General features: G+C 39.5%; 2 protein-coding genes across 2 annotated transcripts; both read right to left on the bottom strand.

The window, feature by feature from the left end:
* Nucleotides 1-28,560: 28,560 nt before the first annotated feature.
* On the bottom strand, nt 28,561-29,189 carry LOC139675230 (basic helix-loop-helix transcription factor scleraxis-like). Its single transcript, XM_071562584.1, has 2 exons — nt 28,752-29,189; nt 28,561-28,611 (listed from the first exon to the last, which is right to left on the bottom strand). The coding sequence occupies exons 1-2, from the start codon at nt 29,187-29,189 to the stop codon at nt 28,561-28,563; spliced, it is 489 nt and encodes a 162-aa protein (XP_071418685.1).
* A 73,405-nt stretch (nt 29,190-102,594) lies between these two features.
* On the bottom strand, nt 102,595-279,496 carry LOC139675109 (von Willebrand factor D and EGF domain-containing protein-like). Its single transcript, XM_071562336.1, has 30 exons — nt 279,400-279,496; nt 242,197-242,381; nt 232,257-232,485; nt 229,444-229,676; nt 220,159-220,248; nt 218,789-218,924; nt 214,960-215,177; nt 211,892-211,965; nt 205,032-205,302; nt 201,959-202,137; nt 197,157-198,094; nt 183,140-183,276; nt 181,944-182,099; nt 177,398-177,502; nt 173,968-174,082; nt 170,815-171,065; nt 169,385-169,604; nt 163,882-164,019; nt 161,826-161,966; nt 160,214-160,381; nt 145,880-146,758; nt 137,679-137,774; nt 136,819-136,914; nt 134,407-134,502; nt 132,771-132,866; nt 120,201-120,296; nt 118,969-119,064; nt 112,438-112,535; nt 104,638-104,692; nt 102,595-102,615 (listed from the first exon to the last, which is right to left on the bottom strand). Exons 1-29 carry the CDS (start codon nt 279,494-279,496, stop codon nt 104,678-104,680), a joined length of 5,649 nt encoding a protein of 1,882 aa, XP_071418437.1. The 3' UTR covers nt 102,595-102,615; nt 104,638-104,677.
* Between the last annotated feature and the right edge of the window lie 8,862 nt (nt 279,497-288,358).

Raw genomic sequence — 288,358 nt, 5'->3', positions numbered from 1 at the left:
AATCACAGTATTTTCTACATTTCTGTGTCACATTGCAGGGGATACTCTAGGATAGATTAATTTCAATTTAAATTAGTGCTTTATACTTGGTAGAAAGGCAAGAGTGCTCAAATTCTCCCCATTTTTTGATTTTAAGATCTACTAGAGATATTCTAATTTCCTAGAATAGTTAAACTTCCAAAGCTTATAAACTATGCCAAAACAGGAACATGGAAGAGATTTTGAGAGGTATAATAATAAGGAAAAGTAATGACAAAAAATCTGTATTAAAGGAAAATGGGTTGTCTATAAGGAGAGCTATTAAATCAAATTGTTTTTACAAGTCATACTAGTTAGAGTTACAGCAATACTAAATATTCACAGACAGCAATCATAACATTTGAGGGCAGAGTGGCCCTGAATTAACACCCTCAGGGTTTTCTTTCCTACCTTCAAAATTTTTAATATGTTTTCCTCATCATAAATGGATAAATTATTTAATCAGGTAATTTCTTGCAAAGAAATAATTTCTCATTTAAAATCAACCCTCATGTGAAATTCATTTATGCTGGGGCTACCCTCTTTAATTTATCTCTAAGGTTTTAAGTTCTACAGTTTAATTTTGAAGTTTTGGTGTTTTTTCTTTTTCCTTTTTTTCTCTTTCTTTTTTTGAGAATTCAAATTTGTGATTTTTTTTTCTGTAGGATATGAATAAACCATATCAGCACACCTGTAACATGTGGCTTATGTTTAATCCAAGACATAAAAGATGCAAATCTCCATCATGAAAAGAATATTTGCTGTGTAATTCTGTTAAAAAAATCCAACTTTACAGTATTGGAAAAAAAGTCCCAGAGCTATGCAAAAATGATGGCTGTGACTTGAGAGATTAAATTTGCTATTGCATTCATTTAGTACTGAAAAAAACACTGTTCAGTGAGTCCTTCCAAATCCACTTCCCTTTCATTTCTATTACAATTCTAAATAATTATCTCTCATATAAAAAGATGCAATTTTTTTATTGTCAGCTTTCATATGAGGAGTGATAAGAAAATATCTGTATAGAACATGTGCAATTACTAATATCAAGGTGAACTCTGGCTAGTTCTACAAGACAGCACAAATATAGTATTTTTAATAGAGTTTTAGCACATCAATGATATAAATAGCCTAAAGGGATGATAACATGCCCAAGTGAACTTTTTGAAGACAGATAAAAACGTATCTTATTATTCCTCAAGGAGGTTCCATGTTGTTTTTAAAGACATTGTTTTTCTGGCCAAATTTGCCAAAATAGATATGTCTTTATTTACATCATTTCCAACAGAAGCAGTGACTCGAATCACTGATTAAGATATTGTATTCTGCATCTATTTTCACATTGTTTATCAGCAGATGTCAGGTTTGTGTTACTCTTTTTTTATTGTTCTAAATCTAGCCCAGCACATATCCCAGTGGCCTTTGGTGCCTCAAGAGATAAAATTGTTCATGAAACATCCAGAACATGCATTATGTTATTTGAACAATTAGAGCAGGTTGACTAAAACCTCAAGCTCTTAGGCTGGGTCCATAATTGGGTTTTTTTTGAAAATTGACACAAACTCTTTGTTTTCTTCCACAATGCCAAAGCAATTATTTGCAAAACATTCTTATATCCCAGGGAAAGAGGGAATTTTTTGAGTCTTCCTCATGTTCTCCCACTGTGAAGGAACTTGTGTTTCCCAGATCCTGCCTGTAAGCTTGTCATTAGGCAGCTGAGGAGGAGAGGAAGCAGAATTCCTTCCACCTGCCTTTAAATTGTGGCCAGCTGGGGTTATGGCTGTGAGGAAGGAGGGAATTGCCTTTGGAAGGTTTGTTCAGGAGTGGGGAAATAACACTAGCCTCTTTTTGCTTAGAATCCAGAGCAGAACCATGAGGAACTTTGGATAAAGCTGTGCTTTGACTCTGTGAAGGAATCGTTTCCCTCTGTGGGCGAAGAGAATAAGAAAGGCAGACTCTTGTTTCTGGCAAAGTTGTTTTGGAGAACTAGCAAAGCTCTGTGAAGGTGCTTGGTTTGTTCAGCACTGGAGCAAACCAGAGGGTCTGAAGAGTCTTCTCTGAAACAAGGTAATTCATGTTGCTTTTTCAGTTTTCATTTGCTGGGATACTGTTTGAAAAGTTTGTGATCTCTGCATAGCAGGTGCTTGAATTTCAATCAAATATGGGAAAAGAGAAGTTGGCTTGGAGAAACTGTTTTGGTTTTTTGTTGGACCAGAAGTTTGGTTTGGGTTTGTAATTAATTTTGCCATATATTCCAGTCAGTGCTAATTAACTTTGTCTTTTGCTCTGAAAAGCACATCTCAATAGGAACAAGCTGTCTAAAAATGGTATGGTGAGACCACTTGTGTTACCTAAGGAGAGCAGCAATGATTTATGACTGAACTATTAACAATTCCTGTATAAGGTCACACCACAGTTTGTTCTGTGTTGACCTCAGTTTTTACTCTACCATTGAGCTCACCTGTGTGAAAATTGAAATACAGCAGTGAATGATACATTACTTTTGAAAGAACTGGAACAGAAAATGGAATTTTCCTTGGTTCTGGAAAGTGTGGTAGCAATTGGCCTCCACTGGACTTGAAGTTGCAGGAGTCCAAAATTGCATCGCTGACCAGTCTCATCAGGCCTGATACTGCTGGACTGCATAGGAGACATCATCCCCCTGCCAACAGGGAGACAAAGCTGTAAACTTGGTGTGGCTGGAAGATGAGGAATGGAGTGTTCCTGGAGAGGTTTTTCTTTCACTTACAGCAGAAGTAGGCATATATATGTCTTGTTGCATTCATTTTTATCCACTGAGTTTTTGACAAATCTATGATGCTCTCATTTTTCTTGAAGAGTTCTGTCAATTTTTTCTTCGGTTGTAACATAACGTTGAAAAGCCTCTGCCATCTTTAAAAGTTTCAGAGTTAGAGAAAGAAAGACTTGACAGATTAATTTTTCTTTTCTTTTGAAAGTGGAATCAGGAGGGAAAAAGACAAGAAAATGCCTAGGTGCATGAGAAAAGTTAGGGTTCTCAAATCAAAAAACATTCTTCAAAAGTGTTACCAAAATTAAAACCCTAATGGCCTTCTTTGATCTGATAATTAGTGAAGGCAAGTACTACTATAACTTTTCAAACAGCAAATATTGTAGATAAAGTAACAAATCAAGGGAAATATGATTTGTGGGATTAAATAATTCATAAAACACAGCTTGGGATTTGGTGTAGTCATGCAGTTCCCTTCTTACTCTCAGATCACATCACACACGTTGTAGCCAGATTGCAAATAGTTCAGTGTAGCAAGAACAAATCTTCAACAGTGTGTTCAAAATTCGTTTTAGGAATCAAAAACATTGGTATAAGGAGATAATGCTCTGTGCTTTCTCATCAATAGGGATGCTTCAGTAATTTCAAAGCAATAGTGGACATAAATTTAGGCAGGTGGAATCTGACACATGTAGACTCCTTCAAAGTTAGTTCTGGAAACTTTTAAGTTATCAGGAATTTGTGTTTAGAAATTGAAATTTCCACAAACAGTTTTCTAGAAACACTTACCATAGTTAATTTTCTAGGACAACCAATACTCAGGATGAAATCAATTGATACTAGTGTTTAACAGAATGGGTTTTGCAAGGCAAACCTTACTTCAAAGAGTGGAAAGATGCTGGGACATTAAAAAGAGGGAAAAAAAAGTTTTATTGAGGAGGCTGATGTCTGGCTCTATCTGTCAGTTTTTCTTCTCTTCACAGCAGTTGGAGGGGATTTGAAAATGCTTTATTACTTTTACTGCAAGGCTCTTTTAGCAGCCCTGGGTATGTGTGAGTGGGAATGGTCCAAGTGTTGATCCCTGCTTATGCCAAATGGTTTAGTTCAGTGGCTGCTGACCTGTTGTCCTGAGGTGGAAAACACTTATTTAACTGTTCAACTGAATAAAGCAGTGGGTTCATGCAGTTAGATGTGATTGTGTGGTAAGATGTGGAAATTTCTTCATCTCGGAGGAGAGACAGAACATCACAAGTAGGGCTGTTATATCCATTATGCCTTTTTGCTTCCTTGTCTTTTCTTCCTGCAGTTTCACATCTGGCACATGTTGCATAGGCTGGTTACTCGTGCCAACCTTACCTTGCTGGTGTATTCCCAGAGTGTGCAGGTTCTTCTCCATGAGGGCTGGCTGTAGTTTATCCTACTATTGCTCATCAGGACAGAGATAGTGAGCTACTGCCTCTTTTCCTTCCATTTGTGCCTGCCTAATGAGTCTCAGAATATGATCAGTCGCTCTGTAGTGTGTGTTCAGTATTAAAAGAAAATCACTGACTGTAGGCAGGAGGTCATTCAGCATTGCCACTAACAGCTTTTGATATTTCTGCATTAAAACCCAAACCAAACATTATAGGCACTGAACCATCTGCAGGCATAAATAGGCTTATTGTTGCTTAACTTCTTAGTGCAAATGAAGAGGCCTGTTATGTACTGCTGCCTGCTTTTGTGTGCTCAGTGCTCCCAAACAGAGAATCCTCTGCTGCTATCACTGCTTTGTCAGAGTTGAAAGAGATGCAAAGAAGTTCTTTTATTTTATTAAGTGTGTGTTGCTGCTCTCTGCTCTCTCACAGCAACATGATCTCACAATAAAAATGGTGGTGAGAGAACACCAATAGTTTTCCAGAGCAGCCTGTTGTACTGTAACCTTCCTCCCAGCAGTTCAACTGTCTGTGATCCAGGACCCAACGTGCTTGTGCAGCCCCAGCTTAGACTTCTGAGAAACCTGCTGACCTGATAGCAGGAGCTGTAAAAGCCTACACAGAACAAAGTTGTGCAAAGCAAGAAGGTGAAACTGCAGATGGGGTTGATGAGAAAGGGGTAGCTGGCAGCTCAAGGATTCAAAAGGAAAAAAAAACACATGGAAAGATATACAATCCAAAGGAGAAAACAAGAAGGCTAAGGATGGCAAATCTGCAGCAGCAAGGCTCGACCTGTCCCAAGGACAAACAGAGGAAAGCCACCTTTACATGATTTGCCTGTTTGGCAAATGTTAGTTCGATGTCATCTCTGGAGCAGTGAACTTCTCACGCATTGAGTTGGTAGCTCAATAATCCCAGCAATCATTTTGGTGTATTCGATAATGAATTGATTTGTACTTTTACATGGAGTTTCTCCTACTTCCAGAACCTCTTTGTGCCCAGTGGAAGTTGCCCAAAATGACTCAGAGAGGGAGCATTACATACCCAATAATTTGGCTGCAGAGGAAAAGTCATCAAATTGTGCCTTTGGTTTATCTAAGTATGGACTATATCCTCATCTGATTTTATGCCCTCATCTTTCTTTCTCCTTTCTCATTCCTACTTTGGATGAGACCAGGTTATTAAAATTTATCTTCAGACCTTTTGTGCTTAAGCTTTTGAAGCTCAACTGTAGTTTCACCAGTCAGAGCTTCAAGTCTTGCATCAGCATTGGCTTCTGCAGCTGCACTGCCTCTTTAATCTAGGCCTGATTTCTGTGACTTGGCTTCACTTCCAAAGCATTGATGCGTGTGTGGAGAGAATGGGAACTGATACTTTATTAGAAACCTTTCTGGCAGTGTCTGAACTGAGAAGCTGTTTCATAAGCAGTTAAGTGAAAAAGTTTGGTAGGTACACAAACTTGTATAAGGACAAGGGATGCTTAATGTGGGCAATGTTAGAAAATACATCATGTGTAGTAGCCTGGAAAAGCCTGTTGGAAATACTACAAGTTGCACATCAAGATTAACATAGCCCAAACTAAGTATCCAGATCCCTTGTTGTCACACACAACTATCTACAAATTAATTATCTTTCTCATTTGTAGACCCTATTTTTGCTTCTTTATAGTGAGGTCAGGGAGTGAGAATGTGGCTCCTTATAAATTTTGACCTGTTGTTTTCTAATTCCATTTAGGTGCCAATTAACCTAAACATTTGAAACTGTCCAGATCAGATATTATTAGCTGCAACTCAATGGCTGATCTGCTAGCTGGAGGCAGCACAATTATCATCTTGACTCTGCTATATTTAGGCTTAATTTCTTGCATGTTTCTATGTCCAAACTATTTCCCATGTATGACTCAAATTTATGCCAAATTCTGCCTAATTTTATGGTGTCATAGTTCATCCATATAACAAATATTATCTTATATCTATTATATTATAAATATATATATGCATAGATATATCTTTCATATACATACAGATATCTGTGAAGAATCTTCTCCTGTTTTGCAAGCTCATCTGCTCTGCTTTAACCAATACTATAATACTAATACATTTCTGCTATGTTATTTATCTAATCTTTGAGTTTCTAACTCTACAGAACAGCATACTTCTGAAAGCAGATAAATTAGATCTCTGGTTCTAGTGAAGCAGATTTTATAATCTTTTTGTGCTGAGATATATTATAACAGAGGTTAAACTGGCCTATAATGTGAGGAGGCAGAAAGCTGGCTTGTACCTTTAGGGACAGCTGGTGAATTCTGGCATGCCTGCTCATGCACTATTAGCAGTATTTAAGTATACAATGACATTAGATCCTGTTGCCCCTCTTTTAACCTTATCTTTGTTTAATGCTACTTCAGAGAAGATTCTTCCCTCCCCCTAGTTTGTTATGATACATTAAATTTTATTAACACCTGAAGAAATAGGGGAGGAAACACTGGCAAAGAGAAGTCAGGGAGGAAGTAGGGATAAATGGTAAGGTAATAAGGAAAAAGAGGTCATAAAAAAGAAATCAAAGGATGAGTATTTATCAAAGAGATAAAGAATTGTGTTGTCAGCTGCCATGCTGAGTATAAGATGTGCTCAGAAATTGCAAAGCAATAGTTGCAAGTAGGATATATTAGGGCAGCATGAGAAGTTGTAGTAGTGGAAAAACTGTCTCCCTGTGTTTACAGTATTAGGTTGATGCTGACCTTTTACTGCCATTGTTTCCTATACTAAAATCTTTACTAGTTGTTGGCATTTAAATTGTCTTTACCTTGGAGGTCTTTAAACCCCATCATCATTTTACTCCATTCATTCTGGTTAGCAGTAGGAAGGATTTTTACATCCTTCTTTGCAGTTCAACTGTTGCATCTCAAAGAACACTGAATTTTAAGGGCAAATTGAAATCTGGGCTTGTTGAGGTAGTCTATGGCAATAATTGCTTAATGATGCTCTCCATGAATGAGCACCTGGTTTCAACTGCTCCTTGACAGACAGACTTTTGGAGACCAAAATTTTCAAGGAGCCACAAGCTGAAGCCTGGGGGAGCACACGCTCCTCCTGACAGACAGTGAGAGTCTTGGGGAAGCAGGAGATGGGTGGGCAGAGGCCCTGATCTGGGTGCCCAGACCTCAGAGGCTTGAAGGAGCCTGTGGCACATGAGCCCATGAAGAGCAGAGGCTTCACAGCCAGAGTTTCCATGTGTTACACACTCCAGCCATCCTACCTCTGGCATGGGAGCCATGGGAACTACCCTTACAAGCTCAAACCAAATGGACTTGCTGCTTAAAAATGTTCTGTGTGCTTTCATGTGCTAGAAGGTCCTCCTGAGGCCTCGTTTGATTAAGATCAATTGTGTGATACATTGTAATATAAAAACACTATGTTGTTTGACAGAAGGGTTTTCTTTTGTCAGAGTGCTGAATCAGCTGCTACTTGCAATGTGGAAAAAGGGGAATTTCAGCTGCTTCTGAGAGACAGAAGAAGGGTAATGAGAACATGTCAGGTAAGAAAAACACACTAGAAATCCAAAATACGTTCTTGTTTCTTTAATATTTATTTTGAAATGGCCAAGTCATTCTGGCTGTAGCATCAACATGACACAGGGCCTGTGTGAGCTGGTTGTTGGTTCTTTGCATTTTTACAAAATTATTAGTAAAACACACTGCTAAGCTGCAGAAAGTGAAAAGGATATATCCAGGCTCCATCAACAAGGGTAGCAGAGAGGTTTCCTATCCACTGTGAAAACTCTGTTATAAATGCATCCTGAATTTCCTAACCTGACAGAACCATATCACATGAATTGAAAGAAACCTTGCATACAAAAATACAGTTTTGTTACGTTGCCCACAGCATTTAATATAATTGCTTACTCATAGGAGCAAACTGCAGATTGCAAGTGTAAATAGCAATGTTCATTATCTCAAGGCCATTTGGTATGGGAAAATGTAGAGGATTAGGAATTTAGAACAGCTGAAATCTGTCCATGGTGCTTACTTGGGTTTTGTTTCCATTTAAATTATCATATGAAAATGACTTGAGAGAGCAGCAAAATACTGGAATTCATTATTTTAAATTTGTTAGGTGTGTACTCCCAGATACACCACTGCTGCCTTTTATGCAGGTAGGAAAAGAGAAAAAACATTATGTATGTGTGTGTATTGTTTGATAGCAGGAAAATATCTTGTGTAGTCAAGAATCCTGAAGAGGCAGGGCTAGAAGAGCTGTTTTTATTGCTGGAACTGATGTCCTAAACTGCAGATACAGGGCTAGAATTCCAAATTTACAAGCCTTTGAGTGTCTGTACCAAGAGACTTCATCCAGATTATCTGTGCTTTACAGAAATCTTTTAACTTCTGTATAAATCTTAAACAAACAAAGAAACAAACCTGCAATAAAAACACACAATCAGAACCAAAGGAAGAATCAAGGAAAACCTCACTGTTTGACTCAATCCCTGAAGGATTTCTGAGAGACATGACTGCAGTATTTTACACACAGGGATGTGAGTTTACAAAGACGCAGCTGTTTGTGTTTCAAAGTTTGTTTCCCCTGTAAGCATTTTGGCAGAGCCAAATGTGAGCTGAGCGGCCACATGCTGCCATCTACTGACAACAGGCACCATCCCGACTCTGCAACTTTTCAATTTATTTCCCAACTTTTTCTTTGAACTGATACACTGTATAAGAAAACCCAGTAACTGAAAGGTGAAGTCGAAAAAATATTCAGAATAAAAAATCTGCAATGAAAATGATTGAAACGAGTGGAGGTTTGGGTCAGATAATAGAAAAAGTTCTTTCCTCAGAGTGTGGTCGGACACTGAACAGGCTCCTCAGGGCTGAGGGCTGGCAGAGCTCAAGAAGTGTTTGGGTGATCCTCTCAGACACACGGTGTGACTCCTGGGGATGGTCCTGTGCAGGGCTAAGGGTTGGACTGGATGATCCCTGAGTCCCTTCTAACTCGGCATATCCTGTGATTCTGTGAAGAGCTATAAAATCACAGTGCTGTGCAATTAATCAATATGTAAAAGTTGAATTTCACATGAGAGGAAAATTATGTGAGGAAATAAACTATTTCTTTGTGAATAACTTCCATATCTTTCCCAAATGCACTGGAAGCAAGAGAAATATGCAGCATTTCCCTCACATAAGATACTTGAGATTGAAATGTTTCTATGGTTGTGGAGCCAAAGGGGACTGTTGTGTGAACGTGTGCAGTAAACAGTACTTAGTGTGAAAGAGATTGGGTACAAAAATGACATTTGTAGTCCCCTCTGAACCTTTCTAACTTCTCATACTTGGATGAGTAATGTGCCTTCTCATTCTTAACTCTCACACTCAGTCTCTTGGGAGCAGGTCTGCAAGGAATGAGGGCTTGCATATGTGCACTCAACACATCATCTGGGGAAGATATGCAAGCAACAAGCACTCTTCAGTGCTTTTAATGAATTGTTCTGAAAACTGCTTTTCAATGCATGACCTGTTTTGGTTTCCCAGGCTGCTGTACAAGATGTTAAGGGCGGGAGTGGGGTGGAAAATACTGAGTTTCCATGACAGTTTCCTGTGAAATTGGCCTGAATTTTTTATATAAATGAAGAAATACATGCAAATCTTCCTTCATTCCAATGAAAAAGAACTAATATAAAAATCTTGACAACAACAGATAATACCTGAAGTTGGACAGAGGAGTATATTCTGTGATGAAGATAAAAGATTGGCAATAAGACTTGTAGGTTGACTTTCCTTTGATGCAGTATTGGCTTCCTGTGAATTTTTACGTATTACTTTGCCATGCCAATACCCAGGTTTTGTGACACTACTTTACAGCTGGGTTTTGATACTGCCCAGTATGTAGCCCAAGAACTGGGCAAAAGCTAAATTGGAAACTGGGCCTCCAAGTGCTCAAAGTTCAGCTGAAGAAAGGCTGAGCAAAACCAGGAGTGGGATCTGTGTTTTTCCAAGGATGTGTTTGCAACCTTTGTGTAACCAAAAGTGTTTATATTTCCTGACATTTCTGCCTGTCCAATTGTTGCAGTGATCTGAAAAGATGGTGTTGGTTATGGAGAGTCCCTCCCTTTTTGATGTTTTTCTCTTCCATCAGTTTTGGCTAAAGGAGCACAAGAATTCCTCTATGATATTTAGCTGCCTATCAAACTTTTCAATGGAAACTCAAGGTTACTATGATGTACTAGTTAGCCAAGGCTGTGTCCTGAATCAGCTTCAGAGTAAAATTGCACAGGAGGTGAAGTGGTTGCCCTCCAAGTGGATTTCTTTCTACGTATTTCTGTTTGGAGGTTAAAGAATTTGGCTCAGAGGTGTCAAAATAGTGGCAACCTGCTGCCTCCAGACAGCAGAGATGCATGAACTGCTATGGCATAAAAAGACCAAGCAACCAACAGACTCCTTTCCTTGCCCGTCCTTTGGCCCCTTGCTTTTCTTCCTGCCAGAATCAGACTGTTGGAGCACCCTATATAAAGTTTGTCACTCTATTCAGACTTTCAGGGTGAGGGTGAGGACATATGAGTGTCTATCCTTACTCTTTTGATTTTGGGTGAAGTCCAAGTTCGGATGGCACCTGTTTTCTAGATCTGGATGGGCTGTGATCCAAGTTGATGGAAATGTCATGAACAGCTGATCTGGAAGCAAGGACTGTCAAAACATTCATGTTTTACAACCTTCAGACCATTTTTAGCACTCGACAAATAATACTGTTCTTCTGTACTGAGCCACAGCAAACCTCCTGTGTTCTTTCTGTGGTTTGTCTCGAAATTTTGTCGTGAAATGTATCAAAAACTGTTACTTTCAAATTCCAAATGTATGTACTGGTACAGTCACAAAAATCGAGCCTTGACTCTGAACCTGCCCTAAATCTGAACCCAGGTCTGGTTAGTGCCTTCTGGGGCTATTTTTAATGAATAAAAATGGTAGGAAGCTGGTTATGAAAAAGATACAAGCTTGTTCTAAATTAACCTCTATCTAAAGAACATTATGAAAGAAGTTAAAACCAAAACCTTATAAGCTTTGGCATAATTTTTTAAAGTCTTGATGTATACTAGAGATCAGCCAGGTAGAAAAACATACAGGTTTTACTGCTGTGTCCAGGCCTAAATAATTTCAACATGACTTTGTTCTGTATTATAATCTGTGCTCTCTCACGCTTAATATTTCCTCAATTTTTGTACATGGCCTCCTGGGGAAACAAAAGGTATAGGAGATGCCATGGTGGTGAAGATTTTATAGCAGTGTTGCCCCCCTGTCTGATTTCTAAAGGTAGTCCCTCTGGGTTGGTGGGCTGTCCCTTTTAACAAAGCAAGATCCTTCCAGCTTCTAATCAGGTTTTAAGCTGAGGGTTTGACTAAATTTATGGGTCAGGGTATTTTATTGATAGAAGCGCTTGCCAGACCTCTTTGGCAATGCTCTCTTTTCACTTAAAGACCTTGGTGTAAATCTTTTTAATGCTTCAGCTACACAAAAAATTTCGAAGAATCTTTCCCCACTTCTTACCATCACACTATCATCTGTGTAAATCATCTTGCTTACTCATTCTCTCAGCTACTTTAGATTGTTAGTCTTAATGACAGGGCTGCAGTAAAAGTGGGGGGGGGAAAGTATTTTAAACTGTCATTAGTCCATAAAACTTTGATCATTTATAGTAAGTGGGAATTCATCTTGGACTTTTAAGAGAAGGGAGAGGTCAGTCAGACCATCCTAACTCGGTTGTGCACTCGTGTAATAAAGCACACCTCAAGGGAAAAATAGAAGGTGGAAATGTCATTATTAAATGCTGTAGGACTTGGATATAGCTAGTTTTTGAGTTATAAAATATGATGCAAGAATGAGAACTGAGGGTTTGTTCCTTGAACTTTTCCTGTACTTTAGACTTGCGTATTTAGAGTTATTTTAATGGCCCAGAATTTGATTGCAGTAAATAATTTCTGAATTATCACTGTCACCATTCAGCAGTTCCTGAAATGTAAATGTCCTGCTTATTGTGATACTGGAAAAGGGCTTTTTGTTTTATATTCATTTTTTGAATTCATGTTTAATAACAGGCACAATGTGTAGGAAGCTCTTTCAGGGTGAATGTGGGTCCAGTGCAGAGAAACCTTACAACAACATTAGCAGTTTTCTAGTTAAATCTTTAAAGAAGCTTTTAGTGAGACTGAAAGTCCTCTGTGGGACCTTGTGCTGTATTGATACAAACTTCGACCACAGCCTCTATGTTTGCCAAGCTTTATTGCTATTGATAAACTCCAATGCCTGACTAGACCTTAGGTATTCTGAAACGAGACTTTTGTTGTAGTTTTTAAGATCTATGATTTGACAGATTAAGAGTCAGCCACTTGAAAGGCCAATACTTTGCGTATGAATCTCTTTGAACTTTCAGACGAATTTTGGATTACTTGAAAACATAAGTACTGCTGAAGTGTGCAGGTCTTATTCAAAACAATTCAATTAAAAAACTTTCAGAGTTCAAAGCACTGCATAAGTGTTTAGGAACTTACCTCTTAAAACATAGATGTGTATTGTGGCCATTAGTGAATACAAGTTGTTCTATTTGCATAAGTGTTGGACTAGAAGTATGTGTGTATTCTGGGTGGGTTTTTAAAATTTTAATATGTGTTGTATAAACGTATATTAAAACAAATTTATGTTATTATACTTATAGTAAAATTATTATAATCTTTTGGAATTATAATTTATATATTTTATAGCATTTTATAGCATTCTAGTTCACTCAGTGACTTTTCCCCTAAGTCTTTCCAGTCTTATGCAAAACTCTTTTAGACTCTATTTTTATTGTGCTTAGTTTCAGTAGGAACAGATAATTGTAATAATTAGATGAAAATCTGATTATCTCTTTTGAATGAATAGAATAGCTAAAATACTCCATTATGATATCTGCTATATAGAATAGCCAGGCTGGTTTTGGAATACTTTGAAACACTCCAGAATACTCCTGGACTTTGCTGGTACATTTGTGAAGTGGTGCAGTGTGTGACTTTGGTGTTCTGAACTCACACTTTTGTTTTGCTGTTCCTCTTACATAAAAATCAACAGGATTCAACAGGACTCACCGTCCATTGAAGTGGAACAAAATAGCACATGGACTGTCCTCCTCAAACATGCACACATCTTTTAGGCAAATGCAAACCTTGTTTTGAGAGAATACTGTACTATGCTGAAGAGATTGGCCATGTTTCCCTTTCCCTGATCATTTATATAAAGTCAGGTTGCACAAAAGAAGAGGTAAGCACTGGGTAAACATCCTTATTGAATTTCAACCTGGATTATGATAATTATTTTGAAGTTTTAGAATTCAGCTTGCAACATAAGCATTTCAAAGGTCTCATTCCTGGCTTGCTTTATTTAGCATCCTCACAAATAGTTTTTTATTATTGATTTTTGTTGTTGTGTTTTCCTACAAGATTTACTAGATGTACTGGAGGTGTCTTTTGTGCAATTTCCTTTTCTTTTGTTGGCTCCCTTAGGACATCATTATCCTTTGCATAAGCACAGAAAACTGTATTCTCCTTCTCCTGTTTGGATTTCTTCCATGCTCTTTATTTCTATTTGAACTCAAGACTGGTCAGGGAATTTAGAATTAACTTTTTTTCACGTTCTCTTCTTTGCCTAATTGTGGTGCAACTATTATTGTCCTCAGGGCCTTTAATAAAAGGAGACAGGAATGCATCCTGACAAAACAGTGAGGCCACATGTAAGGGGTTGGAGTGCACAAGATCACAAAATATGTGAAAAAGTTCTTAGACTCAAAAAAAGCTGCTATGAAAAAGTTTGCAGTCAGAATTAGTCTATGAGGAGGAAGTATGTGCCAGAATTAGAGATCCACAAAGTAGGAGAAAACTATTATTCTTGTGGATTCCTTATCCTTTTCTGCCTTATCCTTCTGTATGATCTGAATCCTACTTTGCATTTATGAAGAAAACCCCTTTAAAATGAAGTTATAATCGCTTGGTGCAAGCAATTTCACTTCAGTCATGGGAAAGAGACCAAAAGAAAGTCTTTCTTCAGCTTATTTATCCTGATGGTGTGCATGGTTTCTGCCATGGTTTCATGAAAAAGAGATACTTCAATGGCACGCTTTCTAGTGACCCTAAGATTTTCTTGCATTTAAAAAAAAAGGCAAAATTAAGTAAGAAATATCTTTAAATTAGGAAACTGAGCAAGAAGAACTTTTCATCCTCATTTTATTTGTTCTCTAAAGCTTAGAATGCTGGAAAGTGAAAAAAAAAATCCAAATTTCAGCTGGAGGAAAAATGAAAAAGGAAAGTGCCAGGTCTTAAAAGAAAAATACCAAACCGAAACCAAACCAAACCAACAAACCCCAAAAGGAAACCAAAAGGCATCCTCTTAGTGCAGGATGTCAGGGATGAGCTCTGCCTTAATTACAAGGACTCAAACACTCAGCAAACCTCAGAGCTGCTTGAAGTTGATGCATCACATGACAGCAGAGTCAGACTGTGCTGTTGCAAAGCATCTTTTATTTAGATTTAATTGTTTTTAAATGTTAACCAGATTTACTCAGATTTAATTGTATGCTGCTAGTCCTGGTTTAAGCCACGAACCCTTCACTTCATTTGAAACATCACAGAAAGGTTTAACTGAGAATCACTTTTAGTAAAACTATTCCTGTTGCTTTGCTTTGGTATCATGTCAAACCCTTAATGTTTATTGCTTTATTATGCATTTGAGTTTGAATGAGCAGCTTAGTGAGGCTCCATCTGCTCCACTCTGGTGGAGTCCAGGAGGATGTGAAGGATTTGGTTACAGTGTTTGAAGAGTAGTAGCCGACTCCAGTACTGTGGCCAACGTTCCCTTCCCTCACTTCATAGCTCTGCAGATTAACTGGAATTAATGAAAACATTCACAGCTGCACATGGAATATTACAGAAAACATGATGGCTCCATGTTTGCCTTGAGTATGCTCATTTGCTTGCAAGTACATGTAGAGTCTGGTTCTGGTTGTCCTTTTTTTCCTTTTTTTTTTCCAATTTCTATTTTCTCTCTTGAGAAAGTGCACAAGCAAAAGCTGTTCTGTACAGAACCATCGGTTTTGTTTCCCATTTATCTGCATTGTATAAAATCTTTCAAAGTCTGTTCTAAGAGTCCCATGCTATTGAGGCCAGACTAATGAATCTGTAGTTTCCAAGTTACTCCATCCAACCTTTTAAAACATACACAGTGGATTTTCTTTTTTCAAGCCTGAATTTTTTAGATTTATTCGATAAATCATGCTATCAGACTTTCTTTATCAAACTATTGGACTTGCTGAATTTGAGAACATCAACTTTACTTTTCCTTTGGATTCAGCAACATCAGTTCCTCAAGCTCATTGCAATTAGGTATCTCTACTCAAACCTCGAGTATGCTTTTCATCTCAGCACGATTAGTTTGGGTATCTCAATCCAGAAGCCTAAACTGATGATTATTTCTCTGTTCTCTTACATCTTTAGATTTTACTACAGATTCTCATTCTGTGTAATTTTTATCATTTTCACCATTTTCTCTTGGATCTTGTGATCACATTTGATCCTGAAAATGAAGCAGCTTTCTTTGCTGAATGGTCTTTTTTATTGTTTTTATTCCCTGTGGCCTCTCCATATTTATAACACCATTCTGGGGTGGGTTTAAGTCAGTGTGAAACTTTTTTTACTAGCTTTTAATCTTTACTTGAAACAGAATTGCCAAGTATATTTTGAATTTAAACACCTTATAAACCTAAAGGATGGTTTTGGCCCAGTAATAGCTAATGGTTTCAAAAGTACCTGGAAAATGTGACAAGATGTACTCATAAAATTAGTGATGAATCCAGCCTGCATAAATTCAGGCTTTTGTTGTACATTTTAAATCAGATTTCTGTGCTGGCATCTAGAACTGGCATAGATGACAGGCAGCTGCTGAGTCCAGCTCTTGTTTGTAATTCTGCAACCTTTACATGGCTGGGTGTGGGGTTTGGTTGTATTAACACTGATGGTACGTCTCAAAGAACTCTTCTTCCACTGAAGGGCATGAAGAACATCTCAAAATAACGTGGATTTTACCACTTTGGACCAGATTTAGACATGGCTGGTGCTGTGATACCAGCCTGAGCCTGAAACATCAGCAGTGTTGTGACCTGCACTGCACAAACCCTGCAATATTGGGGTGTCCTGGGTGCCCCAGGCCAGTGATCCTTCACAAGCTGCTTTCCTGCTGTCAGTTTATGTTGTAGTTTGGGATTATTATGTAAATTCTCTCCCCTGCCACTTAACTGCCCAGGCCAGCGGTTAACAAAAGAAGCAGTTAACTGTGATCGCTGGGGTGGGGGCAGGTTTGTCTCTTTTGGTTTTTTTTTTTTTTTTTTTTTTTGATATTCTCCTCAGTCTTGGCTCGGCGGAACGGGGGAGTGGGGGCTCCAAGGAGGCAGGCTGCCCTGCTGGTTACTGCTGGGGTTTTCCCTGGCTGTCTTGCCGCTGCCTGCTTCGGACGGCTGTTTTCCTGCCGTGCTGCTGCCTGCCTTGGATTTGCTGCTGGTTGCTTGTACCTTTCTGCTTCTTGGACGGGGAACACAGGGGGAAGAGACTGAGTCCATCTGAAAGCCCACTGCTCGTCTGTTTCGCTGGAGAGGGACTGAAACTCACTCTGCAGCCAGCCGGGTTGTGACAAGGACACTTAAGTATAACCTTTTCTCCCGGAGGAAAACCTGCTGGGTTTTGTTGTTGTTTTTTTTTTCTCTTATGGTGTTGGGGAAGTGGGTTGCACTAGTCTGTTTACATATATATATATATATATAGCAGTTATCCTTCTTGTATTAAAATTCCTTTTCTTAAATTTGATAAAGAGTGGTGTGATTATTGTGGAGGAGGCCCCTCCCCTGCTTGTGGGTAAAACATTTTGGTTTTTCCCCTCAAACCTAGACAGTTTAATTCAGTGCTTCTTTGCTAAGGAGGAACACAGACCTCTCCTCCCTCTGTGCAGCGGAAGGGAGAGGGCCATCACCAGGAAATCACTGCCCTGTACAGTCTGCAGCTTGGTCCTGAGGCACTGGAAGTGTGTGAGCACTGGCTTTGAGGGAGAAAGAGGAATTCAACCAACCTCATTTCCATCCTTTGGCTGACTTGGCTTGGTCTGATAACACAAGGTGAGCCAGCAAAGTGCAGTTTTGCAGCATGCTGGGACACAATCTAATTTTGGATGGATTCTGTTTACTGCTGCAGGGAGCTGTTGAATTGTTGTGCCATCCCTAGTTTATACTATTTTGCTTGAGGATGTGCTCAGATTCTGTCTAAACAATAATTAAATTTCATTTGTAAGGGATGGCTGAATGTGTGGAAAGGCAGATAAAATAATCAAGGACACAATTATTCAAAAAATCAATTGAAATTCTAATAGTCTTATAAAGTACCACTTCATTTCTTTCATAAAGCTGCTGGGTTGTTCATATTTCATATTTTTCTCTTGTACAGGTCAATTAAATTTTAGGTAATTAAATACACTTTTCCACTCACCTTCAAAGGCCACTGTACATCACCAATTTATATAAACTGCACTTGCACAGCCTATTTTTAACTTTCCGTACTTGAACAAAGTGTTGGGTTGTTGACCTTTGCAGGGTCACACCTGTGTATATTCCTGAGTAATAGCCAATTTGTTGTCCTGATCTTTAACATGCTTCACACATTTGATCAGACCTCCAACCCAACTAACCTGAGTTAATTGTATTTAAAGATACAGAATTATGTTTGCTGGAAGATCAGGGAGGCTTGTGTTAACAAATCAGAAATTTTTGCCGTGACTCACAAGGGCCTGACAACTTTAAGAAGAAATAGGACTATTCTAATATTCTGTGACTTTTTTAATACTAAAATTTATTTCAGAATTGAAACATCACCATATATATGAAAATCTAAACCAGAGAAGCTCTTAATTTAAAAAAAATATTAAACCTACATAATTTCACTGCAGTAGAATGGATTAAAGTTTATCTTTATGAATGTGTTAATGGCACCTAATAATCAGGTAGCTACTGATATTGTCTTCATTCACTTAAAGCAAATGTCTAAATGGATTATATAATATATAAATATTTTCAGATCATCTATTTATTTATGAGTTCATCTCTTTCCACTGGTCTACTTGCCAGACAGAAAGAGGCCCCCAAATGAAAACATATAATTCAATTTCTGCATTTTAATTATATATCCAATTACAAAATGCAAACATATACATATGATTAACATAGAGAAATATATTTAAACTTTGAGCTTTTAAGCATCAGGTTATTTAATGCAATGGTGGGATATGAAGATGAGTAGAACACATAGTCCAACCAAGGCAGTAGACTGCAGCACTGCTGTTACTGTCACTCACAGGTTTAAAATACTCCTGATCTCCTGCCTTTCTGTCAGCAACCTTGAATTAAATTCTACAAAGCTCCTAATTAACACAGAAATGTACTGTAACCTCCCTAAATGGGAGATTTGTTACTGTGCAAGGGACTCGTTAAATCTTGCATTGGTTTCATTTAGAGATGAGCACCCTGCAAGTTAGTGTGTGCATTATTATTATTATTCACATTATTATGCATGCATTAAAATTCTTTATCTTACCAGGGTAAAAACAAAACAAACAAAACAAGCCCTATCAAAACTGGATGATTTTTTCTTGCTAGATTACTAACCAGTATCCAAGAGCCATCTGCAGAGGGCTCAGGCACCTCACAATATTGAACACTGCAATTTCCTCTGTGTTACTACATCCCAGTGCTCAAGGCCACTCCAGTGCCTATTTGTCATGCCTGTGAGCACCTGAAATCTGATTTTTCTTATTCACTGTGCAGCCTACGCAAACACCAATACAGAAAAATCCATAATGGGATTGGAAATTTAGTGGACACGACACTTAATCAGTGCCATGGAATTTGTTTTAGCTATACTTTCATATACAATCAGAACAAGAGGTCCTATTTTAATTTTCCAAGGTGACATGGAGTTATTAGAAACCTATCCTTACATACTGAGGCAAACTGGGCTGTAGGCTTCATTTCTGCCTAGAATGTGAGCATAATGGAGTACTGATCCTGAAAAAAAATGGGAATTGAGAGTTATCTGCTGTAATATTCCCATTCTGCCTAGCAGATTGGCTAGACAGGGATTCACAAGGAAGCTCAAACCATGTACCATATGTCAGCAGCAGCCACACAGAAGGGTTTTTTATTTTCCCCTGGTCGGCACTGAGATCTCCCTTTTCCTTCCAGGCTTCTGAGCTCTCCCTTTCCCTTCCAGGCTGTGTGTTGCTCAGCTGCTCTGCTGGCATGTGGTTGTGGAGCAGCAGTTGTGCTTTTTGGGGATCTGTTCAGCGGAAATTGCAGAATATGCTGTTTGGAGCTAAGTTACTGAAACGTGGATTTCAATTCTATGTCTTTGGACTGTAAAAAGGAACAGACACACTGAGCAGAGCATCTTGTTTCCTGACTCTTCCTCTCTGTGACCTGGCTGCATGGCTGGTCCTGTTCAGCAGGGATGGAGTAGGATGCTCTGTCTGTGTGTTTATGGAAGTAAGCTGGTAGCAAACAGGTGGAAGTCATACGCTCTTTTCATAATTTCTTAGCTGATGTTCACTCCTATAAATTATTCTGCACTAGTTTGATCATTTTATTCATTTGGAATCCATAGAGATGGTGTCTTGTGTTCCTGCTCACTCCCACACTGGTCAGCTTTGGTGCATTTCATGTAATGGTTGATCTAGAAGTGCATACACAGAAGGGTGTTTGTGTGTGCGTAGACATTAAACGTTTGTAGGCACTAATTTTTAATCAGCATCTGAACTCTAGCAATTTTTTCCCCCATAAAACTTTAATTTTGTTGTCAAAGACCCAAATCTAGTTGAAAATCAAAATAATTTGGATATTGACAGGTAAGTTCCAGGACTTCCTGAATGTACAGTTTTAGAAGTTATTGTCTTTGCCCGTGGCAGAGCAAGGGGCTGGCAGAGCTGGCAAAAGGAACCAGAGCTTTAAACACCAGAACTAACTCTATTGTGTCCTTTGAAACTGCCTTTGGTCTAGTTTAAGCTATTGCATCAGTCCAGGAACAACGGTACCTACAGGATGTGATCTGGTTCTGCTTGCACAGACAGCAACTTTCAGCAGATGGAGGTGGTGGGCAACAAATTCCAAATCACTGCTACAGCAATTGGCAACCTTGTCTTTTAACAGCCTTGATTTTCTGCATTGCTTAGACTCTTAAGCTTTCTTTTTCCTTTATTTTTTTTAATTTTTTATTTTTGACATCTGTTAAACTACTTGTGAAAGAGAAGCAGAACTGGAGGGTAATGGAGTGAAATTATTAGCCTTTTAGAATCAGATGGCAATTAAGCCAACATGAGAAAATCACTAACTATAAATAATGCCAGTGAAAATAAATTTGCTAGTTCTTATTTACATTATGGCTACTTTTCGACCCCTTTGTACTCTTTGAGGCCATAAGATTTTTAAAGTCCATAACAGAAATGAGAATGGGCCTTTCAAATAGTTTTAATTAAGCAGCTTAACTCCCTTAATTAAAACTCTTCAAGTGTGGTGTTTTTTTCCTAATGGTAGTGATTTGTTCAGTATTTTCCCCATGTATTTCCTATGCTGGGGAAAGCTGGGCCACTTGAGTACAGACAAACACACCAAGATGGCAGAGAGAAATAATTTCTGTAGAGAGAGGATCTGCTCCTTTGTAATATGTCAGTGACAGCTGAAATCTGCCAGTCACTGGATTGTCTTGTGTAATGGAGGACATGGCATTTGCTGGAATGTAGAGACACACCAGAACACGCCTTTTATTTCTGCTTCATCTCATTATAGATGCTAAAATAAGCACTAACATGTTTTACGTAGCAGAAAAGTAGTCTTTGATTTTTATCCTGCCTCTAGCTGGGTTCAGCTACATTTTGTGCAGAGCAGGAATGCTGTGGGTTGCTCTTGTTGGCTGTTTCTCTTTGGGTGTGTCTTGCTGACCACTCCTTGTGCTTCAGTGGTCCTGATCTATGCTTGGCTAGTCCAGGACTGGTTCTTAACGCCTAGTCTGTAGAGATACTGAGCATTCCAGAGGCTGCCTCTTACATCAGCCAGAAACTCTCACTTACACTCTTATCTTCCACAGCACCTGTTATTGAAGCCTGTCTTTTCCACTCAGATTTTCTTTGAGCAGTGTGGCAAATAAAAATAATCTGTTGCACTGGTAACAAAACAGCATGTAGTAGGACCTTGTTCCCTGCAGCCTGGCTCCTGCTTCCCATGGATATATCTTGAATCAGTTCATTATACCTCTTGCCATGATGCTAAAATTTCTATCGTGCATTTCTGATATTCTAATTATTGTATTTGTGTGTATTTAGCATATACTCAGTCTCCAATCACTAGCTGCTGCTCTTTAAATGTTACCTTTGAAAACTTCATGGTCTCATAACTTCTTTTTTTATACTACTGCTGGTGTCTTCAGGAGTCATTTATTACTTAATAAGATATAGATATCCTGTGTCACCATTACCTAGTCTGGCATTCACAATCTCAAGTCCCTCTCCATCATTTCATTTACACAGACACAGTAGTTAAGACTATGCATTTCTCTACATGTAGTATTCTTCTAAGTTACAATTTTTAACAGATTTTCCACCCAGCCAGACATTTCAGGCAGAACTTGGGGAAGTTCTAATAATCATAGAAAATATTGCTGAAAGGAATCTTGGTGAAAGGGCATCTAGTGTGGGCATCCAGTACTTTTCTTGCAAAGGCTTGTCATGTCTGTGACATGCAACACTTCAAAAATAATTTTCTGCTTGTCATTCTCCATCATGTGTTTGTGTGGTAGGTTATTCCTTTCCTAGTGTGGCAATGCCTACTTTTCTACATTGAAATGCATCTTTAAAAGAGTATTTCTAATTTCATTTTTCTCTGAGTTAATCTCTAATTATTATCCTACCCTCTGAAGTTGTCAGCTATAAATTTAACTATCATCCAAACAAATAATTAAAACCTACTTAAGAATTTAGAGTCAGAATAGACCAGAGAGGTTCTTCTGATAGAAACAGTGCCCTACCTCCATTTCTTTTTTGGAAATTCCCTTTATAGGCATGTTCAGGTCCTCCTTTCTCCCAGAATCTTTTTTGCTCTCCTGTTGATATGCATATCTGGATGCCCCTCATCTCACCTGGAATAATAAATCCTGGCACTGTCCAAAAGTATAGAGATTTCCTGTGAAGTCCTTGCATTTTCCAAGTTTTTATTATTCTGTTCTAGTCTTCCTGTCCAGAGAACCATAAGCTCATCATTTCCTAAAATCATGGGGAAAATTAGATTGAAAAGCACCTTATGAGGTCCTCAATACATCTTCTATTTTCAAAGCAAGGCTTACTTCATGGACCAGACTGCTCAGGGCCTTGCTCTGCCAAGTTCTGAGACTCTCCAAGGGGGAGGCTTCCACAGCCTCCCTGGTTGACCTGTTCCAGTGCTTAACCATGCTTGTGGTGAGGAGCATTCCTCCTTAAGTAGAATAGAATAAATATTAGCTTATTGCAACTTGTACTTCCCTTGGGTGCCTTTTGGAAAACCTGACTCCACCTTCCCCTGTAGCTGTTGGATTTCCACCTGCCTCGTTTGCTTGTCTCCATTAACACCCTTCTTCCCATAGCCTGTCCTGGGTATCCTCTGTTCCAGCCCTCTTACTGTCCCCTGGGTCTCCACAGTAATTATTGTTGCTAAAGTTGCACCTTATCTTTGTTTCTAATCCAAAGGATTAACTTAACTGAGAATATAAATTGAAATGATTCTCCTGCCCTTTACTCTCTACTGCTTGGTAAAGATGTTATCCTCCTCTCATTCTGCATTTTTTCACCTCATGCAGAGTTGGTATTTTAGATAAAAATGAGCTCTGAGAGTTCCTGTTTTCACTATTTCTTTGTTCAGAGGCTTCACTGCATTTTGCTGCTTTTCATACCAAAGATGTTATTTCCCTAAGAAAACTGAGCTTCATGGCACCCTTTCAGGAGAGAGCACAGCTGTCTGATCTTATCTGGGCCTGACAGATGCCTACCCTTCCCACCCAGCTCCATTCTGTTCCTGAAAGAATTACCTGTTTCTGTAATCTTTGCATTTAAAAATGATCTGCATACATATGCTTGGAAAGTAGGGTTTATTTTAATAACTGGAAGGAAAGACAATCAGATGTTAGAGATGCCATAACAAGTAGAATTACTTTTATCACTTACTTATTTCATCACCAATTACAGTGTAATTGTCTTATTTATATTGGTTTCTCCTTTGGAAGAACACACAGCAATTTCCAAATGTTTAATTAAACCCTCACAATGTAGTAAACGAACGAGAGAAGATAAGGCCTTTCTAAAGCAAGTTGTGTCTTAAGTGTTTTATTACATGAGCATTTTGTCTGTCACCAAAACAGGACAATTTCTTTGGTGCATCACAGTTTACTTGTATCAAGGTGTCAAATCTTTGCAAAAAGCTTTTTTTCGTTGGTTTGTGGTTTTTTTGGTAGCACAGCAATTCATGAGGGCCTTTCCTAGTTGTCTAAATTGTGATAAATACTTAAATATTCATTAAAACAACAACAACAGTTGCCAGCTCATGCCCAGTTGCACCATAGTTCTGGCAGATTCAACTGAACTTCTCACTAGAGGCTGCTTGGAAATCCCAAAGTGAACACCAAACACATCTGCATTCCTGGCAGGAAAATGAGGGAGAGTAACAATCATTAGGGAATTTGTAAGGGTAAGAGTTGACCTGGACCTGGACCTGAACCAGGATTTTTCTTGGCAACACAGAGAATATACTCTATGAATATTCTCTATTCTCTATGAATATTCTCTGTGGTGGGTTACTGGTTACTCTTCTTTATCCAAGCCTTCTCTTTCTCCTCCCTCTCCTGAGGAAGCCTTTGTGCATTGCTGTACAACTTCAAAAATGAGATGAACCTTCAAGGTTTCTGAAACTCTGTATTATGTTGTAATAGTTAAAAGGTATCACTTGAAATAAGACACTGGGCTGCCTGGATATGCATATCTATCCAAATTTTGAAAAAGTTTTTTAAGAAATATGTTCAGAGCAGCCAGTTCATTTCTTCTTACTGTTAAGTAATGACCTTTCCCCCCCCCCCCAAGTTTTAATGAAACTCTGTGGTATTTTTTCCAAGTAATAATCTTCTCTTCCTCCCCCCCCAATTCCCATGTTCATTCTTTAGAAACACTTCAACCTTCAAAGGATTCCTGGAATAAGAGATCTCCCTGATCTTTTGCCTTTGCAGCACACTGCCCATATTAGCTAATTTATATAAACTCTTTGTTTTGTATTATCCACTAACTCTTAATCAAAACATTACTATGCTCTTTTGGAAAGTGTTATTTAGACAGTAAGTTTAGGCTTTATGGTTTGGGGTTTTTTTAGAGAGATTTTCTTAATATAGTGTTTACAGTGCAACAGAAAAACACAGAAACATGGCACTGACTGCTTATACCAAGGGCTCTTCCACATTGTACTGTGTTTTTTAGTCTGATGCTGGAAACTGCTGAGCTTCCATTGGCAAAACAACCTCTTCCTTTCTTCTCCCTCAGTTGCTCCTCCATCCTTTCCCTCTATCCAGCTCCCCCTGTATTTGGCACTTAGGATGTTGTACAGGCCCTGAGCACAGGAACTCATTTGCTCATTTTCCCAAGCTCTCCTTCTCTCCTGCCAATGAACACACATGGTGTGGACCTACTCACATAAATATGCTGAAATCTTGTACAGAGAGATGGGTAAAAGGGAAAGAAAAAGATTAAATACTTGTATCTTAACTGAGAAGGCTCTAGAAGAGAACTACCACCTTTATGTTCATAGTTTATTGTTTAAATTAGTAACAAAAATACTGTTTACTTTTGTAAATATAAGCACATTTTGCAAACAAGTTCAGATTTTTGTAAAGAAGCAGATTTTCCACAAAAGGAAACTTTTGTTTGGTAGACCAGAACTGAAAATAGTAGCTAATATTGGAAACTACTTTGACTTACATTATGATTAATTCATAGATAACCAGGAACTATGTTCAAACACTTCTTTAAAATTAAGTAGTAAAATCATACAACATGATTTATTTGTTTTGCTTGATACTGTTTTTATACTATGATGTAGCAGACTAAGTACAATGAATATACAAAGCACCATGCTTGGAATATTTTACCAATCATTTAATAGGATCTGAGAGCAAATGGTGTGTATCTCACTGCTTCTGCTTTATTCATGCATCATGTAAATTGAATAGGCAACTGTTTACAGGAAAACAAAGATGGGATTGGCATTGCACATGCCTCTGTTCATACATACAGAACAGAATGAGTCAAACCCCCAATGTCTGCAGCAGAACAAGAGGCTGTTCAGCACCTCTGGAAAAACTCACTTCATTTCAATGCCTCACCAAGTAAGGTACTTGCTCTTAGACACCTTCAGAATTTTGACCTATATATTTGTGCATGCCATGAATAATGCTGTGCCATGATTAAAGAATTGGAACTGATAAGACACACAAACTCATACAGCAAAAATTCAATAAAGTACCTAATGATGATGAGCTCTTTATATGTGCAATCTGAGCCCTCAATTCATCTGTGTCTCCAGAAATTAAATTCTTTTTCTCTCAGTTTATAGAAAACCCATTACAGAGTAACAGCTCAATCCTGTATCTTTTTGTTGCTCCTGGGGGTAGAGAAGTTTTACATTATAAATAAATTTCGGCAAAGTTAAGTATCTGTCCCTACTTGTCCCCATTTAAATACATAGTATTACATATATATAAATGTTCCTCAGAGAAATCACTGTTATAATTGTTTGGGATAGATATTATCTGTCTATGCCATGAATATTAGGGCCACAATGCTCTGAGGTCTAATTTCTGACATGATCAATCAGTGTTACTGAATTGCTATATTATTTAGTAATTGAAACCCTGAGAAAATCTTCAAACCCAGTTGAATTCAACAGTTTATCCTGAGTAAAGAGAAAAGAATTTAATGCTACACTGAGCCACATTAGAGAAGGCCAAGGTGTAAGGGCCTGCTCCTGCTTTTGGCATTGAAAAGCATTTTGGATAAACCCTACATAAAATCAGGGAGATCAAATCCCATTTAAAGTGAGAACACCGAGTTCCTTTAGGATTGTACAAATTATTCATGAGAATTTCATGTCATGAGTTTTCAGCTAATACTTCAGTGCAAAAGTGAACCTAACTTTATTATACTCATTTCCTTTAATAAATACAGATATCCTATTAAATCAAAATATCCTTCATTTCCGAAGAAATACACAAAACCCTTAAAACTATAATAAAATCACAACATTTTTAAAACCTGAAACAAATACTTTTATTGTCTTTCTTGCAAATTTCAAAATTCAGAGCATACTCAAAGCAAAATTTTCCTTAAATTTTTGCAAGCTGCATTATGTTTTGCCATTTTAGGGTATCATACAGAAAGATACAGCTAAATGAATAAATTAGTACTTGTCAGTAAAGAGGTCAGATACTTTGATTTAATGTGTTCATAAGACCGTAGGGCCTAATTGTAAGATCAGCTTTAATTATAGAGAAAATACCTTTTTAAAAGTTAATTTTTAAAAAAATAATAATATAAAAAAAAGCCAAGGAGATGTCTTTGTAGAAATATATACCCACACCCACAGGCTGACAGAACACCAAAATTAAAAAGCACTTTGTACAAAGCTGGTAAAGACTTCCAGCTTCATGAATCAATGCCAAAGCAAAACAAAGATTATAATCTGGCAGCAATTTAAAGTTCCTTATTAAAAAAAGATTAATGATAGAAACCTTCTAAATCCAAAAGTCTCTTCTCAATCCAGGAAAATACAGGTTTGTATCTTTTAATAACTGACTAGAGTGATGTTAGGTGGAATTGCTGGGACTTTGCTTCATAGTTTTCTTTATTAGGATTCAAAGGAGAGGTTTATTCCAGGTTCTGTAGGTACAGCAGGTTTTTTCTCATCATGCCAAAGGAAAGGTGATCCATGTGTGTTGGGGAGGGAAGGGAAACCAAAAATATGAAGTTGTATGAGCAACATACCAAGATCCTGCTCTTGCCACGTTCTTTATGGTATATACTAGAATTTGCTTTGTACTTATGTAGGGGAAGAAGAGAAAATTCTACACAGAAAATAAAGTGAACACAGTGCTGCTACTTCAGCCCTCACGTCTGGCTAAAGCAAGGCTGGTCAGGAGCACTGAAAAGATGGGATGGGGGCAGAAAAAAGGGGACAAGTATTGTTTGCAACACTTCTCAGAGTGGTACAGTAACCAAGCTTTTAAAGAATACAGAGTGTCTCCCAAAGTAGCAAGTGAAGACCAATTAAGCATATTATAAATAGCTATAAAAACATTGCAAAATTAAACTATATATATTTTTTAAAATGCTGCCTTACTGGTGTTTCACTAATGTTCAAAACTGAAAAAGTAACATGCTTATTTGCTATTTAGAGTTACTTCTGAAAATAAATACACAAGTTAATAAACTGAAGGCAGATAAATGACCTCGGTGAGGTACAGGCTCAAATTAGGAATGACCTGGGTGCTGGGTAAAAGCCCTTGGGAAACCCTCCCTACTCTGTGCTTTCCAGACACATTTAGGAATATCCCATGCTATTTAAAGGACTGGCACGACTCGCACTGTTAATAAGAAAAGAGCATCGCTTACACTGCACTTCACTTTCCTCTCCTGTCCTGGCTGTGTCCCGTGCCGAAGTGCTGCCGTGCCTGTGCACTCAGCCAATGGTGGTGCTTTCACTGGAAGTTTTCCGACTTTCTGTGAACACCTTAAAATAATCTTCCAGCATCGTTGACACCTCTCCAGCATGTCAGCTGTCGGTATCAGCCCCCCTCCCCAAGAACTGGTGTGCAGCTGGAGGAGTGGGAGGCTGCTGCGTGCTGCCCAGGCTGGGCTGGAGGCGTCCAGCACAGCGTGTCCATGACAGCTTCCCCTGATGGGGGACACTGTGTGTTTGAAAGTTCAAGTTTCATCATGCGACACAGGTTTAGGAGTCACTGGGATCAGGGCTTGGCTGCTTAGGTTTAACATTTCTTGAGCTAAAATAGTTGCTGCACCAGGTGCAACCATCCCAGCAGCGATCAATTTCATTTTACAAAACACCCTGAACAAACCTCTCACAACGTGAAACAAAGTGCATAGGTTTGAAAAGTAACTCGTTTAGGACTCTGCTATTTAAATGTAAACATGCAGCATGAGTGGGGCGAGGTTACCCAGAGCAGTGGTACAGTCAGTGCAGGATAGGGGTGAGAACATCGGCCGGTTCAGTGCCCGCTTACAGCTGGACCAGTTGGTGGTTTCTCTCCTTCTCGGTGCTGTACGAGGGATAAAAGCACAGGTTAGGATGCACCGAGGGCGCCACTGACCCCTTCTGTTGGGTCAACCCCAAACTTTCAGGGGATACTGATAACTCTGCAAAACAGTCCAAGAGAGGCGATCAGGAGCCAGCCCTTACCCGCTGCCGCTGCTCGCTGAGGCAGAAGGTGCAGATGGGCCGCGGCGCGGAGGTGCCCGGTGGCGAGCAGGGTTGCGGGGGCTCAGTGTGCTGCGGGGGCTGCGGACAGCGCTGCGGGGGCTGCGGGCAGGGCTGTTCCCCCCCAGCCGCCTCGTCGTGCTGGCGCTGCTGCAGCAGCAGCACGTTGGCCAGGTGCGAGATGTAGCTGGACGCCAGGCGCAGCGTCTCCACCTTGGAGAGGCGGCGGTCGGCGGGCCGGGTAGGGATGAGCCTGCGGAGGGCGCCGAAGGCCGTGTTGACGCTGTGAGTGCGGTCCCGCTCCCGCGCGTTCGCCGCCGCCCGCCGTCCCCCGCCGCCGCCCCGCGCCCGCCGCCGCCGCATCGCGCCCGCCGCCCCCCGCGGCTGCCCCGCGCCCGCCGCGCCCCCGCCGGCCCGCATCGCGCCCGCCGCCGCCCCGCCGCCGCTCCATCACTTTTATGCGCGGCAGGTGCCGCATCGCCCCTGCTCGCCCCGTGTCCCGCCGGCCGCTCTTGGCTGCTGCTCCCGGCCGGGGGCCGCCGCCGCACCTGTCGCGGCCCCGGGCTCAGCACAGAAACCCCCCGCTCCTCCGCCTCCCGCTGCCGGGGGCCCCGGGGTGCTGCGGGTCTGTGCCGGACTCGGGACACTCGTCTTGATGGGGCGGCTCCTCCATCCAGCGTTGTGACCGACCCTTGTCTCCGAGCAGGGTATACAAACCTTTGTGGTTTTTACTCATTCCGTGCCCCCCGTGCGCTCTTCCAGCCGTGCGTGTGGATGTATTTATGTATATCACAGAATCACGGAATCATTTAGGCTGGCAAAGACCTCAAATCATCGAGTCCAACCTTGTCAACTTGACCATGGCACTACGTGCCACTACAATCATTTCTGAACACCTCCTGGGGTGGTGACTCCACCACCTCCTTGAACAGCCCGTTTCAATGCTTGACACCCCTTTGTGTGACGAAATTCCTGCTCTTGTCCAACCTGAACCTCCAGGCTATGTTCCCCTTGTCCTGTCACTTGTTGCCTGGGAGAAGAGGCTACTCCCCACTTTGCTACAGCCTCCTTTCAGCAGGTTATATTTTGGCTGGAGTGGACTAGTAGAACAAGCACGGGGGTGGATTTCATCATCTTCCCCAGCCAACACTAGACACACATACAAATCCAATTTCTCATTCTGTTCAGAAGGTGTGCCTGCCTCAACCATTTACTTATTAAAAGGTCATCATAAGCACTAGTTGATTACACCTCTTTTCTCCATAAAAATTTGACATCCTGTCTGCGCTCAGAGACTCATGAAAGGTCATGGCACAGGTTTTCTCAAATGAATCATCTCTACCTGATTAAGCAGCCTTGACTGACTCTTTTTTTATGGTCCTGGAAGCTTATTTGTGCTGGTGTTCCCAAAGCAGGACTGGATTAGAAGAGTCATATCTCTCTAATCATGGGTGCACACACTTAGAGTAGACAGCTGCTTTGACATGTTTGGCTGGGAGTCATGCCCTCTCAAAATACAGCTGGTACCAACAAGCAGGGCTACATCTCTGCAGTGCACTCCTCTGCCAGAATGGTAAAGTGCTGGTTTCTGTTTGTTACACTCTCCCTTTGGACAGAGGTTGCAGACAAAAATGGACAAACAGCTCTGTCAGACAATTGCAGTGGTACCATACCTTGGCATATTAATGAGCAACACTTTTTAGTGCAACTTTGATTTATATTACTTGAGAGAGAGAGGGGAAAAGGTTTTCGATTTTCCATCAAAAGTTGTTTTAAAATTTTTGTGATTTCTGTAACAAAATATCAAAGCAATAAACTTAGCTTGAGGCTGAGGTATTTGATAGTGAAGGCTGCAGAAATACAAGGCTGGATGAGCAGGTGTGTTCCATGCCATTGATCCAAAGGAGTTCTTTTGGAGTGCAGAGCAGGATGTGGCCCTTCATCACCAGATGTTGTGGGGCAGGATGTGGCTCTTCATTACCAGATGCTGGGGAAAGCTGTGTTAAAAATCATGCAAGTGATAGCTTTCCCTGGAGTGTGTGAACCCAACTGCATCCCACTTCCATACTGTTAAAAGCTCCATTTTCTGTATGCTTAACCTTTTAAAAAGTAAATGATCTAGAAAGTTCTGGAGTTGAATTTCAATACTTAGAAGTGCTGCTTATAGTTTCCTGAGAAATGAAGTTCCCAGGTAAGCTTGTACTGTTCTCCATGAAGATTTGTCCGACTTAGTCACATACATTATTTCCAGAGTGAAATTCCAGCTCAGTTGGAGCCAATGACAGAACTCCCACTGACTCTAATGGAGGCAGGATTTCACCCTTGATACATTCAGGTAGCTGAGCAGTGAAGATAATTGATTGCTTGTCAGATTCACTCATTTGCTTCCAGTGTTTTCCTGTCCTTAGAATCTCCATTTTTTCTTAATTGCTAGAGGTAAAACCAAACCAACCCCTTTCAATTAAAAGAACCCTGAATCAAAACTACTACTGGTGTTATCGAGGTCACAATTTATGTCTTATTGATAAACCAAGAATGAGAAAAGGAATAAGAGATACTCAGGAACAAAATGATGCTGAGTCTGCAGAGACAAACAGAATGATTTTCAGTGATATTACAGGAATAGCTAATGCAGGGGTTAAGGACAAAAGGGTGTCCAAATGATACTTGTTCTGTTTCCAAGGCAGTTTGAAAAAGTAAACTGAGATTTTTTTTTTTTTGGTGTCTTGTCAGATAAGGAGTCTTGTAATAAGGCCAAAATGCTGGTAACTTTAATTACTAGATTATTGATTGGGATAACATTTATGCAAGTGCTAGGGGGAGTATATAGCTCAAGAAAGGTGCAGTAGTGCAGCATTGCTGTTATTTTACAATTTACTGAATTGCTAATAGCAAGCAAGAATGGGGCTGCATGAATGCAAAGCAGAAGAGTGGGCAGGATTTTATGTACAGTGATAAGTTTTTGCCTGAAATTTGCCTCCACGCTACACAGAGAAAGTTATCTGATATCCATTGTAAAGAAGCATTCAACCACATTCAAAAGACTGGAAATATGAAGTATCTCACTGATTAGTTGCAGTCTAGTGGCTGGTATTTCTTTAATTTGCCTTTATTTTTTTGAAGAATGGTGTTAATAGGAAATACAAAAAAAAAAAGAATTTTGAAGAAAGCAATTTAGAAAAACCATACATAGGAAGGGAGCAAGTTATTTAGAGGGTACAAAAGAAACGAATCTAAATTAGTAGCGCAGAATGTCTATGGTCTTGGCAAAGAAACCTTCCAAATGTATTTCCATTAAATAGAAAGTAAAACACAAAATTGTTTCATTTGTTAAAAAGAAAAGACATTTAGAGAAAAAAATGCCTTTAGAAAGTACCACTTGAAAGTTTGTGGCATCATTCTGTGCCTGCAGGTCACATTGACTTCAGTTAGACACTTTTTACTCAAGAGCAGAAATATGGTATTATCCTATAGAAAATTTTTTTTTTTTGCACAACTGTTCATATGTTTCTGCCTCACATGATGGTGCTTCTTGCCACATGCTGTGTTTTTTGAAGGGCTGTTCTCTCTGTTGCTTGTCTCTCCATCAAAGTCGTTACACATACGTATATATTTTTATTTCCCTATACAATATTGCTGACACATATGAAAAGGTGTGGGGTTGACAGTGTGTGTGTGTATCTCTTAAGGTCTGAGGTGATTGATGGGTGCATCCTTAAGGACCAGAGAACCACCTGTAGAATGTGGATGCCTTGTAACCAGTAGAATCTTTCCATATATGTGAGGTGAACTACTGACCAATAGTGTGCTGGCTTGTTATATACAGGAGTAGATATAAGTGAAGCTGTTACTAAAAATAAAGTCCTTTGTCTTTGGTGAGCCTTCTGATCACACTGGTGCCTGAGTTGCCTCTGCCTCCTCAACCGCCACTGAGCTAATCTACTTTACCCTAATAAAGGTTGACCCCCAAAAAAGGTATGTATGTTGGAGGCAAGAGCAGCTCAGATCTCCAGCACAGATTGCTAAGCCACTAACTGTGTTAAGACCTCCCAGTTTGTGTTTTGCTTTGGCAAATGTCACAATGGCAAACATTCCAAAGACAGGTCAGCCATTCACATATGGGGATACTTCAAGTGGCTGCCAGGCTCCTGCCCACAAAGGAGAGGAATGTTGCCTGACCCTGCATTTTGGAGGTGTTTTGAGTACATATGTGAACTGTTTGACCTTGTGAAGAGGCACCATGTACCCAAATTATGCACTCTTGTCTGGAGTAATCCACAGTGTTCCTATTCACTCTGTACAGCTTTCTTGGGATTGGAAGTGTAGGGACAGGCACAGATATTTTCTCTCTGGTGACCAGCAATATGACCTGAGGGAACAGCATGAAGCTGGAGCTTTATGTTGGATATTAGGAAAAGATTCTTCACCCAGAGGGTGGCCCGACACTGGAATGGGCTCTCCAGGGAAGAGGTCATGGCAGCAAACCTGTCAGAGCTCAAGGAGTGTTTGGACAACACGCTCAGGTATGTGGTGGGATTCCTGGGGTGTCCTGTGCAGGACCAGGAGTTGAGTGTCCCTTCCAACTCAGGATGTTCTATGATTCTATGTATGTGTTAGTAACCAGCATACAGGGTATATTTAATCACATTTGACAGATTGAAGGGAGAGTCCAGAGGGATCTAACAAAGAGAAACAAATAAAGGATGCTGATGACTGAAAAGGTCCACACAGTTGAAAATAATATATTTGACAAAATATTATCCATTTTGTGTCCATTATGTATGTCTGGGATTTTGGCTGGCTGTGATAACTGCTTCTGTCCTTCACAAACCTGGATGATGGAGCTGTAATTTTCATTAATAAATATGCCATAAAATACCTGTTGATTGAAGAATATTTTAAATGGCATTTTACCATATACAAGTTCTGTAAGAGAATGATTTTAAGGAGAGAAGATTGAGGAGCTGACAGTCACAATATGTAATGGTACAAGAGAATTTTTTGGAGAAGGGATACTTGTACTGAGCATGTTAAATGAGGAAAGGTTAATCAAGAGGTAGATTTAAAACTTCATGTGTTAAAGTCCTATCAGGTGGGATGGTGAACCTTCTGGATAGTAATAAATATCCTCCACACATTTTGAACTATCAGTCTCCTACTGCAGTGCAAGTTCCCAGGTAGGGGAGGAGCAGGACCAGCTCTGCCCTGCACTGCTGGTAGTTGATTAATGTGGGATCTAACAAGTCCCTTCTTGATATTCTAGCCTGCCAGATTTAGCATGACACTTATCTCTTCACTTGCAATCTCTTCACTTACAATCTCTGTTCTTCATCTGAATTGATTTGTGCCATGATTCTTCAGCGTGTTAATGAGTTTTCTGTGTGGTTGTGTGCTAGAGGCCTTGTTAAACTCCAGAGACATTCTGCCTACTGCATTTTATTTATACACCCACTCTGTTACTCTTGACAAAAAGAAGCTGAGTTGTTTATCTTAGATTTTTGTCAAAAAAATTGTCTTACAGCAATTTTCTTTGCTTTGGCTGCCCACAGAGGCAAATTCAAATATATTATTCACCTGTTATTTCAAAACCATTTAAACTTGCCAAACCTAAGTGGTGTTTTACACGATTCTCCTGATACTCTCAAAGTTGTTATTAACTGCCTCAGAAGTAATTTTTGATTGTGGTTGCATCCAGCAGAAGGATGACAAGTCATGTTCTTTTCTCTGTCGAATCCAAGTGATATGAGGACAGGATACCTGCCCTTGGAAACAAAGCATTTTGCAAGCAGTATTTCTGCAGATTTTTTTTTGTTCATTGAAGCTTCCAGAGCCCTCCCTTGCCTGTTGCCTTATTTCACTGCTTTTTAGGTCCATGCTAACTGAGCTTGACTGGTGTTTGGGAAGATGTTGTCTAGAACATTCAACTGTTGTGCATGGGCTGGGGGCTGAGATCCTTTACCAATCCAGTCTGTGTAATTTCTTACTACCCCACATTCTGTGTTTTTGCCTTTTCAAATCTAGGTCTGTTTTGCAATGTCTCATGAGCCAGGCTTAGCAGCTTGGAGCACTGATCCAGCTTCTCTGGAGATTTCTAGTACTTATAGTACTAAATAGGCATAAAATTTTTATACACACCCATGTTTGTTTGGGTTTTTTGTTGTTGAGGTTTTTTTCTAAGTGTGGAATGCTGCTGTAGAAATAGAATTGAATTTCCGTTATAAAAAATAGTTGCTGTAGTAATGAACATGAACATGAGATGTAGAATCATCCACTTGTGTGGAACTACTATTGCAAACACTTCAAAATGCTTATTGCAGTTTGATTTGTTCCATCTTCCCCTCCCAATGATAGTTAGATCTGCCAAAAAAACCTTTTTTCCCCTTTATACTTGTAGCTTTACAGTATCTCTTTATGAAGAGCACTATAGTGCACAAAATTTTGTAGGTACTTTAAAGAACATATTTCTAACAATTTCTTTCAAGTGCCCAGAGCTGACAAATCTAAAGATGTTCCCAAGCCCATGAAAGAAATATAATTGATTGTATAATTACTGGAGCTCCTGCAATATCACTGCAGCTGAAGTTATTTGTATGGTTTCTGTCCCTCTTCTTAGTTTCTAGAGTCTTCTCCTATGAAGATACTTCAAATCTGACATTCTGTAGATCCTTCACTTTGTTCGCCTTAGTGCTTCAATTGAACAGTAGCATTTCTGTTGACAAAGACATCTGTGATCATGATTCCATAGTTCAAATGAGAGTAGAGAACTGATTCAGTCACTCAGGTTCAGGTCAGAACTGCCTCCATTGCTTCCAGTTCAGTTAATCTGTACCTGCACCAGTGTGGCTGGTGGAGCAATCAGAGCAATAAAGAGCTGCTGAACTGTAGGTAAATTTTTAAGGTTATTTCATAATTGCTCAATTAGAAAAGGCAGAATAGAAGAGTTGTGTCCTCACCATCTCGCAATCCCTTTGGTTCCGCACCACCATCGAGCGAAACCAGTTTCCAACTGCCGTTGGACACGTCTGACATTAGAGGGCGCATGTTCGCAATTTTTGTGAGAGAGATTGAAGCGGAATACACGTACCTGTGCGTGTGTATAAAACCATAAAGCTATTTCGGTTTCAAATGTGTGTTTAAGACAGCCAACTTTTAAGGGCCACGTGGAGAAACAGGTGTAGTGGAGACACCTTTGCTTGTGCAGCCTGGCAGATGTGAGAGCTGCTACTCCACAGTTACATGCCCAGGCATGGCCACATCCAACCAGCAGTGCCAGCATCTCCTGGTACCCATGTACTCTGCTCCAGCATAAGCCATGTCAGAACTGCTTTGTTAATGCTTACCAGGCAGCCTCTGGCTAATCCAAAGCCACCCTTATGCAAAAATGTTTTATGAGATTCAGAACTAAACCTTTGATCCTACAGTTTAGAATAAAATCGTCTCACCCCTGACCTTTTACTCACATTTGAGGCAGTGGGAGTAGATACTTTTATCTTTAGTTAAGGATGTGGAAATTTTTCTAAAAAAGTTCATTTAGCCAATCACTAGTTGAACCTGAAAACTTTAATAAGATACTTTTATAAATTGAGAAACTGAAGTAATAAAAACCCCAAACAGTGGTGCACTTAAAATATATTTTTTAATAAAATACTTGTCCTTTAATTGAAAAGAGTGTTTTGAAAGCCTAAATCCACAGCTGTTGGTGAATATGTGTTCAGTGGTTCATTGGACCTGGACTAATACACTGTAATAAATAACAGGTGAAATTACAGCAAACACACAATTTACAATCTGAAAGCTCAAAAGGGTATTCTACAATGCCAGTCAAACCTGGACCAATGCCAATATTATGCTTTTGACATAAATTTCTATCTCTCTCACTGTAGATAGTATCATTTAAAATAAGTTTCACTAAGCTAGTTAGATTAGGGATCTCTGCAGACCACAGCAATCTCATGTAAAGTATAAGAATGAATTACATTTTTTTGTGGTTTTATAACTATAAAATCTTTTTCTTGATTCTGTTATATGATAAGCCTTTTACATATATTACAGGTTGCACACCAAGGATCAGTCTCAGACAGGGAGAACCTTCTACAAAGATTATTTGATCTGTCTTTGGGTGCCTTTGGGGATATCACTTGGAAAAGATAAGTCATTCTCATTAAGATTCTTGCTGACAGTTGGCAGACCAGGTGGTCCTGCAGAACACAAGTGCAGGGTCTCACATGCTGAGTCTTTAAAGGTTGTGCAGGTATGAATGACTTACTGGTGCTCTGAATTAAACCAAAGTCTTTGTTTTAGTTTAAAGACGTGCTGTTTGCCTTGTGTTTTCTGAATGTGCCCTGCTTTCCCCCTCAAATGTGCCCAATTTACTGCCTATCTTACAGAACTCTTTGAACTCTTGCAGGTCTCTTCTTTCTTGCTTCTCTTTGTTTTAAAATAACCCTAATGAGCTCCCTTATGGGGTCCCAATAGGCTGGAATGGCCCAGTGCCAGCCCACAGTCTTAAGCCAGTGCTCTTTCCTCACAGTGGCTGCTGCTGAATCTTTCTCAGAGATATACAGCCTTGTCATGCTAAGAAATACTGATTAGTGTCACAGGTTTTCCTTTCTCACTTCAGACTGTCACTAACCATTCTCTGTCCAAGATTTCTGCTTCGCTTTGGGCCAGCACACACTGTCAGGGTGTTTCAGATACTGTTCAGAACTAATGCTCGTGTGTGATCTCAGCTTTCAAGGAAAAAGGGAAAAAACAGATATTATCATAATGAAGAAAACTTGAATTCTGGAATTGGACACTCTTGATGGAGAGCTGGATTCATAAACACACTGGCACCACACCTCTGTGATGTGCAAAGTAAATTCTGCATTTTTGTTAAAAGGCTGTCTAGTTAAGTGATTAAAAAGCACTTACTGAATGGAGATTTTAAAAATTTTTAATCCTTTTGAAATTAGTGATATTTAAATTCATTTATTGCTTTTGTCAGTTCTACCTAAACCTCCACTGCAATCATACATGTTATAGGGAGAGAGAACAGTAGGCTAACATCTGTGTTTATATGGGTAGAGTACATATAATTTCTTAGTGTGTCTACTGTCAGTTTTCTTTTTTCCAGCTGTACTTGTCTGTTCTTTTGGACATTTTGCTGTCTGCAGTAACCCTCTGCCAAATCTTATAAAACAACATTTCCTTTTATATCAAGAATACTACCAGAATCTTGTAAAAAGGAATTCAGTTCTTGTATCTGGCATTAAGAATATGTCATTAAAGAATCTGCAGTTTGACATATTCAGCAACTGCACTGAAAATTATTTCTTACAGGAATTAATGTCTTTCTGATGAGATCATTAAAATGAAATTCTTGACTTGTCTTGAGATCTTTGAAGGTATGGAGAGGCAGATTTCCACAATTCTGTGCCTGTTAGGCATATCTGCATGCTGACCTGCCTTCCAGGCAGACCTGAGTAAGTTCCTTGCCTGGAAGGTGCTGTACAAAGGCTCATAACTCACTTCCCAGGCAGACAAGAACAGGTACCTGTCTGGGAGACAGCCCCTTGTTGATGACCTGCCTCCAAGGCAGATATGTCTAGTTATCTTTTCTGTCTTTGAAGCAGCTCCACACAGAGTTGTGTCCTTAGTGGACTGTGCTGCTTCCTGCCTGGAAGATACTTGGGCTGATAATCTTCCATCTAGAAAATCCTGAGCAATTATTTACCCAAATATCAGCACTCCAAAAGGGATATTTAGAATATGAACTTACAAATGTTTTTAGTTCTGATTGATCATTGTGTTTGGTATTCTCTGTTAACCTCCTGTTTATAAGAACTATAACACCCCTCTCTCACATTTAGAAAAATAAAGAAGCCTGTCAAAAATTTCTACTAATATAGCACAGAGCCCATGCTCGTTTCTGTGGCAGTAGTGTAGCTGCCAAACTTGCTGAAGGGTAGGAGGGGAGTGGGGAGACTTTTTAAAAAAAAATTCAAAATTACTACTCTGTATTGAAGGAGTAAAGGGAAGGTGGACACTGTATATTTCAATGTTCAGTCTTAAAAATGACATCTGATTATTATGAGTCAGGGAACCAGTTCTCAGTCACTTATACAACATTGAAAGTGCCACGTGCTCATTTTTTAATCAAAGAAATGCTTTATTTTACTCGAACAAAAGAGCCATTACTAGTTAACAGTAAAATACAATTTAATTTCTTTTTCTTTCCTAGAGAAATTGAGTTTGGAAGTCAGACATTAGACATCATATACCTCAAGGCCATAAACCAGCAGCAGTTAAGTCACCTGATAAAGGATAGATCAGATATTAAGCATTTTTATGTTTGGAGCAATATTGTTGTGTAAGTACATCAGTATAATTCTGCAGTTGGTTGGTTGCAGTCGTTGTACGGTCACTCCGGCAGACACGGAATGAGCCCAGAATTAGGCTCTTATTTTTGCTCTGCTTCTGTTTTGTAGAGGAAGCAGGAATTTTCCCTTAAATATGTTGGTCCTGGATGCAGTGTGACAAATCCCATGTTTGGGGAAAACACTGTTAAATCAGGAAGAGCAGCAGTTGAAGGAAGGCGCTGCAGTACCTGTTGGTCCTACTCTGTTTCTTCCTGTAGTCTGAACCAGTTTAGTACTGGCCTAATAACTCCTGTCACGGGTAATTTCTCCCTCTTTCAGTCTTCCTGAATCTCTCAGCTGGGGCACTCTGCAGGAAGAGCATTTAGGGGTGGTACCTGCTGTCTGAGCAAAGGTGTGTGGCCAGACTCAGCCAGCATGCACAAGCACCTGGTCACAGGGGGATGTGTGTCCAGTGCAAGGTGTTTCCCACTCGTGGCTTGGCCCAGTGTGCATTTGCATCTGCATCACACCCCTGGCTGCATGGAATGTGTGAGTTCTGCTTCAGAATTCTGCCTGTGGGCTCGGGAGTGAGGAGGATTTTCCGCCTCTCCTTATAGGCACTCTGGTGCCTCTATATCATAGAAGAAACATGATTAAAAAAGACAATCTTGTACTTGGAATGGAAAGCAGTGAAATTTATATTAGTGCTTTAATTCTGATCTAAGCTCGTTTCATAGTCTGGAAAGGCTTTTTTTTTCTCTCTTCTGCCCAAATTAATTTCATTCATTGAGCATGAGGAATAGAAATTAGGAGTCTGAAGTCCTGCTGTGCTATCCAGAAATACAGGTATGATCCCCCTTGGTTTTTTCCTCATCTTTCTTTCCCTCAACCTCTTTCACCCCATCTTTATTCCAGAATATTTTGACTAATGATTGTGGTTGAAGAAATTGAAATCTGCTCATGGGTATTTCTCAAGCAGACTAAGTTTGTCAGCTAAATTATTCATTGTGAAATAGCTCCTCAGAGGCAAGGACTATACTTAGTGTGTTGGTGACCAGGCTGGACCTCTGGGTACTGCCACAACAGTTGGATGTAGTGTTGACAATGTTCACAGTTTCAAAGGAGCACAAATGACAACGTGGCTCTCTCCAGCACACATGGGCAGTGTGGGGCTGAAAAGCAGGACCTGCTCAGGAGAGAGGAGTTGGGTGCTGTCAGGGAACAAATGCCCAGTTACAAATAAAAAGTTTCAAGTACTAAAATGTACTGAACTTGGGTGTAAAATTTGGTTGTAGGATATTTATTAAAATCTTTCTCTCGTGGGACAAAATTATGTCCAATCCCTTGCCAAGCGTGTTACTAATTAGGATTAATTTGTTGTTCATAAACCAGACCAAGATTCTAGCAAGTCACCAGATGTCTTGGTGCTATGTGTCATTAACTGGGGTAGCTTTTGAGCTGCAAGGCTCAAACCATGCTTATCTGAGTCCATGTCTTACTTTCTGCAAGACCTGGAAATATTTATAATAAAATGATGTGCTGTTACATATGTATGAGTAGATAATACTTGGTAAGTTACTGATCCAAATATGTTTAAATATTTTTGAGAAGCAATTTGAATAGCACATTTGAGAAATCAAAGTATATTGAAGAAAATGGACAAGCCCCATGTTTTCATCAAAGACTTTATAAGGATTTATGGGAAAAAATTCTTTATTATGAGGGTGGTAAGGTAGTAACATGGGTTGGATGAAGATCTGAGCGACTTAGTCTAGTGGAAGTTGTCCCTGCCCAAGGAAGAAGGGCTAGAACAAGGTGATCCTTAAGGTCCCTTCCAACCCAAACCATTCCATTAGTCTATGATTCTGTTTTTCTGATGCTGTGTCCTTCTCTAATCTCAGCATTGTGGAATTTAGCAAATGTGTTGAAGGTAAATCCTGATGCTCATCCTTGTGCATTTTGAGAAACAGCAAGCATTAAAGAGAAGACTTTAATGGATATGGGGTCAGAAAAAAAGAGTTGCTGAAATCCACTGACAGAGAACTGAATCTGCAGTAGACATGGGCAACCCCCACCCCAAACCTCTGAACCCTTCAAGCTTTAGTGAACTTGATAAAGGGTATCAGACATCGAGCTCTCTGTAGTTTTTATTTTGAGTTTTGTGATGCTGAAGTCTCTGTCAGGCTTTTGCTGATACCGTCCATGTTTTTCATCTCTATCCTGCATAACAAAATATCTCCTCACACAGCATGCCATGGTCTCCTATATACAATAAGAATGATGAGTGCAATTACCAGCTGGGAGTGAAGTGGAAAAACTTCAGCTTTTCCTCAGTTCATAACCCTTCACTGGATCAAATCAGACACTCAGGGCATTTTAGAAACTCATGCCAGTTTCTTATGCACAGCATTTTTTACACCTTGTTCAAGGTTACTTTGTGGGGTGTGAATACCCATTCTGGTGCACTGGGTAGAGAGTAAATTGCCTGGAAGAGCTATTTTAGACATAGATGGAGAATATTTACTTCCACCCTTTACTTGGGCCAGACTTTTTCTCAGGCATTATGTTTTCAGGGTGAGCTATGACCTGTTTTTCATTTTCTCCTGGCTGTTTCTCTCAAAAGATGGGTCTATCTCTGCTCCTTTCCAAATGAGATCCCACTGCTCATCCTGTTTTTAAAGCAAATCAGCATTCCACCCCATCCCCTTTTTGCCACCTGAGATATAATAATTTAAATGATTTGGGAAGGAAAAACAGCCACTAAATTTAGTGATGGAGAGAAATGCCTTAGAGTAAACATTAGCCCTACATAATGCAGAGCTCCTGGAGTCTGGCTTCTTATGGGTTTGTACCTGTTTGTGAGCTTGGTTATGACTGAGCTCTGATTCATGCTGCAGCTTTTTTCTAGATGGGCGTGTAAAGTTCATCATGGCTGTCTAATAATTTGTACTGATAAACTGTGTTAGGAATACAGGACCTCTCTGTTGGGTGTGGTTAAACAAGTTGAAAGATTTAACAATTACTGAGTGGGCTGCCAGGCACAGGCACACAAGCAAGTGCTTGCATACATTTTGTTCCTTAAAAATCCATGCTAAAGCCTAACACATCTCACCCCTCCCTGAAGTGTACACTTTCCTTAGGCCCTGTTTGTCCCTGGCATCACTTTAAAGCCAGAGCTAAGCTTGCTTTGCCTTCTCTCCATCGATCTGACTGACATCAGTCGTCAGTCTGGCTTTTATCAACACAGCCTTCGCCTGTCCTGGGGCCTTGAAGCTGCTCCCAGCCAGTTCCTGTACCTTCAGCAGGGAGCAGGTTTTGGCCTTGCAGCACCTGCTCTCTGCTGCACCTTTTCCCTGAGTGGTTCTGTCCTGGTACCATGTGGGTCCATTCTTCCTGTTCTTGTGCCTGTTAGCCCTTGCTGGATTTAAATTCACAAAAAACACACAACACAATAGCAGACAAACAAACCAAGACATATTTTTCTGCAAAATAATTTAAGTTTTCCCCACTTCTAACACAGTATGTAAGGTACTAATTTTCCACTTCCTTGTGCTGAGCGTGTCTCTCTGTTACAGCATCTCAGAATTATGGGCTCTCTTTTCTCTTGGTGCACGTCCAGGAGTGCACCTTGCCCAAAGGCAGGATGGCAGCTTTTGCTCATTCTAAGTTTACTTGTAGATTGGAGAGCATAAGAAAAAATGTGCTACTGGCATGGCCAGCAGCTAAATGTCAAACTTTGGCTCTAAGACAATACTACTTAAACTATTTTTCTAAGTAAGTGCTTCTTACACAAGGAGGGATTGAAGGATCAGACTCATAGCATTGTAAAATCACTCTCTTAGGAATATTCAGAATTGCCTAGAACATTTTGAATCTCATTCTCCAAACCCTCAGGCAGCCTTGAATATCTCAGCTCTAATACATTGAAATAACAGACTCTGATAAAAAAATGAGAGGGTGATACTGTGCTCTGCCCAGGCAATTCCCCTCAGGGGTGAGTGGATAACCGCGGGCCGTGCTGCAGAGCTCTGCCAGTGCTTTGGTTCTGGTCAGGGCTGCACAGGGGGGATTCCATGGGCACCCTCGTGCCCACAGCAGCTCAGGGGCTGTGCATCTGGCACAAACCTGTGCCTCGCTGGTATATGGGATGGTATTGGTAGCAGGTGTTGCTGCTACATCAGCAGACAGATCAGCTTTCCCTGCCCAAACTCCGCCGGGACTGCGTTGTGCAGTGGGCTGGAAACCTCCCAGGATAGAGGCAGCCTCGAGGCAGTGCAATGCAGAACTTCATCCTAATCTCTGCATTAGATGGATTTTTATAGGTCTTTTATCTTACTTTGCCAGATGTACTTTGTTAGGAAAAGTCTAATAATTTCCGAATCTACAGCGACTTGCTTTTGCCAGTGCCTGTGTGAGGAGGAAGATGCTGGCCGGGTGCGCTCCATCTCCAGCAGCAGCCGGGCTGTGCCGGCTCGCAGCGCTCTCTCCACGAGATGGCACTGCGTTCCTGCTCTTCAAACCAGCTGTAACTTTACTTTAACCTTGTTCTAAGTTAAGTATTTCATCAGAAGAATTTTTTTTCTGAGCAAAGATTGTATTTTCCCTCAAAAAAAAAAAAAAACAAAAACCGGAACAGGGAAGATTGTTTTTATTGTCTTTTTAAAAAAATATAGAGGCCGTAAAAAAGCTGGCGGAAACTTCAGGGTTTAAAGAGGCAACTTGAAGGGATCTTTCTCTTAGTGTGTCATCCAGTTCACCACCTCAGGTGACCTCCCAGCTGCAAATCTTGCAGTTGTGCACGGGACTGCTGTAGAAATATCATCAAGCATCAGAGTCTGGTCACCTGGTTATATGTCAAATTCACATTTTGTAACTGTAATAAGTTATTTCTTTTTTTTTTTTTAAGAAATATTTTTCTCCTAATGTCTTTTCCTGTTTCTTTTCTTTTTATTTCTTTATTTTCCCTTTTTCTTTAATTCCAAAATCTCCAAGGGATGCAGTCAATCCACTGAATGAGAACAGGGATGGGGACGGGGGGTATCGGGGGCAGGATAACAGAGTGATTTTTTTCTTTTGTGCTATCAACTGAAGACACCTTGGAATGTTTGCAATTAGATTATTTTATAAATATTGTATTACAAGACTATAAACACTAAAAAATCACTTTGTAAATACTTGTTTATAAGAATCATGTGTTTAATTCCTTCAGCTGAGAGTCTCTGAGGATAATATAGGAATAAATTTAGTGCAAGTGGGATAAACCACCTATGCCATCATTTTTCTCCAGTAGTTAATATTACATTTAAACTGATAATGCTGGAAATTATTTTTGAATAATGTGTTATTTGAGTATTTGTAATTTTAAAAATTACATTTTAATGTGATTTTTGCTGTCTTATGTGAGCTTGCATTGTGTGTGGTGTTATAACAAAAAACATGAAAGAGGAGAAAAACCTCCTTGAAAACAATTTCTCTAAGGTCGACAGGCAGGTAAAATCTTAATTTACATTGCAGACATTGCTTGGGACTCAGAAGGGAATAGATACATAGAGACAGGTTGTTGCAGTCCTTACAGTGCACTGCAGTGCTGTCGAGAGCTGAGAAGTCTGGGACTGCTGCCCTTTTAGTCATTGCTGGTGTAGTTCTGTACCCAGATGAGTAGGAAATGCTTCTTTATTTCCAAAATGAATTCTAGTCAGAGGTAGGCTAAAAGCACCATTCATTTAGATTAAAGATCCTGAAACTATCATGTTTGCAACCATTTGTCACAGTTTAAGTAGCAGTGCATAAATGTCTTGCTGTTGGTATACAATTTAATCTCTGCTGACAACAGCTCCATTTCTAAAGTTTCCTCAGCATCTTTTTTTAATGGCTTACATTTCTTATAAACAACCTTTGCTGCTTATGCAGAACTGGGATGGCTCTGAGGGTTACCAGGCCTGAATCTCCTCCACATGGGGAAAAAATGATAAAGCATCAAGAGTGCTGTATGTGGGAGCATCAGACAAACAGTCTTTGCATCTGATGTGCATCCAGTTCAATGCACGGGTTTCCATTCCGCAGGAGCACTTGATATTTTGTTGTTGTTGTTTCACGTCAGAATAAACTGCATAAGTTTTGTTTGGGTGACTCTTCTGGTCTTCACCTTCTCCTTACTCCCTCTTATGTTACTTTCACTGTCCAAAAGAGAGGAAAGATAACTCACAGGACAAGTGTTTGATTTTTCTCCATGATCTTTCCAGTATCTGAAGGGAGCCTGCAAGAAAGATGGAGATACTGTTTACAAGTGCATGTAGTGACAGGAGAAGGGGGAATGTCTTCAAACTGAGAGTAGGTTTAGATTAGATATTAGGAAAAAAAGCAACTGGGAGGCTGGTGAGGCCCTGGCACAGGTTGTCCAGAGAAGCTGTGGCTGCCCTATCCCTGGAGGTGTTTAAGGCCAGCCTGGATGGGGCTCTGAGCAACCTGATCCAGTGGAAGGTGTCCCTGCCCACAGTAGGGAGAGTTGGAATGAGATGATCTTTAAGGTCCCTTCCAACTCAGGTAATTCTATCTTTTTATGATTCTATGATATTTGGAATGATTCTGCTAAAAAACTATGAGCAATGATTATGATTTTATCAAACACAAATGCTTAACTTCTAGTGGATGTCACTCTTACTGTACTGTTGGCAGAATGTTTATAGCTGTAGGCCTTTACTTGCATTAAAGCATTGGCTCAGAGAGAATAGGTCATAAATCCCAGTGTCTCTTTCTAGTGATAGTGTCCTTTGTAGACCTTGTTGCTTTGTCTTCGGATTCTATCTGTGATTGATACTATGCCCAACCTGGAGCAGGTGGAGGAAAAAAATGGTGAATTATGTGCTGCTAAGAAACTTTGCTGAGCTGTTTAATTGCCAGAGTTTTATGGAAATATATCTTAAATAGAGGAAATTAAGGTGTTGCTCGATGGAAGACTAGACTGATAGTTAGAAACATAAATTGCAGCAGTCTCATTGCTTCGTAGTAGCAAACAGAGATGCAAAAAGATATTTACAGTCTAAGCACATTTTTACTGACCCAAAGTGATAAGAGGGTACAACAGAGATGAGAATATCCTGAAGGAACCGGAGGTGTGTTTTAGTGGGTTACTTTTGGTACAGCTGAATGTGGCTCCTGAAGATCAGGGTCAATGTGCTTCAAACAAAGTTACTGAAGAGAGTGGTTCATATCAGTACTTCAGAAAAACTCTCCAGCCTGTTCTGCCAGGATTTGCAGTTATCATCCACAGCTTTTAAAATGCTTGCAATTGTTCTGGGTAGAAAAAACTATGCTGGAATAACCACTATATTCACAGAAGAAAAGTTTCAAGTGCATGGAAACAGAATCAGTCCCAGCTGACACATTTAAGCTGTGTCAGTGCTAAAAACATTATAACCTCCAGAGTCTGTAGGAGAAGTGCTGTCTCTTCACCAAAGGTCAGGTGAGCTGGAAGAAGCTGTGAATATGTAGGCAGCATTAGATTCAGGTAAAGAAACAGGACTGACAGAAAGTACAGGTTGAGACTGGAGGTTGGTGGTAGGAATTCGAAACCACGCAGCAAGAAAGATCAAAATGACCAGAGGACATTCTATGAAAATAACGTATCCAAAATGCTATGAGCTTTAATTTGCAGAAGCAAATACTACAAGACACTCTGGAGGATGGAAAGCCAGTGCTACATCTGAATTCAGCTTGCAGTCTTCTAAAATATAGTACATGGAAGATATCTCTGTCTTGTTGGGTAATAAACTTCACTGTGGTGCTTTACATCCTTTCTGGCTCATTTGGCTGTTCAGTTTACTCTGCAGCACTGGTTTTCACAATGTGGCAATATTTTACTGCACCTTCTCTGACCCATGACTGGAAATGTTGAACCATCTCAACACTCGTTGCATAAACAGTATTTTTCTGTTTGCTTTCTCTATTTTCATCATAGACCTTCTCCCACTTGTGCCAAAGTAAGTCCTCTTTGCCTCTGTGCAGCAGACAGCCTCACTCACTGGCTCATTTCCCCTCTCCAGCCTTCTGGGCAAGCCCTCACCACCTCCTCCTCAGCTCCACCAGTGCTGGGACAAGTCCTCTTCCATCTCACACAGTGTCCAAACATGTCTTGTGATCTCCTTGGCCACGCTGAGTCTCCTTGCCAGTCAGTCAGTCCATCAGTCAGTCAGTCAGTCAGTCAGTCAGTCAGTCAGTCAGTCAGTCCATCATCCATTCCTCATGCCTGAGCAGGGCCAGCACTCTGCTTCACAGGGTATTTCTTGTGGAGGGGAAGTCATTGATAGAAGAGAGAGATCCTGGTGGCAGGGAAAAGACTAAATGGAGAGTTTAAAAGACCAACTTTGTCCCAAAGGGAACCTCTGGACCAAATACATTGAGAACCTCTGTTCTCTACTTTTTCATAAAATGCTGAAACAGTAACCTTATCTTAGCTCCATGTTTCTCCCCCCTCTGCTCTTTAACCACTGCCATGCCATAGTCACAGTGGTTTTACATGGTATTTCAACTGACACACTTACTTTCCAGTTATCTTTCCCTCCTGTGCATGAAGTCAAGATCCATGAATCCTCTCTCTGTATAAGGTTTGTGAGTGAGAAGAGCCGAAATTTTGGACACATGTTATGAATTTCAAGCAAATCTTATTTTCTCTTCAAAAACTCCCCCTTTTAAAATTTGAAACTTTTATTTCTTCAACGTCACTTCAGATTTAATTGACCCATACAATATATGCAAAGAGTTAATTTAAGAATCTAATATGGCATTTTAAAAAGTTGCCTAACAAATACATTGTGAGTATGATCACATCTCTCTGAAATGAAAATCAAGACCACTCAATGTCCTTTTGTCAAACTGATTGTATCTAATTAAAAAAGAAAGAAATCTCAACTATGCAGCTTTTCTTCCCATTAACATGCACTGCACAGGTGAGTACCTAATTTAATACTGAATGTTGCCTTGCATTGCTCCATCCCTGATGAAACTGCTCTGTTTAGATGAAGTTATGTCAAATTCTGAGTTAGAAAAGAACCTCACAATCCCCACTCTAATACCCAGTGATGTATAATTTGGCCATTTATTTCCTTTCCTTAATAAATATATCCAGCTATGGCAGCAGATGGACCAGCCCTTGGCCTCATACAACTGAGAGCCTGACACTCTGATTTCTTGGTAAATAGATAAACATGCCTATAAGATTAAGTGACAAATTCACATCAGCATCCAAAGCTCTTTGATCAATACCACTAATCCATTAAAGATTACAACAAAGTATCTTATGTTTCTGTCCCTTCCTTCTGGTATTAAATGTGAACCAAAAATAACAGACTAAACTGTTTCCAAAATTAAGTGAAAAAAAAAATTAGCCTTTGCATATTTTAATGATAAAGAACCCTCATTAGTGCATCTGCTGGCCTGAAAGTAGTTTAAGTATAAAAAAGTAATTTTCAAATTAAAAAAGGAGTGGCAGGTGTATAAAATGAAAATGTGACAGGGGCAGCCACACAGCCAGATCCAAAATCCCATCTATCTCCTGAGCCTGACAACAGTTAATTTGACCAAATGGCAACTGCCCCTGAAGGAGAAGGTACAACAGCTGAATTAAAGTCAAAGCAAATGTCTGTTGAGAACTTAGCATGAGATTCAAAGTCCATTGAAGTCAGTGGGAATTTTTCTGTTGACTTCAATTGCCCAAATCTGGCCTTCATTGCTTTGAAAAAATAAAAGTTTATGATTCAGCATATCCTTTTTCCCAGTGGAAAGAGACCCTGCAAGATGCTTCACAAGAGTGACTGAATTGCAAACCAACAGGACTCTGCTGTAATTTATTTAAAGCTATTTCATGTGTGAAGTATTCATGGAGAGTCAGGTTCTGAGGTGATGGAATTGGATATGCTTGCTAACATAATGCTGAGGTGACCCATGTAGGTGTTCTCTGCTGTGTGTGACCTCTTAAATAGTTTGGAAGACATGCCTGGCTATAGAAAGATATTTGCTTCTTGCTTTTGATTCACTTGCCTCTGATTTCCTTCTGTGTTCTCATTTTTATTTTCCCCACTCTCCTCTGCCAGTCTTTTGCTTGTCATAATTGAAAACAGGTAAGAGAAATGTAACTTTCTATAAACAATCTCCATGAAATAACATTTAAAAATGTAGTGCTTGATGAGCCTTTGAGCCATCTCCTGGGGTTGTTAGATCAAGGTTGTAATGAGTTGGTGCATTTGCTTACTGCACTATACAGGTCCTAATGGCAGCTGCAATCATTTACTTTCACTCCCTGGCTCTTGGAGAGTTATTTGCTTGGTTACATGAGGTGTCAACATTAATGCAGATGGGGATGAAACCTGGAGAAATTAACATAAATAGTGTAAACATGCTGTCTTCTGATGTAGTGCCACTTTCTTTAGAATTTCGTTTTATTGCTATCAATATTTTCTTCTGGTCGTCACTACTGCAACATAATTTCAACACCAAAATTTAATTTTGTCTAAATGTGCTGTCCTGTTCAATCAGTGATGGAGGGTTTAGCTGGTCACTCCCTCCTCCCCACTTTTTCCCACCTACTGTGTGATTTGATGTTTATGGCTCATTCTCTGGACTTTCACACCCTCATCATTTGAGAAAGACAGAAAAATGCCATGGCATTTCATTTAGTCTGTGTTAACTTCACTCCCCTGGGTTGTGAGAAAGTGAAAATTACTTTGCAAGAAAAGACTTGGCTAACACAGGAGCAAATATCACTAAATGCTGAGTCTGAAAAGCCAAGTGTAGACAAGTGGAGACATTAAAGTAATTCCTTTAATGATCTTTTGGCATCTTGTTTCATGACCAGTAGCTCTTAAACACTGCTGCGTGTCTTGGGCTTCTGTTGCTTTCCTTTTCCACCTCTGTGTAGAACATTTGCAACACACAGGTTTCTCTGGGAGCAAAAATGACACTTCCGTGGCATTCCTAAGGAAATCTGCAGTAGGGTGAACACCACAGAGGAAGGATAAGATTGATGCCTTCTCTTAAAAGATACATTTAAATCTAGTTTCTGAGTGGAATTCTGTATCCTGGAGAAAGAGGTGGAGGCAGAGGTCTCAGAATGGGTAAGAAAGTTCATAGCTTCCAGCTATGGGAGCAGGAGGGATGGAAATGGCCCTGGGCAGGATGCAGGGGTTCTGCAGTTACTGGGATTTGCTTTTAACCCTTTCCTGGGAGCAGGTATAAGTTCAAGGTCTTCTTCTGCCTGGTACATCCATTCCTCTGTCTCTGAACTATTTTTCATGACCGTAGGGTCTGTCTGGCTCTTTGGAGTGAGTTCCACCATGTGAAGTGAAATATGTAGGCAGAAGGTAGGGGAACAGAGAAAAAATTAAAAAAAAAACAGGCAAGAAAATTCAAATAAGGGGCTAAAAAAGAACATTTCAGTAATACTTGATCAGAGCAAACATATTTCTATCCATGAGCTGCAGCTGCAGAGTCTTACTAGTAGCAGCAGGGCTGTCTTGCCGAGAAAGCAGGAGGCAAGAAGACCCTGATCTGGTACAAGAATGGAGTGTTGTAACCTGGGGGAGAGAGGAGCAGGCAGCTGCCACAGGCTGCTAGAGGTGATTGGGAGCCAAGAGCCAGGGCAGCTGTGACAAGGTACCCGAGGGAGCAGTGGACATCAAGGTTAAATCACATCTCCCCAGAGGCAGAAGGTGATGCCAAGTGGTAACATTATTGCCTTGGGCTCTGCTATTTTAAGTCCATTTATCTGAGTGCTGTGTACCTTTTGACAAAATAAATCATACTTTGTTTTGAAGAATTTGTTCTCTGCATCACAGCCTTTTAGTAGTGCTCCTTGTCTTCCACAAGAAAAAACTGTTGGAGGGAAGTCTGGCATGCTGCAGCAGCAATTACCAGCCAAGGGGATATGATTTAGAGACCTATATCAGAGAGGTCCAGGGATCCTGTGTCAAACAGAAACTGCTTCAGGCAGGTGCTTGAGAGAGTTGCAGCCAAAGGTCTGTCTGAGAATCTGAGAAGGGGCAGGTACCTGCTACAACAACAACAGGAATTTCCTTCTCCTCCTGTTGGTATCCAGCAGAAGTGAGAAGGGAACATTCATTCACCTGTAGTGTCATTAGTCTCTATTATGATGAATACCTTGAGGCCAGGCAGCTCAGAAAGATGATTTGGGCACCTAAAATGGGACATAGGGAGAGATGGAAGTTTTTCTTCAAGAAATTCAGTGCTCAGACACCATCTGAGCAAACTCTGCAAGATGTCTAAATCCACTTGGATTCTGTGCTTTGAATAGCAACTGCTGCGTATTCTTCAGCTGGACTTACTCTGCAGATTTCCTTTGTACATGGTAGGAGATGCTCAGAAAAATGTTACCCACCAAGGGAACAGCATGGCTTTTGTACACAGCTTTCATCCTGAAAAAAAGACTGTGTTTTTCACTCTGGTTCTGGAATGAGTAATAACAGTTGTGATTATTTCTGAGTGATGATGCTACTGAGACCACTGTTTGCTGATGGAACAGAGATAACCAAGAAAATGGAGATGGTAAATCCATATATGTTGTTGCCTTTCTTACTTTTTTGCCTATGTGAGCAGGTGACTTTAACATTATGGGTCTGAGTATTTCTCTGCCTGGAGTCACTCATTACAAGGTCAGTCATTATGCTCCCTCCATAGAGATTTTCTTCCATATCAATTTAACATACCTTTAATTACAATAAGGAACTCCTTAAATTTCATCTGTGTTGTAGGGGATTTTTTACATTCCAATCTGAATTCCACCCAGTATCATTAAATTAGTCCAATTTACATACAACTGACCTTGCCCAAACCTATACTAATATTAAGGGGAAAAAATTAAAAAAAAAAAGGCATCTCAGAGTACAAAGTCAAGCAAGTCAAGTACTTAGAAGTCCCAGGATCAAAGTCATCTATGAAACTTTAAATCACCCCTCTCCTAGATAACCTTTGCTTTTTTCAGTATAAAGTTCCTACTGAATAAGTAGTAGGTCAGTATTTCCTCTAGTCATTGTTCTTTGGTTATTTACTGAGTGCTACTGAAACCTTGCATCAACAAATTAAACAAATAGTCTTCCTCTGCTTTTCCATTGAGCTTTCAGTGTTGCATCTTGCTGATTTGCTATTTTTTGTGAATTAATTAGCATGGCACCCCTGCAAGGTGAGGCAGTGTTGGCCTCTGTGTGAATATGACCTCGGGCATAGATTAAAAGTAAGTGCTAATGTTGTAAATCCAGATTGAAATGACTAGTATTTAGGTAATTCAAAATATAGTCTTCTGCCGCATGTTATGTGTTCAAACTGCATTTTCTCTTGGTCTCAGTTACAGATGTGAGTGTTTGCTTGTCTGCAGATGGAATCCCTGGTGTCTGTGCCTGAATTCACAACATTATCTTCTGAGTGAGGTGGAACTCCTGTCTTTAAAAATTAATACTGTCATGTATATAGAAGTTGTTCCAGAAGCTGTATGTTGAAGGCAGCTAAAGAAATGTCAAAGTGCAGTTCCCACTTTGCCATTTTTATTTTTGGACAACCTGATTTTTACAACCCTAGTTATTTCTTTTGACATAGTGTCTTGTAATGGAACTCTTAAAGATATTTTTATTTATATATATGTGTGTGTGTGTAGTATATATAAAATATATATATTAAAATTATAATATATATAAAACATGTGTGTACATATATCTATACAATCCACTTCTCTGTATTCCAGCCCAGATTGGCTTTGACCGTTTTCCCCTTGGACAGGGTGGAAACACTAATTGTAGAGAAGAGATAAACTGACTGCTCTCCATCCAACTGTGCCATGGTCGTTGACAGGAGTATTTGTCTTCTCAAGGGAACAGCTGCCTGGAAGAACACACTGAGTTCCTGCTGCCTGGGAATGGCTCAGGGCTTGGTCAAGCGTGGGCAGGAACCTCTGCACACAAAGCCCACTCACACTGAAGGAGCTGTGAGGATACAAGGCATTGAGCTGAGAAATTAGCTATGAAATTCTAGTGGGTTTCTAACTGAGCAAATATTTTCAGAGCCTGAAAATGTGGCCAGATTTGAATAGTTAAATGTGGTGGCAACAGGATTTTCCTTCTGTGTGATTTGTCCCTCTGCTAAGAATTCAAGTCTTTGCTTCCAAGCATGAAAGTATTAGATAAGACTGTCCCAAATATAAACATGTACAAAGCACATTTTCACCAGACCTCATGCCAGTGAAGCCCCTCAGCTTTTCTTAAGACAAAAAAATCTACTAAGATGCAAAACTAAATGTCGTGTTTGAAAATTTTCAGTTGTTACTCTGAGAGAGATTTATTTGCAAGGAAAAACTAGACCTTGAATAGAAAATCCTAAGTATGCTTAACTCAGACATCAATAATTATGAAACCAATGTAAAGATTTTCCTCTGGGTCAGATACAATTTTTTTAGGTCAAATTTGAATACTTCAGTGAGATGCAAAACTTGCAGATGTGCCAGATTTCCTCCTACATTTTTTTAGCAAATAAAAGACTCCCAGTTATCTCCCTTGAAAGGCTTCTGAGAGATTCCATTTCCTCTTGAATTTAGCTTGGATTAAAGCTTTGCAGAATCCTGCCAGAAGACAGCCTGGAGTTCTTACTGCTATGCTGGAATTCCAACACCATGTCCATAATTCTGCTGGCTTCAGGCTGGTCAGGTCACCATCTTCCACTTCAAATTTTCCAAAGGTGGAGTAAACAGGGATGTGTTGAAGCATGACTTTTTCTTTGCCTTTTTCCTCTGATCTCACACAACTATTCCCCAGACAATGAGAATCTGCTTCCTTTGTAAGTGCTACTTATGATGACTTGCTTTTGTGGCATACCTACATCTCCAGAGGAAAAAAAAGAAATTAACAGTAAATAATTAATTGTCTTTACATTCTCCCCCTAAGTTCCTTTTTTGGGTGTTTTCTCCCTTTTAATTGAGAATGTGGGGTCAGGGCCTAATCCTATAAAGTCTTGAATTTCCCAGTTGTCTTTAATCTAAGGGGATATATCACACTTGCAGGACCCAGACTCAGCTCTGGATTCAGCCATTGGATTACTGAATGTTCTTCCAAAGATAACTGAGAATTCTCATACTTCAAACTCTTATGAACGAGACAGTGGGAAATACACCACATGAACCAATCACAAGTTATGATTTAAATGGCCAAAGATAGATCCTCTTTCTTTAATGACATCTTTGACTTCCCTTTTTCCTGTAGTTAAGCCACCCCAAAATTGCATTTTGTAGCACACATTTGTACATGGCCCTGTCATCTGGTTGTTTCTTTTCCAAGTGAAAACTTCTTTTCTCCTCTTTTTTCTCCTCCACCATCGAAAAGCAAATTGAGCTTCTAGAAACTTAATGTGCAAACTTCACTGTTACATTCTGCAAAATTGAGGTTGTCTAATGGAACCAGAAAAGAAAGATTTTTTTTTTTATTATGATCAAACTTAGGCAATTTTAGACAGTCATTTTTGGTCTAGTGAATGCAGGGAACTAAATCCAGAGTGAATGCCAGAAGCAACAATTACAGTTCCTTTTTTCCTAATTGAATTCTTTCATGATTTTCCCAATTGACTTCAGAAGCCCAAGTGCTCAGTCTCCAAAATTCAGATAGTTGAGACAATAAAATTATGAGCTTATATAAATATTACAAGTATATTTACAATATTCATGCCAGCTGAATACTGTGATATGCTATGTAGTTGATTTCCTTTCTTTAGAAAAATAAGGAAACAGTAGAGCTGGGATTTTAAATTTTATTCCTCCTTTTTTCACCTTCAAACTGGTAAATGGCAATCAAAATGATAAGCATTTTTCCCTTAGAGGAAAGAATGGAAAACTTCTATAATTATGGTGGATTTTTGAAAATTATTTGTGAATGAAAAATTTCCCACTTCATTGGAAAACATTTCTGCAACTTTATGCTTACTGGCTGTTTTCCACCTTCACTCAGTAGAAAAGAATTAATTCAGAGAAAAATTCAATGGGAATTTTTTTAAAAAATTAGATGATTGGTGTTTAGGAACAAAGAGAAAATTAAACTTCAGTAATCCACAGGATGTTACTGCATGAGTTGCAGAGATTTGAGGGAATACTCATATGTGTGGCATAACTGGGTGGTGGTTTTTCAGCTGATTTGTGATGGGACTCTGCAGTGTACAAACACCCAAGTCTGATATAAATGCACTGTGTGTCACCAGAATAAAGAATAATTCGACTGATACCAGCCAACCTGCCTGCTGTACTCGATACAGGAGCATGGGGTGTCTGAAACCGAGCTGGGGAACAGCTGGGAGAGGCTGCCTTTGCTTGGGAGTTTTAATTAGCCATTCTCCTCTCTCTGTTCTCAGGCAGGATTCTCATTCTTCAAATACATTTTAAAAATTCATAATGTTTACTGCTTTTTCACATTGCAAGCCATTTGATTTCTTTTTTAGCTTAACTTTTTCTAGTCTAGCTGGAAAAAAAAAAGATCTGCCTTAAATCCCTAACTGCCTTGGTCTTTCTTAGTTCAAGCTTCTTGGTCATTAGTCATATAATGTCATAGAAAGTCACGTGTCCTTTGTCACATTTTCTTTCTCTCCTTCCTTTAGAACATCTTTATACCTCAAAGAGTTTGAATCTTCATTTCTTCTCAGAGTCTCAGCCTTATGTCTCCACTAAATCACTAGGCTACTCAATTCACTGAATAACTTGTTTTCCCTGTGCTATGCCTTTATTTCTTTACATCATTTATATAAAAATGCGGTAGTTCAGATTTGTCAACATGAAAAAATATTCTTCTGCTAAAATTCCTTTTAAAGAGGATATTGTTTGACATATCCTGAAATTTTTCTTTCACATTTAAAAAAAAAAATCTCTCTTTATTCTTAATGAAGTAATGCTGGGATTTGTGCTTTTAGCGTGTGTTCCCTGGACCTAAAGGGGTTTTAATGTAGAATTTTCTCTAATCTTTTTTTCGAGGTTCCACATTAGCTGGTGCTGCTCATTGACTAATACCTGACTTGTTTCAGCTCCCTAAAGGTATCCTGGTAGTGAGGTAATGACAGTTGAAATTCCTTATTTGCTTTGCTTGAATTTCTGGGCAGGTTGTGTTACAGACCGTGTGGGGCCTGTGTGTGCCTGTGTGAGTGTGATGTGTATTCTTATAGTTTCATGAAAGATGACCTTTGTGTTCCTGAGCACTTCTTCCCACTGCATTATTTTGAGGCACCATAAACCTGTTCTTTCAGTTCTTAAGGCCTATTGTAGTGCAAAGATATCACAGACCCTTGCACTGTGCTGGATGCTGTGTCACCCTATACAAAGAATTAGCAAACTCTGTGAGATTAAGAAGATGCAGAAGAGGCTGTGTTTAATGGAATATTTTCATCCTCTTTTCATGAATGAGAGGAACTGAAACATTCAGACAAGTGAGTGACTTGCCCAAGGTCAGAAAGGAAACTGGAGCTGTCACTGCTTCTCCCCAGCTGCAGTTTCAGTGACTTAAATGCTTGCTCATCCTTTATGTGAGTTCTCAAGCACGGTTCTTTGGTGCTTCAGGCACTTTTCTTAAATAAGAACTTTGTGGAATATATAGGGGTTTTTGTTTTGTTTTGTTTTGTTTTTTCCCCAGTTTGTTTTGGAGAAGTAAATAGACAGTAAAATTAAAGAAAGAAGAAGCAATGGAAACGATTTTCCATAAAATGAGCGTGTGGTAGAAGCAGATGGAAATATAAAAACATTCTGGCTTTGATTGCATGATGATCTATAACTTCTTCCTTTAAGAGTTTGAGAAGATTATGGTGTTGAAGTAGAGAAAAAAGAAAAATGAAATTCTACAGTTAGAAAGGACTGATGTTTTAGCTAATTTCAGAAGAAATACTTTATAGGGATAGACTCAGTTTAGCAAAAGAAGAAGATCTGAGTATATATTTTCAAAATGGACTTCTACTTCCCAAAGTTGCTCTTTTCTTAGTCTCATGATACTGAAGAAGTAGCAAGGCAGGGCCTTTTCTGTTGTAACATTTCCATGCCAGTGTGAATAAGAATTTGGCTGAGTCAGTGCCCTTATCCTGTCTTCTTCTTTACCTTCCTCCACCCATCTATTTTTTCTTTTTTTTTTTCCCCTTAAATATTTTAAAGGAGCAGTCTGGTGGAATTTTAAGGCTTCAGACTAGAATCTGCTATTATGGGATATCTGGCCAAGGGATGCAATGAATATGTTGTATTGGAGTAGCAATGACATTTTAGTACAAATGTAAGTCATCATCCTTACAACTGAGCTATCAGTAAATTCATCACCAAATAGGCTATTAACTAATTATATTTATGTTTCCAGATTAACAATATGATTTTTCTGACAAAAGATCACAGTGGGGAACTTCAGTCTCTGTGGAAAACCACAGTAAGATCCAACTGGTGTATTCCTGTAGCTGTGGCATGTGAGGTACAGGACACTTCCTAACTATGCTTCTTAATTGTTCCTGAAGATTTATTGAATCTATATAATATAGTAATTTTCTATCTTGTGTGTGGGGTGTTTGTAAAGGAGGGTCTGGAAGTGCTATAACATAATGCAGAAGAGCAAATGATGTGTGTGGAGAGGACAGTGCTCATTCATTCCTTGTGTTTTGCTGATGGCTGGGAGAGACATAAGTAAGGACAGCCTTGCTGGTGGCCTCATCACTGAGCATAAGGACACCTGCGCTGATTTCCAGACCACCTGGTGAGTCTTGAGCCAATAAAGTGAACTGTTTCTTGCATTAGATCTCCTAATCACGAACAAAACCACAGCCACCTGTGAGCTGCTCCATGTGACCAGGAGCTTTGCTCCCAGCCAGGGTGCTGGAGCTCCATGAGTTACTCCATGGAATTGAGGTATGACTGTGTTCCAGGTGCCTTCTTTTTTAGCCTCCCCATGCTAAAGATCCCTTGTTAGTAAGACCTCAGTCTACAAACTGTTTCTTTTGATGTTTTTTTTTCCTTCTGTCCCAATTATTTTGTAAATTGGTTACTGTTAATGTGCTCATTGTAACTTTTCAATTTCTCTTATCATTTTGGCGTATTTTGAGGGAATTAGGCAGTTTATAGTAATTCAAATTAGCAACATGATCAATTTTCTCACCCCAAAAATTCAGCTTTAAAATAATTTACCTCTATAAAATTATTTAGAACTATATAATATTATATATGTATTGAGCATTTAAAAAATACTCATGCATATGTTATGAAATTGTATATATCCCATGGGTTATAAATAAGGATATTTCTTGAAAATGGGACTTGAGGATATTTATGCTTTTACTTTTAAGTATTTATGCAATTTGCCTTTATTATTAAAAATTTTTAAAATATTTTTAAGGGTCTACACAGATTTCTTGCAGGTAAAATAAGAATTAAAATAAAAGATCTTTATTTCAAAACTCTAGGCAGAGTCAGGGGACTTTGTTAGCTCGTGGAGCTAGTTTAGGTGTCAGAGGAACAGTGTCAAACTGCAACTTCCACTGAATTATAGAGAACCTATAAGTGAGATATAAATGAAATTAGAACTAGGTGAGAAAAAAAATAGCTTCATCATAAATCAAGTGATATTTCAGGTGAAAAAAAGGTGTATAGGCTGAATATTGTAATTGAGTCACATTCAGAAATATTAAAAAGCTTCAAAGTGAATAATTGTTTCCTCTTGTGAGCTCCTTTCCAGCATTAAAGAACACGTGTAGTATTGATGTATGGTCCCAGTCATCTGGAATGCTCCTTATTGCTGGAGTAAACAAAGTCACTATAATATTTTTGAAGGTTTCTCTACATTGTAAGAAGCATCCTGGGAGCTTATCAAGTTCATTAGAATACTGAAGAATTTTAACAGCAGTTCTAAGTGCTTCTTCCCTCCAAAACAATTTTATTTTTTTAATTTTTTTTTATTTTGAGAGGAAAAACACAGGCAGTGAGCACTGGAAAAAGACTCATGCTGGATGAAATGAGGAGAAAAAATGTAGCCACTATTGCTGTTTGCAGTTGTGGAATCTTTTGGGAAGCTTTTGAGTTTAGGGAGACTGTGTGTTTTAAGGCTTTATTTTTTCACATTATATGAAGAAATATCTAGCAAGAGATAAAACTTTAAAATAAAGTTCTGGTAGCAGGATGCAGCTTTCAAATATCTCAGCAGAGAGAACGTTGGGGTGTCTGGGGCATCTGCTGATCTGACAAGTTGTATTATATATAAACAAAATATATACCTTAAAGGACTGTGTATCTCTCCTCCACTAAGACTCTGCCTGAAGTTGATGCTTCTCATCTTCAGACAATGATAATATGAAAAGTTATACTGGTCCAGAGCACCATCTTTTGTTCAGCACTGGGATCCAAGATGAAAGCCCGATCGTGTGGATGCACAAGAAAGCCTTCAGATAAGAGAAGGGACCTCCTGGAATCAGCCTGATGTGAGAAGCCAGAATAAGGTTTGAGTCAAGGATGTTGCACATGTGCTGAGCATGTGAGGATACTGCTTGCATCTGTGTTGGAAGTAAGGGTCCTCTGGGGTTGAACTGAAAACTTCCTGGCCTTTGGATGACTCCTTGGTGTGTAGAGGATGCCAGAGAGAGAACACCTGGGTAGATAAATTTAAGCTGAGAGGCAGTCCTGTGAAACAATAGCCTGAAGGCAATTACCGAGTTTGTGGCTTTCATGACATTATCCAAGTAAATAGTGAGATAGGAGCAAAAATGGTGACAATGAATGCAACTCTGTGGAGCCACTTAGGAAGTTGGAAGAAGGGTAGGAAGGTTCCTTAAAAAAAAGCAAAGAAGGAGAAGGAACTTCACTGGAAGGTGACAGTGTCACAAGAGAATTAAATGATTCAAGAATTGCAGTGAAAAGCTGGTTGCAGGAGGGACACATTCACAAATGAAGGATGGAGACTAATTCAAGTTTTTAGAGACTACATTAAGGCTAAATTAATGGTAGCTAAAAGCTGGATTGAACTGGGTGTAGTTTGAGACTGGAAAAGACCAACTCTAATCAGCTCATACAGACAAGAAGTTGAACAAACTTAGAAAAATTACCAGCAGGACTAGTGAAACTGAAACTCTCACAGGGGGCCACAACTGCTGCAGAGCAACGGCTTGAGAGAAAGAATAAAGAGAGAAATGCAGACAGTGTGAGGAAGACCAGAATGGGAGAAGGGCAAGCAGATGAGTCAGAAGAGTAACCGAGTTATGCACCTCTGGCATGGAAAAAGGAGAGGCTTCAGCCTGCCTCTGCACAGTGAAATATGGTGACAGCAAAGATGGAAGAATTCCTCCTTCTCCCAGTTTTTTCTGTCTGCTAAGTGACATTTTAAACTTGTTTAATTGATTGGGAGGCTTAAAGGTGAGAAGTATTGTTAAAACTGAGAAGGATCAGTGTAATACACTGAACATACAGTGATAACAATAGCAGAACATTCCACCAGGAGCAGCAAAGGAACAGACCACACTCAGTGTGAGACAGGGGCTGGTTGACTCATAAAGAATCTTATGAATTGGGGTTACCTAAAGGAGTAGAGGGCAGGATTTGACCCTCTGATGTTTTCTTTAGTTCCTTCTTGGTTTCTGAGCTGGTAACGTGACTCTTCATTGTGGAACCCATAAGTGGCCAGGGATCAGAGCCCTCCCAGTCCCACATTTTCCATTTGGGCACCCAGTATTTCCAGTCCTTGAGAGGGATTTCCAATTAGCTAATTACATGGGCTTTCTTTCTTTTCCTTTCATTTTGTTTGCTTGATTTGGGATCTTTTTTTGGCACTGTGCCTCCTGTGAGGCAATATGAAGCAGACAGATCTGCCCTGCTGTGCCTAACGAGAAAGGAAATCTTTCCCATCCACTCATCCTTATGGAAGTGCTTTGAGTCCTTGTCGAAATGATGTATTCCCAAATGGCACCAGTACTAATGTGGATATTGAATTATGAATAGATTTTTATGACACAAATATAAGAGTTTTGAAGATCTCTAGAGAGAGTATTTCTACCAACTGCAATTTGATGAAAAACACACAATGCTGAAAATAGCTGTTGATTTCAGATGCTGTTGCAGTTGCAGTTATTAGAAAAAAAACAACAATGAGGTAAAGCAACATTTTCCCTCATTTCATAGGTATATGCTAGTTCCACTGTGAGATTTAAATAGCAGTGATTGACCCTCAACATAAATAGTTTTCAGAATTTAAAAAAAAAAATCCTTTGGAACCCTCTAATAAAATCATTGATTCTGGCTGACTGTAGGAGAAATTTTGGAGCAGTTGTGACAGTAGATTTACAAGTCTCTGTGATGCAGAGTTTAAACAAAGCCCTATTGATGGTGTAGAGGCTTTTATTTCTTTGTCTGCAAAATGCCACAGAATGAATAGAATGGTGCCTTCATAATGAGACATTTTGCTCTTTGATTCTCTTCAAACATGCAGCATTAGCACCTTTGTTTAGATGTTCTCAGTATGAACAGAAAATGGATGAATTCAGAGGGGTCCTATGAAAGAAGATAATGCTGTATGGAACAAGAATATTTTCATTATTTGTTCCAAGTTTGGCTTCCTGAACATTGAAGTGCTACTGTTCTTGAAATTCAAGTTTTTCTAGTGGAAACTAGTGTAAAAATGACATGATGTAGTAATTACCAATGGAACATAATCTTGTGGTGCATTAATGGAAGAAGTTTCTGCTCATAAAAGGCAATGAGTCTTCTGGCTGAACTTGTTCTTTATTGTGTCCATGTGTCAGTTTTCTCATCTGTAAAATTGAGAATCCCATACCTTAACTGTTTTTCTTGGGGATTCTTGAGTAAAGTGCTATAAAAGTGCATGGTTTTATATATTTATTTTTCAATTATGCATTTAAGATTCCTGAATGCAGTCATAAAGATAACTATTTTAATTTACCTTTGACTTTTAATTCAAAGCAAAACAGTCATTCAAAAGATGTGAGGTCAGTTAAGTTCCCTCTATAGTCTGCATAATTAATTTCTAGAATAGCTGAGTCAACCATTTATAATAATCTTTAGAGTTCTTGGTAATAAGCCAGGAAGTCAGGCTTCAGGAAGGTCAAGAAGACCAAAACATGATTTTCTCTGAGTAGTCTCTGCTCTTGATAAATCTCTTTTCTTTTGTAATTTATTGTTTGCACTTGGTGTGCCTCTACAATGCCAGGGCTTCTCATGTGCTCAGGATAAGTTGTATTTTCTTAAACTGAGATGGCAAACCCAAGTGCCAATGGTATATCTGAGTCATAATGGAACTGGAAAAAGTTGGTTTGATCTCGTGAGTCACTTGACTGTCTGCAGAACAAATAAACTGTCACCTCTGGATCTGCCTGTACTGGTCAATAAGTATCACCCCCCCCATGATTACAGTAATGGGGCCTGGAATATTCCCCTGTCAGAGCTGGCCTGTCCTTTGGTTGCCACACACAGATTTAAGGAATCAGCAGAATCCATGTGGTGCCATAATTCCATACTGTATAGAATAGTGCTGTGGAACTCTTGTCTAGGCCATAAATTTATATTTGATTTTATATCTGACAGCACATAAATAACAGTCAAGTAATACCTGTGGAGGTATTATTTCTTATTAGTATAAATAAATACATTCAATCAGGCATAATAGATTCATTTATTTGAGAGACTAAGATTTATTACTTTATTTTTTGGTCATTTAGGTAAATAAATAATATTCTGTGTGGCTCATAATCTTCTATGAATCATTTCTTTATTTTCTTTCATTCTAGCAATTCATAAGTGCATTCAATACCATTCCATATGTAAATAACATTAAAATGGTGACTCAAATTAAAGCCACAGCAGCGTAAAAAGAAGTATAGGCTGCCAAGATAAATTTGAATGTCCTAATTTTGATTATTTATGTTGCAGTCTAAATGTTGAACATATTTTTCTAATGAACATGTTTGTAAATTTCCAGTGGGATTTCAATGTTTTCAAATACAAATTTACTGCGGGAAAGAAAATACACGATGGCTGTAATTTGCTTGCCCCTCTGCTGGCACAAACAGCTACACAAACTTAAAAGTAAGTCATTTTATCAGCACACATTGAAGCACTGAAGCACAATGGGTGGTGTTGTTATGGTAAGATAATCACCCCCCGAGGTGCACTGAGGCACAGTGTGGCTGATTGCCTCTAATCCTATTGGGATGTAATTATTTCATGGTAACGATATTCTTGGAACTGCCTTATTGCTGTTATCAAATTTCTTTTAGCTTTATATCTAAACACATTAAACAATGACTTTGTCAACTTCGAGGCCCATTGAGACTAACCTATCTTTTCACAATGTTTAATTGGCAGTTGAAATATTTTTTTCAAGTCTGGTTTCGATTTCCTTGTAAGATTCCAGCAGAATTGCAAGCAGAAGAGTAGAAGATTATGATCCATCTAAATGAAGCTGCAAAGCACAAAAAGTTTTATGAAATGCATTAAAATTGAAGAATTGGTCCTACTGACTAGCAGGGATTCTAAGAAAATTAAGAGTATTAAGAATTCAAATTATATTAACTTATACTTAAATAATATTTAAATATTGTAAAAATTAAATTAGTTTTAAATTATATTTGAATAATATAAAGTTAGAAATGCACTGAAGTTACATCAGCTCAGCCAGCCTCTTATTTTCAGAGCAGGGTGAGGTATATGGATGAGCCTGAGCTATGGAAGCCCACCAGGAGAGGCAGTCTGGAGGTCCTAGCAAGGACTGCTCAAATAGTGGGTACCTACAGAGCAGTTTCAACTGGGAGAAGTGACACAGAGCAGAAACTTGGAGTAAAACTTCCATTTCTCTTTCTATCTTCAGTCTTCATCTATCATCAAATCAAGATATTATATATATTATATATATTAAATATTCAAGGAATATGTGATGTTCTATCTGATTTATGTGGTTGGAGGTTATACTTAGACCACAGGGCAGACATTTCTCAGTTGAAGGATGCAAGAACATTCCATGGCTCTCCTCCAGTGTCCTCCAGGCTGACCTGCCCAGAGAAATCAAGACTTAGGAAGAGAAGACCTCTAACCACAGTGATGAACTGAAAAGGGGGGTTGAGGAGATGGATGAATTCCCTGTCATACATCTCAGCCAAAACCACTAAGGCTCAGAATTCTCTCTTGGTAGTTTTGTAAAAGTGAAAAATGGATCTAGGAGTTAAAATGGATTGAGCTGAATTTTGTATTTTAGTGTAAAAGAGGGAGAAAAGCAAGAAATTTGTCAGTGCATAAAGGTGTATTGTTAAGTCATCACATTTTGAAACTATTGAGCCCTTCCTGGAGATGAAGAATTATTCTGCTAAATCCTTTGAGCCCTATTAACTTGAGCAAGGATAAAGAGTCGAAGAGTCCCTTTGGGGCAGAAGAGATTATAGAATGGAACAGGAAGATCCCAAAGCAAAAACCCCTAGAAACAGTTATGGGGGAAAGGCTTAGAGTAAGATTCATGCCTTTTTGTTGCATAAATTTATGAAAGAAAGACTCCAGGAAACTGAAAAAGTTGGACTACTGTTTATATACTGTGTTCAAAGTAGAGTTAGGATCTTTTTACAGCATGGTAGCAAAAATTCAGGTGGCTTATTTTTATTTATAATTAGAGTACATGTGCATGTTGGCTTTTAGGGATGATCTTATTATAAAGACAGGAGGAAAGGACAAGGGAGATGTAATGCTTTCTGGACCTCTGCCCATTCCACAAATGACATTCTCCTCCAGGCTTTCCCAGTAGATCATATTTGTTTTCTTCTGAATGGCATACTCAAAGATGAGTTGCATTCATTTGTTTTCTAAAGTAGGGCTTGTTTGCACTCTATTGGAATAGATTTCTGTTTTATTATCCTAATGCACGTTCAGTCCTAATCTAATAATCTGATCTAGATTACTAAGTGCTAACAGAGCTGTTATCTATCAGGGATGAGTTTATCTCGGGGAAGGTGATGATTTCCAGAGGGAATAAGATTTCAGAGTATGGATGTGAATAATAAATGAAGATACAGGTAGCACATTTCAGTAATGAGGAGGTAAAATTGTAATTGAGTGGCTCAAAGTTGCTGTGGTCTAAAGTAGATTTTAATTGGTAGAGATTAGCAAGGTGCATGAGCATTGTGCAAATTAACAGGGTTGAACTAAGAGGACACAATACATTTAAAATTATTCTGGCAAGAGAGAAGGCATCATCTTAGACAAATTCAACTCAAGTTCCACCTGGAATGGTGATATTCTGCTTGTCTGAATTCTCTTCAGGGTTTAACTGTAATATTTTTTTTTAATTCTCACATACAACTTTTTCATAAAGTCATTGAATTTCTAATCTTAGTCATTGCAAATGGTTCTTTTGCATGTTCTAACCTTGATTAAAGCAATTTTCATAATAAAGTCAATGATGAGTTTTTCAAAGAAACACACATGAAGTCCAAAATCACAACTCCTGATGGCAATGATATGACTTTTTCAGATTGCAGTTTTGACCTTTTGTTTTGGAGGTGGGTTTGTTTTGTGTCAATAAGGTAGCAGGTATCCTATAACCTAATTTGGGACTTCAGCTTTCGTCTTTGTCTGAGATATGAGACCTTGGTCTAATATTTGAGTTTTCCTTAATTGTTTGCTGAGTTACAGAAAGAAGAGACCGAACAGGTTTGAATGCTGTGACAACAAATATTTGAGTAATAAGTATAGAGTAGTTAATAGGAATATTTCTATTGGGAGTTTGAGTTCCAGTAAGTCCATTTCTTTGTGTCAATGATAAGAAAGGAGACAGAACGACCAGTTTTTGTGGCCTCTGTGACACTGTCTTGAGGGGAGAGAAGACTTTGCCTGAAATGTAAGTTTGTAATTCTAATGGAGGAGGTGGCTCGTGATTCTGACAAACAGGTGACTGTTTCCAAGCACCAAAGCAATTGAGGATCTCTTGGATCCACAGATGTCATCCATAAAATCAGGTCATACAGAAGTAGGAGGAATGAAAGCAAGGAGAAAAATAAATCAGGAGAGGAGAAGAGGAAATGTGAATACTAAAAATGTATCAGTTTCAGAAGCAGAAGGATCTGGAGGCTGCCTTAGAGCTGGAAATGTCATGTTGTCCCAGAGTTCAGAAAAGAGGACGAGCACGCTGCAGGAAGTGAGGACATAAATTATAGGAAAGGAACAAGGTGAAGCACAAACAAAGACAACAAGGCAGCAGAAGACACTTTCGGTAGAGATTTAGCCTCTTGGAAATTGCACTTCACCAAACATGATTACAGGGATTTGGGAAGAGAACAGAAGGAAACAGCTATCTGCATTTACACGATTTTTCTTCTTTTTTAAATCCTTTCTGCTCCTTCAATAGGAGAGGAAAGACAGAAGAAAAAATTTCTTAATAAGGCCTGCAACCTTTTTTGGTTGTGCTTCATGGCAGATCTTGTACCTGTTTTCCTTGTTAAATTTGCAAGTGTGTTTCAATGTGACACACCAAGCAACCAATCTTACTTGTGAGGATGAATTGCAGTAGCAAATAAACCTTTTGCAGAGGTTCTTCAGCTCTATTTTCAGTGTGGGAAAGTTTTAGTGGTAGGAAAGTTTCTTGTCCTCCTTTGTAGTTAGTAGGGAACATCTTCAGTCTTGGAAGAAGTTAGAGAATTCCAGCCCTCCTACTGTTTCTCTTGACCATGAACAGAAGGGACATGGTGCTCAGGGGACTGTTCACAATCACTCTGAGTGTTAAAAAGCTGGAAAGTCTTTAAAAAGCTTTAAAAGTCTGTACCTCTTGCAAATAAAGAGAAAAAAATAAAAAACCAATCTCTGTTCTTCAAACATTATAAATGCAAATGTTTAAAGTGCATAAAAAGAGTTACTCTTTCCTTGGGTTTCCAGCACCAGAGTCTGGGATTTTGCTGGAGACCCTAATGGTGGCTTTTTAGACCAATAACTCATTTGGCATCACTGAAAAGCAAGGGCTTTTCACTTCTAACTTTTTTTATGATGGAGTTTCCAACTGAAACTTTGGTCTGGGTAGGCTAAATACTTTTAATTTTCATTCAAAAATGCAATTTTCCTTAAAAAAGGAAAAGATTTAAGATCCGAATGTTTAAATATAGATTTTTATTAACTGTTTTCTCAGTACTAGATAATCCCTGAGATGCTCAGAGTATTATCCTTAACACAGGAAGACAGTGTCTGCTTTGGAGACTTTATTACCTTTGAGCAGGAGTTTTACTATGGTTTAAATCCTATCAGGGCCTGGAGGAATCCCTCTTCAAAACCTGCCTCTACAAACTTCCTATTAGACTTGTGCCTCAGAGTTGCCTCTTAAAAATAAAAAGAATTTCCTGCTTTACAAATGGGTTGGACAGAAGCATGTTTATGAGGGATCTTGGTGGTACAGGTGTCCTAAAACCCATTGTGTGTTTTATTTATGGGAGCAGTGCTGGAGGTGCCTGGCAAGGCTGCTGGGTGATACCTGCAGGAAAGTGATGGTTGGTGTCTCCTGGGCTGCCTGATGCATGAGCTGGGGAAGGAGGAGAGCTGACAGCACCTGCTGGGCTTGACATTACTTGGCTGCCCTTGGATGTGTCAGCAGAGTGAGAGTCCTTGTAGGCCAGCCAGCAGTGCAGTAATAGGTTGCTTGGAGAATTCTTGTCATCTCCTGTCTCTAATCCATTACCATTCCCTTTTGTTCTCACCTTTGGCACTCTGGTCTGTATGGCTGGCATGTTGTGGTTCTCATTCTAGGACAATCTCAGTACTCTCAGGGAGCAGAGTACTCTTGTTTTGAGAGTATGAGCTAGAGATAAAGGGGAGTTAGAAAGACACAATTTTACCTGTGCCTTGCATACTCATACCAAGTTATTGTAATTATTATGTAATTATTATTATTCAATTATGTTTGATACTTCTACGCACTACCTCACATCCAGAAAGAACCAAACCTTTGCAGTCTGGGCCTTTACACCTGAATCTTGATGAGAAGACCTCAAATTGTTAACCACCTTGCTGATGTCTAAATAGGGTATTACTGGTGAGGGGTGCAATGAATGTGGACTGTATGCACTGCAGGAAGGGGGTGGGGGGATCCTGCTGGCCTTAGTGTCTGCTCCTGCAGAGCCTCCAAGGTGTAGGTGCTCATATCAAAGTGGTCTGCTGCATAGATGGAGAGTCAAGGCAAGGATAATTAAGAATTTGGTAACTGAAATCTAAGTCCCACGTGCCTCTTTTTCATTTTCAGTAGCCTCATAGAGGATCCCAAGTGAATTAGAAGTTGTTTAATTGGGTTTGCAATTGACTTTAATTTATTAGTAAATTAGATGTGGACTCATTATTTACTTCATTGTACTCTTAATCTCTTTCTCTCTCTTCAAAACAAGACTCTTCCAAATCAAAGTAAGAGTGTGATCTTTAAAACGTGCTCCTTTTCCAATCTCTAATGCCCTTTAGTTCTTTTCAAGGTAATTTTCATTCTCTTAGCTCACCTGACTCATCACTGTCTTTGCCCCTTTATATCTATATCTGTGCTATTTTCACACTTCATTTTCTATTCTTTCATTCCTTTTTTTTTTCCCCTCGAGCTTCTGACATCTTTTGCCCAAATTCTTCCTTAAGTGCTTCTCATAAGGCCAGCAGTCAGGATCCTTAATCAGCCCTATGCACGAGGCTGGCACCGTGCCCTGCCTTGAGCTGGGGGGGCACAGGAGGCTGTAGCACAGAGCAGTGCACCAAGCAGGGGATGCTCTGTGTCCTTGGGCAGAGCTGAGAAACCCAATCCCACAGCACAAACCAAAGGAGATTGTTTTCATTAGTCCAGGAAGATTTCAGCAGTGAGACTTTATATCAGGTGTGAACTGAGGTTAACTTAGGGTGGAGTTCACCAAAATGCTGCTCTGATGAGTGGAAGGGAGATGGCACTGATTCACTGCAGCAGAGCATGTGGACCACAACAGTCTCTGTTCAGTTTTGGCTATTACCTTTCCAGGCACTTAGCAATGCTGGTGTTTTATTATTCAAAGAGAGAACAGAAGCAAAGAATATAAACCCCCCTACTACCACCCTGAAAATTAAGCTTATGAGGCCTATAGAAGATTAGTGAGTAGCAGAGCAAAAGTGCAGCAAAAAGATTGTCAACATGAAAAGTGAAGAATTGAGTCAAGAAATGAACATCTGTACCCAAAAGACTAAATGAAAAAGCATTTTTCATCACTGACAATAGTTACAGCAAATTGCTATTCCTGTAGCACATCTGAAAGACAAAGAAATATTTTACTTCTGTTCCTTTTTGGATTGGGTAGGAATGTAAACTGGAAATCTGGACCTGTTTTACATTCTTTTGAGACTGATCTGAGTGCTTGTTTCTGTCAGGCACTGTCCAGTTCTGCCAAAATGGTGGAAACAGAGGAATGATCTTTCATTTATGTGCAATGTTCTTAGCTGAATTCCTTGGATGGTTCCCTGTGAAACCTTTCTTGTTCTTCTGCTACTGCTATTTGAAAATTATTTCTTCCTGAGGAAAACGAGGTGGAGGAGTTGGTTAGGCTGTCTTTGTAGATTAACTACTTGCACATAGGAATCTGGAGTGTACTGACTGAATCTCACATTTTTGCTTTATAATAATTTGAATGACTTTCTCCTAGGAATTGAACAGTTGTAAAGGTAATGCAGGTACTGAAATCCTTGATAATTAGAAGCCCAAGGAATGAAACACCCAATTTGAACTGGTTTTTATGGGGGTGTGGGTGGGTGTGCTGCTAAGGGAGCACCAGGTACCATTTGCACCCATGTGTTTTGGTTTGCCAATGTATCCTTGTGGAGAAGCTGGAGGTGGCAGCACAGACTATGAGGCTTCAGCTCCTGGAATTGCCATTTACTTATTTTAGAGCATTGCCATGATCAAAACAGCTCAAAGAGCTGTCTGCCAGAAATTCAGGATTCATATATGGTTTTGAATTTTCTCAAGTAAGGGAACTTGTGCCCCAAATATCTGGGACAATTCTAAGTATATCTTCTTTGAGCAAATGCTCTGAGGTCAGGGGCCATGGCAGGTATGTTAGCTGACAATATGCATTTGGTAGCCTTTTGCAATAATGATAACTGAAAATGTCACTGCCATTATATAGTACATTTTATGCTCTTTGTTGAATGCCCTTAAGCTTCCTGTCCTGCTAAACAAAGCTGCAAATTACTGGTCCTGGGTAATCTTCCCTTGCTGGTTTGATATTTGTGTTTTTAATTGTCAAACCAATTACTGGGGCTTTCTGCTAGAGGTGCTAATATTGCTTTGTGCTTAGCCAGGGGAAAAATAATAACCATCTTCTAGGAAATCATGTTTTGAAATATAGGAATCTAAAAATACATATTTAAAACTCATAAGAAAATGTGAAAATACTGTTTTTATTTGGCAGCTTGTGTACTTTAATCATAAGAGAATTAATACTGGTTTTTATTTCTGGAAATCTCAGTGCACGTAGGGAATTCAAGCTGGTAGTGGAATATTGTGGAGGAACTTGTAAAAGCTTTGATAAATGTAACAGCCTGTGCTGAAAATCGTTCTTGAGTTTCTTATAAACAAGATCAATGTAGGTTTACATAGTGTCAATGGGGCCCATTTTTTGGTGGGCTGTGAGGTCTTTTAGCACCCTTTCCTTCACTCTTAGACTCTGCTCAAGGCCATGGGCTGTTTTAAAGAGTCACTGTAAATGTGAGCATTTACACTGATTGCAAAGAAGTGCCTCTGGATCACAAACCCAACCTCTCCAAGTGAGTGGAAGGACAGGTGAGTGAAAGGCAGGAGCTTGAGGGATGTGAGCCAATTCTTTCAGAGTACGTAATGGGTCCTTTTTTTTCTCCCATGAGGTTTAAATGACTGTAAAGGGCAGAAACTTCTCTGGAAAATGTTACTGCATTGTCTTGTATCTGTAAAGGAAAGTTGTGTTCTTCCTGCATTAGACTGCTATTTTTTTTCTGTTAAGATAGCAGAAACATTTTCTTTATCAATGTTTTCAGTTGTTATATAGAGAGGAAGTAGTGGGCTGGGCTCCCTTGGAATAAGCTGCTTAGTGTGAGTGAATCATCTGTATAATCATGTGTATTCTGACCAGAGAATAAAAACTGATCATCATACTGAGAAGAAGGATGATAATTGAGCCTATCCATGATTTAGACAGTTATGGGGGTTTGTTTGGGGGTGAGCCACAATACTCCATGGTACAGACACATGCACTGATTTTACCTACAGATTTCACTTTCAATTTTTAAATAGTGTGATCTAGTCATAAAATAAACCCTTTTTAATGATTACTACTTGCATATCCTTTATCTCCAGCCCATCCAGGTCTTCCTGTGGGGTGGCTTTCCCTTCTGGACTGTCCACTTCCCCACTCATTTTGGCATCACTGACAAACTCTGTCAGGGTACACTTGATCCCATCCTCTCTATCACTTAGGAAGATATTAAACAACGTATTGTTTATAAATAGTGAATAGATGGTGACTATTTAGATACCTCACTCAGGTATTTTACATGAAAATGTGACTGTGCATTTATTGATAGATGCCCATGTTTTGTTGCTGATGGCTCCCCCTGAGCTGCTTTACTTGCAGTGCTCTTTATCAGCTCTGCAATCTTTGCAGAGATCCTTACTGGACACAGCACAGTGACCTCTGGGCCAGCGTTCCCTCAGAACCACTTGGGTTTGGAGCTGGTGTGGGTGTCCCACATTCAGATCCCTTAGCTTGGAAAGGACAGGGTTTGAATGAGATTGATCTCACAGTCCTGTTTTCTTTTTTCTGGGTGAATGGTACCACAATTTACATCCTGCAGCCACATCTGGTTCTGTGTGAACTCAGCAAAGAGGGGCCACAAGCCCAAAACAAGCAGTGCAGTCAGTCAAAGCAGTGGTTATTCCATATTATTACTCTGTGTGTATCCTGGCTTTCCCGAGAAAGGGAAGGACGACTGCCTTCTAATAGGACCTGGTTTTTCTTTACAACAAAAAAATGTGGATTTTATTTTAATTTTTCTTATTTTTACATCTCACAAAGGCTAGAATTTTCTCAAGACACAGTCATAATTGTTACAATTAGATGAAAATTTTCATCCCTTGTTTGTTTGCTTCTTTATTTTTAGTAAATGCATTGTTTTTCCCCAAATACTGTTTTTTAATTGGAAAAGTCCAAAGACAGGGATCTGTTAGTTTTACCTGGATCAGTTTCATATTAACTCACCACATGGGAGAGAGAGAAGATCCAGTAATTGGTAGGATGCTGCTGGAGTGAAGCGTGGAGGAATCGTCACATGCTGGCATGGAGGCCCATGCAATTAAAAATAAATGTCAGTACAGAAGAAACTTTAGCACTAAGAGATTCTGAATACTGAGACCACAGAGTTTTGGCCACCTTTGGTGTATAAAAGGAGGATTTTATGCCCTTGTGGTGAAATGTAATTAGAGAATGATATAATATAGAGAATGTATGGTTGAACATTATTTTTAGACTCATAGTGCTGTAGATGTTTAAGAACAGCTTGCAAACTGATTAGTTTTGAATCCCATAGTGTGAATATTTTCTGTATTAAAAAAGAAACCTGCCAGGTGGAAAAAATATTGCTGGAGAAATCCACTAGGAATGGAGTGCTGCTTCTCCACAGGAATATTTTTGTGGTCAGACCCATTTTGAATACAGCCCTGTAAAAGTATATTGTAGTGTTGGAGACTAAGTGAGAAAGTTTTCCTATTTTTCATCAGAAAAATTTAATTTATTATTAATTTTTCATTACATGTCCTACTAAGTGAAACTTTTGAATTTTAGTGCATACTTTGACTGAACTGAGCAATGAGCTTCAGCAACAAAAGGGAGATTGTTTCCTTCCCCCAGACATTTCTGGAAAGACAGTGGTTCAGATTGATCTGTCATGGAATTCTGCTGTCACTGGAGAATCTGCAACAGGAACATGTTTGTCTCAGTGTGCTAGAAACCATCACACTCCAAATCCATGTACCTTTGGCATAATGTTCTTCCATGCAGGACTCCAGCCCCTCTTGTGCTCCAGTTCCTTGCTCAGTCAGCAAATCCAACAATTGCCCACTCCTGCATCAGTCCCTCTGCTTTTGAGTACCAGGAGTCCAGTACTAGGCTTTTGGGGACAATTAATTTTTTGTTAATTTGTCCATGACTTATTAATGTCATTTCATGACATTTATACATTACATGAATGCAACGAAAGAAATGTCACTGTGGCTGTGTCTGCAGTCATCCCTTTCTCTTTTCCTGCCCAAGCCATACTAATTTGCATGCAGTGATGTGTGTAATAGTGTTTTTCTTGCCTTCATCCTCATGTACATGTTTTGACCTTTTCTTATTTTCAAAACCCTGAGCAAGTTTTTTGTTAGAAGCCTCTTTGTTTCATTATTTCAGACTTGAAAGGGTTTGTTCATCTTGGGTCCCTAAAATTGGTGGTCTGGGATCTGAGAGGACCAACAATCAAGAATCTTCATCTTTTTCTCTTTTCTTCTTGCTTCTTTTTTCCTCCCATCCCCCCTCCTCCCTCTTTTTTTTTTTAATTCCCTTTTTTTGAACCTTCTTTCTCTTCTCTTCCCTCTGAACGCAAGTAACATGTTTCTTCTGACTAATTTCTTTTTTCTGATTATGTCACACAATGTGTTAGGTCATCTTAGTCCATCAGAGAATAATAATTTATTTATGTATAGATTACTGAGGAAAGCTTTTTTTCTGGAATCCTTCCTGTGAAGATAACTGTCCTAGTGAAGATTATTTTAAGTGCTGAATGTTGGCCTCATATTTCTTTTGGCAGATGCCTTAAAATTTATGCATCATCTTTTAAGAACAGGACTCTGATAAAATGCCAAACCTCTCAAGGATCCAAATATTTATCCAAATCATATTTTGTTCTTTATTTCTATGATTATATTCCCTGTATAAGCCAAGAATCTTCACTCTTCTCACATCAAAACACCTTAAATTCTTGATGCTCATTGTCCAGAGGCAATATCTGCCCTCTGGTTCTTGCTCTCACATTTTCACCTGCATAGATCAGTGGGCCGTGGTGAGAAATCCTTGCTCCTCCATTCAAAGGTCTTTTTCACTTCTCAGAAAGATTTTAAAGTTTATCTGATTCTTTTCTTTCCAACACTTACAAAAAATCATATCAAATTGTCATGAATGTGAATGTGCAACCTTACCTGTGAGTTCCACTGAAGACTAAACCGTGACTGTGGGAGGTGTCAGCTATTTGTGCTGTACAGAATTTGTCCCTCCAGAAATTCCTACACTTGCTGCTTTTTGACATGTCTACCACTCATCTTAATACTAATGGTGCATGTGATAATAATGGCATGATTTTTATGGCTTTTCTCCATTTTCATCGCTATCAAGTGTCATGAACTTGAAATTTATTCAACTACTTATATAACTGGAGCAAAAAGGGATCTTACCTACTTTTTATTCCATTTTCCTTGTTCCTCAGCTGGAGCAAAGCCAGCTCATGCTCCTGTGGGCCCTCAGCTTTACATATATCAAAGGATAGGATTTAAATCTTGCTACATATTTTATCTCCTTGCACAATACTAAAATGTTTAAAAAAAGGCCAACATAGCAAAAATATATGATTTTAAACACCACGTGACATGAAATGTTGCACAGGAATCAGGATGGACACCTGACCTGCAGCTGTCATCAGACACCATTTGGATTAAAGAAACTCCTGCCTGAAAATACTTACATAAAATACCATCTTGCTTAGAGGCAACAAGTGCTTGTTCAACTCCTATCTGAGTGAGAAATGTTTTAATGATGAATTTGCATATAATTTAAGAATTACCACTTAAAAAGTATGCCAGAAATGTGTTGTTGTGATTACATAGGGAGACTGGGACTTGCAGCAGAGAACCAATGGCCTTGCAATGCCAGAGCCTTTTGTAACCCAGGCTCCAGCCTAAACCCCTAAGGATGGAAATGAAAATCAACCCAGGGACATGATCAGCATGTGTTAATTAGACAAAAAACCAGTTTATTGATGTGGGAACTTTATCTTCCCTGGTTACCTGCCTGTAGATAATCCTCTTTGCTGAATTGTCATCTCCAGAGCAGTTTTGCCGCTCCCCTGTTCACATTACTCATTGTCTGGAGGATCTTGCACAGAGAGGGAAAGGACACTGGATTTGTTGCTTCCTCTTGTCCTCCAGCCAGCCAGTCAGAAAACAAATTTTTGTTCAGGACAGGCTGAAATAAAGACCAAAAAGGAGGACTACATTTCTACCTGTCTGCAAACCTATGTGATTATGTAAAATGTTCTTGATAATCAAACCACACTGGCATTTATAAATTTCATCAGAGACATAAGGTAAATATATCCCCAGTCATAAAGAGCTGAAAAACTACCTTGTCACTGACATAATGTACTTCCAATTATACTTTTGGCAAAATACTAGGAGACCATAATTCATATATAACATCCTGCAATATTTAGCTATCAGATATGTATTTCTAATTAGGCATTCAGAAGGCATTAAAAATCATTAGAGGAATAACTGGGTGAATATAAGTGATCATTTTTCCCTTTTTTTTCTTTTTTTTTCCATCTTGAATTTGACAATACTTTCCCTTTGTAAGAGTTTTAAATCCTGCAAACATCTGAACAATTAGATTTTAATATTATGATCAACAACAGAAAATAAACCTGATTGTTTAAACCATGGATATATTTTGGATAAGAAATGACACGTTCCATGAGGACAGGGCTTGGAATCTCTGTGACCAGCACTCTACCATGGACACTGATATGAGCCAGACAGGGATCTTGTCACATATATTGCAACCCTTGTTCAAGAACAAATGATTATTGAGGAATAAATTCAGACTTGGTTTTATTGGATCTCCTTTGGGATCTGAGCTTTACTGGACATGGTTGCACATATGCAAGTCTAGTCCTCGCTCCACATCCCAAATGCACCCGATTCCCTGCAACAATATTGGAGTGTGTCAGAGCAGTTTTGGGGATGCTGCTTCTCACTGATGGGGAGCTTCACTTCATAGGATAAAAGCTCACAGAACTGCTTGTCCCAGCACAATTCTGCTGTTCTAGCACTTGGCAATCAAACTTTGGTCACTGCTTTCAAACATTTGAATTTCTTCAGGTCTGGTTTAACTTGCTCTTGCTGAGGAACCTCACTTAGTTCTCCAGTTATGCTTGAATTAATTGACCACCTGATTTATGGGCTAAATTGATATTTATGTTTGTAGAAATTAATTTTCAAAATAAACAAGTATTTTCCAGTTTTAATTTTATAACAGTGATACCTCGAGTTCAGGAGATAATTACTGCACTGCCATTCTTGTGCAAAAATACCACGAATTCCAATAAATGAATTTCTTATTTTCTTTGTCTGGAGTTCAAATACTGTAAATTCCTTTATGTGAGCTAAAGGCAAAATGTGCATGTTGAAGAAAATGCATAATAAAAACAGAAAAAACCCTAAAACTCTGCTTAAGCAGGTGATGCAGCAAAAATATACAGCACCATTTACTTCTCCAAAATGTGAATCATCAGAACCAGTGGTTTTGCTTTATAATTTCACTCTTTTCCTTCTCTGTTGTTGGTGTTCCCAGATACATGTGCTTCCATCTTTCCAGCTAAGAGCTTAACCCTCTACATTTGCAGTGTGATACTTCTAAAGAAGGGAAAGCTGTCCCAGAAAGCTTTTATTAGTATGTAGTCGTGGCAACAGATCTCTGAGAAAACAGCATGTGTTGCATCTTCTTCTGTGTTGCAGGATATTGTGAGGTAGAAAAAGAATCATGTCAATAGGAAAAGGCTTTTTATCTCCATAGAAAAAGGGCATTTTGTTTGCAAGGTAATATTAGAAAGCTACATTCCTACAACTGCCTATGCACTTGTTAGCATTCAATGGAATTGTAGTAATAAAAATGGAATATAAATGTGGACTTTTTAAGGAAAATTGAAACTGTTTGAAAAAAAACGCAAAAACCCACCTTGACTTCAGCTAGATAATCCCCTAGAAAAATCTCTACTGTAAATTTAGGGCAATAAAAATTGTATAAAAATAGATAGAAAATGAAACCAGTGTGAGATTTCTTACAGGGATTTGGCTCAAAGTAACAATTAGTTGAAGAACTAGCACAAGATGTGTCCCAGTGCCAGCAGGGATGTCATTTATTCTCTGGTGAAGTGCAACATCTTGCCCCTGATCTGGTCAGTCTGAATCAATGACTGTCCTGAGTGAATTGTTCATGATTCTTGAAAAAAGATCATCTCTCTGGAGATAACTGCCCTTCACTCTGGTGGGTTTTTGGCCTTTTCTGCAGAAGCTTAGAAGTTTGGTCTCTGGTTATGTATGATCTGAATTTATGGATGTGCTATAAGTAGATTTCATAGGTCAATACTTACCCTGAACGTGAGTACAGGCCACCGAGATCTCGTGCTGGTTTGAGGACAGAGAATTATATGAATTTCACAGATTATGACACCTCTTTTTATCACCTGCTCTACAGCTCCTGTCTTAAGGGCCAGCAGCCTGAAGTGAGGATGTGATGGATTGCTGGTGGAGGCAGGTTGGGGAAGGACTGAAGTTCATCTTCCCTGCCACAACTCAGGTAGGTGCCATCGTATGGGGTCCATCTAATTGCCTGATTGTAATGATCCCTTCTGGACACAGTGTACAATCTGTATTTGAAGCATTCCTACAGCTCTGGAAAGATCTGTCTGTGCCTGATGCTTTTGTGTCCTGTAGAACTGCAAAGGTTTGTTTCCAGTGGACTAAATTAGACAAAACCAGTCAGTCTAAAGTACATTTGAGAACCTCAAATGGTGGCAACAAACTGCAGGGGTGGGAGAGGAGGTGTGAAGGTTACAGTCACCATGTGGAAGCTCTTCAGGATGGTTTGTCATGGATAGCTCATTGTGCTCCCACAGCCAATAAGTCATATGAACATAACCAATTACACCCTGAGTAATTCCAGGCCTGACAAAGGGCAGTGGTTGTTCATTCAGTTTAAAGTTTCTAATGAGCTTTTTGTGCATCAATATTCCTGGAAAACACCCAAAACAGTCTTGTGAAAGTGAAAATGGTATTTTATCTTTGAAATTAGGGTTAGAGAATTTCATTGCCCTGAATATTCAGCACTTTTCTCATCCCAGCCCTGCTCATTGCACATGCATGTAAAACATTAGTGGCATTTTGGGTACTGAATTAAATTCAGTCCTTGCCATTTGCAATTCTGCTCACTTTGGAGGTCACCAAATGGGGCAAGGCTGTCTTTTAGTTTTAAAAGACATATAAACACTTCCCTAACCTGCTGCTACCTGTCAGCCCAGGAAGCACTGCTGCTTGTCTGCTAGGAATGAAGTGCAGTCCACAGCAAATTAGCTGGCTTTGAAAAAACCCTCCATGAATCCTTTGCACCTGATGTGCCAGTTGGATTAGCAATAGGAGACTGCCTTGTAAACTATCCACATGGCTGCCACAAGAACCAAGGGAAGAGGACTACCAGGGTTGCCAGTGTCCTGTTTGCTTTCCTATCTTTCTTGCTTCCAGATTTACTTCACCAATGTGATTTTCCCTTTCAACCTCAGTTCTTGTCTTTATTGTGGTGAAGTTAACCAGAATTTCCTAGAGATGACAATCTTTTAGACTTAGAACATTGTATTTAACTCAATTATGATTTTTATAAATACCAATTGCTACTAATGTACAGTTATATATCTAGCATGCTGGGTGATATGTAACATTGCAAGATAAAAAGAAGACTTGATTAACACTGTGAAATTGAAATCTGTGAGGTTAAATACCCTTTGTCTGAAGACATATGCCTTCCTTTTTATTTTTGGTTATTTCTTTGCATCTTTATGGGAGGAAAAAAAAAGTGAGAAATACAGCCAAACCCTCACATTGTTTCTTAAATATTCAGTTAATATAATAAATTGTCCATACTTTCATGTTGTATGAAGCTGTGCTTCCCCTGAACTCTCTTAATCTATTTGGTGCCAACCACAAAAATCCTTTTTATCAAAATAAAACCCTTCACTGAAGCTGAATAGAATACCATAAAATTAATTGGAGATATTCCTGGGAAAAAACTACAGGCCCAATGATCCAGACAAATCATCAATGAAAGTACTGAAGTTTCAAATAATATCAATATTTGTCCTGTTTAGAATAGGATAAAGCATAATTACAGATAAAACCTTCAGAAAGCAAATGTTCATAGGCATGTGGCAATAGGCATAGACAATACACTTTATGTAATACCAAACGTGCATTTAATTGACAGCACATGGTAATACAAACATGGAGTTACATGATTTTTTAGGGGATCTTAGCTTAGAATATTTTACTACTATTATATTTTTCAGAAATACCATTTTTTCTTCTGCCTAGTCAAACTATAAAATTAACCTCCTTGTTGTTTGAACCCCAAATCCCACAGCAGGTTAAAGATACACTTTATTTTAATCAGACTTAAATCTTACTGAGGTCAAAGAGGGACTCTCAAGTGCTCAAACCTAAGCAGAGCTGAGTGTTTTGCTGGAGTGAGTCAGAATGAACAGCACTTTGCTGGATCAAGGCCTCATGGATTCAAGGTGGGATTAGTTGACTAATTACAAGTAGATCTGTGTGTTTTATTAAGCTATAATCCACGGGAAATGTTGCAGAAGCTCTCTAAAAGGATCTTTGGATAGTCTTCTCTAAAGAATTATTTTTTTATATTATTCTAATTTTTAAAAACATTCTGACGATTATGCATTCTTTCTGTGCACTTCTCATTGTGCTCTTTGCCCTCTGTGTGTTTATTGTTGCTTTTCTCCCTTGATGCATACTAGAAATTAAACAGTAAAACAGGATAAACAAGCAGGTATTATGTGATAATTGAACCCTTAATGTCAGTGTTACGATGCAAGTAATGCAACTCAAGGTCTCATCTTTCAGTAGCTGGACTGTAATTGCCTGATGATAATCATGATAACTGCACTCCCTGGAGCTGCTTTACTGCTGTTGAGAAATATCTTCTGTATCTCTTGCATGGTCATGATGAAAACCTCCACGTTCAGTGATTCTGCTGAAAGTTGAATGATTATGATGCATGTTCCCTGACACAATGATTTACACAAATAGAAGGTTTATTCTGCAAAGAAGCATAATATTTTAAAGTAGAAGCAATTAAATACAATGTGAAAACTTCATTCATTGCTGAATGCAAGGTCTTCTTGTTTGCAGAGCAAACATTTCATTACCTGCACATTACTTGCATTACATCCCTCAGCAAGTGAGGTTGTAGCAATAACTGAATATATTAAGTGGCTAGTTTTGAAAAATTGGGTTGCAAGGAGTAATCAGCTCAGGTCTGGCATGAGGGGTGAATGGAATTATATCCTGTTAATTGTGTTGGCGAGTTTGACATTGTGTGAATGATGATGCCTTGTTACCCAGCACAGCTACAGAGGCTCCAGCTCACCCACACACCCCAAGGGGGGCTGCATTTGTCCATGACATACCTAAATTAGGGACAGTTATTGGTGTGTTTTGAATATTAGTTTACTACCAAAAATAACATTTTCATAATGGATATAACAGTGGATTCTGGACAATAAGGTTTGGTTTCTCATGCAAGTTTTCAGAAAGAAGTAAATCTTGGCAATGGGCAGAAATATGCCAGGGTATTTATTGTCGCTTCCCTGGGAGCTGAGGAGTGTTGAAATACAGAATGTCCAGGTAACAATGGCTTTTGCAGGAGACTGAGACTGTTTTGTGGCTCTTGAGCAGCTATTTCTGTTCTTTTGTGATGATGTGCTGGATTCAGGAATGGCAATGGCCAAAGGCCATGAAGATGATCCAAGGGCTGAAGCACCTCTGCCATGGAGACAGGCTGGGAGAGTTGGGGTTGTTCAGCCTGGAAAAACCTTAGAGCCATTTTCAGTGCCTACAAGAGAAAGGATTTGGACAAGAGTCTGGAGTGATAGAACAAGGGGGAATGGCTTCAGGCTGAAAGAGGGCAGGGTTAGATTGGATATCAGGAGGAAACTCTTCCCTGTGAGGGTGGTGAGGCCCTGGCACAGGTTGCCCAGATAAGCTGTGGCTGCCCCATTCCTGGAAGTGTTCAAGGCCAGGCTGGACAGGGCTTTGAGCAACCTGGGCCAGTGGAAGATGTCTCTGCTAGAACAGAGTGTCCCTCAATGATCTTTAAGGTCCCTTCCATTCTGTGACTTTTTGAGCTGGATCATCCATTCATTTCTGAAGAATGCACAAGTCCAGCAGAACCAAAGGAATTTTTTTTTTCCAACTGGCAGCAGTTTTCTCCAAGTCTTGAGGCAGGAATGAAGTGTTGCAAACCACTACTGCCTGTTGTGTGAGTTTCTAAGCAATTAAACAAGGTGACTTGAATTCTTTGTGTCCTCTTAAGATGATGTACTGGTACCTTTGGAAAACTTTCATTGATTTCAGAGGAGTTTCTCCAAGTTGCATCAGTCATGTTTTATTGTGCTTTTCTGAAGCTCAAAGTAATGAGAAAAGCATATTTTGTATATATCGCAAAGTAAAAAAGGTTTACATTCTAAAGCATATTAAAGCAATAGCTGAAAAGAACATGTGATTCAGTGATTGCAAAGGTGTTAATCTCTTTGAGAAGCACTCTGCATTCTCTGAAGATGATGATGGTTCCAAGGACAACTGGTCAGATGTAAATCCCCCCGAATGATTCATTCCTTTGGAAGCCTAAGACAGCCTCAAAGATTTCAGGTAACGTATTTCCTGTTGCAGGTGGAAAATGCATTTTTAAGGCATGACAATGAGCATGTCCTACAGCTGGGTCTGAAAAATATCTCCTGTGAGTCATCCCTGCTTTCTCCCTCCCTCTGTTTCTTTTTTGAAGCTATTCATATAGAACTATGCAAATTATTTTAAATAAACCTCAGGCTGGTGCCACTCTTTTAAATGTGTAACAACACCATGAAAGATGTCAGCACGCTGATTAATTTATTTGCAATACAAGATCGGCATTTTTCATATTTTCTTCTTCTTTTTTAAAGAAAATAAAAGGCAAGATTTAATCCATGAGAGAGCAGCAGCCCTAGCACTGTGCTCAAGGATCCATGTCCCCCTCCTGTGTGGGGAGCACTGGGAGGATGAGGGATACACTAATAATATTTTCCTGCCCTAACCACCTCCATTTTCTTCTTCAGATGCTTTGTTTCCTGCACTAATATTCTAGTTCTCTCAACATAATGAATGAGCTTAGGGACTTGCAGGAGTTTCAGTACCATTTGTTTTTTATCCTAAAGGAAAATACAAACCCCTCTGTCAGACAGGACTCTGCATAAAAATAAGTGCTTTCTGTAATGCAGAAGTTGAAGGTGACCTACAGTTATAACTGACACAAACTTTTTTAAGCTTAAAGCATCCCTCCCTACGTTTTATTTGTTCTAGATAACACTTCCTCTCATGATTTAGGGACTTCACAGCATTCAAAGCATAAGCATTTGAAAGATAATAGATAATTGAACATCTTTCTGATTGTCTTTCTGCTATCAAATATTGTTTACTGATTTGCTTGGTGGGAAAATGATATTGAACTTGCATAAAAATGGATGTCTTCATTTGACTTTAAAAATCTGAGAATGAAAGCAAGTGCTCTTCCAAATCAAAAGCTGTTAAAAATCTTCTGTTCAGTCAAAAAAGGTGTTTTTTGACTGTTTCCATTCTATTGAAGAACAGCTCAGTAAAGGAACTATGAAAGGAATAATTTAAAATAAGAACAGAATCAAGAAATCCTATTTAAAAGGTAAAAAACTTTTGTGTTTCTCCTATTTCTGTTATTTTTTTCTTCTATTTCTTAATTCCATGTTATCTATCAACAATATTTTTTCTTCAAAATTTTGGTGTAAATTTCTTTGTGTAGCTTTACCTCCTCATGAGAAAGAACATGTATTTTAATATGGCTGTGCCATTGATCAATGTTTATGCTATTAACCAAGTGGTTTTATAACAACCTATCTCTTCCAATACTGAACTAAAATATTTCTTTTTTTCCCCCGTTTTTGTTATAAATTGCTCCTTTGCATCTCCAGTTTATTGAGAGAATAAGCTACTTTATTTTTTCAGTAATAAAAGTCAACACCCAGAACTGGAAATCTCTAGGGAGTTGATAGCAGTTGGGGACCAGAAAAGGCAGAGAAATGCCCTAAGCAAAGGCAAGAAAGGATGATATTATTCTCCTTCCTATCCAGAGATATCACAGTTGTATTAGGAGCTGCCTGGTCCCTTGAATTGGAATTTTCCCTCAGTTTCCATAAAGGCAGGACTGAGGCCCATGGATCCACAAAGCTCTTACCTGGCTAATTAATATTCAAAAAAGTAAGCCAGGAATTGGAAAGATGAACTAATGAGAAATGATTAAGAGTTAAATATGCATGTCATGGCTTAACAACTGTTAAAACAGAGGACACAGTAGTTGCCTGCAAATACAGAATGTAAATAGAAGGGGCAGAGGAATTAGTGAGGTTGGTTCTGGAACTAATGAAATAATATGCAGTAAAGTTGTTGCCTTTTTGCTTATTAAACTTTCCCTTAAGCTCTAATGTAATAGGGGATACTGGAAAGAAAAGTGAGAAGGAAATTTCAGGATAATAGGATAAGATTGGAAAAATATCAGATTTTAATGACACTTTGTGCATCTGAAATAATTAAAAATGTAAGAAGGGAGACCTTGGGGGTCAGAGGTGTGTTTGGCTCAAGGGAAAACCCACCACATCCCAACAGCCAAACTGGAGCAGCACTAGGTGGGTGGCTTAGGAGGAGGATGGACCTCAGGGGGATCTTAACAGACTGGAAAGACTGAACATTGGAAAACTAACAGAGCCCAACACAGGCCAGTCTGGAGTCCATTCCCTAAGGATGGGGTCGCTCTCCTGGGAATGGATGGCACTGGGGAAGCTGCATCCACAATACTATGTTCAGTTTCAGGAGGTGCTCACAAAAAGGAGAGCTCTCTGTGGAGGGCTGCCAAGGTGGGTGGGAGCACCTTCTCACCTGTAAGGAGGGACTGGGATACTGGCTTTGCCTGGCCTGGAGAGAGAAGGGTGTGCTGGGCTGGACCAAACGTAATAACAATCTCCCCCAGCTCTTCTCAGAAAGGCACAGAGGAAGTACAAAAAGGCAAAAGACATATATTGCAACAAGGGAAATTCAAACTGGACAGACAGTAAAAACTGGCCCAGTGAGATTGGTTTAGCACCAGTGCAGGATTCCAGAGAGGCTGCAGAGATTTTCTAAACCCAAGTGGATGCATCTGCAGACACTGTGACCTCACAAAGAAAACTGGACTGGGTGACCTCCAGCCTGAGTTTTCCTGTGATTTTTGCCATGGCCTGAGGATGTGACTGCAGCAGAGCCTCTGCTGGAGGAGGGTGATCAGAGAGACAGAGTGAGCAGGGGGAGAGGGAGCAATCCAACAGATTAATTGTATGTAAGGAGGATTTCTCTGTGGAGTTGAGAAGAAGATTGTGGTTAAAGGCTGCACATATTGCAGTCAAACTCCTGTGTAGCCCAAGAGAGGTTTGGGGAACTCCATAGAAAGCTTGAAGCCAGCAGGGATGTTCCTGTGAGGAACCCAGGGCTCTATCTGAGCATGGAAGAGCCATGTGATCCCATCCTGCATTGTCATCAGAAGCCTTTTATGAGAGATTTTGTGCTGGTGATTGTTTCCTATATTGTTGTGACCAGATTAAAAAAAATACAAGTCTCTACTGCATGATTTTTTTTTAATATTTATTGTTCTAGTTTAGTTGACAAATTGATGCTACTACAGAGCCAATGTTCTGTTAAATCTGGTTTACTTGAAACAATACAGGTGAAACACTAGAATAATTGAAGTTGCTGCCTATTACACTGTTTAAAGTGATTCACCTGCCCTTGCATGCATTCAGCAAGATTTACTTTAATATCCAGTGTCATACAATAGAATTTCAGAACAACCTGCATATTTAAAATGCTGTAATTCTATTTGGCAAGTCAACTAAACAAAGTACAGGCTAACAGAGTGGCAGAGCATGTGCTTCCAAAGCCTGATGTCTGTAAAACACAGCTCTGGAGCCCAGTTTGTTGGTGGGGTGATAGCACTGCTGTGGCCAGGACATACTGGTGAGGTTCAGAGGTGCAAGGTGAGCCCCTACATTTGACCCTGAAAGGACTTAGAAAATACACCAAATTAGAAGTATAATTAGAAGTATACTAAAAATTCCAATTCAGATTTTCTGCTGTAATAGATTTCTGGTAACTATAGAATATATTTTGTTTTAAAATAGCACTATACACCCCAAGTAGCTTTACTTGAGAGGATGTGAAGGAAACCAGATTTCAGTCCAGCCGTACATTGAATATTGTTGATTTATATTGGCAGTGGTGATTTCTGTGCTTAGAAGTTCAAGAGTTCCTTTAAATCCATATCTTACTGTAACAACATTGGGTCAGAAAGCATCAATTTCATCTAGGATAAAAACCCCACTTTATGCCTTTCTTACAAGAAATAGTATTATTGCAAGCTTGAAGTATGGAAAAAACCCCATTATTGCCTCCAAGGTGGTATGCCATCTTAATAAGACTTATCTTCAAGACAAGAAAAAATGTTCTTTTCAAATCCCACACGCATTATAAACCACCACTTACAAAACCTTTGTTCTAAAGTGCTGGCAATTTTACCTGGGGCAGACATTTTGCTGCATTTAAAAGGTCTCCACAGGATACTACTAAATCTAAGGTGAACCATAAAGGACTATGGATAGAATGAAATTTAAAGTTTTTGTTTTCACAAGTTTGTTGGTTTTATTCTTTTTTTAAAAAGAAAATGTAACCTCCATCCTGCCAATATAATTGTAGTTTCTATTTAATATCCTATTTTAAGAGAGAAATGGCTAGTGAAATGAATAAATGGATGCTTTTTGAGAAATATCATTAGAAAACATAGCATTGTGGCAATTAAAGCAGATAGACATTTGAAGTACACTAACAACATAACCAGAGCCAGAAAAGGCCATCTGGCATTCCCAGGGATAGCATGAACAAGAGCTGCCACGTTTTATTGTGTATTGATAAGGTCTGGAAACTGCTGGATTGTTCCACCTGAGTGCAGAATGGCAGATGTGGTGAGTAACTCTGAATCACAAGAGGTTGTTAATGCAGCAGAACAATAACATTACTGGGCACACAGCCTTCCCAGGCAGGAGCTGCCCACTTTGCTCCAAAGACCTGGAAATTGGAATTCTGCAACCAAAGTGCTTATTGGAGATAAACCAAACAACTAAGGGACTGTTCATGCACAAGTAGATTCAGTTCCTGAGATGTTTTGACTGACTGCCAGATCTGGCCCCCCAAACTGCACCTGCATGGCAGGGGTGAGTCATCAGGAGCAGCTCTATGAACTTAATCCCAGAAGCATGGAATGGTTTGTGTTGGAAGGAACCTTAAACATCACCTTGTTCCTTGTCTTGCCATAGAGTGAGACACCTTCCACTAGCCCAGGTTGTTCCAAGCCCCATCCAGCCTGTCTTTGAACACCTCCAGGGATGGGGCAGCCACAGCTTCTCTGGGCAACCTGTGCCAGGGCCTCATTACCCTCACACTGAAGAATATCTTTCTAATATCTAATCTCACCATGCCCTCTATCAGTTTGAAGCTGTTTCCCCTTGTCCTGTCACTCCAGGCCCTTGTAAAAGGCAAAGTCAAATCCTGCTGAAAGCAGACAAGAGAGGGAACACTGAGGACAGGTGGGTGTTCACTGCACACCAAACAAATGCAGCCTGGGAGGAGTTTGCAAGCTAAATCCTGTATCCTACACCTCCAGCAGCCTGGATTTAAATAGCACAAAGCTTGAGGGAGAGGATATTTTCTGAGTGTGTGGACAGGTGAAGATAATGCTGGGAAAATGAAGTTTTGTGATTAACTTTGTCTCTAATTGAATTAAAAACTCACGTTATGATCACTCTAATTTTGCTCTTTCTACATTTACATGTAAGTAACAAATGCCAGATGTTTTCCATGTAAAAACAAGGCCTAACTCCTGAATTACAATCCCACAATTTACATTGCACTGTTCACTCTTTAGAACATTAGAAATATTCATATAATTCTGTTACAGTTGAGAGCTTTCAGTGTAATAATTGGGAGACCTATGTTCAACAGCAGTGTTAAAAAAAGAAGAGAAAAATGGTGCCAGAAAGGTTTCCTATTCTTCCTCACCAGTCATTTTCCTGGAATATATTTGGATGTCTCTCAGCTTTTTATACCTAGGAGCAGAGGTTATAATAATGGCTTTAAATGTGTAATCTTGTGCAATAAAACCCCTGCCATTAATGCAAGGTTAAGTACCTGATTTTTAAACCTATGAAGGTCAGGAAAGAAAGGAGATAAAATTACCAATGCAATTTAGCTTGGAAGTTTAATGTATCAAACAGAGTTTACAACTGCACATTGCAGTGGAGAAACAGCTGTCCCAGTAGAATGAAAAACATATTTATAATGACTTAAGTGGTTCTCAGACTGATCAGGACACAGAGAAATCAATTCCAAGCTGAGGCAGGGCCACATGGTGGGGAAACTGCAGTTCCTTGGGGCCAGTGAATGGTCAGTCCTGTTCCCTCACCACTGAGCTTCCCAGGAGCAGGAGTTTATGAGACTCCACTGCACAATGGAATATATATATGGTTGGGCACTGGCTCACTTATCTGAACAGAGAGGAAAAAGTCCTCTTCAATCAATTAATCAGGTTTTAGCCTCAGGCTTTAGACTGCTGTTGTCTGGTGGGATTTCTTGTACCATCCTGGGCAAAAGTCTGAAATACCAACAGGAGAATGCTTGCACAATACTGACCAGTTATTTTTGGAAGATGACAGCCTGTCTTATCCAATGTTTTTACAGAATCTATAAAACACCAGGAAGAAAATTGCCTTCTTTTAGCTTTCTTCCCTGTTTTTTTTCAACCTTTATGAAGCCCAGTTAAATTCTTCTGTCCCACAATCCTCCACAACAATTCAGCCATACCATATTTTTGAACTTGGTCTTGATAAGTGCCTTGATTCCTGCCTGATGTTCTCCTCCTTATGTGTTGCATTTTGTCTCTTATTGGCTGTGAAACATTATGTTAGAATTCCATATAAAAGAAGTTTCCAAAAAGTTTTATAGTCCTTTTGCTTGCGGTGTGTCCTTCTAAAGCAGTATTTAAAAAGGGGGAACTGAAGTGAAATTCTCTCAAAGGACTCAATGCAACGATTTTATTTTGCTTTTAATTAAGTTTCATCCTTTCTCCCTTGAAGCTGAGTCTCCTCTGAGGCTTGGGACAAGAGCTGGAAATAGTCACCACAATTCACATGAGCTCAGTGAAAACTGCAGCAAGGCCCAAATCACAGACAATCTTCCGGAAACTCAGAATTCATCTCTGATGGGTTCCACTTGCTTCAAATGAGTCAAAATTCAGCTTGAACTTAGTCTCAGTCAGACCTGAATTTTAGCTGTATTGAGCTAATATACCTAAAAAAAGCCATGGGTAATGATGTGCTAATTTGATGTGTATCGATTCAATGTGAGCTTTTGAAGGAAGCGCATTCAAGGACTCAGTTTATTGGAGGAGAGAAGCTGCAATTCAATAGAAATAATTTCATGCCTCTTGGGTGATCTTTGCAACTGTGGCTTTTCCTTGTTTTCTCCTTCTTTCATCTCCACCCTGTCATCACAAGAATCACAGAATGATTTAGATTGAAAAAGACCTCTAGGATCATTGAGTTCAATTTTTGACTGATAATCACCTTGTCAACTAAACCACAGCACTAAGTGCTACATCCAGTGGTTTCTTGAACATCTCTAGGGATGGTGAGTCCAGCATCAGAATCACCTTGCCCTTGCCACTCTCCTTGCTCAGACTCTTTTCTTCCCTTCTCAGACCTCTGGTTTTGTATGTCCTCCTCCTTCACCCACTGCAAATATTGGAGAGAAGGGCTGAGACAATGAGGGACCTCTTCTTTCCTGGCTTCTTGTGCACAACATATCCGTGCCAGAGCATTTAGTTGTCTGTTACCTCATGGCAGTTCACATATTGGTAAACAATAATTTGGCCAATCTCAAAAAAATTATTCCAGGCTACAGATGTTAGTTGTTTTGCTGGAAGACTATTGAAAATAAGAAGGAAGAGAACTGTTGCCAGACTGGATTATCATGTGCCAAGAATGAATTTCTACTCATGGCATAGCTCAAATTCAGGTCAAACCCAAGACTCTGCTACATTTGTGGTGTAAAGGCTCAGGTGTTCACAGGTGTTTCACTGGTGAGGTTTGATGCATCACTGAGACGTGGAGGATTTAAAAGCCATGATGGTGAAGAGTGTGGGAGGAAGTAGAGGAATACAGGGAAGAGATGAGTCCATAATTGGGCTGGTTCCCTGCTAATCCTCATGTGTTTGGTGCTTCTGGAGGGACAGTTGCAGTAGGTACTGGTGAGACATGTCTCAAGGACTGGTGGCCCATAAGGGATTTGTTCTCCATTAATCCTTTCCATGAGGTTATCCTTTTAAAAGGAAGATTTTTGAAACAAGGGAAGTCTTTATACATCTTAGTAAAGGAAGTTATTGAAGTATACAACATTTTAATGCCTCTGTTGAATCTCTATGGTAAATTTACAGCAGATTTGGGATTAAAATTGCTGTTTGCTCTCCCCCCTAGTCCTAAGCCTAACAGGGTCTTTCTGACTCAATTCTGTCTTCCAAGCAGTATGTACTGTTAACTCATCCTTGCAATGTGTTCTGCTCCCTCCCATGGTAAACAAGACATCACCATGTATATTGGGAAATGGAATAAATAAAAATGGGTGCTAATCTTAAAAAAGCAAAAATAAAAACAACTTGGAGGAGAACAACTTAAATGTCAGCAGAGGTAGTAGCTTCCTTCAGCTGAGCCTTGAGTCTGGTCTCTCAAAAATAAAGAAATATTCAGCTACATGGAATATTACTTAACATTGCATAAGAAAGCTGAAAAAATATTATTGGTAAAGTTAGTGAAGGCAGTAAGCAGGAAATTAGTATAATAGTTGGAAAGAGACGCTGGTTTATGGAAAATCAGTTTATAACCTTAAGGTGCTTGTTCATAATTGTTACTGCTTTCCCCAGAATGGTTGGAGAATGTGTCACAACCTGTATTTTTTTTTAAAGTGCAGTAGCTATAATGTATTTTCATGTCTATCTTTAAGAAAGCCTTAGAATTCATTATAAAATAAAACAACCTTAGTAAAGTTTAGTTACACTTGTTTATTTATTTATCTGAGGTCAGAACATTTATATTAAAGTATAGGTATTAATAGGCAAGTATCTCATAGCTGTGATGTATGTTAATAATGGAAATGCCAGCAGATTTCAGAATGCTTTTAGAACATTTTTGCCTGAATAGTTTGTCATAAGCCTGTACCTGTGTTTAATGCATGCCTGTTGTGTGTGTTCAACATACAGTTTGAGTATTGAGTGATAGGTATATAAGTCCATTATGGTAATGGACAGAGAGTTTCAGAAAGGGAGAAAATGAAATTATGCATTTTATTGGAGCTTTGTGAAGTTGCAGACTTCAATTTGCTGCAAACCAGTGGAGCTAAACCAATGTTCACAGAGATGACAAATTTTAGAGAAATAAACCTATACCTTTTTTTTCTGTCTTAGAGGTTACAAGTCTCTAATACTTTAACTATAAGCTCTATTACATGGATTTTTGCAATAATTCAGACTACTGCTGCATTATACTCTTTTATTTCAGCATTGATGCTGGATACCAATTTCCAGGTGAAAAAGTTCTGAAGGATTAGTGAGTTTTACACCCCAGTGTTATCTTCTCATTCTGTTAATAGTTTGTATTACATATAGACCCACACTAAACTACAATGAGCTCAAGGTTTGTTGATAACTCTTTTCTTCAGCTCAGGTAGAAAACAAGTGTACAAACCACTTTAAGAAGTTAAAAGAGGTGTTAACTCATTGTCTTTGCAAGTGCCATCTACAGTAGAATTGAAAATAACACAACATTTCCCCCTCATTTGAAGCAAAATAGAATTGTGATAAAAAACAATAATAGTTTTTGATAAGCCATGACCTGAAATATCATTTATGTAGACATGTCTCCTTAAAGCTAAATTCTTGCTTTTAAATTTGAAAGGAGTAGTTTTTTTACAGGTCAACTTAGCATTTATTAATGATAAAAATTGTGAAATAGATTGTACAGACTGTAGTAAATGATTTGGAAATAAAAAGAAGTATTTTAATGTGAATATAATCAGTAAATTGAACAATTATTCACTATTGTGACATGCATATCATGCAAGATGAATACTGAATTCTATTCTGCCATGGTAACAGTGACAGTAATATTTACCTTCAATATAATCTTTCACTTTTAAAATAATAAGGTTGTCCAACTACTAGAAAATAATCAGATTTTAAGTAGCATATCTCCAAAAATTAAATTCAATAGGTTTTCTATCTGTCTATCTATGTTTACCTGTTTTCTTTCACATAACATAATAGATGAAGTTCAGTTAATGAAAATGATGTACTAATCTGGTAAAATGCCACCTCCCTTTAAAGCTTTCCTTGCTTGTAAAATTGACTTGTTCTAAGGGGAAAAACTTCTATCAAATATCTCAGCTAATTGCAAACCTGTACTTGTGCTATAATGTGATAGAAAGCAGTCAAGACAGCTGAAGGTCTCTAAGGGACATTAAAAGCTAACAAGTCCTGCTTGTGTGGAGCCAACAGCTGCACTTAAAATTCACAAGATTAGCAGATAATACTTTATTACTCTGGCCTAATTATCATAACTCTACATTTTATTTATATATAATTTTAAATTAAGCCTTCAGGCACTGAAGTTTGTAATTTTTCTCACCTCTTCCTTATTTACTTTATCTACATGTCTCTCTCATCCCCTAATATTTCCAGTAGAGGTTATTTCCACAATCTTTTCTCATCTTGCTGATAAAGTTAGGACTGTTTTTTTCTAGCTATCAGAACTTAATCAGGGAATGTGCCTGGGTAAAGAAATTGCTCTGTGCTCAGAGGTAAGAAATGCCAGATTTGTGGCACTGTGTGCAATCTGAGTGTCACCCTCTCCTGTTTCCATACAGTGCACCAGCTGCAGCAGGATCTCAGGGAAAAGTGTGTCCTTGCAATTGAAGCCCATATCGCTGCATTTGTGAGGGTTTTCCCAGGCTTTAAAGGATAAGTATCGCTCTGGCATTATCTGACTCTGACAGCCTGACACAGACACTTTTAAAAGATTAATGGCCTGTTTTTAGGAGAAAAACAAACTGTGAGCATAGTCTCAGGAGATGTTGTTACAGACTGTTGCACATGCAATCCTGATTCTCCTGTTGCCATTGCAGAAGCGGTGACATTATCTGGCTGTCCCAAGGTGCCAGTGCCTGCAGTGGGCAGGAAGGGCTTGTGGGACCTGGTGCCTGCAGGACCCTTCCCTGGCATGGAAAGTGGCTTTGAAAACACAGTTTGGGCCAGTCTGGACAAGCTTGGGACAACATCACTCTTGTCAGGTTATTCCTGCTCTGAAGAGGGGTCTGAGTGGTGCTCCTGCACGATGCTATGGCCATCCTGCATCCCAACGTTTGGTAGGCACAAGTTGCCCTTGTAGCTCCTGCAGGTGTGTTCCAGGACCTGCAACTCTGTCCCAGAGCCCGGGAGGAGTTCCAGCTTTTAGGGAAGCTGGAGACAAGCCCAAGCACATTCCTGTGGTCCCTCCCTCAGCTAAGGAGCACACAGAAACTCCCTCCCCCAATCCCACTAAGTGCCTCAGGCTGTTCCCGCTAGACCTCCTGTAGAGTTGTCTTAGCACAAACCAGAGTTTCCATGGAAAATAATGTCCTGCAGCCAAATTAAGTTGTGCTGCAATGACTTAATGAACTCTGTTACTGGATGCTCCCTGCCTATTTCTGTTTTCTTGGAATGCTTTCTGCTGTATGAAATCACCAGCAAAACAGACTGCTTTGCTCAAGACAGGGCTTGACACTTTTAAGAATGTTGATGTTGGGTAGGATAGTAAAAATTCCCAGTGCAGCTCATCAACAGCTGGGTTTTGTGTGAATATTTCTGTCCACAGCGTTTGCGACCCATGAAAATGAGATTACTAAGTCTCTTCATAAATATCCAATGAGGTATAATGTCATCAGTCTTCCTAAGAATAAAATATTAAACGCTGTAAATGGTATTTGACCTCTATTACAGTGTCTGGAGGATTAAAAATGCTCCAATTTCAGGCTGTGTGCTGTCCCATGTGCCTCAATCCTGTGCTGTGTGTTTGTAGGTTGAGCCTGTGGCAGGGGATGCTCAGAGGGAGGGCAGGCTGAGTGGGAGCTGTCCATCCTCCAGGACCTGCCATCAGGGTTGGGAGCACAGCACTCTTCTGTGCTTTCAGTTGTGTTTTAGACATTATGCTGGAAATATGGAAAATGTGTTTACTGTGACATTACTCCAGACAGGTTTGCTCACAGCAACAGGCTGTGTGGTGTTGTCAACATTCTGGAAGAAAGGGGTGACATCCAGGGCAACCTGGACAGGCCTTTGTGGTGGGTCTGTGTGAACCTCTGCAAGTTCAACAAGGTCAGGAGCAAGGTCTGCACCTGTGTCAGTGCAATCCCAAACACAAATACAGGCTGGGTGGAGAATGGATTGAGACTAATCCTGAGGACAAGGACCAGCGGATGGATGTTGGTTGGTGTGACTCAGCCATGTGCACTTGCAGCCCACAAACAGAACATGTCCTGAGCTGCATCCAAAGCAGTGAGACCACAGCTCAAGGGAGGTGATTCTTCCCCTCTACTCTGCTCAGGTAAAACCCCACCTGGATTTCTACATCCCGCTCTGGGACCTCAAACAAATGGAAGTGAGTTCAGAGGAGATCACAAGTGCTTAGAGGGCTGGAGCACCTCTGCTATGGAGACAGGCTGAGAAAGTTTGGATAGAAAGCTCTGGGGAGACCCTTCCAGTACCAAAAAGAGGTTACAAGAGAGATGGGAAGGGACTTTTTATGAGGGCATGGAGTGACAGGGCAAGGGAGAATGGTTTAAACTGAAAAAGGGTAGGTTTGGATTTAATATTACAAAGAAATTCTCCACCATGATCTAAGTGTTGGTGGTGAGGCCCTGGCACAGGTTGCCCAGAGAAGCTGTGGCTGTCCCATTCCAGGAAGTGTTCAAGGCCAGACTGGATGGGGCTTGGAGCAATTGGTCTAGTGGAAGGTGTCCCTGCCCTTGGCAGGGGATTTGGAACGAGATGAGCTTTAAGGTCTTTTCCAACCCAAATCATTGTAAGATGCTGTGATTCTATGACTCTGACTATCAACAATATGGTGTCAAACTGCATTCCATCAGTTTTGTTTCAGTTTTTCAGAGGTAATGTCTTTTCAAGACTATTTTTAAAACCTATTCTTACAGCTCCCTTCTGAGCACTGATAACATGTTTAAAAACAAGGATGAATTTGCCATTGAGAACAGCCATATTTTTCTTCAACAGCCAATAAATAATATTTTGTGTTGCTGAATGAGTGAGGCTGAACTAGTGCCTTAAGTTATTTGAGAACAGGATTATTATGGCCTAATGTGTCTATTCTCATTTCTGTCAGAATATCCATCATACTTCCATTTCGAAATCAAAGATAAGGAGCCACGGCTCTAGGGCTTTGCTTTACAATGGGATCTGCTTAAAGAAAGAAAGGGGAAAAAAAAAGGAGCAGGTTGATCATGAGGTTTGTGTTTCTATATGCATAGAGGACACACTAACAAAAAAATGAATAATAGTCAACATGAATTTATTAAGAAAATGTCATGTCAATCCAATCCTTTTCTGTGGAAAGCTCTGTGTGTTTGAACCTCACTGTCTTCTGCAACTCTCATAATTCTTTTCATAAGTCAGCTGAGGAAACCTGGTCCAGGTGCATATGTTCTGGGGAGAGGAGGGAGCAAATCTGTGGAGCTATTGATGGTTCACAGTGTCTGTGTGGGCACATTTTGCTAGTGAGGCTCTTTGGGGTCTGCCCTGTGTCTGCCACAGCCTGCTCTTGCTCCTGGGTGGGATGGAAGCCCAAAAATCCTGCCTAGGAAATGTGCAGGTAATGCACAGCTGCATGTGAGCTGGAAGGCAGGGTTAGGATTCCAAATAAAATTTGTAAATTGGATCATTTATCTGAAAAAAGTAGTATGCTATTCCACCATGGAAAGAGCAACATTCCACACTCAGCAGGAATAATTCTCAGCCTGAGTATCACATTGGGTAGAAGGCATAGTTGTAAAAAAGCACAGAGAGGATTTTGGTGACAAAATATGAGTCAGTAGTGTCCTGCTACAGAGAAGAGGTCAACAAGCATTTAGGGATGTACAAGGAAATGTATTGCATCAGTACTAAAGCTGCACAGCACCAAAGGGCCTCAGCTTTTTCCCTGCACTCAACAGGAAAATTGGACCTCAAGAAAAGCCTTAAGCACTACAGATGTGCAGAGGAGAGCAGTGAGAATGATCTGCAATGTGAAAACAGGGGCAGGAGTAAAGTCTGGGAGAAGATGAGCCTAAAGAAGAGAAGATATAGCAGGCCTTGAAATGGCCAAGAAATGCTGGTGCAAACTAAGAGACTTTTCTGATATAATGCATCACTTGGTTATGAAGGGCTGGTAACCTCTGATTTTAACTGTTAATTCCTTCTTCAGCTCACACTCAGGCTCTCAGCTGTTCTCTGCTTATAGGAACACTCTGTAAAAGGGAGGAGACAGCTATTGAGGTACATTTAGTGATAATAAAAATATAGGAAAAATAGGAAACGAGTCATTTTACCTATATATCACACAAGACTTTAAATTTGAGATCTCATATTGGCTGGAAAAATTAATTTATTTTCTCTCATTTTGAAGATAATTATATATATATTTTCCCCCTTTTCATTATATATTTTGGTCCAAGTCAATTCCACATTTTGGTGTTCTGAGCTGACATATTTTCTAGATAGAAACTGTTTAGATAGCTAGAAAGATAAAATGTAAATATTTTCATTGTCTTGGTGGTAATTTTATAAAATCATTATAACATACACAGCAATATTAAGTTACTTTTTAGAAACTCTACCGGCCAAGCTTGATCTGATTCTGTCTCTTCAAGTTATACATTATTTTACCTATAAACTACTAATTAAAAAGTAAATGCATTGTGCTCAATAAATGTCCTCTTGGATTTATGTTCTCCAGTAGTTACTTTTATCAAAGAGAAGTAAACAATCATTTTATAATTTTTAATGGAAGTGTATTATTTAATAATGTTTTAGCTTTTGTCTTTGAGAACTCTCGCTGTAATTTTGTTAGCATAAAGTAATCTCTGATTAGTTTGTAGGGCATATTAAACAATGACAATATGCTTTTCAATAAAAATGCACTGAGGGCTGGCTTCAAATCCCAGTGCCATCTTTCCAATTTGCAAATAATTCCAGGGGTTTCTTTTGTATTACAGACTGATAAATCCACAGCCCAGAACTCAGTTACAAGCTCTTCTTTTCTCCAAACTTCAGTTCTGCGGCTTTTGAATTCTTTATATATAACTTTTTGAAGTCAAAGAAATTCTCTCTTTTGTGAGGGTTCACTTCATAATTCACTTACTTGTTAATTCCCTGCAGCTCTTGGGCTGGGATACAGAATAGTTGCTGTTCCCTGTGCTGGCTCCTGAGGGAGCCCAAGGAGGAGATGCAGATGGTTTTGTGGTGGGTCAGAGGATGCACACTCAATGTTTGCCTCCCGGCATCCCCCTTGGCTGCAGGATATGTGGGCAAGAGCATCTGTAACTGGAAGTCCAGCACAGCTAAAGTGGTTGTGAAAAGCATGTGGAGCTGTGGGAAAGAGAGGAGCTGGAAGTGCTTTTGGCCTGGCTTCAGTGGGGCAGGAACAGCACATGCTTCTCTGGACAGCTGTGCAGTCAGAGGGTGTTCTGCTCTCCTTCAGGCATCTTCCTTTGTGTGTGTAAGGGCTGTGAGACTGATCTTGAGAGAGCTTGACCTCAAAACTAGCCAGAAAACTTTCCAAACTCCTGTCTGATTTGTTTTGCTGTTGTTTTAAGTCTTCCCCTTCCATTTTCCTTATTAATCTTGTACAAACCTTGCTCAGGTAGGAGTTCCTTCAGCAGCATGCTACAAACCTGGGAGCACCCCTAACTTGCATAAAATCGAGTGTACTGCAGGTGCCCTTTCTCCACTAGGAAAGTTTAAAGCTACTGACTACAAATCCAAGCATGAAATGATCCAAAGTGAAACTCCTCCTCATGTGGCCTTTTCTCCTTCATCTAAATTTAGCCCTCAAGTATACAGATGCATTTTGCTGTGCCCTTGCACCCAAGGACAGGACTTAGCCTAGAGCATGCAGGCAAAACACTCTCCAGCACTCGCAGGCAGTAACAGATTGCAGTACTATAATTGTCAGTACAGTATTAAAATTGCAGATTAAGATTTCTTTTCATTGACACAGAACACAACACAAACATTAGAAGCAGATTTTGGTGCCAGGCTCCTGGTACAAAAGTTTTCTCTTTCAGCACAGAGACAGTTTCTCCCCAGTCAATGGAATATTTATTAGTTCACAGATTGCTAATTAGCTGGGATGAGTGTACAAGTGCATTTAGGTTCATACTGCAACTTAGGTATTGAAATGTGTTTAAAGCAGCTTCAACTTTGCTTTTTAAAGTTTGTTTCAGTTGAACTGTGGACTAAAGAGTGGCAGTGTGGCCTTGGAAATATTTGCCTGGATTTTGGCTTGTCTGAGTTTTAGCTTGTCCTCATGGTGCTCTGTGACCTTAAACCACTCATGTAGTCTTTGAAAGAGTTATGAATTCTGAATAGTGCATCTGATATAAGTGACTCTTTTTTGGTTTTGCTTTGTTTTAGTATAGCAAGACCAAACTAAAGCAAGTTGTTTAGAAAGGAAAAATGTTATTATTTTAAGAGCATTGTTCTGGGAGTCTCATTCTCTCAGTTATTTAAAAACACAAGAGATACCATGACTGTACAGATTTTATAAGCATTTCCATGGATAGATTCCCTCAGTACAAGATCAACATATATGCAGGCCCTCCATGACCTATGTTTTAATATTTTAAAGATATTTTGTAGAATCATAGAATGTGAGGTTGGAAGGGACCTCAAGGACCATCTGGTCCAACCTTTCTGGGCAAAATACGATCTCGAAAAGATGGCCCAGCAGCCTGTCTAGCTGCATGTTAAAAATGTCCAACATTAGGGAATCCACCACTTCCCTGGGAAGATCATTCAAATGCCTATTGTTTTCATTGTGAAAAATTTTCCTGGTGTGTCTAATCAGAATCTCCCAGGAGTGACCCCTCATCTTTTCCACATGACTCCTTGTAAAAGGGGAGACTTCACCTTCTGTGAAGCCACCCTGTAAACACTCTCCACATATAAATGTTTCCCTGTTTAGACTGTGATCCTAGAATAGTTTCCTATCATTTTTTGTAAAAGTTCTTTAACTTTCTTTTTTAATCCAGGTAGTATCTAATGTACCACTTTCTAACTTTGATCCTATCTGCCCCTCTCCCCAAGCACCTTTCTACTGTTATAACCTTGCCCAGTTTCTTTCCTGTTTGTTTTTTTTTTCTTTTAAGACCTTATAACACAAAATTTCACCTTCAACTTTTGCCACCTTGAGACTGAGCCTGGTTTATTTGTTTATTTTGGATGCATTTCTCTCCTCTTCTGATTTTTTAAGGAAAGGGAAATGAGTGTTCTGGGCTCACTTTGTAATATCTCTGTATCCTTATGACCTTGTTAATCTTTGTGCTTCTGCTTCGTTCCCACACCACCCCTCTTATTCACTGTTTTATGGCCTGAACCTTGCAGAATTTCAACATCTGATGACTTTGCTTATTGATCTTCCCAGCTACAGTCTTTAAAACAATTTTGTTTAGTCATTGCTTATGCCTTGACTTGTATCTTTATTCTCAGATGTTTCAAAGCAGAAGTTGCAAACCCAGTTTTTGTTCTGCATGAATAAATAGCAAATAGAGGCAGGTTTGAATGTCCTTTTGTTTGGGAGTAGTGCTTTGGTCATTTTTATCTTCTGCAGGAAGTCTCTGCCTTCATGAACCTCCAATCCTCTTTGGTAATTTAGTCATGTAAAGTGATGGCAGGTCGTAGCTGTTGAGAGGAAAATGATGACTTGGTTTATAAGGGCATAAGCTTTTAAAAGTGTTTTAATAGCAGGAGAAAGATTTTGAAATGGGCTTTGTATTAAAGGGCAAATGAACATCTGAGGTTGATAGTGGCTTGTGGTATTAAGCAGATTGGCTGCTTCATCTTGTGCACATTGAAATTCTTTTGCAGTACCACAGACTTAGTTAAAATGGGAAATAAACAGGCTTGATAATCACAAAGGCTTGAATCTTCATTCTTCAGACATCCATATTAGTGACAAACTCTTTGTTGACTCTCAGAGGCTTGGCATGGAGTACAGGGAAGGCAAGAAGCTTTTGAACAGGGTAATCTGGGTTTCCTGTACCCTTATGACAAATCTGTCTTATCCCTGACAAGGACTCTAACAGCACTAAAAATCTAATAAATCACTCATGGGTAATGCATGCTGAAAGCTGCTTCAGGGAAAAATTAAAAAGAAAAAAAAAAAGGAAAGGAAAAAGGGGGAGACTTGAGAGCAAGCCAGAAGTGTGTTTCTTTCTTCCATGGCTGTAAGTCAAACTGATTAAAAGTCTCTGTATTCTCCAGTAACTTATTGCAAGGTATTCCCTTCTTCCTGATACAGTACAAGTGCCAGCATGTTACATGTCTAGATTGAAATTATTTCTAAACAAGGAGCAAAAAAAAAGCCTTATCCATGTGTCACAGAAATCAGCTGGGAAATTGGCTGAATTGTCATGACAGAAGAGTAAAATTTCAAGAGCAAAGCTAGATAAAAAAAAAAAAAAAGATAAAATTATGATCATTAGGATAAAAGTTCTTTCTGGTTCAGAGTGAGAATTTGTCAAGCTAGGGTTTTTCCTCAGAGTCATTTTCCATTTTTTTGATTAGTTTTAATAGAGACGCTACTCCAAGCTGGGTTAGCTGCAGAGTTTGAGGAGGTGTGGAGTTGTCTGTCACAACAGAACTGGCTGTGGCACAGGGATGAGGCAGAAGGATACAATTCTTTGAACTCTGAGGGGTCAACTAACATGTCCAGTTTGGAACTGAGTTGCCTGTGATCCAGGTAGAGGCAGAAAGGAAGGGACCTCTGGATAGTTTGTGTGTTGGTTTGAGAACACAGAGGCACACACAGGCAGAAAACATCCTCTCAGATAAGGAAGAGAAGCATGGAGAGAAGACAGGCATGGGCTGTGCCACAGGAGCTGGGCTTCACCTCTGCAGCTGGAGCTGCTGCACCTCTGCTCGCTCACCTCTGTTCATGGGGCAGGGCTCTTATAGGAAAAACACACAGTGCATTCAATATGTTCCTCTTCCTCAGGGCAACTGGCTAATGTCAAATCTCCCAAATCTCAGCTGTACAGATAGGAAGCAATGCAGGAGACAGAGTAATGTCTGTGTCCTCTAAGGCAGACAGGCAGAGAACTTCTTCCTTTCCAAACCTGCCTCGCAGCTGCCCAGGGATTGACCCCAAGCTCCTGTTCTCAAGCACAGTGAAAACTTGTTCTGAATAATGATGGTTAATTTTGGATGTGGCAGGTCCTACCCAGAGCTCCTGAGCATGAATTAGTTTGTTGAAGTGTAAATGGTAATCTTAGAGGTACATATTGTTATGCACACCATGTATATTCTGGTATGTCCTGCTCTTTCCTCAACTGATCTGAATGTTAGAAAAATTAATTGAGCATAAAGATTTCATATTAGGCCCACAGAGCATATCATTAACCACAGCTTTTTTATTTAAATAATTTAATGTGAAAATAATTTTATGCATATTTCTATGCGTTTCTTTACGTATCTGGAGTACTGTGGAGTCCTTCCCATTTGGGATGTGATATGTGAGTTTGCAGACCCTCTCAATGTGTCATCAGCCCCAAATTGTACTCGTTCCAATCCGTCATGGGCTGCTGTGTCAGTGATCCAAGTGGAAAAGGGTTTTCTGGCAGGAAGGCTGAATGTTAAATGCACAGGGAGACCAGATCATGCACCTCTCCCTTGTGGGTTCTCTCCCTGGGTCAGAAGGAGTGGCTTCTGCTGCTGGACTTCTTTATGGATAAATCAAAGAATAACATCTACAGGCCCCCCTAAGTGGTCCATTTCTGGTGCAGAACTGCTCATCTTAAAAGGATCTAAGATGTTAATCTAAATATCTATTCTACAGGAAGCACATGAGTTTCCTTCAACTTATATTGCACTTCTTAACATGAGAGAAAAATACCCTTTTAAAATTTAAGGGTACTTTTCCTTATGGAATACTGAATAGCATGGCTGTTTTCCATTAAAAAATATTTTCTTTGCTTCAAAGCAATTTCTACGAAGTTTTGAACTGATGTACTATGACAATGCCCATATATGTGCATATATATATGTGTGTGTGTGTATATATATATATATATATATATATATATATATATATATATGTATATATATATATATATGTTCAGTGCAGCTTGTAGCCTGTCACATTTTTGGCAAAGGTTAATTGTGGCAGAGAAGGTAAAGAAATTAAGTTCTTTCTACTTTTTGCAGTCTCCGGCTTTCTAGGCAGAAAACAAAATGCATGTGACATCTTTTATCTTGAAAACTACACAAACCCTATGGAAATCCTAAAGGAATAGAGTCAGTGACCTAATGTTTGAATATCCACATGAATGAATATTATAAGCCACAGATGAGTTAAATCTGCCAATTATTGTGCTCTTAAAAAGGTTTATATTTAGCAAAACCTAATGGTTCTGTTTGCTATTCCCATGACAAGAGATTATGATTTATTGTACCCTATTTATTTTGAGTTTAATAGGATTTTGAAATAAAACTTCAGCAAACAATGAATACTGGAAGTCATAATGACAATTAGAAGTTAGAACTAAGTAACTTATAACTTCAAGTAACTGCATTGAGCTGGTACATTTTTTTGGTAGAGTGCAATTACTAAGACAGATTCCTGCCTTAAGCTCCCTGCTGTATTTTTTGCCATATAGCAATTAGAAGTGGCTTATAAGACAAGGTGTAGAAAAATAAGACCCTGTATTTGCAGGAAAATGTCCCAGCTGGGTAGTTTTCATCGTGGTGTAAAACATGTATTAAATTCTAAGCAATAATTTTTACGTACATTATTTAATATCTTGTTTAACATACAATCTGGGAATATAGTGATTTCCATATCTAGGGAGTTTTTATCAAAGTATATTGAACAATATAAGGAAGAAAATCAGTTAAGTGGTGAAGTGGAGAAAAGGAAGTGTCAAATTCATGCTTCTGAAAGAAGAGTCAACCTGTGAACAGAAGTAACAGTAGGTTACCTGTAGTTTGATATCAGATACTGAAACAGGAGCTTTGCTATTTATTAGCAATCATGTCTGTTTTCTAACCCCACCTGAACATTCCTCAGTGATGCAGGACAGCTTTCTAGTTGCCTAAAAATGGATGGAAATGAATGTTGTCTCGAATAGTCACTTCTAGAAATACAGTGAGAAGCTGCAAAGCGGGGAAAGCTGGTTTAGGTTTTCAAATCCAATTTTGGCAAGGAGTTAGCATTGTCCCTTGCAGACAAGGAGGCAAAGCAATAGAAATCTTTTTTATTGATTGGGGCAGTACTTTAGGAAAGGTGTAATTGCCACCCTAAATTTAAACCTGTAGATACTCAACAAATGCCAATGTTCTGTTTTAGTATTAATGTCTTCCTGGAACTGTTAAACTGAACACTAAAAACAAATTAACATTACAGACTGTGATCTAGATCAGTATGTATTAGTAAAATATAGCAAGGATTTTTGAAGTCTGGTCCTTTTTCTAAGTGTTTGTAGGAAACTTGCAAGAAGCGATGAGTGTAATTTCCTTTTTTCATCTTTGGCATTTGGAATCCTAGTTATACTGGAGCATTTGATTACATAACAGGAAATTTCAGAAATAAATAGAGAATAATTTATTGAAGAACAGAATAGATAAATTTAAAAGTATTTTCTGTAATAGGCATGGAGAAAAATGCTACTATCAGGAGCTGGGCAAAAGGAAGGAGGAATGTTTCAGTGAATTAGAGTAGCAACAGCTTTCCCCAAGATTTTTAAACACTTAATTTGCAGTATTCAAAGTTCTTACAGTCACATTTTTTTAATTCTTCTAAATTGACAGCAAGAGGCAGATCAAATCTTCCATCAAGATACTGCTATAGCCCTGAAGGTTCTGTCAAAAAATCCTTGCTTGTATCATTGTTTCCCTAAGTTGCTTTGGGAAGAGTGAGGGAATGTCCCAGCTTCTGTATTCTTCCATCAAGATTTCAGCCTATATTTGCTCTGAATCTTCCAGTAAGACAAACAAAAAGAGAGGGTGGAACCCAGAGCATTGTTTAGGATGTACCTCACTGAACCTGAGTTATCTGAGGTGGCAGTTCAGGACTCTTTTTTTCCAAGTGAACTTACAATTGTACTTATTCCCTTCCTCTCCCAGTATTTCCCAATATTACCTCTGCTTGTGATGAGCCACAGGGCCATGGTGAGCCAATGGTAGATTTCTGTAAATATGAATTTTCAGACTAAGCTGCAGATTACTGAGAGCATCTTGGTTTTCCAGAATTTCACCAAGCCCCCACTCTGTGATCAGAAAGTTGATTTTTGGAAATGCTTCCAGGGATAAAGGCTGTATGGCTACAGGGGGGTTTGTGTGGCCTTGGAATATCAGTGGTTGGCTCACTCAGGAGAGGGCAAAGGAGAGCTCAGGTGTAGAGGGGCCAAACCCCCAGCATTTCAGCAGGTATTGCATTCAGACTTCCCAAATAAATGCTGACACATTGGCAGCTTAGAAAACTGAAGCTTTGGGCCTCAGCAATTACTCAGCAGAAACACACTGAGCTCGTGTTAGTTAAACATTATCAAGGTCTTTCCCTTCGTAGTCACTGAAATTTCTCAGTGAAATCAGGATCTTATTAATTTTTCTCTAGACTGTCAGTAAACATAACTGTTTAAAAAAATGAAAATAATAGAGGAAATTTTTCTGTGCCTTTAAATTTTAATGACATCAGAATAACATGGGACTAATTTTATTTTTAATGGTCTGTACCATTGTAAAATTACATTGGTATCAGTTGCAGTGGTGATGGTGTCACCACAGCTGTGGATCATGAATTTGAGTCTTCCCATAGACAGGTTCGAAAATAAATGTAGGTTTATTGACATATAAGAAGGGATTTGGCTCGTTTTTTATTCTTGTTTGTGAGATTATATAAGTCTAAAAGGGAGAAAACTGGCAATTTCTTCACACTGTATCTTCCCAAATGAAAAACGTGCTCAGTGCCAGATTACCAATACCCAAATGATTGTCTTCATTGTCCTCCTGTTATCTTCATCCTGTTGGGAGCTGTAAAAAAGAAATGAGGATTCAGCTACATATGGGACTACAGAAGAAACAGCCTCATGCATGTGGTGTCATGTAAGAAAGATTATGTGCAAGTGCTGAAATGATTTATTGTAGTTACTGTATTTTCTTTGGAATTTATGTAATTACGGCAAAATCACAGTCCACTTTTGGTTTTTTCACAGTTTTGACTTCGGCAACCAAAGTTTTTATTAACCAGGGAATGAAGAACATGTTTTTGAAAGGGATTAAGCAGTGAAATGATGAATGGAACTGTTCCCAAAGCATGCACATAAAGTGATATCATCTAGCTATGGCTGATTTCTGCTCCATCGCTTCAACAGGAAAATAGCTATATTGCTGAAATGATTAGGCTTAGGCTCTATTATTTGCGGTGCTGCTTGACAGTTATGGAGTTGGAATTCAATTTCTTTCATCTAAAGCAGGTGTGCCTTAAAAAAAATCACTCTGCCACTTCTGTATAACACATGGAGATTGTTGGCTTCTTGCCTGAAAGTGTTTCAGTGCACTTATCCCATTTTCATACAGCAAAAGTTGTCCAAGAATATTATCCTGGTTTAAATACATGAGCAAATTTTCTTTATCCCAAAACAAGATAACAGATGATATGAAAAGCTTTATTTTATGCTAGCACATGGATTTAAGAACCTGTTTTGAAGGGCATTTTTATAGAAATCTATATTACAAAGCACATAAAGAGGTTGATATTAATTTACTATTCAGGACAAGCAGAAAGGTGCTCCTTAATCTCAATATATCTGTATTTGATATGACAGGTTAACCTTGATATTAGCATCATGTATCCAAATTTTACTTCCCAGTTTGACTCTAAAATACCTTACCTTTGTTTCTCATAGTGATGTATGCAGGCAGCAGTTTATTTGTGAATAGTACATGGCATGTTTATTTTATGTGAAAAGACTCCTACAAGTGCCTGCTGGGATTTAGACAAGTTCAGTTAGAGCAAGGATTTGAGTTTACATGGACAAAGTGTGTACAATATTTGGAAGAGTGGTGTGTATTTATTAAGGTCAAATAAAAGTATATGTGCATCTCTCTGCCATATTACATATTTCCACATATCTGTATACACATTCTGCAATATCTATTTGGATTTTCGATGTGCATATATATATGTGTCAATTAATATAAAATCATAGAATCATTTGGGTTGGAAAAATCCTTTGAGATCATCAAATCCCTGTTAACCCAGCACTGCCAATTCAACACTAAACTATGTCCCTAAGTGCCACATCTCCACATCTTTGAAATATTTCCATGGATGGTGACTCCACCACTGCCCTGAGGAACCCGTGGCAATGCTTGAACACCCTTTCTCAGAATAACTTTTTCCTGGTATCCAATCGAAGCCTTCCCGTGTGTAACTTGAGGTCATTGTCCTGTCATTTGTTACCTGGGAGAAGAGATTGACCCCACCCTGGCTACACCCTCCTTTCAGGTAGTTGGAGAGAGAGATAAGGTCCCCTCAGCCTTGTTTTCTCCAGGATGAGCCCCCCCACTCCCCCAGTTGCATCTTAACTTATGCACCAGACCCTTCCCCAGTCGCCTTACCCTTCTTTGGACATATATGTTTATGTTATGTTGATATGAAAAATACATTATGAAATTTAATATGTTTCAAAGGCCTAGTCCTGCCTTCTTTTGGGAGAATCGTGTGAAGAAAGTTGGAGCATATACTGAGTGCAAAACAGGGCAGAAACTTCTAAGTATTCATGTTCCACAGGCCTGTGTGCAATCACCCCAAACCTCTGTTCTGAAGGCATGTGTCAATTCAAGCCAAAGCTCCTCAGGGAAAACTTTCTCCAGTCTGGTTTCTCCTGTGTTCATGAAAAGGTAATGAGAAGTAAAGAAAAACACTGTGACTTCCAAATCAGTAATACTCTTCTGTCTTAAAGAGAATATATAGGATGCCTCCTTTTCTTGCAGGAAAGCAGCAGAAGTTCAAAAGGAACACTTCTGTAAGTTTTCTTTGAACATAAGCTTCTCTGAGACTAAAAGGGAGTTTAAGGATTCCTGCTGAGCACTAGCACAGTTCTTTGGGTCCTTTAAAGACCATGCAAGCTTTTGCCATCAGGAGGATGGAGCATCCATGGAGAGCTCCAGGTTAGCAGGGACCTGAACAGATGAGTTCACCTGGAGGGACACATTTCTGTGTGGGCACCTGGCTGTTTCCAGGTCTTGACTAATTACAGTGAATCAGGATGCCTCTGAATTCACCCTGAATACTTGAACAAAGATTTGTGTTGAAGGTGTTCAGTGATGTGATGAGGAAGTCACAGTCAGTTTTCTTGCTTAAAAAACATTAAATACCCTTAGATTCCTGTAATGGGCAAATAGTCTGACCAACACTGCTTGCATTTGATTTTTCTTTATAACCTCGTATTACTTCCATTTACTTGTCAAATAACTTACGAAGTGGTGAGCCATTTTTTTTGTAAAACTCCACAAATAAGTAACTTGTATATTGACCCATGCTGAGTACAACTTGTAGAACTTGAGCACCTTGATTTCTGGTTTAATGTTTCCTAATGTATAAGTGAACAAATAGTGATGTGAAGGTCACCAGCTGCAGCAAAGGTTTGCCTAATATGAGAATTTGTTTATTAAAAACATCATGTGTTTTCAGGCTGTACTGAAATCAGTAAGATGTTTAATCTTTGGGAAGTAGTCACTGGGTTTGTTCCTAGGCAATATTGTTGAGTTCACTGGTAAAGTTCAGTGTTAAAAATATCTGCTATAAGATTTGCCTTTTCTTAATTATTATTTTCTATAACAGGCTACACTTTCTCCGTACTTTTATGCCTTAGAATAAATATTCAACAGACAGACAAGTTTAAAACATTAATATTTAAACTCTTATTGGGAAAATACACCATCACGATAGCCTGTAGTGTAATATTATGTACCATTTATATCTAACTAGATAACATTGTTTAGCTTAAATTAATTCTGTTGGCTTAATTAATGCTATTACTTTAATCCATTTAGGAAGGCAAAAACAACAAGGGAAACATGATGGTATCAGCTGGGACAACAGATACAATATCAATTTCAACTTTAGGAAAAACTCCCTGTTGTACAAAATGATGCAGTGATTGTCTTAGTCTCCTCTGGGACTAATGCCAAAGTTTTTAACTGTGGTTCCACTGGAAACGAGGTTGGTTTAGTCTGTTTTGTTTGGGTCTGCCCTTGCAGCCCTGAGTAAATGTGCCCTAATGGCTGGTTTGAATGTAAAAGTCAGCAGGAGCATTTGTCTTCATGTCTGCCATGAAACCTGCTAAATTATCTGGATCTCTCAGAGAGTCAATACAAATTAAAAATATGCACAAGGTTTCTAAGAGAGTGATTGCTATTCTAGGAAGTTCATTAGCCTTCCCAGGAATGCTGTTGGCAGGCTTTGTTTTGCAGGAGTCCAGAACAAAGTAAACCAAAAATGTCAGAAAATGAAGTGCAAATCAATTGGCAATATAAATGTGAGGAATAGGATGTAGATGATTAATAATTTAGGGAAATGTATATTGTTCCTCCAGGAATCTTAACGGCACGTAGGGGAACAATAGTGGAGATTACAGCAGAGAAAGGGGAATTAACTTGATTAAGCAAATATGGGCCATCCAGCTTTTCCAAATGCACTGGCAAAACCAGACTCCAGGCACTGTTTAGATTGTGGGAAGGAGTTCAGCAGTGAGGTCTTCTTTTTTCCCCAGTTGTCTGCACCTGTCTCCTTAGTGTTTTCAGCCTACACTGTGAATTAAAAATCTGCTAAAAATGAATTTTCCCCTCAAATTTTGTGAGAATAAGTTGAAGACCAAAAAGTAAGTTTAAAGGAGGAATTCAGTCTTCCTAAAGTGATTTAACTAACTCTCTAACTGCCTAAAAGAGGCAATTACCTTGCATTTCCTTCCCTAGGAAAAGGAGGATGGCAGGACTCAGCTTCAGGTGCAGCCACCTAGAACATCCCTTGTCAGCTGCTGCTGAAGGAAGGGAAAAGGCTGCTATTCCCCAATTTAATCCAGGTTTTTTGACAACTTTTGCATGTCACTGCTCCTGTATTGTTCCCATTATTTGAAGATTAATAAGAGAAACAGAGCAAAGCATGAGTTTAATTCCCACAGTGAAAGTTAGTGGTGAATGCAGCAGGGAGGAGAGAAGGCTGCAGATGACACAGGCAAGGCTAATGTGCTCAGTACCTTTTCTTCAGTCTTCACAGAAAGGTTAAATGTGACAAAAGGTTTGACATGATCAGATTTAACAAGGGAAGAGGAATGCAAGGGAGAATGGGGAAGGAACTGAGTATTTAAATTCAGAAAAGCCAGATTTAAGGTCTGTTTACAAGGTTAAATGGCTGGGCAATAAACTGGGATTTGAATTTATGCAATACTATCTACTGTGTATTAAATCCCCATATGGAACATCTTAGCAAATGAAAGGGTCTTTACATGAAGCAGCTTTTCCAGGTCAAGAGATCCTCACAGTTACCACAACGTATTTAAAGATGCGGTTTCTAAACCAGCAGTGATTTGCTTTGAGAACTCCCTGAAGATATAAATAGTCCTAATAAGCATAGTACGTGTCTTTAAATGAGGAAAAAGAGGGAAAAGTAAGAGGATGACAGCCAAAGATTCAGACTAAGTTGGTATCTGGAGAGATATTCACATAAATTATGAAACAATCAATTTATAAGCTCCTCAAACTTAGTAAGGGAAGCAGCAACTCTGTCCACCAAGAACAGATGTTTTTCACTTTAGGGAGACTTGTGATCTGACTCAGTTGTGCCAGTAAGTATGATTCATAATACATAAGTAAGGGGCAAGGCCTGTTTGAGAAAGCATCATCAAGGAATAATTTTATCAATAGTCTGTAGCTCCTAATTTTTCTACTACTCTCCACCATTAATTGCTTAGACAATGAGATGTCACATTTTTGAACAATGTTGCCCTTGGATACAGTGCAAGCAGGCTTAGAATTAAAAATCTTTTTGATAAATGTTTGAAACAGCTTGAAATACATAAAAGAAAATTAAGTACAGACAATAAAGATGGTGCTTTCAGAGGACAAGTCAACTGCACAAATGCCAAATGGGAACTAAGTGATAAGGTGTCAGGACTGTGGAAAAGGCAGCTGGTTGCAAAGCTGTCCCAGCAAAATGTAAATCTCTTGCTGCAAATGTATTAATCAGAGCCAGGGGAGCCTCACAGGAGGCAGCTGCTTGGCTACAGCACATCAGCACACAGAGAAACTGAGTTTAGGCAACTAACAGAGAAGAGGCTGTGCAAGTTGGTTGGTTTAGCTTTGGAAAATGGGATAAAATCAGGCAGAAGACTCTAATTCTCTTCAAACATGTAAATGTTGTCACTGAAAGAACTGAGCCAACGTTTCCCTGTGCCCACCAAGGTTGTTCATAATGTGTTTTGCTTTCAACAGATTTAATTTATTATTATTTGGGTTTTTTCTGTGTTAGGAAAAACAAAACTGTGCTCTAATTAATGTAGTCAAATAATTGAGCAACAACTTAGATAAATTGTGAGATTTTTCAGGACTGACAGGTTTGGAGAAGGAGTTGATTAAAGCCTATTCAGATTGTTAACTTACACCCAATCCAGTCTAATAAATGAACACTTTGGAGGCCTATCATCCCAAATTTTTTACAGAAATATGGGTATGTGTACAACTTATTATCATCCATGGAAATAAATGAGCTTTGTATTTTGATGTCTCTCATAATTTTGATTTTTTCCAGGGGTAGCTCATTTACTTTCATATAACATAAGCCATGTAATTTAAATTAAACACCACGAAATCCACAATTTTAATTACTAACTTTGATTCTAGCTTTCAGCAAGGCTCACAGACTTAAGGAAACCTGTTAAGTCCCTTTTATTCAGAACATTTCCTTCTTCACATCAAAGCACTGCACGTCCATATCAGCGTGGCCAATCAGTATTTCTGCAGAATAAGCCCTGAAACTGAAGAGTGCTTCAAACAGCCTAAAAAATGTGAGCTGAATCATTGCTAGAGACACGTGGGCTTGCATGTGTTGTTGATGACTCTGCATTTGGAACATACAAAGCCTTGTTCTGCCTTTTTTTTTTCCAGGACTGATTTAGTGTGTAATAGTCTATTTATGTGACAAAGGAAGTTGATTGTTTGATTTATTATTTTCTCTTAAATGCAATAGATTTCCACTTCATTAGTGAAATGAAAAATATCATACTTTGCACATCCACAACTAGAATTATGCTCGAAAACAGTCCTGGTAATCTTGGTCTGATGGATGCAAAAGGGCAACTCAACCTGCCAGCACCTTCAGAGAGTAATTCCAGTTTATCTTGTCATATTCCTGCTTCCATCTAGAATTTTTCTGTTAATTATTTGAGAAAATGTCTACCTTACTTTCCTAGGCCACAGTCAACCAGTTTAATGAATTTTTTAATGTATAGAAAATTACAACACTTACTCATCTTATCTACATCAGCTGTATTTTGGTAAGGATGTAGGCGCTGTAGTTTAGTATGAGAATGTACCTGTTAGGAAAATCTATACAAAACTTTAATTGTGACATTAAAATCTAATTATCATTAACAGAACTCAGTGACTATCTGAATAGATTTTCATGCTTTCTTTTACTGCATTATGTAATTGAAATGAGAATACGCTGATTTTTGCCCCCAGTCTTTCAGTGTAGGTAAATGAGAGGGCAACCTGCCTGTTTTGAGAGCTGGAGTGAGTCAGGTGGAACAGAGAAAGAGTGTTTGAGTTACAGGAAATGACTGTGGGTTAAAAACCCCCAAACTGTTTTGTCTCAGAGGTGATGCAGGGGATAAACTGGACTCGAAGACATACCTTGATGTGGTGGTCAGGTCAAGCCCAGCTGTTAGGTGTACTATAATCTTACAAACCAGTCTGGTTGCTGGACATGTCTTATTGGGCATTCTGGTGGATGAAGATACCATTTTCCCAACTCAGTGCTTCTCAAACCCATTCAAAACATATTTGCATGGACTGGACTCATCTTGGAAAAAAGCCTCTAACAAAGTTACTTGGAGAAGCAACGAAGATCAGCATGATCTCTGATCATGAGAATTGTTTTGGTGTTTTGCCTTTGGGTAGGTCTGTAGTGACATTTATTGTAGATTTTGAGATGAAGCTCAGCATGACAAACAGGCTGTCTGTGGACTTTGGAAACTGGAGTGGAGAAAGAGTGGAGAAGGCAGGAAGGAGTAATTTTTCCTCACAGACCTCCTGGGTACAAGACCTGAGATTTCATGTGAGCAAGAGGCAAAGTGAGGAAAGCAGGGGGGTGAAGAATAAGTGAGGGGTGTGTAGTGAGGAGGAGCAGGATGTCCTTGCAATTCATAAAGCTTCCAGACTTGCCTGGAGTGCAACTGGCTGGTTTTTTCCAGGTTTTTCTCTGCAGATGATAAGTGGATTTGGACAGGACCAGTGGATTAAGGATAACCCTAACTACCAGAATAGACACACCTTTTCTGGGTTCTGATTTAACTGTTCCTTAAGGCAACATTTTATCTAGAACTTAAATACAGAGTTAGTTTGGAGCTGAGCAGTCATTAAACTTCCTTTAAAATACAACCTTATTTACATCTTCCATAAGGTTAAAAAAATTTGAACCCATTTACCTGTAAAAAATTTCAGTTACATTTGGTTATTTTTGTCCTTACCATAAGAATGGTGGGTTTGCAGCTTACCTTCTTTTCACAAGCTGAACCAGTATAGCCACTTCTGCAAGCACAGACATTTGGTCTTATGCATCTGCTTCCAAACAGACATTTTTGCTCACAAAGTGCTACAAATGAAAAATAAAGCTCTTTAGAAATACACTTATTATTTTAAGTCTTTTAATTAGGAAGTCAATATTTAGATTTTTTTGAAAATTAAAGATGGGTTTTCATAGGTTTTTTTGGCTATGTGTCTCTTACATTTGCAGTTTTGTTTACTTTTTCCTTTTTTCCCAATGACTGGGAAATAGAAGGCTGTGACAAAGTAACAGACTCAGCTCAGTTGGAAGTGGATCCGTACAAGGTCTAATTTTGATATCCAGGATACATTTTGGGCATTGATTGTTGGGTAAGATTTGTGCCAAAATTGATTTTCTCTTGTTCCAATTGAAATAAATAACAGCTGTTAAAAGATACAGTCTCAAGTTGACATGGAAAAGTATGTTAAATATGTACTTTCAAAGGTGATGATAACACAATAAATAAGTAAATGACAGAATATGGTGAACTGCACACTTTGCAGCTCTGGAAACCAGATGTATATAACATGTGATTTCATGGTCACACAGAATCAGCAACAAGCTACTTATCCCAAGGGAAAAGGAGTCAGAAAAACATTTTTATCTTATCTAGAGTGCCGTACTACTAGTTTAGTATTTGTAAAGACCCATCAATTTGAAGATATTCTGTTAATAAATATTATTTTTTTAAGAAAGAAAAAATAATTACTCAAATTTCAGCCAGTTTTTAATCCTCATTAGCAGTTTCTGTTGTTATGACATTGTTTTGGCATAGAGGAAAGAGAACAGCCAATGCATAGGGCACTAATTCAAGAAGAACACACATGTCACAATATTTTAATTAGATCTCATGAGTTAAACCTTCCATAAATATTGCCAGAATGTTGTATCCTAGTTACAGGCAGTCAAATTAAATGCCTTCAGAACTGGTCAGAAGTGAATCAACAAGTGGCTTATATTTTGTTGTGTGGCAGAGGCATATAGGAAGCTGCCAATCATGTACCAGTAAGACAGAGCTGAAAATAAAGTAGACACCTATCTATGAACCAATACCAACTCCATCATGGAGCAAAATGTTCCATCAGTTTTTAATGACTTTGCTGTATCCCCATGAGGGTTTTATTTTCAGAAAATTCACTTGAAGAAATTCTGGGGCTGAAGGATCAAATTCCACAGACTTTCAGTTTATTGTACTTAGGTTCTGATTTTGACACAGATTTAAGTTCATGCAGATTCTTTGTATTGAGGTTTGCAGTCTTAGAGATAGACCAGGTCAGTGAAGTTTCTTTAGGAAACGCATTGTGAGGTCCTAAGCTTTCCAAATGTGATTTTCAGAGTTATAATTGTTATAATGACCTTGGAAGGCAAATGACAAGATGTTTAACAACACCTGGAATTTGTGTTGGTTTTGTTGTATCAGATTATTATGGCAGATTACACTCAAAAGGCTGAGGTTTTGCAAGAGTAGGGAAAATTAACATCTAAATATCTACAACAAACTTCAGACTTGTTAGCTATGGGGCAGAGGAATGAAGATCCAGACTTCCTGCCTCTACATAACCCAAAGAGGGGAGCTGTAAACAGCTTGGCAAACTGCTCCCCTTACAAGTACAGTTGGGTAGTAAAGGTTTATGTTGTGTCAAAACCACTGACCCATAACGTGTCCAGAACAAGAACACACAGAGACCTGCACGTGCTCCTGACCTTCAGGTGCTCCTGTTTGAAAAGCCAACTGTGTCAGTGCTTATTTGCTGCAGGACTCCAGTGACCTGGAGCTGGGAACTTGCCTTCCTAGTGCATGACCCAGTTGATGTATTTCTGATGTTTTGAAAAGGTAAAAGTGCTGTTTTCTTGAAAAAAAATTTTAAGAAGAAAACATAGTTTTGTTGCAAAACAATCTTTAAGATCCAGAATGGGCAATTGCAAACTTCTGAATTTCTCCTTCTTCTGGGACGTGGAGGCCAAAGATTGAATTCTGGGTGTGGATGGGGCAGAGGAGGGATGAAATGACACTCAGTTTAGAACAGTGAACTCATCCTTTGCTGACTGCTTCTCCAGCTCCTCCAAGAGCCTTGAAAGAGCTCAGATTTATAACATGTCAACATTGTCAGCAGAAGAGGCGCTTTGTGCCCACACCAGTTTTGTTCCTCTGTATGGTAAGCAGGAAGTGAGAGATCTGTGTATTATATTGTTATTAATGAGAGAATTGTATATATTTCTACTATTCATTTGAGATGAACTTGGGCTGGGAAAAAATAGAAGCTGATCCTCCCTTCAGCTTGGTAGTGGATAAAATAAGAGCAGGTAATGCAAAGAGAGGTGGGTTTTTCTGCAGACCCCTTTAGCATTTGCAGGTTTCTCTGGTAGTTATGGGCAGAAGGGCAGGCATTAGATAAGGTACCAGGCTCTTTTTTTTTCCTTCTGTGTTTTCCTTGATAGTCAGTGGAAGGAAACAAAGTAAAAAATGGGAAACTATTCCCTCCTTTTTTTTTATCCTTTGCTACCTGCCTGTATTTCCTTGTTCAGCTCCTGCTTCTTCCTGTAGCACTCAGAAAAACAAGAGCTCAGTCAGGAGAAAAGTTAAAAACATTTTGGAGGAAAATTGGAATTGACATCACCGAGGATAATAACATAGCTGAAGTTCAAATGAATATTTCATAAATGTATTTACAAGGGATGTTAAACCTCTAAACACTAAAAATGACACTGGCTATGTATGAATTATCCTGTACAGATTCAGCAAAGTCATTTAACAAGCTAAGCTTATGTTAAAATTATAATCAATAAATGCCAATTACAGAAGAGATTTATCCCTGCATGTTAAAAGAACAGAGCTATAATTTACATGCAAACGACATTCTTTTCAAAAGAATTTTCTCCTTTTTTAAGGTTTGCAAGGGTTACATAGGAAAGCCAGAAGAAAGCCTGCCTGAGATGTTGTTCAAGGCAGAGAGAGAACGAGGCAGAATATTGAGGAAATTATAAGGCCATAGGCTTGACACTTATAACATGCAAATAAAGAGAAGATATTCTGAAGGGCAATGAGGAGCTGGTATGGGTTCAATAATATTAGAACAGAAGATAGCAGCATGAATTTTAATGATGAAGATCCTTCACAACTATAACCTTCTTATACTTTCTAATTAATTATTAGAATTACACCTTGATACTGCATTCAGAGCCTTAAACAATAGATTTATAGTCCTGGCCAGAAGCCTTCTGAATATACTGGGCTGTGTTTTGGATGTATTTGTTGGGATAATCGGATTGTTCTGCCAGGTGTTGACTTATTTGCTCTAATGTTTCTTTCCTAGCTCAAGGAAAAGAGAGATGTGAGTGACCACCACAGAAGGCAAAGGGAAGCCACAAGCTGGAGCTTCAGACTGGATATCTAATATGGAATGGCAAGGAAATCACTAATTGGAAAACATGGTGACCCTGGGATACTGTTTCTTTCTTTTCAGAGAGGGAAGTATAAGAATATTTTTGCTGCTGTCATGAAAGCTAAAAGCAGAGTCAGACAAAAAGAAAAGCTTCTAATAGAAGAAGCCTAATCTATAGAGCTTCTGGTTTCTATAGCTGAGACATGTTGCATCCTTCAAATTACATTTTTTTCACCTGTTCTCCCAAAAGGTTATTTCCCTACATTTGCAGTACAGTCTGACACTTGACCATTATTCCTTAAACTATGCCCCTCAAAGTCATAGGTATTTATCAAGGATAATGTGTGTGTTCCACCATACACCTTATTTGTTGGGACAAATGACCTATTTTATCGATTCTCTTTCAGAAGCCATTCTGTTCAGTTACAGATGAGTGGGGAAGAAAACTATTCTTTTGACTGACCTCTTTATTTACAGTCTGATAAAGGAAGACTATTGTGTTTTAGCCATTGCCAGTGTCTCCTAAAAGTATTTTCTTTTAATCTTCCCAAGTTCTTTAGTTTAGTTGCAGCCAGAGGTGGGTGAAACAGGAAATAAACAATCCTGCACAGATGTCTCTGGAAAGTCATTGTGAGTCTGCCTGCTTGTAGCATTAAGAGATCAGAATTCCTTGCATGACAAGGACATGTAATTTCATTGTGCATCACTGCAAAAAAGGCAAAATTTTGGCTTGTCTGGTTGCATGTCCAAAATGCAGCAGAGCTGTTCCAAATTAGATATAAGCTCCTCAATGTGTGGTGAATACCTCTAATATTAAAGCTCATTTTAGCTCTCTGAGGCATTTTCAAAATATTTTAGACATAAAATTAGTCTGACTTAGTCATTGCCAATCTTCATTGAGGTAGAATGGAAAATCTGTTCTAAGATACTGCTAATGGGTTTGTCTGCTGGAAGGTTGAAGCACTTTGGGCTATGACTTGTGATGGAGATCTCTGTCCTTTGTTCCTGGTAAAAGGCATCAAGAAAATCTGAGACGTCGATATTTCTAGTTGTAAATATTTAATAATTAGAGACCTTAAAGTAGAGAATTTTGTGGTTTGCTTTTTCTGGTTTTATAGAGGACTGAAAAGATTTAGAGAAGATTTATTGTGGCAGCTCCTGCTGTCCTCAAAATCTTGAACTGTCCATGTAGGTTTAGAAACCACACCGATGAAGGTGATCTGTGACTTATTAAACACAAATGAAAAGTAGTTGTCCAATATAATTTTTTAGTATTAGTCTATTGCCTCTTTTACTGGATTAATGGCCCACTCTTGCTATCTCAGCAGGGAGATAAATGTCCAGAAAATAGTAGTGGAAGCCTCTGTAGATCCGTTGATTTAGTCACCCTACTGGATACGTGTTAGAAGTCAAAGAGGGAAAAATGAGGTCAGATGAGATGAAACGAGATTAAATGAGTGTGTCTGTATCTGCATTTCCATCTCTGCCATCCCCATAAGGGCAGCTGAGCGAATTCATGGGCTGAAAACAAAGAATGAAGCTGGGGTTAATGAATCTTTTCCTACCCTTGAAAAAGCTCCAGAGAAACAACACAGAGGAATGGATTCTGGATAATGGACAAGGTACAGTGGTTGCTGAGAAAAGTTATCCTCTGTTTTTTAACTTGTAGAGTGAGATGAAATATTCATGTTACAGAAAAGTACATTTCTTTTATTGAGTTCTGGATTTGAGGGAATAACCTTCCATTAAAGCATAAAAACTGCCTTGCTTTCAGGGGTTACACTTCTACGCAAAACTTTCTGCCTAACATCTGTGAGGATGAAGACTTTCCTGTTCCCCTGCTTTGCCCCTGTCTCACTGTGAATACCCTGGAGCAACATTATAAGACCTCACCATCTGCTCTCTGACAATAGTCTTCTCTCTTCCTCTTTAAAAACCCCCAGAAATTCCAGCCACTTGGTGGTTATTTGGGTTTGCTGTGGGACGTGGGAGTTTCAGCCAGATCCTTTTGGACAAAAAAAAAAATGATTTAACCTCCCAGTACAGAGAAAACATGGGAAGAAATAGTAAAACCAGAGTGATTAACAAGTGAAGGGATTTGGAGCAAAGTTTCAAAGGTTAGATAGATCTATAAAAAATTACCTGGGCTTGTGTGCCTGCATAGGACAGCAGAAATTGTTAATGAGAGTAAGCCTTACTTGCCTTTCACAGGAACAAGCATGATTTGTTTATTTATTTAATAAACTGAGTCAAGAGTATGTCACCAATGAATAAATAACTTTAAACCTTCCCATGTTTGAACTAGAAGACAGTTGGCACAAAGAAACAATTACACAGCCATTGGGATTTCACTGACAAAAGATTTCCATAAGTAATTATGCTCTGACAGTGTGAGAAGAAAGGAAGATTGCCCTTTAAAGGGGATGATGCCTTGATATTTTCCTCATGCCCTTATGCTGTAAAGCTAATAGCAGACACAAAATGAAGTGACCTTGTATGTAAGTGGAAATAACAAGTCTTTTCCTATTCCAGGTCTTCCAACCCCTTCAAATACAAATAGTTCCAGCCATGTTGGTGGCCAGTCTGAACACGGAGAATTTACAGGATCAGGCTCTAAGGTTGGCCGGTATATAGAATTTCTTTCTGTGCTTAATGTCACCTGAATGTGCAGAATGGGCTGCTCTAATTCCTTTTCTCTTTGACTCCTCTTTTTTTTTATCTTATATTTCAAATTATTGAATTTAAAAACTATTTATTTTGTCTGAGAAGTTGAGCTCAGCATCCACATATGTAAAAGATGAGTCAGGCCACTTCCTCATGCTGATGTGGAGTCCAGAAATATCTTTGAAAGTAATAGTTTTACTGGCAGTATAGGGCAGCTCTGAGAAATAAAAGGCAGAATTTAGGTGCTAATCCTGTTATGGTTGACTTTTACACATAATGGAATCATGGAATCATTTAAGTTGGAAAAGACCTTTAAGATGATCGAGTTCAACCATAAGCCTAACACAATATACACATACTAAAAAAATTAATGCATAAAATCTCCAGTGCCCTGTGCATGGTTCCAAAGCTGTGGTAAATGAAGGCTCACTCACGGGTCTGGCACAGCATTCCTGCCCATCCTCTGGAGCACTCACAGATGTTGGGGCCGATACATTCTCCACCATTCCGACATTTCTCCAGGCAAACAGCTGAACGGGTTGACATGAAACAAGTGAGAAGATGTACGTGATGTATCTGGATGTTCAAGGGCTGTCTGAAAGGTGACCTGCTAGGCTTTATTCCAGATGGCTAACTTCCAGAGGAGTGAATGTGTTCTGCTCAGCAGATAATCAGAATTCAGGATTCTTGGATATTTTCTTCTCAAGAAATTTATCTTTGATGGCTGTCTAGTGGGAGACTTGCCATTTCTAATGCTCAGTTCACCATCAGTGAAGAATGATCTCCATATGACATATTCATGTCATATGCCTATTAGGTGTTCCATATCAAAAATAAATATTTTCATAGTAAAGTTTGATATGTTTGTTCATATATTCTTTGTTCAAAGATCCTGGAAGAGTCCATGATTTGGTGTATATATGTGAGACACACTTCCTTCCTTCAGTATTTCTACATAAATTATTAATATTATAAATTCAAATCACTGGTTCTGAAATCATATTTCCTATCAGGACCCAAAGAGTAAAAAGCCAATATTTTAATCTGGTTTACATACAGTATGTCATCTTGATTATAAATTTATTCAGTTTATCTGTCAGGTTCATGGTAATGAATAGCAGTGTAAGGAAAAATATTCCTTGAAAATATTTCAGGGTGAGAGGGGGTTTTTTTTAATTACATTTTTATGTAACTGTAGTCAGATCTGGTAGAGTTACAGAGTAAGAACACGTCACTCTCCAAATTATGCACCAATGACCTTGAGAGTACATCAGTTTGAAAGGCTTTATAGCAGGTTTTAAATAGTTCTGTATTTTGAAATGTATGGCATTTCTCTGCAAAATATAACAAAATATGTGAAGCTGTTAAAACATAAAATCAATGCTTCAAGTTTAATACTATAAAAATGAATTTCCATAACAAGATGTATAACAGAGCTGCATGAAGCAGAACCAGGTTCCCCTACACAGCTTTTTCTCCTTTGCAAGCATCAACTGTTTATAGCATTTTGTATTACCTGTACTTAAAACTGGTTTCCTTCAAACTGCTGAAGTAGCAAAACAGATTCTATTCACTATATTGTTTTTTAATATAAAAAGAAGACTAGAATTGATGTTGAATGGCGTAAGTAATAATAATCTGTTTGATGAGCACTAGAGGTACTTACGTTTGCTGCAGTGGTTCCCCCTCCAGCCAGATGGGCAGTCGCAGACATTGGGGTGGACACATTTCCCTCCGTTCATGCACGTGGGCTCACAGACACCTGCAGAGGCAGACCAAAGGAAGAGAATGGGAGCTGGGAAATGAGGGAAGGCTTTACTGGAGACCTACTGGCTTCCTTACAGAAGATTTGTTTGCTTGTAATTAAAAAACAGGAATGTAATTTGGATTTGAGAATCTGAAACACAGAGGCTTGATAGCTCCCATAAATCCCTCTGGAGTTTGCTGGCCAGATTCTTGTAAAAGCTTTCTCTTCCTCATTAGAAAATTTCTCATTCATGTTCTCAGATGTTCATTTGGATAAGAAAAGGCTTGAAGAGTACAGATTGTTTTCACACAATTTTGGGTATGTTTTTGCATTCAACTGAGTGATCTGTCCTCCTCTGCCTTTTCGTGACATTATTCCTTTTAAAGTACTTACCTTTTTACTTTATTCTATCATACAAATAGATTCCAAAAACTGTTTCCACGGGAAAGTAGATGATTTTGTCTTGATTCATTAGAAATCTAATCTCTAATTTTTGTGTCTGAGATTAAGCTCTGTTTATCAGTATTATTTTAGAACATTCAGCATCAAAATCTCACTGTTCTGGCAAGTCAAACATCTTCAGTCCCAACCTGCTTGTAGGTGTAGATAACAAGTAGATGCCATATGCATCTGAATTCCTCCTCTCCTGTTTCTCCTTGCCTGTTACAGTAAGTGTAGGAAGGACCCATCAGAGGCAGGATAATTCAGAAACAGCAGTGCTGGTATGGTGGGAGTGGCAAAGGTTTGCATTTCACATGGAAGAAGGCATTTGGTAATTGAGTGGAGTACAAAAAGTTGTGTTACACAGCAAGTGGCTGGACTGGGATATGAGAGCCAAGTCAGGAGGAGTCTGGCAGTGAAGGTGTGAGAGCACATTTGTGTCAAATGGCTCCTGCCATGTTTGAAGCTTTACAGGCACTGCGGATATGCCAGTGGCTCATTACCAGTGGTGGTAACCAGTTCCAGTCCTCCCTGCTTGCAGAGATGGGTGGCTGTGGAGCACCCAGCTCCTCCTCAGCAGGGAGCAGCTTTGGCAGGCACTGAGGGGCTGACAGCTACAGCACAGCATTACAGTGCCTTCATTAGCCTTGGGGTTGGGATGTCTTTTAGCACATCAGCAGTAAGAACAGAACTTGAATACTAATGCTGCAGCAATTCTGATTTTCAAGTCATCACTACATAGAGGATTCTGAACTACCACAACCCTCCCTCAGACCTTTACTGTAGAAGGTGGAATCCTAAAAAGAGCTTCAAAATAGGAATGATTACTAAAAAATAGCATGCAAAAATAGAGCAACAGTTATTTGATGGGAGAATAACCTTCCGTTCCTCTCTCAGGGATGATCAGGCATTTTTAGGCTGGTAGATTTAGGTTCCCTAATCATTCCTGTGATGTACTGAAATATTGCTTTTGTGGCACTTTGTGTCCTGGCCTATCCCTTCAGTCGAGATGCTGCTGCACTGGCAGCTTTTAGCACTATATTGCTGCTCTTTCTTGGCTGCTACATTTGCATTTTGTTCTCTGCCAAGACTCCTGGATCCCTGAGCATAGTGACCTGCCCTCGGGCAGGGCAGACTTGCCCATGCTTATAGGGGCTGCTTGGATCCCAGCCCTTAAACTGTCATTCTCTATTTCCTTCTTTCTCCACCTCTCCTGATCCATGCTGTAATCTTGGCCTCTGCTTACTCAGGCTAACAGGGATCCACAGTTCTTGCTGAGCTATCAAAAAATGCTGCAACCACTAGTTAAAACCTGGGATGAGTTCAAGGCATCACAGTGTCTATAATTCTGAAATAATTTAATCTCTTATTTTCTCTCTTCCTTTTTCTTTCCCTTTGGATCTCCCATCTCCAATGATAGACTTCTGACCTACAGGCTAATGTTGTATTTCACTTCGCATTTCAATTATAAAGCAGCTCAGACATTCAGAATTTAAAAAGATGACCCCAAACCATAAAGTTTGGTTCTAGATTGTACATGACCTTATGCTTTGTGATATTCATAGACCATAGTGTCCCCAGTGCTAACTTGCTGTCCTGAAATCAGTAGAAAATCTACAGATTTGGTTTTGAGATCGTATGAAACTTTTACAATGTCTTTCCTCCAACTCTTACTGAATAAATTCAAGAAAAAGTGACTAGAACAGTAGCACTTGTTCAAATGGATATTTCTTTTTTTTTTTCCTTTTGTCACTTACATTTTCTGTGTATTTTTAACCTTGCACAAGTCACATTTCTTGTTGTTTTGTACTGATAGCAGATATTTTAAATTGTACAACAGCTGACTCTTTTCATCTGTGGGGAGACAAATTAGTGAGCTTGTTCATTAACTTCTAGTTTTCAGTTTGTGAGCTGCACTTGTTCCAGCTCAATTTGCACTGTAATTCGGCAAAACTTTAAGCAACAGGTGAGGTCCAGTCTTGATCTGAATAAAACACAAATTCAAACTGACTTTCAATTTGGGATCTGTTTCTCTCTTTCTTTGTTCAGCTGCCTTACAAATGACCAAGTAGCTATGAAAATGTAGAACAAACTGCCATTATTACTTATGGCATCTCTGACTTCAGTGACAAATCCAAAGGAGTTCAGTTCAAAGGGAACTAAGGGTTCAGGTAAGTACCAAACCTGTTCTGAACTGAAGGATCAGTTCTGGGGCACAGACTTCCTCTTCTGCCAGGAGATTCACAAGCACCTTTATGTAAATGAATGCAGTGTTATCTCTCCCCTTTTCCTTCCTGACAACTTCACCTTGTTCTCCCTTTCTTTAACTTTCTTAAATACAATTCCATCTCAATACCCATCAGGCAGACTTCAACATTTGTTAATGATAACTAGTTTGGATCCTTTCTAGTCCCACTTCTTGGCCTCTGTGGAGGAGTTCCAATTTCAAAATAGCAAACAAAAATGTTACAGCCTCTCACAGGAAAACTAAATAAATTATCAGACACTAGGAGAGCAAATCGAATTATTGCAATCCTCCCAGGCTCTGGCATGACTTTGAAAAGACATTTCTTTTTTCACCCTCCCTTTAAAAAAGGCCTGGCATCTTGACCAAGAGACAAGAGTGCTTTGATAAGTTTTCCATCTGCCTCGGAGTCTAGCCCTAATGACATGAATATTAACACATTTGGGTCTTCCCTTTGATGCACTTTGGAAGGGTGTATCACTGGGGGTAGGGAGAGTCCTGTACTACCCACACATCCTGGGTTCAAGCTTGCTGGAATTCATTAAGTATCCCAAAAGCCTTAGTCCCATTCCCCTTACCATCAGCATTGACATTTTCACGCCGAATTTCATATGCAGGAGTTGCTCAATTCTATAAAGCACTACAATTCTGTAAGGCCACTGTTTAAAACTAGACAAGACTTCCATGATCTTATGTTTTCCAAAACTGGTGAGTTAGATATGGTAAGCCTATGCTGAGGGTGATAATGCAGGTTAAAGAAAAACATGGTTGTGTGCTGTATTTCAGGTGAGGGGCGACTGTGATAAGGTAACAAGCAGCTGCTGGTGTTAAGATAAAACACAGGTGTTGCACAGACCATCACATAAAACGTGCAGTTCTGCCGTGCCATGAAAGGCATTCACAAGTTGCTGAGCTTTCTGTTTTATGTAGCTGCTATTTCTCTTTGATAGCTTTAATGCATTTTGACCTTACAATCATTTAAAATTTCCTGTGACCCTTTTCATAGCTTATCCCCTCCAGGCTCACTTGACCCAGAGAAGTGCTTCTTGCAAGTCTTTTTATCCACCTGCATGAAGCTCCATAGTTCAACTCTTCAGCCCTAACATCTTCCAGGTAGTCAGACCTTCTTCTTTGTCCATAAAAAAAAAAAAAAGGGAAGAATTTGCCTGCAAAATAAATGTTTCCAGAGATTACCAAAATCAACCAACATCTGAAATGTTGTGTGTAAAGTGAAGTCTGTCCTCCTGATGTAAGTAGCATCAGGGATGGACCCCCATAAATTCAGTGTTTTCCATTGCCCTTGTTCCCACTGATCTACAGTAACAGTCCCCTTAAAATATACACAGTATTAAGCAAATTATCCCTGTTATGCAAAGCCAAAAGTGACCTGGGTCCAAATTAAGCCCTGGCCATTCTTTGCTGGACTGCACATTCTAGAAGTGTCTAACAAACAGTCACACTGTTAGCCAGCAGTATCTGCTGACTAGTTTGCAGTGATTAGAAAAAGCCAGACATTTCCTTCAGATGCCTCTGCTTCTGTGGGTTATCAGAAAAAAACTTTTCTAGTTGAACCAAAACCTCCTTTTGATGCAAGTACCCCATTACACCTTTTCTCACTAGAAGATGATGATAACTAGTGAAAGGCTTGTAATTTTGTTGAAATAAGACAGTCTTCACCACCACCCTCTTAAGGTCAAAACAGAGGGAATATTAAACTAGGCTCCTAAAATCTGATCCTCTGCAGTGTTTGAGGAACTGAAACATCTATGTCCTTTCCTGACCATGAGGCTGCACAGACTATTTCTTTCTGAATCAAAAATTACCTGTCATCATGTGTCCTGAGCCAGGCTGCTGATGAGGAGACAGTGTGTCATGCTGCAGTGCTGATTAGAAAAATGTAGTTTTCAAGTCAGCTTTTCTTTTTCTTTTCATTCCTTTTTTTTTCTTTTAAGATGCCCTGTAGAAGCTGAGAAAACTGAGTTGAATGCATCCTGCTTTTGGATGGAGGGGAGAAAATAGCCTCAAGCAGTAACATCTGTGTGGGCCAGCTAAGGCAATGCATCAGGCTGGAGCTTGCTGACAAAGAACACAGAAATGCAGCCAAAAGAACACCTACTGGCACTTACATGCTTCAATGTATCCTTTAAGTTCCCATTCCTTCACTGACATTTCTAGGTGATTCACAGGCACTGCTTTTATTTCTGGCTAGTGTTGGTTTTGAACTGATGACTTCTCTGTGGATCTAGTGCATATTTCAACTTGTTCTATTGCTCTTTTGAGGAGCAGAAAGCTTGAGCAGTCTCAGTTTTAGTTTTTCTGTGTGTACATGTTGTTTAAATGTCCGTTTCCTCCTTTCTGCTTGGTGGTTATCTTGATTTGGTGTGACATACTCAAAACCAAAGAGCTGTAGATGGGGACAGATGACATGGTATGGACACAGAGCATGGGAGATATTTAAAAATAACACCAACTGGTTTTGTCAGGAAAATACAGCTGACAGAACTCAAGCTGTGAGCAAACCTGAAACCAGTGAGTGCAAAACAGTGGATTTTGTGTTAAAATTGGCATTTCTAGCCCTTTTCTGATGTTTATAGGTAAAATATATCACCTACTAACAAAACACAATAACGTGGAGAAGATCTGTACCAGGAATGGCACAATCATGAGACTGAAGCTTTCAAATATAGGATGTTGATTATCTTTTTCATAGGAAAAGAACTGGAAGGTCAGGTCAGCAGTTTCACAAACCAGCACAGTTTAATTGATCGACTGGAAGAAGGTTCCCCATCTCTCTGGATGCATTTTGCATCCGAGCAGCCCTGCTCAGATAAAACACTGTCCTGACTGCAGTAAAGAACAATTGGTTGGGTGCTTTGAGGCTCCAAATAACAATTTGATCTTGCTGAATGATCTTCAATCCTTTGGAAAAGAAAAGAAAAAAAAATCACAAAATGGGTGTGTTCTGGCCCAAAAGGATGTTTCTAACAATGGGCACCATTGTTTGGATTCTACTGGCAGAAACTTGCAGAGGTAAACAATGTCATTCCCCCCTTTAGAGGGTATAACTGATGCTCAACAGATCATTAGCAAGATGGATGTACCAATATATCTGCTGCTGTGAAGGTCCCAAATGCACATAGCTCTGAAAAACATGTTATAGATTTGGGACAATAGTAATTTCTAGTCCCCTTTTTTCTCCTTCCAAGGGCAGTGATGAACTAGTTTTGCTCATGCTGAGTTTTAGGCACATAGGTTGCTCCAGAGCTTGATTTCAAATTCCTCATCTGTGTTGATTTGGATTTGTAAATACAGAAATAACTTTCTCTCCAAGATCTATCAGAGTAACCTCAGCTGTGTGATCCACTGAATGTCAGTAATTATAGCCACAGATTAAATTTTAAGGAGAAGCAATACTTGTCATGTAACAAAATTGCTATTTTAGCGAAATGTTCTGAAATTTGGATCCTTATCCATATCAAGCTACCAATCATTTTGAGGTTTGCTCATCCCTATTTCTCGCTTCACGTACCTCTGACAGAGATGCAAAGCACTTCTTCAATAAATTACCTTTCTGAATAGTAAAAAATAATCTGGTAGAAGCCTCTGAGGGATGCAGTGCAGGAGAACAAATTACTACAAGACACAGAGGGAGCTGTAAATGTAATTGTGATGGGTGTGGTGACAGTTTGCATTTCTAATATATTCACTTTACCACACAGCTTTAGCAATAGGAGCTACTTTGCATGACCTAGCACACATTTCAGAAGAAAAAATGGTTTGAAAAATTGTAAACCATATAGATAGCAGTGCAATGCCAGTGCTTGTCCTAATTATGTCTGGTCGTCATTCTGATGCGTACTCTGATATACTTATGGGGCCTTTTAGAGATATTAAAGCAGGAAATAAATCTAATTTTGTTATTAGTTCAGGAAACAGGAGAAAAATAATTACTACTGTATGGAAAAACTACTGAGATGCTCGACCGAACTCTGAGTCAGTGTGTAATGCAATGCACACCTGTTTGCTGGCAGGTCACTCTCCTCAGGTGATAACATTTCCTATCAGCTAAGGAGGATCCTGATCTCTCTGTGTGTACCTCCAAAAGATTCCCTGGGAGTGTGTGGTGGGTAAGTCTTAAACCTCAGGAAGCTGTGGAAACCAATGGGGGATTGTCATAGGCAGGGAATCCTCCACTCTCCTTGGACTGAAATGTCTCTCCCTCTGGGATTCATGATCTTCATTTGGACTATTGTCAGGTGAAACTCTTTCTTGACATGCAATGGTGTGATGATGGGATAGCTGCAAAATATCAGGACCTTTCAGAATGAAAACGACTATAAACAATATATGCACGTGCAGGTGCACATTTGTGTATTTGAAGATAATTCTGCTAGGAACTGCTAGATTTTGAGATCATTAGCAAGCCCTTTTTCTCATTTACTGACTCATTTTAGTCTGATTGTAACACTATTAATTTGAAAGAGACTATAGCTCTGCTTTATTCTCGTCTTTGCAACTGTTAGTATATAATTAATGTGGGGAATTGCAAAGTATACTCTTAGCACAGCTCACATTCCCATTTTGTTAGGGGCTTGCATTTGGTAGCATTTTGTCTTCATCAAAGAATGCTCTGTGTTTTATTAGGTCAGTGAACCATTTCAGCATGTGTATAAATTCTTCTGTTGAGCTGCTTTCTTGTCATGCCTGAATAAGAAGCAAGAGAGGATTCTCAAACACGCAGTTTTCCTCTGTTGGCTGTTTTTGCAGCTCTGTGCTTGCCGTATGACCTGACATTTAGGCACGTTCTTGTTGTGCTGAGTGGGCTAAAGCACAGCCTGGGCTTGGTGCAGGTTGGTTTATTTTCATTTGTACAAAGGAAAAGGGACATTCAGGCAGAGTAACCAAGGAGAATTGCAGTGGTACAGGAGATGAAGTCTCAAGCCAAGAAGATCAGCCATAGGTCACTGTGGTCTGGCTGATAACTGAGCCAAAAAATAAGGACCTCAGGTGGGAGCCCAGTCAGGAGGTTTGGAATAGGACTGCTGTCTGCATTGGCACAGCACTAATCTCTTCATCACCCTGTTATTATCTGACTTAGAAAGTAAGCTTAAGCTTATGTGGAAACAAGTGCTGGAGAGGATTGTCTTACCAGTGTCTTTTTGTGGATAAACAAACAACATTAATCTCCACAACCCTCTGTCCTCTGGGATTTTCAAGTGGTAGATCCATTCCTTCTTTTTAAAGAGGCATTTAAAATATTGTATTAAAAATAGACCTCCTAAAGTATTGTTTCTTAAATCAATCAGTGGACAAAAAGTACTTATCCTCACACAGAGGATTTGCCACTGCAAGGAGAGATGCAGTAATTTAGGAGCCCCTGCTCTTTTACTTTAGATATGCTTTTACATACAGCAGCAGATCTGGCACATTTCTTCAGTGCCTTTAAGATACAAGGAAAGAAATAGTGTATCAAAATTTAGATTTTCTACTCTAATAAAATTCATGGTGTAGTCTGGGAATGTTTTGCTTATGGAATGAATAAAAAATTTAATAAGGCTTTTGGGCTTATTTAGGATTTATATTCAGTTCTTACCCAGATGTATTCTTGTTCTCTTCTTGAAAAATAAATTTAGACAGCTGCACATGCTCAAAACCCCTATTAAAATAAATGCATCAACTCCATATATATGAACAAAATGCAATTTTTAAGAAAGGCCACCTAATGTTTTTGTCACAGATCCTTACAAAGAGTGAGCAGCAAGGAGCACTGCTCTGAGAGCAGACCAAAACCCAGGTGGTACCGAGTCACTGTCTCCTGTTTGACTCTATCCCTTCCTCTGGGAAGTCACAGCTCTCCCTGTTTCCCCCAGGCAAAAAGCACGGATCATGTCGTGTTCAGCTGAATGGGAAAGACAGCAGTAGCACTGATTTTTTTCTGCATCTTCTGTTGTATTTCCTGACCAAGGAAGGAAGTTGACATCTAATATGCCCCTATTCTGTTACGCTGACTGAAAAATCAGGTAAGGACTGAGATCAGTGTTTCCTTTTCCTTTGTCTCCAGACTGGGCACCAACCAGCCAATAAGCCAGCCTGCAAATCTCTGTAATTCTGTTGCAAAACTAATTATTTGAGCAGTAAGGTACAAGTCTCTCTGCTATAAGCAGCTGTTCATTTACTTCCAAACACCCACTGCTCAAGGATATTTGCTGTCCAGAAACCTTAGACAAACACTTGTTGCTTTTAAGCACATCCTTGACATATGAAAAGCAAATGAGTCTTCATCCGTTTAGATGAGATATGTGGTTTGTTCCCTGCTTGCTTGTGTGGGAGGGTATGCTGGACCTCTGTTTTGCAAACTGGCTGATTTTAGACAGCTTAAGTCAATCTGGCTACTCAGTGAAGGCATTCCAGGGAATATATCACACAGTGTCAAAATGACAACTCGGTAGGAGTCTGATTTGTTGAGCAGTAAAACTTCCTGCTTATGCAGCTGGCAAGGCAGTAATGTACAGAAATATTACATGGGAAGGCTGGAATATGGGAAATCAGTGACTTTCACAATATGACATTGCTTAGCAAAAAGCTGCCTTTGAAACCCAGTGTTCACATTTCCAATTAGTTTGCCTCTAGCTCTCATGCAAGTAAAGTCCTCATGCTACCGGGAAGGAAGAAGGAAGGGGGAGGCAAGAGGAGCAAGCAGAGCTGGAGAAACAACTGTGAGTTATATTGTGCACTGTGTATTGGCTATAAATCCTGCCTGCAGGAATTACTGAAATGGAGAAATAGTTATCTCCTAACTGAGATCCAATCTGCAAAGTCCCAATGTCAGTGCGAAAATTTATGTGATACAAAGCCGTGAGGATTCAGCCTAACACAATAAAATAGTGTGCAGGAAGATGGTCTCGGCTGTAAACTCTGAGTAAAGCCCAGCTTGCCGGCTGCGCTGCGGAACGAGGGGCCAGAGGCTCGGTGCCCCACAGGGACCGAGGGCAGGCTGAGAGGCGTTGGGTGCGCAGGAGACGGGAGGAGGAGGATGCTCAGCACTGTTCTCTCGTGACCTCTGCTCGCTGATGAGCTCCAGAGGGAGCTGTGGCTCGCCTTTTCGCTCAGAGATGCACTCACACGAAGCAGATAGCAGTGCGGGAGGCACGTGTGGTACCACGAATCCCTCCTTTTCTCCCCTTCTTCTCACTCCAACCCTTCATAAGAAAACTCAGCTTTATCAGCTTTCATTTTTAAGAGTTTGCAAAGCAGTCCTATGAAAATGCAGATAATAAATAAACCAAACCTGGTGTGTTGTCTTTGTAATTTTTGTAAAGATGTGGTAGAAATCAGTGAGAATCCTCCTTTAGAGGCTCATGAAAAGCAGTGACACCCCAGGACTGTTACAGCTGTGCATTTTTCAAAAAGGAATTCAGACCTCTGCACAAATAGTTCTTCTTTAGTGTTAACATCAAGTATGTTTGTTTGATGCAAAGTTGATCCAGAAATATATTTTCTTTTGAGGTGCTGCCAGGACTTGCCTCTTTCCTCTCAACAAGACTGATTATACCGAAAACAACACGTAGCAAGTGAGGAGGATACAAGGTTGTAGGATTGCTGAGGCATAACCACCCATTTCCCTGTCAGCGCTGCCATCCTCTCGTCCGGAGTGTGGGTGTCTGGTTTGCATAATCACCAGGCAGTTATTTATCAGGAAACACACCAGGCAAAGCCTTACATTTCAGCTGGCAGCCAATCAGACCTCCATGATTTGTGCTTTTTTGGGGGAGGTTGAGATTATGTTTATTCAGATACAAAGCACAGACTTTCAGGCTGAATGCTTTTCTCTGTACACTAAGGAAGCAAAGAAGGGCGAGCCTGAACAGCAAAGACGTGGTGCCTCCACTCTGCTCTGCACATTTTTGGCTGTCATGCAGAGAGAATTAGAAATTCCAAACTGTACAGGGATAAAAGTGAAAACCCTATGGCATGTTGCCATCTATTTAAAATAAAGCAATAGCCTATTTGGGTTCAGTTTAAAACTGACCTGCCTTTGATGGGCTGCATGGCTTTCAGGTTTAAGTATCTCTTTCAGCTGAGAATTTGAAGCTGACAAAACCAAACAAACTTTTCTTTCTCTGTCTATGCAGGTGAGATATTAAGAAGGAAAGAGAAATGTCAAAAAGCAGTGGAAACAGTATCAACATGTCCAATGGGTAAGTGATGAAAACACTTATTGGACCATGGAGGAAGGTTTGCAGAGATCAACTGAGACTTGACTTCTGAGTGCCCTGCAGTCCTTTGCTCCAGAGGAGCAGAAAAATCTGGAACTGTTGGCAGAGGAGAGAGAAGGTATTTTATATGACACTAAGGAGAAGTCATGCAACGCTAATAGCAACTGCTTGTCAGGAAAAGCTTGTGGAAAAAACTACTTCTTTTGATGAATCATGGTGCTTGACACATGTGTTGTTGATTTTAAGCAAGGAAAAAAAACCATTACTCAACATTTTTCAGCAATTAACAGTCAGTGGCCAGTAAGAGTCAGCAAATAGTAGTATTTGCCTTCTACTTAATCATGTTTCTCTTCATTCATCACATTCAGAGGTCCTTTATTTAAGGTTTTATAACACTAGGCTAAATAAAACAGACTATGTAGTTGTTGTCAAAGGAGAATGGAGTCTTGGATCAGACAGAACAAAAGTATTTTCATCATCTCAAAAAACCTTATTGCAAAAGATTAGGCCAAGACGGATAACAAAACCTCCTAAACTTCTGGAAAGTGGGAAGAAACAGTCTGTGTGTTGGTGGTGGTTTGAGGATTTCAGGGAGTGCTTTGCTAGGCTGCAATCATCATCACTGCATTTTCCTTTGATCTGTCTAGAGATGTGGCAGGATGTTTAAAGCTGGAAACAGCACTTTTCAAATGTTCTCTAACCTCAAAAACAAGATGCCGAACATAAGGTTTTTTTCCTCCTTTTTTCTCCCTCCAGCTCATTCCTGCCAGAACAGACTATTCAATTGTGTACTGTGCATCATGACTCTCCCTGCTGAAGGAGGGGAGAGCTGTAGTGTGGGGAATGAGAGGGCTTTTGTTGCTGGAGGGAATTTTTTACTAGCTTTTTTCTCTGCATGTGAGAGACATAAAGTGCTCTGGAAATGTACAGATTCTTCCTGCCAAGAATGGTTGTTTTCACAGCTCCCCTTTTGCCAATTTCAAACTGATTAAGAAATAATAATAATAAAAAAAGTTTTCACATACATATCCTCAACTCGTTGGCTGACAGGTCTTGTTGAGCAATAGAGTCTGTAAAAGTGCCAAAATAACCTATTTCCCCAGAAGAATAGAAGAATCAAATATTAATACTGATGGTAACATGAAAAGGGAGTTTTCAGTGACAAGAACAAATTCAAGGCTGAAACATTATTAACCAATTGTCTTAATTATGCTTAAAGTATGATGTGCTAATATTTCTAAGGGTCTCATCCAGCTGCTTGGCCTTTGACTTTAATTTTTTCCCTAAAAAATCTTTAATGCAAAATAAATAATTCCTCTCCAAAGACAAGTGTTACTCATTTTGAATGAAATATTTAGACAGGATTCTAGCAAGATGTTCTACTTCCAGCCTGACTTCACTTAGTGCTATTCTGATTAACAAGTAGGCTTTGGGTATAACGTAATGCTATATGAGCTCTGGTTAAAATACAAGAGATGACAGCATAAATGCAAAGTGAATATTCTGTGGAACATGTACAAAAAGGAAAAAAACACCCTGTTTAGTAGTCAGAGAACACTGGAAAACAAAGATAAATCCGCAACTCACTTTTCTGGCACCTTCTCCCAGTGTAGCCCTCTGTGCAGGAGCACACGTTGGTTCGAACGCAGTGACCGCCGTTCTTACAAGGAGGGACGCACACAGCTGGGGAAAGGAAGGGAGAGGCTTTGTGCACCACCACCACACAGGGATCAACAGTGCCTAAGGACAAGATCCTTATTTTGGAGCCTGTGTTGGGACACCAGCTTGCAGAGGTATTATTTTAACTAGAGTGGGGAAGGTGTCTCCCCAAAGGGTGATTCAGGCAGATGCCCAGATGGAGAGCCTGATTCTGTCTTGTTTGTGGCAAGAATTTGGGACATGACTCCTTGCATCTAAGGGTCTCTTTTAGACACCTTCAGTTAAGTGGTCAGGATACTCCTGAGAATCTCTTAGGGGTTTAAATCTCTATCTAAAGGGTTTCCTTAAGGGCTTCTGCCCTTGAAATATGCATCAGTGTTTGGCATTTGCTAACTGGATTTTGGTGCTCTTCCCTTTTTCATTGAAGCAGTAGGAAGGGGTTTGCTTTTCTTCAGCATCCATCCACTATATCCCTACATTGATTCCATATCCCACATAAGTGCATATTTGTTTTCAAGTTTTAGCTCTATCTAAACCATAACCCTTCAGGGCAAAAATTCCAAATAACCTAAATGTTGAAAATCACCTTCCATGTTGAACCTCAAGAGAAAGACAAGTTAGAGTTTGTGTCATTTCTCTATCATTTTTATTCTCTCCTTTACCTCCATTTGCAATTAGATTTTTGTGTGGGAATCATTCACTTGCAAAAAGTATGAATTGGGACTGCATTCATCTAAGAACTCCAGGGAAACAAAAGAGAGAGAGTAAGAGTAAACATTGAAATAGTTCAGGTTTGGTAATAAGAGTGTATTTATATTCCCAGATACAAGAGGGGTTACTAGAGCCATCCTCAAAAAAAAAAAAAGAAAAAAAAATAAAGAAAGAAGAAAAGTGAGCAATGTAAGCAGAGGTCTTCCAGCTACTTGAGCCCAAACCAGAAGTTTCTCTTTCCTGTATGTTCTGCCTGAGGTAATCGGTGATTAAAGTATTCATTAATTTGACTTCTGCAGCACAAAGTCAGCAAGACACCTAGGATATTGTTTGCCTCAGTTTAGAGCTCAGTTTGGGACAGGGATTCAAAATAATGTCCTGCTCTATGTCAATCAGAGCAATATTTGATCAGAGCCTTGAGCAGGGACATGATGGAGGCGTATCCATGACACCTTAGGGTGGGCAAGTAGGTGATACTGTGAGACCCATTTGAAGATGAATTGTCATATGGCTCTGATAGTACACTCCACAGGGTATGCAAAATGAACAAAGTAGAGCCATGCTCAACATTTAATTGAATAGTTGCTAAGTAGTGGTATCACTGACTCAGATAGTTTTAGATTAATTATTTAGTTATCATTAATGCCATCACAAATAAGTGCATACTCCTTCACAATACCATTAAGAGCAACATAATATGGATTTATGACAGACTATAACATCAAATGAGCCTGCAGAATTATGACAAGGAGAGTCTATGGATATACTTCATGTGGGGGCAGGTAATAATACAGATGCTGTTTGTATTTTAAGCCTGGGTACTTTATCAAGATGACAAATAGAACTTTCTTACCTCTCTGACACTGTGGCCCATAGAAACCATGAGGACATGAACAGGTATTTGGCCGTACACAGACCCCTCCATTCAGGCACACAGGGTTGCACACAGCTGTGTGGGAACATAAGTCATCTCTGTGAATCTCTGAGCATTTTGAACTTCTTAGAGCAGCCACTCTTTTACTGCTGCACAGGTCATTAGCATAATATTCCTAGTAATACTGTGATAAGTTTCATGCAGTCCTTGCTGGCCAGTTGTGCTGCAGCATTTATTCATTGTCGACACAGTGGGAGCATTTCAGTGGTGTTTTAGCATAGCTTGGTGGATGAAATAAAGTATAATTTAATGTGATAATTTAATTTATTTCTGATGTATTCCTTCAGTTCACACAGTTCATTTGCTTCCAATCCAGTATCCTCACCAAACATGCTCCCAAGGTAGTAAATGTAGTCTCATTATATGCACCCTGGATAACCTGGAGATGAGATATTAACTGTTTGCAGCTTTGTCTGCGTTCAGCAGAGCATCGTGGCATTTCCATGCAGTTGAATAGGTGTGCACCACAAAACCTGTTTGTTCTGCCTCATTTGAATGCCAGTTTCCACAACACATTGGCTCATGCATCACCAACAAAGCCACTGGCTGAGCTACCTTTGCCTCTTTATGTTTCTGTTATTACTGTAGATGATATAACAGGCATTAGGAATTAAAAGCTGTCTTGCATATTTCTATGTGGCAAGCACCAGACTTTAGAAAAAAAAAAGACTATTAGAATTGCAAATTGATTTAGTTGGGAAGTCAGTGTGTGAAGAATAAAGAATCTGATAAAGTTTTCATTGTAAAGCAGAGTGATATTTTAAACCAGCTTTTTGCCTTCTATTCCCTTTGTCTTTCAGTATCTTACAGAATAACCCATTAAATAAATTAAATACGTTTAAGCTTAAATAAATTAAGGAACACTAAAATAGTTCAGAAGAACTAAAGAAGAAATAAAATGTCAATTTGGAAAGAGAAAAAAAGTGAAATTGTAGTCTAGATGAGAGGCTTTTCTGACTAAGGAGCAACCACTTATGAAGTCAAAATGGACTTCGTTCATTGCTAATGTGGAATTTGGATTAGTTGCCTCATTGTCTTGGTTAGTTCCCAGATGTGCACACTCTGTCACTTTGTCAGTGTTTATATTTCCCTTGGTAAAACCCCCCTAAAGTCCTTTTTTTTTTTTCATTTCTGTATCTGTCTTTTTAAAAAAATTCCTATGATATCACTTCAGGTGGGAAACCCCAGCAGCATCCACAAAATACCCTGTGTAGTGCACACAACACAGTGCAACAGAGGTGAGCCTTTCCCCTAGAGATGTCAGCAGATGAAAAAATTCTGCTGCTGTCATTCTGGCTTGGAAATTACTGTTGCTGTTGCTTCTTGCATGTCCACCTCTTGGAATAATCCTGTTAAAACCATGCCAAAATAAAATTGCAGAACTCGATGAGAAGCAAAAGAGGAGATAGTGGGAGCCAGAATAGGAGTGAGAAACCCAATCATTTTCTGTGGATCTTACCTAGGTTAATTTATGTGTCCTCAATAGGGCTGTCATTTTAACACTTACAGGAAGAGCAATCTCTGGGAGATGGAGGTTAAAATGACATCTCTCACCTTCCAGGAAAGGTAATGTAGGCTGAAGGTGTCTCAGTCATTTAGTATTCACTGTGGCAGAGGCAGGCTGCCTCTGTAGCCTTGAGGTTTGGCACTGATTAAGGTAGTCCTCAGTCTTGCTGCTTTTAGTATTTCACTATTTAGCATGCTTTGTCCCAGGTGAGTGCTGCAGTTGCTGTGCCTTTGGAGGAAAAATATGTACTCCAGCTTTTAGCACTTAGATCCTGAGAGGGAGTTCTGGGCTGTGTCTATTCAAAACAGGGCTCAAAACTGTGAGTACTGACTAGAAATAGGTACTTAGTTCCAATCCTCACCTTGTCATTTTGTACTGACTGGTGGAGGTGTCTTTTCCCTGAGCTCCCACATTCTGTGGATGCCTCTGTAGGTGCCATGCAAGCATGAGATGCAGACAGGAGGAACAGTGAGAATTCTGGCAGCAGTGCATTCTAAGAAATAACTCCAGAATCACACAAGTTTAAAAGGCTGCCAAAAGGATTTGTTTGTGGTTTTCCTCTATGTAACCCCGAGATTTAGATAAACATCTAAACTTAGGAACACTTACATAAAATTCTAAACTTATGAATACTTACATAAACATGTAAACTGAGGAATACTTACCTAATCTCAAAGCTTTCTGAGATTTTGCCTTTCATTATTCCCCTGTGTTTATGCTTTAATTATTTAAGCAGCAAATCCCAGTCTGACCACTGGATTACAGGAACCACAGGGATTTATGGCAGCAAAAGACATGAGAGACCAGTCATTTCTAACCCTTACCTGTTTCACAAGAGGGGCTGCTCCACCCATTTCTGCATTTGCACTCATCTGGTGACACACAGACCCCCCCATTGTGACAGTGTCTGTTACACACCACTGGAAAACACAGAAAAGATCAAAATCTCTTATCACAAACACCAATGCTGGTCCTAAAGATGAACTATCACTGCAAATAACTAATGATATTAGTCCAAGAGACAAACACAGGGTTGAATCTGTCCCTTTTCTTGGTTTTCTTTCTCTATTAGAAGACTTACATCTAAAATTCTTTGCTTTTTAAGTATTCCAGCTACACTGGTTCAGAGATAAAATTATATTCCTGTCAAGGGCAACCCGATAGTTAAATAAGCAGCATTGTAATGATGGAACTGCACATGTCTTGCCATTCAGTTAATACAGAAGGGTTTGAGGACTGATTTTTTTTTCCCTAGACATTCTCTGTATTGAATCTCTTTTTTATCTTGTATTCAGAGTAACATGGCTCCTAATAGGTATGGCTGGTATTTTGTGTTCTCTAAATTAGCATTACTGCCTTCACTCACAACCTTGAGTTTCATAAATGTTACTATAAATAACATGCACATTTTTGCTTCTTTGTTTGTTTTTCCAGAAACATTTTTATGTTGAAAATGTTGATATAGATGTGCATATTTTTACATAATACAACTATGCTACTGGTAAATATATGCTCTGAAATAGTTTAGCTACTATATTACTTCAACAGGTTCTATTTTGTTTTTCTTCTTGTATTCAATAATGATTTTAAGAGGAAGTATAGAAAAAAAAAGTTATTTTTTATCTTGTATCTTTCTGCTAATTCAAATATGTAATGAAAAAAGCCTGAGTGAGTTCATACATACTTGTTTCACATCGAGGACCTACAAATCCATAAGCACAAGAGCAAGTGTTTTGGGGTAGGCAAGTTCCTCCATGCTCACATGGTGGGTCACACTGTGCTGCAAGAGTAGAACAGGAGAATAAAAAACCAAACCAGTTCAAATATTACACTCTGTGTGGTTATTGGCACAGGTCTTTTCTCTCCCCATACCATTTTATTAATCCAACAAGTAATTTGGCTGAGGAAAACCCTGCAGGATAGCAGGGATATCACATTAGTAATGCAGCACTAATGAGCAGCTATATAATGTTTGCAAGGGAGTGATTTTAACATAATCATATTTAACTCCTGAAAATGCACATTTTTAAACACATATTTTTGAAGTCTAAGGATAGATCAGGTGCAAATGCTGTTAATACTTCAGACCTTACCCACCCCCCTCTAAAACTTTGCCTTGTGGATGGTCAGTAAGCCCTAACAGGTCAGAAGTTACACTAAGGCAGAGATGAAGTGTTTCTTCGGTAGAGAAAAGTGTTGTACGGGGGTTTATCAGCAAAATGGCAAATATTTAAGCAAAAGTTTTAGTGTTTAATGAGTAGTGTGAGCTCTGTAGTCAAAGCAGCAAATCAGATTATGATTTCTTGACTTACTGCAATATGCCATGTCGTTCTGTGGAAGAAAGAGGATGAGAAGGTGTATGGTGTAAAGCTGGAACATACTTCAGCTCCTGAAACAGGCTAGTTTTAAATGTTGATCATTATGAATCTAATGACTTTATTGTTCAGGGAGCTTGGAATTTTTCACCTCTTAAACCTGAGATCTCAGGCAGGCACCTTGCACCACATGTCATGAACACCTCTATTTGTAGCACTCTAATAAGAGGTAATTCTGTGTGGCAAACTCAAGAGAGGAGGAGGAAGATCACTGAAGGGACAAGATGATCACTGACACTCAAAGAAAGTGCTGTGTGCAGGAACAGAACAAGACATAGGTGGCAGCTGCCTCTCATGCCTCTGGAAAAAAAAAAACAACAAAAAACCCAACCCACCTCATATAGCAGAATGAAAAATATCTTTCCTTGTGCTTGAGAAGTGAATATAGAGAAAAAATGTTGCACTTTGGCACACTTTACTGGCAGAGTTTTGTCTTTTATAATGAATATGAGGCTAAGCAAGGTTATTCCAAGGAAAATGCAAAGTGAAGCTAAAGAGACCTGAAACAAAACACCTTTCATTTCAAGTATTGTTACAGGGGAAAAGAGCCTTAATGCACCACATTTTGTTCTTAAAACTGAAAAATGCATAAATGGAAATCTAAATGAAGTACTAATTCTTGGGGCACCACATGATGTACATGCAGTTATTGTGTTGAAGACCTCCTCAACTCTTGTAATTGTCACAAAGCTTTCATATAAAGACCTGGAACTTGAACTTTGCCCTCCAAAAAAGTAAAGGAAGGCAACAAATATTGTCCAATTCTGGTCAAAAAGATGAGCTTAAGAAGGTGCCTTTAAGTAAATAATTTTGACACAAGTAACAATGAAGAAATGTATTTGGTATTAGATCACTCTTCAGGTACTTTGGTATTACATTTCCTATTACCATAAAGTTTTAATTGTGAAATTTTCAATGCTGCATTGTATAACTTTAGGATTTGACATGCCTGAGAACAGAGAACTTACTAGATGTATTATAGATCCATACTATACATGCTGAGAATGTCATTAAGCTAAATTTAGTTTTGAATTGTTGGGCTATAAGGTTTAGACCTTTGCAAATCAACATGTGTTTAGCTGAAATTTGAAGTGTGCATCTATGAGAAAAAAGGATAAAATAGTTATAATTGTCTAGAAAACTAAATAGATTTAGATAAATTTAGACTCCATATTAGGAAGAAATTCTGTATTGTGAGGGTGGTGAGGCATTGACACAGGTTACCCAGAGAAGGGGTGGCTGTCCCATCCCCAGGAGCGTTGAGGATCAGGTTGGATGGAGCTTGGACCATTGTGGTTTAGCAGGAGGTGTCCCTGCCCAAGGCAGGGGCTTGGAATGAGATGATCTTTCAGGACTATTCCAATCCAAACCATTCAGTGATTCTATGATTTGATTTAGATCCATTTAAGCAGTTAGTGGTAAACTTTTCTGAAAGTTTTCTATTTCAGCCACCAGGAGCAGCTGCTGAAGCAGGTCAGAGGCTCAGGCACCTCAGGGACTTGTGCCAGTGGGGCAAACAGCAGGAAACTGTCCAAGATGAAATGGAAATTCAAAGAAAGGGAAAGAAATTGAAGCTGGTTTTTAGTAAGTTTGTTATTCCTTTAAAATTCAGTACTATGATTGTAATTTACCAGTTGTGTTTGGGGGCTTGCACTGGACCCCACTGAAGTCAAGGACGAGTGTGGGGCTCTGAAAGGAGGATGCTGACCCATCCACAGCACTCACATCCATCTGAACCCTCTCCAGTACCGTGGGCTTGGGTGAGCCCAGGACTTGCTTATGAAGCCATTTCTTTGCAATTAGAAAATAAGAGCAGGTAGAAATGGTTAATATTATCTGTGTGGCAACAGGGGAGTACAAAACCTGGGAGAAATGTACCACTATTTTTAAAGTAGATGAAATGTGATTGCCTTTCCTGTAGGATGGTGGTTGCATAAAGCCTCCAGGTGCCAAAGTGCTATGCCAAGCACAGTGACATTCAAACATATTATGCTTTATTTCAGCGTGGTTTGTATGTAGCACTTAAAGCAAATGTGTCCATTTGAATAGAGTACTTTCCATCTGGCCTTTACACATTCCAAGATGCATCTGAACTGTCAGAAAAGAACATGGTATTTTGGATATTAAAACATTTAGCTCTTATGGTGACATTTAATAGTAAAATGTTTAAGACTGTTCTATTACTGGTGAATAGCAACAGATAAAAACTGAGCTCTGGCTGCTATGTGAGAGTGAGAATAATATTCACCTACAAGACATTTCCCTCTGTAATAGAAATATACTGTTTGTGTCAAATTCTTTTCCCAAACTTCTATCTTTCATCTTCTGGAATGAATATTTTTTTTGTAGCCATTTGCTAAATTGTAGGAAGGTATTACAGTGGTTTTACACTAAGCAATTTTGGATGGGATAAAATAACAGCAGAGAGGAAAACATTGTTGCAAATGGTCAATCTTGCTGTCAAATGTACGTATGTTTATGTTTATAATTTAAAATCTGGAGGTGAAAATGGACAAGTGCATTATTGTTTTCTTTGAAAAGGCTTTTTGGGAAATATCCCCAAACTTTCTTTCTTTCTATTAAAATGAGATAATACCCTTTTTATAAGTTTCTCTACAATAACTTTGGGGGCACTCAGGAGTAGCAGATGCTGTGTTGTTTCCTCTGTTTTCAATACCCTCATCTGCAAATGTCTTCCTGGACAGAGTTGCTGCTCAGCATCTCAGCAGTGAGTAACTCCCTGTGCCACCAGCACGTGAGGTCCTGGGGCTGCACCACTAAAGCCAGGCTTGGAGCTGTGAGAGCACCTTCTTAGAGTGTTGAACATTTGTCAGGTCAGGACAGACTTCGGTGGAGGGAATGTACATTGTTGTGCATTGTTTCATTGTATATTATTTCTTTTCTTTCAAAGATACATCAGTCTAATTTCCTAAATGGGTGAAGTTTTAATAAGTGCAGCACAAGGTAGGTAAGAAATGGGGAAAGAAAGTTACCAGGTTATTGGTTTTCCTTTTGAAAAGCTGTGGGCTGAAGCACTGCTTTTGCATGTAAGATACACAGATAAAGGAAATAAAGCATAAGATTAAAGCATATATTAGTGCAGTTAAAATAACTCATATGCATATTTATATATTCCAGCAGTCCAGAGCCCAATTATGAGAAATGCCCACCATACAACTAGAATAGTAACAAGAATAAATTAACTGAATAAACTGGGAATACAAATGCAGACACCGGTTCTGATTAGGTGGTATGAATGGATTTTGTTTTGTGAAATGTCAGCTGAGTGCTCATCTGCATCAAAAAAAGCAAAGAAATTGTTAGGAATTGCTAAGTAAGTAGAGCACAAAATGCCAGCCTTAGTATGGTCTGTGTCCGTGGTGAGCTGCATCTGAAATACCGTGTGCAGGTCTGATCCCTCAGCTCAGAAAAGATACAGTAAAATTGGAAAAGATGCAGAAAACAGTGACATGGAAACCCAAAGTTATGGAAGAGCTTTGGTATGAAGAATAAGTGAATATATGAGGTCCTTGGGAAAGACATGACGTGGGGAATAGGATAGAAAACTGTGAAGTCTGACATGGCCCAGAAAGGTTGAACAGGGCAATGTTCAAACACATTGCCTTGGTGGTTTTAAGCACATCATACATAACTTGCTGTGAGACTGTTCTGGACAGTATTCCGATATCTTTCCCATATACTACCAGACAAATGCAGTTGGGAGCTATTGGAGATAGGAGAAGGACTTTTGATCTCATATAGTAGATCTTTTTGTGCATAAAATGTCAAACCAGATGAATGTCAGCTACCTGATTTTTTTTTGCCTCGTTGCATCCAGCTGTTCATCCTGAGGTCAGAATGCTATTCCAACTACTCCGTCTTTCCTATTATTGTGAAAATTATTTGGTTTGAACAGTGATTTTGTAATGTCAAGGCAATGATGTGTTTTTAACTCTTGAGTAGAAAGCTTGACTTCTACTATTCTAGACTTCACCTTCCCTGGGAAAATACTATGCAAAGCCTATAAAATATCCCAGACTTTTACTGACTTCACATAGTTAAGAAAATGTTTCTAAAGTAGCATGAATTTATCTTCTGTGGGAATGTTGAGTTTCTTCTAAGACTACTGAAAAACCAGAAAGATACTAGTCCTTAGCTGACAACCTAGTTCAAAATTGTATAAAATAATTATCTGTATTCTATTGAATAGAGATTTTGACTTTTTAATTGTACAGTTTTAGTAACCAGACACTTCCTGTCAAAGGGTCTTGGAGACCGGGGTAGGGGGGAGGAAGGATGACCAGAAATTTGGATTAAATTCTTGTCTCTCTTCAGTCTTGAGGTCTAAGGCAGGAAAGTGATTAGTTGTCCTATAGGGTGACTAACAACATTAGCAAATATTTCAGAACACCAGCCTGTGTTACATGTGCCACTTGTAAAAAATCTGCCAAAATGTCAGAAGCCTTCTGAAAGGAACTCTGTTTGCAATTGTTTTGCATTATTACAGTACTAGGTTTTCATTCCATTAGCATACTGAGCTGAAAGTGTAAAGCTCTGTAAGTGTTCTGATGCTCCTGCAGAGCATGTTGGCAGGTGATATGTGCTGTCCCATAAAACTGCTGGAACTATACTGTAGTAATGCATCGTTTTTTATGACATATATCCTTGGAAATTGCACTCAGAGTGAAAATTAGGTATTTAGCAACCTCTGTTATCATCAGAGGAACTCTTGGCTGAATTTACTCCATAAAAGCCAGAGAGCATCTTCTCCGAGAGAAAATGTGGGAGAATCCAGTGGATTAGAGCAGGCCTTATCTCCCCTATTCATATTTTTATTTTTGTATAGCTGATGCCACCTATTTCCAAAACTCTGTGTCCAAAATGCTACTCTGAAATGAAGCTTTTAAAGCTGACCTCTGGCAGACTAGCCTTGACATTAGGCTGCTGATAAATGGTCATTTTGCCTTTGTGCAGGAAGGTGAAAGAGCTCTGGATGCTGAGAGGCTGAGCAGCTTTAAGAAAGGACAGGGGAATGATGAGCAGAGCCTTGAGAAACTGCTTCATCTCACCTCATCTGCAGAGTATTTAGTTGCTGTCAGAAGTAAAAGAATTAAGAATCTATAATTCTTATTGCGCCAAAGCTAGATGAGCAAGAGCAGGCTTCTACTTCTTACAGACAACAAAGATGTCAATAGTGAAGGGCGTGATCTAAATGGAAATTTCTAACAGCATCCAAACACATGTCAGTTTAGATGCCTGAATACAAGGCAAATACACTGACATCTAGTTAAGTTCTAAAAGAAGGTGGGAGGTGAGATCCGATGGTCCCCAGGGGTCTCTTCCAGCCTTTGGTCCTGTGGGTCCATGACTCCCAATGACAGAATAGAGGGAGAGGACTTCCAATTAAATCTTAAGGGGGAGACTGAGGGGCTTGTCCAAAAGGGATAAGAATATTACAGATATAGAATGTGTGATGATTTACATTAGAAAAGAAATTAATTTTCTGGATGGTGGGTTGTTTACCCTGTATGTACTCTGAGCCTGATTTTGAATCTGCACAACTGGAAAAAAATATATATATATTGTCTCCCAAGATGCATATCACTCAGAAAAGTATTTATTATCTTAGAATGTTTCCAAACATTCTTATTAAACAAAGGTCACAACCCCTCAAGCACTTTAGGTATTAAAACTTGCTACCAGTGGGCTGTTTCTTTTACCTCAGTGAATTCTGATATCAAATGGGAAGGTAAAAACTATCAATGGTTTCTGAGTCTGTCAACATTTTTGCTCACTTGCCAAGTATGTTGTGCTGAAGCCTGAAGATTTTCCAAATGTTGGTCTCATCTGAGCTTTCATCCCTTGCTCAATTTTGCTGCCTACTGTTCTTCACTGTCTTGACAAGACTTGGTACGATTGTGTTGGCATTGTAAGCTGCTGATAGCTGAGGTTATGACAGGCCTTAATCCAAGAAATTATCATCATTTTTCAGCCTCATCTGTCATGATGAATCAGCTGCATCTGACATGGGAAGAGACACCCACGGCTTGAGGTACAATGGGTGCTCTTCACACCACTGGCCACGCTCCAGAGTGCTGCCCACAGGTGTGCAGAGGGGCTGGGGATGAAGCAGAGGAGGGAGCAGAAAGGCTCATTATTGAGTCAAGTGTCACAGGCAGTGACAAGAGACAAATAAAGGATGTTTGTGTACCATGTCATCAAGCCTGAGACACAGAATGATGTTGGTAATAAAGTATTTCATCCTAAGGACTCTCCAGAGAGATTTTCGGTAATACCAGTAATTGAAGAAAACATCTCATCTTGCAAGACAGTAAAAAGGCAGAGGGAGATTCATATTTCAAGGTAGATTTATGTTGCAAGGTAAGGCTTATACTGATGGGCATACTAAACATACACACAGCAGCTGTGTCTCCATATGTAAATATGCATATGTACATGACCTGGTCTTTGAGGGGAGGCCATTTGTGGTCAGACTTGCTTTCAGCTTCCCAGTTCTAGGAGCTACTCGGTGCTTTTCTATCTCCATGTATAAAATAGAGGTCAAACCCAGACTTTTTTTGTGCCAAATAACCTTATGTCCTTTAGAAGGGGCATTTCAGAAATGTGCAAACAGGCGAAAAATGATAGGGCCCAAGGTAACAGTAACCTTTTCTTGTACATTTTGTAACATGTTTCCAGCAGTACTCTGAGCTCACTCCAGCAGTGCTGGGGGCTCTACACCCCCACAAAGCCTTGCTTGGGAATCCCTGCAAAGCACATCACAGCTGAGATGCCTCTAACTCCTGTCTGCTCTATGTACAGAGCATGAGAGACCAGATGTGAAAGAGAGTGAAATAAATGATGCAAATACTTTTGTATTGTGCAGTGAAAGGCCAGTTAAGATATGAACTTAGAGGGATGTCAAGAAAAGGTGTGATTAATGATAGCTAATTCAGGGAATTCATTGCTTTAACAATGGGCATAATTCTATTGTTTTACAGAGGTATTCTCAGTTGTCTAGTAAATAACCCAATGTATTGTGAAAACCCTTCTGCTGTTATACATTTCACATGGCAAGTTCAGTTTTCTATTTAAGATATTAGGTATTTGCAAGTAATTTTTAAGGTAGTAGAACAGTTGGGCTTTTTAGACTATGTGTTGTATATAGAAATGGAGTCAATTTTACTCTTTCCCACAGAAATTTTATATGTTTTCAAATGTGATGACTTCAGTCGAATGAATCTGGCCTTAAGCAAGGGTAAGCAAGATCACAATCTGTCCCTGGTTACAATAGATTAGATATTATCAAATAAATATGTCATTTTTGTAAGCAGAAAGAGCTTTTTCAAAATTAGAGACTTTGTTTCTTATTTTGAAATATAATTGGTTTCGAAAATAGAATGATCCCAGCTACAAGAATCGCTGAATCTGTAATAAAAATTAATTTTCACTTTGGAGAATTACTAGAATGGATGTTATAAAACAATTTTAAAGAGGATTTCCCCCTTACCTTCACATGTAATTCCATCACCCCTGTATCCCGTGGGACAAGGGCCACATTTAAGTCCTCCATCTTCAACTGGCTCACACTGCACACCAGTAAAGCACAGCATATTAGCACACATGACTTTGTGGTGCATCCCACCACTGGTTTGGGGCAGTTCCACATGATCCATTGCTTTGTTGAACAACTTTTTGGCTGCTGTGATCTGTGCTGGAAGCCTTTCTTTGGGAGCAGACCCTGCTGGGACTCTCCAGAAAGCTGGATCAAGGGAGGAACCATGGAAAAGGGAGGGAAGGTGTGTTGCCAAAGGTGATGCTCTCAGCTGCTCTGTTGGGAAGTCATGGGATGGTTTAGTTCTCAAAACTGCAACTCGACCAGGCCATTTCCTGGGAGAATAGCCATGCTTGGAATGAGTTTGCTGAACAGCAGGTGGCCTTGCAAAGAATGAACTTGCATTTGTGGTGCGATGAGAAGGAACAGTCCTTGTGGTGGCTGCTTTGTGCTCTTTGAAATGCAGAGGGGTCTGGGATGTCATGCTGGTACTGGGGGCTCTGGGGTCTGGCTCCTCATGCAGGAGGGAGGTGTGTGTATCATTTCTTTTTTCAAGAAAAAATTGTTTCTCAAATGCTGCAAACTCCATATCAGGTTTCTTTGTTGGCGATGTCTGAGCTTGGGAAGTCTTTCTTCTCACTGTAAGGGATGGAGTGTGAATGACTGTGGGGTTTCTTTCCAAAAAGTGTGTAATGTCTTGTCTTGGAATTTGGGTTTGGGAAAGAAGGGAAAATACATTTCTTGATGGCTTTAGTACATCTTCCTGTTGAGAGCCTCTTGCATCTTCAACATTTCTTCTGGGAAAATCCACTTGGCTTTGGAAAGATCTTGAAACTGGGACAGAAGGAAGATATATTAGCTAAATTTGGTGATCTAGAGTTTAAAGGAGCCACAGTGAACACTTAGCTTAGGAATAAACAACAGAACATCAATCCTAGAAGTAAAAGAGTTAATTACGGTGTACTCCAAGGGCACGTTTATGGTGACTGGCATGGGAGCGATGTAGGGTAATTATCTGATATGGGTGGCACCCGCACTGATGCACAGGGAACTGCAGTGCTGATCTGACAGGGTGGTAGCTCATGAACTGAAAGTCAAGGAGACAAGACCTTGCAGTTTGTGACAGACAGATTCTGCAGCTGGAGAAGCACACAATGTTAAGAAGGTCCTTGGCAATATTGTGTCTTAGAGAGATTCTGATGCCATCACACCAGTGTATGAGTATGCAATGCTTTTGCAGTCCTTATGGAAAAGGAAAGTTTTAGGAAAGTGTTTAAAGAAGACAAATGGAAAAGCTTTGTTGATGCTGTGTACAGCTCCCTGCAGATGTGAGGGGTGGCATATAAGGGAGTCTGCTGGTTTGTTACTGTCACCCACTTGTTCCAGAGCCAGCCACCTTTTCAGCTGTGTAAGGAGGGATGATAGATGGGCAGAGGGGAGTCTGTGAAAGGCCTTGAAAGTGGAGACGAGTAGTTTGAATCAATACTTTCAGGAAGATTAATGGCCATCTGCTGATGCTAATGAATGGAAGAAGCTATTTTTAACTGGTTCTGGCATACTCACTCCATAGGATATGGAATATATTGGATCCTGGACAGAAAACCTCACTTGGCTCTAGGGTTAACTCCATGCAGGATGTACCTCTTTCTTTTAAATATAAATATTAATCACTTTCTAAAAATTCATATTGATGTAGAACTTAACCATAGTTAGCAAAGAAAGATATTCAGATGCTTGGCAAGGGGCAAATGAAAGTTAGAGCATTGACTAAGCAAATCCTGGCAGCCAAAGCTGTGCTTATTTGGCAGATGAACAGTGTCATTCTGCTGGCAGATGATGAGTTTCTATTGCCCTGAAGCACAATGTTTTGGAGTTTTACAGTGGCACTGGATGGAGCTACAGCCATCAGTGGGGAAATACATGGCATTTAGTAGAGCAGTAGGCAAATATGTGTCACTGTCCAAATAAATCTGATGAATGATGAGGTACACAGAATGGAAGAAAATAGATGATGTAGCAGATTGGACATCAGGGAAAGGAGCATGTGGGGGACAGGAGAAGCCAAAGGATTTTTAAAAATGAATGAGAGAAAAATGAAAGAAATATCTCTGTAGAAAATTATCAGTAACAGGTGATCATTACTGCCCTTAGAAGATTTGATTTAGGGACCAGAAATCAACAGGTATGACAGTGAAGGGCTGAATGACCTCTCTGACAAATTTCCAAAATGAGCCCTGATTATCGCTTTGAGCTCCTTCCACTGTGTCATAATTAAATGGGTTTTTCTCCTAATTAAATTTGAGTAACTAGTAAGGAGATCAGACTGACTACCTGTGAAAGGGAAATCTTTTTCTTTAGCAGATGATATATGTGATGTACCCATCTTTCCCTGTAAGGGGGAGCACAGTGTTGATGTGTTTCTGTGACAAGGTAGTTTTTACATCTCAAATAGTAGTACTAATGAAGAGGAGCTATACATTTTGGTTGGTTGTTCATTATGACATATACTGACCAAAGTATCTCATCCACTTGGTAGGGGCCACTAAACTTCATAAGATTTTGGTGTCATTCAAATGTGGTGACTAGAGTGTCCTCTCAGCTTTCATTATTTCAGATTTTTCCTTATATTGATACTGTGCAATTTAGTTTGGATTGGAATACAGAAGATAGTTTCTGGAATACCTGAAAATGTCTTTCTGCAGTCTTCCAGATATCTAAATAAGCTAAAACAAAGAAAGTAAACCAAAAGGTTGCACACTCAGTTGTTTGTAGTCAGCAGCTTTCTCAAATCCTGTATCACGTCAATTTATTTTCCTCGCTGTTGATCAATATCTTCAAATGTATAAGTCATTATCAATGCAGAGTGTGTGAATCTGTTTTTCCCTGTGATACCAGAATATGGTTACATATTGGACTGGATGAAAAGAACAAAAAAAGAAGACAAGACAAAGTGTTCAAGGTGATATGATGGAACAAAAATACACCAGTATTTCTGCCTGTACTAAAGGGGAAATGTGCAGCAGTGGAAAAACTGAGTTTATTTATCATAGAGGTAGATAAGAGACTGAGAAACTGTTTTGCCCCTGCTGTGCATGGCAGGACCTCTGTTCATACTGATGGAGCTACACCATTGCAAGCACAGAGTAATGCTGGGATGGCTCAGGCCCCAGGAAAGATTCCTCTGTCATCTCATATCTGGGAGAAATTAGAACAAGGGTGACAGAGCGCAAATTTCTGAGACACAAGTTCAACATCCTTCATCCAACTTGACACCAGGACACTTTCCATCTATGTGGTGCAGGAGTCCCCAGACATGTGACCCTCCAGGCTTTGGTTTGCCCAGTGTTTCACATATTTTGTGCCATTTAAAGTAAGCTCACAAATTAGAACCATCACAACCAGTCTCCAGCTCATGTTTCCAATGCCATCATAGTGTTGCTAAGGCACAGCAAGTTCTGATCTCTTCTCTCACTTGAATTGCATTTTCTGGTGAACTACTAAATACGTGCAGTTGAAGAGGGTCATGCTCATTCTGAAGGGAATGAAATGACTACTTAAGCTGGTGAAAAGAATCATTCACAAAAAGAGAAGGTTCTCAACACCTCTTAAACACAGAGTGAGATATCAGCATTCTGAGACAGAGAAGAAATTCAATATATTTTTTCTCTTTGGAGTTTCTGGGGTTTGTTTTGTTTTGTTCTGGTGGGTTTTTTTGGTTTTGTTTTGTTTGGGTTTTTGTTTGGTTTGGGGTTTTCTGTTTTTTTGTTGTTTGGGGGTCTTTTTGTGTCTTTTGTTTTTTTGTTAGGTTGGTTGGGGTTTTTTTGTATTTATAACCTTTCCGGAAAAGGCCAGATCTAGACTTGAATTAAGAGAAATCACATCCCTTTCTGACTCCAGCTATTTCTGTTGCCAGTGAAACTGCACACGTTTCACATTCTGCCAAAGACAGAATGCACCAGGTTGGTTACCATATTCCTTGGTGCTGTCCACCAGAGTCTTTGCTGGTCTTAGACTTACACACCTTCACACCTTTTTTCCCAAGCCCCAAGCCTTGCACACCTCCCTATCCTGACCCAAACTAGTAGCTGAAACCTCAAACCCTTGCTTAAGCCTCCTGCAGACATATGTATTTATTAATTTTTCACTGCCATGCTTTCCCTGCACAGCTTAGAGTTAGAAACTTACCTTTCGGTTTTTAAATGTGAGTGTAACTTTTTTTTTTAATGTAATGACAGGAGCAAAACTCTGTAAGCATTGCCATGTGATCTCAAGGCTTTTGTCTCTTAATCTAATAAAGTGCTTCAAACCAGGACCCATCAGGTGGAGATGGGCTCCTTCTCCTAAGGAAACTTTGCTGAATGTGGCCACTTCTACCTGTCACTTCAGAGGATTATGGGCACCTTTAATTCTGCCCAAGCTACAACTGCTTCAGAATTCTGTGAATAGTTTAAGAATTCATTATTAACACAATTCTATAAATTTACAATTTGTGTAGTTTTAGAGCTATTAACATTTAGTAGTACCTGCTGTCCAGCACATTTCTCATTCAGAAGTGTGTCAGAGAGAAATGCTCTTTTGACATATTACACTAGGTGGGTCATCATTTAAAATTTGAAACATCTACCAGCACATAAATCTTATTTAAAATGTCACGAGAGAATAGAAAATTAAGCTGGTCTGAGAAGTCTTGTTACCAGAGTATTAAGGACCTTCACTTTCAGTATGTTTCCATGTTAATTTTTTTTTCAGTATTTTTTCCGTGAAAAAGGGGTAACAGAGCAGCTGTCAATAGGAGCTCCAGGGAAATTCTGTTTTTTCATCATTCCTAATCTGCTCTTTAATATTAGTACGTTCTGGAACTACTTTCTTCTACTGTCAGAGCGTGTTTAATTCGTAAATCTTCTGTTTGGACATCCAAACATACCTTAATGTTTTCCCTCTCTTTAATATTCAGTAATATAACTTCTCTCTCCCTTCCTTCCTCTTAAGCATCAAGAAGTTCCTCACATTAGATGTTGATTGAGCTTCCCAGTCACCACCTCCCTGCTCTTACAATCACAAGCAGCAACTCCCACACTAAATTCCTCAGCTCCTTTTAGTGAGGTAAAGCTTTGACTTCCCAAGTTTTAAAAAGGGTATACTTTCAGGATTAATTTTGTAGAAATGAAAGCATTTCAAAGACTCTTTGTGATTGGGATATTAGTATAAACTTAGAAAGGCGCTTTAGTTTAGACCTAATGATCCTTTACCTATTTTTATATAAAAAACTGAAAAGTGAAATGAGTTGTATAACATTTCAGGAACACAAAATGCACTGGAAGGAGACACAGGCAAAAAATAATCCCCACTTTGAACGACGTGGCAATAGAGAATATGAACAATAACAGTTCTGTAAGAGGTGCCCAAAGCTGGAATTCACAAAGCAGAAAACAACGTGGAGCTGCATGTGAGCCCCTGGCTGTGCACAGACAGGCAGGAGGAACCAGCCAGGCTCTTCAGCTTGTGCTGGGCTCCCAGAGCCAGGCTCTGCCAGGCCCCACAGCCACACAGCTCAGCACTGACGCTGGACAGGCGTATTCAGGCTTTGTGAAATCTGTGCTCTCAAACCACCACTTCTGGGATGGGTAAATTTACTCGTTTGATGCTTTAATGATGAAATTAAAAGGTGAACATCTAGTTCATTGTCCCTGAGCTGTTTCAGCCTGCTAGAAAATGAGATTGTGTTGCTGATGTTGCTATCTGGTGAGCAATTTTCTTCCTCTTCATCTGCTAAAATCATGAGCAATAGGGAATAGCTTGTGGAGTCTGCATCACTCAGCCACTTCTGATTATAACCATTCCTTTGCCTCAGACTCTTGTTTGTCAATGTGGCTGCAGCTGCACATGCACAATTCTGTAACACCATTCATAATTTGCAAGGCAAGTCTGCTTTGTGTCTATGAAACACATTCTGCTGTAACACAACACTCTTGTGGAGGAGCAAACTTGGGTTCTCCAGTCAGCTCACCCACTACACCTTGTTGACAAGTCATTCTGTGCTAGAGTCAATGATTCCCACAAATGGAATGGGATCTACATTCTGCCATCAAGGGGATCCTTTTCCAGTTCTGGGATGCTGAAATCCTACGTGAGGATACAACGAATGTTACCTCAGTATGAAATAGTGTGTTTGCTTATGTCACATTAAAGGCCTTTTGTATTTTTCCCATCACTGTGCAGTTTGTTTGCCTCAAGATATTCTGAGTTTAATTGACATCTCAATTCATTAACTGATGGCTTTAAAGAAAATGTGGATGATGAGATGGTTGGTCAAGAAGCAAACAGTTCACAAACATAAAAATGATATAACTGACTACACACCAGAGAAAGTTTTCAGTCTTATCTAAGGTATGTCAAGGAATGCATAAAGATAACCCATTTCATACTGAACAAATACCAAAACAATGACTTAGAAGGGTTTTGTTTAGGTATAGCTCTTTTCTTATAGAGAATATTTTTCTATTTGTAAAACTTTTTCAATAGAAAGCATTGTGATTTACAGTTTAAGAAACAAAAACCTTTTGTGAAGGTTAAGAGATAGAGAATATTAAATGAAGATTGGTTGTAAGAAAAAACTAAGTGCAGAGAAGAGCTGGAGCACTAATACTGCCTTAGTTTATACACATTTAAGCCAGGTTGCTCATAGAGTTTAAATGATTGGCTCCTTTTAGGGGAGCTAAGTAGATAACAGTGGTATCAGGTTATAAGCTGAAGTACTAGAATGACACTCAAATCTGAAACTAATAGAAGAGTTTTAAATTTGAGATTTATCCCAATACATGATATTTTCACCTCTTATATGTGGTTGTGCTTTCCAAGGAGGTATCCATCAGCTTTTGGTCAGTAAGATTCTTGGGACAAGGCACCACATACAGGCAAAGTGATGCAAGAAGGTGATGACACAATGACAGCTGTACAGAAAAATAGAACTTTGAGGAAAATAATGTATTTTGTGCACTTTGTTTGCAGACTGTGTGGTGCTTTTTCTCTACTTCTTTTGTGATCTTTTCTCTAAGTTGTCAACAGAAATTTTAACAACAGGGTCACCAGAGACAGTGTTTTTAAAAAACAGTGTAAGAATTAGTGATTGCAAAGATATGAGCATGGTCCCCCAACAGGGAGTTTTTCTTTCACTATAAATAAATTTCTTTATCAGTATCCTTTTTTGGATTGTGTATGGAGATTTATAAACCTGCTATACTTTTAGAAACAAAAAAATATTTTCTCAAACAGCTCTCCTACCTTCCAGTTCATTTCAAGATTTAATTGAAAAATTCTCTCCTGGGGGTCATAAAAACTCAAAATGTTTGGAGAGCTCTCACCCCTTGCAGAGGAGCTGTGCTCCCCTCACTCTTTTGTTGGTGGATGTCCTTCTGTGCTCTTTGCATTCCTTGGGTCTCAGCCCTTCTCTGCTGCTGTTTTTAATGCTCTTCCTGTGCTTTTCTCTGAATATCCAGTTAACAAAACAAGAAGCAAAGGAAGGTGTGGTTTCAAAATAATCCTCTCCTAACTGTTTTATCATCCCTTCTTTCATCATCCCTCGTCCATCTTTCAGGTCTGAACTTTTACCTCTCCTCTTTGTGTTCTACTTTCTCCAATTATTTGAGCCTGAAACTGTATTATTTCAGCAGCTACAAAGACGGTATTAAGATAGAATTCATAAAAGCAAATTATATTTTCTATTCAGGAATTGACAGTATATTTTACTTCTCAGCACTATGATAGATGGAAAAAAATAATAGAAAGTGTGTTCTTATCTGATGATTCCTCATGGGCCTCCAGACTCTCTCCTGGCTTGAACAGGTTGATAGATATATACCAAACAGACTAAATCAAGGCAGATTGTCTCTGAAGCATCCTTGTCTAATTCTCTGAAATATCTATGTAGAATCCTTTAGAACAGTAATAATAGATTATAAAGAAAGTTCATACCATTTCTTCAAAAGAAAACCCATAATATTTCTTCCAAGAAGAAATAGCTTAAATTTCAATATTTTACTGAAATTCTCCTTTTATTCAATTCAAGAAATAAATGGGCTAAAACTATAATTATGTTGTTTTGGCTGTAAACACATAAAAATGAATTATTTTACATATGAAAGCCAAGAAACGAGCCAAACTGTGCTTTACTGGGAATCAGTAATGAATCTATTTTAATATCATATAAGCACATATAAATGCTCTCAGTGAAATCATGCTTTTATGAAATTCTCCACAATTTCCACTGATTAGGTTAACAACCATCTATAGTTTCTTCCTAATTCAGAAAACAAAAAGCAAGGAATCTCATTAATAAGTTTTCAGATGTCATGTCATAGAAGTTCTTTGCTGGTTTTCTTTGAGATCACAAAGCTTGGACCAGATGGCCTTTTGAGGTCCCTTCCAACATTGCTGTTGTATGATTTTCTGAAATTCTAAATATAATATATTATCAACATGGGAGATCATTTCCTCCTGCATCCCCAAGGAATAGCTGCCTTGTGTTAGCTACAGGCTGTTGCTGTACCCTTCCCAAGTGAACCAGTTCTAGATATGTGACATGACATTGGGGGCAAAATTCACATAATTTGGCACTGAGCATCACCTGATTCTGCAAGAAAGTCCTGTGAAGTGGGTCCCACTACACCTGTAGGTACCTGTTCATAAACAACAGCAAGATATTAAGGAACTAGTCTTAAATTTGCCCTGAGCAGTGCAAGTCTGTGTATTTCACACCTGGTTTTACCCCCCTATACTGGACTGTGCTTTATGTTGCTTATGAATTCTTTTTCTTCAGCTACTGCTTTGCTTTATCTGTTAGTGGCAAAACTCTTGTGATGCTTTAATGGCCCCAGGATATTGGTCCAGTATGAGTTACTTACAGTCTTTCAGGGCTTCTAAGTGCCTTTAACAAAACAGCAATCTCGTCAAATTTGTGCAAACAGGGTTGGCTCTCTTTAAAAGCTGTGTGCTGTTATAGCTGGATGATTAAATGAGCCTGGAAATTCTAAGAGAGGATAATCTTGCTCTCTGCTCTCAGTAAAAAACTACTGGGCTTGTATCCTACGTAGATTATTTGTTGGAGACTGAGCTGTTATTATCACTTAAAAGTCATGATGGCACACTGATTGCTTAAGCAAAAGGTGGCACATTCTTGGTAAGAGAGAAATGTAATCTGTACTTGATGTTCTGATTGAATGTAAATATTATTCATGGCATATAGCTGAGTCTTCTTCCCTAGTGGTTTTATGGCTTGGGCTTCATTGGTCTTCTATTGCTGAGCTACCATCATTTCCTAAATATATCATCTGTATTGGAAGCACTTAACGAGTTCTGGATTGACAGAGTGTATGGATCAGTGAAGCTGGAAACCGTTTATCTTTTAAATTATCTAAACATATTCTTCCCACTGTGCCTACTTTGGTTGTTATGTTTGGGTCATAGCATATACAGTATGGGTCTCTGTTGATATTTTTCTGAAAATGTTTAATATTTTATTAGGTATCCCTAAGGAGAAGAAAGCCATCTGAAAGACTCTTCGATCCCCTTTCTGTCTTGACAAGTACAGGAGTGGATTTTCAGTGGCAATTACAGACTCAGAGGGCAGGAAAGGGTCAGAGCTTATGTCCAAAATGCCAGGCTGATCCTGGCCTCATGTGAAGCTTGTTGCTATACCATTGCAAAACTGTGTCTTTCATGACAGCAGATTTAAATGGAATGTCTTTGTGTGGCATTTCTAAACCCACTTCAGTTGTCATTTCATCATGCACCCCTTGAAGGACACATCACTACATCATAACTGGTCAAAAATTGAAAAAAAAGAAAAATATATACATTTTTTTCTGATACACACCAACTAGAAACACTGAAACATAGTTTATGAAAGGATTGGGCAGTTCCACCATGCATGCCAAAGATGAGCTGTGGGCAGAGTTTCCATGCCCCGAGTCACAGCTGGGAGCTGGAAGCCACTGAGATGCAATGCTTAGTGGTTTTGGAGCCTGCAAGAAGCACTGAGAGCTATTACCACACAGAGGCAAATCAGAATATCATTTACTATTTATTTGGTTCCCTGTTATGCCTTCTTTACAAGGATCTTAGGCAACTTCACAGCTAATGGCTGCAGCTCTGAAACATCCCTGCCTTCAAGTAAGCCTTGTAACTCATTGCAGAAACCAGGGCAAGATGGGTTAGTTATTCCTTGCAGAGCACCCTCTGAGCGCTGGACAGTATGTGCATTTTATCAGATTCTGTATGTAAAAGTCCTGTGTGTGATGTGCCACCCTTACAGTTTTTAAGAGGTGTCTCCCAGGACCAGTGCTGAGCTCAGCCCATTAAGGTGATGCTATTTGTTCATGGAGTCACTTATGACTTACACGCTGCAAGTGGAACAGGAATCTGGGCCTCGATCTTTTTTAATGCAAATTCATCAATTCTGTTAGATAAGAGATGTAGAGTCCATTATGTTCTTCAGTCAAGTCTTCAAGCAAAATCATTTGATTGGTTCCAGGCAGCAAGACTCCTGTACTCAGTTCCAGAGATGAAACCTTGGTGTGGCAACCAAAGCTCTTACTGGAGTTATTTATTTTTCATGGACAGTGATCAACGATGAGTGCTAATAATGACAGGAGTGATTTCCAAGATAAAATTTGAGAGTGCAATACTTAAGGTTAATATGATCCTCTGGTGTCTGACTGAGAACCGTGAGTTTAAACATACCACTCCCCTCCCCACCCCGTTCTTTTACTTCAAAACGTTTTATTCTCCTTTTAAATCCACACCTTGATGTTGATCTGACAGTGGTGCAAATGAGAAGGTGACAGAGGTCTCTCTGATGTAAAATCAAAGTGAATTCAGGCTCGTGGTGCAGATACTGGAGTGTAAAGCATAGAGCACATAAACATAACAAATAGATGTCACATGCAACTGTAGAGCAAGTGCCAAATATCTACAATACTGCAAATTAACTGCTGTGACGGGAGATCTTGCAGCAATGTTCAGAATGGAAAAGCAGAACTTGATTACAGAGATCACAAAATCATCCTCTCCCTTGATCTTCAGTTCCCTAAAGCAGGAGAGGCAGAAAGAGCTGGCTCTGAACAAACAATTTTTATCAGTGATGGATGTGGCACTGCTTTGTCCAGTAAAATTGCTGATTTACTAATAGGAAAAAAATAAATCCTTTGTGATGACACCAACCTCTCTAACCTGCTAAAGAAAGTGCAAACAGATGGGTATCTGTGTGACTGTGAGTGATGAAACTGGTCTGGAGAAATACCCATAGCATCTGACGAGAGCTAATATTGCAACATGCAGTAACATCTTCAACACCCCCCATTAGGATATATTCATTTTCTTTGTGCCAAGAATATGACCAATGATACTGCATCCTTTGATTTAATAGAGCTGCCACTTCCAGCAAAAAGGTAACAGAAATTTTATACAAACAAGAAATGTGCCCAGAGAAGCCTGGACAGATTTAGATTCCTTAGACTTTCCTCTTTATTGCAGTGCCAGTGGACTTAAGGAACTTTAGATCCTATTATTACATTTGCTTTAATGGATTTTTGTCTCTGATAGGAGAATCTGTTTTTTTAAAAAAATCATAATTTCTCTTTATATATGGAATTCGATACTGGGTTTTCTTAAGACTATTCTGATGTACTTCAAGAAAAATTGCAGCCAAGTCTGGTCAATGTAAAGTGGTACAAACTACTGATATAAGCAGGTAAAATATGTAAGTGAGAACAGAACGAGGCCCTTCATTGTTGGCAGAGCAAGTAAATATAGCTCAAAAACTTATTTGTGGATTTACATCGCTTGCAGTAAGTCAAGCACTTCAAAAGATGAATACGCATCACATATCAGTGTTGTGGAAATGGTACTTTTTTGTTTATAAATCAAAACTGAAGGACTTTTTGGGTGCAGCTCATCAAACATTGACTTAGGAAACAATTTTCTTCTGGCATATTTTTCTCCTCAGTATCCTACAAAGGCAGTTGGGTAATTTTTGTGGTTTCAGTATGAAGAAATACTTATCCTTTAATCCTTAAATCACTGCAATTGAGTATAATTTCATGTCAAAAGCAGCCAATAAAAGTACAAAATAGGGATTAGCAGTAGTATTTTTAGATTAAAATTACTAGAGTTGGAAAGAAGTGGAACACAATCTCAGTACCTTCCCAAGCACTGTGGCAAGCCGAAGAGGATTTGTTCTGTTTCATTTGAATACTGATAGCCTAAGTTACAAGGGAGAGAAGTTATTATTCTAACAGGAAGGATTTCAAAATAATCATAATCCACAACTGTACATAAATTTAATTGAAAGCTAATTCTTTTTTGTCTGATATCTTTTAATCATCAATGCTATACAATCCTTCTGCTTCAACCAGGAAAGCACATGGGAAGGAAAGTTAAACCGATCATCTTGACCATAAATTAGGACACTCACACAGCTGCAGCAATTGCTTTCATTTCTAAGTATTAAACCAAATGACTACTCTCATTTTACCTTGAGGCACAAGATTCTCATTGTTTATATTGTGATATAATTCACAGGAGTGAATATAAGCTTCTGACAGAACAAAAATGAATTCCTCTTCAATCCCTTCCCAAGGTGCTCAAACTGGTTGAATGGCAACATTTCACCATGAAGTTCTGACTCAGTTTGCATATTTGAGAGAAAAATGTAAAACAGCCCCCCAGACTCTGATATACAGTTCACTTTTGAAAGAAGAATGTACTAGTTTCAGATCCTGATACTTGGGATATTTCTTAAATCCTGCCTGGAGTTGTGTATGACTGGTATGAATCACAATAAATGGCAGCTCCTGTCTGCATTTCCCTTTTTAGAACATAGACAAATTTATTTGTTAATGTTTATATAAGCACAATGTAAGTGTGCCTGATTTACTGTACCAATACCTACAGCTGCAGAATATCTGTTCCACTCAACAGCGTTTAAAGACCTTTGGGGTGTACAATGTGTATCCCATTATCCCATTAATGACAAGGCGCAGCTTTGGGCAATAACAGAAAAGTTATTTATATGTACAATGATTTTTTTTTCCTCAACCACTTTTACAGCTTCCCCGAGTTATAGAAGAGTCAATAGCTGACTTAGTGATTCTGGCAGACTAAGTACTGCCTTGTACAAATTCATTGCCAGAGAAAGAAAAATATTGAGTTTATTTTTGTGACCTTTAGATTCAGAGAACTGGTTAAATCAATTTATAGTTTAAAGAGATTGGATGATACTTATATTAAGCAGTAAAATTGCTTCCACTTTGAAAGAGTGTGTTAAAATACAACACCAAGGTAACACTCATTGACTTGGATACAGAATGGGGAATGAGATGGGTTGGTCAAGTGTAGGAGGTCAGGGAACAATTTGACAGGTTTCAAGACAGTCTGTCTTGAACACTTAAGAAAAAGATTTAGAAGAAATGCAAGGAATCCGAGCTAGCCACTGCTGTTATTAAGGAATAAACATGAGTTCTCCTAGTAGATCACTCTGTATAGTAAAAAGAGAACAACTATCCAGATTGTCCCTAGAGAACTATACATTGAATTATGAGAATATCATGGAGAGAGAGCAGGACTGGATGACTGATGAGTGGTTGCTATGCCACTGACACTTTCTGCCTGAGGTCAAGACCCAGGTTTTCTTTTATCAAGCAGAAGACCTATTCTAATGATGGGCCCTCAGAGATTAATGGGACCAGCTGAGTTTCAGAGCTCCCTAAGGAAGATTATTGCTTTGGCTATGAACAATACTATTGAAATGCTTTAATTATCTGTTGCCTTCAATTGTTGGTATAGTTGTTCATGCATTATTCTTTGTTTATCATCATCTTCACAGGTCACCTTGCAGAACAGATGCCTTGCAGAAAAAGAAATAGGTAAAAAGGAAAGAAGAGTGACACTGGCATGTGTCATGTTCTGATCTTACTGAGGAGGAAAGGTGTTCTGAAGTCCTCTGCCAGCTCTGTGGCAGAAATACAGATGTGGTGATTCATACCACTGAGCAAGTCCTGTTGGGAAGAATTGCCCTTAGTAGCAAATGAGGTGGTTAATCCATCGAGTTTCAACTCATAGAGCCAGAGATTCCTGAAAAGAGACCTGCCAGCTGCTCGTCAGGTAAGAGTGAAAGAACACAGCCTTCAGTGTTGGATTACAGAACACAGTGTGTTGTAATGCCATACTAGCACCTACTTTCTTACAACCTTTGTAAGCAAAACATTTTTAAGATTCTGAAAAGATTGCAAGTACCTGCTCTGAGGACTTTGGTGCAGGTTCGGCCGTTCCCAAAAAGCCCTGCTGGGCATCGGCCGCAGACGTAGCCAACGTAGGGAGGTTTGCGGTCAAAGCACAGCACTCCAGGGAAACAGGGGCTGTTGGCACAGGTGGGAATGTGAGGCAGTGGGGCTGTGTGACCAACTAAAAGTAAAAAGGAGAGCTTGATCACATTATTAATAATTTCTCAAATGAAATGCACACATAAAATTTAGCAGTGTCTGCCTGAGCCCAGCTAAAGCTTTATAACTGTTTTTATTCTTTTAAAGTCTAATTAATGCAAAATGTTCCCAAACCTTCAGCCAAACATGAGAATGTCCTGTGGGCACAGTGTAACAGAACAGCTGTTTCTCATTAAAGTAAGATTTATTAGTCCTCTAATTACATGTTTTCAAGTTTATTACTCAAAGTTGTTTGGCATTTATCATGTACAATATAGAAACTGTAATTTTCAGCATAAGTGAAAGATTAACTGAGTGAGAAGTGTTATTATTTGACATCTTTTTGGGCTTTTATAATTGGAAGGTAATTATCAAACCTTTCAGCACCTATACCCTACTTTTAAAATTACACCGTCAAGTACATATGTTTCTGATCTAGAAATCATCCCTAATGCATCAAACCTTGTATTGCAAAAACCTGCTTTAATTATCTTAGAATTATGTGCAAAATTTAACACTCTGGTAGTATATAGTTTATCACTTATGATGTCACTGAATAGCAAGTGTATATGAACTGTCTGTGAAGTATTTAACACTGTCAAGACATAGAACAGATGATGAATACAATCCTGATGATGGTTGTAGATATTTTTAATTGCCTCCAATGAGGTCTCCGTCATCATTCACAAGGTTTTTCTGCATTATTCTTGCACCTTACCTACAGCACTATGACACAGAATACCTGGAAGAGGCAAGGTCTGGTTAGGTGTTGACTGGCCTGGTACAGATATTAAAAAAAGAAGGTAAGAAAATAAATCTTTTAATTTACATGTGCCTCTACACAACAGGTATGCCCAGTCTCAATTATTTTGCTACCTGTTTTCACTAGAAAATGAATTAAACATGGGACACTCAATAGAACAGGGCCAACATAAACACTGTGCAGGTGCACGCCCATGTAGAGAGTGCTGTAGTGCTCCACCTCTGGGAAAAGCTACTGCCACAGTCAAGTTCATACATCAAGTCGATCTTCACTTATGCTCCTAACTCAGTATTAATTCAGTATCTGCTTGTTAAATACTAAATAAAACATCAGCATCACTTGGCTGTGGTAAGCTGGCATAAGCTGTCACCCTTACCATCTTGCTTCCCATTAACCAGTAAAATTTGGAGTGGTTTTCTTCTACCTCAGAAGTGATGCAATTTCTAATTAAGCCTGACCATTCTGGCTGCTGTTTCTGTAATGCCTCCCCTTCATCTAAGACTGTTTAGCAGTAATCTGCAGTCTGGTGTATTAAGAAGGTTTTCATTTTTAACTCCAATTTTCTATGTTGTATTATGAACAGCTATTTTGTATTTATTGCTGAAATGGAAAAAATGTATGATTTCTAAATACAAAAACTGCTTTCACATCTTTGTATACCTACCCTGTGTATCACTTATGTTAAAATTCTTAATTACAGGAGAATCCTTTGCCTCTAAGGATTGCAGTGGCTGCTTAACCTCAGTCCTGTTCAATTCACCTTTGCCATTGCTTAAAGGTTTTGTAAGATCAGCAGCAAGCACAGCTGTGAAAAGACATCAGGGAGACAAGGAAACAAGGTGTTAGAGCTTAGCTGTGATTGATGATAAAAAGCAACAGCAAATCAGGTAACCTGGCATAAGTTTACTCAGGAAGCCAACCATCAAGCAAATAAAGGCAAATCAGGTGAGTCAGCTGCTGACACGCAGCAAAGCTTCAACACAAATATAGGAAAAATTATTATGCCTGAGCTCACTGAACTTTGCTTATCTGGGAGACTTACTTAATATGCACAGTGATCTTTTATTGAGCTCAGGGTACTTAAAAAGCCTCAGGTCAACCAGGATTTGACAGCACTGTTACTTGGATGAGGATGCTACAGCACACACTGGGACCTGTTCCTGCTTCTCCTTGAAAGCTTCTGCCTGAAAATACATCGTGTGTTTGTTGGCTTCAGTTAGTTTAGCTGCAAACTTTCTATGTGTCAAAATATTTGTACAAAGTAAATGTGGATGTAATGAAGAAAAATGATTGGTAGAGGTGCTCAAAAATGTTATTTTCTGCATAATTCTTAAGGTAATTTCTTGAATGCATTAGGGATAAAGTCTACATGGATAGTGTTGCAAGTTAAACAACTCTTGCCCTGGGTCTCTTTAATATTCTCTGCTCTTAGTGAAGCCTGAGACTCTGACTGACTTTATATATATATTAAACAATGCAATGAGCTGTTTCTCACTTTAAGAGCTATAAAATTCCTTCAGTTTTCACTTCCTTCCTCCCAGAAGCCTTTATATTTGCTTAAGTAAGGGGAGTATGAGGAGGAATGTTAAGTCTGTGTACCAGAACCAGAAATAATGATTTCTATCCTAATTGGATGGACAAGGAAGCCCTAAGGTTTATTCCTTCTAATAAATGTGCATTTCAGAAATAGATACTTTTTTCTATAATTAGAAAATGCAAAGTAAGAAATTACTTTTTAAAATTTATCAAAAGCACATTATTTTGTGTATCCTTCCTGCACTGGTCAAGTTACTCACAGAAATATGCATTAGTGAAACAGATGCAGAATCATGCTGAAATAACCAATGTGGCCAAATAATGTGGCAAAGAAAACATTCTATACAGTCATTTGGCAATATGACTGAAGGGATATTTGGTAAATCTGGCAAAGGTAGTCCTGCTTGTGCCAGGGTCCTGTAGTTACAACTCAGTAATTTTCAATGGATATTTTTCATTTCAGTAGTCAGTATGAGAAAATGTAGTATCAGCAAAGTATCTTTTCCTTCTTGATTTTCTTTGGAAAGTACAAACAAACACAAAAGACTTCAAGTGTAGTTCTCTCCTTCTGGAAAAAAAATATTATTTTTGGAGATGACTTGTGTCTCTATGACTGAAGCACAAAGTCACTGTAGTCTCCCCAGTAAAGAGTCTGTTGCTCCAAAAGCAAATATGGAGCAGATCTAAAATTGGTCCTGTCTGTTTTCCTCACTAGTTGGGATTTGTGGAATGACTTCATGCCAAGCATCTGTGGGCTGTGTCCTCCAATGAAAGCACCTTGCAAACAGAGATGAAAGGATGGGGAGGATTGGCACAAGGACCTTCTTTCTCTTACCCTCCATCCAGCAGTCACCCAAAGCAAAATCAGTCTCAGGGGTGCTCCCCAGGTACTTGTTATTGGAAGGTAAATTTAGGACTGAAATGGTGGAGAACATCTAAAATGTCCTTGGCAAATTATTTAGCTGGCATCTAGAAAGTACTTTTTTGTATGCTGTGGGGTTCATTGTAACCAAAATGAAAAATAGCAGAGACCAATTTGCAAATATCCATTTTAATATAACATGACAATAGCCTGTTTTGTGCATTTCAAGGTCTGTACTTGAAATGAGTGGCAAAGTACTTATTAAGGATAATAGTAGTAGAATTGAACCCATCTATTAAAATAAATCATGTAAAACACTTACATTTGCAAGTTTTACCATTTCCCTCCATACCACTGGGGCAAATTCCACATGCATAAGATCCAAAGGTATTCATACAAGACACTCCAGGAAAACAGAGACTCTCTTCACATTCATTCCTGTCTTCCTGACAAGTAAGCCCTGTGGCAAAACAAAGGGGAAGTTAATAATCAGGCAAGATTCCCTGTTTATACTTCAGCTCAAATGTTGAAGCAGATGAAGGCTCACTTCTCAGCTGTAAACTCATTACAGGGCATGTCACTCTTGTTCCAGCCAAATTCCCCACTGTCTCACTTAAACCTGCTTTTATCACACTGTTTATTACTGTCGTTACTGGCACCAGAGGGGCTGAGCTTGAGACTGCTGCTGGTAGAAAAATGTGCATGTTAAATAAAAATGCACATAACTAAAATTATTATTTCCCCTTGCATTTCATATCTTTGCTGGTGCTTTTGTTGTCTTGTTTGTCATACACTAAAGAAGCCAATGAATGTCACCATTTTGGCTTTAAGATATAAAGAGCCACATACTGACTTACTGTGCTTTCCATTTCTCTATGAACCCAACATAACTAGTAGATTATTGTGAACCAGCCAGATAGAGTCTTGATGAAGGTAAACCTTACAAAATGACCAGATTTTTTTTTAATCAAGTTTTTCTATTTAAAATTAAGATCTGAAAAAACATTCTGAAAATGTCACTGAGCCAGAGTACTGATGTTGAGAAGGTGAACAACCACAGGATCTGAACCCTTTTAAAAAATCCTATGAAACAAATGATATTCAAATTCACAACTTTGGATGATTTAACAAATACCTTTAAGAGGAAGGTGACCCCACATTTAAAATGACTATCTGAACAGCAAATGATGCAAAGTAATCACATATAATGCTCTTAAAAACTCCCTCAGGCTTCAGGTGTTTATGTTGCTGTCTGCACTTGGGCAAACTTTCCTGGCTATTGCTGGTTACAGGAGATGCAGCCCTGGTGGCAGGTCATAAACTAGCCCCGATCACTTCTACTAAGGCATGTCCTTTGTCCCAGTAGGAATGCACAAGGACATTGTGACAACTTCTGGAGAGTCCAGGTACCTGCTTCAAGACATACCACAAGGTACAGAAATGTTTGTTCCATATCAATGATCCAGCTTTATCATGAAAAAGAGGTCTAAGGATTAAAGAATGGGGTTTTTTCTTCAAAAAAGAAATGTGTCACGGTGCAGTGAATTACAGGATGATATACAGAACATTGTTATTCATCTCCTACAACATAATCTCTCATTGCTTCAGCGTTTCAGACAGCTTCCACTACTCCTTTCAAATTAAAATAGCATCTCCATGTAGAAAACTCAAATTGGTGTCTTTTTATTGACTGAGCTGCCTAGAAAAAACAGTGATATCACCTTCCCATGCTAGCTATGTCTTGAGGGAAAAAAGAACAATAGCACAAAAGTCACATCCCCTTTCCTATGCCATCTAAAGCTAAATTGTTGTTGTTTCTCATGCTTCTTGCTTCTTTCATTGAAGTTGGACATCACGTAGTATTATAGGGCTTGACTGACTTTTTTCTTCCCATGTTACATTTTGTATGACTATTCATATTTTATTATTTAATTAGCACATTCGTGCCATCAGACTGCATTTCTCTGATATTGATTTCTCATGATGCATTGGGAAATTATTAGACATTACATTATGGAAAATACTGAATGAGTTACCCTCTGATTAGATTAGTAATTATTTTCTTCCTCTGAGTATCATATAAAGACTAAATATGATACCATAAAAAATGAGACTAGGAAAGAAGTTCCCGGTTTCAGGAACAACCATCACTTCTCCCTCAGTCCCTCTCCTCCCTCCTACATCCTCTGTTTTTGCTGCAAAGGGCTGCCTTTCAAATCTCAAAGATGAGAGAATTACAAAAAGCAAAGGAACACCTCAACTAACTAGATAATTTCTAAATTCAGCCCCCTGACTGATTTTTGTGATGTAAAGGTGAAACTATGCAAGCACATCTATTCACTCAGAGATGTTTGATTTTAACATGTGTCTGATCAATTTGGTCATAACCATAATCCAGAGGAGTCCAAGGGCAAATGTTTGCAAACTAAAACTCTGCTGAAGAAACAGCAGAAATGAACAGAAAACTGTCTGCACTGAGAAGTGTCAGTTGTTCTCTTTGCACGACCTCCAGTGCACTGTAACACAGGGGAGTCTCAATTCTCTGGGCGCTGCTACATTACAAATAAAAATAATAGGAAAAGAAGTTCTTCATGTTGCAAGGTTGAACCATCTGTTTGTGTGCCAGCAGTATTTCTCCATCTCTACATGGGAAACTGCCTGAGAAGATGAAGTCCTTTCATGCCTTGAGAGGAGCTGACCACCTACAGATGCAAAGAAAGATTTTTTTGACTGTGTTCTCATTAAGTTGACTCTAAAGGAAGAGAAAATCTCATTTAGGGGCTCTATGGTTATTAGAAACTATGAACAAATCCTAGGGTTTTCTTTAGTTTCCTGAGAAGTAAAATGAAATTATTCCATCTTCCTCCCCACCCACCTTTGTACTAATCACCGATATATGTTGAAAGAAAGAGTAATTTTGTGATGGAGATGGATTTCAAGGACGATTTCGGTTCAGGTGGGTGGTGTTCCTGCATTCTGTGGCCAAAGGAATAAACAACATGAATTCTTGGTACCTTGTTAACAATGTAGATGAAAAATGAATGAGCTTTGAACACTCAGAGAAAATTAAAGCAGCAGAAATTCTGGACTCAGATCTTCTAATGGCTTTTCTCCCTGCCTTATTCCTATTCCAACCTTCTACCCTTACACTGCCCGAGATGCACTGATGCCCTGAATCGCTGCTCCCCTTGCAGGGTGTTTGGGAAGCTCTCACAAGACATTTTGTTTCTACTGCCTGTTCCCTGTCATTTGTAAGGATTTGATGGTGAAGTGGTGCTGTCACTAGAGCTGTATAACATTGCCTTCTCATTTGATTATTGATGGTTTTCTGGGGAATTGAGGCATAAACACAGCATCAAAGATGAGCTTTTATTGTTGTCACAGAACCTGCCCTCAAGTAAAATCATGTTTCCCAGCTGGCTCTCAACTCTACTTGCTTATAATTTTTTACCTGCTATTAAAACTTTAAGATGTATTCTTTTTTCATTCAATCATAAATTTTTTTCTGTTGTTGCTTGTGTTTTAGCATTTTGGGAAGAACAGAGAAGAATAGCAAAACAATTGCACTTTTTTTATTTACTTGCAAAAACTAAGGGTGCAGGAAAACCTTGTGTTTCTCTGGCCCTCAAGGTGTCCTGTGCCCTTGTGTCTCCAGTCAAAAGGTCCAGTGATGTTATTAATTTATAGAATTATATTGCTTTTTAAAATTTAATCCAGCTTCTTACAGGCAATCAATACTTGTCCTCATTGTATATCTTCAGTCTTTTATCAAATACACCCCAGAATGTTCCCAAATTTCCCTGTGCTCACAGGAATATTATTTTTAGGGAGATTTAAGACATTCTGCATGTTTGATTGGTTTAGGGACTTTTATATTTTGATCAAATTTCCATTTTATAACTCTATTCTATGAGCCTAGGCTTGTGTGTTCTTACATCAGTGGAATCTCTGGTGGCATAAGGATTTTTGGCAGCAGCAGGCTTTGGCTGTTTGGTAGCATTACCTGGAGTCAGTACTGATTAGGTGTCACAGATTTTTTAGGCCATTTTTCTAGTCTTCACTTCTGAATGAATTTTATTTTTCATTTCCTATGGCATTTTATAGTAATGAAATCTGGGCTTGCAGTCCCACATGACCAAAACAAAGAAGGTTTCTCAAACTGCTGACAGGCAGAAAAAGTACCTTTCCAATTGGGTAAAATCTGTTCACTGCTTTTGTTTAAAATTGAATTTCTCCTGTATACATGCATTATAAGCAGTAATAATCATGTGCATTGGATGTTGTTTCTTGATTTTTCAAACCTGTAGCACTGACAGCACTGAACATTATGGGCCTTATGAATGTGAACAGAGAAGGGTGTTTGACAGGTTCAAGGGCTGAAATCTGAGTTCTGCTTAAGGTGATTTTTTTTCTTACTCTGTTTTTGCAATGGTTCTGATCTAAGAGATGTTCTATCAGTTTCTGTTGGCATCTTTTTCTTGTGGGAGAATAATTTGACTCTGATAAGGATGGATGATAGTTCAATGTCTATACCTTTCCCATGACTTCACGGCCACTTAGGTGAGTGGGTTTTATAATTGGCCCTTTTCAAAACCAAACCAGATTTAGAAACCCTGTTCAAGTCCTGTATGTTCAGATTTGCCTTGTATCCCTGAATAACTAAACTGAAAATGAAAAGACAAAAGCTTCCTGAAACTCCAGGAGAAGCACATTTAGGCTGCTGTGAAAATCAGTTGTGCTGGAAGTGAGGGATGTGGCGAGCCGCTGGAGTGTGGATCCCAGTTTGAGGAGGAGGAGGGCACTCTGTGAGGCCCAGCAGTGACTCAGTTAAGCCCAGTTCTAGAAGACTGTTGCACCAGAGAGTCTAAAGGCTGCTCTAATTCCAGTCTGCAGGGCACAGGGAGTCCTTGTCCCTGTGCTGCCACAGGTGTTTTTTTGCCTATGTGAATCACCCCCTGAGTGCAGGGAGGCTGTCTATAAATTGCATGATAGGTACAGAGGTTCTTTCCTCATCTGTGCTATCTATTCAACACTTCCCTTTCTCCTCATACCTCAGATCTTTACTCCATTCCTGTTTGCATTGTATGTCTTCTGTCCACCTCTTTGGCCTCACTACATTTAGTTCTCCAAATTCTGGGTGCTTTTCAGTCTGCTTTTAGGAAATAGTTGTTTGTTTTGTTGAGTGATCATGCCTCTTCCTTTCATCTCTTAAAATCACATTTTGGCCAGCTTTCCTAGTTTCATCTGGGATAGAGTTCCAAAACCAGAGCACCAGCCCTATAGAGTTTGAAGGTTTAGATCCTTTTTTATCATTGTGTCTGACAAACAAATGGGCTTGTGATTTTCTAATGTTTAAATTTAATGAAGCTTTGAGCAGGACTTAAGGACAATTTATTTTTGCATGTTTTTTGTATCTACTTCTCCCTCCTAGACCTAGAAAAATCATTTATTCCTAATTCTTTCCTCAACTTTATTAAGTCAAATCCTGTGGAGTGCAAAAGGGTCCTGGATCTTTGACTTTTCTCTCTTCCATTCAGTCTTCTCCTACTTCATCTCACAGATGGGCATATCCATGGGAAATAAGCAGGAAGCAACTGAGATCAGGGGGGTTCACAGCCTCCTTGAGTGATCATTTCAGGACCTTTCCTTACCATTAGACAGCTGCTTTTGCACATTTTCTATATGTCTAAAGCTAAGCCATGGGAGCAGAAGAGGCTTCTGTATGTAGCACATTTGACAGGTGCTTGTGGTCATGTTGCACTCACAAAATCCTGCAGCACAACATGTCTGTAGTTAAATCAGAGAGGGAAACAGTGAGGTGTTACCTCCCAAACCAGGGGGACATTTACAAAAGTAGCTCTCCGCGCTGTCCACACAGGTCCCGCTGCCACAGGGGTTGGATTTGCAGTCCTTAATGTCTTCCTGGCAAAATTCTCCATCAAATCCATTTGGACACAAGCACAGGTATTCACCAAGACCTGGAGGGTATTTGATATTAGTAACACACGTGCCACCATTGAGGCAGCTGCAGGGCTTCACTCCAACCTGAGGAAGGCAAAAGATTCTTCTGAATAACCACAGCTGGGAGATATATTGTTACCCTCTAGGAAGGGAGAGATTTGCTCTTCAAACATGTTACCCAGTATTATGAAACTTATTTATAACCAATTTCCTTTGTCTAGATGCATGTTCTTATATTCAGAATACTTATTTATTTGACTGAAAGCTCAACTTCAAAGGGATTTCTTTTTCAACATTTAGAGGCACATTCTAACTTCTTATAAGAAGAAAAAAACCCACATTATTTGCTGGAACAGCAGTTTTCACATGGTGTCTGAGGGCAGAATTTGTTCCTTATTCTTCAAAGAAGAAATGAAAACTCTTTTCTCTTTCCCTGCCTGCCCTTCTCGCTCTTTCACATTACAAATGGCTCCTGGGCAGGAACATGACTGTGGAGTTCCTTGGCTGGTCTCTCTCTTCAGGGAAGGGAGATCCATAGTTGTATTTTCCGTATGTACAAGAACTGCATTTCAACGAATTCAAAGCTCTGTATTATCTCACCTAGATAACATGGGTCTGGTTTGAAATGTTTCCATTAAAGCTGGATCTAGGCTCCAATTTCCCCTTTGCTGTATGGGCTCAGCAGATTGGTGTTTTGTGGTTTGAATGAGTAAAAATAGGAATCTTTAGGAATAAAAATCTTTTCTTCACAAAACTGTTTTTATGGCAGGAATCTGCTTCCTGCTTTATTAGCTCATCCGATCACAGGATTAATGTGAGCCCATACAATAAAGACAAAGCAATGCACAAGCTCTGCCAAGAAACTTAGTGTGGAGTAATGACATAAGAGCAAGACATCCTCTAAAAATATCATTGAGAATGAGTTATAATCTCCCTTCTATAGCTAAAACTTGGTCTTTTATGCTATATGCTTTTTTGTGCAATCCAAGTGCAGAATGTGAATTTTAAAGCAGATTAATGAACCATTAAAAGGCTCTGCAAGAGTGTTCTTTCAAACAGTAATCAATAGCACTCTCTCTGTTCCCTGTATATATAGTTTCTATGTTCTCTGAGATATTTATTCCATTAATTGATCATTATTGCTGTGCTGGGTAATATACACTTATGAGGAAATAGCTGAAACCTTGTTTTTCAAGACAGTAACAAATTATTAGCTATAATGACAATTGCACCGAAGCAATGACATGACAAACAGGTTTGTTTTGTTTTTCCTTTAAAGTGCTCATTTCCTTACCTCAATAGAGTATCTGCTCTGTGCATTGCATTCATCTGACACAGTGAATTCAAAGGTCTGCATTTCTTCTGCATCAACTTTCCAGATGAGAAGGCCAGCAGGAGAGAGCCTGGCATCCCGTGGCCCAGCCTCCAAGATGAATAGCACAGCTGACCCTTCTGGATCCACTGCTATTAGCTGGTAAACAAAATTCTCACCAATAAATGTCAGCAGCTGGCTGGAGGGGGCCTGGAACACAGGAGGCAGGTTGTCTAAACAGCAAAAATGAAACCATGATTACAGAAATTCCAGTTTCTCCCACGTAAAGATTCACAGAGTGGGTCTTTGAAGGAGTGCTCTCAAAGAAAAGGTACAGAACATACCCAGAGGCTGATGGAGGAAGTGGTTTGGGTGTTAGGGGCAGCAAATGGCTTTATCAAAAAGAACAGCTTGTTCCTCCTCTTTTTTTCATGTCCCACTCTGAATTTTTCACCCATTTTGCACTTTGATTAATTTTGATGTGCTGTTTGATATATGGGAGAAGATAATACATGACTTCTATAAACTCCCACTAATCTCAATTCTTACTAAACTTCACTTAATTATCTTTCTTATATATATATATTTAATCTATCTACAATTCTATATATCCCTCCATCCATTGAAATATGAGTAAACTAAATCTCAAAATGCTGACTGGCAAATGAATTAGGTGAGCAACTCAGGGAAAAATAAATGGTAACTCTTCCATAGAGTAGACTCTCCTGCCTTTACCCATGAGGAGTAATTAAGCCTGAACAGTTTGACTGAATTCAGTTGGACATTTCATCAGGAATAAAGGTCTTTTCAGTGCCAGAAGAGATACATCAGTGATGCTGATTTTCTCTATCCCCAGTGACAGTGCTGTGCATCATGTCACTGTTGGCACTGTTATTTCTGGTGGTGCTGTTTACATTTAGTATTTCCTTATTGAATATAAAAACCTAATTCTGCAAGGCTATTTTACAGCAGAAGACAAACAGTCTGAAGATACTTTGAACATGCATAGGTAAGGAGGACAAGGTAGAGAAAATTACTACATTTTATAATTAGAAACCAAAGAAAAGTAAGATCAGATGAGTACCCTGAGGTGACAGCAGCTCTTTGCAGTGCTGGGAGTTTCATCCCCATGTCCTAAGCCTCCTCAGTCTGAAGGCATCTTTCCTCTTTAACCAGCAGTACAAATTGACATGTATTGATATTTAAAGGAATCTTCTTACAGTATAATTTGGCCATAGTTATCTTTAACTTAAAGCACATTTCTGATACCGAGGACTAATTTCAAGTCATGCTGTAAAATTATGAACTGTATATGTGTTCTCATAAGAACTCCTTGCATTATGCTCATGGGAATTCATCATTAAGGTTTGGGGGTTTTTTGTGGTGCGTATCCTTTTATCCCACGTTGCTTCCATAGCACATCTTACATTACACAATTATTTAAATATGTGCTCTTTTATTGCTGCTGGGGCATGAGAGCTCTCTAAAATGCTTGTCCAGCAGATTGTCCTGGCATAAATGTTGAAAGCTTCCATCTATTCATTTACCTTTTATTTCCCAAACACTAGAATCATGGAGCCCATAAAATTTGTGCCCAAAGTAATCAATGAAATATTGATGCTGGATATGCATTTACAGATAAACACAAAGGTGTTACTGGATGGATGGTAACGAGAAGTGGTAGGCACATAATAACATAAAATCAGATGTTCTGAATGGAGTTTGTAAAGGAGTGTTTCTAATTCTACAGAGATCTCCTTTCAATCTAGTGAATATATATATATGTATATATATATACACACTCCCTGTAGTTGCAGAACTTTTAAAAAGGTTTTCACATTTCTAAATTTTTAAATTTCCAAATCTGAAATTTTTAGGACATAAACTAGACAAGCATGATTTTAAATAGAGAAAATTCAAAGTGGCTGCCCTGGAAGAGGAATTAAAAGGGTTTGAAACAATTTTTTCCCTTCCCACTGTGTTGTTGCTTCCAAATTTTACTTCAGACAACTGCTGATTTCTTGCATTGCTGAAAAGTCTTGGGTCCTTTCTGAACCTTCTCAAGGGCCTTTCTGTCACCTCTCAGCAGTGTGTCTGCTCACTGTCCTCCTCAGCAATGTCCCCCAAGCTGGAGCTGTGAACTCCAGCCATTCTGATATAGCTCTTGCTGTTTCTGCTGCCAGACCTTGCCCTCTCCTGGAACCTCTGGCCCTGAGAATCCTCAGCTACTCCCCAGGGACAAGAGCAATCTTCCTCTCCTTCCAGAAGGATCCTGCTGACCTGGTCACCCTAAAGGAACATAAAACTGCAAACAAACACAACAAACTGGTCCTGTCACTCACATACTTTTCTGGAATTTGCTTGTGCTTACAGAACCTGAAAAAAGCAGAGAAACTCTCTCTAGAACCAACACATGGATCTACATAAAAGTAGTAATATCATCTTTATATTGACTAGATGCAAATGTGCTCATGTAAGAAGGAGCTGGGCTGTGAGGATAATGCTGCTGGAGGCTCAGATTATCTGTAAAACCTGTGCAAGCAGTGGTTGTTGTTTACACTGGGCATGTAGCCACAAAAAAACTATGATTAAGTCTTCAGCCTTCAGGAGATGCTTCAAAAGGCAGCCTTCTCCATGACCCCTGCCTCGAGGGGCTGCAGAATGAGCCTTTAGGTTCCCTGGCAGGGAAGGTAATGAGTGGCTGATCCCATCACTCAGACTCCCCGCCAAGCCAAGGTCTCTTGTGTGGCATTTCTTACAATTTGCCTCAGGAAAAGGAAGTAATTCTTCTAGGTACCAAAAATACACACTAGTGTTTTAAAGACAGTATTTTCCCCAAATAGTTCCCTTAAAGATTTGTACTGGCAAGATTATGGCAGAGATACTTAGGGCTCATCACCTTTAGCTGACAGACTTGGGCACTGCATGGAGCAATGATGCATAAAATTTCATTTTCATGTCTTATTTTGATCTATTAATTTGAGATTTGTTAGGTTTCAGACAGAACAAGAGGCATGTCCAGACGCAGAGTTCATAAGGTGGCGTCTGCATTTCTGGTGCACCCAATTAATCCCACTGCAAATCATGCAATTCCCAGGTAAGTGTTTCTAAATCTTAGGGGGAAAAAAGTCTTACTTTCATTAACAGACCAGGTAAACTTAGAAATATCAGGTTCACAGAGAAGACAAGGACTGGTAGGGCTTGACTCTCCTTCACCATAGCAAAGTCCATCTATATTGCAAGTATTTTCCTGGGGGGAAAAAAAAAAAGAAATTAAAATGGGTGGAATGGGTGGGAGGCAGAGACAATGAAAAATAGAAATAAGAAAGATAAGAAATTAGCAAGTAATAATTTCTGGAGACAAACAGAAATTCAGTTGTCTCTTGAAACATAAAATACCAGCAATTTAATTTAAATGTTGGTGCTTTCTAGTGACAGGGAAAAAAACAAGCCTGAAAGTTTTCTACTTTCAGATTGAGATCCTTGTAGCTTTGAATGTTTTTAGCTTAGGTAACATGTAGGGTTGCTTTGTCATAGATGAATGCAACAGAATGTGACTCTTTTCCCATTTCCACATTCATGTAGTGTATGTGATCATTATTCCCAGCTGTGACTGGTAATATCATGAGTATGAGGTATCACTCAAAGGTGAGCTCCACAAGACTCACAAAAATGAGACTAGATAAAAACTCCACTTGAATGGAATCCTGTCCTGGTGAGTTATTTCTGGAGGTTCTTCATAAACATATGAAAAATCAATGCTATAAAAGCAGAATAAAGAAGTGCATTAGAGTTTAGGTTCCCATGAGATAGTTGTAAATAAGAGCTAAACACATTGATAGTGCCAAGGTCAGGGAGAACATCCCAAAAGAAGTTCATGAACTGTGGACAGAGTAGTCTGTGAGGGTAACTTGGTTCTATCCTAGTTAGGGTACCCACCAGGGTCTGGGTACCCACTTGGGGTGAAAACACTTGCAGCATCTGAGTAGTGAACACAAGGATTCAATTAACAGATCTATTTAAATATCTACACCACAGGAAGTTCCTATGGTAGAGTTGTGCCTTTTGCTTGTAGCCTATAGATGGCAGATGGAACTTTATTTGACCTTTCAGACTCCCAGTAAAACACGGTGTGTTTCTGGGCACAGGGGGATGTCCCTACTACAGTGGGACAGCAGAAGGGAGAAGCTACCAGGAGCAAAGACACTTTTTCTTTTCCTTCCTTTTAATACACATTCTTTTCTGAGAGTGATATGTGTCCTGTCACCAGCCTTGTGTTTTCTATTACCACATTAGCATCTCAAACTTATTTTGCAAACTTTATTAGTCAATATTTTAAATAATACCTCTTTAAGAGTAACAGGTAAGGTAGAGAAACAAATGACTTTCATAATTGCCCCTACATGATAGAACATGACACATCTCCAACATTAAAACCTGGATGTTAATTAGATTTTATTGCATTGTTGTTTTCAAAGCCTTGATGCTCTGATGAAAAAAAAAAGATGCTTTTTTTTTTCCTGATGTGATAATGTGGTACAGAATGGGCTCCATAAAAGAAGAACACAGAATGTGAAATGGCCTGATATAAAATGTCGCCTAATTGAAACACCTTTTCTGAAACCAATTTAGGTATTGCAGAGTATGTTAAAGGAGGGGTAATTAGAATGTGGTCTGCTGCAATTGGAAGCCTAGTTCAAATAGTCCCTTGAAGCATTTTAGGATAGAAATTACTATAATCCCTAGAGAACATCAGTATATTGAGAGACCACATATATGTTTCTGAGTTTCAAAAATGTACGAATAAGGAAAGCCTTTGACAAAAAACCCTCACCCTATCTTTAATTGAAATGATTCTGACACAATTATTTTAATCTGAAGTTTGAAATGGTTTTGTCCTGGTTTGGGCTGCATTGGGTTTGTGTGGCAAGGCTTTGGTAGCAGAGGGGCTCCAGAGGTGACGTCTGAGAGAAGCTGCTGCAAGTGGAACTTGGAGAAGGTTTGCTGGCAGGACTTGTGACCCCACGAGGGACCCACTCTGGAACAGTTCCTGGAGAACTGCAGCCCTTGGGAAGGACTCACTTTAGAGAAGTTGGTGAACTGTCTCCTGTGGAAGGGACCCTGAGCAGGGAAAGACTGTTAGGAGTGTAACCCCTGAGGGGGAAGGAGCAGCAGAGAGAAGGTGTGATGAACTGACTGCAGCCCCCACTCCTCATCTCCCTGCATCCCTGTGCTGCAGGAGGGAGAGAAAATTGGGAGTGAAGATGAGATTAGAAGAAGGTAGGGGTGAGGGGAATGTGTTTTAAGATTTGCTTTTATTTTTCATTATCTTACTCTGGCTTGATTGGTGATAAATTAATTTCTCCAAGGCCAGTATGTTCTGCCCATGACAGCAACTGCTGAGTGATCTCTCCCTGCCCTTATCTCTCCCCACAAACCTTCCATTTTCTCTTCCCAGCCCAGCTGAGGGGAGCAGTGACAGAATGGCTTTGGTGGGCACCTGACATGCAGTCAAGGTCAAACTACCCCATGGGCCTATAAAGTAATTTGTATTCACTGATTTACTTGAAAAAAAGTGAACTCTTTTATTATTTTGGTATGTGCTTGCAATCAGTGCAGGTTTTAAAACTATTATCCCATTAGTACTAATGAGAACAGTGAGGCAAATGAGATAAGATGTAGCTGATTAATCTTCGTTTTATCAAAACACAGACTGGTGGTCTCCTATTAATTCATACTTGCCTCAGGGTAGGAAAGTAGGATCATCATATTCAAATATCCCACCTAATACCTTCCCAAAGTTTCTTTTGAAGCCCCACTTAATAACAGATAATTTGCTTAATGCAGGTCTCTAGAAAATAGAGCAGGGAAGCTCTTTTTAAGGGATGAGAGGGGGTTGCACCAATAAGTCCACAGGAAAAGAAAGGGTTATAGTGCTCTGCAGGCACTTTCTAACATGTTGGCAGTTTAAAACGTAGCTTGAGACTTTCGATTGCAGTTTTGAAACCGTCAAAATTCTATATGCTTGTACTTAAAAGTGTTTAATGTAAGCAAGAATGCTTTATGTTCTCTCAAGGGTGTTCTCATATGACAAAAACTGTATAGCATGCATCTTTGTATACCTCTTGCTAAGGCAGAAAATGGGTATAGAAATGATATACCTTACAGCTACAGTGCCCTCACCAAACAGCCTGGGTGAGGGAAAATAGCAGAAACACTTCAAAAGTGAAGTTAAGCCTTTCAGGGGAGGCTCCTCACTCTTATTTACTTCCACTAACAGCTGCAAAGTATAAATATTGTCAACAATAGTCTTTCTGGAAGTGTCTGTGTAAGAGTGGCCCATCGTAAAGGAAGCTCTTCCAGGTATACATACCCCACGTAAATATGAAAGAGAAATAGAATATCACAGACATGAGATGGTGAAAAAGTGTTAGGCTGAGCAGCTGACCTAGGAAATACATTTTCCTCTTCTAGAGCAGTTATTACACACAGTACATCAAAGGGAAGGAGAGGGCTAAGGAAGAGATGAACGATCCGTATTAAACCTTTATGATCTTTAAATTACCTTTAATTTACAAAGTCCGGTTGGGTGGAATTGGCAGACCTGGCAGACCGCGTCGAACAGGGTCAGCACTCTGGAATTGCTGTACTGGAAGCCATCATTAGTGATCTAAATGATACAAAAATCATCTTTATAAGTAATAATGTTCCATATGGAGACTGTCTGCTCATTTTGGACCATATACTGTTGCCCCCCTGAACTGGACACTTGCCAGCAAGATAAATTAAACCACTTGTGAGTGGCTCTGCTGCAAGCTAACAAATTGCCTAATGCTCCAAACTGGAAACTCTTCATTAATAACCAAAAGATCTTTTGGCTCAGCTGGCATTCAGCTTTCCTGATCTCTCTTAGGTGTTATCCTGAGGGTTTTTTCAATATCCCAGTGGATGCTGTACTCAACTATGACAAGGAGGACTTTTGTGAAACAAAACTAAGATTTTTGGCTGAAACGCAGGACACTTTCTTACTAATGAAAAATCAGTAAGCAAACTTGGGATTAAAAAAAAAAAGAAAGTGTATTATATGAGTTATTCTAAATTAACCTTAAAAATGTTCTGTGTTGGACAATATGAGAAAGCAACAGTCTCATTTCCATAGGAAGGTGCATTAGAACAACCACCTCCCGTCCCAGCTCACAATTTCTGTACATTTAGGTATTTCAGAAAGCCTAGAGCATGGCAATGTTTATGTAAGAAATTTATATAGGACAATACAAAAGAGTTAAGTAAATTTATATTTTAACTTTTTCACAATAATAATGAAAAGACAATACCAGACAAGTGTGGAAAGGGTTAGCTTTTGGGAAAGCATTGTAGCACCTCTTGAGAGGTGAGTACCTTAAAGAGCACCCCAAAAACTCTGTGGAAAGCCCTGCCTTAGACCCTGATGAACACCAACTGGAAAGCAAAGCCCTTTTGTCAGGTATTTTTCAGGTTTTGTCTTCTCACAGTCAAGACAAAGCTGCTGTTTAGTAGCTCTAACAAGGCCTTTGCTTTGGATCCATCAGGTACCCCCATGTCTTCTTGCTATGAAAACAATCCCCCAGCCCTCCTCTGTGTCCTCTGGGACCCCAAAGCTGAAACATCCTCAGTCCCTTTGCAAGGGACTTCTACAAATCAAGGCTGTAAAGTTTCTTGACCAATCAAAAACTCTTTCACTTTACAGAGAGAATGTATGTTAAACTGAACAAAGATAGATGGAAGTATAGAGAGTAAAAATGACAATAAGTTTCATGAAAAGCACCAATTATCAAAAGTTCACCAAGAATTATCTGAAAGCTCACAAAAGATAGTACAGCAGTTTTTTTCACAATATCACAGAGATGGTTGTCAGCTCAAAATGCACTGTGAGCTGAGTGTTTGTGTCTGCAGAAACAGGGATAGAAACAGGCAGTATGCATCAATATTCAAAATTTAAAATTCTGGAGGGGAAACAACTTATTTTAACTAATATAAATTGGCCCAAAATTTCAGGAAAATTCATTGTTCCAGTAAAATTCATCGGCATAGCTTTAAGGAAAAAATAATTGAGATATTCAAACTATTGACATATTAGACTATAGTGTGTTGTACTAAGGTAAAAAGCTTTTTAAAAGCAGTAAAGAACTTCTAAGAATTATTACAACAGGTAGCCCTGCTCTAGACCTGCTATCCACTGAAAGACAGTGGCAGCAAGGCTTCCCCTAAGAATGTATTATTCCCAATGCAATTTACATCTCATTTATTTTCATTCTTCTACTAGAGTGTCCAATGTTGTCTCAATACCAGTGGACTAATAATGAGGGAAGAAATGGATAGGCAGGAAAAAGCATAAAAAGCTATAAAATTGCACTGATTGTTCTATCTCAAGTGAGCATTGTGAGTGTGAGTGAAATGTAACCCTTGCAATTTGATTATTTTTTAATCTGTATTTTTTTCTATATTCTATTATAAACATCCATTTTTGGTGTCTTTTTAGAATTGGGTTGGTTTATAGCTATTTTAGTAGCTTTTCCATTAGTCACCTTAGTGATGTGGAACAAATACTTCAATGAGATCCAAGCAGAGCAAACCTTTCTTTAAATTTGGTTGGCCCTTAATAGGTAAAAACCTGCTTAGAATTGGGCTTTGCTTCCTTGAGCATACATATCACCTGGAAAGCAAGAGCCACTTCTGGATAAATGGTAAGGACAATCAGGAAATCTGTCATTTCTGCCTCTAGTATTTCATCCATCATGAAATGATCTTGGCTATTGGCATCACTTTACATAGAATTTGTATGAATGTTTCTAAATGAATAATGAAAGTTATAAAACTGTGCTGAATTCAAATTCAGTTTCTGCCTCACTAAATTTTTAGCAAATACTTTTTCTGTTCTTGACAAATACAGGCATCAACAATGACTTGACAAAAGGAGGAGACCTGCTTCCCAAAATAGATAAGTGCCTGCCAAGCTCTTTCACCTCTTCACCCAGGCATCTGTATGGACAGCTCAAGTCATCTGCTGTCCAAGTAGGGGTTGGTATTTTGATAACTCAATTAATTATACCAAACACTCTGGTGTAGCCTCATGTACTTTCTTATCTACGTTCAGCAGCATGTCATGGAACAATGAGCAAAATCTGAAATATGAATACAAGAGCAGATAAAATGAAAGAGAACAGAGAAGAGCTTGTCAAACCCCAGTTCCCAAAAAGGTTTTGCAAAATTCTGCTGATTCCTTTCAAATTTCATTTGAAAAGGAAGAGAGATTCTGAAAATATTAAACAGTGATATTTCTAGAAAGAACTAGTTTAATCTTTAGTTCTGGAAAATCTTTTAGCTGCATTTTGAAAAGTGTCAATATATACATAAGCCAGATTGTCAAAGTTGCACTAAATCTTATCGGGAATTTTCTGGGGCACAAATGTTTGAACATCTGTGGAATTAATTGAAAATCATTTTTTTTACCTTGAAAAGCTTCAGAGTTTAGTTCTCTGTGCTCCTGTGCAAGGCCAGCTGCCTTTGAAACTGAGCACTTGGCTCTGCCTTCCCAATTTGATCATCAAAAGATCCACAGGAGAACCAGGATTCGTGTGCAGGCTGGGATGATTTAATTGTGAATCCGCTGCGTAGCCGTCAACCTGGTTCTTCTGCAGGATTTGAGGGAGAGGGAAAGGGCAGAAGGCCCACAGGTGCAGAGGTTTCCTGAACTTAAGTGCACAGAGAGAGTTATTTTGTATCTGTTTTTGAGGGGGAAAATATGAAGTATTGTACAGACCTCCACAGGGCTGAAAGGCAGCACTGGAATGCAATCTGAATTGTAGGAGACCTGAGCCGTGAGGAAGCTGTCCTGGTAATCCTGGAGAAACATTCCTGTGCACATGCAAGGACAGTAGTTGTCTTCCTGGGCCAGGAAAGCCAAGGGTGTCTCCCTCAGATCCTTTCACTGTGAGGCAGCATTTTTTCTGACAGCTGGCAGAGTTCAATACCTCTTTTGAGAAATCTTGGAGCCTTAAGTAGAGGAACTTCTCTCCTGGTTCACACCCTGGGTGTGTGTCCATTCTTACAGCACCTTCTCCAGAAGGAAGGTCCAATGTCCTCCCCAGCAATGAAGGGTCAGGCTCTGCTCCCACAGAGATCTTACCCTTATGACTTAAACCCCAAATACCAATCTATTAAAAATAAATGACTAGAAAACGTGTACTGCCAAGCATTCCTCTTTCCCCCAGGCCTCGTGGCAGCACATGTGCCCAGCGAGGGGTACAAGCAGCTGTGGGGTGCAGGACAGGCAGTAGCACTGTGGTGAAATGAGTGGTTTACGTTTCATTTCGCATGCTGCAATATTGAAAGCACATCTGCAGTCTTCCTACAATGGCAATATATTTTTCTCAGCTATAGAGCCTTCAAAAGATCTCAGTCTTATGAAAAACAACCATTCTGCAGAAAATAACCACCCGGGCTGAGAATGAGACCAAGGGTAGCAGGCGTGCAGGGTCAAGAAGGCACTGACTTCCTGAAGATATTTAGAAAATAGGTATCATTTTGTGAACAAAAGGGGCTAAAACTGCAGCAGAGAAGCCGGCATGAGCTAGTACTGCCCACACTTCTTCCTGCAGTCGTTCAGACCATAACTGTGACCATGGCATCCCAACTCAAGCTCTTACAGCCCTCACCTGCTGCCCAGGAGCCACCCAGTGCCCTTTTCCTGCACTGCATAAGCATCCATCATGCAACCAGGGAGCCAAAGCTCTCTTACACCTGCTGCCTAATCAGGAGTTTGAGCTGGGGTTTCCAGAGATGGAATACTAATGATTAAAAATTGATTAATACAACTGCATCAATCTCAGGTGATTACCTGCAGAAGTGGTTGTAATTTGCACTTTTGGGTTGCCTACAGAGACACCTGGGTTTAGCTCATATTGTTTTGGTTGGTGGGATGGGAGTTTTTTCCCCTAAGTGACATTAACGTGAATATTTCTACAGGCATTTTCATTTCGGAAAGGAAGCAAATTGTGCTTTGCATTTTAATTTGTCATGACAACTGATTTCCTCATCCTGAAACATTTCTTAGAAACATAAGAAATTCCTACTTTCACTTGCCATCTTGCGAACGGCTCATCCCCGGCCACAAAGTGCACAGCCTCTGTGAAGTTCAGGAGAGGGATCTGGCAGTCAACAGCCTCAGAGCTGAGAAAATCAGCTTTTGTGGTTTCTTGTTCTCTTGATACCCATTCACCATCAAGATGCTGCAGCAAAATAGAAACAGAGTGCAGAAACTGAAGGCTCATCTAAAGGAACTTCAGTTATCAACGTATGTTTATATTTCTAATTAATAATTTAAGGCATTCCCAGGTTGTTTATTTAAAAGAAGTGATTCTGTCACTATAGGTGCAGTAAAGGGAAAGCCGTGCTTATCTATGTATGCAGGTGATTCTTGATTTAGGAAGTGCTGTGGTGGTCTGCACTTGGGATGAGAAAGGGTAATGTGAGGGAAAACTTTGTGTTTGCTCCTGGAGCTCAGCAGCCAGCTCCTTGCTCCTTGAAGGTGATGTCAGCTGCTTCTCTGGATCAGCTGCATGAGACATCATGACCTGCTAAGTGCCTACAGAGCCCAAAGTGAGCATGGAGGCAAATCTCAGCTGTGCCTGGTGAGCACTGACTGGGAATCAGGCTGATTAACTACTCTGAGGTAGATTTATTAGTTTAATCAAACACTTCATATCTGAATATGCTGATCCAGGAAACTGACTCATTCCTAGCATTGCATGTGTATAGCTGTTTATGATAAAATTATAGTCTTAGTGTAAAAGATTGGTTTAATACTCATTAAAACTTTTGATTTGGTATTGAACTACGACTAAGAAAATTCAAATAAGAACCTCTGTAACTATGTTGAAGAAGCCTTATATTCAATCACAAAACTTTGCATCTAAATGTGTTTAGGAAAACAACCAAGCATACTGACTCCAGATGTACAAAATGAGAAGTAATATTGTGATTTCAGGGTTCAACAGACTACAGTACAGCTGAACCAAATAGGAATTAAACAAAACCCGGCAGAGAAAACAAGCAAGAGCTCATAGCCGTGCATTTCCAAGGAACCAGTCCTGGAAAGGGTTAAGCCTCTTCAACTCCCTCACTCATAGCAAACACACTGGCAGTGGAGTTGGAAGGTATTTGTACCCAGTTGTGGAAGGGAGAGATGATAGCACAGTTCAGAGTAAAAGAATTTTACAGAAACATGCCAAAGTTTGACTGTACCATCAATGTTGTATGAACTGCTTACAATTAACCTGGTGACCTCACAGTGCAGGCTGGGAGACTCTGTGAAGCCGAGGCCGAACACCCGGATCCTGCTGCAGTCGGAGGCACGGACGTCGCAGAGACCCTCATTCTCTAAGCCTGTGATTTCCAGAGCTTGCTCTAAAAGGGTGAGATAGACACAAAGCTTTAGAGAGTAGTGCTTACATGCTGTTCTGTCCTGCTTTATCAGAGATGTTGTTGCTGTTCCTGGTTGCTCTGGTTTAACACTTCTCCTCAGGATCTTCCTTGGCTCCCTGTGGATTTCCCTTGAATAGCGGAACAGCAGTTGTCAGAAGGGGAAACAACAAACCTCCATTAATTATTGTCCTGTGCACCCAGTGCTGGAAGATGTGTTAGTGAGTGTCATACAGGTCATGGAATCAATTAACTGAAGCTGTGGATTCATACTAACAGGTCTCCAGTGGTAATGCTTCTGTTGACCTAAGTATCCAGTGGCAATACTTCTGCTGGCCCAGGTAACAAGATGCGAGCACACCTGAGAGGACAAGGCCTCATGCCATAGCACAGAAAATTGTGGGATTGAGAAGGGGAAATATGAAGATGACCGTGCCACCAGGCTCCTTGTAGTGTGAAACAGCAGTGTGAAACGCAGCTCTTTTGTTTCCAAAACTGTGGAGGCATTAAAAGGATTCTCAAAGGAAAGCTTGTTTGTGAGGGTTAGGACATTAATGGGCAGCACTCAGCTCTGCACTGTCAGCACACAGGTCATGCACCAAAGTTTCACTTAAATTCTACTTTGAGGCTTTAAGTAGGGTTTAAGTGATGTGCAGCTTGTGCTGGGCCCCTTACAAGGCTGACTTTCACCTTTTATTGTTTTTAAAATGTTTTATTATTCTCAGGTAAATTTTCACTTGCATTCTGTTGTACTTTCGGTATTCACCATTTAAAATTGCTCATTGCTTTCATGTTGGGGCTATTTTTACAGAGGAAAAATGCATGGCAGGATTCACATTTTTAATTTTGAAAAAATTATCATTTAGTAGATATTTTCATCAGCTCTTGGGTAGCACAACACTCAGAAGGTCTCCAATACCCTGAGAAAATAACAGCAGTTGGTCAGGACCACGGTTTCTTATTTTTATGGATAAAATTTGTAGTTTTAATGGTCAGGAGAAGCCACTATGATGACAAATAACACAAAGCAGAAAATTAGTGTCTTGTTTTCTGAATACCACTGAACAGCAGGGCCATGTCCAGCAGCCCTCAGAGGGATATGGCACACCAGCAGGATGTAGTCCAAGTTTTTATCCCTGTTTTATCCCTGTTTAACTTCCTCTTCCCTGCCCCATCACCACTGCTCTGGCAAAGCAATATTGCCCATCAGTTTTCTCTGAGTTGCAGCTTAGCTAAAACAGAAGCTCTGTGTCGCCTGATATTTTAGTTCAGCTCTGATTTGAGGGGCAAAATGCCCTAAGCTGAGTTAATAACTGTCCCCAATACCTCGCTGTTCCTTTAGGGCTCTGACATTTAGGCTTATAACTAGGAAGAATGTGGTTTAGACACTGAGATCACACCAGACTGCAGCCTGCATATTTCCAGAGAAAGGAAGGAAAGCAACATACACATGAAAAATAATGAAAATATTTTTTTCCTGTACTTCTGAAATGCTTTTAGCCCCTCTTTCTTTTTTTTTTTAATTGATTTTAGTACAGGAGTATTATCAACACTGCTGGACACTTTGCAATATTTACAAGAAGAGAAGTAATTTACAGCTTATCAGCTTTCATCAGTTAGTTGTGGATTCCTGTAATGTACAAAACTATTAGTCAGATGTGGTGACTGGTTTTGATAAATTGCTTTCTTCTGTGGTTAGTGCAAAAAAAAAAAAGAAAGAAAAATAGAAAAAAAATGCTTCATTATGTTTTTCATGAGATTTTAATAGTTAGCCACACTAGTACTGAGGTAGCTCAGATTGCATTAATGTTTTCATTATCACTGCAGATTTTCAGCCTTCTGTGGGTGAAGCAGAATCTCTGAACCTGGGATGGAGTAAGGCACAGAAAGGTGCTCCTGCAGCAATTCCTGTTCCATGACAGCACTCTCAGGTCAGCAGCTTGTTGATGAGCCCCATGCACTTTCCCAGGGGTTTCCTCCCATCTTTGTGAACACACTGCTGGGTCAGGGTCAGGGCAAGGTTACCCAGCCTTGGTGCGTAACCTTTTTTATAATGACTTACACAATCAGCACAGCATTCTGTATTTATTTCTTTCAAGCCACTCTATGCACACTTGTCAGGGCTTAACCCCAGCCAAAAACTGAGCATCACACAGCCACTCACTCATTGCACCTCCAGCATGATCAGGGAGGGAAAGGGTGAGTGTGAGAAAATGCATGAGTTGAGACAAATAGAGTTTAATGGAATAGAAAAGAAAGAAAATAATAACAATTATGATAAAATAGTTACAATATAAAACTGATGCACAACACAATTGCTCACCACTTGCCAGCAGATGCTCAGTGAGCACCTGAGCAGCAGCCCCTGACCAGCTTTACCCCCAGTTTACATTCTGAGAGTGATGCCACATGGTATAGGATGTCCCTTTGGCTAATGAGGTTTGGCGGCCCTGTCCGTGTTCCCTTCCAGCTCTGTGTGCACCATGCCTTGACTGTACTGATTGTCAAGGCATGAGAAGCTAAAAAGTCCTTCACTTAATATAAACTCTACTTGGCACCAACTGAAATCATCAGTGCCTTACTTGTTCCATCAAATTTGATGGAAAAAATAAGTAATTATAATGCCTTCTTTTTAAAAGAAATGGATACTAGAGTTCAGACCTGAGCCCTCAGTAGAGGCAGTACTTGAGAGAACTTGGTATTTTCATCTGGTTTTTAAAATGAGATATCATATGTAGTTGGTGTAGGAATATTAGGCATTTGCTTTTAGTGTGGATTTCTGTCTGTCTTCCCCTCTGCTTCCAGTGTTGTTGCATATTACCCACTTTCAACCAGCTTGGAAGGTGAACTCTCCAGGAGGTTGGCTTTGTAAAAGTCTTGTGACAGTGGTTAGCCAGGCTCTCAAATATTCAGATCCTGCTCTTGTTGGGGTAATGGACTCAAGGTTCAGCTGCTCATCACTCCCTGTGTTGGTGGATAGTTAACAACCCTGTGCATGGCACATGCTCGCAGGCCAGAGAGGTGAAAACATCAGGAGGAAATTTTGGAGAGCCTGAAAATTCTGAGCAAAATTGATGCAAGGAGTTCAGCAGAAGACGAGGGGAGAAAGACAGGAGCAGTAAAAAGCTGAAAAAATATCACAAAGGTGAGAGCAAGGGCAAAAGTGCAGATATCCAGAGGAAGCAGAGGTTATGGAGGCCTGGAATAGATATCTGATGTCTGCAGATGAGCAAGGCAGAGGAAAGAGAGAAATCTGCAGGAAATCAGGCAGTTCAGGGAACAGTAAAAAGTATGATTTATTTGAACATTAATAATTTATGTTTAGGGAGTGTGAATGTCAAAATACAACAAAATCCAGGACTGAACATCCTCCTTCTTTTCTCTGCATGGCCTATAAGCCAAAAATGTACTTTGACTTTTACTAGTAGATTAAAAACTGAAGCTCAGGGTGGCACCTGAGACTCGGATGGGTGACAGGGTGCAGTCATGTTATGGTGGAGGAATTAAGGAGCTGTGTGTTCACATTTTCTGGCTCAGGCATGGGCATCTCACTGCATTTCTAATGCCTGGTCTGCACACACAGCAAGTAACCAAAATGCATCTGTCACCTGGTAGAGCATTGCAGTAGGACACTTATGACAGCAGGAAATATTGTGGATTTGTGTGCAAACGTTTGAGTGGAGGCAGAATCCGACTTGATCTGTCCAAGCTGTGAGATAGCTAAGCATCAGTTTGCTCTGATCCAAACCCTCATAGATACAGTACCCAGATGTCCACACCCACACCAGCACACTCTGGCTTGGCAGCTTGTTCAATTAGCTACAAGATTTCAAGGATTAAGGCAACTGGGCATTATGGGCAATTTGCTTTCACACTTCAGCAAAGCTTTGACCAAACCCAGCACTTATGATCTGGTTCTTGATTTGCTTTTTATGACTTGGATTGCTTATTTACCATCCCCTTCAAGAAATATTGGGCAGTTCAATTCCTTCTCTTAATTCAAACAAATTCTTGCCGGTTTCATTTTGAGGTCTGCTGCTCCAGCCCAGAGCCACATGTGTAGCTTTCAAATACTGCAGAAGAATATTTGTCCTGGGATGCTTTTCTAATCAAAAGTGTAAATCAACATGCACCATATCTGTCCATCAGTAAGACTTCAATAACTGTAGTTTTGCAAGGTTCTTGAGTTTGTGTCAACTGTCTCCATTTTACTTCTACATTTGTGCATATTATTTACATAATACACTGCAATAAATACCTGTAAAATCAGCCATGTGTTTATGGGGGATGGGGCATGGTGTTCAGTCTATTGTATAGCTTGTGCTCCTTGTAAGATTTGATTCATGTAAATGCTTAGAGAATGAAACTGCACTATCAGCTGCTGTGAAGTTACTGTTCATTCCTGAAAATTCTCCTGTGGGTAAAGCAGAAGGAGGGGAGGGGTCCCTGTATCTCCAGGGAGGCACAACACAAGCATTGCAAACCAAACAGGGCAATCCTTTATTTCTGGATCATCATGTGAGGTCTGGAGTCCTGTGAGATTTCCACCTTCAGAGTCCTCTTTCCTTTTTATCCTGAGACAGTTTCATTAAAACTCAAGATTTTTTTACTTAATTCCACAATATTTCCTGCTGTCATAAGTGTCCTACTGCAATGCTCTACCAGGTGACAGATACATTTTGTTTACTTGCTGTGTGTGCAGACCAGGCATTAGAAATGCAGTGAGATGCTCATGCCTGAGCCAGAAGATGTGAACACACAGCTCCTTAATTCCTCCACCATAACATGACTGCACCCTGTCACCCATCCGAGCCTCAGGTGCCACCCTGAGCTTCAGTTTTTAATCTACTAGTAAAAGTCAAAGTACATTTTTGGCTTATAGGCCATGCAGAGAAAAGAAGGAGGATTTTAAATACCTGGAGGTATTTAAAAGACATCTAAATGTGGCACTTGGTGACATGGTGTAGTGGTGAAGATGGCAGTGTTGGGTTAACAGTTGTGCTCGGTGACCTTAGTGATCTCTTCCAACCTAAATGACACCGTATTTCCATAGCACCAAACTCCAGATCTACGATCTTTGCTATCATGGAGTCAATCTGGTTTTCTGCTTTGAAGGTCTCTGGTATCCAGCATAGACTGCATAAGTGAGCCATGGGAGAGTGAGGGATAAAGCATTTTGCAAGAACTCCCTGCATGTGAGAAATGGCCTGGCTCAATTTCACACTGAAAGCATCCATGTGCTGCAACAATATGGTAGATTATTTTTTGCCTTAGAAATCTCACTATGACATTTTAGGTTTACTTAATCCTTCTATTTTTAAAACGCTTGCTAGCAATTTACTTCAGCAATAGAAAGGAAGAGGAGTGTGCTGTTGACTACAGAATGTTGCCTCTTTCCTAGAAAGCCTTGAGAGGTGACATAATGTCCAGTTCTGGTTGTGCATTCATGGTGCTTACTGGCAAACCAAAGTAGGTCTTAGTTTTGGTCCCACTTCAGGACAGAACCCTGGGCAGCACCTTGAGGCTTCCTATGAACGACTGCAGTGATGCCACTTGAAGGAATTTGAGTCATCATAGGTGTAACCTTGGTCCTTATATTCACAGTAGTGTCCAATTCATTGGTTTTAGTAATTTTCCCATCTTTACTGTTGCTGTATTAGAATAAAATCTGGTTATTACACTTGGGGTTTTGTTCACGATCTCTTGAACTGGTAGACTGTGGGCTCTTTATACAACATTAAGCATGATATAAAGGCATTATGGATTTGCTCTGAATTTTTCTCTTTGGTCAGTTTAAATCAGATCTTTGAATTGTTTGCAGGTTTTAATTCTACAGCTCATAAACTGTCATGAATTTGTTTTTTATCTTGTGTGTGTGTGTGAGAGCATTTGGGGAAGGAGGTTGTTTGTTCAGGGCTTTTTGTTTTCTTTTGGATTTAACAAGATTTAAGGCTGAAATTTCCTGTGGTGCCTGCAAACAGCCTGATGTAAAGAAGTTATAGGCATGTTTCTGGAGTGTCTGGCTTTGGTCAGTTTAAATCAGACCTATAATTTTGTAAACTTTTCTAGCAATTTAATTCTATATAATTCAGAAAATGGTTTTGTTTAGCTATATGTTTCACTGAACTGCTTTCACTGCTTTGCATTGAAACAAATACACTAATGGCCAGAAAAGACTAATCTCCCTGATCTGGTTTGCAGGGAATGGTATGGATCACTGAGCATGCAACCTTCCATGTCCCTTATCATGAGGATTTGATATCCTTTTAAAATTCGGTTTCTATTGACTTTGTAACTATAAAGCTAATAGCCCTCTTCCTGCTCAGCCAGGTCTGTGCTTCCAATGGAAAGAACTGGGAGTTAAAACAGTAGATTAAGCCTGGTATTGATGTTTGCCTTTTCAGAGGCTTGTTTATTGCATCTGCACCCTCAGAAAGTAAAGTAAAATCACTATGAGAAGAAGAAAAGCTTCAAAACTAACATGAAGTTTGTCAGTCCCTGGGAATTGCTTACAAATATATCTATGAGACTGAGAAAAATGTGTCTCCATCAAAGCAGAATATGTGGGTGTTAGTCAGCATGCATCAATGGTAGGTTAAGGGTTTGGGCTTTTTTCTACTTTTATTCTAAACTGTCTTTCCTTTGCAAATTTTTAAATTCTTCATAAAATTCTTGTGGCTGGAGGTGTACACTCCTTCTAAAAGCATGAGAGTTTTGTTTTCATAAGTAGATAAGTCCTATGTTTAAAAATTTATGTCCTAACAAGTAATCTTGAAGCTTGATATTTACTCATGTAAATATCATGCAAATATGATATTTACTCTTGTAATTATGTCTGCTAATACCAGCTCTGTTTTTAGCCTTAAAAGAATGTAATTGTGTAAATTTTTACAGCCTAGACCTGGACACACTGTAGAATAAATTTTTCATATAGGATGCTCCAAGCCCCATCCAACCTGGCCCTGAACATTTCCAGGGGTGGGACATCCAGAGCTTCTCTGAGCAACCTGTGCCACTGCCACGCTTGTGATGAGGACCACTCACTTGTAGAAGCCCGGGAGAAAAAAGGGGTGTTTTGTAAATAAACATTTCAAAGATTTTTTCCCCAGCTTGCTTTCAGTATTAAACCATAAATTGGTTTAACTAGGAAAAAGCTGAATAACTGAACCCAATAAAATGTTGAATTGCATGACATGTATCTTCATATTTATTCTTTATCTATTTTCCAATATATTTGGTAAGATGAGGAAAAAATTTGATATTAAGCAGAGATAACAGGTCTCATAAGAAAAGTTTTAATTTTCAGGTTATATAGAACCTCTTTTAGAAAGTATTGATATCTTAGTGAAACTTCAACGCCAGCTTAAAGGAAATAAGAACATATCCTTAATATCTTTAAGCTCTGTGTAAAGAACGCAATCCCAATGGGATGGGAGCTGCGTATTAAAGTTGGTTTATGTTGTAAGAGTACATAGAGAACTGTTTGAAGTGTTTCCTGCTTTACAGAATTTATTCCTGCAGAAAAATGTATTTGATAGAAACAGGTGCACTGGCTTGTAAACTTTAATACAAGAACGCTGCCTCACATACACATTCCAGGGAATGTGGGGGGCACAGGAATTGGAAACTTTCAAAACTCCCTTAGTTGGATAGATAGGAAAACTCAGCATTGTGGAAGGGGAAAGGCAATAATTAATATGAAAAAAATAATATAAATGAACATTTGTAAAAAGAGACCTGGTTTTTTCTTCATAGTGTAACTTTATCAGAGTAATAGTAACTGGGACTTTGTTAATACTATGTCCACCAAACTCAGTGGAATTATTACAATGAGAAAGATAATTCAGCCTAATGTCTCATTCTTTTAAAAGAAAAAAGCTTCCTGAAGAATAATGCCTTAATGCCTTTTTTTTTTTTAATAGCAATAGCCCTCTGCTTGAACAGAAAAGTTCAAGAGCAGAAAGCATGGTGTTTGCTGTTCTCACAAGCATGTTTGACTCTTCCTTTGAAATCCAATTTTGAAAAATCAATAGAATTTCTAAAGTGTATTGCATCCTCGCTGCCACATAACGTGTCGTGCCATATTACGGAAAGGTTGGTTGTTTTTTCTTTGTTTACTAATCTGAACAATTTGAAAAAAGGATCAATTCCTGTGGAGAGGGTCAGGCAGAAATTCCACATTTTCAGGGAACTCTATTTCTGAGGTCCTTATGGTGCTATAAAATGCAATTCTCCCTTGAAGATCTGGTCACATCAGCACAACAGGCTGGTCCCAGAGACAGAGGCCACCAGGATTACACACAGTGAGAAGTGTGTTTCATTGTAAATGTCCTGGTGATTTAAGAAATTAACTGCCCTTTTTTTTTTCTTTGTATAGTCTAATTTATTTGTTGACCCTGTTGACCCAATACACCCTGATGGCTCTGTCTGCACCATTGTGATGCACCTAAGCACATATTGCAAATTCCAGAAAGCATTCATTTACTTGACAGACTAACAGTCCTTTAATAACCATTATGATCTGGAATTTAAAGATCACCAAATTGATAGAAGTGGGAGAAAAGTATTTATTTTGGTCAGTATGTTCCTATAGAAAGTATCTAAAGCAGATTGGAGTTTGATGTAGGGAACTGACTGAAACACTCTGTCCTCTCTCACCTGAGGATCTCAAAGCAATTTAAGTCTTTTCTTTAAGTGTCTTCCTCATGTTTTTAACTTGAGAATGGGAATTAAGCTTTAAAATAAAGCACAAAACAAATGGTGAGATTTCTGTAATATTTCCTTCATCTTCATCTTGCATTCCTGCTCTCATCAAAGTTCTGAGCTTATTCTTCCATGGGAGAGAGACAATTCCAAGAGGGAGAGACATTTCCTGTTGGAAGACCCCACCTGAGGAACTGTAATAGCTGACCTCATGTTTTGCCGATTTTAATTATTTGAAATATTTAGTGCTTTAATTTATATTATTTAACTCAAACACATGAACTAGACTCAGGCCAAAGAAATCTGATGAATTCAGACAGATCTATATAATAGCTTTATAAATCCCAGGGTGTAATGATGTAACTGCTGTGGCAGATGGGTCTGAGGGACCTGTGTGGTCGTGGTTCACAGCTTTGAAAATGCAGTCGGGTTCACAGCACTTCTTAATAACACTGCTGAAATGTATTGATACCAAAATGGGATATCTATAAGTGAGGTATGTAAGCCTTAACTTCTCACCTTCTTACCATCATTTTTGTTCACTTTGATTTCTGAGCTGGCTATTTTTATCCCCAGAACTTCCCACATAGAAATTTAAACTTCAAGTGTCATTACTTTACTGAAACTAATTTGTCCCTATTATTCCTCATTACCTTTTATCTTGTAATTGCTCTTTAGAGCTTCATACAATCTGCATATTATATTGCTCTATGTGTGCTTTACTAGTCCTGATTTTTTTTATAAGCAACATGGTCAATATATACAAATGGTAAGCACCAACCTGATTTCCTATCTGCTGTAATTGGATTCTGCCTTTAATTACAGGTGGTAATGGCATTTTAAGCACCTTATACAGGTGTTAGGAGGGTGGGGGTTATGAAATGTTAAGCAACATTAAGAAAGTCTAAGCTTCTGGAGCGTTGCCAAATTTCAGAGGTGCCTTTCAACTCCAAATTACAATTTTCATGTGAGGATAATTATAGCTCTGACCACCTGGACTGCTCCTGTTGGAGTCAGGCAGAGCAGAGGAGAAAGCCTACCTGCAAGCCACACTTTGCATCTTCTCTCTTTGGACATGTTTTCATTTAAAATTATTACAAATGTGTTATGGCTTGTATTCAGATCCCTTAAAATATTGCATGACCATCTTTCTGTGTGTGTTTTTGCTGTTCAAAACCAGTGGCAGAATATATTGTTATGGATTGGCAGTGCAGCTGAGATTGGGTGACCTTGGAAAAGATATTTGAATTATGTTGATGGCCTCCTTGATCTTGGGGGAGTTTTAATTCACATCCATAATTCTAGCCTGAGAAAATTAGACGGAGATTTGTTTTGGAACTGATGGGAAAATATATAGCCAGCAAAAGGAGTTGCCTTCTCCTTCATTACTCATGTAACTTCTCCTGAAAAATAACTTTTTCCTAACAATGGCTCTTAAAACTCTCAGAATTTCCAAAATCAATGTATATTATTCTGTTTCTTCTGTCCTGTCTTTTTAAAAGAAAGTGAAAGAGGCAGCAGTTTTATATGTCCTGCAGAAACCTAATTCAATTCTTAATTTCTCCTCCTTTTCTTCCCTTCCCACAGAACCCCTGCTTATTAGTCACAAAGCCCAAAGGCTTATCCTGCCTCTGCTTGCACAGTGCTGCTTGCCTGGTGCTGCCAGCCAGGTCAGGATGCCTGAGCTGCCAGGGAAGGGGCTCAAGCTGTTCCGGTTGGAACATGCAGCTTTAGTTCTGAGACTGATCTTAATTCTTCATCTCTAACAGCCTTTTCTGGTGTGAAATCCTGAGTTTAGTGACGTCAGCAGGACTTCAGTTCTGAGGGCTTCCAGTCTTTTGAACTGCCATTTAAGAGGTGTGTGTGGTACTGTTATACATTTCCCCAAAAAGAGGAGGCCCATCCCATGCACACCTTGGGCTATGTGTGTAGGCAGCTCTGGGGGTGTTTAGCCTGGAGAAAAGGACACTCAGGGGGACCTTATCACTCTCCAAAACTACCTGAAAAGAGATTGTGGCCACGGGGAGGGGGATCTCTTCTCCCAAGTAACGAGCAATAGGACAAAAGGAAACTACCTCTAGTTGTGCCAGTAGAGGTTTAAATTGAATATTAGGGAAAATTTCTACACCAGAACTGGTCAAGACCTAACACAGGCTATCCAAGGAAGTGGCTGAGTCCTCATTTTTGTAAGTGTTCAAAAACCACCTAGATGTGGCAGCTGGGGACATGGCTTAGAGGTGAAGATGGCAGTGCAGGGTCAGTGGTTGGACTTGATGGACTCTCAGGTCTTCCAATCTAAATTCTATGATTCTATGTTTCTATCCTGTCTATGCAGAACATTTCTGCCTATGCAATGTAAAAACAAGAAAATATCTTTGGAAATATCATTAAGGAAATTCAAAAATCAAGAACAGCTAAAGGTGAAGCTCACACTAATGCTTATCTTGCTTGTCTGTACCAAATTATCTAGATGACCTTTTCTAGGTATTATAATGTCAGAGTGATTGGCGTGCCAGAACTAAGATTTTATTTCTCCTTGTAAGGAATCTGACCTCTGGCTGGATGTATAGATCTGCTTCACATTGCGTTTACAAGGTTAGGTAATTTCATATATATACAGCTTCTTACAAAGTTAAAATATTCTAAAGCACTCACAAATTAATTTGAAATAGTTTGCAATACATGGAGCTCATTGCTGCTCATCACATTGATTCACTCTAGACTCTGGCAGTACTTTTCCCTCTCCATAGTTAATGCTGAAACAAACTTATTATATGAAGTTATCTCTTAATTTCTCTGCATTTATACTGAAGACGGGAGAGAACATCCTGAAAATTAAGCATAACAGGTGTTAGCTTGGTTTAGTTTTAATTTTTCTGGGGTTTTTTTATTCTCAATATTGCTCAAAGTCAACTTGAACCTCAGGTGCTTCTCCATCCACCTCTGTGCCAGTATTACATGGATGGACTATCCCAGGTCCTGCTCTTTGCTGATGTGGAGCCATCCAGTGTGGCTGTTTGAACGGTGACCCTCCCAGCATGTACTGGTCTTGCTCCAGTCTAGTGCTAGTTTGTCTTAGGGAAACTACTGAAGCTGTCAATGTTAGTTTTGCCATGGCACCAACACACTCACCGCCAGCAAACAGAGCAGCAGAAACATTAAGGGCAATTTATACTGTCCTAAGTCCAGCAGTGCATCTCCTTTGCAGGTCCCACACCAAGCTTCCTTCCCCCGGGGACCAGACTAAATGAAAACATGTTTATGCTAAAACCTCATCCTCTCTGAGCAGCTCACATCCAGTGGAGACCCTGCAGGAGCCCAGGAAGAGTGGAGGAGGTTTCCAGGTCAATGACTCTGGAGGCATTGCCAGGGAGAAGTAGGATGTTAGTGACTGGAAATCTGGAAGAAATAAGCTGATGTACTGGGAGCTCTAATAAGCCAGACTTTAAAAAGAGAAGTGATTTAAAGCAAAGACCAACTTTCACATTTGCCTCAGTTGGAGAAAAAGTGGATCATGGTGTCATGTAGTACCAGCCTGGAAGGCACCCCAAGGATCATTTGGCCCATCCTCTCTTGGAAAAAGCATGGACTAGACAAGATGGTCCAGCAGCCTCTCCAGATGAATCTTGAAAGTGTACAAAGCAGAGGGAACAAGACACTAAGCACTCAGGTGAGGGGATAGTAATGGTTACGGGGTGTTTGCCAGAGCTGATTGGGTGTTTATATTCCAGTTCTCACCTCCCTGTGCAATCCCAGGCCATGCTCTGTATTCTGTCCTTGTTTATATTTGATGTCACAGCAAGAAGACAAGGTGCCATTAGCTTTTACTTGAAAGGTCATACTGAAGCTATTTTCCTCTAATCTAAGAGATTTCAGCCATAGAAAAACAAAATTTTAAAATCTGGCCTAAGCAAGCCCCTTAACCTGTCCATATCACAGAGAAAAAAAAAACCATTGAATTGTGTGTTGGAAAATTGCTTCAAAATTGCTTAGCTTGCTTTCCAGTCCCTGGTGTCAGTTGTTCTCTGTGTGAAAAAGAATTAATTCCTCCATATTTAGGAAATTATTCCACAAAATTTTAGTCTGCCATTAACAAACCCCAAATGTTAGGATGCATTTTAGCCACTTTAAACCTACAAATTGAAGACATGTTTATTGTGGAAAATGCGGGTAATCCCATCCCAGCACTGAGGTATCAGAAGTGCTGCTGAGCTCCTGGGGCTGGATGGACACTTGGATGTCTCAGCTAAGCCATGGTGACTGACACCAGATGTGAGCTTTACTTGCCCTAAATACAGAACAAAATCCTTCGCACTGTAGAAAAAGAACTTTCCCCCATGTTTGGGATGGGTTAAAAGAGCACACCTTGTCATTTCAGTTTAGTTGAAATCCTGTGACTCCTTAAGCTGCAGGAACTAAGCTGTATGGCTGAGCCCTAAGTACCTCTTTGTAACTTCAAGCATAGGCTTATGTGGTTTGCTGAGGCAGGGTTCCCATTTGGAAATCAACACTAACATTTCTGTGTGTGCTTAGTTTAAAGCACTGTCAGTACCCACATTGGACTTGGATTTATCCATTGAGAAGCTGAGCTGGAAAGAAGAAACAAACCCAGTGGGATAGTCTCCTGTGTAAATGTAATTCATAAATACTTGCAGAATCACATCTGAAGGTTTGAGTATGTCCTGTAGCTATTTTATGGCCTTGGCAGAGTTACCTGTGCCTTTTGTCACTTTTAATTTTACTTTGTTACTAGTGCAGTGTTTGAAATTAATGTTCAAACTCTATTCCCTGTTGATCAGAAAAACCCCAACCCACCTATCTATACACTGTTAACATGAATATTGACCACAAGGTGAGCAGGACGCTCTCTTTTGTCAGAAGCTTTCTTGTCAGCATGCTGGTGATAGATCAGATGTAAAGAAAATCACTTCTGCAAAACCAATTTGCTAAGAGGCTTGTAAAATCCATTTTTAAAAAGTTACTGAGGCAAAAAAAAAGAAAGAAGGACCAGCCAACCAGATATTTTGATTGGCTCTTCAAGGTCAAAACCTGATTACTAATTCATCAAATACCTTGCTGGTAGCACTGTTTGAAGAGCAAACAACTCTGTGCAGATGTTCTACCTAATAATTCCAATATTAAGGAAAGAATTTTTTACTTACTTTTGACAATGCTACAGTCATAGGAGCTGTGGCCTTCAAAGCACTGGCAGCCCAGTTCCGTGCAGTGTCCATGGCTGTTACAGAGAGCAGGACACCGGAGAGCGGCGAGGATTTCCTCCCAGGCAGCAGATGGCTGGTTTCCAACACCAAACACTCTGTTCCTGTTTCCAAGCACTCTTCTTTCACATTCATTTTCCAAAAGGGCTATCAATGCCCTCACCCAAGCCACGTCATCTTTGAGCTGCAGATCCAAAAGGCATATATCAATTGCCTCATTCAGCTGTTTTCCCAGGAGGCTTTTACACACCAAGCCAACGGTGGAATTTGCAAGAATTTGGTGGCAAATCTCCCGAGCTTTGCCAGCAGTCAGGCCATTGGGAGTGGGCCATGTCAGTGGAAGCTTCATCCGAACGCCCTCAAAGTAATCCTCAGGAAAAAAATATGCAAATCCCTCCGAGTCTCTCTGGGTTGGGCTGTGCAATGGGTGAAGGGATGAGTATTCATAATAGTCATCTTGCCTTTTCACTTTCCTTAGGTCTCCTGTTGGTTTCGTGGAGTTAATGGAGCTGTTACTCATAGAAATATGTGTGAGGGGTTTTAACTGTACCTTGGGGCTACCTCGCTTTTGGACTGATTTGGGCAGGTATTGTTGATTAAAAGGCTTGGTCAAGGGTTTCTCATCTTTTCTTAAAGTAGACTCTGTTTCTGAGTGAGTGACAAACTCAGATGCAACATCCAGATATGGGATTGCAGAGGTGTAATCCACAGGATCAGAATGGCAACCAGAGGGCTGAGGGAAAGGAGCCTGAAAGGCACTCAAAGTGTTTGCCACAGGCACAGACATAGCATTCCCTTTCTGACATCTGCAGTAACTTCTCCTTTGCTTCTTCTCAGAAGGTGCTGGAGTCCTGTCAAACAAACTTCTCCCTGGAGGAATTCTGATTTAAAAATAGAAAGGGATCAGAGAGAGAAAACTTTCAACAAATAAGTCTATAATATCAAGTAAACTTTCTTTCCCTGAGCCTGGGGTATGTATAAATTCCCAATCTTCAAAAATAATGCTTCAGTTTTGATCTCTGTTTTCTTTAGTCACTTTTGCACTGCCCTTCTTGAGTTGTCCTGGACGTTTTTTTAGCACTATATGGGGACTTAGCAACAGATGCTTAAGTGCTTTTCTGGAGCATTGCCTAACTTTGAATTGTCTGAACAAAGCTTTCTGTAAGGTGCAGGTTACCCTTTGTGTATTACACATGAAATAAGGCCTTGGATTTGTCCCTGGTGTGACCCAGATAACTCTTGGAGAACCACAGAAAAGTAATTTTTTTTTCAAGTGCTGTATTATGAAAACCATCTTCATCTATTTGCCTTACAGGTTTCCTCTAAGATGTGGATCACTTTTCTCCTTTAGGTGGTTTTTTGTTCTGTACTTTTTATGCATATTTAATTTCATTCTTTTCTTCTAATGAATTTTTTTTTAAGTTTTTCTTTCAACACAAAGCAGTTTTCTATTGACCATAGTACTAGGCTATAATATCAGGTGAGGTGATTCCCCCTTCCCACCCCCCCTCTTTTTTAATTTAGTCCATTTTTAATGACAGATGAACTTCTATAGAGTTCACCTTGAATAAACAGCCATGAATAAGGTTTCTTCAGAAATTTCATACCTCTTACTGATCTTATTTGTGCAGCACGAGAGGAATCCTGGAGCTTCACAGAAAAGGATATGTTTCCTGTCCCAATAGTTATCAGCATGTCATTTCCAGACAAATTTGAAATAGCACCAAAAATTGAAATTATTTTGGCATTAATTTTGTCTTGCAGCCAGAATGTTGAGGTTTTAGGAAAGTGAAAACATTTGCCAGCATATTGGAGCCAGACACTAGATATTGTTATTGGAAACCATAATTGCCTTTATCCAATTTGTCCAAAATATATTGAAAATGGCATATGTAATATTGCTGTTTTGGTCATTGACACAATCCTAACTTCTAAATAAAATGTCTCAGTGACACTGGCAAAATGAACCAATTTCTCCTCTTGGAACAAGAGCACAAACATTTATGAAATTCTTTTTCTCAATGTGTGGGCACAGAAGAATACAGTAGTGAGACAACAGGATGGTTTTGATGCCCATGGAAAGGCACAAGCTATTCTACACTCTACTAAAGTCTAGGACAATAAAATATTGAGGGAGTAGCAATTTGCACAACACACTTTAGTGTCTGAGTAGAGATCCTGCATGTCCTATTTCTCCAGCTCTAACAGAGGGGTTACCTGCACCTGAACCTTCCCAGACCCATTACCAACTAATGGCAAACCTAAACTAAGGCAGCAGAATTAGCTCTTCCTTTGCTATAATGCTACATAAACTAGAGGCTAGGCTAAATATAATTTACTTAATAAATAAATAAGCAACTTCAACTGCTCCAGAATCAGGGCAGAAACTTAATACACAGCATTTCAGTGAAATGAAACTCTTTTGCCTTGATATTTTGTTGAGACAAAATCCTTTGTTAATCCTGTGTGGAATTTACCTTTTTTCAGACAGCCCTGGTCAACAGGATGGAATGTGTGTGTGTGTGTGTGTGGCTCAGCTTCGCTGAACGAAGATTTGGGCAGGGCTGTCCCCACGTGGGTGTGCCCTTCCAGCCTGCGCAGTGGATTTTAGGTGAGGCTCAGCGTGCGCAGAACTGGCCCCACTGTTTAAGTCCTGAGGTTCATCTGCCACGGCCGAGCGAGCTTGGACAGTGCCAGTGAAGTCCTCAGGACTAGAACCGACAGCACCCGGCATTGCCCAGGAGGTCTCCCATCCAAGTACTAATCCAGGGCTGACCCTGCTTAGCTTCCGAGATCTGACGGGATCGGATGTCAGGGAGGCATTTAACTGCCCGGATGGAATGCAAGGTTGGATGGAAAGGTTGAAGCCACAGGAACCCCCATCCTTCCTCACAGCCATGCACATACCCACAGCACCTCAGTGAGCTGGCATGTGCCTTCTGTGCCCTGCATAAGATGAACACACTATCATTCCTCTGGGCTGTCCATTGTAATCAAGAAAATATTAAAGATAAGCTTTTCAAACCAAGCTGGATGATATTATAGAGAGAAAGTTCAAAATGAATAGTATTTCTGCTTCTTTCTTGTTATATTTTAAAAACTATTTGAAAAATTTATTTCTCCTGCTTAAAACATATTTTAAAATTCAGCTCTTCTTTGTCTGGTTGTTATTTAATGGCTGGAAAGCTCTAATGTTTTATTGTTTGAAAGCTGTGTTGGAAATCTGATGTGGAAACCAGAGCTGTGCCATTCAGAGCCCTGCAGCTGCTTGAGAGAGGTGGGAGCCAGGGAAAGCACCGAACTGCCAGATGGTGGGCACTCAGACTAGCTTCAGGTGCTGGAGAAAGCCTAACATGCTTTCAGGGTTATTGACAATGAAATTAAAAACAGCAGCAGAAAAATCACCCTCTGACTCTTGGGTTTTACTGTACCATTTCTCCGTGGGTGGATCAGAGAAAGATCCAGTCTCCTTTGGAGGTGGCCTTAGTTTCTTCTTTGTTTTTTTTTGTTTGTTTGTTTGTTTGCTTCTTTTTGGGTTTTGTTTTGTTTTTTTTTTAACCAGGTTCTGAGGGGTTCTTGAGTATCCATCCTTGGGACTACTGCAGGATGAAACTAATCACCCCTCTTGCCTTTCTTACTGAGTAGGAGCTTCTTCTGCCTCCCCTGAAGTATCTCCATCATATGTCCTAGAAAACTCTTCAGTGTTTTGTAAGTAAATTCCTTTATATTTTTCTTTGGCTTCAAATCCTCCAACAAACTTGCTTTGCAAAGATCCTCCTAAGGAGCTTTTTAGCCATTTTTGGATCAGTGGTTGGTTCTTGCACCCAGCTATTTCTCCATTTGCCTGCTCAGAAGCTCTGACTGATTATCATATTCTAAAAGTTACAATTTATAGGTCAAAATGGATTTTAGATAGCCATTACTTGGGCCCATTGAATAGAATTAGAATATGGTAGAGGTGTTTTGTTTTTTTTATTTTCTGAAATGCAAGAGTTCTAAAAATTCATTGTTCCTCAAGGATTGTGATGAGTTCCCATGTACACAGTAAGTGGTATTTTACAGTTGTTTTTTTTTCCTGTCTTTTAAACATGCTTCACAAACAAGACTACACAAGCAAATCCATTTTGGTTTTAGAGACACCTATTAGGGATGTTTAAAGTTCAGCCACAGGACTTAAAATGTGGGACTATGTTAGGGTTACAGAGAGGGATATGGACAATGGCAGGGATATGTCAGAGCCAGACTCCTGCCTCTTGTTCCAGACCATCTGTCTTGCTGTCATCATTAGTAGAGTAGATATTAAGTTTTTGCATGGTATATATATTACCACACTTTGTCAAAATGTAACATTTAATCTATACTCACATTTTGTAATTAGTGTTCAGGAAAAAAAGAACAAGGGAAATACCAAACCCTTAATTAATCCCTATTGTCATTTATCTACATTTTCAAGTGTGGGTGAGAACTGCATTTTTTTTAACAGCTGAGAGGGCTCTTAACACAGCTGTTAACATGACATCACTTGTGAATATAACTTCTCTCTCCTAAGTGCTGCTGTGTATTGTGCTGACTGGAAAATAAGCCCCTGTGCTGTTGGGATGGTGATGGGTCTCCAGGCTTCCCCTGTAGGTTAAGCTGAACTCTCTGTCAGGCCATTAGGGGAGTATGTAATGAAATAAACTATTAAGACCATTTGTAACAGTGCTCAGAGCATCTCCCGGGTGGGATCCTTTCTGGCTTTGTACCTCCACTCCTCTATGAAGTCTTCCTCAGGCACATTGCTCAGGTCGTTGTGACTGATCCCGTCAAAGAGGCCACACAACCCTCTGGTGCTGTTGAAGTCCCTGCCTGGTGTCCTCACTGTCACACCCATTCCCCATTCGCTCACATCGGCTCGAACAAACGCTCCTGATGGGAACAGGATCTGAGGAGGCAGAAAAAAACCAACCAGTGAATTGAAGCTCTCACCAAGTTTTTTATGCAATAAAAAATGTCACTTTCCATAAATGAAAATATAAAAGCAGGACGTTAGTGATGGCAGAGGTAATTTAAGATCACTTAGGAACACTATAAATATTTATTTGTGCTATTATTTATCTTGCTTTCAGATTCCATGGTATTAATATCTGATAGCAATGCATAAGTATAAAACTGCACAAGTACTTTCTTCTTGAATTAATAATTGCATCCATTGAAGTTTTCCCACTGGTAAGTTACCAGCTAATTTTTGAAGTGACTTCCATGACAATAAGGCCACCCTTGTGCCTTTGACTGGGAAATAATTTCTTTCAGATAAACTGCCAAGTTTGAAAAACAGCTTTCTTCCCTCTGAAAAATTGCTTCATTTTCCAAGGCCGGATTACCCAGAAAAGGATTGTGTTTTAAAGTGGATAAAGCAATTTTCTCATTAAAGAACTAGTGATAGGCTTACACTGACCTTTAAAATAAAAAAAAATGGCAAGGTTCAAAACAAGAAGTAACTGTGGGGATAATGGATTTTTCAGATTGGTTTACAAACCAAATAATAATAATAATAAAAAAGCAAAAAGAAAATATCTGCTCAGGTGAAATGTATTTTTTTTTGTTTGCTTTATTATTACAGGTAAAAAGAAAATTATCTGGGCCAGGAATAGGAGCAGGAACATACTACCCTGATAAGTGATATTTTCTTTTTATCCAAAATTAAATGTTTTCAGTTACTGTTAAAAAATACATTAAAGAGTTGCAAACATCTCATTATAATAATTCCAAAATAATTATTTTTCTTTTCTAAGAGGCCTCTAAGTATAATTTATTCAGGCAAATAATGTCCTTTGCTTTTCATTCTTTGTAGGGATATTTTTGCCCCTTTTAAGATCCTCCCCACCAAATCATATCAATGAAGGAGCAACAAGCTTATATTTTTATTCCTGTGCTGGAATGCAGAGTTTACTTATAGGCTCCAATAAATAATAATAATGCCTGTTTTATCTTCCCAGCCATCATTTCAAGCACACAAATACTTTTGAGGAGCTCTTCATGTGCAGAGAAGCAAAATGCCACTGATTGTAATGACAGCTGGGGACACTGCTTTGATCAGGACATTTAAAGCCTCCTTTTTTCAAAAATTATTTGCCTTGGGGAATAATGAAAGTCATCATATAAACCCAGTGCTTTGAGCACCTCAGAAGTTCTTGACTATCCCTCCACTTTGACTGTACTTATGTTTCACTTCCCAAGGATAAAAAAAAACCCCCAAAAACAACAAAACATATAAAGCACAAATGGCCTGATGGTTGTAACTTTTTTCTGGTGGTTTAATAGGCAGAGCAGGAGAACTGCAGCTGAGACAGTGCTGGGTAGAATTTGATTTCCTTCTTCACATAAACACATGTCTTCTAATTACATGCTTTACTGCAGGGAGGAGCATTTTCTACAAGGCTGTGTGTAAAATCCTTGCAGTCAGAACCACATGAGCTGTTCAGTCTTCTGTGCTGCCTGGATTAATATTTCCAGGTGTGGATTTATTTCAGGACTTTGGAGGGCTGTAACCCTTTCCTTTCCTGCTGCCCCAGGCAACAGATCCCACCTGGATTTAACTCTGCTCATTGAGGCTTCAAAGATGATTTTTGAGACCTCAGTTTGCAGAGATATTTAATGACTGGCTGCTGGAAGCTGCCACCTTGCACGGAAAAGCGTGACAACCCCATTCTAAGCTTCCTTGAATGTTGTGGGAGCCAGTGGAGAGCAGCTCCTGCACTGCATGGAGCTGGCAATGGGCAATGCTGAACAAACCAGGACACTGGGGTATGATCAGGGATCACTGCTGCACACTTCCTATAGATTCCCATTCAGTTCAGAGCAGGATCCATATCTGTTCTCCAGTATGTCTTGTTTCCCTGAGGCTTACCTGAGGTGTAAATGAGAATAGGGTTTCCTTGCTAAGAATATTCTAGTAATAAAATAGTAATTATATTGCATTCAGTTGCAAAATGAAATGACAGCTTGATTCTTGTTTTTTTTCTCTATTCTATAATTAACAGACTTTCAATTACTACCTTCCTGAGATGTATGCCAAAGTGAGATCACAAGGAGAGCCAAGCACAGGCACTCCCTGCATCATTCTGGCTCTACTGTGGACAGATCTTCATCCAAAATGTTTCATGGCAATAAATCTTGATGATACAACCCTAGGATAAAATTATCTTTTGGGCCACAATTTGTGGCTCTTCTCTTCACCAAAGCCCCTGGTGCAGCCTGCTCTCATTCTTCCAGTGATTTCACTGGATTAGTGCGGATAAGCGATACTTATGCAAAGTATGTTGTGGTCATATATTTTTTAGGCAAATGCTTTACATTACACCAAATGTTGCACATTTGCAGCCCATTTTCACAGCTTTTGGAGGCTATCTGGATCTGACTAATAGTGCCTTACTGCTCCACTCTAAAACTCCATTATTCTGCTACCTGTGATGTTTCCTTGAATATTTATATCGTGAACTCTGCAAAGAAATTTGCTTTATGTGATGCAGTTGGGTAGTGCCTGGCATAAACAAAGAGGGAGCAGGCTGCAGTGCTGCAGAGAGTAAGTAACAATATTAGGGCTCTGCTATGTCTCCAAGAAACTTCCAGAGATGTTTGTTTAGTTTTGTTTTACAGTTTGTTTAACTAACACTTTAACCAGCTACTTCCCTGCATCTCATTTCGTGGTGCATTTTGCTGCAGGCACTCTTATGGCTTCAGGTAGATTTTTTTTCAGCAACTTCATTAATAATTCAGGATATTAAACCCACATTTTTAAAGCACATCGACAACAAGAGTGCTCAACCATCCACATACTGTTATTTTTCTGCCTCCATAGGACTTTAGGATTTTGACTCGCGGAGGTCCCTCGGTGTTTTTGATGGTTAGCTGGGGTCTGCCCTCCCGGAAGTGGCCATTGCAGGTGTCCAGCACCACGGTGTCACCCCCTTCCCGAGCAGCCACACCGCAGTTGCAGGCGGTGGCGGAGCGGTGACCGCCACAGTCCCATTGCCGCACGTGCACTTCAAACACCCGCGACACGCTCTGGCACAGGAGGAAGGTCCCGACTTTATAGTTATCATAGCGCCTAAACAGCCACAAAGAAACAAAACCAAGGAGGATTTAGACACTCTGAGCATCCACCAGCGTCAGCTTTTGTTGGTACTGATACAACAGCGTTCCTCGATTAGACCAGAGTGGTGGCCTTGGAGGAGGGAAAAGTCCATCCCCAGGGAAGCGTTTCTCCAGCGCTGTATCCAAGGGAACACCACAGCACTTATTAGCTGGAAGTGCATAAGAATTCCTGTGAAAAGCAGGAGCTGTCTCCCAGTTGCTGCCATGGCAATGGGCATGGATATAAAGGATAAACATTTGATATAAAGCAAATAGGAAGAAGTCCCTGCCTTCTGGCCTTAATAAATATGTTTTGGTTCTAACCGAATGCTTTAGAGCACGATTTTCTTCAAAGGAAAATCAGTGCTCAAATAACTTCTGCTGTGACTAATCTCCAATTTTTCCAAGCCTGGATGTGGCTAGGTAAAGGCTTCATGTGAAAATCTAGGATTATACTCAAAACCTCCTAAAATTAAGTTGGTTCCTCCACCTCAACAACTTCCCCTCAAGCACAACTTTCACACTAAATGGATTAGCAATCAGCACAAGGCAGTCTGGTGACTAATTTTGGGCTTTCATTGTTTTCTGTAAGGAACACCCTTGCTCCATCTGAGGGAGGCCAGGAACAGATTAATAGCTTTGCAAAAGTTTCCCCTCTGCATGAGCCACCTGCAGTCTCTGCGATTTCCATAACAGAGACATACAAGAGGATCCTCATCTCCTTGTTCTTTGTGCTCTCCCTCAATAAACTTGTCTTATTTTTACTCTATTTTATTCTAATATGTTGTATAAAAGAAAACAGTAGCCATATACTTTATATATGTGTCTGGAGTTTTCTCTTTATGAGCCAACAGTTTCCAACTTTAAAAACAATTGATTAATCTACTTTGTTTTAAGGCATTGCAATTAGTTTTAAACATGATTTTTATGAAATTAAATAATATGGAAACTAAGCTATAAGCTTTATAATAATAAGCACTATTCTTTTCTACAATAAAAAAGGGTAAAAAGGAATGTATAAAATACCCCTGTTAAAAACAGGATTGTTTTTAAGCACAAACATCAATATTTTTTGAGGCCATTAATGTTTCCTATATAGAGGAACAAATGGCTTGAGAACTATGATTTTTGTAGCATGTGTATTTCTAGAGTTTATTTCTCTCAGAATAAAAGTCATAGAAAACCGTGAAGCTTAAAAAACACAGTGAGACTTTAAACTTCAACTTTTTTCTCTGCTAGAAGAGACATCTGACTTTATCTTTCATCTTGAAAAACTTAGTCAAGTTGGCCATAAAGAGATAAGATTTTGAATGGTTCTGTCTCATCTTGTTTTCTAATCAGGTCCATAAATCCTGAGTACACTGCATGGATGCTGCTGTTAAGATTGATCAGAACTAAGGACAACATACAAAAAAATAGATAATCTCTTTTAACATCAATTACTTTCTCCATTTGGGCATCTTCATGGGACGGACAGAGGAGAGAGGATAATTTATGACAGCACCTTTCACGGTGTTCTTCTGCATGATCAGATCAGAAGGAAAAGTGTTTAGGGAGACTGATGGAAAATAAGGCATCAGAATGGCTGTACACCCAGACTAATCATCTCCATCTGGTAAATAAGACTGTATTTGCATATGCATATATATACCATTGCAGTTATGGGAGCTATTTACTGCTTAATAAGCACTGACAGTGGACCCAATCCAACCCTCCTGGAAGTCTCTTTGAGTCCTTCAATTAGGTCATGGCATAGATTGCATAGCACATAAGGCTCCTGCACTGTGTCTAAATTAAAACTTTCAGGTGCCTTTGAGTCAGTTGAATGGATAATTGAACATAGTCAGGTAAACTTTTATGATGTTTATACAACTGTAATTGTGATAATGATTCTTTGGACAACATTTGAGAAATTGCCTTGGCATTAAAAGCATGAGATAGACTCACTAGAGCTCTTGCATGAAGGAGTTCTGAGTGTTCTTTGTGGACAAGGCACCACTGTTTGTGTCTAAATCACCATCCCCAGTGCATTCCCCCATCCTACTTCTGTAATAGTTTGCAGCAATGGGTGCATTGGGTGGAGAAAGGTTCCTTCCCTCCCGGTCTATGTGCTTGGGGTTTTTTCTGATGGGTGCAGCAAGTTCTTGTCATGGCATGAAATCATGGCTCAAGTCATGCTCTTTATCCAGGAATTACAAAACTCTCCTAAGTTTTTGATTAAGACAGTGAGATGCTGTAGGAATCATTTCTGTTGCTTAATGGTAAGAGAGGACAGAAAGAAATATAGACATATGTAAACAATTACTATTAGTAGTGTTAAATTAACTAACACCACACACTTATTCTTCACCAAGCTACACGTCATATTTTTATTAATTCAGTGTTTATTGTGGCTACTCCTGAAGATTTTCCACCACAGTTTTGCCATCAAATTATTTGGTTTGTCCCTCCAGACTCCGACTTTATTTGCTAGTAAGAACAATTCTATGGTAGTCCTGACACTACAATGTGATGCTGGAGAATGTTCTCTGGTTTCAGAGCACTCATCACATCATGTTGTTATTGGGAAGCAAAGTTGGCATATGTTCATCAGTCATCGGATACTTGGGGAAGTATAAACTTCTACAGCACAGGACTTAGTAAAAAAATCCAGCAGAGAACTTAATTGTGGTCTACTATGAGGACAGCCACTAAAGCCAACCAGAACTGTGCAGCTATGCAAGCTGAGGAATTTTTCCATAGTGCAGGAAATGGCATCATTGCCCCAGTAATAATATGTATGAGTGAATTAGTGTAAACATTTGAGAAATCTGAAAAATCCTTTTACCTTTTTTTTTTTAAGGTAAAATGCAAAATAACAAGAATTATGTATATAGTTCACCAATCAAGAAATATTTCCCTTTTTACTTTGCCTTAAAAGGATTTTCTGCATATTTAGTTTTAAGGTAGTACTTCATATTTAAGAATCCACAATTTATGGCATGAAAAGCTTTTATATTTATAATATGCCATAACTAGTAATGAGGGCTATACTTTTGCTTTACCAGGCTTTCACATTTGTTTAATTTAGAAGGTACTTTGCTATAAAAGGAAGTGCTCTCTCTGGATTTTAGCTGGTATAATTAACGCTATTTCACATCTACGCTCCAATATACACAAATTGATTGTGCTTATGCTGTAAAATATGACACATTCCTCTTTGATTTTCAGTCACTGCCTTTGGTGAAAAGAATGTAAAGATTACAAGATAAATATTTCTACAGACATATATTAGCAGGAGGAATACCAAAGGGGAGTGTTGTCATTAAGAAGTGGGAGTTAGCTATTTCAGTTGTCTAATGAATAGCTCAGTACCTCAGATGCAATGTGAGCTCACTATGTCAAACTAAAACCCATTAAAAGCATCACTATACAAGTTACAGAATACATTGGAAGTGACTTTTTCAGTAGGAAAATTTTACTACCAAAAAAGTAGTCTTTTGATTTTTTAATTTTCCAATGAACTCACTAAAGAAATTATTCAAATATTTTTAATTAAGTTAAATTTAAAGTTTTTAATGCTTTTTATTTAAACTTTGGAAACAGGTAAAGGCTGCAGTTTTCTATTTTCATAGGTTTTTTCATCTTTACATTTCCCCTTTGTGTATTTTTCCTTCTCTTCACTGCAGCTAACGGGAAAGTCACAGAAGGGAAGCAGCTCTGTGGAAGACAGGAGTATGTTTATAGACATGCCATAGAAAACACTCCTATTCTTTTGCTCTTGGCACTGTTCCCCATCTTCAGGCTTTGCCTTGCTTTTCTTGTGACAGTCCTTTGGGGACTGATCTGCAGGACTCGAGTGGGTGGCAAGGGTGCCCAAGTGACAGCTGGTCACCCCTCATCCCCGGCAGCTCTGCTACCACACTGAGTGTGCTCCCTCCTCGGGAGCTGACCTGCAGGCTTTGGGGCTGGGCAAATGCATTTCCCTGGGCTGTATTTGATGGATACTCTGCTATGGATCTCAGAAGCAGTTTTGATAGTTTATCAGCTTTGTTTGCTGACAACTTTGTAGTCATATAGAGGTGGGTAAAAGCTGCTCTTTTCTTCCCTTATCTTTGACTAACTTTGAATGTTTCTTTTCTTTCCTATGTAATACTCTCACCTGAGCCTTACAGTTGACATAGACCCAGATGCCCAAGAGCTGATGCTCCACTCATCCTCTCAGCCTGTTACTTCCTTGTCCCCAAAATTTCTTTTAGCTATTTCTCTTCTCTTCCTTCCCCATTTAAGCTCTGCAGATAAGGCCTTTCTAATAATTTTTTTTTTTATTTCTGAACACTCATATGGTTTCTTACTTGAGCCCACAAGCTTTTTCAACAATTCTATTCACAATACCTAACACACACCTCAATTCAAACACATTTTCCCACCACATTCCCTTTCATGACTGAAGGGGAATGCTTTAGTTCCAGACCTCTGTGTCAGCCTTTGTCTTCAGGTTATAGTTTTGTATGAGGACAGAAGCAAGAGTTGCATTCCCCTCTCTTTAAATAAAGAGCTAAAAAATCATTTGCTAACGTGTTAACATTTTTTAGATAGGCAGGCAGAGAAGTTGCTTAACTCATGTGTAATAAGGTAGTATAATCATTATAATAATTGAAGAAGAAATTATTTACAATAATAAATGGGACTATAAGTAGGAGTAATGGGACTGTGAAAGGATGGGTAAGAAACTTGGCTGTATATCAAGAAGTGATATATCTTAGTGAAATAACCTAGTTATAGAGATGGCAGAAGCCCCATCAGCTGGGCTCATTTAAGGCTGCACTGGACAGAGCAGTAATGAATGTCTGTCCACAAGGAAGAAATCTGCAGTTCTTGAGGGGCCCAGTGAATCCTGGGATTTTTCTCTTTCAAGTGTGTGTGATTGTGAGTCAGGATGATACAGAAGGATGGAATTTTCCAAACTCCCTGTGCTCTACTAGAACATAAATTGCTTAGAAGCACTTTTGTGTGCTATCAATAACAGGATTAAAGAATTAGTTATTCCACTAAAATTATTTTATTTCACTTCAGACCTTTTTTTTTCCAATACAAAAATGTGCTATATACTGAAAGGGTTTCCCCATTCCAAGGAGCACTTTTCAGTAATTTATTACTCCCTAAACACAATAATCTGGCAAATCACTGTCCATTCATAGTCCTAAATCAAATAAGAATATTTTAGAATATAAATGTATAGAGAAATTTGAAATAATATTCCAATCTAGTTTAATATCCCAGAGTTGAAATAATTGCAGATACAAGAGGCATGGGAATGTCTTTGAACCTCTTGTATTTCTTCTGCAGTTTCTACATATAAAGCAACCAAACTTGCTTGGAAAATGTTCCTGACCACATTACAAATACTGTTCAGCAAAGCAGGAGGGAGACTGGGAAGCTGTAGATGTGCCGAGCTGATCTCTAAGCTCAGACTACCCAATTTAGGTGAAATCTTTATCTGAGACAGATGTGTAACCTTTAATGGAATTGCTGCCTTTCTTCCTCACGTTACATCAACAGACTTCTCCAGCTTTGACATCATTTCAGATGCACCTCCAGAGCGTGCTGGACTGAAACTGGGCCATTAGGATATCAGAATTAGGGTATCGTGCCTGCCGAGCCCCTGTGCTCCTAAACTCATTATCTGTGCCATTAGGAGCTTAACAGCGGAATGACAAACCTGGAATGTGATCTGAAATGTTAATGACTTTGTATCAAACATGCCAGATTCAAACTTTAAAAACTTTCTATGATGGCAATTAGCTGGGATAAATAAATTGATGAATGATTAGGCAAGTTAAGTGAGGAAAAGTCCCACACAGTTCAGGCTGTCAGACACAAAGATACTGTTTTGGCTCTGTAAGTCTTTAAGCAGCTTATTGCTGGATAACATAGAAGGTCATTTGGGCACTGCAGCAAGACATACAACTTTTATTTTTGTACTTTTCCCCTGATATTTGTCATTTATCATTTCCAGACCTCTTTCACCTGTGACAGTATAGCCATCTTGATGGTTTTTTGGTTGAGATTATGATTGTCAACTTCAGCTGTGCATAAACCAGCTCTGGAAGTAGAAGAAATCAAGAACATCCTTGGGATGAGTGACTTTACATCAGGTGTTGTTAGTAAACTGCTGAAAAGGACCAGCTGTCCCTGTGAGTGGTGCTGCTCCAGGGAGGTAATGGCTCACTTGTGTGGCTTTGGGGTGTCACTAACACAATATTTAGTAAAGACACTCTCTCAAAGTCATTAACAATGGTTCTGTTTGAAGAACAGTTTAGAATCTCACCTTTGTCTTGTAAAAATTATTCAGACTCAAACCCATTGCTTCTCTAAGGTTGATCCACTTTTACTCCTTTTCTTAAAAGGAGTATAAACAGCTGGAAGGAAACCACGTATGTTATTGAAACACGACATTCCTCACGGTAAGCAAACTAGTACAACACTCTTTTTATATCCTAATGTAAAACCAAATGCAGGCCACATCCAGAAACTGATAAGTGCAGTAATTGAGCCAAATTATTTCAAAGTATAATACTCACCATCCATCAAATGTGATAATGTGTGGATCAGTGAAAGAGTAGCAGTTCCCTGTTGGGAGGTCTTGAACTGTGACCTAGTTAAAATGAAATGTGTAATGAATACAGTCTACACAGCAGTTTTGCTTCATTACTGTTCCTCACAAAACATTAGGGACAGGATTCATGGGTTAAGTACAAACTACAATCTGACTTCTGAAACATGATTGTGGATGGGTATGAAATAGACTTCACTTTCAAACAGTGGAGTTTAATTACATGCAATATGGGAGTTCAAAGTGCTCCTATTCACCTGATGTGATGTCTTTCTTTATCTGGTAATATATGACGTTTTTTATTAAAACTTTTTTGCTAAGAAGAAGATCATTCACTGAAGTTATCAGGAGAGCAGAGGGCTTATTAAATTGTACAACTTTTAATGCCTGAAGTATGGTGAAAGGTATACTGTAATCAAGTAGCAGCATGCTTTAGTAGTAGCTACCTGTCCTTTAATACTTCCAGTTACAGCATCTGATTGGCTGATTTATATATTTGATATGGTTATTGATCAGATATTGGTGAGGAGGCCCCAAATCAGGCTGCGGGAGCGATCTGCTTTAGGCTCGTGTATAAAAGAGGAAAGGATGTACTACAGCAACAGAGATCTTCATCTGCATCAGCTCTTGCTTCCTTGGACACTAGTTGGGTCACAAAAGAGGTATGAGAATCCTGGTACCCTGCAAGGAGCCTCAGAAATCCAGAGACAGGACTTTGAAGCTGTAATACCCGAATCTCAGGCCATGCTGCACCCACGTTGCCGCATCTGTTCAAGAAGGTGTTTTTCCATGGCTGAATGCTCAGCTGCCCATTTCTCAGGACTGTAATTTTGGGTTGTGTAGTGATTTGTGATATGAGGAGCTCCCAGTTATACTGGTGGGAGTGATGAAGTGCTGTAGTTTTCCCTTATCCATCCTGCCAGACTGATTTCTTGGACAGGGCTGTTAATTCTTTGCTCTCTCTTTGCCTTTGAGAAGTCCAGAGGTGCACTTCAGTTAGTTCTACCAGGATCTACAGAGCAGGGAAGAAGAATGGCTGCTCTATCCTTGTGCAGTCTTTCAGTGACAAAGCAGATCTCAGCTTTTGGGAACAGTGATGAAGTTAAATAAATGAATGAGAGGGTGAAGAAAGAACCACAGCTCCTGACAATATTCCTCACCTGCAGCAATACATCATCTGTATTTCAAAATAATCCTCAACCATGGCACAGAGACAATTCTTAGACACCCCCTCAGTGTCTGGTACTCCAAACTATTAGAGTGATGGTCCTGAGAAAGGAAAAACTGAACACCTCTTTGAACAGCGTTTTGGTCTGAGATCTTTTGTGTCAGATCTAAAATGTGATGTGAAGAAGTAACTGAGAATTTTTCCATTTCCTCCATGGCCTTACATGTCCTAAGTTAAACTTTAGCACAAACAAATCCATGTGTTCCTTTCTGCTCTGCTCTTTCTTGCATGATATCAGAAGTCCTGGCTGTAGGCAGATGTAGTTTGCTGAGGAAATCCTCTTTATATGTATCAGGATGTTCTGCCCACCATTTCTGTTCAAGTTTCAGATAAATCAAAAATATTTGAACAAGTCAGAAGGAGTAAAGATTATGTGGATTTTAATACATCAGCTTTTTCTAGCTCTGTTGCAGGAACTGTGTTACATGAGAGCCTCTAATTAACTGCAAAGCAGAAACAGGGAAATGGGGGAAGGGAAGGTAATGTCTATTACGTTTCCATAGATGAAGTTTTAACTGAGATAAATGGAATTTATTATTAAAATTGATTAATTCAATTTCACACTTGCTACGTTTTCATATTATAATGAAAGCATTTGTAACTTCAAGGAAAAAATATGGGTATGTGAGTGCACTGCACTGAACTAGCTATAATTTCTGATTTTATAATCTTAAAAAGTTTAAAAGAAGCCTGTTCTGAAGAGGAAAGGTTATAGTTCTATGCTTGGTCTTCTTTTGGTCCAGTTCAATCTCATTCTCTCATGAGCAAATCTACAAAAATCAGGGCAGGAAAACTGTGGATTTCATTGGGAGTTTGTTTTTGGATACTTAAAATACTCCAGCTTGGATGTAGTGCTGCTCTGGGAAATTCAGCATAGTCAAATGTGTGGTCTGGTTATTTCTCTGGGGGGGTGGGATTACAGCACTCAAACCACCCAGCTGAGGCCCTGAGACAGCTTCAGAGACAAGGGGCTGGTCCCTGCTCACCACGTTCCTTTGGCCAGGCTTTCTGCAGGGAAAGCTTGGCTTGCCTCCCTGATTGCTTCCTTTTATTTTTATTTTGTACAGTTTTTGCAGGGATAAATGAAGAAATGGAGCAGCCATATGTGTGTCATCGAAGGTGTTGTGGTGATTCCTGGCTCAGTCACACATTGAGCCCTGCTGAACCCTGTTGTCCCTCATTTCCAAGGCTCTGCCTTTCCTCTGCTTTTTCAGAAAATACTCTCCAAACCCTCAGTTTCCCCTTTCCCTTCTTCTCGAAAAGGTGTTAATTCCCTAAGCCACGTTCTCCCTCTCTCCTCTTCCAGCATACAGAAGCATGCCTGGTTACATCTATATTCTGGCTCTTGGCCTTACTGATGTGCTGACTAATAATTAATCTGTTAAAGCACAAGGAATTGCATGTTAATTTTCTTGGTGTATAAGGGGACTGTTATGGTTTATTCTGCTGACAGAGGGCAGGGTTAGATTAGATATTAGGAAGAAATTCTTTACTGTGAGGGTGGTGAGGGCCTGGCACAGATTTCCCAAAGAAGCTGTGGCTGCCCCATCCCTAGAATTGTTCAAGGCCAGATTTAGCAAGGCTTGGAGCAACCTGGTCTAGTGGAAAGTGTCCCTGCCCATGAGAGGGGTTTGAACTAAATGAGCTTTAAGGTTCCTTCCAACACGAACCATTCTGTAATTTTTCAACAGCCATCCCAGAAAGTTTCTGTGGTTTAGGTTTATCAGTATGTAATTTTCTTCAGAAAAAATAAAAAAACCCCTCTCATTTAAATTTGATACATTTTCCAACTTATTTGACGATCTGACCTTCACATCCTCGGGTGTGTAAGCCCTCCAAAGCACATCCTTCTGTCCAGCTGGCCGGGCTGTGATGCGGCTGACGCGGTTCCCATCCTGAGCGAAGTCTGTCACGGCTGTCACTGCCACCGTGGCTGCTGCACAGCTGCTTTCTGAGCAGGGTGCCCGCAGCAGATCCACCTGGCACGCTGAGAGGGCGATATCTGGGGGCCCTGGGAACTGGCTGCCTAAAAGGAACATGAACACGGAGTCTGACAAGAGTTCTCCAAACAGCTGCCCACATCCCGTTCACTGTTCAACATAAAAGCTTCACATTCCAGGACACACATGCCTTGAACTAGATGGGGTTTGCATGAAGGCAGTTGGGACTGAGTGGATCTGGCATCACCCTGCACACTTTCCTGAGCTATTTTTTTCTCCCATGTCTTACAAAGTTTAGTATAACTCCATGGTCCTTATTTTTCCACTGGTGCTAATATTTCTGGAGTGACAGGGATATCTCTATGGGTCTGTGCACAGTGAGTGAAGACAAGTAGTTCTCATGATAAAGAAAGAGATGACTCTGCATTACTGGAAAACATTTTTCTTTCACTAAAGAGTATGAGATATCTGCTAGGAGTTCTTTATTTTAAAATAATTTCCCAATGTAGAAAGAGGGGGTTCTTGAGTCAGTTTTTAGTGAACTATGGATCTATAATAGGAAGGCAAGCGCAGCAGGTCTGCATTTGTATTTTAAGCTTAATTAGGTGGTGGTGTTTTACTTTCCAGTCTGTAATATGATGGTAGTTTTATTTGTATCCTTCACAGAGATATTGTGAGGATAAATTTGCTAAAAGAATGAGGAAAAATACTAAGTTATGGAGGTATTTACTATATAAGTTTCTGTGGTGGGCAGGGAAATGATGGGTGGTGGCAAAAAAGTATGACAACGGCAGCACAAGTCACTCATGCAGCTCTGCCTCTGCACATCATACCTTGCCTAAAACGACCTCTACAAGCAGCAGGAATGGTAATGTCCTCTCCTCTTCGGTGCTGGCCCTTCCTGCTGAGGTCTCAGGTAAAGGGCAAAGCTGAATTTTTATTTCAATAGTTGTGTTTTTCCTTGCAAACACTGAATTATGATAAAATTTAGTTCTGAGTCATCTGGCCTGCATTGTATATAGTGAGTATCTGCTTCTCAAGAAGCCATCCAAATTTTCATTAATCCTTTAGTTGATAAAAAATGAAAATATAGTACAGTTGAAGCCAGTCAGAATCTCACTGCTGATTTCAAGACCTCTAGTGTTTTTTAAGGAATATTTAGTTTCCTGTCCCAGACCATTAATTATCATCTGATAAAATTCTAGAAACAGTGGTAATGCAATTAAACTGAGATGAAAATAAGTGATTCTCTGATATTAAAAAAGTGATTTTCATATCATTTCTCCCATTTATAGAATTGCTTAATAATTTATAGAGGTGACAATAAGGTATTTTAAGTTGACATTTCTAACACAATCAAATAATCAATGTTTTATTCCTCATGGAAAAATCTTATGAAATATAATTTAAATTAACCATGTAGACTACTATAGGAGCAGAACTAAAATCTACAGGTATTAATAACATATTATCTCTCACATCAAATCCTTACAGGTGGCTTCACCTCACATCTTATTGAAAAGTCTTGGCTCATATTCAAGGTTCTTGATTCAATTAAATTGGAGGTTTCCATAAGGAATAATTATTGCCATTACAGCCCCATGGGCTGTGCTCACAATCCAGAGCAAAAGTTTAAAATCAAAAAAATTATCTTGTCAAAATAGTAATGATAAACTTAAGAGAAGCCCAACTCCAGTGGCTCTGCTGTGCCTTGGCATTCATTATGATATTGTCTGAACTTGGAGAGATATTTCTGTGCTTGTAATTAGCTTTCTTATCACTTATTCCCTACATAATTAGCATAACTTTGTTGTTATATGGATTCAGTCAGACAAGGAGCTTGTCAGTTAATTTATTCAGAATAGACGAATCTCAGCTAAAATGATTCTTGGTTTTAATTTACAGCACTGTGGCCAGCACTACATTTTTCAGAAGCCCATGGTGTTCCTTCAGATAAACTAGTGGATCCTAAAGACAATCAAGGCTCAAAACAGACATGTGCTTATGCAAACATCCAGCAGCAGACACTCAATTTGGAGTATATACAGATAGCTCCATTGATCATACAGCCCAAGTGTCATCCAGGGAAGTAGCCTCAGGATGAGCAACCAGGGGCTAGAGCTGGGTTTAGTTTAAGCAGCAGAAATGAGTTGATTGAAACTAACAGAAATTTTCCACTTCAGCGACAGCTTCCTTCAAAGATTAGTTAATTGGATGAGTTGTGCCTTCCTCCTGGCACCTCTTGGCACTGACACATCAGGCCTATTGACAGCTTGAAAATAGAGCTGCTTCTGCAAGTCTTGTATCCTCTCTTTCTTCCAGTCCAGTGCACACTGTGGGATTGGAGAAGCCCCTGGCAAGGGGTCAGGCTCAGTCCAATCTAAAAGATCAATGTCCTCCACTTGAGAGCTCCTGTATCTTGCTTTCGGTGCTAGTGAGATTTCAAAAGACTTTATCAATGCTTAAGAAATTGTGAGTTAAAAATAATGACCCTGACTGGGACTGATTCTTATTTGATCCTCATAACAGTCAATGTCTAAGTTGCTTGGAGTCTGTGGGAACATTCCACCACCCACCAGCATCAATATCCTCCATTCCTCAATATGAGGCTCTTTGCTACCTCGATATCTAAGAAAACCCATTCCCATGAGCTCAGCAGATGTTTTCCTGATGGACCAGCACAGCCTCTGAGCCAAGAGCAACATGTAGAACTGAGCCACGGAGAAATGCAAAGCACTCCACGTCCGAGAGCCAACACAGCTGCTGAACCATAAGGTGCTGCTCAGTTTAAGATCATTGTGTTATGATACCATTGGAATTATTTTTTTTTTCTTCTGTCTAAGCACTTGGCTGATGATGATGAGAGTTAAGGGAGGGATTTAAACAGAGAAAAATATCAGGAATTATCTGGATTTTGCCAAATTTTTTTAGAGCTGGCTTTGTGGGTAGAGAAACTGCAGCTGTAGTCTTATCCCTGCACATTTCTCTCATTGAGTCACCTATGGAAGACAAATAAATGCCTTGTTAGAAAAAGGCTTGTGTGCTTTATTCAGTGCAAATGGAAAGTAAACAGGAATGGAAGTCCACCCGACTGACCTGAAGAAAACATTTACTGAATAAAAAGGCAAGAATTTTCTAAGTGACATTGTCAATGTTTTCAGATTATAAACAATAATATTTAGAAAAAGAACAGTGTGTAAGCATAAGAACGACTTTTTCATTCTATATTAAGTTAGAGAAAACTACAAGCCAACAAAAGAAAGGGAAAAAAGGCTTCAGTATACATTTACTGAATAATAAATCTGCAGGGGAGCTTTTTATTGATAATTAATGAAATTATTCTACCTAAGAACATTGGTACTACAAAAAACTTGGAATTTTACACCCCTAGAATTTAAAATAAATTCTTCTACTCACAGTTATTTTATTCATAAATGTCAACAGACTGTCCAGGTTATTGCTGGGCAGATTTATGTTTTGTTTTTGTTTTTGTTTTGGCATTTTTTTAAACTCAAAAACCTGTCTGAAATTATCAGCTGTTTTATTCTGCAGATAAATACATGGCCTAGTTTTTTTATTTTATGGCTTCTGCCCTTTCTTATTATTTACATATTATATTTTCTATTAGAATTCATTGTAACTTAAATACCAGAAAAAATAATCCCATTGATTTGATGCCAATAGGTAAAACTCTTACCCAAATCCTCAGTACTCAGCTGCAAAGTAATTTTACAGGAATCATCCTGCTCAGGACAGGCTATGGGTACTGTGCTCAGAACAGTCAAAACGTGCTCTTTGCCATCCTCTGCAATTTGTAGTGATTCTGGTAAGAACTGGAAATAAGAAAACAATTTCAAGATGATTTTGACAGGCAAGACAGATGACAGGTTAATTAGGCAACACTGATATCTATGAAATTTTAAGTGGTTTTAATCTATTATGAAGATGTGTAATTGCTTGCAAAATAATAATCTTTATCATAATCCTCTTAATAATAATAATTTTTGTAGTAATGATCTTCAACTTTATAAGGTAAATTTGTTAATATAGTTTAAAATTCTTGGCAAATAAGAAAATGTTTGCAGGTTTTTTTATATTGTGCATAATTGCTTCTCACCTCCAAATCTCAAACCAGGCTTTTATTAAGCCTGAAAACATCAGGATAGTGTAGAATTTATTAATCTTTAATATCCATGGTTTAAAGGTGCTTGTATTCGAATTCACTGAAGAAATACCATGGCATAAAGTATGGTATAACCTCGTGGTCATGGACTCTGTTTGTAGACTGTGACAGGTGCAAAATAAGTGCAATTTTTGCCCACTCCCCTTTCCTGCTATGGTAAGAAGGATTTCTCCACGTGGAATGTATTACAGATTGAGGGACTTGTGTGGCAGTGAGAGAGCTCAGGTTTTGCTGTTTCTGTCTGTCTGCTCTCCCCAAGAAAGAGCAGAAACAACACTCAGGGCTAGTCAGAAACAGGAATTTCCATTCCCCGCGAAACTCTGACATTTCAAAAAAACCTTCCAAAACTGCTCTTCAAATATCACAGAGAATGGGCAGCCAGATTTTTCAAACACCATTCATGGAGGCATGAAGCTTAGGTACTCAGAAGATCTCAAAATCTCCTGGACTGCCAGGCTGACAGCCTAATCCTTGAGTGGGATTAGACCTGGTTCTTGCCCTCAGTGTGAATTTATCTTCAGCAGTTTCTATTTTGCAATGCCTGACCATATGAAGATGATGGATAAAAATTCGGGTTTTTTCTTCATTTATTCTGGTTTAGTTACAACAAAATCTTGAATCCTTGCCAGTTTGTGGTTTGTCTTCCCATTAAACCACCAGAGTATTTTATGGCACACTAGAACCACAACCTTTGTGGTACATTAATGTGCACGTGGTGCTGATGGGTGTTTTAGGGTGTTTTACAAACAAACAGAAAACCACTTTCTCAAAGTGAACATAAAGGCAGCACTGGTTATGCTGATCAGGACTTATGTTTCTATGTCCTGGCTTTCAGAGCCTGGACAAACATTCCCTAGTCATTAAACCAGGGCCATCAGCATTACCTTAATCCCAGCATAGAAACCTGTGCTCTCCTCAGGCAATGACTGCTGCTCAGGAGTGTCCCTTGCAAAAGCTGTGACGGTGCAGGAGACCTGTAATAAATAAATAAACAGCACATGACATATAGCATTTCTTGAAAAACATTCATATAATTGTGTACCTTCCTGTTGCTCAGAATTTTTAAGATTTCTGTCTACTCTTGAAATATATTTTGGGGATTTAAGCTTTAAGATTGTTTATGCATATATCTCAAGATTTGGATGACTTTTTGTTTCATTTAATAAGTGAAAAACCATAGATTTTGTCTCAACAATTAAAAACACTGAATGCTTACAAATGGGTTTTCTTCTCCAGGTCTTCAAGTACCTTGGTTTGTGATTTGGACTCATTTTACTTAGGGAGAATTTCATTGTTCACAGATGGTACTATAGGATTAGGATATTTGCCTTTGGGTTCCCAGACTTCAGTCTGTCCACTGGATCAAATATCCTCTCTCTATGCCATCTTTGTAAGCAGTTTATTTTAAAATTTAAATTAGTTTTACAGTTATCCAGTCTCAGAAACTGTCAGCAATATAAGAAGTTCCTTTTTCTTATTGCATTATAAATGATGATGCAGTTGTGCCTACAGGGTTTATATAAAACAAAAAACAAACAAACAAAAAACCTCCCCAAACAAGAACCAAAACTCAAAACCCCCAGAAAATTGTTCGCAAACAAAAAACTCCCCCGAACACAATGTACCAGGACACTTTTTATTCCTAGAACAGTCCCACAACTTTTATCTCTGCTGAGCCTGCCCACCATCTGCCATCTTAATGTTTCATTGGTTTCAGAAAACCCAAATTGCTAAAATCATTTCTAGGATCATAAGATTAAAGAAATGTTCCTTAAAGCTCATGACAACAGACTCTGAGACTGTAGTTCTAAATATTTTTGGGGCCTCTTCTCGGAAATGGACTCACAGATTGTGACATACTAAATCAAATTACAAATAGTCAGATGACATATTTATAGTTACTGCTTTTTCAAGCCTCAAGTAACTCATGAGGAAGAACTGGACCAATCCAAATTTTTTTCCATTGTGATAAACTCCTTTGGATGGATTTTCCAGCATCATTGCCTGGCCATGTGATCTTGGTAGCTCTCACATGCTGGCTCAGGCATGACCCTCATGACCACTAGCTACAAAACAGGTTCAACCCCAGGATATTCCCAGATTCATGTGGTAATATGGGCATGAGTTGCTCAGCAACCTGCAATATACTTTTACCACCCTAAAAATCCCTCTTCCTTACAATCACACTGAAGAATCTTCTTCCCAAACTCATTTGCACAAAACAAAAACTGCCCACCAGCAACATAGGGTAGTTTGTAGGGCTATGGGGAAAAACGAGTGTTTTCTGTTCTCTTCAAGTAGATTATTTCTAGTCCAGCTCAGTCCCAGGCTTATGTGCCTTTTGGGATGTTTTTACCTTCACAATTTTTCTCACTCTTTTGCAGACAGCTCCAGCCTGTTTGGTCCAGTGAAAATGGTGTCATTTGTTACATTAATGAGATGGAAGCCTTGAGGTCAGACTGGGTGTAGTGGGGGAAAACAGACCCAGACCTCACCTCACAGAGGTACTTTACAGTTAAAATTCCTCAGATATTTCATAGTTAGCCAGTTTACCTCCAAAGGAGACCAAGTCATTGTCTCCTCAAGGTAGTAAGTCCCTGTTATCATTAGATATTTATTATCTCCAATCATTCCCTAAAGGTTCATGTTCAGTTTACAGACTTTTCAAAACAGTTCTTCTGCTGGGAAGGCACAAGATGAGCACTGATCATCCTCCTGCAGCTTCTCCTGCAGCTGCCACAGGGAGAGGCTGCAAAATCATGATCTGACAAGGTGGTGACAACGGAGAGAGACTTCAGACAATGCATATTCCCCCTACGAAAACATGACTAATACCGATGCCCTTGCAGAGCTCCTAGACCAGATCATATGCACCTGCTTGCAGGTAATATATTTGCACTCACTGGGTTCTTTGCACTTTGGGTTTCAGTGCTTTTAACCAAAAATGTCCACACTGAGACTTCCCTCTGCACATTCCATGTGGAGTGTTCCTGTCAGGGAGGGAGCTGCAATGACAGGCAACAGGGGTGTGCACAAGGGTGCCCAGTGCTGACAGAAACATTGACCTGGTGATCTTCCCCAAAGTGACATTCTGGGAAATATCAGAATCCAGCCCTGTCACATGTCCTTTCTTATGTATTTTAGATATATATTTTATTGGTAGAGCACTGAACACTCAAAATTTACTCAGTAATGATACACTGACATATTCTTAGACTATCAGCCAATTCAAGCTCTATTTTCAGTGCTCTTGGAGATCTTCAGTGCTTTTGGAGATTAGCACAAACTTTGCAAATGCAAAATATATTGACAGCCATCGCAAGTTACAGTTTATTTCTGTCTTTTATATCATTCTTTCCCTTCTAGTACCTTTACCTTGTTAGGTGCATGCTTCACAATCAGCAGATATGTTCATTGGCTACCAAGCTACAGGTTGACAGTTTGTCACATAATTATGATGATAGTCATTCCGAGGAGGGTTTTTTTCTTGCCTTCAGCTAAACACTAGCTCTTTTTTCTCCAGTTCAGTAATCAACTTTTACTTTCTCTTTCTCTCTACCCCCCACTCCTCCCATCTCAGGATGCAGCCTTTTTAAAGCAAAGAGATGAAAGCACCACTGACAGCAGTATGCTGATGGCCGTGACAAGTTAGGCAGTATTTTTCCACAAACTCATAGGATCTGTTAAAAAAAATCAAATTATTATTTTTCATCATCCATTTTAAAGGGACAGAAATGCAAGAGTGCCTTCAGACAGGATGATTGGGTTTCTTCTCAGCATGGGCTGCTCCCTTTTCCCCATGTGCTGGCAGAACTTTCCATAGGGGAGAAAACTACTTCTGGGCACACAAGTCTGATTAAAAAAATCCTTTTAGCTAAGCAGTGTCTCCTTTTTCTGTGTGTTGAGGCAGATTTCCCTCCTTCCATGGACTCAAACAAATGCCTTCCCATTTTGAAATTAACCCCATGAGCAGCTTATTTACCCAAAAGCAGAATTCAGTAATAAATTTGGTGAGGGTCAGGTAGCTCTGGAAAACAATCTGGGAACATATTTTAATCCTTGGACCTGTCACAAGCTCCAGCAAATTTCTCTCTGACAAAACCTGCATGTTAAATGTGGGTGTTTCCCCCTGTAGCTTTCAGAATTCAAAACTCCTCAAAATCAGCTGTTTATACTTATTTTGACCATAAAAATGCCTCCAACTTTACCTTTGCCTGTGCCCCTAATTAATTCTGAAGGTGGTGTGGGGAGTGCAGGCTGAGGCACGGAGGGGAATGTTTGCCAGTGCATCCAGCACTGGATCTTTCATCAGCCTCTCCCACTGTGCTTATATATGGGATTGAGTTCCCAAAGGCCAAAGAAGAGTTACTTGTGTGCTCAAAACCCATCCCTGCAGCTCACAGCCAGGTGATCAGCCACCCATCCACCATCTCTCCAGCAAGCACTTGAGTTGCATTGTAATGACAGAGGCCACACAGTGACAGCAGAAATGGCTTAAAACTGAAACATTCACTTTTATTGGTGTTGATCATTCAAAACCCACATACAGCCAGGTATCTATTAGGAGTGGAAAGTCTGGATTAAAAGGTGAATGGAGGCACTTTTCTTCTCAGAACAAACAATCTCATTAGAGGTGTGAGAATTCGGGGATGCTGATCCAGTCAGTAATTTATGTCCTCCACCTGTAAGCAGCTCTGTTCTCAACATAAGAGTCTGTCTAGAGTTACCTAGTTCTCATTCACTGGGCAAAAGAAGTCTGGATGCTGCTGGGAAGATGCTGGTGCCTAAACTGGGAGTGTTTTTTAACTCCAGGGTTGGATCTGCCCTCCTACAGCTGCATCACCCATGTCAGAAGGCAAGGCTGGGGCTGCAAGGGCAATAGTCACTCTGTAACACTCATGGCTTGCAGGTGGAGGGTTGGGCAGGGAATCATCATGCCGGGTGAAAGGTGCCTCACGATGGCTGTCAAGGCATCAGAGCTGCCAGTGCCTGCTCCATTAAACACTAATGGGCTGGGGTTAGAAAAACCTGGAGTTGCCACTGTGCCGGGAGCTGGGAGTGTGTGTGGGAGGGAGCTGTGGTTTACAGCCTTGATGAAAAGAGCAAAGGATGAGCAGACCTGAAGGATGACATTTCTAGGGAAGCCAGAGGAAAAGAAAAATAGTTCTCATTAGCTCGAGGAAATGATCTGGCTGTAGGTATTTGCAGAAAGGAGTAGGAACAAAGTTTCTGGAAGGGCTTTCCAGAAGGGTGAGCAGGAAGGGGAAAGTAGGGAGAACCTGACTTTGATTTAATTAATGAACTAGACCTTAAAGCTTTAGAACACAAATCGCTCCCTGTGAGGAGCCGTTGGCTGCGGAAGGGAGGGAGCTGGTGTAGCAGCGTGACCTGGCACTGCAGGAAGTCCAGCTCTACTCACTTTGTTACTCACTGTGTATAAAGAAGGCAGCTCTTTCCAGTTGTCAAATGGCCAAACAGAGTGTGCAAGCTGACTGTAGGTCATTATTCTGCTAAGGAAAGAAATTTTCCCAGGGTAGTAGCAAGGTGTTTTATCATCTGCAGAGTTTTGCTCATCAACTCTCTGACCCTTTCTACTTTAAAATCTCTGTTCAAGTTCACCCAGAGTTCTGTTTCTGTGGGGATGTTGCTCATTTCCTACCCAAGGGTTGAGAAAGAAATCATAAACAGGTGTGACCTATAAACAAGCAGGTTTTCCTATTTCTGTTGTTGATTTTGACAAGTCCAGTGGTTGGAAGGTGATTAGTATTTAAGTGGGGGGAGATGCCACTTTTTTGACACTTTGCAGTCCTGATGCCAGTGCAGACATGTGAACTGTGAAGTGACAGAGTCTGAGTCAGTGAGAGCTGTGCTGAGAGCAGGAAGTAATTGAAGAGGAAAGGTACTGAGTGTTGGTACTGGCTGGGGGTTTGTAATATTAGAGCTTATTTTTGGGGGAGAGAAGAAGGGGCAAATCCTAAAGGTGGCCTTCTAGGTGCTTGAGTATATACATAGGTATAGACTTAATGTGTTTTAACATTTATGAGACCATATGCCAGGGATTTTCCATCTACTCTAAGTGCAATCAATGGACTGGATCCATCATCTAGTATGGCCTTCTGCATGAGATCAGCAGCTTCTTTCCCAGGAGCTGAATTGGGATATCAGTGCTGATGATAAGAGAAAGATCCTATTTCTCTGAGAGATGAAACAGAAGTTCTCTTCAAAATCTGTCTTTCTTTAGCACCAAGAACAACAGGGCAGTAGGATCTCTTACCCCATCACTGGAGGTGTTTAAGGCTGTGTTGAAGCAACCTGGTCTAGTGGAAGGTGTTCCTGTCCATGGCAGGGAGGTCAGAACTGGATGATCTTTGGGGTCTCTTCCAACCCAAAGGAGTCTATGAAATTTCACACCTTTTCTCTTGCAAATGAAAAATAGTTATTTTATATACTGAGGCCCTAGTTTACTTTTTTTTTTGTCTGGGCCATAATCTGCTGTTGCTGGTTCCAAGCAAAGCAGCCACTTCTATCACAGAGCTCAGAAAGGCTGATTTTGTTTAAACATTCTTATTTTACAATGTGCATCGTAGTTTATGTACAGTGACAATTGCTTCTCACCGTGTGAACTTTTAGACTGCTGTGCTGAGCAAAATCTGCACAGTTTTCTTCTAAACACCTTTCTTTCTTAGCATAACTCATTACTCACAGTGCACTGCTATAATTTATAGATGGCTGTGCCTCGAGGAATGAAATGACCTCTGTCACTATCACATAAATAAGGCTTAGGAATGCCAGGATTTTCATATCAGATGGAGTAGGCTTCTTTCAGAGTTTATATGGAAATAGTGGCATGTTATAGATTTATTTAAGGCTGCAATAGTTTTGTGAACATTATGCTGCCAACATTACTGTCTGAAATAACAAAACTGGAGCCCAAAGATAGGTGGAAAAAAGGACACATGATGGCTATTAAGAAATAACTGGCTGTTTAGTCAATACAAGTTCACAAATGTCGACCAGTAAATCTCAGCTCTTCTCTAAGGTTTGACTGTGTATTAAAATATATCAATAGCTATTCTATTATGTGACTGACCTGTTACCTGGAGACTTTTTTATGGATAAAAAATAGCATAGATATCAATCACCTAAAAGGTGATTAGAAAGAAATGGTTTTGCTTTGCCGTAGTTTTTTTATCAAGAAATGAACAAAGATGCTGATTTTAGGCTATGAACGAGTTGACACCAAATGCAGGTTATTGTGCAGGTAGAGATGAGTTAAAAAGGTTAAAAAAGGCAAGCAAAACATTCAAAATGTTCTAAGTTCTGCATCCTTGGGGGCAAATTTTGTGTCCTGGGGTACAAATTCTGTTCTGAATGCCAACCATTCATCCTGGCAGGGAACAGCTGTGGGGATGCAACCACTGGGCTGTGCATGAAGAAGGGGAAAGAGAACTGCTAAATGCCCCCAATTCATTGTCTCCTCTCTCATATGGCTTTTTTCAGTGGGAATCTGACCTCCTTTTCATGCTGCCTGAGAAAATAGTCTTCCACCTGCATCTTTCATGGGTGGAAGCTGCCAGCTGCCTCTGTGCAGCAGAGTTTGGTACCCATGGTTTGATTCTCCTTTTAGTGCCATCACCTTTCCTCTGGGGTAGCCTTATCAATGCTAAATTTCTCCAGATTTACAGAATTAGAGGGGAGAGCCTTCTCCTTTGTGACTCTTATTAGACATCCAGACTGGGACTGAAAACATGATGAAATGCTTTTTTTAGTTTTTATTCTGTAAAAGTGAAATCTCAGTTATAGCTGAAGCTTCATCACTTGGTTTTCAACTGTCATGATTTATGAATAATTATAATTAGTCAAATAGGCCATGAAGACCTTTAAAGAAATCTAACAAGGAAGAGAACATTTAAGTCTCACTAAACCCACTAAATTAAAAACAAAGTTTCAGCAGAGGACAAAGAAGGGCTTACTGAAAACTTAATATAATAAAAGTAGTCTTATAAAGATTTGGCAATGCTACTAGTTAACAGAACCATATTTTCTCTGAATCCCTCAGGATTGTTAAAACTAGATTTGAAGTGATTGCAAGTGATATTATTTTGACGAAAATATCTCTTCATAACACAAACTTGTCTTAAACTGGCAGAATTATCTGTCTCATAATATGTGAGGGCATCATCAATCAGATTCTGAACTCAGGAGGCATAATTAGGAGGAGAAATGACAAAAAAAATCTTTTCTAGATTGTGCTACTGTTAGAAATAACATCCTTTCAAGAACTGGAAAAAATGTTTAGAATAATTCCTTAAATATCTGCCTAGGGAAGGATGGGATCCACCTGCCTAGAAGAGGCAAGGGAGTCTTGGCAGTAGTTTGGACATCTTGGTGAGGTGGACATTAAACTGAACGACTCAAGGGTGGGATCTGGCAACACTCACAGCATTGCAACCAACTGGAGAATAAGCCAAGACAACCAGAGCAGTGAGATATTGGGCCCAACGCTGCTTAATATCTTCAGAATTGACCTGGAAGATGGGATCAAGTGAACCCTGACAGAATTTGCAGAGGACACCAAACACTGGGGGAATTGACATTTCAGAAGGGAGAGCACTTTCAGGAAGACCTGGGTAGGCTGGAAGAGAGGACTAACAAGAACCTTATGAAGTTCAACAAGGGCAAGTGTAAGGCCTTTCATGTGGGAAAACATGATCTGGGAGACTGGCACAGGTTGGGATGTAGCCAGATGGGGAAAAGCTCTGTGGAAAGGAGTCTTGGGGTCCTTGTGGACAAGAAACTCCATGTGAGTGAACCATGAACTGCTGCAGCAAAGGAACCCAACAGGGTGCTTGGCTGCATCAAGAACTTCACCAGCAGAGACAAAGAGGTCATAATCCCACTCAGTGCTTCTCAGGCCACATCTGGAACAGTGCTCAGTTTTGATCACCACTACACAAGTTAAGATGTGGGCAGGCTGGAGAGGCTCTAGAGAAGGGCTACAGAGTTTATCCAAGGCTTAGGAAGCTGCCATGTGACAGAAGGACTGAAAGAACTTTGTTTAGACTTGATAAAAGAAGGCCTAGAGGAGACTGCATCACCATGTGTCAGTTTTTGAAGAGTGGCTACAGAGAATATAGGGTCCCATTTTGGCAAGAGGCAACTTGGAGAAGATGAGGGGAAATTCTGGTGAGACACAAAAAGACATTTTTTCACAATGCAAACAATCAACCATTGGAATAACCTCCCCAGGGGAGTGGTGGATTCCTCAACTGCCTTGTCTAGTCTGTGCTTTTGCAAGAAAGCGTAGACTAGATGGATCTTGAGGTCTCTTCCAGCCTGGTATTCTATGATTCTATTATCTCAAAGAAGAGCTGCAAAATGCCAAGACTATTTCCAACCTACTTTTAACACAAGACCATTATCCCTGTTTATTCTTTCAGTTTGTTGTAGCATCACTAATGGCACTCTGCCTATAAAAGTTATCAACCTAATTTAACTTTAAAAGTCTTGTTTCTGTAGCATGAAAGGCCATGAATTCATACATAAGTCATTTTTTTTTTCACATCTTGTACTGGTTTCTGTTTTGTTGTTGTTGTTGAAATTAGATCTGTGTTGCTGTGTAAGCCATCAAATATACTTCTTAAAGATTGTTTTGTAATGAACTCTATCTTTCAGCATGCTATTGAACCAAGAATTTGGAATCAGAGAGGCAGAACACCATGGAAAAGACCATAAAATAAACTTCCCTCTATTTTAAAATGTACAGTTCTTTTTCTTTCTGTGAAAAGATGTTATTGTGTCTCTGATCCATGGATATAAAAATTACTGAGTGCATATAGCTGAGTGTCTCTACTGCAAATTCTCACCCTTGCAAGATACAAACAGTACTAAACAAAAAATTGGCTCAGGCACATGTACCTACCACTTATATGAACTTCATGGCAATCAAGCTGTAATGTAAGTGCAAATATTCAAGTTGCCTTTGGAAAGTAGTAAAATACCTTCCATGAGCTCACTGCAATTCAAAGAAATGTTACAGGTTAATGTTGTTAAATAATCATGTTGTGAAACAGTTTCAGTACTTTCCAGTGCAGTAGCTGTAAGTTTGAAGAGTGAGGAGCAACACTAAGCTCCCTCCCAGGGTGTTGCTGAAGGAGAGGTGGCATTACCGTGTCTCCCAGTCTGAGATTTGTGCCATCCACCTCTACATAGGAAAACAGCTCCAGGGTGGTCTCACGGTGGATCTGCTCTCTCTTGCCAAGGCTGGAGAGGCGTGTCCAGAGCACCAGGTACTGCAGGGGAGGCTGGGAGGAAGGGGGGCTGTAGGTGCACTTCAGGTGGACACGGTCTTGCATGAGCTCTGGAGTTATCACTGGTTGCAAAGACAAGTTTGTGAGTCTCTCTGGAAGAGGGAAACAAAAGAAGGACATAGCACAAAATGTTATTTTAACATTGCAGTTGTTCACCTAACAAGGTGGCAACATAAATAAACATGAGAGAAATGTTACATTTAATGTTCCTGTGATTCCATTAAGAACTGTGCAAGCAAGAAAATGTGTTTCATATGAAATAAAAAAATTGTTAATTGTGTACTGACTACCCATTGTTGCTATAATATTTGACCTGGGGATTTTTGTGTGTGTGGTTTTTTTGTTTTGCAGTAAGAGGAATTTTATGGAAATGAAGTACTCAGATTAATACAAATTAATTAGTCTGGCAAAGGCCATCAGCTTTGCATTTCCCTGAAGCACAGCCTTTTGATCCAAGTTTTTGCAATAAGCACAGAAAAGATATGAGAAATTATTATGTTGGAGAGGTAAACCGACTATCAGAGAGCACCCAGCCCACATTGCTGTGCTGTGAAGATCCTTTCCAGGCTGTTTTGGGATGTATCTAGGCTAGGCCTGCTCAATTTAGTCTCCCTCTGCCCAGAATAATGCCCTTGCTCTAAAAATACAGCCTGCTTTCTGTAGGCTTCAACAGGTAATGAAGTCTGAAACCTTTCTTCCTGTTAAACTTGCCTAGAAAGTAGAAACAAAAAGATGTATAATAGTGTAGGGGGATGTTCTTTCATCTCTAGTGACACAGACTCAAACAGAACATGAAGCTGGTTCAGATGCCTTGAAGGATAAATTAAGTAACTTTTTTGGAGGAGAAAATATTATGGGAGCCCAAGAGAATAAGTTATGAAGCTGCTATAGCAGAATGGAGAACCGACGTGTTAACATCTGTCCAGGGCAAGTAGCAAGAGGAAAGAAAAAGGAATTAGTTACTTTAAATATGAATAAGGACTAGTTGTTATATCCTTTTTTATTTTGTTTCTATGAGAAGCTGCCTCAAAATGTGGCTCACAACCTGACTTTCTGCAGGAAATTATCTCAGAAGGACAAAGTTAGGTGTTCAGCTCATCGGAGGATGTGAGTGGAACTGCAAGCAGAAATTCTGCTTTTCCCAGCTGTGTCCTTTCTGACAAGTTACAAGGCTTTAAATTCATTTTGTTTTGCAGCTCAGAAGTGCTCCCAAGCCTCCAGCAGAAGGGGCTGGGGAACTGACCCTGGCACAAAGCTGTGACGATGCCAGCTGGGCCCAGCTCTGGGGCTGCGTGGAGGCTCCTGAGGTGCAAAGTTTACAGCTTTTAAGAATTTAAGACAGTGAGGCAAAACCCCCCGGTAAAAAACTTCAGCTTTGGGTGCTTTCCATCCAATGCATGATACTGAAAAAACATCCTACAGACAAGAAGTTAAAGACTCAGGAGGACTGGGCCTCAGTGAAATGTGGAGGAAAAAGGCGGAAGCTTCAACAGCAGTGGAAAGAAAAAGGCAGCAAGTCATTGGTTTGGGATAGATGGGAAGGGATAAGCGTTCTTTTGTGAGAAATGCAGGCAGATTTACACCACTAAGCAGGCATGAATCAACAGAAAGGACAAAATTAACCACCCAAAAGGTACTGGCAAAAAATTCTTTGAACAAGGGTAGTGGAAATCTTGCAGTTTATAGAAAAGCCAAGCTTAAACTGAAAAATTATTCGGTTAAAAAGTAATTTCTGAGAAAGAATCAGTTTCATTTATTTTAATGGATTTTTTTTATTTCAAATAGTGAATTAATCTCATGTTCTTTGAGCCTTTCTTCCTCCCTCTTCTTCATGTGAGAATGTTAAAATATTGATAAAGATAAAAAAAAAGTTATCTTTCTCTTTAAAATTTATTTAAGTTTGGATTTTGCTTGATTGAAAGCTGATAACCCTAGTTCTTCGGTGTGTCATATCTCTGTCCAAAAAACAATGAAAGGAAAGAATGAAGGTAATTCTTCCATTTTGAGAAAGAAGTGTCTTTTCTGCTGAAATCTTTATGCACCTGAACATGCTCTAAAGTTCAGAAGGTTTAAGTGAATGAGCAATTGCTTTCTGCTTCTCCTTTGTTTCCTAGCTACCAAACAGGGCTTGCTTCTCTTGTAGTAGGCTGAAAATTATTTCTGATGAGAACAATTATATAAATGTCATGAAAAAGATGTTATCAGTTTGTGGTGTGGTGGTTTTTTTTCCATACAGAATTTCAGAATTATCTTTTTTTTGGTTTTGAGGGGTGTGGGAGGGGGGATACTGGGTTATTAAAGATAAGAACAGACTTTAGAGACAGTATCCTGGATACAGTGCTTCAATGCAGACGAGGTGCCTCCACTCACAAGCTTTGTAACTTCAAGCCAAAGTAGAGCCAAAGACAGCTGGAAAGGTTACATGTGAGCTGTAACCAAGCAAAGAACGCTTCAGTAATACACACCAGATTACATTTTGCACTGGTAATAAGAGCTATTCTTCAGGAACACCCTGGACTGCCACTGATTTATTTTCTACACGGTCTGCGTCTTACTGGGAGTGATGCTTGACTCGCAAGGTCACCGAGACCTGCATTGCAACAGCAGACCTTTGAACGCCCAGCCTGAGAGGCATAAGTAATCTTATTGATAAATACCTTACCAATCCTCACCTTCTGCACAGTAGCCCATGCATCCTTGAGTGGGCTGCAGCAGATACACGAAGAATTCCCCGCAGTTCCTGACGGCCACAGGGATCCGAAACAAGCAGCAGTCCTTGGTGCCCCCGAAGAGGACCTGCCAGGTGGCACAGGCTGTGAGCCGCTTGCTCTCACCGGGAGCTGGTAGGGATTCAGACTTCAGTGACAACCACACTGGGGCTTGTGTCCCACATTTATTCACCTGGGGATGCACACAAAAGAAACCGTTTGCAGAGGGTGCCATAAGACTCCACGGAAAATCCAAAAATTTCAGTGAGGTGAACCTGGAGGGTCAGTGAAAAAGCTGTGGAGGTGAGGATGAAAATGCCTTGCTGATTTCAGAGAGATGACTTTACACACGTAAAACTCTCAAGGAACACAATAACTGGATTCCAAAGTACTTTCCTCTGGTTTTGGTTGGTTTGTATGAAAAAGAGGAAAGCAAGTAAACAGGCTGGGTCCCTTCCCAGGGCAGCATGTTTTGGGCCACATCACAGGAAAGCAAAGGCTGATTGAGCATGAGGGGCAAGAAGGTATCCTGAAGCAGGACACATGCTCAGAGCATCACCCCCCAGCACCTGCCTCCAAAGCAGCTACAGTGTCAGCTGCTGTGGTACTGACAGCACCTGCCCTCCCATTCCAGCATGTACTGGACTCATCCCTGGGGCCTGAACCTCCTTCTGATTCTTGCAGAGACACATATGCAGGATGCACAAAACACATGTGAAGGCTATGCATGACTTAATTTTTTTTTTAATTATAATTTTTTTTATTTTACTTTGAGGCTTTTCTCTATTACCAAATTCCCTGAATATCCTGAATCCAGGAAATCTCAAAGCAGAAAGCATTGGTCCTAAGTGGTCTAAATTATGGCTTTTGAGTCACTCCTGAGAGAGACTGATTTCCCTTTCACAGCTTACAGACAGATGTTCAGGTATCTCAGATCTGAGCTGCCCTCTGTACCTGCTCTTTCCACTGACTAAAGGAACATGATTCTCCAAAGCTATGTTTAATTTAAGTACCTCAGTGAGGAGATTAGGTATAATGAGAGCCTTATTAAGTATACAAAGCCAATTACAATGGTGACTCGTTATTCTGCACATTACCTAACATTTGCCAATATACAAAGCATAGAGGTATTTGAGCTAAAGTTTGAAAATGCCTACCAAATACTGACAATAATTTAGTCTCAGACATCAGTCATATTCAGCAGAGCGTGACTGCTGCCGTCGTTTCGCATTTCTTCAGCCACTGATAGTGAACCATCTCGACTAGTTTGACATGGGGAACATCTTTCTCCCAGTGTGAACCTTTGGTTATAAATAACATTGGGAAAAAAAAAAAAAAAGAAAAAGTCTCAATTTTTTTCCATTGGCCCAGATTTGCTGCTTCAATTTTAAGATCAAAAGTTGTTTGTGGCAGCAGAGGAAGCAGTGAAAGTCAAAGGATAAATTTATTGTCAGGCACCAGTACTCTCCTGCAGTTTGAATTGCACCTGGGAGCTACACAAACCAGAAATTAGGGTCAAAAGAGTGGGGGTGCCCACCCACAAAAGGAAGGGGTTTTGAAGAAAATTAAGCCTCTGGCATGATATGGTCTAATTTCCATTTGAAGCTGGTAATTGTCAGGCTTCTAAAACAAGGATTCCAGAGACATCACTGAAATTGTCCAAAGCTTCTTTCCCCCTGAAACATGGCAGCAGCTGAGAGGGACTGACCCTGCCCTCCAGTTTGTTGTCCTGGTGTTCTTACAGAAGAGACTGGAGCTCAGACTGTGCAGCAAGTCCCTAGGGAGGAGCAGTGTGCCAGCATTGTGCTAGCAAAGGAGGAGAATCAACATGAAAATGCTTTTAGGTGGAATTTTAGACCAATCCCTTCCCTTCCTTTCTTTAAAAGTCCTGTCATGTGTAACTTTTTAAGATTTGTTCTATTTATTTATTTACAGCTTTAAGGGTGTTTTCTGTCCTGGGAAACACGCTGATGACACGAAGTTGTTGCAAACTAGTGATCTTTTGACCTAGTGTGTGAGATCTGGTGAAGTAGCATGTTTCCAAAGCACGTTTATGAGCACACACTTGCAATGACCCAGAACAGAGAAAAAACATCCAGAAGAGATGCATGGGAGCACAGAGAAGGATGGGAGCTAGAGTTCAGCAATGTCTGCTTCTTACTCATCTTCTCAATGAGATATTTACACCTGTAATCTCCTCTTACTCCAGGAAACTGCAAACATCACTGCCTCTGCATGTGTGAGTAAAGACTGTTGGATTGGAACACTATTTTTGAAGTTACACTAAAATGCAGTTATTAGTGAGTGCACCTTGATGGTGTTTTGAACCTCACAAGCCAGGAAGAATTGTAGTTGCGGGGAGCAGAGCAGCAGGGATGGGTGAGTGCTGGAGCTCAATAGGTGTGTGCAATCTCACAGAGCCTTGAAGGAAGTGGTTTGGTAAGGAGATACAACACAGCTCACCCATTCCTAGCAGGCAGGACACTCCTCTGCTCCCACTGATCCCACGGCTGCACTGGAACCTGCTGTCTGAGGAGGAGAAGGGATGCTGGCACCCCTCATGCCACAGGAAGCATTCCCAGTGCTGCCAACATCACTGACACCATCTACTGGTATTTGGCTGCTGCATAGTGATTTTCATCACTTTCAGGTGACTCGATCTGAAAATACCTGTGTGTCAAGACCCATTTGCAACCTGGCTCAATAAACTGAAATAATACTCTTAGGATTTTCTGTAGAAGACATTTTACTGCTGAAAGCAAGCAATTGTGTCCATCTGATGCTGTCTCTACCAATGTCACTGGTGCCAACATGTCAGTGGTACTCCATTGTGAGTGTGGCTGCTGGGCTCCTCTGGCCAGGCACACTCAGTGCTTCAGTTTCTGTGGTTCCTGCCTGACCTTGGGCAAATAACAAAGCACTTACTCCCTGTGTACCTCACTTCCTTATCTCCCAACCAGAGGTGGAGGGGACTGAGTTGGTAATAGCACTACCCTGCCTTGCAGCAGCGCTGAGAAGATAATTCATTAGTGAGACACCCACCTATCTGCTGTGCTGTGGGCCATGTAGATAAATAAACAGATGTGAGTTCATTCTGACTGTGAAAGAAGACAAAAAGCATTTCATACAAAAAAGTGGGTCTGTATCCCTTGTTAACACTGAGAGGAAGAAAATAAAATGCTGAAATGAGAGGACGGTGATTTTTTCTGTATTTATCCTTGCCACAAGTCTGTGAGTTATTTCAGTGCTCCAGAAGGTGTGGATTAGCATCACTGACATCAGCCCAGCACTGTGTGCAGGCTTCTTGATAACCCCTGCTGGGATCTCTGGCACCCAGCATTTGTTCTGGCAAATCTTGCACTGAAGCCTCTTGAGCGACATAGTTCCCTATGTAATGTGCATAAATTACAAGCAATAGCCAACCCTTCTCAGGGATTTTGCACCCAGGGAAAGTCAGACTGTGAGATAGCAAGTTATTGTAACAAATTATAATGCAGTATTACAGGCTGGCCATGGAAGAATTTTGGTATATCCCAGGTATTTCTGTTTTCCTGGCAGCTCTATGACACACATGAATTTATTTTCTTCTATGAGCTGCACGCTGTCCATCTGAGTCAGGCAAGTTTTCCCACACAAGCCAAAAGGATTTGCTGCATGAGACCTCTGTGAATTAGAAGACAATTGGAAAAATAAAGTCTAGGAGAAAAGGTTTCAAAGAGCCAAACTTTTCAAGTCCCAGCTGTGGCCTAATTAGCATTAAATTTTGTAGCTGTCATATGGCAAAGTAACTGGAACATTAAATACAGAGGTAGCAAATGGTTGGCATTTAAGATACAGCATTTACCTGCGATTCCTACAGTCACTGCTGCTCTAAGGATATTGTAAAGCTGTGGGAATTGCACACCATCATTCAGCAGCAAAAGGAAGCTGAGGAATTACACAGCTGCCTTCACATAGGAGCAAACTCCACAATTTTAGGTATCCAGTGCCACAACTTGCACAAAGAAGAGCTTCTCTTACACAAAAGTGAGATTTTAGTCTATTGCCAGGCTTCTTTAATATGCTTGTATACTTTATCCAATTATAATTAAGTGCTGTTTTTAATCTTCAGAGCATTTTGTAAACCTTACCTAATTAATCTTCACAACACCTCTATCTGGCAGGTAAGCATTCATGAAGTATTTTTGATTCATAATTAGTCACCAGCTAATCATTCAATTAATCCAGTTTAGAAAACCTAAATAATAATAAAAAAATTGCTCCCTCTTTGCCAAAACAAGGAGACAAACCATTATTGTTTAATCCAATGATGTCTCCTTCTATTAGGTTGGGATTTGGAGTATCAACAAGTTTGATTGATTGAACACTATGGTTCTTCATAATTGCACAAAGAAATCAAGCTTGATTGTTCTTGTCCCTTGGGTATTGCTGAAATTATGCTGTTAAAAATAAGTAGCACCATATGTGAGAAATGTATTGTTTTAGTTGGATGGAGATGGAAGGCTTTTTGGTGTGCTGCTGGTTGGCAGTTAAAGCATTGTGATTTTGCATCTGTTATCCACTCAAAACTTTACTTTGCCTTAGTTTTTTTTCATATTTCTTTGTAGTAAGTTAAAGTAAATATTTTTTTTTATTTCAATGTGGGGCTGAGCTCCACAGAAACCAGTTTACGTCAGGAATATCTGTAGTAGCAATTAAACTGGTGCCTGTCTTCTGTTTTCTTTTGAGCACATGCCTCTGAACAATAGAGACTGTAATTGTAGTTTCTGCAGAAGGTTTTTGTATGTCTGAATAACTAACAAGAAAAACAAAGCCTCTCATACCTACCATTATGATTTGGAATATTCACGTATGTGTGCAGAAAGAGAATTACAGACTAAATAATACCTTGAAAGTGTCCCTTTCTTTTAAATTCATAGAAGAATTGCAAATTACAGTAGGGTTGGATTCAGAGAAAAGCAAAAATTGAAACAAAATAGTAAATTAATAGTATGCAGCTGAGATATTGTGTTTTTACTGTGAGTATAAAATGTTCTACAACAGGTTAAAGAGAAGGGAATTAAACTGAGTATGAGAAAAAGTAAATCTCCTCCTTCTCCAGGGGCTGAAATATTAAGCATCATAGGCAGGTTAGATTTCAAATGCTTTAACATGACCTTGTTTTATACACCTAAGATTAGCATTTAAGCCAATGTTTGAGCCTGGTGTGTATATATATATATATAAAAGTAAATTTGTATTGTTGAAAATGCAACTGTTGAGGAAACATCAGCCCTTACTGCATAACATGTCCTGCTTCTTGCATATGTACAGTTGTACATGGATTTAGAGCACATACATATTTGGAAATTATTTTCTTCATTTAGACAATCAAATTTCTGAAGAAGGGGTATTGGAAGTAGTATTGAAATACCATCACAGGCAGGTATTACTGAGCATTTCCCAAACAGAGTGTCCTATCCATAACTAAGCTGTAAAAAACCTTGCTACAGAATTGTGTGTGCAAAAAATTACAGTCATGGGACTGGCACATGGGAGAGAATTAGCTTTTAAGTCTTATACAAGCCATGTCTGAATGTAGAAGTCCCTGAAACAACAGTTGCTGGAGGATGTTAATGTGCAAAACTGAAATTATTCCCCTGTTCCTGCTTTTCTCTCTAGAAAAACACATTCAGCTGCTGATGAGGACAAGCACCTGGGATGAGTGGACCTCCCTGCTGGGGCAAGAGGTGACTGGAGGATACTGCCATGCCTGTCAACAGGACTGCAGGAAACAGAGGGAGCCAAAGTGAAGGGACTGCCTTGACACTGGGAGCAAAGCAAGAGTAAAGCAGTGGCTGTTCTGAGAGGCTGAACCTGAGCTGACAGGATCTGGTGCTGTGCATCCAAGTTTTTGCCACCTCAGCAGTGGGTGTGTACTGGGGTTTTTTTGTGGTCAGTGAGGTAACATTCTCATTTATCTCCACCAGGGAATACGATACCATGAATTCTCTGTTTCAGACTGTAAGTGTTTGATAGTGGCAGTTGTTCCAGTAGTGATTCTGGTCTTAATCCCTTCCTTTTTAGCTTATCATTTGCTGTGTGCAGTTGACTACTCAAAGCTAAAAATATTAGCATTATTTTGGAAGGAAAGAAGCAGACAACTCGTGTGTGTGGTATGAGGAGTATTATTGCTGGCTCCAGAACCAATCACTCTTTGCATAATCAAATTCTTAACTGAGGTTTTTCCTTAAAATTGCAGAGATTGAACTATGTTTTTTTACCCCCATGTAAAAGAGGGGAAGAAGTGCATTTCTAGCCTTATTTCTGGTTTTATTGTGAGCCTGGGGTGGCATTTGGATTTGTATTACAGGCAACAGCATGCATTGCTTTGCTGTAATCCACAGATTGATCTTTTATCTGACTGTGGAGCAGATCTTCAATAACATTAGTGTGTGATGTTCTCTCACATTTCTTTTTAGTGTTATGCTTCTCATGGGGCTTGCCCATATGCACATATGTATACAGATACAGTATACCCTGCATTATTTTACTTCATAAGCTGGAATTTCTGTAATTGATGTATGTTTTTCCCATATTGGCTGGTAAAGACTTGTCTGTATTTTTAATTGATTCTCTGTTGAGCTTTATTTTTCTATCACCTTTGGTCTTCCTCTGAAGGTCATTTTACTACTAGGTCTGGCCATGTCTGTGCATTCTTTCTTGCTCTTTACTACACTGCCTTAATCTTAGTAAACACTTCCCTGTGCTTTCTTCCTTTAATGTTCTTGCCTTTCACAGACAACTGGGCAGTTCTTGGAAAATAATCTGTTGTTTGTGCAGCAATACCTGGGGATGCAAAATTGACAAGTTTGTGTTGTTTTTCTACTAGGATCTGGTTTTAGATGGGGAAGTGGCAGTGGCCAAGACAGCATGCCCAGGATGTGGTAATTGCTGTGCCTCCTTCGGGAGAACAGGGGGAAAGGCAGGGGAGAAAGAGAGGGAGGAAGGTCAGGATCATTCATTACCCTCCCCACCCCCAAGAAATTCAGCAGGCAAAGCCTAAGTTGGAAAGCTGTTTCAATCAAAACTCTTTTGCCACTGGAGGAATAAGTTTATGTACAGTGGTTGGGTTCAAGGGATAGAGAGTTCAGGAATACAATTAATATTTTCACTTTTTTGACATAAAAGCTTATGGATTTTTCTTCTGACTTTTTTTTTCTTAGTAGTTTTTGGTTTTTCATCTGTCTTTTCCCCCTTTGTTATTCACTTTTTTATTAAATTAGTGGTTAAGAAGCAGTTCCTTAAGAGCTGTTACTCGTTTTTCATTGTGAAGCTTGCTGTTGCTCTCAGCTGTGACATAGCTGCAATCTGGAACTCTCACATCTTTATCTGACCTGGTTATGAAACTACGTGCTGATGGAGCCCCATTTTTATTGTGGAGGGGTTTTTTTGTGGCAAGTTTCAGAACACAGGCATTGAGAGCCTGTCTGCAGGAGTCAGCTACCCCTGCCCCGGAGCCACAGCCTCTCCTGGGAGCTCACCCCCAGCATGTGCCACTTGTCCCCCTGCAAGTCTCTCCCACACAGGGCAGGACCTCCACATTTCCATTAGGGTTTAAATCCCTTCTCAGCTCAATTGGGTGACAAGAATCTTTACCTACTGGCACTTTGAATTAAGAAGTTAATCTTACCCATCGATGAGCAGTTAATTGTATCAGGCCAGTATCAACAGGGTATCACCAGGCATATATTTTACAAGGTGCTGGAGTAATGTACTTTTTAATTCTCCTGCTGTATTGCCAGGCTTTATTTGGTCTCTTTTCTCTTCTGTCTGTTCAGGGCTTTGTCTTTGACTTGTTTAATTAAAATCAGCTCACTTCAGCCAGACTGAAATGTCCAATAATAACTGCTTATTAAGGAGTGAAAGCTGTGCAGTTATTAATTTAAATTATTTTGTTCCAGAGGTTTTACTCAAATTAAATGGAAAACCAAATTAAACAATGATTTAATTAAGTGGAAGAGATAGAACGTAGAGGCAGATTTAGAAAGGGAAGATCTAAAACAAGCGTATTCTTCCAGTTGTGACATCTAACAGATGTAATCCTTCATCAGCATGGCAAAGCAGAGATTTACTGTTGTTCAGAGGATAATGAAGAAACCAATGGCAAGAATTATGTTACAAGATAAGAAACTAAACTAATGAATATAGCTCCACAAACTTGAATAAGAGATTAAAAGAAACAAAGCATGTATTGTTGGAAAGAAATCTGATACAATGAAGCATTGCTACATGCTCAAAAATTCTGGAATAAAATGGCAAATTTAATAATATTATAGAACATATATAGAGCAACCTGTAAAAATATACTTCATAATGCATCGATACATTCAAGGATGACCTGCCATGAAATTAAAATTTCAATAGTAATTCTGCCAATTTATTCTTGTTAATTGAATTTATGTTTTGTGTATGCAGCGAATTAGAAATCCCACAGAAGTAACAGCTATCTCTTAACATTTCATTAAATGTCAGATTATTAAGATCTACTTCTATTGTTATGAGCTCACAGGTTCATTTTGAATGGATATAAAGCATATTTTGATAATTTTGAGATGGTTCTCCAGCTTGAGTACTTTGACCTCATACCAAACTTCCTGACACTCTAGTTTGAATATTTCATCTTTAAAGTAATTTAGGGTAATTCGTTTATAATTTTTAGAATAATTTTTTGTAACTGTGTGCTTGAAATTATTCTAACCTCCTGCAGCTGGGCTATCTGAGGTGGCAATAACTTTAGTTAGGGGCTCAAGTTGCTCTGGCAACAATGACTGCAAGTTAAACGTTATTGTCATACATATTAAACACACATAAAAACAGGTAATTATTATTTTGTCTCTTTTAGAGAGTAGTCTTATATAGTGGAGGGTTTTTTGCTCTAGAAAACCATTAGCATACTTATGAGAAAGAATACAACAAATGGTAATAGCAGAAAAAGAGTCAAATTTCCTTCTGTATCACTAAAGACCTCTTTAAATAATAATTTTTCTGATTTTTCTCTTCTGATTTAGTAAGAAGAATGTATTCTTAACTCACAATAAATTATATAGGGAAAGAGCCAGGTTGTAGAATGCATTCTTAAAGCAATACAGTTGCTTGGAAAAAGTACAACTTCTGGTGACATCTATGGGTAATTAAATATCTCTCTTTAGAGTCGGTAAATGCTTGGTTTTATATTTCCCAGAATCAGCTAGGTTGGAAAAGACCTCTGAGATCATCAAGTCCAACCAACCAAACACCACTTTGTCAGCTAGACCATGGCAGGAAGTGCCACATCCAATAACTTTTTAAACACCTCCAGGGCCAGTGAATCCACCACCTCCCTTGGCAACTCATTCCAGCATCTGATCACTCTCTCTGTAAAGAACTTCTTCCTAATGTCTAACCTAAACCTCTCCTGGTGCAGATTGAGACTGTGTCCTCTTGTCCTACTGCTGGTTGCCTGGAAGAAGAGACTGACCCCCACCTCACCACAACCTCCTTTCAGGTAATTGAGAGAGAGTGATAAGGACTCCCCTGAGCCTCCTCTTCTCCAGGCTGAAGAAGCCCAACTCCCTCAGCTGCTCCTCACAGGACTTGTGCTATGATATTTGAACATTGTCTAGTCCATTTGAATATTGTTTAGTCCATGGGGATTCCAGTCTCTGACTAATACTCTTGGATATTCCAGTACTACTATTGTTGGTTTTCTTGTTGTTGTTATTATCATCATCATTATTATCATTTTTAGAGTGGTTTTCCCACTCCCAATCACCTATGCCCATTGCAGTCTACCGGTCATGAGAATATAGAGATAGATGGAGAGGAAAACTACATCAAAGGGTTTATTCAGGTTCTCCGGGGTTAGTGCTTAAGGTTTACTGACTTCAATGCACCTCGTGGGCATCTCTGCGGGCCTGCCGTGCATCTCGAAGCGGTACCATGCTGGTGGCAGGGAGTGGTCACACACCAGCTCCTGGATGGCTGTTCTCTGCAGCTCCAGGGAGTCGAAGCTGGTGCTGCGCTTGGGATTGCGGAGGATCCGGTGTCCCTGCGGGGAGCACTCGGGAGCTGGAAAGGGTGGAAAAGGACAATGATTGAACCAGTTCATTCGATTGGATACTGTTCACAGACACTTAAAGAGATTTAAACGCTTTTGTTTTCTGATTCAGTTTAGCATTGGGCTAATTTTCGAGGCAAACACCAGGAAAATATTGAATTTGGAACTAAATACATAAAATTGTAAGCTTAGTAACATAAAGATTTTAGCTGTCTAGATTTTCATATCTGTATCAAGTCCAGAAACCTTAACCTTTTAATATGATTTCAGCCTAGTTTTAGTGCTTGAGTCACTCCTCAGAAATCACGTAATGTTTTCAGGTTCCAAAGCCCCTTGACCTTTGAAAATATATGGGGTTTTAATTTTAATTTAATTTTTAGTTTAGTTTACTATATGCATGAGTATTTTAATCACAACATAAATTGATGCTCAAGCATAAAAGTGCACTCCACATACTTTTAAATATGCTTTTATAAGAATGAGAACAAGAAATGCTAAAAAGGGAAAAAGAAATGGAAAAACAATAGTACAGGGTTTTTAGAAATCAGCTCAAGTTAGGCCTGCAAATACTCAAGCCACAGGTCAGGCTCACTTGAGGTATAAAGCCAAAGACATCAGAGCTTCTGTGTTTGCATCTCAATGCCTGAATCAAACCTGCTGCCCTTTGAAGTGTGTTTGTTTACTCTCCTGCCCTGGTTTTTTTTCATACATCTCTTGATTTTTTTACAGAATATTCCATTATTTTCTTATCACCTAATAAGAAGAAGCTTTGCAATGATTCTTTTAGAACTTGATCATTTCAAAGAGCTGATCATGTAGAAAATAGGGCCTGTTCTTGGTTGTCTGAGCCCTTTCCTGATGAGGCCAAGCCTGTTCTCACTGTATCAGCACTGCAGAGGGTCACAGGAGGAGGCCGAGGTGGAGCTGCTCTGCATCAGCAACAGAAGGCTCAGCTAATTTCTTGCTGCAGTAATCTTTAATTGCTAATGATGATGTGAGAGGCAGAGGCCACGTTGCAGGAATTGCACAGCCTGGCAGTTAGCAAAATCCCTCTTTTCACTCTAAATGGAGCTTATGTGACAGCATTCACACAGAATAAGACCCCTCCCCATAACATAATTTTTCAAATGTCACTTTTCAGATTGTGACTCTACTTTAATATTACGCCAGTGGCACTCTGAAACACATTTATCATTTTTATTTTATTGACAAGATACTCAGAAGGTCAAAGTCAATCCATTTATGGTACTATTTTTAAAGATTATTTTGATTGTGCCACAGGCAAGGCAATGGTATACAAGACAAATGGGAACAAAATGTAGCATAACAGAGCCTTTATTGCAATTTTCAGGGAACTAAACTGTCAAAGCCATTGAAATTCCAATGCAAAATTCTGCTGAATTAATACAATTGCCTTTTTAAATAAAAAGAACTGCCCTAAGCTTCTCTTTTCTATAGGTAAGAGCCATTTTAGAGAGGGAAGACTTGGAAATATTGCACCTCTAATTAAATCTGGGATCTAATTCCCTTCCTCAGAAGTCCTTTTGGGAGACCACATGGAGACTGTCCTTTGCTAATTCCAACCCAAGGGAAGAAGTGACATTTCAGCAGACTAACTACTCTACACAAATGAAAAGTTTACCCTATATTTTAAAAACCCTTAAAAAATGCAGACCCTCACTGACCCCTTCAATATCACTCAGTGCTTCAGGAGTGTTAATGGGAACAGAATCTTGGCTTGTGGTGCCTTTGCTTGCCTGAATTAGCTCTTTTCTGAACAGAAGACAAAGGAGTCTAAAAGCAAATAGCTCTTTGCACAGTATTGCCACAGGAATCCTGAAAAAACATTGTAATATAATTAATTGCATTCGCTTTCTCAATAATAATATCAAATAGTGCCTTTAAATGTAATTAATAGCCTTCTGCTCAATATGTATTAGTTATAATCCAAATTCACACCACATGTTTTGGTCTTACCAATGATTAACTACTCTGTCTAAACAATGCAAATATATTATAGTCTGACACACAGCTAATTATTTTCCATCCGTCGCAGAGTTTGGTTTGCAGTCGTTTAGAAAATGCTGTTTCTCGTATTCACTGAACACTGCCCATAGGCCTGGCAAAGGGCAGGGAGGGACTTGGAGGAGCACACAGGAGTCATGCAAGGTCCCTGAGGAGAGGGGTGTTCACCCATTAAATTTACCAGGATTTGGGACTAGAGCTGCATGTTTAATGCCCAAGGAGCACACTTGGCTTGAGCAGCCACCACCTCTAAAGGCCTATTTTCCCGTCTTAGCTGTCAGAGCATGTTTCTGTACCTGTGCCTGGGTTGTTATGCTTGCAGGCTGTCACCCAGGAGGCAGCTTGGCACGTTGATGCTCTGTCAGCTCCCCTGGAGTCAGCCTGATGGATTCTGTTCCCTCCCCGACACAGATCAGAGCGAAGCACACGGAGCCCACGGCGTTGCGCCAGCACTGAGCGGGAGGGAGCACGAGCAACACCTCACCCAGGTTTTGCAGCAAGCCACGAGCAAAACAACCCCTCAATTACTGAGATTCCCTTGTAAAACGGTACTTATTATGGCCCTATGACAGAATGATTGTAAACTTTAACATGCAAATTGCAGGCCATGGTACAAGTTAATTACCACTGGCTTTCCCACAGAAATAAATGAATCACTGTAATCAGACTACATTATAAAAATGTTATTTAAAAACAACAAGGAGACACAGCTAGGCTCTGTTGGTTGTTCATGTGAGAGAAGCCCACCTGTACCTCATGGTGGCTGTCGCTGCACTGATCAGATGAAGCCTTCCTGTTAATTTTTAATTCATGACAAAGTCAGGTGCAGATGTCAAGTTTGTGTACAGTGGGGAAGTTCTCAATATCTTAATCATGCTCCCTCTTTTGGGGAACAATAAAAGTCTATATCCATGTATTGTATGGAGTCACTGCTACTCTGTGGTATGCACACTGGGTTATCTTTAGAAGACAATATTTATTTTTTATGTAAGAGAAAGTTATACATTTAATTGACTTCAGATCTATTCCTATAATTGTATTAAAAAGACTTATGAAACAAGTGATGGCTTTTCAGGGCACTGGTCATCATGGCCCTTCGTGTTTCCTTCAGGAAGGAATTAAACTGTAGAGTGAGATTTTGTGGCTCACAGTCCAGAGCTGTTGGAATTAAATGTAGGGTGGTAGCCAGTGCTTTAATGTCCCGCAAAGAGCTGCTTCTTGGACCACCATCACCCTCAATATAAGCACGGTGCTGTCGCTAAGACAAAAGGCTGTTTTGTTTTACTAGACTTAAAAGCTTTTTTTAAACATAAAAATTTTTGCAGCAGCAACTTGTGGCAAAGAGACACTGAGTAGCTCTTTTTTGACACAATAAGAAAACAAATAATAATACCTGTTGTATCTGCTAAGTGAAAATGGCATCTGAGTAACTCTGGTGACATGATAAAGCAAGTCCTATGGGGAAAAGTCTGTCTCCACTGAAGCCCTGAGGAATCTTGCTGTTAATGCCTGGAGGTTGAGATTCACATGAAGTTAATGTGTGGGAAATGAGGGGCAGCCTGTGGGCTTGCTGGGAAGAGGAGAGCCTCCTGGAGAAGGCAGAAGCATCCAGAAATACCCATAAAAATGAGCAGGAAGTGAATATCTGAACTGGTTTTTTCACACTGAAAAGCTGCTGTGGACATGGGGTTTGGCTCTCATCTAAAGAAACATTGACGTGACCAGGGTTGAAGGAGGACATATGTGTCAGCGGGTCCTGGGAGCAGCATCCTGGAAGCCACTCTTGGTGTGCTGAGCATTGTTGTGTCGGGTGGGCCTGAGACTCCACAGGGACCAGCCAAACAGGAGTCCAGACAAGTGTTTTTAGGGCATTGCTCTGGGATGCCCCCAGCACTGACTCACACATTTAACACCTTAAGCATCTGCTGGCTGCAGATTATTTCAAGCAGGTTGGTAGCTGAATGGTCTGTAAGCAGATGAGCCGTTTGTACACTTCTTGGGCAGAGGTGCTGGTGGAAAAGATGCGGCTATGGGACCACCAGGAATTTATTGAGGGTCTGTCCATCCTGGCTGATGCTCATGGCCATGGGAGAAAGCATCAGGCACATCAGGGAGGAAGGCAGAAAAATTGCGGTGTCAGGCTGAAAAACTAGAAGGAAATAATTTGCTAAACTTTTGCTTTTATTTCTAAAGACAGGTGAGTACAAGTGTGATAAAGCTTTACCTGTCACTTCTGCTCCCAGTAAATATCACTGGCTTATATGGAGGAAGGTTTAGGAAGCTGGGAGATTTTGTTTGTTTGCCTAGAATAGTGGCTGCAAATCAAATAATATCAATAGGTGATGGCAGCTAGAAAACTGTGAAAGAAATATAGTCCACAAGCCTGAGGTGCATGTTTGCTTTGGGCAAAGTGGTGCCAGTCACACAATTTATAAAGGGCATTCTAAAGCCTTGTGAAATAACAGAGATCACAAAATAATTTTTGTGTGGAGGGGGAATGAAAACACAGTGACAGATCCAGGTAAAACTAACCAAGAACACCATTTGACAAAGGGCTGTAATTGTTTTGTGACCAGGAAAGATGTTCCCAAACCTGAATTTCTTTCTTGCCATCATCTCCTGCATCATGGGAACCCATCTGGAGCTTTCCCCCAAAACTTCAGACAGGAGTGGGAAGTGAGACTGCCCAACAGCTTTCACATGGCTTTGCTCTAAGGCAGAGCAAGGAGGTGCTGGGAAGATTGTAAGGATGACATTTGACAATATACATGTAGATATATGTAAATACACATATCTGTATATGAATATATACATGTTTCAAACTATGTGCAAGAGTACTCATGTTTTTGACATTTGTATGGCATATAGTGAATTTTTCAAGTCCCTCCCTTCCTGGCAGATTTTCAGATATCCACTCCTTGTTTCTTACAATCCATAGAGGAATAAAACTCTTTCTAGAGTGTTAGACTGTCTCATCACAGGAAAATTATGTAAGATTTTAATTTGGAAAAATCAGTCCAAAATGCCAAGGCTATTGAACCTTAACTCCAATTAATTGCAGACAAAGGATTTGCTCACATTTTCCACTTTGTGCTTCTCAGAAAGGAAACCTTTTAACCACCAGGCATTTCCATGCCCAGGGGCTGCATTTCACTCATGTAGCAAAGCTCAGGTGAAACCTTGTGAAGCTTTCAGCTTCTCAGTGCCATCACTTCACCATATTCTGATTAACCATACATTGAAATAAAGTTTGGGTAGAAAAAGAACACAGATGTTGGGAAAGGGAAATTCTTTCCAAGCTTTTAATGGATGTGCAGTAGAAGCCAATGATCTGACAGCATTTAAAAATTCCTTTTGGTGGATGCAAGTTCCAGGTGAACAACCATTTATTAATAGATAAGGCATTTGTATCTAAGGAACATCTGACAATTTATTAAAGACAAAACTTGCTGCCTTATTTCACCAGTACTTACTAAGACTTTAATGCAATTATTCTGCCCGCTGATGACAAAAAATATATTCCTAGCAATATTTAAAGGAAGAATATTTTGTGAATGGGACAGGGATCACTAAATTAAGATGCTTGAACCATGCATGCCCTCTGGTAGATAAAACATAATAATTTTATAAAAATTCCTCGATAGCTAATAAATAAACCTATTTTCAAAGAATTCAGAAGCAGAAGAACCTCCTACTGAACTGAAATGATAAGACAGGCCATCGTATAAACACCACATACTCATAATAGCCAGATCTTGAACAAGCCATAAAGCATTCATAAATTGATAGAGATAAGTGAACCATGGTGCAAAATGAATGTAATTATAGAAAAATTGACCCAGGAAGAGGCTTGGCACCTGCTGAAAAGACTTAGACATATTTAAGACATGTTATTTGTACTGACTAACAGAGAGAATTGAGAAGAAAAAAACCAAGCCAAGCAGGAACATGGTTTTCTAGGATTCTGACACTTAAGACTTCACCTTAGAAGTTTTTAAAAATAAGCCTCTTGTAACCCAAGGATCTCAACATGCAATTAAAGACTCTTTGCCATGTATGCCTTACAGAGTAAGCACTCTTCTTTCGAGGCAGGCTTTAGACTGTTCCACTGTAGGGATCTGCTGTGTTTGGAAACAAAACACACTGTGTATACATCCTTCTGCAGTGCCTGAGAGTGGTCCAAGTACCAATGATGGGGCAACAATGTGGGAAGAAATCCCTTTCCTTCTTCCCATGGATCCCCTCTATACTTGATATTTTGTACTTATGGCATATGGAACTGAAACTCTTGCTAGAGTTTGCTCCTATCATGAAATATTCCTAATTCTTAGGGAATTCTGTTCTCTGCACAAAGGTAACAGCATCGAGCTCTGATAGTATAGTTGAGAAAACTCCTTCTACAATCTGAAGGTGTTGTCTTTATGATGCATCTGAAATTCATTTGTCTGGGAACAAGGTCACATCATCCTGGTCTTCTATGAAGTCAAGCAATATAGTATTGACAAACCAAAGGCCAACATTCAGTTCCAGAGCAAACATATATTTATTCATGCTGGTATGTCTTATCTTGACTTGCATTTCTATTTTTAACTTGTGGTTTAGTAAGGAGGAATTGATTACTTGAAACTTTTCTTCTAGTCTGTGTATCCCCTGCACACTTTGCAGCATAATGAGCTGCATACAGCTCACACAGGAGGATGCAGAGACAGGCAGACAAGCACCTTGCACGGGGCCAGACAAAGTGTCAAGAACAGCTGACAAAATAGGTGAAAACAAGGGGTCCCCGTGAGAAGCATGAGCAAGGTCTGAGGAACTTCTGGGCAGTTTACTGTGGAGTTTGGAACACTGTCACAAGAGATGGGTTGAAAAGCATTTTTTCAGTGCTCCATAAATAGAAAGGATGAAGGAACCAAGTGTTTATTTTCAGGGACAATGCATGTGTGGCCAACTGATGTGTGAGCCAAGAAGTTTCCAGCAGAAGCTGCAGTCCTTTAAAATGTTTCAGTCTCCAGGACTCACTATCTGGCATCTCTCATCAATGTAAAAATTGCTCATGAATAATGTGGGGGACACAACAGGGGCAGCACACATCATATGGATAGAAAGCAATGGGCAGCTGTACGGGACAGGTGAATTTGGTACTTTGTGAAATACAGACTTGTCTACTGAATGTCTCAGTTAGAAAAAGCAACAAAGCCAAATCATGTCAATAGCTCTATTATACATTTACAAGTCTCCTCCTTGCTCATTCTGGCTCAGCCTCAGACCCAAACAGGCTGAGAATCTGAATATAGAAATCACTTACTATTGCTGTGACAGAAAAGAATTAAAAAATTCATAAATTTCCTCAAGTTATCTCTAAGTTAATGATGATGCCTTTAAGGACTTCTGAGCAATCAATAAAAAGAAAATTATAATTATTGCTATTGATTGGTCTGTTTTGCTCTCATCCCTTAGAATGAAAAAGTGAAACCAAATGAAAAGGTTCTTTCTTTACCTCCTAATCTCAGTTGTACATACAGTCACAAATGTACCTTTCCTAAATAGCAGCACAAAAAAACCCCTCACATGTTTTGATTTTAGAACCTACTGGGCTCCATTCAGATGGAAATTTGATTTTCATAGTTTACCCCTCTGAGAGCTGGAGCTGTTTCTATACCTCAACCACGATGCTGGCTAATTACAGTTTGCAAGCCACACATTTTTCCAGACTGCTCCCATGGCTAATGCTGAATTTTGGCCACATTTTCCTCTGCTTCTTCAGTGTAATCCTGTATGTGGTTGATATTATGTTGGGGAAAGTGTCACCACTAACTTACTGTCAGTGCAGCTGGGATGAAGCGGAGACTGGAGGATAGATAAAGGCACTCTGACTGCAGGCAGCTTAGTGCTGCCAAATGCCAGATCTGTGAGAGTGTCCTGGGTGTGATTTAGTTCCTAATGTATGTGGGGTGACGAGGCAATTTTTCCTGCTATTGTTTTGCTGTTCTTCATCGCTATTATTCATTCCATTCACTGGCACAGCTGTGGTTTCAGCAGCCACACGCTCTTCACGTGTTTATAATGGGTTTTTCTGTCAGGGGGTTGACATTTAGGATGAATGGTTGGGTTTTCTCTTGCCTTTGGAGTAAGGCTTTATTCATTACTGTTCTGCAGTAATGTATATGGACATGCTCCACTTCCCAACAAACCTGGAAGGACCTCACCACTTTCCTGCTAAAATTTAGGTCTGCTTTGACCCTGACCTTCACCCTCTCCTAAGCTGTCTGCTCTTCAAAACTTGGAGAGGGTTGATACAAAACAGGTTCAGGCTCATAGCAGCTCCTGCTGTGGATGCAAAAAGCTCTTCTCATGCATTATAGCACTTTGGATGGATTTAAAAAATATTGAAATAAAAGGTCATGAGCTAGAAATAGCCGGCAGCCTGCCTGGCCAGTGTGATAAGATAAAGCTGTGTACTCCCAACCGTGGAAATGCGACATTAAGCCTAATAGATTTCCCAAATCCAAATTTATCAGCAGTCCTCACTGTTTCTTCAACATTGGAAAGACAGTTTCTGTACATATAGTCATAATATCTTCAAAATTAAAATGCATCATTACCTTTCTTCTATAGAAACAAGATGGTCACAATTCCAGCCAGCAGTTTTCCCTCAGCCATTGTGATGTTCCAGGGGAATCTCACATACTTGCTTGTGTGTCCAGCATCTGAGAGAAACCTACTGAAGCCTATTCATGCCATGTAAGAACAAGGCTTTTAGTTTCTATATGTATAAAACCCTTCAGATAAATGCATTTGCTATTTTTAGCGGAATTTAGTTCCCAATTCACTGTTCTAACAGGCACTAATTTTCCTTTTTGTTTAGGGTTGTCTCTGCTTTGGTTGCTCCACAGATCTCTGCTTATGTACCAGTAGTAGTAGAAGCATCAATAAAAATAGCAAGGTCTCAGGAACCTATAAGACCATCAGCTATAAGCTGCTTTTTGATGTAAAACAAAATTCAGCTCAGCTGGTATCAGCTGAGTCTTCATCTCATTTACAGCTGCTACCTGCACAACCTCTTAGGGTGTAATTACCATAATAAGAAAAAACATCTCCATAATTATATGACTGCAAAGCAAAATGCCTTTCTGTGACCATTCAGCTAGAGCTGCAGGTACAGATATACATGTTCATAGGGAACACAGGGGATTAGGGAGGCACAGGAATAAACAGGAGACAATTGTTGCCCCATATGGTGTGTATTATAGGCAGATGTGTTTTGATCAGGATCAGCCGTGCAGAAGGTAAACTGACTGATTTTTTCTCATTTACACTGAATTAACTTTGATCACAGTGTAGGTTTGTGTGCTTTAAAGCTTCTGCTTGCTTTAAAAATGTGCTGGGGAGATTTGTGTCCTCAGAAGGTCTTCTGAGCCAGAAATGAGCTCTCTCCCTGAGTGGCTGCTCAGACTGGGGGAGGGTTTCCCATGCAGGGATGGGTTGGGATGGGATAGGGATTTCCTCCACCACAGTCAGCATGGCACTGGTGGTTTTTTTACAGGAGGTGCAGTACTGACAATTTCTAGTTCTTTATTAAAAAAATAAAAAGAAAATCAGATTTCCAGATGGAGTATTTTCAGTGGGAACCACCCTCCTCAGATGCTGATAGTGCAGTACAGTTTCTTCTCACCATCCTAGCAATTTTTTATTTCCATGGAGCCATTTCCATGCTGAGCTTTCAATTCTCCTTTTCTACCTCCTTCTTGCCTGACAACAGTGCGAGTACACTGTTAGATTATGATATAAAATTATACATTTTATTGAAAAATATAGTTTAAAAAAATAGCATTACTGTAGGAGGAAGCAACCAGATCTTAATTCTTTTGCTAGGGAATAATGCAACAGAAAATTTTAAATGTGTATCCCTATTCATAGGTAAAACAAGGTGATTACAGGCAGCCATGCATTATTTCAGGTTTTCTTCCATCTTTCTGTTATCAAAACCAGACTCAGTTTTGCATTCTTAGTTGGTAATTGGCTAACAACTGTAATTTTCATCTTAGGAAGACAGGCTAGAAACCAGTATTCAGAAAAACTCTACGATATGACAATTGATCAATTCTTCATTAGACTTGATATGTTGGGTTTACCACAGTCATTTCATTTGTAATTTGAGCTAAGAAAAAACAATTGGCAAAAATCTAGTCAAGCAATTTCAGATTGGAAAGCCATAACACAAATTAGTGCACAAAGAAACAGCAGGCAATCAATTTATCATTTGCTACTTTATTCTTTATCAGTTTGCAGTCATTGCTGTGTTGCTTTTGAAACCTGTAAAATTTGATTATGTGAAACCTGGGGAATGTCAGGCTTTGGTTACTTCTGTGTTGCATTTTATGAGTTGTTTTATGATAAAAGAACATGACCTCAAGCTGTGCCAAGGGAGGTTAAGGTTTGACATCAGGAAAAATTTATTCACTGAAAGGGTTTTTAAGCATTGGAATGGACTACCCAGGGAGGTGGTGGAGTCACCATAGCAGGAGGTTTTCAAGAATTGACTGCACATGGTAGTCAGTGCCATGGTCTAGCTGACAAGATGGTGATTAGTCAAAGGTTGGACTTGATCTTGGAGATCTTTTCCAACCTTAATGGTTCTGTGATTCTGTAATTCTATTCTAGGAGTTGTTTAGAGAACAGGAGGTTTGTTAGATAGGTAGATATGTAGATCTGCCTGGCATCTACCAGTATCCTGCAGAAGCACACCAACAGCTACAACTTACTGTGGAAGCTCTGGCAGTTCTAGTTCTGTTTTTTTTTCTGCTATTAACCCAGTTCAGAGAAGGTTTAGTTACCACTAAAACTTCAAATGCCACTTTAAAAATACCCTGTGGACATCTCCAAATAGTGCATGAGTCAGCTGAGGTCCCGTGTGCAAGAGTGACTATGGCCTCTCCTACAGTACCTACTGTGTGGGTGGAATAGTACGGAAATGCAGTGATGTTTTTAACCCTGTGCTTTGGAGAGTATGCCACAACATGTCAATAATAAAATGGGGTTTACCTGTGATGGACTGAGAAGTGGTGGTGCCACAAGCTGCTGTGCAGCCCCTACACCTGTTCACATTTATGCAGAGGTGACCTCAAGAACATTTTGTCTTTTTTTATCCCCAAAATATTCGTCTGTCTGCATTTGGAAATGAGGAGCCCATTAACCTTTTTTAGCCTTGATGTTGAGATGAGTTGTGTGAACATTGTTTGCAAAGCAGTGGATGTGCTCAGAGAGGCACTGACTGTGTTTGGAGCACTGTCTGCAGAATAGACCCAGCAGAAGAGTAACAAAAAGTATAAACGGGTGAGAGGAGGGAGGTGTCTTTGGGGCATCTTCTGCTGGGTTTGAGCTTCTTGGATGAGTTTGGAGCTGGCTGATTCTCCCTGACTTGAAACCAAACTGCCATGTGCTGGGGCAGTGGCCTGAGCACTTGGCTATTCCATGGCAGAACCCCTCTCACTGAAACCACTCTTTTTCAGTTTTGTTAAATATTCACTATAAATAACAATATGCCAACTTTGTGAGCTGCCAATGCTGTTTCCCTTCCTTTAATTTCTCTTTGTACTGATGCATATTCAATTCTGTTTTATAAAATGCATGATTTCATCAAGAAAATCTACAGATCTGATACCAAAATCTTCTGCTGCCTCATGATATCCCTGTGGAGTAGAAACCAGGGAACAGGATATTAAAATATGTTTTTTGTCCAACCTCAGTTTATTAGCTGTAATGAGATGGAAAATCTCTCCCTCTCTTTTTTTTTTTTTAGCCCAGGTCTAGGATTTCTGATGGAAGCTCTTAGCTGTGAGAGAGGACTTCACAGAGGAGATTTCTGAGGTAGGTGATACAGATGCAAAGTCATTGAAGGACAAGGTTTAACTGCTGTCCCTTCTCCAGACTCACTGGAGGAATTCAGGCAACAACCTGCTCAGCATCCTGATTGTGGTGCTGCTGCCCACCTGCCTGTGTGGTCCACATGCTGTGCAACAAAGGAAATTGCTCCTCATGGGCTATCAAAGCTGAACTGCTTTGGATAAGGGCATTTACTTGTTTTAGAGATGGGCCAGGTGCTTTATTTTGAACTGAAATATGGGTAAATATTTTTACTGGACTTTCACTCTCATCCCATGTTATTTAAGACAACCTTTTGGCAGCAACTGCAACTCTCTCAATGATCCTTTTGGGTCCCTTCTAAATCAGGGCATTCTATAACTCTACTTTTACCCCAAATATACATTCAAACATAGTGTGAAAGAAAAAACAGGGTCCAAATTTACTGTGAAGATCTTTGCTAGCTATTATTTAGCCTCTAATTCCTCCTCAGTCATGTCTCTGTAAAATTGTAGGCTAAAATCAAGTTTCATTTCATCTTCTCTATTAGTTGCTGAAATAAGTGTCTAGTGTAAAGGAAGGCACTCAAAGCTAAGTTACTCCTTACAGAATCTGTAGATTCAGCAGCATGGCTCAATATTAATAACAACTGAATGACTAAATCCGTGCAAAGTGGGGTAAAAGTTTGCTCCTAGGGATCCAGCAAACACATTTAAACCACTGAATATCTTAATTCTAAAATAGCCTTCCAGCAGCACCACAGGGCCAGGATACACTTTGGGTTATTTTGCTGTATCTGGAATTTTGAGGCTATTCCAGAGACATGAAGGCACAATGAAAAGCAGAGTTGGACAAACATGTGAAGACTTGAGGTATAAAAGGATTAACAGATGCTAATGTTCTACATTTTTCTGCTGCAATAATATAAGTACAGACAGCACCCAGAGCAAAGCAGAAAGGAAAAGATTGCATGTAGGAGGGACAGAAAGACATGGCTATAATGCTGTGCTGTCATAAATTTTGAAAAAGGCCACTGTAGGACAGATGTTACCAGCACACGGTAAATTTAGTGAGTAGATAATTTGCAATTCATTGGTCCAGTGAGGAAAAGTGACTTGTTCTAAAATGGAATCTTTCCATTTTTCCAAAGAAATAGAATCTCTAAAATCGCAAAGAATGATTGATAATATTGACATTCAGACTAAACTCCTCTTCAACCTAAAATTAAATATCTTGGAAACAGGAGGCATTGAGTCATTTCATTTGCAAAGACATTGGAAGGAAAAAATTCAACTTTAAGGAAAATATGCCTCTTTTTTCCCTAGGCTAAACAGTTTGTGAGATTCAAAATTAAATTATAGCAGATCTTGCTGATGTGGAGAAAAGTGTCACCAATGCCATTTTAACCCTCTGTTTACCCAAAACATGCTCCTGAGGCTGCTGGCAGCACTGGGGTTTCCCTGTCTCCGCTGCCTTCACTCACATGGACTGCTCTGTATGATGAGCTCTTACATTGTAATCTTTTTACGCTGACTTTGGGACAGCTGAATCCAAAACACAGGTTTCCCACAAGACCTCCATCACATTACAGGGTGGAAGTTACACAGCTCTGACTGCTCTGGTGTCAGGAAGGTGATGCCTGCACACAGCATAAATATATAGAAGAATGAAATGTGCCTTGGCATGGCACTCATCCCACCCCTGATTAGGCTGGGTAAGGAGCAGAGAGGCTTTCTGGCATGAGCAGTGCTGAAAAGAGGGTCAGCCTACTGGTTTTTGTGATAATGCTTCTTATCTCTAAACTCTTCCTACAGCATCTGCATGGGAGCATGAGGTGAGGAGACTGCTTTGCTCTCCTGACAGTCCTTCCATAACAGAAATATTTCCCTGTCCTCTACCTCAAGCAAGGATGTCTAATTCTGATTTATCTCCCATACTGTTTTGTTCAGCCACATGAATGAATGACTGCCTTAGATACACTTCCAAAGCACTCCTTATCGATGTCTCCTGCGATATTTTTACATATTTCTCCAACAGCAAGGCATAGTCTTCATCCATCCTGAGAGATAACTGCCCTTCCTACAATTTTGCACCCTTTTAGGCTGCAATCTTCTTTATCACAAAGCAAATCTGTGCATGTTGTCAGCAAATCTGACCTGCCATTAAAGTCTCAGTCACCAATATGGATAATACACGACAGGTCTGACTCACAGTGGCCATCTGAACCACTCATTTCTTTCAGACTCATTTCTTGATATTTGCTATTTATTCATTATGACTCCTTGGCCTCAGAGAGTACATCAAAGTTGAACATTTCTCTTTAATCAGGGACCAAAAAACATCAGCACTCTGATCATAGGATTGCAGCTTTCATATGTTTTTCTCAGACCTATCCTTGGAATGTGTCCCACCATTTAAAATCCTCTTCTAAGTTTGGAAAAATGACCTTATCTCTTTCAAGACAAACCTTTTCTCAGGATAGTCCACAGACTTCACTGGTATATGCCAAGAATGACATGAATTTTTATACAGATTGAATCTCACTCACAATAGTAATTTGCAGTATTTTCACATTGCCAAAACCCTTTCACAGATTTCTTAGAACAGGAGGTTATTTTGATTGCGATTCCACAAGAAATGGCAGTCCAACTATTCAAAAAAGGCTCTGCAAATAGTCATTAAGCTAAATCTCCTTTCCCACGAGAGGGGGATGTAAAGAACTGAGATGTGATCATATGTGTGTACATATGATACATGAGGAAAAGTCTGTTTTTCAACCTTTTTATAAGACAGCTGTATATATATGTGTATAATAACGAAAATAAAAATTGATGTTTTTCTGCCAGATCAAGCAGGAGTTGGACCTATTAGCAAACAATGTCAAAATTAAAGAGCATAAACAAACCAATTAATCACTTATTCTGGACCAAGTGAAACTAACACTACAGCTGAGTTAACCCCTCTTGCACTCTCAGGTGTCTACAAAGCAAAACCTTGCTAGAAGGAGAAAGAGAGAAATACCCCAGGGAAAACAGACTGTCCCTGCTGCCCTCAGGTCTTCCAAGCTGAGCCAGGAACAAGGAGCTATGGGACTCTTGGGCATCACAAGAGAAGGGCATAGCAAATAGGGCAGGAAAGGACCAGGAAAGGTCATGTAATACACCTGTATTCAACAACACACATCAGGGATTGTACAGTCCCATTTCTCACATCTGGGACAACATTTGTGAACTTTAGAGATGCTACAGTTGCTTGGTCTGTGCTCTTAGAAGAGTGAATTGCTTTGATGCAGAACTTGCCTCTCTGAGCAGCAACCAGAAATTCCCCCAAATCCTTGCAAATTAATTTGCCCTCAGCCTCAGGTGCTGCCCTGGGGGAATATCTGCAGGTCCCTCTGAGGAGAGGACTCCAGGCAGTCCCCAGATGCTCAACAAGGGGCTTGTTCAAGCCCTTGTATATTTAGGGCTTGGCATGGATTTTACATGCTTGTTTTACTCTCTTCCTGCTAACAACTTGCCCCTGAGTATTTGGATTCAGTAGAAAGCAAACAGAGTGAGATACCATATGTTAATTCCAGTATGCTTTTTGGCTGATAAAAGTGAAAAGTATAAGCTCTTTGCAAGATTATTGCATATAGATGGGTTAAGGCAATTGCATGGAGAACCCAGCCAAGAAGTAGCTTCACCCATTAAGATTTTATCTAAATGATCCAACGTTATAAAGGAATTTAAAAAAACCCCAAAACAGAAGGCTGATTAGAAAGATCAAACTACCTTAAAATCTGATCTCTGGTCATGCAGAGATTTTGAATGTTAAACTGTTTAGTATGTCTAAGGGATGCTTAGGCTGTGGTGGTGCATCAGAACAGTTAATCTCTTGCTGGGGCGAATGTGAACGTTTTGCTACTGCCCATATTTCTCAAGCAAACAAATACGAGTGGCAAAGGAAAGGATGTCGTTCTTTGACACAGTTGTTCTCCTGACACTTCATACTATGAAATACACTCCAATTTCCCAACAGAACGAAACTGAAATTATGAAGAGTAGGATTGACTGAAATGGATGACAGTGTTTAAAAAATGCTAGCTAGTATTGATGTTTTGGAGAAAAAACCCACTCCAAGAATGCTGCCCTGAGGAGGTGATTGATACAGCTGCCATGGGGGCCTGTGTCGGGCTGGATAAGTCACTCCAGCCATGGCAGAGGTGATCATTACTTTTATGCTCCTTGTTTTCTGGGTGCCTGACTGACGACCCTGATATGCAGAAATATGAGGCACTCAAAGCTCAGCTGCTCCTGAAATCTCGATGTCGGAGCTGGCTCTGAGCCTCCTGATGAAAAATATCTCTGTTGGAAAATGTTGACTTGCCACAGTTCAGATTTTCACAGAGTGTGTTTTTCCATTGAAGTTTCCGTTGTGTGATTTTTAGTATAGAATTGCTGGAGGGAAGAAAGGGAGAAAAGAAAAGGGAGAAAACTTTGCACTTTGGAATAATCGAAGCACGTAAGAAACCACAAAATGAGAGGCTTGGGCTCTGCTCTGGGTCTGCTGAGCAAAACTTCCCAAATTAATGTCACTATCTCCTGGCCCAATAGCTATTAGGAGAGAGGGGAAGGTGAAGGGGATCTTTCTCCCTTTCACTCTCTAAGTGCTTTTACTAAACATTTCAAAGGAATTTTTTTTCATTGCAGTGTGAAAGAGCAAAGAAAAAGTCTGTGTACTCGTCATGGAAAGGAAGAGCAGCTTTGTGCCTGGCTCCACTTTGCGTTCAGAGATCAGACATCTCAGCAGCTGGGACACTTTCAGACTTGTTTCTCTGTCTCTAAAACCATTAACTTGTTGTCCTCTAGATGTTGTTGAAGACAGGGTACACCAAACCTCACAGCTGACTCTTACTCACTAGACTCATAATGCAGCAAGAGAAGAAAACCGACTCATGTGGTGAAATTGGTTCATAATAATCCTCTTCAGCTCACCAGCTTTATCCAATCACCTGATTTCCCCCTTTTCTGAGGAAGGGTTTGATATTGCTAAGCCATGCACCTGTGGGGTTTGTCTATCCATGCTCATCACTCTTCCCCTCCTTCTAGCTCCAGGTGAAGGGAGTTTTGTAGACACTGACCTCCCAGCCAAGGTGTCCCACCACTTAAGTCATGGATAACTTCCTCTGTGCTCAGGTCAGGCTGGTCTTCCTCTTTCTCCACCATTTGTGGATATGGGAAATAGGCACCTCCTGTCTTCTCTGCTCCCCATGTTCAAGACTAAGCTCAAGCCCTTTCAATGCTCTCTAAGGTAAGCCTGTTCTTTTTTACTTTCCTTTCAGGTCATGTTTTAGGTCCCTTATTACCATTGCTGGTGCCTTTCTGAACCACCTCTGATTCATCCAGCTTTATTTCAGTAGGATGATCAAAATTAGTCAGTACTCCAGCTGTGGTCTCTCAAATCCATGTGCACAGGTCTAAATGAGTTGCTGTGCTTTATGTGCATTACCCTCAGTAGCAAATCTCATTCTTAATTTTTTTCTAATAACTCTGGAAGTTGCAAGTCATTAGGAACCTGCATGGAAGGCAGTCTGGCTGATTTTTGGGTTCTCAAACTGTCTTTTTTTTTCACTTTTTATTTTTAGGCACTGAATTTTTGCCTTTGATTTTGTCCCTTGTATTTCATAGGTTCTTCATTAATTTTTGAAGGCAACTTTTAAGGATTGAAGTACTGATGTGGTGTTTTCTCAAGGTAGATTCAGCAATTACTGACTAGCTGGGTATGTCCACTTTTAGTTCTCCCCCCATCCCTCTTTTTATTTTTTTTTTGGTGCCTTGTGTTCATATTATCATCTTGAGATTGTCTGTGCTAAATATCTGACTGTAATGCAATGTCTCTGAGAAGAATGAAGCAACAAAGACTTTAATGCATCTACAATCCTGTGTCATTTTACCTGTGCTCCTTGCCTGTTAATGGACCTGCACTACTTTCCTTTGCCTTGATAACATTGATATTATTTGCCCTTCAACCCACAAAGGCTGTGAAAGTAAATTAACAATGACAAATTGAGTACCCAGTTAGTATCATAGAGAAGAAAAAAGCCTATCAGGAAACAAATGGCACTTCCAGGATGAGTTTTGCTACTTTGAGCAATACATGCATTAAAGCCACATGTTCACAGGTAAGAATTCCATGAAATACTGGCTCACTGCTGTGTCATGGAGTGCCATCCATCCTGGGCACTGAAGGAAGCACCAGTCCTTGAGGAAATCAGAGTGGGGTCATGCCACAGAGATTGGATTAGAATTTATGAGCACAAGTTGCAAATTGCAGTGGTGCAAACAACTATTGCTTTGGGGTTTCCTGCTTTGTGAGTGATTCTCATTGTGACTGTGAGTGTTAATAGATGGAAGGCGAAGTATCTGCTCTGCCCCCAGTGCTGGGTAATGTTTTGTCAGGTTCTTCAAGGTGCTGGATGTTTCCTTCCCTTGGAAGAATTTAGATTTTTCACTCCTGTCTGGGATTAAACTTGATCAGTTACTGTTCCCTGCTTTGGTAGTTCCTTATCCATTATCCAGAATAACACACTCTTAGTGATTACATACACTTACAGAAATTTCTGCTGTTGTAGTGTCTGATGACTGTATGATTGTACCAGGCAACTCTGCTGCCTTCTGGGAACATTTGGAGATGGTAACTGTGACTTGCACAACTCTTTGTGAGCATAAGCAGTGATGTAAATTGTCAGTGGAATTTATTCTTCAGTGAAGTCAGGTCTAAAGCCAAAACAGCACTGTGAAAATCTGAATGACACCACAAAAGTCATCTTTGCCAGCTCTCTGTTCCCCCAACATATATCCTTGACTTCTTTGTAGACCAAATTACACCCTGATGTGATGTGAACCCAGCAGTCTCAGCACCAAACTGCAGAAGTTTCTAAGGAGTGTTTATGGATCATTTCTTCCTTGGAGAGCACTACAGTGCTGATCCCCTGGCTGCCCCATGGCTCATATGACCATCTGTTTTGTGATTTGTATCTTGTTCTACCCAGAGGGAACAAATTAAAGTATACTATGTTGTCTTTGTAGCAACCAAGACTCCCTGCAATAAGGATATTCTTACCTTGTGGCTTACAACAAAATTAAGACCTTATTTTCTGCTGAAGTGGTGTGAACAATCACCAGAGTGAGTCCAGACTTGACCTCGGTTTTCTGCCGGATAATTTTTTTTCTTCTGCTGTCCAATTTGGCTGCTGGGGATTTGACTCACAGGCTGTCATCTGACCTTTCTGCCCATGACTGTAAAATTAATTAAACACACTTCTCTCCATGCATGCTCACTAAATAGACTACCCATTCCAGCACTAGTTAGTACAATGTTCACATCAATATTAACAGAAATTATCTGAATATGGGGCATGAAATTTTAGCACTCTGCCCGCTGCACAAGTCAGCTCATTGTACATCCTCTTTTGTGTCCTATATATGTAGCCTTTTGTCTCCTGTGTCCTTCTGACTTAATTTTATTTTGCCCTCTACTTTCACCTCCATTACTGTGTTATACATGGGCAGTTGGCTATGTGACTTAATCATATCAGCCTCCTCCCGCTGTTTTACTTCAATCATCTCCAACCTTTCTCCACTGAACTGACAAAGGTACTTTCTCCTGTGCCGTGGAAAACATGATCTAAAACAATATGACAGTGTTGGAGTTCTGCATGCATAATTTCAATAACGTCCCATGTAACCAGTCACCTGGCTGGGCTCTTTTAATGAAATCACCCTTGTTATCAGCCTGTTTTCATTCAGTTCTCACAGAAGGATTGCTCACAGCATGAGTCATGCCAGACATTTCAGTATCTCTCGCAGGAAGACAGTAAAGATAATAAAAAGGTCTAAAAGCAGCAAACTCTTTGGAAACACAACATTTAAGAGCAGTCATGCTGCTGATAACTTTCAGTCATTTTGCAGAACATTAAGGAAAATAACAACCAAACCCCCAAAGTAACATTTTGTTCATTAGTACTTTTGTGTTTCTTCCCTCCATGTTTACTTCCATTATGTAACTCTGAGGGTTCGAACTTTATCTTTCATTTTAAGGTCTTCTGCTCTCACTTCTTCTCCAAAGAATAACGGGAAGCTCAGCAGGGCAGGCAAAGTCACTCATGTAATGATGTCAGGCTGGGGACCAGCCCTCTGCCGTGGCTCCAGGGAGGTGGTGCTGAGGGGCGGAGGGAATGAGCCCACCTGCTGCCACCCTTAGAGAAAAGGGTGAACACTGAAACCTCTGTCAAGGGAGGTGCTTTCTGATACCAGTTCCCTCTCATCTGAATAAGAAAGGGAACACTACCACATGCACTCAAGTGTATGCCAAGATCATCTGTTGGTTTTTGCCTGCATGTTTCCCTCCTGAAAAGTACTTTTTTTTTTTTTTGCAAAGTCAGTTGGCAATATCTCCATCATTATGAAGCTTTCCTGGCACTGCATCTGGAGATTGATGGCTGTGAAAATGCAACATATTTAATTTTCTTTTCCTAGACGTGAAGCCAGCTGCTAATGGTTTTCCCAGGGTGAAGCTGGCAGCTGCAGGATCAGGTCTCAAGGCTCTAAAATGTACACTTGCAGGAGAGCCACCTGGGCTTTTGGCTGCTTCATTAGTGCCCATTACTGCTCCTAAGAAAAGATCTAAGCAAAATGGGTCCTGAGCCTTGCTGTAAATTCTGGGGTTTATTTGGGAAACCACAGTCATTAGCATCAGATGGAAGTGATCTCAGTGATCTTGAAATCTTTCTGTATGAAATTGAAACTTCCATTGCCTGTTTCCAAAATCATTTTAAGTCCCACAGTCTAACAGTTTACATTTATTTAGTATTATTCATCTGCATCTTCGAGTCAAATGCAGAAACTAATGTATAAGTAGCACTCTTTTTCTGTTAATTGTGAGTGCTTGCTGAGGACTGAAATAGTGTGAACGCCAGAGCATCATTAGTCTGAGTGAGATGAGACTGTGGCTCTCTGCAGACACCAGACAGCAATAAGTAATCTCCTACAAGTCTTGAATAAAATTGTTATCTAATTCAGTCTAGAGAAAGGCTGTTGGATTCCAACATGTTTATATTTTGCCCAATTTCCTACACTACAAGGAGCAGGGGACTGTGGTGGCTGCCAAGGCCATCCAGGCTATGGGATTGCTGTCCTGCCGCTTCAAGCCCCATGAAGCACTTTATTTTTTTATAAAACCCCTCCTTGATTATAAAGAATGAGGTAGGATTGATCCCTTCTAGATATGTAGACTGCATCATCTTCTGGGAGGTGGAGGCAGGAAAACCACATGGGCTTTGGCAGCTCTGTGTGCTACTTCCAAGATGATTTTTAACGAGGCAGACTGGATGTCTTATCTTTGCTAGAGGAAGATAGACTCACCAGGATGCCTGGGGGGAAAAAATAGGCAGAGCTGTGAAGAGATTCCCCCAGTTTTGTAAGCTGCTGTCAGGCAGAAATCAGGAGGATCTGTATTTGCATTTACATTTTGTGGATTGTTTCACTACAACTTAAATGGGAAAGAGCAAGGCAGAAATGATTGTTTGTGTTGGAATTTCTGAGCGCACCAAAAGGAGTTCATAATCACATAAAATCACTCAAGCACAAATTTTGTGTTGTTGGCACTGACAGAAAATTGACCTTGACACCCACTTGAACAATTTTAAATGGGAGAAATAGGTTCCATGAGCAGAAGTGCTCTAAATCAGAACCTTCCTTCCACAGAGGAAAGTCCTGATTGCTTGATTTCTAACCTAAATTATCAACAAAAAGTATTCATTATTGTTAAGTGGCTGAAAAGTGGGCCCAGATTGTACACCCCTTTCTCCTGTGAGGCTCTGTGGGTTGAATTCTCTCTCCTCAGCTTGTGCCACAAAGGCTTTAGATAAGGAACTGGTGAAGAATAGCTGAACACTGAAAGCTATTATCTCTAAAGACTGATATTTACTGGATTCCTGCTTTCCACCTTTCTAGCTGAGTCACAGAATTTCCTTTGTTGCTGCACATTCATTTTCCTCCTTTTTCTCACAAATACCATTGAATTGAGTATGCACATGCCTTATATACTGTTATCTAGAATTATCTCCAAAACCCCTTTTAAGTCCTGTTCACATACAAATGAGACTCGAGCACTTCCAGGGCCGAGCGGTACTTTAGCAAGCCCAAGATTTAATAATAGAATTGGGTCAATAAAAGAAGGATATACTATCTGATCACAAGGTGAATGTTTCCACTGCAATATGAAATGCTGCTTTCAGTGCTGAAAATACAGGAGAGCAACAGTTAAATTAGTGCCACTGTACAGAGCTCATGTGGATCCCTATGTACATGCTCTAATTTGAGCAAGCAGAGGGAATGACCATTAGGATAATCAGGAGAATGAAGAGCTTGCTTTTAAGTATAGATTAAAATTAATTTGCTTAGTCTAGCAAAAGGAGAGGAGGATGCTCTTTGTGTTGCTGATACAAGCATAGGGAAGGGAACTCTGGGCTAAGGAAGAATGTTGTGAAAATATCTGCTTTAAGAGCAAGACCTGTGAACATATTTGGGGTGGAAAATAGGGAGTTTCTACCTTCTTAAAGGCAAAAATTTAGATGATTCAACCAAAATATCTTTTTACAAGATGGATTAGATATCTGCCTCTCTGGCAAGGAACTTGGAATGAGCAAGAGCAATGGCATGATTTGTACAGGAGGGGCTCTTAGTGTGTAACTGAGGGAGCTCTGCATGGTGGCATTTGTGAATCCTCTTTCCAGTCCATCTTCTCAGAACAGGGGTGTGACCAAAACAAGTCCTCTGCCAAGTGGCAGTCAAAATTTCCAAAGATATGGCCAGCCACACTGGCTGGACAGACAGGTCTATCATGCCAACCTCTTCCTCTTGTGGATATAATACCTGAAAAGCCTCCTGGAAACAGAAAAATAAACATGAAACCTAGAATGTCCCCATCCAGGTTCCTTCAGTCTGTTTGATGAAAGCAAAATATCTGCATATTACTGCAGCTACTGCAGCAGCAAAGCTGGAAGATTCAGGGGATCAGAGAGCTCTGAAAGTTTTGAGATGCAGTTCTTGCCCTCACCCCCTGCAGATTTGATTGAATGCTTACAGGCCACATTATTGTTTATAATATTTCATTTTTTTGATGCAAGAATTTTGAAACCTGTTATCTATTTTGTTATTTTATCATCAATTATTAAATTATTGTTGAGGGAGGTTTATATATTCACCATCTCATCATAAATATCCTGGAATATAAAAATATCTGATTTGTAGACTCCTACTATGAATAAATTAAATTGGATTTATGAGACTCATGGCCTGTTCTCCCTCTGTTCTTTGGAGGGCTTTGTGAATGCGCAATGAGAGCTCTTATTTCTTATTATGGAATTTTATAGCCACCATGTAACTGGGTTAATATAAGAAGTATAAATAAGGATATGCATTTGCCTGTGAGAGGTTTTAATATGGAGAAGAGCATCTGAAGTTCAAAAAATATGAACTGAAGTGCAGACTGTATGTCTTACTCTGTAAATAGGAAGAGAAGCCATTTCAAGTGCTGAAAGAAAGAATGGAAAATGTGAGAAGTGTCCCCTAGGAAAGGTAAAAAAGCCATTGGACCTTTTTTTTGTTTTGCTTTTTAAACCATCATGCTCTCCTCTGCAACTGCATTTTAGTCAACATCCTAAAATGCTGCAGTTGCTCCCTCTCACCTGCTGGTCTCCTGCACAGACTTTCATAAAGTGAATGAAAAGGCACTGAAAGCAAGAGAAGCTGGAAAGATCTAACAGCCAGGAGACTTTGCCCCCAGTAGTTCCTCCTCTTTTTGGTCTACAGGAACTTGGGTGATGCTAATTCATGCAGGCTGAGACACCAACTGCATCCTACTTTTAAAAGACACAGAAAATACTCTTTTTATGGAATCATCACAAGACTTAGGCTGTACTCTCTCCTGAGCATGAGCAACAATAACCCTCATTTATCCCTGTGCCATGTTCTTATCCCTTATATACTTCAATGCTGTTTTAGTAGCATTAAGTGCACGGGTTTGCAGGTGATGCCCATGCACACAAAGGAAGGGAAGGCAGGAGGGTGTTGCCAGCAGATGAGGAAGGAGCCAGCACAGCTGTGCCTGGAGAGAGAGCAGCTGGAAAGGGCTGAGGTGGCCACCAAAAGAGAGAACAGCTGGAAAACCAAAAAAAAAAGGTTTTAAAAGAGGCACACACAAACTGGCTTAACTGAGAGAAGCAGGTGTTGGGTCTGGAGAGGAAGGATTGCCTCGCAGGCTGCAGGAGCAGTAACAGGACATGGGAAGGAGAAAGGGGATACTGTATTTCACACAGGTTGGGGGAAATACCTTTCTGGCAGCTCTGCAGCTTTGGGCTGTAGCAGTAAAAAGCCCTGAGGAAGGGGTTTTGCACAATAGATTTTTATTTTTGGTTTACCTTAAAAGCAGAAAATCATTTTGGAAACCAGCTGCTACCAAAGGGCCACTTCTTCTCTCCACCCTCCTGGGCAGATTCCCATCTGCTGCCAGCAGGATTTGCTGTGGTTTACTGTAGGAATGGGATAGGGGTGAGTTCACTGGCAGGTTGAGTGTAAAGCTCAGTATTTTGGACTAGGTGTTCATTGCTTCTTGTACAATGCTAGAGATGAGAACATTTTATTCTCTTTTTCAGACTTAATAGACCTATTTTTCTTTGGCTCTAAATGTGTAAGCACAATAGGCATTTTAGTTAAAAGGTTAAAAATCACACTAGTCTAGAGGCCTGTTCCTCACTGCTGTACCCATCTTTGCTGCTCTGGGGTATCAGACAGAGCCAGTAAGTTATGCTGTATTCTGCTTTGCTGTGAAATCCAGTCAGATTAATGACTTTGGGGTCACTTGAGATTTACATAATTTATATTGATGACTTGGTGTTTAAAGTGTTTTACAAAATCAGGAAATAAATTGTAGGTTTTATAAAAATATCATAATTAAAAATTGACTTGTACTAACTGTTGGCTTCAGGAACGTGGATGAAATTCAAGTATGAAGGATTGTTTTGCTCAATGAAAACAATAAAAAATCCAGGAGAGTCTTATGATGATAAAAAGCACTTTTTTTAGGTGGTTACATTATCAATCTTTATACAGAGACAAATGCTTCTTGCATTTCTTGTGTGCATATTTATTGACTTCATTGTGACCCACTGGGGAAGGACAACAATATTTTTATTACAGTGAAGAAATATTGTCCCATTCAAAATCAAAGCATGTTCTTGAACCAAGTATAAAACTTCAGAAGGCAGAAATAACTCTGTTTTGATATGTCTTTAATATGACTTAATCATTCCACTATTTAGCAACCTGCAATAAATCTTTCTGCTATGAAAACAGAAGGGAAATTTTCTTGCCTATCCTCACATTAGTAATGCAAATATTAGGATGGTGAATTCTATTTTTCAATAGTTTTATTAAGGAGGAAAAAAATGAAAAAGTATGCAAAGGGGAGTTTCTGATCTGTAAGGCTTGTCACAACATTTTTTTTAATGACAATGGGTTTGAGGGCAGCTGTTACAATGCAAAAATGAGCCAAACTCTGCTCTGTGTATGCCTGTTCTATTCCCAGTGAAAATCAGTGGAGTTGGACAGGACCAAGGACCTTCAATTTAACAGGGTATTACATAAGATCCCCATGTTAAAAATTGGACACACTCTTTCATTTTATTTAGTATCAAACGAAAATTCAGCTGTTTAAACAGAATTCTGAGAAATGCAAAAGGACTGCTAAAAATGCCAACTCCTATTGTGTTGCAGCAGTTAGAGAAGTGAATAAGAAATGCTTTTCCACCTTTTTTCCCTGGAAAATGGGTTTGGGGGGAGATAAAATGTCAAAGTTCCAGACACTGCCCAGGAAAAGGCTGAGCAGGAGCTGAGGATGGGAGCAGCAGTTGTTGGGATGGAGTGGGCAGGGATAGATGATCTATGGCAATAAAAATGGAATTCTACTTAAAGGCTGCTCCTTCTATAGTTTTGATGCTCAGTTTTGATTTGCTTGGTTATCTTACCTCACTGAGAGGCCTGAGAGAAGCCAAAACAGGATGGGAGTTTCTGTGAATAACAAAAATGAGAGCATGAGACAGAAAGGCAGACATGGGAGATCTGTGTAAAGCTTCTTAATGGTAAGCACACCATGGAAGTGGTAACTTACACCCAAGAGACTCAGTGCAGGCCGTGGCTGTCCTACAAATGCTCTTCTGCTTGGTGCTGTCTGTTACTGCCAGCTCACAAGTTTCTCCTCAGCCCTTGGGTTTCAAATCAACAACCACACTGATGAGTTTTCTGGGCCTTTATTTTCCAGTTCCCTGAATTACAGGCTTGTGAAAAAATCATAGATAAAAATCTTCCAGATGCCTTATCTGCATTTCAGAAAGATATAAGTTGTTGGGTTTGCTCTTGAACTCTCTCACAAAATACATCACTAGGGGTCACCAGAAAGAAGCAAAACTTTGTTTTTTTAATCTGGAATGCTTATGAATTTATACAGTGTTTTTCAGCTAATCTTTTTTGAGGGGATAATTTAGTTTTCAAAAACCAGGACAAATTATTTTTCTACAGACAACAGGTTTTTTATTCTAATGAAAATGCCATTATAGAAGGCCTGTGTTAGAAAGAGAAGAAAGAAAAAGGGTTATTTCAGTTTCTCACTCCCATAATTGCATGCTGATACTGAATAGACACTGTGATTTGAAATTTTACTCCAAGGTAAAATAAGATGTTTGCTTTTCTGGTAACCTGTGTCACAACAGCAGCTAATATAGCAGACTGAATTTTAATTTTTCACCTGGGCTAAAACAAAGCAGTAATGACTTGGTTTGGGTAAAAGTTTACTGCAATATCTTCAAGCCCATAATTGTAGAAATATAGGGTACAGCTTTTTCAGAATTTGTTCTGTGCTTGTAAATACATGGCAAGAGGTGATAAAGAGTTTATTCAAGGATGCTTGAAAGGACAGTCTGCTCAGGCAGGAAAAAAAGAATGTTTTGGTATAATTTGGGAAAAAAGAGCAAAGGTAGCATGGGTGGAGTTCAGTGGGGATTTGAGGAGGAATTTGGCTCAGCACTATTTTATTGTCCTTTTATTCATTCTCAGTGCTGAGCAAAGGCAAAGTTTTCCTCCGACTAATCAACCAACAGCTGAGTTTTAACAAAACCTGGGAACAAGTCAAGAAACACATCACTTACCAAAGTACATATATTTCTGCATTTTTCCTGTTGATGTATGCCTGTCATAGGACAAGCCCATGTCCTGCCATAGTATGTGGATGCAGGGAGAGCAGAGACCTGCCTGTGGCCAGCAAAGCTGGGCAGTCCATGCTCCTGCCAGTGCACTTCATACATATTCTCCCATGCTTTGTCTTGTCCTCCTTCAGTTTGGGTAAAACTGATATTCTTTCCCCCCTCCCTTCTTGAATGTATATATTTTATAGCTAATGAAAAAGCACAGGAAATATAACTGTCTCTCGTATTGATTTTGCTTTTATGTAGTGCCTTTTCCCCAAATGGATGCCAGAAGGCACTCTTAAAATCAAACTATATAGAACAATAATTTCTACCAGAATGGAAAAACATGGCAGCAGCTTAACAGAGCACTTTAGTGCTAGGCAACACTTTAAGAAATGAAGGTGGCTTTAAAGAGCAGGAATAAGCTCATGGCCTTGAAGAAGTTATTGGATATGACTGTGGAGCACAATCCAGAGCAGGTTTTCTCACTCCCACCTGCCTCCACTGGGTGTAAGGAATATATTGCCAGTCCCTTACTCAAACTATCTGATATTAGAGAATGGGTGTTCCTAGGCATGTCTTAGAGGCTGAAATATGAAAGTTGTGAGTGCTCTTAAGAAGTCATATTTGATTTCATGTAGCAAATAGCACCCAGCTCTTCACACAGAATTGACTCAAATATATCCATATATCCCTGTCAGGCTGTGTGCCAGTGGGTACCTGCTGCCCCAGCTCCAGGGCCCTTAGCAGAACCTTCCAAAATTCAGCAGTCCTTTGCCTTCAGCAAAATTGTAAAGAAAAATCAAGTTTATCCTTTTTTTTTCCAAATGCAAAATATTCCTTATGATCTCCCTTAAACACAAAGCAATAGGGGTTACAGGATACTCCATGGCTTTCTTTTGGAATGAAAGAACCTTTGAGTGAAAGAGCAGCTGAAAATCAGTGTGTTAGAACATTCTTTTCCAAGCACAAATGAACATAAATAATTCCTTTATACATTGCTGGGGACTCATAAAAAAGTAGCATTGCTGATATTGACATTTACTGCCCCCTTTATTCAGCTTGTTCATTCTTCTAAAAATGTACATTTGGGTTAGAGCTGGGCAAGAATTTTTGACATTGACTATTTTATATGCTGTTAATGAAACTTTTCACAGAAATTTGAAAGTTTTGAGAAGACCTGTACTCTGTTGGTGCAGGTTTTGTATTAGAAGGGGAGGAATTTCAAGGCTTGTGCACTTGGACATAAAGTTTTGATTAAAATAACATGTCTTGATCGACTGAATGGTTATCTACTCATCTAACTGTACTGGACTTGCTTTATTTTTATTTTTTTATAAGTAACATATATATGTTATGCCATAGAATGAAAGGAGTTGATGTCCATCACAGGTATTTATACCTTTACAGGAGATGGACACATGAGAGGCTGACACTGAAGCCCTTATTTCAAGATGTATCTAATTAATAATAAAAGCTGAGGCAGGTCAAATGAGAGATCTAAAGATATTCTCTCTGGCATAATCAATAGACCAGTTCTGAGGGCACTTGTCTGTGACAGAAGAGATTGATCTGGCTTCACTATCCTAAAGCACAACATCTTTCCTGTCAGTAGTGATTAACAAAATATCAGAATATCAGTTAGCACTTTGGTTTTTTCCTGGTTATATCTCAGTGGAAAGGTAAATTTTTAATTGTTTTTAATTTTTAAAGCAATCGGGCAGAAGAAAACCTTTCTGTGTGGATCAGCAGCAGTTGCTCAAGCTGGAATTAGGATATCTTTGGGAAGTCATATAGTCTATAAACTGTTATGCAGATAACCCTAGTGAGGACTGGGCTGTAACGGCAGTGATGGAATTCAGAGGCAAATATCGAACTTAATGGGTGAATTTGTGTGGTGTACTTCTTGTGACCATCATAATTTTTCTCACAGCATTGCTGCAGCTTTAATTGTAGTAACAATTACACGAAGCAGTGGTAACTGTGGTGGCCAAAGTGATGTTTGCTGTGCTTCTGTACACACGTGCCCACCTGTGCTGCCTTTCACAGGATTGCAACATTTTAGTTTTTTTACTCCATTTAGCCCCATTGAAAGAAACATAAAGTTATCTGCTGAAGGGTCTTAAAAAATAAAATCTGATGACAGCACAAACCCAAGACTCTGGGAGATTGCTCGTTTTCCAGCTAATCATTGTATGTACAATTAGTATTTTAAGTCTCTGCCACCAGCTTTTTTAAGAGGTCAAGAAGCTCCTTCCAGTTGAGTTTTTTTGCCTTTTTGAGTGTTTCTGTGCCGGGATCTTTGGAAGCAGCACAGGACTGACCAGGGATGACTCTCCAGGTCCCCTCACATCCTTCCAGCACCTAATGAGGGTGCTTGGTATTCCTGGGAGACAAGCTGCAAGCTCAGACCTAAGGCAGAAGATGGAGTTGTTTGGAAACAGCAGATGAACAATATTGTCAGAAGCAGATTAATGAGAGAAAGTGTCTCCACACCCATGCAGAGTACAGGTAATAGCAAACAGAACAAGAAATGTGAGTGGATAACAGACATTAGGAAGCAGCAGGAATGACTGTGGGCGATTTTCATGACTAAGATGTCAGGTTTTGGGAAAATGTAAAAAAGAAACAAAGAACTGGGGGTAGGCAGGAAATTTATGATTTATGTCAAATCTGTTTGTGTTGCAAGGCAAGAATCATGTCAAGAAGAGAAAACAGTCATAAAATTCCTTTGGGAGATGTACAGGCTGTGCTGGGATCAGAGTCTGCAACCTGAATCCAGCTGTCCTGAAGCACATCAGTGTCTTTAAGCCCAAAGCCCTCACACACACATCAGGGACAAGGATTAAACCTCATCTCTCCACATCCAAGCCCAAGAGCTTCCACGTGGTCAGTCTTTGACTACAATCCCTTAAGGATACACCAAATCTTCTTTCCTCTGAGGTGTGTGGCAGTGGGCAGGACACCTCTGGTCCTGTGTAGGGAGGGACATGGTGTGTGGGCACAAATGAGTCCTGTCTGCTGCTGGTTTGGAAGACATGGGCCCTCAGGTCATGCCCATGAACTTCCATGCAAGGAGGGGAGACAAACAAAATAGATCTTTGCTCCAGACTGGGAATGCTGCAAGCTGCTCCAGCTTTCCCAGTATAACTGATCACAATAGTCTTCTTTTAAATGATCAATTAAGATAACTAGACCAAACATAAGACCAAACACATATTTAACATATATTCACTTTCAATTGAGATAACTAGACCAAACATACATTCAAAAATTAGGAGTGAGACTTCTAAAGGATATTATAGGAGAAAAGAAGCCCAAATACTTCAGGAATATTATGTGGTGTGGATGTCTGAGTCCCACTGGTACTTACAAGACTCTGAGCCAAAAAATTCTGGGGTGGTTATGGGGTAGCTAAGAGAAAAAAAATAGATTTCTTTTACCTTTGTTTTTATTCTGGTTTATACACATTCAGAAAATTACATGTCCACATATTTTAGCACTTGAAAAATTAGTTGTAAGTACAATGGGGCAGAAAATAGCCTTCTCTTCATTTTTGTTGTAGTTCTTGCAAAAGAGAAACAAAGAAATAATTAGATTTCACCCTGTTTATGTCTTTTTTGCTAGCTCTAATCTTAACATATAATAGAAGAACAGAGCAAATGGCTCTGGGAATTTTTATATATTTTTTTCTCTAGTCCATTAAGAAAAGAACACAGCTGATGATAAGGTAGCCTGAGTGAATCAAAGTATCTATGTGTTATTGAGGGAGGCTGAGTCACAGACAACTAGTTTTATAGCATGCCCATAGTTGATTATAAAGTAAATAATTGGAGGAAAGGGACAGTGAAGATGACTAAAGTAATCTCTGAGAGATGTTTGTGAATCTCTCTGTTCTGGTAGCTGGTCCAGATCAACAAATAACACATCTGATGAATGCAGTCTGATGAATGAAGTTTAATAATGCAAATTCTAAAGAATTTTTAAAGTTATTAATAGAAAAAACCAACATTTTAGCTTAGCTATTGAATAAGCTACTGACTGAATTTTACATTCCTTTGCTCTTCATAGAAGTCTGTAGAAAATCAGTGAGATAAAATTCCTTGAAAAGTTTGCATGACAGTCAAACATCAGCAAAATACAATTTTGAATGAAGATGAGAAGGAAGCAGGTGTTGACATAAACCAGTTCTTTCCTGAAAAGGAATTGTCTAGTTCAGATCCCAGGTAATTTTCTGCCTTTACCATTAAACTCATTATAGAGCTATTCAGGAACTTCTGAGAATCCTCTTGTTTTTGTATCATCTTCCAGATTCTTTTTCCACAGACTTTTGTCTTCTGAGACAAACTGAACGTAACTTGATCAGACATTTAGAAAACCGAGAGAAAGTAAAACTGCAAGTCCAGGATGGGAAATGTTAAGCCTTTTCTTGTAAGCATGAGAAGGAAGAAAAGTTGGGGTGTCCACCAGCTCATGGAAAGTGCAAGAGCTACTGAGCTGATGAGGCATTAGTGAGATACTCCATGAGGGGCCTTTGCTGAAACAGTCAGAGACAGTTGAGGTGTAAAAGGCTCCAGCTACCACAGGAGATGCATTATATTATTGAGATGTGCAGATAAATTGCTACCCAGCTCGTGGAAGCTGCTTTGTGAAAAAATGAGGGGAGTAAGTAAACTCAGTTTCAATCGATGGATTAATATAAAACCAGCAAAAGAAGCAGAGCAGGCTGATGCAATCCCTCAGCTATATTAGACAATCAGTTTTTTTCCTTTCAATATGTAGAATATTCCCTTGAGGCTCTCTGTGGATTCCATGCAGTGTGAACACAGCAATCAAAGCAACAGAGGTCAGAATAATCAAAATAAGATGTGTCAGAAAGAAGCAAATGAGTACACACTCTCATTAAGTAAATCTCCTAAGAGCTTAACACACAAACCTCTTCCCTGAAAAGCTGTACAAAGAATTGCATGCACTAACACATGGTTTTATTGGTGTTTCAGATAAAAATATTCTTCAGTCTATTTCATGTTTTTTAGATTTCACCATAAATAATCTCTACTTAAGGCAAAACACATCCTGTATCTACCACCATGAGATTAACAAAGGTTATAACTAAAGGTAAAATACCCTACTTTGAAGAACACTTAACAATCATTAAACAGTCAACTTATGCTGCCAACACTGTTAAAGACAATATTCATTCCTGCAGTGGATTGGGCATCAGCAATGTCCAACACTAAACTTCAGTCTCTCAGGTGACAAGAAAGATGCTTCATCCAGGAAGAAAGCAGCCAAAAAGTCAGAAAAAACCTTCCAAGTCAACAAATTTGTACACAAAATCAGACAAAACATAAACTGGTTGCCTCGAGAACTTTTCCCAACAAATTCTTCAGAGAGGTACAGTACAAACCCAATGAAAAAAATCAACAAAACTGTACTTCCAGAATATTCCCAGCCTTTTGGAGCAGCAAGCTGAGGTCACAAAAAAAAAAAGCGGGAATACATTGGAATGAAAGAACCATTTCCAAAGCCAGAAATATTTTATTTGCCTACAGAACTAGTTGAGGAACAATCAGAAAAGAAATTCAGTCTCTAAGAAAGATGGTGCAGGATTGATTTTTCCTTCTTTTCTTCTACTGTATATGCATGATAAAGGACATACAGCATTTTGAAAAGTGAGTAGGTCATTTCCCACTGCATTTAAAGGGGATTTGGGGAGAATTTTAAGTACTGACCACCTAAAATATGGTAAGCAGTCAAAACCCCACCAAAAATACTTGGTGTCCACTTTACCTTGTGTTTAGCTGTTTGACTTCAGAGATCACAAGGAAGATGGAGAGAGGTCGAGCACTTTTATTACGCTCCAATTTACTATATTGGCTTTTGCTCCAGTTCTGAGCTGTGCCACAGTTAATGGGGCTGGGTTGTGACTCAGGAGGCCTCGGTACAGATCTCAGCTTCAACAAAGGGTTTTCTGCATGACCTTGAGCCACTTCACGTCCCCATCCCATCTGTAAAACAAAATGATGATGCTTCCTCTGTGCAGAAATCTGTCTTGACACCTTAGGAACTAACACTGATTTGTCTTGACTGTGCACAGCTCCTATCGATTGCAGAGGAACCTGGAGGTACACAATACTTCTTGGGATTTGGCATCTGGAGACAAAATAACTTTGAGGAACTGGGCCATTAAAAGAAACATTTTGGCCATGAATGTCCTATATTGTTATGAGCAGTGTCTAATATATTGATCCTCAATTTTAGTGCAGAGCAGAGTAATAAATAGCTGGTAAGGAGTTTATATCATTGGCAGGTCAGTGGGAAATAGGCAAATCCTTGAGAGATGCAGTTGAGAGGCAGCCCTCTCACACCAAACTTATTTTTAAGTCTGTAAAACTTTGAAAACAGTCCTTAATTTTTATCAGAAGATTAAAAGACAAATGCATGAGCAAACAAATATTCCTCTGCTAAATTTTAAAATTGTAAAATACAATAGTGAAGTACTGATAGAGCTCTGGAGAGTGACAAACACATTCACTGCAAGGTGAAAGAGGTTCCCTCATTCCTTGACTGCAACAGCTCCTATTTTTGCCTTATGAATGAACATAATTTTGCCTTCTTTATGAATGAACTACCAGCTATGAATGAACAAAACCCTGATGTGCTTTTTCAAGTAAAAATGAGTGGGACAAAAAAGTTATCAGCAAACAGAAAGAATTGTAAACCCTCTGCTTCACTTTGACAACACAAAATCAGAAAAATTTAGATTTCAATCTTAGTTTAAAAAGCACAAACTCTAGGGGGTGGCATCTGTGTCCATGGTAGGGGTGTTGGAATGAGGTGATCTTTGAGATCACTTCCAACCAAAACCTTTCTGTGATTCTATGAAAATTGCAGTCAATGAGGCCATTGGGGTACTTCATAATGACACATCTTGAGAGGAAAATAAAACATTAACCCGTAAGCAACTTTTTATAATTAAAGATTGTTTCTCTCCCTTTAGGAGTTGTTCACCATGGCCAGGGAGTCTTGATTTTACTTCCATAGGAAAGTATTCAGTGGGGTTTTCTTTGTTTGTAAAAGTCTGTTGTGCTTTCCACAGAGCAAAGAGATGGAGCCAGAGTAATCCCAGTGTAATTTCCAGAGGCACAGGAACATCCCTGCCCAAACCACTCATGACCTTAGAGCTTGATCCCTGCAGGTTGTTTCCAGGCCAGATACTGGGGATCCCCTGGGGGTTTTCACACTGTTTCTGTGCTCAGGGACTCTGAGGGAGAAAGGAAACCCTGGGGCTCTGGGGGTTGCTGGGGAGCTGGGTGGCATATTTGAGGTCTGGCCAAGGGAGGGGAGAGTTTGTCATCTGTGGTAGATACTTGAAGAAGATGGGAAAGTTTCTGAATAGCCTGAATTGTTTCTTTGGAAATTCTCACAAGGAAATGTTTTCTGAGGTCCAGCTTTCAGCATGGACAGTCCATGGCCCTCGAGTTTTACAGCAGGAGCTTTCAGTGAGATCATGGGTTGTTTGTGGGTAGAATACAAAGCAAATTACATACTCTGATTTTCATTTCATATGGAAAGAAAGACTGGGGCTTAGAAAATTGCAAGGCATACTGAGTGATTTTTGCCATACTAGGCTATTCCCATTAACTTCCTTAAATCAAACTCTTTGGATCATTGGAGAACACACTATCTTTCCATGCTGTAGGCATCTAACCTTCCCCTGACACCATCCTCTCTCTTTTTCTCTTTCTTCACCTCTGGATATGCTTAATTTTTTTATGTGTTTCAGAGTTGAGGGAAACCCACAGGAGTGAACTTATGATCAATTAATTCTATCTGATTTTACTACATATTAGTAGTAGGTTTACTTTGCAGTGAAGCTCCAGTGGATTTTGTGAGCTTCAAGGATGCCTTTGCAGGAAACTCATATCCAAATTAAAAACTTTCAATTGTATATTCTGAAAAGGTTCCAGAGGGGATGGGAAGCAATTTCATCTCATTGGTGATGTTACAAGCAACTATCTATTTTAAGATAAATGTTTTTTGTCTAGAATACCCCTGTAAAAATCTATTGTCTTTTTCTTTTGATTGACTTATTTACAGAATTTCATCTGAGAAAAGTCTGACAAGCTCTGTTGTGTCAGCCCTCCCACATCTATGATTCACTGAGTTGCTTTTGTCCCTGATGCTTTTCTTAATCTTCTACCAGAGAGCAGCTACGGATGTTGTTGGTAACTCTTTTGTGTTTCTGAGACACAGGAAATGATGGAAAAGCCCACATATTGAAAATATCCTCAATAATTGGGGGCTTCATTACCTAAAATAAGACTGCAGAAGATTGATAAAGTTCTTTCTTGGTCTGTTTCATCTTCTCTCTCTTAACGAGGCATTTGCAAAACCCTTTTTGGTCAGACATTCCTTATTCACCATTAAATTCTCATGGGATTAGTAGGTTTGTAAGAGTACAAAAACAAACAGCATATGGTCCTGTTAATATCCTTATGATGTCACAACACAAGCTGTCAGAATGTAAACTTCTTTTGAGCAGTTTCATTTACTTCAAGTTCACACTATGAAAAAACACTCCACAACAAGAAGAAGCCTCCCAAATCCTTATGCATCACCTAAGAGACAGCTAGTTCTAAATTCTTGGTTTGTATTCCCAGTTTAATAAGGATGTCTACATATGTTACCTTCAGTAGAAAAATACAGTGGCGAATACAGTTCCTCAGTTACCAGGAGTTAAAAGGTCATTTCCCCTTGATGAAAAGCTTGTTCTATCAGATAAGTAGCTGCTACACTCCATAAAACTGGCAACCCTTCAAAAGGTTTCAGAAATTAAAGACATTGTTTGAAGATAAAGGCGATAAGGTCATTTGCTTTGTGTTTAGTCCTGCAAAACTTTCTGGGTGACCCTGTGATATTCAAGTGAAAAGGGCTTTAAATTGTTTTATCTTCATGGAGCTAATGAGTGCTGGCTGACAATCACTGTTAAGACTAGTTGGAACTCTATTAGAATTAAATTTTGTAAAATAAGGCAACATATTTCCATTAAGGGGGAGTGCCTCCCTGGAGTTTGCTAAAGCCGAATCCATAATCACTCTCAGCACTGCTCTCTTGTCTGACTGCTTTTCTCAGTTTCTTTTATTAACTCTGTTTTCACTAGTTGAATGCCTTACATGATTCTCAATGTATTTCTACAGTCAATTAATAAAGCTGTATAAACAAGCCACATATGTAAAATCTATGTCCTCTTCAAACTCTATGCCAGAGTGAAACAAGCCTCACATTTAATGTGTACAGTAGTAGAGAAATTACTCATGAACTTTTTATTGCCAGAGGCTGTATGGCTGTGTATTATTATATGTGTAATTAAATAATCTATAATGTTGCTCTGATATATGGTGTATATAAGTCTTCCCTAGAGGAATAGATTTTCATTTTAATGTTTTTTTTTCTTTTATGGTTCATTTAATATATTCCATTTATGGGTAAATATTGTGTATATTCTTTAAATAGTTGAGGGGGGTGGTGGTGTTCTAGTAGGAAGTAAGAAATTTCACAGATCTTTAATTTAAAATAAAAAAATAAAATGAAAAAGGATAGTGAAAGTCCTGTAATCATCCACATACATCGTGTTCTACAAACATGCTTGGTTATCACTGTGACCTTCTTCATTACCTTAGTTGTTTATTTTAACCTTACTAACATTCTATTTTGGAGACTCTTTCTAATAATAGCCCTCTATCACTCTAATCTGCATTCAAAAGTAAATGTAAGCAAGACCATCTCAGTTTAAAATACACATGAACTCATCACCCAAGCGATTATCAAATAATTAAAAAGTACGAAATCCTTACCAAAAGTCGCTGACTCTGCGCTAATGGCCAACAAGGGGATCCAGCAGAGGAAGGCAACAAGTTGGAGAGGCTGATGGAAAGGAAAGAGCTGCTGCATAGTGTCCAAGGTAGGTTTATCCATTCATCTGCAGCTGCTTACAACTTAACTTTCAAGTCCTAAACTTTGCAGGAAAAGCCATCAGCTCTCCTGCCTGTTTCAATATTATTTTCTTCCGCTCTTCTCAATCCACTCTTTTGGAGAGAGTTTAATGTGTCATTAATCCCAGAATTTCCAAGAGGAAAGCCCTCCAGCCACACACCCACCACGCTCACCCCCTCCCACAGCCCAGCAGAGCACACGTGTCGGTGCAGCTGCTGCAGCTGCCGGGATTTACCCACGCGGTAACACACCCGAGGGTGAGGACAGCCCGGACCTCGGGCTGGGGGGTGAGCCCACTCAAATTAGGGAGGGAAACCAAACGTGCCTGCTCGTCAGGATTTTAAAGCAGGCAGCACTAACTTCAGATTATTGCACTCATATCTGTGTTTGTATGTGCTGGCCCTGAGAAATGAGATGCACTTTTCAGAGTGTCGTCTCACTGGCGATGGTGACAGAACAGAAGACAGAAGCAAAAGCCAGGGAAGGATTCCATCACTCAGGCTGCTCAATCACATTTTACCGAAGTTTGGACTCATTGTGAAATGCCCTTTTGCTGCCACGTGGGTCCTTTGTGCTACTTCCAGTCAGTGTGAACTGAGTTTATTGTATGGCAATGCATATTCCCAGCTCAATGCAGAACTTGAGGAATTTGCTATCAAATCACATCATGGTGTATTATTTAGAAAATATTGCATCCCCACCCACTGCTCAGTGGTTTCCATATCTGCCAACACTCCTATTCTTTGACTTGGCGGTTATTTTGTGTCTGCTTGTTTAAATGAGGATATTGTGAATTATCTGATAAGAGAGTAATATGCAAGACTGTAAACATTCCACACAAACCACTGTGAGAAACATTTCATGGAAAAGCATACACAAAGCTGTTAAAATTGATTTGCACTACAGCCAAGGAGTTTAAATTGTTCTTCATTTGGCTTAACTACATTCCTTGAGGAGTTTTACCACTGGATTCCCTTTGGGGAAATATAGGCTATTTAAGAAAGAACTTCTAAAACTTTTTTCTGAGTTTTGATTTTGGATTTTGATGTTGCAAAATCACTCCTTTTAGTAGCCTCGTTGGATTAGTCATCTCACTGGACTTGTAGCCCTTTGGGACCCTTTGTGAGTCTTTCCATTGATTTTACTGATATTTAGAGTATATTCTTTCAAGATCATTACGAATCAAATATTTCTGATTTTTTAAATAAAAATCTCCATCCTTTTTTTGAGTACAAATATATTCAAGAAAGAAATTAATTTGTTTTTAACAGCATCCAATTTCCACTTTTATATAGCTTTCTCAGTTAATGCTTGAATTTATTTGTGACAGTTTCTACATCCTGGTAGGGGTCCAATCTTCCTTTGGCTCTAAATTTTGGTCTAAAAGGCATAGTTCTGAGTTTGGTTGAGGATTGAGAGCTATCCTTGCCAAAATATTGGCAACTGAATGCTTGCCACAATGAGAGCTTGCCACAAACAATCCAGTCTTTTATTGTTTTTTTCTATACAGAAAACAAAATTAACCAGGTTAAAAAAAGGTAAGTGATAGGTGTTCAGGGCAATAGGAGAAAAGGGACAGTTTTGTAGACTTGCTTATCCCCTTATCTGTTTTCTCCCTGGGCAGGTTTTAATCAAGGGGAGCCTTTGAAAATGGTAAAGATGAAATGGAGCTTCCCATTGTCTCAACTAAGAAGCTTCCCTGGGTTAGATATGTCTCCCTTCATTTCAGGAAGACAAACAGTGCCAGGTCAGGCAATAAAATGCAAATATTCTCTATCTCCCGTTCTCCCACCCCAGGACAAGATCTCACAGAAGCCACTAAAAATAGTGAACACCACTTTCTGCCTCCCCCCAAACATCATTCTAAAAAACAATGTGAAACTAAAACCATGGAGAACCTTCACAAAAATATTGGAAAATACTCTCACAGTTTCCACACCATTAACCTGAACAAGAGGAGAGCCTGAAACTCCTCAGAAAACTGGTGTAGTCAAGTGTGAGTAGTGAATACTCAAAACAATTCACTTCACTGTCTGTACAAACCCCCAACACAACACTGAGGCCCCTACACCAATCCTTCTGGTATTAAATTAATTTTCAATGCTGGGGATGGAGACAGGGAGTCAAAACAAGCCAAAAGTCACAGCTGGAAGCTGGCAGCAGCATTTCAAACTTGGCCAAAACTTGTCTGATGGATACGCATGTAGGTATTCAGATGTCTTCACTTTGTAAGCAAGAGGCAGTATCTGCCTGAAAGCTCCCAGTGGGTGGGATGGGGATGGGCTGGGGGAGCTGGGCTGGCTCTGATGGAGGGGTCAGGGCAGCCCAGGGAGACAAGCAGAGGTAGCAGGAAGGCTGTGGGAACAGTATTAAGAACAACAATCTTTGCTTTTTTCTTCAAATGCAGAACAAAACTTCAGAATGGGACTGAATGACAACATAATGACAAAAATGCAAATAACTTCAAGGCCTCCAAAGATGGGACTTTTTGACACTTTGTTCCAAGCATGAAGTGTTTGGGGTCCTGAGAAGTGTAGGAAAGTTGCACACAGAAGGTCTGGGTTGTAGTGGAATTTTGAGTGATGAATCCCATCACTCAGATACTTCTGAAGGTCATGTGGAAGTGTCTGTCTACGTGGGACCTCCCAGGAGGAGAGGAGAGGGAGAAGAGGTATTCCATGTTCTGCTTTTCAAAAATTGAGCGTGGCTGGCACTTTGCTTTTACACTTTTGCCAGCAGGCAGCTGTACCATCCCTCATTTCCTTCTTCTTCCTATGAGGAATACCCTTACTGCAAGGCTGTCCCCTGGGGTGGCTTTCTAGGCAGAGAAGAGATTTTTTATTCATGGGTGACATAAAGAGCATGACCCTGCCTGTACACACACTGTCCTGGTAGGACAGAGTCCTTCAGAGGGAAAAGACATCTTCATTGAATAATAAAATCTTTTTTAAAAGTCTGAATTTACACATTCTCACATGCAAAACCCTCCTCTGCCCATTTTTGCTTGCTTGCTTTCTTTTTATATCTGACTGAAAATATCTGCCAAGTCCAGCGACAAGAAATGCACTCACTGAGCTCCCAGGGCAGTCCTTTCTCCATTGGTATGGACTAGATGTGTCCACTGGCACTTCCAATCCTTTCTGCAGCTTCCAAGCAGGTGAAAATTTGGCATAATGGATTTTATCCAAGTCCCAGCAGTCTCCAGTAAGGACTCCTCTCCTCAAAGAATTTTCTTAAAAGGCATGACAAGGGGTTCAGATCTGGTATTCTCTCTCTCTCTGTGTTGTTGCCTTTTATTTATTTTAGTCATTTCTGCCCATATATTTGAGACAGATGCCAAACACACTCAGCATAACAAATGTACAGTATTCACACACCCTGTTAGTCCAAACTACTGCTCTTTACCTCTTATTTCAAGACTGCACAGGTAAGTGACATGGAATAGGAAGAACTTCATCTCAGCTTATGCCCACTTTGGGGAAATAATCAGTGGCCAGACAGTGGTTGGAGCTTGTATTTTCCTCTGTTTTGTGTTCTTGTGTACAGAGCACAGCATTTCTGGCTCTTCAGAAAATAAGACAAGTTGTACATATAATTTACAGGACCAAGCTCTTCATTTAAGTGAGGACTAGTTGTGGTTTTCACAGTAATAATTCATTATACATAAACATATCCCCTTTTCAGAACTCTGGGAGTATAGGGAATGATTTCTACATTAGATCATTTGGTGTGTTTATCTTTTAGCTTCTAATTCACTTGTGGGAGGGAGAATTCTGATGGCTTTCAGAGTATCACTCCTCATTAGCCAGTGAGCCAAACTGTGGGATTTCAAACTCTAAAGCAGAGATAAAATGAAGAAACCTAATGACTATATCCAGATATTTCAAGAGTAGGAAGAATGTGAGTGCTTGGGCTCTGACACAGCATAAGTGAACCTATCAAAAGTATTGAATCAGTTCCTTGTAACCACACTGCCCCTTGACATGGATCAAGGTTGGATGTGATCCCTGAGCTGACCTGGTGCACCCATAGCTCTGTGTGTGCAGGGCCATGAACATCTGTTTTGGCTCTTCACTGTTTTGCTAAGAATGCTGCTCTAGCCATCAGACCTTTAGCTGGGTGCAAGGTGCTCTTATTAAATTTGCATTGTGCACCATCAGTGCCCTTCTTGGGTGGACAGCTCTGCCAGGGCAGGTGAGTTATACATGAGCCAAGCACCCTGTGGACTCCAGCACGCAAGGCACAGTCCTGTGGGATGTGTGAATTCTCCATATTTGTTCCTTATTTGGTGGAAAACACCAAATTATTGCAGAGATGTCAAGGTAAATCACATTGCAATTCACCTCTGCTCCAGAATGCTCCAAGACATATCCAAGACAACGGCTACTGTTGGTCAGCAGCTCAAACCCAAAACTGATTATTCCATATGAAGAGATTGACAATTACCAAATATTCATAAAAAATTACATCCGTGTATAAACTGTAAATATTGGAACTGGTTGGACAGTTCTCATCAGAATCCCTTTGCAAAAAAGGGTATGATTTCCATAAAATCAGTATGAAAAAGAAATATTTTTTAGAAAATTTTTTTGTGTGTGTCCCTAGATCAGCTCCGTATTTATTTCACTTTTGTGAGCTGCTCTGGTTGCCTGAATTCCTTCTAAAAAGAATTGCTTCAGCCTCTGCAAACATCATTTCTTGTGCAACTTAAGTGATGTGGATACACAATTAAACAAACAAACCTAATTTTGATTGTTCTTCTGCAAAATTAATAACTATAGAAGTAGTTTTTAAACTCTTCTTTGCCTCTTCTCCCTAAGTATTGACTTATCTTGTCTCAATAACAAGAAAGGGTCAGAGAAATGGCTACTGCAAGCCTTGATAATGGACAGATAACACCAATACAAAAAAAATCACTAATATTCAGGAAATTTAGAAACTGGATTTTCTCACTGAAGAACTTTCCATTTAGGAAAGAGTTTCCTTTGAAATGGCAGCAGAAAAATATTCCACAGGAGTTTTTCATCAGTATTAGCAGTAGAAAGGCATAATGTGGAAAGGTGTTGCTCCTACTTTGAACCATTTCATTCAGACTTTCCAAGGAACCTTTCTTTTTGAAGAAATCAAAACCATGAAGGGCAACCAGCACAGTGCCAATCCCCTCCTAGATGTCCCAGCCAGGAGGAATAACGAGAATCAGAGCAGAACCACCAGGTTTAGTAGTAAAAGGTGGGGATTTGGCTTGATTAAAACCAGACCACAACCTCCATTAAAACTGACTGTGCACATGTCTGTCATCTCTTCTTTCATCCTCCTTTTCCATCTTGGCCATTACAATTTGATCTCGTAACAGAGTCTGTGTGAGCAGACCTTGTGTTCAAAGAGAGCTTGATTTCTGCAAGTGGCCTTGGCAGGGCTCCCCTCCAACAGACCTGGTGGTTGCCTCTACTGCTTCAACACAGCTGTTGCCTTTTCAAGTCTTTCAGACTGCTGAACAGGCAAGGGATACTAGAAGAAAATTTAAAAAACCACATATAGCTGTATTGAAAATATGATATAAATTGTATAAAAATATTTTAAAAGTTTGAAATGCAATTATTGCAGTGTAGATCACTCCCCTGATTTGGTGCAATTGCTTTTCTGCATTCATTCAAGAAAGAAAAATATTGCAAATAATTTTTTCCTTTCAGAGATGACAGGTTAATCTAAGTATTAATGGGAATATTCCTCACCATCAGATGAGCTCTAAAGAGTTAACTTTGAGAGACAGGCATCCCCCCAGAATTAGGAAGAACAGTTAGATTCCTCCACAGGATGCTCACCATCATTTATAGTTTTAGGATCTCTGAGAAATCTCCTGGAGAAACCTTACTGCATCACTGTAGAGCAAATCCAGCCATATAAATGCACTTTTAAGATTTCCCCTTTTCTTCCTGCCCATGTCATGCACAAATAGGAAATGAGGTTTAACAATTTTGTTAAAACATTTGCAATTACAAATAAGAATTTTATGTCAAGCTCACAGTGACATATGTTTCACTTTATAACCTTATCACAGAGTAGATTGCTTTGGAAAAGACAGAGATTTATTCTGAAACATTTTTTCTTTCATCTCTTTATAGTTCTTTTGATGATTTTAAATGTTTGTGCTATTGGTACTTACATACAGTAAATGATAAATGATATATTATAACAACAACTACATGAAGCTGAATTGCTTTCTTTACTGAGTTTAGTGAATTTACTGCCTTGAAAGGTAACAGATTGATAGCACTAGTGAATTAAATCCTCTCTTTATCCCCAGAACAAGTATAATATGGGCATTGCAAATCTTTTCCAGGCCTATAAATCAGCCATGGCATCTCAACTATCATCCACAGGGACATGCTGCTCCCTGCTTTTCCCTTCTGCTTTTTGTTAGAGCTCCTTTAGGGACTTCACAAAATACATTAATCTTAATAAGTAAAGGGAAGTGGTATATATCATAAGCTTCCATTTTTCTGTATTAAGCAACAATTATAAACTCTTCATATGAGAAAAGGTATGTGAGAAATATATGAGTTGGTGGTTGGTGTTGCCTTGGAAGGTACAGCAGGAGCTGCTGAGATACAGGACATGAACAGCCTAATCCAGCCATGGGTGGGAGACTCCTCCACCTCTTACAGACACTGTTTCCAAAATCTCTGCTTCTTCTATGACTGTTATACTGTCATAAACATCTAAGTGGCCACCTTGAAAATATCAGAAACTAGAGAAACGTTGGAAATACAGTCCTGTGTTCTCTCAGATGTATTTACTCTGTTGCTCTCAGTGAAGTTAATCTGATTTATACACATCACCCCATGGGAAAAGCAAGTTTCCAACAGAGCTCAGGAAGACCTCATAGGAGCTAAGGGTCAATTTATAGCCAGCCCAATAATTTATTTTCCACAAGGTTTCCTCTGTTCAGTATTCTCAACCAGACATTTTGCAATTCTGGTTTTTCATCTTTTGAGGCAGGTAAAAATCAATTCATTACTGGCTTTTTCTGAAGAAAATTGTGTGGAGGGAAAAGCAGGTGTTAAATAAAAACAGAAGCACTCCAAACACATTATTTCAGCTCTTATAAATAACAGTTGTCTCTTAAATTCATCTCTTGTGAAGAAATCTCATCTAATTCCACTACCTTTGAAACCCTAGGAATATAAAATTAATGGAATAATATTTATTGTTATAGACCAGTAACGTTTTAGAGGAAATGAAGGTTCTAGAATAGGTTTTATTTCATGAGGTTGTTTTGGTTTTTTTTCACCAAGGTAAGCATTCATTCCAAATATCACATAAATTGGAATCATAACTCTACATTACAAACCCGTGTGACTTTCTGGGCAGTAGATAATGGGCTGCTCTTAAATAATTGTGTTGCTGTCTGACACCATACACAGACCTCCCTCAGGCAATTTTTTGAATGATTCCTTTCTTTTTGCCCAACTTTTCTCTTTATTTTTGTTTATTTTGACATTTTCACTACCTCCTTTTGGATTAGCTGTTCTTAGCCATGTTTTCAAGGGTCATTTCACCTTCAGTACAATGAAGGTGAAGGTGAAATGACCCTTGGCTTCTAATATTTGTAATTCAGATCTTGCCTACAGTCAGTTATTTCCATTGTTCCCTTCACCAGTTGCTTTTTCACCCTTTCAGTTTTACTGGCAACATGAGATCTGCTATTAACCACCCAAAAATTCTATTGTTGCTGCTTCTGAAAGTTCATGAAAACAGCACAAATGAAAGAGAGATAATATTCTGGTTTTATTTTTTATAGTGGTTCAAACCAACGCAGTGCAGGTGCGTGAAATTAGTGGGCTATCACAGCTGATCTTATAAAAGTGTTATTTATTTATATAAACCAAAGAAAAATATTTTTATTCTATTAGAGACTTTAATAACATTTACCTGTTTGGATTTCAGAGCACCAGTGTCACATGATAGGTTTTACACAGCTGACTGCCTGTTAATTGAATCCTCTAATTCAGCTTCTAATTCTACATTTTAATGGTTGAAAGCCCATTAAAGCAGCTATTTCTCTAATAGCTGTGTGGAAAAGGTGATATTTGTTGTTTCATCCTGACTAACTTTTCCCCTCATCCTTGGCTGAGTGGAGTGATGGGGCTGCCCAGACCTTTCAGTTCGAGTTTGGTGCCAGAGCAGCACAAAGCACATTTTCAGAATTATCTCACAGACCTGCTCTGTGTTTGTTACCCACAATAAACCACTCACATGGTGTTTCCCATTAACTCATATCACTAGACTAATATCATTGATTAGCCTAAAATAATGGTCAGCATTCACAATACTTTCAAAAATCAAACCAAACCCTTTATCTACCCAGCTAGAAAATCTGGATGAAGCTAAATAAGTTCTCAAAATTGCACAGGAGGAAAGAAAACTTTTTTTCCCCCCCAGCATGCCCAGAGCTTTATAAAATTCTGGTCAAAGTTGAAGAAGACTGGGTTACAAGACACTTTCTCTGCAGCTATAAATAAAGAAGCAGATGTTTGCACCTGCCAGATTTGCTTTTGCCTTCCATGCTGCGAGCGTGTAATCACTGCAGGTAATGGCATCTCGCTGAAGAGTTAACTCAATAAGGAGCATTAGGGGACATGGAGCTTATGATTCATTTTGTTACAGCATTTTGTTATACACTTAGAACTGACTCAATATCAATGGCTAAATTATGACTAAATACCAGTGGCTAAGTTATCAAGGTATCTGATTTTATAACTCTATCTAAATGTGCTTTGTTCTTTTGTAGGCTCACTAATGTATTGCAAATTGTTCATT

This window comes from Pithys albifrons, chromosome 8 (assembly GCF_047495875.1).
Source record: "Pithys albifrons albifrons isolate INPA30051 chromosome 8, PitAlb_v1, whole genome shotgun sequence".
NCBI classification, from domain to species: domain Eukaryota; kingdom Metazoa; phylum Chordata; class Aves; order Passeriformes; family Thamnophilidae; genus Pithys; species Pithys albifrons.
Note: the sequence above shows the minus strand (reverse complement) of the source record. Positions and strands in the feature narration are given on the sequence as shown.

What these genes read in the sequence shown, in the direction of transcription:
- LOC139675109 (XM_071562336.1), bottom strand. Translation starts at nt 279,496, where the DNA reads ATGCAGCAGCTCTTTCCTTTCCATCAGCCTCTCCAACTTGTTGCCTTC. An exon ending in TGACTGTAGCATTGTCAAAA is followed by an intron (nt 183,277 to 197,156) that starts GTAAGTAAAAAA and finishes TCACCCTTTTAG; the next exon opens with AGCAAGCTCTGGAAATCACA. An exon ending in TAACATAAGTGATACACAGG is followed by an intron (nt 160,382 to 161,825) that starts GTAGGTATACAA and finishes TTTTACTTTTAG; the next exon opens with TTGGTCACACAGCCCCACTG.
- LOC139675230 (XM_071562584.1), bottom strand. Translation starts at nt 29,189, where the DNA reads ATGCGGGCCGGCGGGGGCGCGGCGGGCGCGGGGCAGCCGCGGGGGGCG. An exon ending in TCAGCGAGCAGCGGCAGCGG is followed by an intron (nt 28,612 to 28,751) that starts GTAAGGGCTGGC and finishes TCCCTCGTACAG; the next exon opens with CACCGAGAAGGAGAGAAACC.